The sequence below is a fragment of the Platalea leucorodia genome (assembly GCF_965183815.1).
Source record: "Platalea leucorodia genome assembly, chromosome: 3".
Taxonomy (NCBI): domain Eukaryota; kingdom Metazoa; phylum Chordata; class Aves; order Pelecaniformes; family Threskiornithidae; genus Platalea; species Platalea leucorodia.
Window position 1 is genome coordinate 63,057,544 of NC_138825.1, and position 253,618 is coordinate 63,311,161.

The 253,618-nt window shown below is 43.3% G+C and overlaps 2 protein-coding genes across 2 annotated transcripts; one reads left to right on the forward strand and one right to left on the reverse strand.

Moving 5' to 3' along the window:
- Positions 1-18,344: 18,344 nt before the first annotated feature.
- NHSL1 (NHS like 1) lies at positions 18,345-200,635 on the forward strand (the record flags this gene model as incomplete). The annotated part of the gene is made up of 9 exons (XM_082305815.1): positions 18,345-18,702; positions 149,396-149,548; positions 165,553-165,680; positions 169,882-169,953; positions 177,201-177,393; positions 182,308-182,439; positions 192,210-195,638; positions 196,185-196,314; positions 199,873-200,635. 9 exons carry the CDS (start codon positions 18,345-18,347, stop codon positions 200,594-200,596), a joined length of 5,319 nt encoding a protein of 1,772 aa, XP_082161941.1. The 3' UTR covers positions 200,597-200,635.
- Positions 200,636-224,677: 24,042 nt separating this feature from the next.
- SMIM28 (small integral membrane protein 28) lies at positions 224,678-231,849 on the reverse strand (the record flags this gene model as incomplete). The annotated part of the gene is made up of 2 exons (XM_082305262.1): positions 224,678-225,076; positions 231,739-231,849. The coding sequence occupies 2 exons, from the start codon at positions 231,847-231,849 to the stop codon at positions 224,678-224,680; spliced, it is 510 nt and encodes a 169-aa protein (XP_082161388.1).
- Positions 231,850-253,618: the final 21,769 nt, after the last annotated feature.

Consider the following 253,618-nt stretch of genomic DNA (forward strand, 5'->3'; position numbering starts at 1 on the left):
GAAAACTCTCAGACGTTGCTTACGCAGCAGCTGTGAAGGGTGCTAAAATCCACGTCACCCAGAGTGAAAATGTTGGCCAAAAGCTTTACTGGTGTTTGCAAGGGTATGTGTCAATACAAAGCTATCACATAACTTAATAGCTGTGCAGCTAGGGTGCCTCCCTACCTCTGTCTACACCTTTTACGATACCAAAAAACATTCTCCGGTTGTACCCCGATCCTGAACCTTCTTACGGACCTTGAATTAGACTCAAGGGGCTATTGGATATAACAGTGCCTCATCAGGACTTGCGTGGGACGCTGCAGTTGTGAGACTCGGTGGCCACTGTGAGTCCAAAAAGGGGTGCTGTCAAAGGGAGACTGCATTTGCGATGACTCTCAGGTGACAACAGGGACCAAGTGTCCACTGGGGGTCATTCTGCAGTGAAAGTAATTCCTTGCAGCAGGACACAGCTTGGGTCTGAGGAGCTGGATCAGTTCGGACACATTAAGAACAGTTTTGTTGCAAGAGACCGGAGGTCCAGAGACTATCGCTGATACGCTGGCAGTTCACTTATGGGAATACACAATCTAAGGGTGTTTACATGTAAGCTCTAAGTCTCATAGGAAAAAAGGCACAAGTGAGAAGAAAGAAAGAAAACTCTGTAACATTGGAGACACATTAAACAAAAAGGTGTTGGTGCAAGACTTAAGGGAAAGGTAGAGAAGCAGAAACAGTTGTTTACCATCTTTTTGATTCTTTAATACAAAAGGCTTCTGACATCTAGTTTGGCATGCATTACAGGGAAACAAGAGCTAGCAAAATTCACGCAGGCTGTAAGCCAGTCACAAATTCGCAGCCATAGGGCTGCCCAAGTGGAATCCTCGTTCACAGACATACATATATATGTGTGCGTATATATGGGGGGGGGCTACAAAAACTGGAAAAAGCAAGATGTACAGACAGATTTGTGTAGATATTTGGGAGATTTGTATGTGATAAATACTGTTTCTGCAGGGTAACTTTGGAAATGTTTGTGTTCATTCAGCTCATTTCTCACATGCTGTATAAGCAAGTAAATGTACCCACCTTGCAGTTTGCATATCGAGGCGTGGTTTGTTTTTTCCCCTGTGATTAATGGTGTTCTGTGCGCGCAGAATGAAGCAAAGAGGTTTGACAGTTAGGACGGAAGGTGACTAGGTATCCTTTGTTTCTACCACAGCAATTGAAATAGAATGTCTAGTGGGCTGTTTTTAAATAAAGGGAAAATCTTTCTGTCACTAATACAAGCATTTTTAAAATAAAATCAGTTATATTCAGAAAGCAGTTGGATTCCACAATCAACCCTGCTTCAGTTTAGTCTCTCAGTATGAGGGATCAAGTACAATAACTTAGTTACTCTTATAAAAACAGCATGCGGTTTCCCTGGGACACCCCAGAAAAGACCTGCGATCGGTTTTAGCACGCAGGCAATGTTTTGCTCCAAGTACATTTGTTATCACTGCACACTACATAACATTAGAATTATTATTAAAATGCCTCTTACTTCTGTATCTGATTTAGCAGAGCTTACAGGGCAGATAATTGGGGAAGCATCAGACTTTATTGTATGTTTTCATAGTGAAACTAATTTTATAGTGAATAATTAATTTCTTATAAAAGATAACAGTAACTTAAGAGCAAAGAATCAAAGGTAGTGTGGTCTTGATTTGACACGACAAATCTTATTGCAGATAATGCTGTTGCCTGGAATCAAATGAAGATATCATATGTTCACCAGGAAAAGAAAGCGTGTTTTGGATTACCTCCATTTAGCTGAGCTTTTGCATAATTTTGTATTGTGGTAATGATTCACCGTTGGGAAAATGCTTTTTTCTTCCTTTACAAGGCTTTTTTTCTGACAACACCAACAAGCGTTACAGTGGTAGCGTTTGTATATACTTGTTGACTGAAGTGCTCCGAGGGTAACAGAGTTTTAATAGGAACAATGTTATTGTTAAAGAAGCAAATTAAAAAGTTAATTGAATCCAATTTTATTTACATGTATATCTCCCTATAAACTAGAGGCCCACCTTTGAAGATGCTTTGAAGAAGAACTTCAAAGAAGTTAGTCTGTACTTGGTATTGAGATATGCATGCAAATGAAATCAGATTCTTCTTTTTGAAAACCCTATTCAGTTAACGTGAGATGGCAAGTGGGTTCTAAAGGCTTCCAAGACAGCGATGAAAGCATCTTGTTCTTTAGCTTCTATAATTAATCTCAGATGTATTTCACAGGGTGGCACCTTGCACTCCTGGAAGCGTGACATTGCTGTAGCATCACCTTCCGAAAAAGAGTAAAATATGGGAGATGCCTGTTGATAGGAAGTAAAGTACTTGTTTCTGTTTTACGACTAGCAGCATAACAAGGGGTGTGCGTATTTACCATCCAGCTGCATGTGCAGAACAATGCAGTGATGTTGAAATGATATATAAAGAAAATTAATTACCACTGGATTAATATGGATGTAGTAGAATCGTGTGGGTTAGGCACATGTGCGTTTTGCTTTACAGAATGATGACAGATACGCCCTCAGGAAATGTCACTGAAAACCTGTCAACGTGTATACTTACATTGTATCTCTCTCTCTATATATATACACACACACACTACCATTTGGCTATGGGAGTGAATGAATATAAGCATATATAAATATTTAGATTTCTGTATTATTACCGATCAGTTTCTGCATCTCTAACACGAACAGTCCATTGAAGTCAGCACTGTTACACATGACAGCAAGTAGTTTAAAACCTCCACCAGTATTATGTGTGTATCCAGTGTCAGCTTACTGCAAAAAATCAATTGTTGGCTAGCTACCAAAACATTAAATATGTTACCCACTTAAAAACTAAACAGATCTTTTGACAGAATGTGGATGTGGAATAAACCGCCTCCTCAGGCCAGCGGTGCGGTGATTTGGGCACCCACAGCGCGGTGGCGAGGGGAGGAAGGAGGGAGAGCAGGCGGGACTTGCTGAATCGCTCGGAAAGCAGAAGCTTTGTGGTTACACGTGAGCCTGCCTCTGCAGTAGGATGGCTGCTCAAAGTGTTTCCCTTCAGTTTGCCCCAGTCTCCTACCGTACGCCGACCTCTTTAGCTCCTTGCTAACGTCCTCCTGGGGCTTTCTTGGTCAGTCTTGTTCCAACCTTCCTCACTTCTGGAGGTGTCTCTCTAGTCGTGCCCCGGTTCCTTCTCTTTGCCTGAATATGTCTTCAGTTCTCCCCTCCAGCCCTGCTTTGGCCCTTTGCTCTTATAGTCCCTCAAAGACTGATACGATCTCCCCAGGACCTTGGAGCTCCCTAGGAATGAAAGCTGATTCTTCTTATCGTGGGAGCTTTGGTGAATTGCCGCCCCTACAAAGACAGCTCTGCTGGTCGGAGCAAAGGCCCATACAGCCGCGTCCCAACTCCAAAGCAGCCAGTTGCAGATGCCTGCAAAGAACTGTAAGAAGCTGGCAGGCGTGCGATGGCCTCGGAGCGCTTCCCAGTCTGCAACAGGTTTGTGGTTCAGGCGCAGCGTCTGTGCACGTAGCAACGTTGTGCGGCGGTAGCCCCAAGAACTAGGCCTCTCTGACCAGTCCCACCGGGGACACCCCCCCCCCCCCCCCCTGCCCGCAGGCCCCAGAGCCCCATCTCAGCTCAGCCTGGGGCCTTCAATCCCTGCCTGAGCTACGCTGAAAGGGTCTCTAGCTCTCTCTCCGGCTCCTGGATGGACCCCTGGGATGTACGCTGTGGTCTTGTCTCCAGAAAAAAAAACTGATTTCTTTATATGCCTGGAAAGTTCTGTTGAAAGAATATTATTAACATGACTACTACTTAGTCTGGGGTTCGTATTCACAGAATCATGGAAGTAACAGTGGTTTGAAAGCACCTCTTGAGGTCATAGCATCATAGGGTAGGCTTGGAAGGGACGTCATGAGGTCTCCAAGCCAAAGCAGGGGCAACTGTGTGCTCGGACCAGGTTGCCCAGGGCTTTATCCAGCCTATCTTGGAAGCCTTCAGGGATGAAGACTGCATAAACGTCCCGTAGCACAACCTCCCGCTCAGAGGAGGGCTACTGCCCCATCAGGGCAGCTGTGGCCTTGCTGGCCAGGCCTTGAAACCTTCAAGAGTGGAGATTCCACCACCCCTGCGTATCACTTGTTCCAGTACTGCATGACAGTCCTAGCGAAGAAGTTGTTCCTTACAAAATTTTTAGCTATATAAAACCATGCTAATATTCTATATGTGCTCAATAGATATAGAAGCTATTGTACAGTTACATTTGCCTTCCTTTAAATATTTGGTTTAAATATTTGTAACACGCATTAAGATCGTGCAAGGAAAAAGCACTTTGGAACTGTACGTGAGTTGTTTTGATAGCCCTGCTACTCCAGCTGGAAAAGGACAGAGTATCATTGGCTCTGCGAGCACACCCATTGCTTCAGGTATAGTCCCAAACCTAATATTTTATATAAATATTTTATAAAATTTTAGATAAATTTTTCAGACTCTGTCAGGGATGTAAAACTAAGATTAGCAAGAAATGCATTGGTGGTTCACTAGTGTATAATGCATTCTCCTTTAGAATTGTTTCAAAACATTTTCCACGTTTTTAGATGCTGGCATGTTGTAAAAAGAGTAGGATTTTCTGAAGGATAAGGCTGGGAGTCACCTAAAGGAAATGTTGTGGAGGGAAAGCAGGGAGGGAAAAGACTTTTTGCGCAGGACAATTGCTCATCTCCATCTCTCACCATTGTCTTGCTTGGACAGCGCTTGTTCACATGTTAAAATACATTAGAATCAAATGATTCCATCTACCAAACTGTTCTACTAATTTTATCATAAACAACCTTTCTCACAGGACTCAGATGACCCGTTGATAGACTTGAGAAAAAGCTTGGATAATATGGCACCACTCCTTCAAATGCTTGCATGCATGTTCAATATTAGACAACAATTAATTCCATATGTGCTTTTAAAATAAATCAAAATAAACCTTGGGCAAATCCTTCATCCTTGGGCAGCCTGCTGAATTATTTTTGCAAGTACTCATCCAGCTACTCATTGTAAACGTTAACGATGTTTACAGTCATTCTAAGATGATCTTTACAGAATCCCACCAAGGTCAGCAAAACTGAACCCTTGTGAACCAAAGACCAGATCAAGAAAACAGGTGACAAAAGACTTTTCTTCTGCACAGCTGGGGACGTATTACTGCAGAGTATGGTTTCTGATACATATTATGGAAATAATATGTGGAAAGGATCGGTGCATTTTATTTAACTTAAAATTCGTAACACCTGTTCTTGGCAGGCACCTGCTCTTTTCCCCTTTTAAATATTTAAATATTTGATAATGTTTATAATTAATTTAGTACAACAAGATAGAACATGCAGCTCATATCGCAAAGAACCGAGGTGCATCTTTTGTTTTCTGTGGCCTGCTTTTTAAACTGTTCAGTAATTCATCCCAAGAGGAACGTAATGGAGTAAGACCCTGCAGAAAAAACAGTCTTAAGGTAGCAACTGAAATAAAATACTTGCTCAGTTGTTTTAGTAGTTTGGCTAAGTGCCTACAAAAATGGTTTTATTTTCTTTGCCAGTGTTTACACTTAACGTCAGTAGGAGAAACTACTATTCACATTCCCTCGATTAAATGCCACTGAACAGTATTGCTAGTACAGAGTAACCCAGGGGTGCCAGGGAAGGCCCAGTAAATAAAGTTTCATTTTTCGAAGCAATTTCAGCCTCATCACTAGTGTGCACAACCATGGGCTTGTGGACATAATCCCCTGCACACACCTCTGAATCTTCAGTCGTGGCCAAGAATCCCAATAGTGCAAAACTCTGTCCAAAGTCAGGGACCAAATAAAGGCAATTCCTGCCACAAAGATCACACAATGGACGGATACAAGGCAAAAGAGGGAAAAGAAAAAGGGAAACTATTAGACAACCTGGATCTCCATGATCGACCAAGGTTTAAGCACAGCAGCAACCTAATTTTTGTCAAAGGTTCTGTTGGCATCATGGGCAAGGCTGAATTTATAGCTTACAGGAAAGAATTTGTAGGTGAATTTTGTTGATGGATCCTTTGGCTTAAAAGAAAACCAGGCAAAGTTATAATTTTCTTTTTGAGTCACAGAATATATAAAACTAACTTGAATATATATATATATATATATTTAATGGTAAACTCCAAATGCAAAGTTACAGGCCTCATTTGGAAACTTTGATTCAACTCAAGAAAATCCAGTAATTTTTCTAAGTGAGAAGATTTGTGAAGCTTATGCCTGAAAAGAACTGTGAAGGCAAGCAGGTAGACTTGAGCATGAAATATAGCTCTCATAGTTACAGAAACAGAGTTATATTATAGAAATATATTCTAGAAATCTGTAGTCATAGTCTAGAAATATAACTAACTCAGATATTGTTACCTTAATATCAAAGTAGGACAGTGAGTTATTTGCAGGCTGCAATTTTTCTTGGTCAGATTTGTAGTTGGCCTCCAGTCACTTCTTCGTGTTACTTGGGAAATTTAATTCCCTTCCCCCTCTCTAGCTTGGTGGCTCAGTATAAATACAATTGCTACGATGTTTTAAAAGCATCAAGCGACTATTTTTTCCCAGGCTCGAAGATACATTGCTAGAAGTTCCACTGGCTCCATGTCTGTTCTCCCAAACAAGCATCAGAAAGCAAGTTTGTAATTTCAGACTGTTTTGTTAGACATATACAAATGCAGAACTAAACCCAAACAAAAATCCATTCCCTAAAGAGAATAAATGTACACAGAAATATTTTTACAGAAAACTGTTTCTAAGCAATGCATAGGCTAAACGTTTTACTAGAGTTTTCTTTTTAATGTGACTTTGCTCCAGTAACTCTAATTAGCAAAGGAGAAGTTAAACATTCAAAACATTTTTCTTTGCATTGGAAATGCTAAAAAGAAATAGCAGCAAGAGGTGTCAGGTCCAAACAGGACACCTGTGACTGTGTGCACCGTATTCCTGCATAATAAAGATGGCCTCTCTAGAAAAATGTTTCAGGCTTAAATACATGATGGCATACAGTGGGCATGCGAGTAGCACTGTTTCACTGAAGGCAGCTGTGTATAGCCTAATAGTTAATTACAGTATGGTACCGTAGATATTAGTGAGAAGACTTCTATTTTAAGGTTTTCTTAAATCAGTCTTAACAGAATAACAGGCTTAAATGAGACCTCTTTGGCAAAGAATATTAAAAAAAAAACAACTATAGGGAAAGCATAGTAAAAAGTTATAGACTTCAATGGAAAATAACTGACTGTATGTATTTAGAAGTTTTGGTTGTGGATCACTAATTGGATTACTATTCAAAACTGCGGTTATAACTGTCATTAAATACAAAGCATAGAAAAATCAACACATGAAAGAACCAAAGTGGCATCATTGTGAAAGTGGTGGGTTTTTTTTCTGAGTGTATACAACCAGGGATTAAATTTGCAAACTTTTCTGAAAGAGACCATAAGGGAGGCTCCTAGAAGGAGGCTCACGTATAGTCAGCATTTTTTTTTTCTTCTAAAGAAGCTATTCCTCGGGCTGAAATTCTTTACACTTTCTTTTGCCCCATTTTTAAGAAAAACTAACCAGAACTTTTTTAGCTGTATTTCACTGTATTTAAAAGTTGATTCCTATGCTATTAAGTAAAGTGTTTATGTTTTTTTCTTGAACTAACTGAAAAATTATTTTGCTAGAAATGCTTAAAACTCGGCACGTTCATAGTCCTCCAAGGAGCGCGTACTCTGCCAAGTCTGAAAACACTTGGAACAGAAAGACGGTCTGAGTAAATCTTGCATACTGTGCCACATTTTTTTTTTACTGATTTATGAACAACACACTGATGCTTAGCTTGTACAGTTTGTCTGATCTATGCAATGAAATAAACACAGCTGCATTTATTACAGTGATTGCATAATCACATATTTGGTACCCACAAACTTTGGGGAATATTCAGAGAGCAGTATGTGCTAAAAATCCTAATTTACTTTCTCTAATACCACACTCAATTTATTTTAAATTTAATATAAGGTTTTGTTTGCACAAGTTAGAAATTTTAATAGTAATGTTTCTGCAACACCAGTAACTCAGATCATTTATACCAGTTGTAAAGCAGTGGTACTGCCACTGCACAGGTCGTAGAAAATACAAACGTGCCAGCCGTCACAGGTATCACTTTGAGTTTCCTCATTTGGAGGTGTATAGATCCTCAACTGTTACTCCATTTAGTGCTGAGTTTGTTACTCAGTGTAATTTCTAGATAGCCGTAAAATAGCTTTTCCCTTACTGTCAGTCTTCCAAATTATTATTTTGGAATTTGAAAATATTTTGTTAGACTTTATTTATCAGCAATATGCCGGTCTCTGAGAGTGACTGGGTATTTAAACAGAAACACTGAGCTTTGCAGCATGAACAGATTGAATCTCACCCCAGCCAACCATCAGGTAGATGAAATTATGCAGAGGAGCATAAACAAGGCAGCCAGAGACCTTTAATGATCTACCACAGTGGTAGATTCTTCCCCAATGAATATTTTCAAAAGTCAGCTTAAAGCCAAAAGAATTTTTTTTCTGGCACCCTGTAAATATCCAAAACATGGATAGTATAGTAAATATATTTAGGAAATATTTTGCCTTTTTTTTTTAATCTGAAAATTTCAAGAGGTATCCAAAACCTTTAAAAAAAGGGAGAGGTGAGCGTAGCCGGTGGTGGAGTCTGTTGCAGATCGCTGCACACAGCCCCACTGCAGTTTCCCCAGCGACTGGTTCATCCGTGGCGTAGGGCACAGTGACAAACCATGCTCGCTCGCAAGGAAGAGAATGCGGAAAGCTGTGTTGGTCGCTAGATGGTTTATCACATCCTGTGTTGTTCTCATTAACCAAAGCCCGTGTTTTATTTATGAGGCAGGAGTCACTGCGACGTATCAAAAACCATTTGTGACTGACTGGCGTGCCATCCATCTGTGTTCATCAACTGAAACAAAACAGGGTGGCCAATTTTCAGAAAGCGTTATATACATGGTTTAAACACGTACTTTGCTGTAGTTGTAGTGACTGATGGTGGGCAGCTAATACCTAAGGAGAAGCTGAGTTCTGCTTCCGTGACCAGCAGGGTCTGCATGTTTGGGGAGCAATTTAAGAGGCTCCCGTCTGTTGGATGTATTGTTTGCCCTGAGTCCTGAGGCATTAATTTGAGAACATAATCAGCCTTGTTAAAAGAACACAATTTCAAGTCTTGTTTGACTGAGTTGGTTTTGAAACTGGTTTAGGGTGTTTTTGTTACACTATTTAGTTAACGAATCCAAATGTAAACTGTGTAATTACTTCAAAGGAGACCACATATAACACAGTTAGAGAAGACATAAATGTGGTCAGTGTCTTAGATAAATAAAAATTTCATATGGAATTTACCAAAGCTTTCAACACAAACTGTTCTCATTAAAGCTAGGGACAGCAACAAAAGCCTCTGCTCAGCATTTATGAAATCTCCATATGTTGAGTCTGATTTTCAGCCGATAATTCCTCCAGCCTTTGTTTTTCCAGATGAAGGTTTTCGTTCACAAATGACACCCATCTTCCTGCCCTACAGTCACCTGCTGCATGCATACCTGTAGCTACGTAACTCAGTAATAATTAATAATTATACATGACTTTTAGATAAGATTTACATTAGATATAAGGAAGAAGTTCTTTACTATGAGGGTGGTGAGACACTGCAACATGTTGCCCAGGGAAGCCGTGGATGCCCCGTCCCTGGAAGTGTTCAAGGCCAGGTTGGACGGGGCTTTGGGTGACCTGGTCTAGTGAAAGATGTCCCTGCCCATGGTAGGGGGTTGGACTAGATGATCTTTAAAGGTCCTTTCTGACCTAAACCATTCTGTGAACACTTTATCAATTAGAAAAAGAATATATCAGACGTTTTTTCTGCCACGGAGGAAGTGGAAGTGAGGAATGCATTTGTTAAAAGACACAGAAACGCCTCAACCAAATGAAGAAAATTGGTATGGCAGCTCCAGAAGTAGTAGCATTGATCCATTGAGATAATTTCTCAGCAACTTGGTTTCTCTATGGGGAGATACAGCTTAGTTTTTTTTTTCCATTTTCCAAGAATTGGAGTCCTAAAGGCGGGTTGTCTCTCAGTCCCACAGTGCCATAGTGACTGGCAATCTTCTCTTTCCTCTGTAGTCCATTGAACACAAGGACCAAAAGCCTCTGATGACCACTATATGCTTTGAGCTCTGAGGGGGCTGTAATGCTATAGTCATGTTTTCATAGGCTCTATAATCTCTTGCATGTTTTTCTATTCACAGCCTAGATTTTCCCCTACTGTTCTGCTCCCCTGAGAATGGTACAACATACCGCTGTGTCTTGAAGTGCAGAGAGTACATTTTCCCGCAATTTCTCCACAGCATGTCAGCGACCTCATTTTATGCGGCAGAGCTGCAGTAGTTCTACACTGAGGACTTCAGATGCTTGCGGAGCAAGCTACAGACCATGCATCTGTGCGCAGGAATGGAAGGAAGGAAGCAGGGGTGGAAGAGCTCCTCTTTCAGTGGCAAAGAGCTGTTACGCCTGGTCGGTGTGTTGTTGAATCATATCCTAAGGCCATCACAACTATGGCTTCCTCCACAGTGTCATTCCTACTGCAGTTAGCTTGCTTTGGTCCATTGCGCCATTGCTAGCATGGCTTTTATCCAAAGACAACTGTGTAAAGATAGAAAAACGAGGAAGGGTTTGAGAGATTTTAAGCTGGCAGAACATATTGTGCTGACTCTTGCACTTCTGTAGATATGCAGAGCTCTGTAGCTCTGAAGAGCTCAGGGACCAGCTGGCAGAACAACTCAAGGTCTAAACCACAAGCTGGACAGACTTGAAGAATAAGTTTTAGCTTAATGTTAAGACTGAGAAAAGAAAGCAGGGACAGAAAAATCACTGGGACTGCTGCAACAAACCACTAACCTTTAAGATAGTGCCCAAGAAAATATTAAACTCATCTACTATGAAAGTGTGGATACATCTGCTACATACTTTGAATAACAAGGATGAAGGTGTTGGAGTTAAACTGCCGCCTTTGTTTAATGGTGAAAATAACACAGTGAAGAAAATCAGCAAAAATATTACAGAACTAAATAGAAAAGGGAGCTCAGCTCCACGCTTCAAACAGGTGCATGACCCAGGGTTAAGCCAGACAAGGAGAGCTTGGGGCTGACAGAAATCTGAAATGATGAATGTCCAGGGAAATAGGACTTGTAAGCAACCTGTGTCAGAGAAACACCTGTCATCATCAGAGAAGTTCTGCTATGAGTTTTAAAAGAATATCCACGGGATTCCATTTCTGGACAAGGAGGAAGTCTTTTGGTCCATGCTGGGTTAGAATTCCATTACACAAAAATACCAGTTCCTGGCATTGGTAAGCTGGAAGAAAAGTGATGACTGGAAGTTCTGCTGCATCATGAGGCAAAGGTGATCTTCAGTCTAACATAGTGGCAAGTAAATTTAAAGGAACCCAGCAAAACATCTATCATTTTCTCTGTGGTAATTAATCTGATAATTTGTTAATTTTTATATAAAGCACAAAAAGTACGCAGTCATGAGGGACAGACCAGAAAAGAAATGGGTGAAATTCTGGTACCATTTAGCTTTGTCAGGAGTCAGATCTACTCCCATTTTCTGCCTATCTTATGCAGGTTTATTTGAAAAAGGTTTTCTATCGAAGACAGAAACAAAATGTATAACGATTAAGAGAGCCCAGTGCCCCAACAAGACTAGGAGCGTCCACATACTTTTGGTTAACCAGGAAAGAATAAAATGTCAGAAAACATTCTTCTCTCACAGAATTGCCTCTATTTTAAGCCTACACCAATCTTCTACAGCTCAACAGCCAAAGTAACTCAAAAATACAGAAGCTGAGTATGTGCCCAGAACATTGAGCTTGCTTTCTAAATTACAAACCAGAGCTCATCAGCGCTGCCCTGGGAGCAACCAAGAAATGCCCTCCTCCATCCCCGCAAGCTGTGCTGTTGTTTATTCCTATGTATCAACTTGGTTGGGTTTTTCTAGCCTACACAGGCATATAGCTTGAATCTGTGGGCTAAGCTACAATGGATGAGCCTGGTGATCCCAGCTGACCACATCTAAACTACCCTCTTGGCACGGAACAATTTCAGGAATTTCTGATGTTTCATGGCTGGCCACGTGGCTCCTGTACCACTGCTTGCCGTTTGCTTCTGAGAGCCCAAACGGATTGCAGAAGCAAGCTGAGGGAAGAGCGGCATTCATTCCGTGATAGGTGATGAGTAACTCCCACAGGACTTGTCTTCTGTTTCTTGAAATAGAACACGAAAGTTATTAGGTCCTTAATTTGGTAATTTAACTTGAGGCTTAAAGAAGGAAGAAGGCTACAATTCAGACGTAATGAACTTTCCAGTGAACTTTGAACTTTCATTAAAAATGAAATCAATATTGACTTGAAATATGTAGTAAAGTCTCTACTGTCCTTTTGTCTGCCTTCCGCCTTTGCATCTCGGTGTTCTAGGCTCTGTTCCTCTTCTCAGAGGATCTCCCGCTCCCGACTGAGGGTATTTGCAGGTGTGAGACCCAGAACTCCAGGCACTGGTCCGCCAGGCACAAGTGAAAGCGACTGCTGCCCACAGAGCTCGTAGACCTCCTTCTCCAGCGGGCGCAGCTAAATGGAAAGCAGCCCCTTGCTCTCACCCCTTACACACCACGGTTGCCACAAACTGCGTTGACGCGAATGTGCGGGGCTGTGAGCCGCAGGGGTGGCTGACCCAAGGGCAGCGGCCTGACGGAGAGCAGGGAGAAACGCGGGGCAGCCACCGCCGCTGCCCTGCCAGGCATTGCTCCCCGGCCGGTGGTGCCCACTCGAGTATAAGAAAGGGGCAGGAGCATCCTCACGGTGCTGCCAGAAAAGGAAACATTTTCCAGCCATAACCGCTTGAAGTAGAAAATATGCATGGGTAGCTGGGGGGTGTGTGTCCCTAAGAAAGTCACTATTTCTGCTGAACTTAGAAATTTTAAATGCTTCCTTTCCAGCACGATGAATACCTTAAATCGCCAACTCTGTAAGTATTTAAGCTCTGTTTCCCTTCCTATGTTCCTTCCTTTTGCATGGGAAGAAATAAGCTCTGAGATCATCCTTTACTGGTTTCAGTTAACCAATGTTCACATTTGTCACTCGATAATTACATTTTTTTCATGCCTGTTTTTTTTCTGAGCATTCCATATAGTAACGGCCTATCTCAGAAAAATAGACCCAAGTAAATTAACGAGAAAAAAGTTTTGTTCTGGAATAAACATACAGACTTTGAATGTTTCAAGAATGTCAGTGCATTTAAAATTCAGATTTATTTCTTAACTTGGTTCAACAGTCAGTCCTAAAAATACCTTATTTTTTATGAGATATTATTCCCACCAGAAATATTCAGGCTGTCACAGTAGTTCATTTTACAGTCTGTAAACATAGGAACCAGTGAAATAGGTAAAGTAGGCTTCACTGGCAGTGAAATTCCACTCAATCACAGTAGCTGAGGCTCTTCACTGCATTTAGGAGTTGCCTAAAGTTCTGATTTTTTGTTATTATTCTCCCTGTGCTCAAATCTGTTTCAACTACTTTTTCCTGCTGAGCAATAAGAACGTGCAAAAATATTTGCAATATCAGGATTTGATCTGAATTTTCTCTTGCAAAAAAGGGTATTAGACTGGTACACGTATCATTTTTAAACTACCTATTACTTAAACTTCAACACAAAAATGAGTAATTCCAAATCAAAGCTTATGGTAAGCCCCGGCAGGTATGTGGCTGTGTGTTCTTTTCAGCTGACACCTGAACTGAGCTCTTTGCTTGTTTTGTTCCTACTGTGTTTTATATTTAAGTCCACCTCATGCTTGGTTTCCCCATGATACCCCTATAGTTTAAACAACACATACAAAGATACACTCCTCAATTCAAACATGCCAGTGAACAGACTATAGTTTTTATCAAACAACTATCCCAAACAAACATGCTGAAGAACTAATGAAGACATTATGTCCCAAACTAAAACCAGAAGAATTCAATATGAGAAAATGACTGCTTTCCATCCTCTGTTAATTAATCCTGACAGCTTCCCTGTTGCAAGACTATTGCTTAGGATTCCTTATGTGCTTAAAACCCTGATTAAACACCATTTAGCCTGTTTGCACCATGTTCTTCTCATCAGTTTCTACAAATATTGCATATATGCATGCAGTGGTACTGTCTGTAACAGAAAATCAGTGGAAGCATTCCAATTGCAAAGTTATCCATTGGTAACCTGTTTGGACTGAGGTCTGAAGAAAGGTGGACTTTATTTTTTTGACACTAGATTGCATTGCCTTTTTTTTTTTTTCCCCACAGAAAACTTGAAGATGAAAGCCTTTTTGAGAATCATAAAATCATAGAATCGTTTAGGTTGGAAAAAAGCTTTAAGATCATCAAGCCCAACCGTTAACCTAGCACTGCCAAGTCCACCACTAAACCATGTCCCTAAGCACCACATCTACATGTCTTTTCAATACCTCCAGGGATGGAGACTCAACCACTTCCCTGGGCAGCCTGTTCCAGTGTCTGACTACCCTTTCAGTGAAGAAGTTTTTCCTAATATCCAACCTAAACCTCCCCTGGCGCAGCTTGAGGCCGTTTCCTCTTGTCCTATCACTTGTTACTTGGCAGAAGAGACCGACCCCCACCTCACTACAACCTCCTTTCAGGCAGTTGTAGAGAGCAATAAGGTCACCCCTCAGCCTCCTCTTCTCCAGGCCAAACAACCCCAGCTTCCTCAGCCGCTCCTCATAAGACTTGTGCTCTAGACCCTTCACCAGCCTCATTGCCCTTCTTTGGACACGCTCCGGCACCTCGATGTCCTTCTTGTAGTGAGGGGCCCAAAACTGAACACAGTACTCGAGGTGCGGCCTCACCAGTGCCGAGTACAGGGGCACTATCACCTCCCTGGTCCTGCTGGCCACACTATTCCTGATACAAGCCAGGATGCCATTGGCCTTCTTGGCCACTTGGGCACACTGCCAGCTCATATTCAGCTGGCTGTCGACCAACACCCCCAGGTCCTTTCCTGCCAGGCCGCTCTCCAGCCACTCCTCCCCCAGCCTGTAGCGTTGCATGGGGTTGTTGTGACCCAAGTGCAGGACCTGGCACTTGGCCTTGTTGAACCTCATACAGTTGGCCCCAGCCCAAGGATCCAGCCTGTCCAGATCCCTCTGCAGGGCCTTCCTACCCTCCAGCAGATCGACACTTCCACCCAACTTGGCGTCATCAGCAAATTTACTGAGGATGCACTCGATCCCCTCATCCAGATCATCAATGAAGATATTGAACGGGACCGGCCCCAGTACTGAGCCCTGGGGAACACCACTGGCCGCCAACTGGATTTAACTCCATTCAGCACCTCTCTCTGGGCCTGGCCGTCCAGCCAGTTTTTACCCAGTGAAGAATACACTTGTCGAAGCCATGAGCAGCCAGTTTCTCCAGGAGAATCCTGTGGGAGACCGTGTCAAAGGCTTTACTAAAACCAAGGTAGACAACACCCACAGCCTTTCCCTCATCCACTAAGCGGGTCACCTTGTCATCTATGACAAGATCTCTTCTAAGGAGATCAGGTTGGTCAAGCAGGACCTGCCTTTCATAAACCCATGCTGACCGAGCCTGATCCCCCTGTTGTCCCATACGTGCCACGTGATGGCACTCAGGATGATCTGCTCCATGACATTCCCTGGCACCGAGGTCAGGCTGACAGGCCTGTAGTTCCCTGGATCCTCCTTCCAGCCCTTCCTGTAGATGGGTGTCACGTTTGCTAACCTCCAGTCAGCTGGGACCTCCCTGTTTAGCCAGGACTGCTGATAAATGATGGAGAGTGGCTTGGTGAGCACCTCTGCCAGCTCTCTCAGTACCCTTGGGTGGATCCCATCCAGGCCCATAGACTTGTGTGTGTCTGTGTGGTGTAGCAGGTTGCTAACCATTTCCCCTTGGATTATGGGGGCTTCATTCTGCTCCCTGTCCCTCTTTTTCAACTCAGGGGGCTGGGTACCCCGAAAACAACTGGTCTGACTATTAAAGACTGAGGCAAAGAAGGCATTAAGTACCTCAGCCTTTTCCTCGTCCTTTGTCACTATGTTTCCCCCCGCATCCAAAAAAGGATGGAGATTCTCCTTAGTCCTCATTTTGTTGCTAGTGTATTTGTAGCAACATTTTTTGTCATCTTTTACAGCAGTAGCCAGATTAAGTTCCAGCTGGGCTTTGGCCCTTATAATTTCCTCCCTGCATAACCCCACAACACCCTTGTAGTCCTCCTGAGTTGCCTGTGCCTTCTTCCAAAGTTCATAAACTCCCCTTTTATTCCTGAGTTCCAGCCAGTTTTAGCTTAATGTATGAGAAGAATTAGTAAATTGCAAATTTTGTACATGAGTATCATCCCTAAATGTGTTTCCTGTAGATCTTTCTTAACTCCTGTGTGTGCCACCGAGTCTTTGGTTTGTATTCCACTGTCTGTGGCCTTGCCCCCAAACTCCTCCATGTACCAAGGAGCTTCTGATACACTACTGGTGGAATTGTTTTCTTCAGATTTCCCTTAAGTAACCAAGGCTAAAACTACATGTGAGAATTACCACGATGCAGAATATTTTGTTATAAATTATGCGGCCTCAAGTTGCTAATGGAAGGGCACTGGGGGCCAGCTCCTGGATCCGTCCTTCTCCAGCTGGTTCCCTCTCTTTCATCACGTCGATTCACCAGCTGCAGCTGCAGGGGGAGCTGGAGCAGGCTACGGGGCAGGAAGGGACCATGCAACCACTTTTCCCCAGGGCCCTTTTCCACAAGAAGAGTGGGATTGAGTTCTTCTCTTTATCATACAGCAGGAGCCCAGAGCCAGTAGGCCGTTGTCCAATTAAAATTAAATAGCAGCTGTTGACAGTTGCTAGCAGACTAAATTGGTTCTGTGGGGAATAGCCCATTAGAGCAGTCGTCTCGATCAAGAGCTGAGGGTGTCTTACAGGGGCTTCGACGGCTGGAACCTGTCTGCAGCCCGTACCAGAATGACATGCTGGGGCGACGTTTGGCGCTGCGACGCTCGATGTCATGCTGCCTAGTTCAGACTTTGTTTTTCCTACCTCGCTGTCAACCTTACTAAAAATTAACCACGAACAACAAGTACAGCTCCGCTCGCTCCGTGCCTCGCCTTTCCCAGGCAGGCCGCCCTTCTTCCCCTGCCTCCGAGCAGCATCTCCGGCCTGACCTGCGGCAAGGCGGGGGAAGAGGCTGGGGCAAGGCGCCAGCGCCGACCTTCCCCATCTCTGCCTTGGCCCCTTTCGCCGGGCGGGCGGAGGCTGCCGCAGCGGGGCCGGTGCCCCGGGGGGGCCGCTGGCCCGGGCGCAGACCGCCGCGGGGCTGGGCCGGGCCGGCCGCGGCTACCTTGGCTGCTGGCTGGCCGGGAAGGGTGAGGCTCTGGCAGAGGCTCCAGTTCGGGGAGCCACAGGTAGGCGGCGGCCTCATTTTCTTTTCCCAGGTTCGTGGAAGCTTTTATTTTTTTTCCCCTTCCCTCTCTCCTCCTCTCTTTGCAGCTCTCGCTTTCCGGGTTAGGAGTTTGGTGCCTTCAGAAAAGTGCCTGCAACGGCGCGGGGTTCCCCAGGTGGGGCTGCTCCGGGATTTTCTCTCCCCTCCTCCTCCTCCTCCTCCTCCTCCTCTTCCCCCCCCCGCTGGTTTTCCTCCTTTGTGGCCGCATCCAGGGCGCTTCAGCCCCCCTCCCACGCTTCCTCCTCCTCCTCCCCCCCCCGCCCCATCGCCACCTCGGGCAGAGAAAGCCGCGCTCTTTCCTGTCTCCCGGCCGCCGGGCAGCGCCGCGCCGCCGCCGCCTCGCCCCGCTCCCGCCGTGCGGCGGCGGCCGGCCGCCCTCCCGCTCCGCTCCCTCCCGCCCCGCTCCCTCCCCTCCCCTCCCCTGCCCTCCCCTCCCCTCCCCTCCCCTCCCCTCCCTCCCGCCGGGGCCGCTCCCGCCTCCCGGGGCCGCTCCCGCACATGGGCGCCGCGCGGGGCTCCCCCTCCGCCGAGGCGGCGGCGGCAGCGGCGGCGTCTCCCCCCCGGCCCCGCAGCGCGTAGCCCGCCCGCCCCGATTCATTTGTTGTTGTTGTTCTCCCTCTCTCTCCTCTCGCTGAACTTTTGTCACCGCGGCCGCTGCGCGGATGAAGACTTTCCGCGCCGGGGACGCCTAACTTCTCCCCCCGCCCCGCCCCGCCACCGTGCCCGGCGCTGTCCTCCGTCCCCGGGCCGCGATGCCGTTCCCCCTGCGGACCCTGGAGCCGCTGAAGCTGTGCAGGTTGGAGGAGGCCGGCGGGGACGGCGCGGAGCGGGGCGGCCCTGCGGCGGGGGACCACGCCGGGGCGGCGGAGGGGGGCGGCGGGCGCCGCCGCGGCGCGGTGCCGCTCTTCGGGGCGCTGGAGCAGGTCAGCTCGTACGCGCTGGTGTCGCTGCTGATGCAGCTCTCCGACCTCTCCCGCTGCGCCGGCGACATCTTCGGCGGGATCCTCAGCGAGGCGGACTCCCTCTGCCACCGCAACGCCCGGCTCCAGCGCCGCCTCGGCGCCCTGGAGGCGCTCCTCGCCCGCCTCGACCACCGCAAAGTCAAGATCCGTGAGTGCCGCCCTTCCCCGCCGCTGCGGGGCCGGGACGCTGGCGGGCGGCGGGGCGGCTCGGGGGGGACCGGCTGCCGGGGCGGCGGCGCGGCGGGCTTGGCTTTGTTTATTTGTCTGTTGAACAAACGAAAAGACAGAGGGAAACTTTAGCATCCCCCCCCCGCGCTTCCCGCGTCCAGGTGGCGGCGGCGGCGGCGTCCCGCCGCGGCTCCTCCCGGGCCCCGCCGGTGCCCGCCGGCTGCGGCGCGGCGCTGCGCCTCCCCCCGCGGGTGACCCCCGCCCCGGGCCGGGGCCGCGTCCCCGGCGGCTCCGGCGCTGGCCGCCGCCCGGGCAGGGGGTGTCGGCCCGCCGGGCCGGTGGCTGCGGGTGCTTCCGCGGTGCCTGTGCTGGCGGGGAGGGGGCGGCGGCGGCGGGGAGCCGGCCGGCTGTCAGCACCTCCGGCGCCGGCGGGTTGTAGCGGGGATAGCGCGGTAACCCTGAGGGGGCGCCGGGGGGGCTTGTTCTTGCGTTTGCGCCGGGTTTGCGCTAGACTTGGGATCAGCCGGGCTTCTGACAGTTCAGCCCACATGCCTGATCAGTTCTTTTGTACGTGCGTGGGGAGACCGCAGTAAATAGAAACTTGGGTCTACTTTGCAGCTGGATTTGTATCTCTCTGTTCTCCCGAGCTGCTCTTCTGTGTGGAGAACTGATCCCGAGTTTGCATTTGCAACTTCATGCAGAGCACAGGCAGCAAGATTCAGATTTGGCCTCGGATTCTGAAGTGGTGGCAGCTTGGGGAGGTCTTGGTTAAGTTCCTCTCTGGGCCTGTAAAGTGGCCCTCAGAAGCGACTAGCTGCACAGCTACACAGAGCTACAGGAAAAGTTTTTTCCGAGCTTGGTCCAACTTTGGAGAAAGGATCACGTAAAAGTTGTATCTCCTGCACGGAGTTTCATTTGTGCGTTTCATTGTCCTAACTCCCCACAGACTAAGTGAAAGATGGCTTGCAACATCAGCTTAGCTTTCTCAATGAGTTGGAAACGTTCAGGAATCCTAAAAGAACTGTGTTGCAACTTCTGTGGCAGCTGTGTAAGGTATAAGCCTAGCTTAACTGGATTGCTGCTCAGAGACCACCGATTGTTTTCTTTTAAATGGAAGCAGAAAGCCTGCTTTGCATATGGCATACTTATGAACAAAATTGATAAGGAAGGCCTTTCACAGATGAGATTCAAAGAGTATGAACCCTGCATGGGTAATTGACCTATTTCATTGCAGAATTATTCCTTATGGTATACTTCAGTATATGGTCCTTCCAAAGGAGGAGACCGTCATCATCCTTACCAAAAGGCTATTTCGGTGGCTTGGAAGGGATAGGCGAAAGTTTTGTGATAACCAGTTTGACTTTTTTGGTGCTTTGTAACTGCTTGGCAAACTTAAGGAGCTTTTCTTCCTCACCAAGGCAGGTACATCCTTTTCTGCCAATATAGTTACATTAGTTTGGCATGGCATGGTGCAGTCAGACTTGAAATGGGAATGTTTTATTACTGAGGATACCTGCAGTATGGTGGCATATTACATTGATGCCCTGATAGGAAGCAGTGTTTATTTACCCCTGTCTTAAATAGGGAGCTAATTATTACTGTACACTGATGCAACACATCTAAAGGGAAGGGTGAAATGAGGCTAGCGCTGCACTGGGCAAACCCTGAAATTTTACATGGGTCAGACATTTAGTTATTGTATTCTCTCTTGGTCATCATTTTGCACAAGTTACAAATTTACTACTTATTTTTTTTTATTACAGCTCAGTTCTTTGAGCTAAGCCTGTTATTGCTTTTAACTTGATGATGTTGCTCTTGTCATTGCAATTCCCAAAACTGGACGCAGTGCTTACGTTTGGCTTTCTCCATTTGGTTTTGAGTTCTTTGTTAAGTGGCGTCGCTACTGTCAAATTTAATTTTGCTGCTTAACAGCTGCCTTGCTGCTGCTAATATTTACTTTTCAAAGATCTCATTTATTAAAGTCAACGGGAATTAATGATGATTTCTTTCTAATATATTTTTTTAATAGCATGAAATACAGCCTTCTTGTAAAGGAAGTTTAGTTTATTTGCCTACCGGTCACAAGGAATTGATGTGTAGGGTAAGCATATTGACATGAAGTTGTGTATAAAGACATGTCAATTCTCTTCTTATATGCTTTCTACATATTGTAATCTGGCCAAGGAGGCTGGGTGAGATGACCACTTGTAGTTAGCATCATGAACGTCTCTATAACGCAAGCCGTCAAGGCTTGTCTGCAAGTTTAACCCTGTTGCTGGCATTAGAGGGAAATATCTGCAAAACAAAGAGAATGGTTTAATAATGCTGGCTGTGTTTGGGAACAATGACAAGGGGGATTTTTCCTTCCCTTTTTTGAAGATACAGAAGCTTCAAGGAGAAAGCTGTTTGCTGCTGCATGACTGTAAGAACAACAAGGATTGTAAACGAATTTAATTGCTTTCCCGTTTACTAGGTTCTTACTGCTCATAAACCTGTTTTTGTGGGGAAAAATATTGTAAACCACTGTATCTCTTGTGGTGCGCAGGCAGATGCAGCGTGACGTTTTATCAGATGACTTAAGTATTTTGGTCTGGCTTTCAGGATGAGGGGATAGGCCATTGTACACCTGCTTTTCAAATCATGGGTAATTTCTACTTGAATAAATGGCTTTTGTTCTCTTTGTGGGGCCCAGACAATAATTTCCTCTTGGAACCGAAGGTCCCAGGGTGACTTTCCTGATCCCAGCATGATCTTATATGGGAAGGACCAGAAGAGGACTAGCGAACTTCGAATCTGGGTCACAACCACTTCTTGGGAAGTAGCTGCAGACTGGCAGCTGGTATAAGCTACGCTACTTATGTCCCTGGTGCTTGGGAAAGCACATGCTTTGAAAGTGTGAGGGGGTTTTCCTCTGTGTACTATCATAATTTTGTTTCAAAGTAAAGTTTCCGTGTCGTATCCTTCAGATAGCAGGGGCCCATTAGTGTTCGTTCCTCACTGAGCATGGGTGGGGGTGTGAGGGAGGGAAAGCAGGCAGAACAAAGCTCTTTGTCTTCAGTTAGTCATTCTTTACAGTCATGGACTGTGCTTGCTTGTCTGGCTGTGCGGTGCGTCCGTGTGTGTGCATGTAGGACCCATATGCTCCTAGATGTACATATTGGAGTAGCAGTAGGTAAATGTGTCTTGAATGATCTCTGCTGCTTCTCTTCTGTTATATGCTCTTTGGTATCCTGCATTAGTTCGAGTACATCCATTCATTGCACCACAAGCAAACAAACTTTCTGATGTGGCAAACTGGTCGACGATGTGCTGTACTGCAGTAGGTGCTATGTCTTTGCAGCCTTTACTGGGGGAAACTTCGTCATCTCTCAGGAGTGGCTGGATTTCTGCTATGCCCTTCAACTGGGAGGCCTGCTTTCCAAGGGTTTTGTACTGGTGTGCCATATGCACTCAGAGAGTGTGGTTTCATGTACTTCAGGATATTGCAGCTACCTTCAGTTGTAGGTCCTCTTAGTGATGCTTTTTCCAGGGTTCATGACTGATGATGGGGTTCACTGGAATGGTTCGGCCCTCTCTGGTTTGGTTTGGCTGTCTTAAATTTTCCATTTACAGTGGTAGAAAAGCCTCTGTTCTATGTCCCCCAACTGAGAAACTTGTGCCTGACTCTATTTCAACACACGGATATTTTTAAGGCCATTCAGTAAAATGCTTTCCTGACACGTATTTGAGCTTTGCATGATGAGCAGAGTATTGTGCCACAAGAAGGGACATCAAAATATGATGAGACGTGTCCCTGTGGGGCCGATGACTGGTTTATAACTTAGGGTGGCAGGAGGCACTAATGGCTCAAAGTGGTTGCAAGTGCAGCATGCAATACTCGTGACCTTAGTCTAACTGCACCAGCCATGTCCAGAGAATTAATTAGATTCAGTACTTTTTTAAACAGTCTTTCATCAGGTATTCATTAAGTTTATGCGTGTTGCTGTTTCGCGTGGTGTTTTGTTATATGTTTCCAGCATCCAGCTGCCGTAATACCATTTACACCATCGAACTCGCCTAACAGCTTTTCATCTTCTAGCTGTGTGCATCTGTAGCTGTGACCTGGCGTTAGGTGATGTAGTTTTCATCGCTTTCAGTTCTTAAATGTCAGGGTGGGTGAGGACAAGTGCCTCTTTGAAGTGATCAGAGCTCATCACGATGGCAGGAGAAAAATCTGGCGTGAATTACAAGGCCAGCTCTTGGGAAGTGCTGTGAGGCCTTAAACAGTCATTGTTTTTATAGGGCATGAAGAAGGACATTTTTTCCATTAATATTTGTCATCTTCCATCTGCAGATACTTATGCAAAAATTAATATTGCTGTTCTTTTCTGTGAATCCTAATGGTTTGACAGACTGGAAGGCTGTCCCTTCCATCCTCTATGCTATTTATTTTTAGTCTTTCTGAAGAGATGTTTTGAGAGAAATGCTGGGAGGTTAACCTAATGACAACTTCTGGTTCAGTTTCTTCAGTAGTAGGATGGGGTTTGGCCAGTTGTACCTCCTATTCTAACAAGAAGAAACTGATCCTGTGGGAGGGAGGAAATGCTACCTCCTAATTAGCGTTGTTGTTGTTGTTTAAAATTCTTCAGTGTTTGGTTTTCAAGGCACAGCATAATCATTTGATGTTCCTGCAGAACGTGTATACATATGTATGTATTTTTTTCAAGTTTAAGCACTTTAATGAAAGAGAACTGGGGGGATGGGGAGTATGGCTTGCTGTTTGTCTGCATGTTGTAAGGACAATCCAGTTTACACTTCATCTCCTGCTATTTTGTTTAGTAAGTATTTTCCACTCTTTGTGTGTAAGGCAGCACTGGAGCACGTTTCCTGCTTTAGCCGAACAGGAAGCTTTATTCAGCTTATTCCTAGGGAAACCCCTCCTCCATCCCCAGCCACCAAAAGTGAGCATTATTCGAGACAGTATCAGCAGCAGGCAGGAGATGAACAGGCTGGCTGACTTTCTGGGCTTTCTATAGCTTCTGGTGTAAGGAAAGAGTGTGCAAGATACCTGTCATCTTGTAGTAACAAGAACAAACCTTCGTTAGAAAAAGGTTTAGAAAAAAACCCAAACCAATGAAAAACAAAACAAAACAAAAAACCCCAAAACAAACCCCCAAACCAACCACCAAAACCATGGTGTGCTATTGAGGGAGCCTTGGTGAGAAAGGACTGACTTTCAGGGGAAAAATTCTGTTCTAACAGCGTTTGGGAGCTACGGTTTCGCTACGATACTCTACAGATGCTTCAGGTGACTGCGTGCAATGATACTTTTTCTTCTCTCTGTTGCTGTGTAATACAAAGATTCAGCAGCAAAGTGCAAACTATGTTAAACAGTTAATTGCTAAGTTCCCCTAGGAAAAAAAAAAAAGGTATTTTCTCTTTTACCCTGTTGTAATTATTCAGATTGCTGCTCAGAAGCAATATAACTCTTGTTTTATTTAGCTAGTGCAAGACTAATTATCTGTGGAAATTCAACCTGATCCAAAGGAGATTTCGTTTGAAATAAGCAGGAAGAAAGTCTGAGTTAGAAAAAGATTTCCCATGGGGACGGTGGGCCAAGTCGCTGTCCTGCTGAGTGGCAAAGCTCCAGCTGAATTCAGTTTGATGAGGGTTTGGCTTGCTGTTTTGAAAACAGTTGACACTCTTTGGCTGAAATTTAGAGCTGCTTTGTACATTGCTCAGAACCTATTATACGCCACCTATGAACATTTATTTCTGTAGATCTTATGACTGGCTGGATCATTCACGAAAATGGTGTTTAGGGGAGGTAGTTAATGAATTAAACATACTTGTATTTAGTTGTTTTCAGTTAGGATCTATTTTGAAGGTTCCTAGATATTTTAGGATACAATAAAATGTCCTCAGAAGTTTCTCTTCCTATTAGTATTGGCACAGTCTCAGCTTGGTTGAGTTGAAGCGAGTAATCTTGGTCTTGTGGGCTTCTCTCCTAAGCTGCTAATATGAAGTTCCTGCAGAAGAGGCATTTTTTGGGTGAACCTATTAACAAACATAAAACAACACAGTGGAAAGCCACTGAGATTCCTCAAAACCTCTGTCTGGGAATTTAAACCAGCCTCTAACGAGTGGAGAGTCAGATGAGGCTTTCAGGGGGGATGGGGAGCAGATTATCCCACACGTGCTTAGTGATTCCTGCACCTTCCTCTGCGCTTAATGTTGCCAAGGCCAGATTCACTATGGTAATTCCTGGCCTTTTCCCCTATTTCTGGGTGAAGGAGGGGCAATTTCCCTTTCCTCATCTTTCTTTTTTTTCCCCCTGCATGTTCAAATAAATGGTAGGATAAATGAGGGCATATGCCTTGGTTCCTGTTATCAGGAGCATTCGTGCAGCACAAACAGAAAGGGAGATTGAGAAATAGAAGGAATTAAAAAGTGCACATTGAAGGCTTGGCAATTATGCAAAGTCTCAGTTTCTTTTGTAGTCCTAAACTAGCTATCAGCAGGCGAGATCAAAGCTGTCCACCCTAACAGTTAACAAGATCAATTAAACATGGTAATTAAATGTTCTCGGCTGTAGGTTTGATAGGAAACCTGCTGGTTGGATGGCAGTCTCCAGAGAGCCTGGATGACACGCCACTTAAGAGACTAGAAAAAAAATCTTTCTACCTGTGGGTTAAGCACAGATTAATGTGGGTGGACTGGGCAAGTTGTTTGTATTTATATCGTACCGCGTTTTAGTTGGGCAGGGCTTCTTCTGGCTTCAGGCTGTCATGTTGTTTTTCTTTGTCATTTGTGAATTATGGTGTTTTCTGTTAGGTTTTATTTATTTATTTATTGGCCTCTTGTCCTTTAATCAGCACTGTACATATGAGATTTTGTTGCCCTTTGAGAATTATGAGTAGTTAGAATATGAATGTTTAAGGTCCTGCTGAATGTGGTTGAGCTTACGTCAGCGTGCAGTCTGGAGGCAGGGTAGTAACGCCTGCAGAGAGAGGCAGTGCCGAGTAATTGCTTTGCCATAACTCCTCTTGGTAATTTCCCCGTCAGAGCCACTGGTATACACATTATTTAGGTTAAGGCCTGATTAGTTTTTTCCCTTCCTCTTCTCTTCCTCCTTTTCTATAGCAGTTTAGGCTCTGAGCTGCCTCTCCATCTCCAGTCCTGCCTGCTCTGAGGTGTGACGGTTCCAATGTCGGCTCTGCACCTTGCCAACCCTGTCATGCCTGATAAAACTGGCCTCGGGCATCTCCCCTTCCTCAAACACAACACTCTCTGCATGCCCGATAGTTGGGAAGATTTGAGAGGAAGGAGGTGAGGGGATGGGAGGCAGAGACAGGAGAGGGTGACATTTGATGGAGCTTCTGGCTTTCTCGTGACAACCCCTTCTCACCCCTCCATACCCCTCGGTGTTAGCCCCAGCGTAAGGCCTTGCCAGCTGGGGTTGTGGCACAGTGGATAGCACCGTAGTAATAGTCTTAATCCTGTCTGAGTATTTCCCTTTGTTCATTTTTAATGCTTCCCTTCCAAACGCAGAGATGTCTCTTGCTCTGCTATAGGAATGTAAGTCAAGAGCAAAACCATTCACACCATTACAGTGGTGGAAGTGAGAGTATCCAGGTATTACCTGAAATAAAAAAACCCTCAAAGGAATTCACTTCAGTGTGTATCTGTGGCTGAGTTCTTCTAACTTTTGTACTTAATGGACATTTTAATGTGTCAGTAGGTTTAATTTCCCTAACCTACATGTGAGCAGCAGCTCTGTTTTAATCTGAAATCTAACATCTTGACAACCAGTAGATCTGTTAAGTTAGTTGATTGGATATTCCTTTTACTGTAATCAGGCTGTGGTCTAACTAAGCAAATTTTGATAAGTCTAAGATTGTAATTTTTTAATTAACTTAGCTCCTACTTTTCAGAGATTAGAAGTGTAACAGATGCCTCCTGAAGTAAATTGGAACTATGGATGCTATCTGAAGAATTGAGCCACTTAATTTTTCTACTAGCAATAAATACTAATGTAAATCGTAATGGAAAAATGATAGAGATTTCAAGCATATTGAGTAATAGTGACAGTGGTGGTTTTTTTATTTTGTGTTTTGTTTTTTTCTGGTTGAATGGCCAAATGGAAAATGAAAACAAGAGACTTCTTCAGAATATTCTAAATGGTAACGTATTGTACTTGAATGTTCTTCTTTCTACTTAGTTCTCCCAATTTTTTTCCTTTTTAGTATCAAAATGCTGGCTACAGAAGAGCTCTCATCAACTTTTAAGTGGGGGGATAAATACTGCCGCTCAGGGGCTTACCTATATTCTTCTGTGTCTGGTTGCTACATTGGTAAGCTTTCTCAACAGCTTGGGTTTGAGTAAGAAAGCAAGCTTAGTCTTTCTCCTGGCAAGCAGACATCTGCCTTCTGTTTTCTACTTTGGTGAGTTTTGGCTGTTGACAACAGATGGAGTTTGCTTACAGGAAGCTCGGCAGGACCTGAGAGGAGGCTTTGTGGGTTATCTCTGGTGGCACCTTTTGTTCCTGTTGTATGGGAGGAAAGAGCTCCCAAGTGAGTGGTGTTGGCTTTCCCTTCCTATTCAGTATCTAGTTGATGCGAAGTAACTGAATCTGCTTGAGTGGCTTGAAGAACCAAGGGATGTTTGGCTAATGCAATATCCTTAAATGTTAAAAAGACAACCTCAAGATGTGGTCAGCCACGTTGTCAGTAGAGGCGCTTAAAATATTTTGAATTAGAAAAAAGAAGCCAACTACCAGGAAATAGGAACAAGCTCTTACAAAACTTATCTAAAACATTCCCTTTATTGTTAGCTGTGGTACTTGATTTTCAATGTAGAAGAAAGATAGCACAAGCAAAGCTTGATTGATTACACAGAAAGATTTCCTACCCCCCACCCCCCATTGTGGACATCATACAAATGAAATCCTATTTTCTCAAATTTTAAATGATTTCCCCCCCCCCCCCCCCCCATGTACTAGACACTGAAAATGTTTCTTTGCAGAAGTCCAAGAATCCAAGAATTTCTGGAAATAACCACTCTGTAAGACTGAGATATATGTTAATGTGTATATGAACAATAATGCAATGAAGTATATGGTTATAGTCTTCTTTATACTATTTTTATTTGTAGTCTTGGAAAGATGGAGGCTATTTTGTGAACTTTAACATTTTAATATGAGGAAGAACTTAATGAGTTTGTTCTACATGTGTTATGAGGGAGAAATAGAATGAAAATACTGTAATGTTCATAATATGCCTTGGTGTGCTAGTTTAGATGCAGTTTTCTAAAACTTCTTCATGAAACTATTTTCTTGCTGTATTAAAATAAAGGTAGGTAGTTACTGCATGGTTCCTCCTGCTAGCTTGTTTTTTAGTAGCATGTGTATGTGATAGAAGATCAAGAGTATTACAAGGTATAAGGATATTTATCACAAAAAGTGAGTTTGCATGGCTGAACACATGCTGTAGGGAACAGGTAGGGTAGGAAATAGAGGGGCGATAATGGGGGAATAGCAGGGTTTTGCACCAGTTTTCTTCGGGAGCTGGACGGAAGCCAAGATACGGGAAACTGGTATAACAACTGATCTCCTCTGGGCCAACACCCTTCCCTGTATCTCTGGCTGCTACCCTTGCCGTGGGGAGCATGTGCAGTCCTGTTGGGCAGGCTGGGACAGCCCGAGCCCTGTGGGGAGCAGTCCCACAGAGGCTGGGGGGGGCCCTGACCCTGTCAGGCTGCAGCTGGGCTTGGCCTCGGTTGTGCAACGTGCGCCGAAGTGGCTCTGCCTCCGCACTTGCCAAAATCCCGAGTGCTATCGTGTAGGGTTTACCTCGGCCTGGGGAGGCAAGCAGTGATCCTAACAAGGGTGGTTTAAATGTACATGGGCTATTACGGTTGATTTTGAATTTATAGTTGTAGTAATAATTATATAATAACTACATTATAAAATATACAGACTTGTAATCTATAATCGTGATCTTTTACATTCAGGAAAGATAGGAAAGCTGGAGAAAATGAGGTGAGCGTGATCCAGTTCTCTTGCCCTGCCTTGTCTTGGTGGTCAATGGTAGGTCAAGGCTGCTCTTCAGCAAGAAGTCCCCTCCACGGAGAGGAGGGAGGCTGTGCTTGCTTATCCTGAAGGAAAGTGAAACTGCAGCGTTGGCCTACTTGCGATCACAAATTTCCTTAAAACATTATGCATTTATTTAGTACAGCCACAATACAGATTTAACTGTGAGCGTAACGCTCTTTGTCCCGAGAGAGTCTAGTCTTAACACATACAAGTCAAGCTAGAAGATGGCAATTTAGTTAAGTGTGGTTTAAAAAGGTCTGTATTGAAGAACCCAAAGTTTCACAATAGTTATGGGCCTTCTTGAGGTCTAGAGGAAGAGCAGGTAATTAGAAATCCACGGAGTGTTTGCCTGAGGCGAAGAATACCGCAAAAACATAGAGCTCTTGGTGTTTTTTAGTTTGTCGTGTTACAAAAGCCTCTGTTTGTTCCGTATCTGTTACAGAGACATTGTGTCTACTTGATGGTAATGAAGACCAAAACCATCTGCAGTACTTACTATCTTGCCTGCTCCCACTCGTTGCTGAGTTTGGCTTGAATTCTGTAATTTGTGATGTCCCCTCTGAAGAGCGTGGTATGTAACATGGGAGGGAGTGCTCTTCGAGGCTTGTTGTTTTGACCCTGTTGCTCTAACAGAGCATGTTTTCCTCTCCCACCCCTTTTCCCAACACATGAAATACAGTAGCTTTTTCCTTACAAACCATTCTGTTACTGTTGATAACCTTGCTGACAAATTGTGAAACTTGCTGCAGTCTGGAAATAGCTACAGCTTGTAAACAGTAGGATGAAGAGTAGGTAATTTAGCATTGTACATTGTACAACATGCTGCAGATTAACACATCAAATATTTAAATGATTTAAATGCATTGTGTAGTACAACTGGTAGAAAAATGAATTGTGTCACAATAGACAAAAGCTTGTCTTCATTTGAGCTCCTGTCAGCTTGGCGTGTTTGTGCTCTGCCGGTTCTGTCACTACTTATGTCTATACAAATACGGTATTTCTAATTTAGATTATTATTAGTGGCTTATAAAAATAAAATAGGAATAAACTTAATCCTGAAGACAAGTGAGAGCATGGGTATATTTCTGGTAAAAGTTTGAATTTACCAGAGAGAATCCCAGAATATCTGAGCATTTAACAGAAAGAGCAAGTTGGAAAAATGACTGATGGACAAAAAGCAGATCCCACCAAATAGGAGTCTTCAGGGTGAACTCTGTAGGTAAACATTGAAGGGACCAGATTATTTCTCATCACTCAGCCTGAAAGTCCTGCATGATCTCAGTTAACAGTAAAGCACAGTCTCCGCTTACAGGGTGTTATAAAAGATACTTGAACTGTATGCTGTTTACTGTAGTACCATTTTTTGTTTCTCCTCCTGCCTCAGTGACCCTTCTTGAAACTTTTAAAGGAAAAGTTTTTGAGGCTGCTTGATGATGTATTGAGAGCTTTGCAGCTGAAAGGGTAAGCGCTTTTTTTGTGGTCATAGAAAGCCCAGAATCGTGATGGCGCCTACTGAGATCATCTAAGCCAACTCTCTACTCGGAGTAGGCTCAGCTTGAGCAGGGTGCTGAGGGCTGTGTCCAGTTAGGTTTTGAGTATCTCCAAGGATGGAGTGTCCACAACCTGCTTGGGCAACCTGTGCCAGTGTTTGACCACCCTCACAGTAAAAAAGTTTTTCCTTACGTTTAAATGGTGTTTCTTGTATTTCAGTCTGTGCTCATTGCTTCTTGTCAAAGCATTATAAGTGGGAACACCAATACACTCTTTTTACTGGAAGGTTGTGCAAGAGGGGTGCTAATTTGGACAACCTGATCAAGAAAGCTGGGGTACTCTGTGGCCTTAGGTAAACGTCTTAGCACATTTATCGGAAAAAGGATGGGTAAGGGAAGGTGTTAGTTAATCAAGTAACAAAGCTGGGAGCCAAAAATCACATAATTACTCGAGGAATTCGGAGCTTGCACTGCTTCTTTGGAAGAACTTTAATACTCTCAACAAAAATACCTACTGCGTCTGTTGAATGACAAGGTAATAAACTTGATATCAGAAAGACAGAAACTATCTCCAGTGGAGATAGTGGAAACCTTGCAGATACTGTTGTCAATGTCCCTTACAGACTGAAAAGCATTCAGTGTTTGCAGGAGGAGTCCTGAACAACCCTTCTGCGTGCTTAAGAATTTCAGCCGCGGCTTCTTTTCAAAATTCTGACAAAGATTCTTGGCTAGTTTTTTGGAAACTGTCTAGGATCTAGGTTACGTTAATACAATACCCTTTTTCTGCTTGTAGACGGGAGCTTTATTAAGCAGGTTAGAAAAGGTACCTTATAGTTCTGTTCTTCGTCTTGCTTGGGGCAAGCAAGTGAACTCCAATGATAATTACAGGAAACACCTTTTTCATCATCCACACCAGCAGTTGATCAAATGAAGTAGTCCCTTGGTATCCTCAGTTGCTGCTAATTAACACATTTTCCTATCCTTCCCCTAAGTAAGTACCCTTTTAGGCTGAGTTAATTGGCAGGACTTTGTACATGTGATGGTGCTTTAAATGAAACTTGTGATTTAAGGGCTAAATAAAAGCTATTGGAGAAAAATCACTTATTTTAAAATGTTTTTGTTAGACTCTAGGATTATCTGGTATTTTACATAACCTATTACTTACACGCCCGGATGGCAAACTATTATTATACATTCATTTTTTTTCCAATGAAAGTTCATAAACTCTCGTTAAAGTGTCCAAACTCACATGGAGGAAGCCAAACTGGCATTTGATAAAGCTACATTTAAAGCCTTTGGCAGGACTTTTCCCATATGAAAGATGTTATATGTAAGCTCTTGGAATAAACTTTAAAAACTTTTGAGATGACAATTCTAAAGACTACCAGATCATCCTAAAATTAAGATATTTAAATATACTAGATCACAGTTTTGTGTCAGAGTTCTCTTGTCTTACACTGTCTTTGTATTGTACATGTAAATTGATTTTTTTGTTACAGCACCTCTGGGAAATATCCATTGGATAAGCTTGTAATCTCAGGTATTTGGCACCTCTGTTGCTTTCTGCTGTGGAACCTTGCAAAAATGGGGTTCACTGAAAAGTCTGGCCTTAAGTATTTGAGAATAATGAATGATTTATTTATTTTTTTTTTCTTCTTCCCCCTATTGCGTTTCTAAGGAGAATAGTTACGGCCTGTGGAATACATCCTGTGTTCTCTGCTGCAATGAAACCCTTGCTTTTTATTCGAAATACCTACTATTTTTCTTCTTTGTTAAGGCTGCCCACATCTGACCCAGGACTTCTTAAAGCCAAAGGCTAATAGAGATGTGTTCCTTTGTTTTTTTTACCAGGGAGGAAAAGGTTGTGTTTTTTTTGTGGTTTTTTTTTTTTTTTAAACCAGTTGGTTTTCCCTGTGGTGTTTTCAGTCAAACCTTGTGTGTGTATGTCTCCATTTCTCTCTCTCTCTCTCTCTCCCCCCCCCCCCCCCCAACAAAACCCCAACCCTCAACCAAAAAAAACTTCAAACAAAAAAGCCCCCACCAGATGAAAACAACCAATTGACTTTGTCCAACCTGTAAGAAAACCAAAGAAGTAAAGGCATTGTATCCTAAATGCCTATATTCTGATTTTGTTTTTCTAATCTGTATCAGTAGTAGTGTAGATTGAGAACCTAATCCACAGTCATTTCTAAGTTGATTATATTCCTTTATGTACATTTTTATATAAGTAGACTGTGTAGCTAAAATCTCTTTTTGCCTGTTTCTTATTTGCGTTTAAGGTCAAGAAGACACAGAGGGGTGAAAGTCTGGGTTGACTTACGATTTGCATTTTCCAACATCAGTTTTGACCTTGAGTTGCTAAGTGTGAACTTGGAACAAAAGAGCTCTATAGAAGTGGTTGATGGATGGGTTGTAATATTGAAGTCTCCCTCCCCCCATGCTCACATCCTCGGAGCTCAGTCCCTCTGACTGAAGCGCTGTCTTCGTCGGGAAGAGCCCGCTTGCTTCAGGAGTTAAAAATGCTGAGGCTGGCACTTTGGGAGTGTGTTTATAATAGTGAAGATGTAGGAGAGAGAGAAAATGTGAAAAGTGTGTAGGTAAGTTTTGAGTTTTTTCTTTTTTTGGGGGGGAGGGGTATCCCCCAATGTTTCCTAATTAGGTGGTAGTTTTAGATCAACATTTTGCCTATCTATTGCATAGGAAATGCTATTATATTCCTTTTACCTTCTCCTGTAAACAGCTTTCTTCGTGTGTGGATTGTGGTACATTTTTTAATTACTCTTTTATAAAAAAAATCTTTTTGAACCCTATCCCCCTCCAGCTTTTCCACATTTAGTTTGGTAGCTCTAGCTATTGCAGGTTTGTGTTTTGCCAAAATTGCTGATATTACCCCGCCGCCTTCTTCACTGATGCTATAAAAACAGAGAGGTGGTTGTTTTGGCAGGAGAGGGAATCAGCAGCAGTGGTAGAAGCAGCCTGATGAACGGTGGTATATCCAGGAATGCTCTGGAAGGCGGATTTTGCAATATTGAAATTTGAAAATGGAGTTCCTCCTAACTAAGGATTGCCCTTGAGCTTTTAATCAAGCTTTAGTAATATTCAGTAATGGTTATGGTGTAAGAGCAGGACTGCTGTAGAGTAGTGGGGCAAGCGGTGCCATGTCGGGCTGGCACTGTGGCTCCCAGCTGGGCTTCTGCCAGCCGTCTGGGATGTCCCGAGATCAGAAAGTGGGGGAACGTGGCTACCTGTGCTGTCATACCCAGTTGATGTCTCCTTTGCGTTTAATTAATTAACCTGTTTTGCTGTGGATGGAAAAGGTAAAGTGGTTACAAGAACAGATGGCACAAATGGAAAGGGGTGGATTGAAAAGATAATTAGCGTGAGACAGGTATCAGTCCCATTGCACTAACGAAGTTCTGTCCTCTGCAGCCGTCTTGCAGTCAAGTTAGATTCTCATGTATGTTGTCTTAGTGTTGCTGGTGGGGGTTTTGTTTGTATGTGAAACAAAAATAAACAGATGATGAGTGGGGGTAAAAGTGTTATTTGTTTTTTCTGGAGGGAATTTTAGGAAAAAAAAACAAATGTGAAAAATCAACAAAAGTTAAAATGCTGCAGATGAAATCCTGTGAGTACTACTGATGCTTAGAGTGCTCGTGCTTGCCAGCATCCCTATGAGACCTCTACTAATGACTACCACTCTTGTACTGTCAGCTTGCAAGATCTCCTCTAGTATAATGATTTAAGGTTTGCCTGAAGGTTAGAGATCTTCTTCCTCTGCAAGTCTTGAAGAGACAGATCTTGATTTTGGAAACTGGAAATACTCCTACTGAATTTGTGGCTGCAAAAGAATGGACTGATGCACAAAGAACTGGGAAACCTCTGTATGAAAATACCACCATGACAACAATAAAAAAAATTATAAAAAAAATCCTTAAATGGAAGAGCAACATCCCTTCTTTGAAGGCTGATGTTTCAAAGTGAGCCACAGTGGAGATGTGGCCATCCTGGTGTGGCCATAGCTATAGCTAAAAGACGTTCTCACTCATAGATGTCAAAAGGGCTTTGAGGATGACAGAATTCCCATTTTACAGTTAAGACAAATAAAGTTCAGAAAGGTCAAGTGGCACACCCAAGTAAGCTAGTATGAGAGCCTGCATCTCAACCCTGGTGAAATAGGATATCCCAGTGGATTAAGCTGCTCTCCAATTTGTAGCCTGCACAAGCTTGATCTGTCTGGAATTGGCTTGCCTTCTGTGGAGCTTCGCTTTGATCAGTTTGGCTTTGACGAACAGGACATCAGTGGCCAAACCTATCCACCAGATCTGACGAGGAAGGGAGTAGGAGTGCCTGGTATTTTGCAGACTGAGGCTGATTGTAACGATTAAGATGACTTTAATGATAAAGGAAAAAAATTATTCCCTGTAACATTCCATGACATTTAAATGCAGAGCATTGCTTTTCATCCCACCATTATATGAAATTAGTATTTTTATTATCACTATAGCATTTCATTTTGGTGCACTAGGAAATTCTCCACAAAAGTAGCTTCTCGAATGATCAATAGTGGAATGGTCCAAAGGTGTCTTGAATTACCTGTTCACCTGCTCAGCTATGTGCATGCCCAGAGGCACTCTCTGCAACACCGTGGTTCATGCTTGCTCCTTCAAATCCAGCTGGCGCTGGCAGCCTTCTCCCTGGTCGACTGGTTAGTGCTTGGGCTGAAATCTTTTCTTCTACTTCAACGATCCTCAAAAGCCTTCCTCAAAAATCCCCACTTTGATTCATTCTAACAACCCCTTGCAAACAAATGAAGGATGTTTTTACTACGTAAATTGGTAAAGAATTGTAAAGTACATGTCCATACCAAAATTACTTCGTGAGGCACGTCTGAGGATTTCTGTGGAAAGGGTGAAATGCTTTTTGACTTCGGTTAAGTATATTTCACATAAGATGTGTATGTGATATCCCCAGTGATAAATTGCTCTCAAATACTTATCCCAGCTGAGTTATGTAATATGAATCCCTGAAGGATTCCTAATAAAAAGTTTGTGAATGGTAGATGTAAATATCTGTAGTGGCTTAGAAATGTTAGACATGGAACGTGCTAATGGGAAAAATATTTTACATCGCTCTTAAGATAAAGATAGAGGTCTAAAATTTTTTAGGGCCTTGAGTTTAACTCCCACTGATTTAAAAAATGGAGGCTTTGCTATAAATTGTTCCTTCTGCTTCTGGCAGAACAAAAGTTGACTGTATTTAAAGAAATTAGATTAAGGCTGAGAAGTGAAAAATAGCAGACTGAAAGGTGTGTGCCTAATTCCAATGGCTGCATGTGAAAATCTGCTATAATACACTTCAGATGGTATGATAGGGTGCTATTTCTGAGTACCCCAATAAGGATATTTTTTTTTTGGCAGCAGGATGATTTAACACTTTTTCTTGGTTACATGGAGTCCTAAATTTTTCAGAGTGCTTTTGCTGGCAACCAAGAAATTGGAAATGGACAAGCACTTACTGAAAAAATCTTTAGAATAGTATATCTAAGCTGAACATGTAGAAGTTTTCAGTATGTATAGCAAATTCAAGTGAAATGTCAAGGTCCACGATACCTGTACTAACACTTGAAGATCACAGAAAAAGTTAGGAGTTTTCTTTGGGTTTGGTTGAAAATGGAGGTTGCAAGGGTGTAGCCTTTCTGAGGCGGCTGGAGGGGGTTAGCTCTTATGCTGGAGTGCCGAGATCCGTATTGACTTGGGAGCCCTGGGCCTGCTGCATGCAGGGGATGGGTAAAATGAACAGTTTCTCTACTTGGGTGTAAAGGAAATACAGTAAAACATTTGTTGTGGTAAAGGAAAACATACCTGAACACAGGCAAGTGTGAGATCTCCAATCCAGATAGGCAGACAACCTGTGCTTATCTTGCCTGAGTTGTTCACACTCGCTATCTCAAAAACAGCTTTTAATGATGAGGCTGCTGACATGCTCGCATTACTCCGTGTGACGCGCATCCGTGGCTGTGTTCTCTTGTGTTGGGCTCTGTTTGTCCTTCACATATTGGTTAACTTCTCGAGTGGTATCATGCCAACCATGTTTTCAGCCCCGTTTACGTGGCAGTGCTGGCTTTCAGGCCTTAATTGCCTGCGCCCAGCTGTGGCAGGAGAAGTTTGGCCCGTCCACGCTGTGTTGGTGGCAGCTCTACGCTAGCTTACAGCAGCCCGCCTTGCTCGCCTAAGTGGCAGTCCAGACAGACTTGTCCAGTAGGCTACTGGTGGGACTGCTCCTGCTTCAGTTACAGACTGGTTTCTCCTTGGATGCTGGGAAGATTTTGGTACTAGTGCAAATAAAAATAAAATCAGACCTAATCTGTTTGTGCTCAGCTGATTAACATGACCAGTGTTAAGTGCAGCTGATTGATTTGCTGGTATTTTGTTTCCTCTAGAGGGCCATAGCACAGACCTTGAGATACTGGGATGCTGTAGTAACGGGGCTTGAATAATTATTAAAAATAACAAGAAGAGAATTTTTGCTAATGTAAGAATGTAGTGCGGCATTTTTGTCTTGTTTTTTTAAGGATGCCCACATGTGCAGTCCATCATGCAAGGCAGTGCTGCCCTTTCTGTTGTAGGGGAAGATGGATCTTTTGAAATGCTTCAGCTGGTGACCAGTGGCTTTTTGCTGTAGTGTTTTACCTGGTCCACAGTTGGTCCATGTCAGAACCTGATGATTAGATATGCAGGAGAGTACTGAGAAGTGAGGAGGAAAATGCACCATCATTGAAGCCATGAAGTAGCAGTGGCTCCACCAGCCTTGAGCTCTAAGTCAGGATGTTAAAACCGGTTTGGATTTCAGGGAAGCAAATGTCATACAGGACTGGAGTTCATAAGCTCTGAAAAATCACTTTTTTTTTTTTTTATGCTGAGGAAAGAGACATTAATCCACACTTGCATTCATTTAAAAAGTCATTTACTTTTTGCTCTTCTGTCTTGGTATGCATATACACACAAAAAAGAAGCAACGACCCAAAGGAAGCACTCCCGTGACTCTGCAGAAGGAGAGGCAAAATCACTGGCTGGCACAGAGGCGGCACAGGACACATCTGGGGCACCTTGCAGCTCCTGATCAGCAAATGTGGGGAATGATTTGAGCAAGCGTGGCCAAATGCTGCCATTTGGGGCTGCTGCCAGTTAACAGGAGTTAGAGCAGTCCCTGGTTTTGGTGGCGTCAAGAGAAAAACATAAAATGGGAGCCAGTTCTGGTGCTTTCTTGGCCAGCCCTCCATTGCTTTATGGCCACTCCGTGTTGGCAGTACCTCTTTCCACCTCTTCAATGCCAGTGGCAACATTTTGAAAAAGTATCTGATTCCAAAATAAATGTGCACATGCAGATTTGCTGAGAATTAACACAAAGTGTGAAATGAAAACAGATTTAGTTATTTTGGTGGAAGTTGGTATGTAGTTCAACTCTCCGTAACCACTCCCAAAGGATATAATAAATACTGAAGTGTTTAAATATAAGGCTTCATATTTTCTTTAATAAATGGTTTTGAGTAAAGTGTCCTGAGCTATTGTTAACTCTGTAGAGCAGTTAATGGTATGAGTATGTTTTAAGGATTTTTGTTCAGCTTATGGGTTGATTGTCCACAGTTTGGAGGAAAAAAAAAAATCCTTGTCTGTTTATAAATGCATTAATCTAAAACAGATTTTTTTTATTAAATAAGGTTAGATAGTCATTTATTGTCTTAAGATCAGATTTATAGTAGTGATGTTCTTAGGGTTTCTTTTTTTAAAAGCTCTCCTCACAGTCCTTAAAATAAAGCATGTTGTACTCTCTCCTAACCCCTGCCTCCCCAAAAAGAAAATATTTCAAAACATTATTTTTAGCTCAAAAGTAATTCAGAAATTACAGGTTGGGTTTTATTAACCTCCTTCCCAGCCTGCTGCTACCTATAAGCATACGTGGCCTGATCTCCTATGTAGAGTCATTCATATTATTGCCAGCTGAGATCTGTTCTGGGTAATATAATTCCTCAAAGTAATGCCTTTTTACTTCTGAAACAGTGAATGTCTCAGCACCGTGTGTTTGTGACGACAGTGATATTTTCAACCATAACAGTGTTACTCTAATTTATACGCATGGAACGACACTCTTCATTTGTAGTCTTTTGAGGCACTTGGTCTTATTCTTGCAATAATTAAAGTTCAGCTGAGTAATTATGAAGACTAGCCAAGCTTGTCCTTGCTTTATGTATTGTTTGCTTGTTTTTATGGTTGCAACTTATGTTTTTGACAAGCAAACCCTGAAGCAGAAATGGCAAACAAGCCCCAGTTGGCATGTTTCTAAGGTTAGCTAAGCAGCAATGAAAACTGTGACAGCTATCGAGTAGTGGGAGCAGCAACTAAACTGGGTTAGAGTTATTTGAAGCCATACATTGTGTTCATTCATATGTGGCAGTTCCTCCATATCCTGCATGTAGTGCTGTTCATTTGTTTATACTGTAGGAAATAAATTACATTTTGAAGATCATCAGAGCTTCAGAAGTTTACTCACAAGCTTTATTTACAACAGAAAAGTTACACATTTTTACGAACAAACTGTAATGAATCTGTATAACGTATATATCTCACTGGTCAATATCAGATGTCCAGTACTCATGTTTTTAATCAGCTTTACTAATTGTAGTGAACATTCTTAAGTTTTTGGCAAAGTTAGTATTGTAAGGATTTGCAATTTTTAAATTCTGGAGACAACACCTAAAAAAACCTGAGCGGTTCTGATTTTTATCTCAGCACCTCCAAGTCCCACTCGATATGTACCACTGTGTACCATTTTACAGAGGGGAACGGGGGCGGAGGTTGGCTTGCTCATCCCCTTCCCTCACTTATGGGATGAGGAGTGTACAGCTCATCTGACTGTAACTGGAAACAACTGCTGAACTTTCATCTGTTAATTACCCATTCATTGAGGACTGCACTGCTGTAGCATCTGTTAGTCATTATATCTTGTTTAAAAAGAAGCCAGTAGGAAAAATATAGGAGGGAGACAAACAGTGAGGTATTGGTTTAGAGCACAGAACTGATAAAAAATGTTCTATTTCTGGTTTCTTTGCTGCCATGGAAGCCTTGCACCTTCCTACAAGTAATATAAATGTCTTTCATCACCTCTTAAATGAAGTCTGTGCCTGCTGCTTGCAGGTGCTTTGATTATATTTAGTTTATGCATGTATCAGTAGAAAGCTTTGAAAGTTCTTGGTTTTGCTTTTTCTTTCCTCTGCCTGTGATGTTGTATTTCTTTGTTGTTTGTTTGTTCGGTTTTTTTCCCCAGCCATGGTTGTTATCAAGTTTTTCTCTAGATGGCTTTTCACTTTACTTTGTAAAGCACAGCGGCACAGGGAGCAGAGAGAGGCTCCAGCGATGCACAAGCTGGAGCCTGCATCACAAGGCTGCGGGAGGTAGTACCAAGTGCTCTCAGACACAAGCTTGAGAGCTGTCACTATGCCGGTGTCAGCAGCTCCTCTTGAGCTGCCTGCAAGGATCTAACAAAATTATAAGATTGAGCTGGGATTTTTAGAACAGTAACAAAGAGAATTTGTGCAGTGACTGTGAGAGGAGTTTATATTTTAACACTTATTTTTTGGCCTAGAATATAAGAGGTATGGTTGCTGCTTGTTCCCAAACAGCATAATTATTTCACACCCTAATTTATGAACAAGTCTTCCTTGTCTGATACGATGCCATGTACAGTGTGTGCGCTTAGCTGTTGGAATGGTGCTCTGCATAAAACTACAGTGCACTTCAGTCTCTGCTGATCTTTTGCTTCAAACTGGCTTTTGTGTCTTTTCAGTAAGTTTTATCTGTTGGAGCATCTAAGCTGTGCCCTGGCATAACCTGTCCAGCCATACCTAATACATCAGAAGAGCTTGGTGTGGTGTGTGTGGGAGAAGTAGCAGGAATAAGGCGCCACTGAAATGTTTCAGGCCTCTTCCAGGTGTGGTTTGACCCCCCAAGAGAAGGTAGAAGAACGTGAATGTCCCCTTTGATGGTGGCAGCAAGCTGGTGGATGGGCTCAGGCCACCACACTGGGTGACACCTGCTCTGTGTAACTGCCGGTTGCTGCCACGCTTGTCCTCTCCTCCTGCTGTTGCTGCAGGCTCCCTGGGCCACATCTGGCAGAGGTGCAGTGCTAGTTCAGCCTACTGATCCAACAGGAAACTTTCTGGCAGAAGGGACGATGCACAGTTTTACTAGGTTAGGAGTAACGTCCATGCTGGAGGTATGATGGTGCGTTCACTTTGGCAGCACCCACCTTAACAGCTTCTGCCTTCTCTCCAGTGTGCTAGCTCAGCACCAAAGTGATCATAGCAATAAGCCAAGTTGAGATAACTGTGAAGAAGTAAAAGAACCTGGTAGGAGTTCTTTATCTGGCATTTGCTTACTATAAAACCATACATGTTTATATGGTTTATATAAAACCATACATGTGTAACCATGTCCTTGGGAGGTTGCTGGGCCCCAGCGTCTGGACTTGCTGTCCAGTAACTTACCTTGCAAGCTAACCCTGAATGCCTAAACTCAGTTGAAACCTCCCTCTTTGGTTGGTTTTTTTGGTTTGGTTTGGTTTTTTAATTCCTTAAGGACAAGGATAGGCACTTCTCATGAAGTGGTCTCTTCAGGCTGAAGGCAGTAGGAGTGCATGAGCTTCAGTCACTGGGCTGGCGTAAAGTAGGAGCACTTTCTGTCCCTCCTGCTGAAGTGAAGGTCATGGGACCAGAGAAGAAGAAATTGGGAAAGAAGCCTCCTAGGCTTTGTAGCCTGGGAGTTAGGGCATTTGGCTGGTTTAGATTCATGTGGATTTTGATCTGCACTCTGGGATTTTTTTTCTGCTTTAGTCTAGTGATTTTTTTCATGTCTTTTATTCTTAATAATACAACTATTATTAATAAAAAGTTCTGTATATCCAATTCTGGGTTCTTGATTCCACGTAATTTCTAAATCTAATTCCTTTACCTTGATCGCCAAATATTTTTGGCATGTCAAAATGGAAAACTTTGCTTCCTATATTTCTCCGGAGTGTACCTCGCCACTCTCTCGGCATCTCTTGTCTTTTTCTGTAGGGACTGGAATTTTCACTTAGCTGAAATTCCTGTTTCTCTCACACACCTTGAGTATTCATTAGTTTCACCTATTGAAACTGATGCCAGACCTGTGTGGCTTGATCTACTGCTGTAATTAAATGCAAATTAAACCAGTTTTGCTCAACGTTAGTCTGCATTACAGCTCACTAATTAAAAATGCCTAATGTCTTGAAAAACCTGAGTCACTGAACTTCTCAGCCCGGTACAACAGTCTGTGACTTACGTTGCAGTGGCAGAAAGCAGCTGGTTTGGAGTTCAGAGCACAGCAGATGTTTCTCAGATACTAAATAAGTAGAAGACAGGATATTACCCCTTCCTGTTTGCAGCTGCTTTAATAGGAATTGAAAAAGTTTTTTTAGACAGTTATTCACAAATGATGGGTTTAATTCAACCAGAAGCTAGTGCTAATGTCCAAACAGGCAGGTCTGTGCTTGTCATTTTTTTGATCTGTTCTGTTTTGCTGGAAACTCAGGGCTTTTAGGCTGCCCCGTAATCCTGCTTCCCCGGGAGCTGGGGTGGGAGGCCTGCTCCTCCTCCGTGTTCAGCCCTGCCTGGCTCTTCCTACGTTCATTGGTGTCTCATCTCCTTTTGCATGAAGATCCAGTTTCCTTTTCCTGCTTGATTTCTTCCCCATTTGTACATCTCTACCCTGTTTTCATTTGTTCTGTACAGTTGCCTTTAGTATTGATGCTTCCCAAAAAGCTCTCCTGTTCAGGACACATTAGGGTTATAAAAAGTATGGCCCTTAATATTAGCTCTCTTCTATGTAGGGTGCACATGGGGCCTGATTTTGAAATTCCCCTTGGGGTGGAGAGATTGCTATTGCTCAGCACACTTTCCCTTTACTGTGTTTGTAAGCATGGCTGTATACACAGTTTAGCTTGGAACACTGTATATGATAACTAGTAGACCTACTGGTAGGAGTAGGCATATTGGTGGGTAGCTATTTACTGCCCAGTGTACAATTATTGCTTAATTGCTTTTCATTAGAGTTGTTTTTTTAAACTGGTTCCACCTCTATGCATGTGTTCATTTCTCAGGCTAGTCTTAAACAGCTTGGGAAAACTGTCTTAAACTGGTGAAGCCAGTGGCGCTCCATGGGCTGTATATCTGGGTGTTTGGGGTCGTGATCGCTTTTTGGAACTTTGTCTCCCTGCAAGGAAAAGACTTTTCTCAAAATCAGCCCCAAACCACAATCTAAGCACTGTATGAAGTTTTTACTTTGTTTTCAGTGTAACTAATAGAAAACTATTTATTCAAAGGAAATGTTTAAAATTAATGGTGGTTCTTTTCCTTGTCTCTAACGCTTCATCATTCCTAACATTGATCTTGAGTGCTCAGATTGTAGTTTCTCAGTAATGTAGCCTGAGTCAGGATTTCTTGGATTTTAGCATGGCATGGACTTTTTTTTGGTACCAGCTTCATCAAAGGACAGTAAATCTTCTTGCATCTGTTGAGCAAGTGTGAATTTACTATGCCTATCCGGTCTGTAATTATAGTCACAATACCAGTGAGCGAACTGATCAAATATTGCCTCCGCAAAAGTTGAGGTGACTGGCTGGCTAGCATTATAGTGGGTTTGGCCATTAGTGATCAATATTGGATGTGAACCGGTGCTCTAATACTGGCATGTTGGTCAGATTGCTTGTGCCCCTTGGCTTTTGTGAAATGCATTTGTTGGTTGCCTGTGAGCACTACTACAGAAGGAAGGCTGTTGGAGGTTTCACAGTGATAGTAATATTTTTGTCTTTTAATGTGTAAGTAGAGTCTTATATATGCAAGCACAGAACCAAAAATGCAAAGAGCTCTGGTTTTGGGACTCAGGCTTTTCTTTTAACCTTGCCTTCTGTCATTGCACTTTTAACCCTCTCTGTAGCTTTTTCTGAATACAACAGAAGTAAAAATGATGGGCATTTTGTAAGCAGCAGAGAAGCATGCCATCAAAAGCCATTTTAAGCTTGCGTATACAGCATTGTTCAGTTGGCTGAGCACTGGAGTAGACTCACGAGGCTTTGACTCCTAATTCCAGTTCTACCATTAATCCCCTACAAAAGCAGGGATAAACTCTTCCCGTGTCCCTATATTTACTAGGAGGTCTAATTCAAGTGAGCTAATAGGAAGCACTGAACAATCCAGTGAAGAGCGCATTTCTTCAGTTCTTCCTGTTGAAATCAAGGCCTCTCTCCAGTTCCTGTTTTAGTCTTGTTACCATTAATAACCCCCCTAAGCCGGTGCTGTGACTCACGTTTCTCTGCTCCGGCTGAAGATGGTGCAAGGAGGAGGTTGGTGCATCCTCCGCTGGGGCGGTTTCCTGCCCTGCACTTCCCTTTGCCTGCCCAAGAGCAAGAGTTAAATCATGGCGAGCGAGGTGGTGGAGGAGGATGGGGGCCACCCTTTCAATCAGGAGTGCTGAATTCAGCTGAACTTGGGGCTTCAGCTGCTTCTCTTGCTGCTATGTACCTCATCATGCCCCAAATTGGAGTTTTAAGTATGGTATTGCAGAAGAAATAGTAAAGCAGAAGCCTGTGACTTACTTAAGCACACGCAGGCAGCACTCCCCTGTGAGCTTAAACCGTGCAGGCAGGGCGTCTTGGCAGGGGTGTGGGGAGAGGTATGGGCAGGGGGGGTCCGATGGAGTGGTGGGAAGTCTGAAGGGAAGGAGGCGTCGAGTGGCAAGGAGAGACAACGGTCAGCAAAGGAGAGGCCAGGCCGGCGCTGGGAGGCATGGGAGTGCTGGAAGGGTAGTAGAGGGGAAGGTAGGTAGTAGAGAGGGAAGGAAGAGCAGAGTATTCTTGTTTGTTTGTTTTTAAACAAACAAGTGGAAAAGCTGTCATGAGATGGCCTTTGCGGAGAGAAACAAACTAAAACTTGGAGCCTGGTTAAGACTGTGTGGGTGCCTCAGCTACTGTGCTTGTAAGCATGGGAATTGGTGCCTGTGTTCCTCTGTACAAAACCCGGTACTTACAGAGAATACTGCAGAGATTTCTGGTTTAGGAATGTGTTACTTCAAAAAAAGCAAATGTTCTGCCGTATGCGGGTATGTCTCTCCTGCTACCAGAAGGTTTCTCTGCTGCCCTCTCAGTTCCTTGTCATGCCTGAGGTTGGATAAGCTCTTGCAGAAGAAAGTAAAACCAAAGTATAATCCGTTCATGATGAAATGTTTCCTTCCTGACCCTTCTGAAGGACTGTTTAAGTTCCAAAGATTGAAATATAATTATGATTATTTTAGCCTGCCCGACCTTGCTTATTGCCCTTTCCCAGTAATGGTTGCTGTATGTTTTGAGAGGAATAGCCATGCATTTTTTTTTTCAAGGTTTACGTATTCATACCAAAATATAGGTTTGATCTCTTCCACAAAATAATGAATGTGATTAGGAAGAAAAAAAAGAAAAAAAAAAAAAAAAGGATAATCCCTGCCCTCTCCAGTACAGTGTCTGTGGAAATATCCAGCTTGTCTTTGCTCGAGGGTGTTTTCTCCACTTTCAGCTGCTATATGAAATGCACTAACTCCATAAAATCATAATAGGCGATCTCAGGGGAGGTCAAGTGTAGAAATTATACTTAACTGTATAACATGAGTCCGCTTAAAAGCTAACAGAAATAGAACTCGGCCACAAATAATATAATGCTGCAGGAGTAATAATACACTATATTCTGGGTTTTTTTCTTTTATGTTCTTCCCTCTGTACAGTCCCTGGTAGTTTGGTTTTGGGCATCAACCGTATAGCTCCAGATGAAGCATGTTTGGAGGGAGAACAGTGGTTTTTACCACGAGATTTTGACGGAGCATGCTTAAAAGAACACAAGGATTTCTCTTTTCTCAGGTCAAAAGCTCTGGTTGGGCAAAACTGATTTGAGATCAGTTCTCATAAAGGAAATCATAAAGAGTCAGTTTGAATTTCTAGAATTCAGTTTCATTAACTACAATCGGAAACTTTTCCAATAAAAAGGAAGCTAGTTACTGGATATTTTTGCAATCATTGGACTAATATCAGATGTATTAAAAAATAAAGCAAACTCAGGGATAAAGATCTAACAATTAAAATTAGGCAGTGTCATAATGTCTGCAAGTATCTCAAGTATGCAATCATGTGAACAGTGTTTGTATGGTATGGATGAGCATGTCTGACCGCAGTGTTATTAAGGGCAGGAGATTCAGGTTTGGATAACATAGAAAGTGAATGGCTGAGGAAAACACAAAATCCAGTGCCATGAGTCTTGTGTTTATATTTTATTCGAAGGTCTACTGACTTTCCACCATGGATCTGTAGTCTTGGTGCCTATTGTGAAAAGGAGCTTTGCATAATGTATGATTCCTTTTGAAACGGACTTGAAATACTTCTTAAGGGCGCTGTGCTCTGTCTTGGGGGATGGACTTGTAAAGAATTACAAGCACCAGTTGAAGGGCTGCAGAATATCTGGTTTCAGAGCCTTTTCTCCTATACTGAAAATAATGTTTCTGTATAGTAACTGTGTAAGCAGAGAGTGGTGGAGGGGATCTGTTGTGTCTGCAGCAGTGAGGCAGGTTGAAAGCTGAGAAGCTGCTGTGTGACAGCGAGGGCTTCCCTGGTTACTGTCAAATTGTCTGTATTTATTCACTTACCTTACTTCTTGCTTGCAGCCTGACAGTCATGGATTTTTGTAATTCACAGTGGGGAAATTTGACTGCCAAAGGAATCGGGTTTTGTGCATGATGGGATTTGAACCCTGTGCATGACATTGCATTTAACAAGAGTTTGCTCGTTGCAAATGTGCTTGTGTGTGTGTTCTGTTGGGAGCAGAAAGCGCACTTGCAGCTCTGCAGGGAGGGGAGAAGGAGGGAGAGGCAGAAGTCCAGAAAATGGTAAGTTCTTGCCTGAATGTAGACGCTGTTTTCTTCTGTGAACTTTTGTACCTTGCAGCACTCTTGGATTCAGCTTTACCAGTGGGAGCAATCAGCTGCTGGTCAAGAAGCACGGAGATTTCTGGGGGAAGAGCTACAAAAGCAAGGGGAATAAATGCACATTAGAAACAGATTAGATTCCTGAATCTTAGTAAATTGAAAAATCACAGGATAATTTTAGCTTCAAAAAGCCTTCTGGAGATGAGCTAGTATTTTTTTCAAACTGGAATGACCTTAGCCTTTCTTAAATTGCCGCTCAGTGTGAGAACAGAGTTAAAATGGGAGATAAAAAATGAGCACAGTTCATATTCCTACCTGCAAATCAGCTAACAACTGACGCTTTCCACGCTTGGTGGGTAAACAGTGCAAGAGTAGTGTTGAGAAGACCCTAGAACAAGTCAAACATGTATGAGACAAAGATTCAACAAAATAATCTTGAATTTGGAATTGTGGTGGTAAGCAGCATAGGCATGGCATTTGAAGTACTTGGGTTTTTTTTTCCAAGTTCAGTTAAAGCTTTAATTTGTGGTGAGATGGTTTTTGAAACGCCGACAGTATCAAGGATTGGCACTACAAGCCAGTCAGATGTATGATGTGGATTGGAAAATGTTGAACAAAGTGGACAATAACTGCATTTTTTAAAAAGTGTCTCTAAATTCATCCCCTTGGTGAAAATCTGTATCTCTTTCAATTGGCATTTCACGTTTACTGACTGAAAATCTCTGTGGCTTGACTGGTTACGAATGTTTTCATGCAAGCACATTAGCTTTTAAGTTGGTACATAAGCTGCTTTTTTTTTTAAGAAAGTGAATAAGCTTGTAAAATAGCGTGTTGGAAACAAAAAAAGTCTTTTTTTCATATAGACAGATCTGATTCATCAGAGAGCATCAAGATAATTGTCACGATTTTCATTTTAAAAGGAAACCAAGAAATCTTGGCACAAGTGTAAAACTTTCTGTTGCTATACTGGCCTGTTGCCTGGAGCTAAATATTTGCCTCATGAATTTTCCTTTCCCTATCAGGAACAGGAAGCAATGTTACAAATGAAATGCATTAAGGTTTGTAAGTGATGCCTGTTATTCAAAAAAGGAAAGATGCCATACATGTTAAGTGATTGTAAATGAGATAAAACGATTTTTATTCTGGCTGAAATTTGGATGGTTACTTATTTTTCGTGATGTGAGTACTTCCTAATGCGGACAATTGTACCTACTTGCTGCAAGGCTCCTTCATCTAGATAACTAAAAGACGTATCAGAGTCAGGTTTCTTATACAATTTCAAACACTGTTAAGACGACTAGATGCGTTTTTCCTTTTCTTCTGTTTTTCTCTTAATTTTTCTTTTCTTTGCATGAGCTCAGCCATCAGCGAGTTGGGCTCTTGCTGTTGCTTCTTGGCCTTTAGTGCTTCACGTGGTTCTTCTACCTCCGCGTCTTCCCTTTCATCCCTGTCCCTGGAGGGACGCAGCAGCGGCCGGCAGCGAGCAGCCGCATCTTCTCTCCTGCCTCGCTCCCGAGGGGCACCGTCTGTGACGGGCCGTTACCTGGAGTAAAAGGAAAGAGAAACCAACCCTGTCGAAAGACCAGAAAACCACAGAGGCTGCGGAAATACGGAAAAGGCGTTTTTAAGATTTTATTCCTTTCAGGGGCATCTGGAAATGCTCCTGCTTGTTGGGAAGACCTCGCTCTGCTGCGTCAGAGAGCAGGAAACCCCGCATCCCAGGCAGCGTACCTGCCTGCATCCCAGGCAGCGTACCACAGGCGCCGTCTTCGGGACATAGTGTATTTTGTCAAACACAACAGCCTGACAAGTAGCTCGCCTTTTCCTACTGCTTGGGATGAGGTAGAGGATGAGCAATTGATTCCTGTCCTTCTCTTAGTCATAAGGGAATTCAAAGCCACCACACTACGTGTATACAGTTAATTGATAATATGGTGAACGGTTCTCTAAGCCTTCAATATCATGTTTTTTCTCCAGCTTGGTGTTTTTTGAGGCAATAAAGGTGATAGTGCTAACTTTGATTGTCACTGAGACTGATGAAAGGCTTTTTGCTTTAACTCTGTATCCTACAAAATCTACTCCATGCATGGAAGATACTAGCGATATTTAACAACAATATGCCGTTCAGCTTGTATCTTTGTTGAATCTGCAAGGGCCTTGCTTTTTGTTGTATTTTTCTGCTTTGTAAGTAACAGTTGCCATCTTTATGGTATTAAAGGATAAAATTTAATGGTGCAATAAGTTAGCTAAATGCAGAGCTTTAATTCTTTTTGCTACTTTCTGATTCTGTGTTTCTGAAGTTAGGCAAGTTGGGTTTTCCCCAGTCTTTTCCCAGGGATATCATGTTGTCTGATGTTTACTCATTTCCCTTTCATTACATATTGTAAAGTAAGATTCCTGATCTCCAGTACAGACTTATATATTTTATTCTCTTTATACGTAATTCTCAAAAGTTTTCCTTTCATTTTGCCTATTTTATGCAGCTGTGAAGGGGCTTCCTTCTTAGCTAAGCATACCTGGCATTAACTATTCCCTGTGTATATCATTACTACATATTTATAGTTAAGCTAGTTTGAATGAGAGCTGGGCACACAATGGAGTTTTTCTATCTATTCTGGAAAAGCTTTGCATGGTAATAAGCACTGCAGTTAGCTGAAGTACTCTTATTTCTGAATGAAATCTGCTTTCTCTGGACTCCTGGGGAATTGCGGGAGGGCACTGTGGTAGCCGTGGTTTGTCTACCTGTGCATTATCATATACCCTTGTAGGAATCAGCCAGAAGAGTTTTAGAAAACCGCTGTACTGTCTTCTATTGTTACATTTTTAATCTGTATAGCCTTCCGAGAATCTTAGGCAGTAATAAAAACTGCAGTCCTACAAGGGGCCTATCCAGTTGCAATCTATTGACTTCACTGGGCAGGCATTTGTTTTTGTAGAATGTATTGAGATATACGCTTACAGTTCCTGATTCATATCAAAAACAATTTATTATGTTGAGGGTTTTCTATTTAACTTCTGAGTTTTGTATTGCATAAAAGCGTCAAAGTCAAAGTATAAAATAATTTTTTGTCACTCAACTGTAGTGTTTGTATGTTACAAATAATTTATGTGTATGGACTCATTGATCTGCTTAAATCTTCAGAGTGTAAGAGCTGCCCTTCCTTTAGATGACTTCTAAAAAAACAATACAGAGAGAGAAATTAGAATGAAACTGATATAGCTCAACCCCAAGAAATACTTGTGTTCATGCAAGAACTTGAATGACCCGAGTCAGAGGCTTTGAGTGGGGAGCTGGAGGAGAGGGGGAAGAGAGGCAGTGTGTTTAGGCAAGAGAAAGAAGAGAAATAAGTAAAACATGCAAGGAAATATCAGGAAGTTTGGGGCTCAGCCGGGACAAAGCCCAAGGTGTGTGGCATTGGGATTGTGCCCTGTGTGACAGTGGTTTTGGGCAGCGAGCAAAAGAAGCGTCTCCTTTTTAATCCCTCATGCACACAGGGACACTGTGGGTTGCTATGAAAACTTTCAAGCTCTCATTGCAAATTCTCTCTAGCTACAGCAAATTATCACACACAGAGATTTTGTCTGGCTGTTCTAATGCAAATGGACAACATTGATTCTTCTCTTGCAGAAAGAGTGATATTGAGCAAACCGTCTGCACGGGTTTTTTGCCTGGTACAAATGCTGGGAATATAGCTGTTCCATTCTACTAAGCTTTTCTTTATAGTTGATTTAAAACTTTTTTTTTACTTGTGCCTTTTAAACTGTGAAAACTTTGACTCCGGTTTTGTTTCTAAAGATATTTACTAATGAGGAGCTGATGAAACTTGTTTTGGAGGCCAGGCTCTTTTATACACCGAGTGTGCTGTCCTGTGAATTGAGATAAAATCTCTGATAAATGTGGACTAAGTTAATGATTCTTAATGAGTCGCCAGAATGATATTTATTGTTAGTAAGTTGTTTTGGCTTGTAACGATCCCTTGACAAACCAATGGAATAGCCTGTTGTGATTTGCAGCAGCGCGTGTCACAGAATGCGCTTACTAGTGCTTTCCACCCGCTATTCAGCTTGCTGTTGCCTGCTTGTTTTCTGTTTTAAAAAGTATTTTCTTTGTCAAACCGCATCCGAACTATTCAGTTGGAGCAGCCCATTTGCTGGTGCTCCGAGATGCTTCGTTTTGTCCCGGCTGGCACCTGATGATGGACGCAGAATATTCTGAACCGAATGGTAAATATGAGTCTTCTACTTATGTCGCTGTTGTTAGATATATTGATTTTATTTAGGTCCAGCACGTGTTTTATGACTGTGATTGAATGTGGATGAGGTCACAGTACTGTTCGGAGCTCTGAATACCAGCAGAAATCCCATGGATGTAAATATGTAGAAAACAAACAAACCATGTGGGGAAAAAAACCTGTTTGTAGAACATTGCTCTGATAACAAAGGAAGATTTTTGACTTCTGTTATTTCTGAAATCGTAAAAATCCTGGATAAATATGTAGGATCACAACAATATTTGGTACTGAATAAAGGCCTTTTATGAAACCTGACTTTACAGGCCCTTCAAAGCTAAATAGCAAGAACTGAGAAGGAACTAACCATAAAAAGGCGTTTGGAATGTCTACCTTGGTGAAATAGGAAAAAATGTAGAAAAGCCTGAAACTATGGGTGTACATCGAGTGCTAAGTTTTGGGAGAAGATTGCACAAAAATTTAGACGCAGATGAAATAGATATAGTCTGTGTACTGCATCTTGCATTCTTTGCACTTCTAATTTATTAAAGGTTTTTCTGCTCAGGTAGTGTCATATCAAATACTGAAAATTGGGATGGATAGAGTGCTCCAAAGAAACCTTTCTGATGTGTTTCTAGGATTCTTGTTTGTATTTTAGGAATTAATGCCATAATTAGGGCATGATTCTACAAATATGTACAATTTATCTTTTCTTGTACCACCTAAAAGAAACCGCTCATACAGTCAATCAAATGTGTAAGCCTTTGCAGGATTAAATCTTAAGTGGTCTACAAAAATAAGATCTCTAAACTATTTTTATGCTTTTAAATGTTTTTAAGGCATATATGTAGCTGGTATTTTACCCCAGGTATGTGTGTCTGCCTAGTTTCTACAGTGGAAAACCCTCACGTGTTTGTTTCTTTTTGTTTCTCTCTTGCATGCTCTCTGTCTCTTTTTATTTTTTTAACTGAACAAACCAAAAGATACTTTTAAAAGTTACTTGCTTCTAAAAATCTAGAGGAGCCTCAATGATGTCATACTAAAAAAAAAAAAAACAAAAGGTACTTTTTCGTTTTGATGTTGGAGAGCTTTTGTTCCTCTTCCTACTGTGCAAGTGTTTATATTTTACGTTTTTAAGGAAATTAATTTTGAATGGTTTCTGATTAGTGGCTTGGCCCTGCTTCATTGTCATGCTGATTTTCATATGGTTCTCTTAAAAATAAAATATCAGCAAGGCAGACATGGTAACAGGGGGAGAGCCAGCAGCCCTAGATGTTTCTGGCCACCTTAACGTGGGGGAAAGCCTTTGAGGGAAGAGCAGGAACTGGGGAGCCAGGTCCCGAGGTCGGTGTCCCAGGCAGGGAGCGAGGGACGACGAGGCGGAGGGGGAGGCAGGCAGCAGGCAGAGCAGCACGGGGAGGGATGGCTGGAGACAGTGCAAGAAGAATATGGTGTCTTTTTCTCCCCGATCAGGGAAATTAAACATCTGATTTATAGCACTGAATAGTGGACTGGAGCAAAGGGAACTTAACAGGGAGCAAAGGTGCAAAGTACCAGAAAAACAAGTGGCTGAGGGGAAAACGCTGCGTTACGGCTTCAGATGCAGCCCAGCAGTGCAGCTGCTGGCCGCAGGGTGCGGTTCGCTGACGACTGGGTCCGAAGGCAATGCCAGTCCTGTGCTGCTGATACACAGAGCATTGAAGTGGCGTGGTGGTGCCCAGGTGGGATGTTCTGCGCTGGCCGAGCCGCGCTGACCCAGGTGGGACACGTCAGCGCTGGGACCTGACCTCGTAGGTGAGGGGCACACGGTTTCTCCGCAGTGTCCCTCATCCAGGTTGTTCCCTGTCAATGCTGGCATCTCCCTGTTCGCGGGACTGAGATGTGTTATTGCTGCAGTTCCAGCATTCATTGCTTTCATCCATTCAACTTGAAATACGGGAGCACCAGGCACACAGAAGTGCTCTGTAATATGGCTGGAGATGTGTAAAGGGTTGGAGGGGAAAGCACAAATAAAACATCATTTCCCCAGCACGTTTAATTTTGTGTTTGCTTACATATAGAAGACGTAATCTAATTCAAAAACCTCCTTCATTTACTAAAGAGGGAGTTTCTTCATGGCTATACAGTCAGTAGCTCTAAATTTATTTTCCTACTGCTGTCAGGTGAAGGTAAAACTTGTTTAAGCAGGTGAAATCGGGCTGCCTCTTTGCCAGGACGAAACAAGCAAAACCTCACTGTGTTTCCTTAACCCTCCAAGAAAACTGCAAACCGAAGGGGTATCTGCAGGGGACAGTTTGCAGGTATTTCCCTCCATCTTTTGCTCCTTAGCCCTTGCCGCTGTTGGGTGGTCAGCAGCCCTGCACGCAGCTGCCACAGCAGCACGCTGCTTACCCTGGTCGCCCCGTGTCAGTTTATCTCCCCTTCCTCGGTTTTATATAAACTGGTATTTTTTTTATCACCTAGTAAAGAATTGTGTGCTCTCATACATTTGCAAAAATTGTTGTGTTTCACTGTTAATTTTTTAATCTTGTCGGAATAAATGGGGATTTGGAAAACCACAGTGAAGAATTTAGTCTAAGGGAGGGCTTAAATCTTAAGTTGCTTTCATTTATGTCCTGTGATATATTATGTAAAATCCACTCTGGTTTTCTTTGTCATATTATAAGCAATAGGCGCTGCTGTGGTTGCAGCGTAGTCTCTGATGTTAAGCTAATGATGTGAGGAGCAGGATTGTAGCTCTCCGTACTCTCAGCTGCTCTGGTAGCTGCCGTGGTCCTGCGTGGTGGGTTGCAACCCATGAGCCCGCCCTCAGCTCCAGGACAGCCCCTGCACACCTGGGGCTTGAGCTGGTCCCTTGAAGATGGGCTTGGGCATGTGTAGCAGTCACCGGGGTGGGGAGGTACCCACAGGCTTAGCACCTCGGTGACAGCCAGCGCAGAAATGAAATTTACTCTTATTTTTCATGTTAGCCCTCCACCTAATTATTTTTTTTTTCCTGACAAAGTGACTATACCTGCTTTTTAGCTGGCAGAAGTCTGTCAGCCTGGCACTTTGATCCTGAACTCAGAAATAAATTGTGATTAAATTGTGATGCTGGTCTTTCCATTTGCTGAAGCTTGCAGTAGCTGCTCAAGAGGAATACAATGCCCTGCTAACTCCGCTCTGTCAGTGTTGGCTTCATCACGACACCAGAAACGTCTTTTGTTCAATGCTAGTTTATAAAGCTTTTCCTGATTGTTTTTAAATTGGTGTTACCCGCTGGGAGAAGTTCTAGGTGGTTATTTTTTTTGGAAGAGCATGAATGTACAAATGTGCCTCTACTTACTGTGTGTAGGCTTAAGTGAAGTCTGAAAAATTTTGAGGGAGAGAACACCATTATTTGATGTTAATAGATTTGAGAGTAAGCTCTTTTTTTTTTTTTTTTTTTTTGACTGAAGACCAGGAATTTGTAGATTGCCCAGAGATGCTAAATTCCCAGGCAACAGATGACAGAAGAACTGAAGTCACTGAAAAATTGAATGTAGAGATGCCGCTCGTATGGTTGTAGAGCTCAAGTAAACTGCAGTCAAAATGTTTATGTATTTGTCTATAGACTTTTTAATGAAATATTTAGTAGTCTTATATTTGGGAATAAAATAATATAGCCTTTTATGTAGAATCTGAATTCTTTTCCCATGTTTTTGTCCCTTACCTCCAAAAAGTATAGGCAAAGGGAAAGCATCGTCAAGCTAAGATAGTACAAAGTTAAACTGAACTACAGAGCTGTAATGGCAGTTTTTATAAATTCTGTTCTTTCCATCTATTTGTGTTTGGGATAGGACAGGCCAGAGCTGAAATTTAAGACTTTTCTGACTATTCCAGGTCCTGCTATAATTTGTCTATGGGTAATTCAGAAGCAGTATCCCTTGAGAGCCTCGTGCCTTCTGTGTGCTGTGCAGAGATGTTCCTGACCCTTTCTGTGATTTATGTGGAACAGCCTTGCTTACCTGTTGACCAAAATGAATGAAGTTCTGTTTTCTGTTAACTGGCAAATTACTTCTGCTGCTTTATTTCTTCAAAATGATTTAAAAACTTTTGGGAGGCCCAAATGAAATAGCCTTTTTTTTTTTTTTTTTTTTTTTTTTTTTTTTTTTTAAGATCTGGTTCTCTTCAAGTGTAAATTGCTTGGAACTGAAGGTTATTGCAGTTTGATGTTTCTGGTAGCACATGAAATCTTTGATCTCGGTTGTATTCCGAGTGGCCACATCATTAATGTTTCCAGGGCATCACTGTGGTTAGTATAAATTTACAGGCTTCTGACAGTCTTACAGGAGAGACGAATGTCAAAACTTTTAAAAATAGGTGTAAAGCATGGGTTTTAAAGATGTTGAACTGTCGGCATAAGTAGCCTGATGGCTTTCCCTCCCTCCCCAGAAGTGAGGTAAGAAGCTCACATCATACCTGGTGCAACCACGCTAGGCTCTTTGCTATAGCATAGCGTTGCACCATATGGACAGTGGCATTGCCTATACCTAGTGCAGTGCTGTATAGATACAGCTGATGTGTCTGCCCTGTTAGCTGTGAAAGAATGATACTTTTAAATTTACTTACAACTTATTTTTTAATAATACTATGTTGTGGGATGAAAAAGTAGGGTTTGAAAGACTGTTGTTTTCCTTCTCCTACTCATCACCACTCAATACCAAAAATGTCAGTTCTGATCTTTTTCCTTTTTGTCAAGGCTGTGTGGTAAAACTTTAGGGTTCTAACGGTGAAAGAAGCACAGTGTTCCCTTACCCACTGTATTAGTTTAGTTTTTGTGAAACTCAGAGGTTTTTACAAGAACTTTCTGGCATCTGTTCTGTTGGTGTCTGCACTCCTGATTTTGTTACTCTTGCAGCATCACCATTTTGCAAACTCTTGATCTTCCAGGCTAGACGGGATCTGCATTTCTAATACAAAAATTCGGGTGTTTTTACAGATCAAAATGGAACAAAAGTAGACAAGTTTCTCCAGAGCTATTAACCTGGCGCCTTCTCATGAACGCTAATTAATTTACTCAAAACTACCAATGGCACTTCAATTGCAGCGATTTTCCTTGAAATGTGAAATACTGCAGTATCCACAAATTTTCAGGATTACTTAACACAAAAAATCCCCCTCCAATAATGCCTGAGGATTAAATTTTGTAGCTTTAATATAAAATTTGCCTTTTGTAGAGTAGATATTAGCCAAATAGAGATACACTTAAAAAATACAAAGGTTGTTCAGGAGCTTGCACAGGGTCATAAGGTTAGAGGGTGAAGCATGAAGAGTGATGAAATAGGATTTTATTAGAATAAGGTGCATTAAAAATATTTTAAGAGTTATATTTGCTGGAATGTTATTTCTGATACTTCACTATGAAAAAAATCCAAGCGTGCTAATGCATTGCCAGGATTTTCTTTTCCACAGTCTCCAACTAAATTGAAGCCCTGTTCCATCATGATTTTCTTTTCCCAACCTATCCTCTTTATTCCTAGTCTGTGAGAGTATAATTTGAAAAACACACCTATCCCCTGGGCAAGAACCAACAAAGTTTGACTTGTTTTACTAGATGAGCTCTTTGACCAAAATAAAATGCTCCCAAATTAGAGCTGGGGTTGGGTTCATGAAAACAATAAATTGAAGATTGAGAGCTTGCTGATACTCACATTTCCCATACCGAACTCAGTATTTGTCAGGTATGTCATCATCTGTCTTTCCATCATTCATTGAACCAAATGCCATTGAAATCAATGCAAGTTTGGCATAGATCTTGATAACAAATCTTGATTATAAGTCACAATGAACATAAGAAAATTGGGGTGATGTTTTTGGTAAATGCTACATTTTGGTGTGGCGTAGAAATTGTGGTAAAAGTTCTGCCAGACTGCAACAGAGATTGACATCCGTTTGTGCTCATAGTCTCTACAAACAGGCTGGCTTTGGAGGAACACTGCAAGTTGCTTTGGGGGTAACAAATATTTTGGAAGTTGGTTTTGGCTCTAGAGTTGTGATTATGACTGGCTGTTACTTTTAATTGTGGTGTTCATAGTTCTTGTCTCATTAGAGGTTTCCTTCTTGTTTCTTCTACTCTTGGGTAAATTTCACTTTATGTGGTTAAAGCTGAAATCAAACATTAATGTTAATGCATAACATGATTTGAATGTTACACAAACAGATATTGAATAGGTATTTGAGCAGATTCAAAGTGACTGTTACTGAAATAGAAGCAATTTTAGCAGGAGGCATTGTGTTGAAAGCAGCGCAACAGAAAGTTGATGCTATAATAGAATATCCTTTTGAATTTAAGGTTAAAATTTTAGTACGTTGCTCTTCAAGTCTAAAGATGTTCCTTTAGTTGGAGACTTCCTTATGCTGAGCTGTGGGATATAGCAACAAGAAACATTTGTCCTTAGCCTGTGCTGCCAGAACCTTGTTTGACGAGTACGTTCATACACGGTTCAATCTTGGGTCTGTTGGAGCAATTTCCTAGTGCTGTTGGCTGGCTCTTGTGATGGGAAATGATATGGAAGTTGAAAACAGTGTTTCAAGGAGAGGCTACAATTGGCAAGCTCTTCCACTTGCTCACATTCAGAAATCTACGGATTTTAACTGGGCATATACCAAGGTAAACAGACTCTGGTTTCAGGGAGGCAAACTGCATTTGCTCCCGTGCTGATTCATGTGCAAGTTAGGTACCTTTGCCTTGGGACAGGGTGGGTAGTTAGAGATAGGAGCAACTTCACTTGTCTGACTTTTACCAACTGCTACAAATCTGTCAGAAACCTGATGTGAGTTTTGGTGTCTGAGGAAGGACCCACCGCCGAGTTTAAGGAGCTCCTGCCTTGAGCCCTCTGCTGCTGGTTAGTGCTCCGACAGCAAGATTTTCTAAAACTTATCAAGTGCTTTATCATGAAGCTTCTTTAAAGCAATTTACCCTCAATCTACTTTGAGGTTTCAGTATAATGGAGATGTAAATAAGGCAGAATATTTTCATGCTCATTTTATAAATTGAGAAATAGTTCACGTTGGTAACCTGCTCCCATTTTTACACAGATTCTTCTTAACCACAATTTATTAAAATCAACTGCAAGACTGTAAAAATTCAAACCAGATATCATTGTGACTCTTGGAAATCTGCCCACTCCGGAAGGTATCTGACTTCCTTAAAAGCATTAAGTCTGTCCATATTTACTATTTTCCTATCTTGCAATTAGCACGTGCCTAAACTTCTACATCTTTGCCTGCTTTACTACATTGTGTGGGTACTTAATGTACTGCACACTTGGATTTATAGATGAAGGGCCAGGGAAGCTTTTGGGTAAAATTAGAGAGTCAAGTGTTTTAAAAAGAGTGAGCTTTGGCTGGATAACCATGTTTCTGGTTCTGTCTTCTATGCTTTTACCTTATATTCCCTTTTGTCTGGACCGTTGCCATGCAGCCCCTGCTCTTGAGCCTGCCGACCAGGGGAGAGGGTAGCAGCTAGCCGTGGCTCCTTGCAAAGCGGTGCTCTCAACACTGTTTGCTCTTCAACAGAAAGCAGTAAGCACGTCAGTCTTTCCAAATATTTGCTATTATTCTGTTCTTCCAAGTTTTGCTGCCTTCTGCTGATGTTCAAGTAGTTTGGCCCATGTCCTCAGTATTGTGTATTAACTTTACCTGTCAGTGAAGTGATTGCTTCATTGTTGTTGCCCTTGCCAATTCTAATGTTCAGTCATTGGAAGTCTTTCCCTGGCTTGCTGCTTGTTTTATTTTTCTTTCATGTCATACAGCATGCATGAGCTTTTACTGAGTGATATATGCAGAATTACTCATCATTTTAATATATAAAGGCTTAATACATACCTGAGTCTAATGAGTAAGGAAATAGTTGTTTAAGCTGCAGTATTTTATTTATGTCTTGTAACTCAAAATAAACAGTACAAACCCATAGGCTCTGTTCCAATTAACCATGCTTACAATAGTACTGTGAAGCTGCATGTGTTCTTTTCTCTATTCCATTCCTTCTGTCCATCAGCCCCACCATTTGTTTGTTATCCACATTAGTTTTGTTTTCTCTTAAGGCTGTAAATGACTTGGAGAAAATGTTTTATATTGTGTGTTTGTACAGCTCAGGTTGGAGCCTCTTACTGTAGGCAATGGGAGTTTTCCATGGGAGAGATGCAGGTGAAAGACGGCAGTTCTGGCACCAACATTAAAGTAAAGAGGTGGGGCCGGTTTTAGGATGAGCATAAACTCCAAATTATAATCTGGATGGAAAATTGGGGTAGCCTGTTTTTCTCTTCTGCTCGAGTCTGTAGTTTCATGTTGTAGCTTTTACAGAGCAAAGTCTCCGGGAATGCTTGGTCAGATCTCCTGCACAGCTCATGGAGTTCATCCAGGAATCTCTACACCAGGCTCAGTAACCTGCATCTGAGCTGATCATCTGTCTTAGAGATATGTTTGACAACTACAAGTTATAAAAGAGAAAAATATTTTTCATCCTAAAAGAAAAACATTCTGAAAGTATACTTCAAAGTCTGCTCCTCCTCCCTAAGAGTTTGTACTCTGCAACATACATGAGAAATACAAATTCTAATTATTTTCAGAAGAGAATAAATAACTACAAAAATATTTGAGCTTGAGTAATATTTTTTCTAGCAAGTGTGGGTTCCCCTGGCATTACTTGTGTAATCCCACGTCTATGAAAATGTCAAGTTTGCTGTTTATTTGCAGGATGTCAAGATAGGGCACCAAAAGGACTAACAGAGGCCACATACTCAGCAAAAACTGAGTGCAGAAAGAAGCCTGAACGCTAGCAGCTCTGAAGCTGGAAATAGTGGCTTTATCTGCATGTATCTGTCATAGAACTTTTGATCAAGCCTGTGAAATTTGCATCCTCACAATAGGGAATTTTCTAATGCAAACAGTTTTTACCAAATAGGCAGGGATTCCATTAAGCGTGGCACCGCAACAGTCCATGATGTCTTTCTAAGAAGCTGGCAAAAAAATCTCACTGTTATACTCCTTTTGTTTTCCAACCACTACAATCAGTTAGTTTTGTTAGATTTAGATAAAACTCATCCTTCTACAGAAGTACAGTAACTGTACTGAACATAGCCTCTGCTGGGCGCTCTGAGAAGGTTTCGCGAGCAGCCTAAGTTTCTTGCAGCACCTGTGGTGTGTTCGTGTGCTCGTGTAATGCCAGGGAGCCAGAGCTCCTCTCCCTGTTGTCAGAGCCCAAGGAAACACGGTATTGGAAACATAGAATATTCTTGTTTTGGGACGTTTTATGAAATACTGAAATGAGAACAAAATAGCTGTTAAATAGAAACAAATGTAAACCTGGGGAAGGTAGCTGGGAGAGTTGATAAAATACATTTTGTGCAAGTCTGACTACTCGCACCAGTTTTCACATAAATAAACATGATTAGGATGTGCTGCCAAATCTTGATGACTTTTTTGATCTGCGTACCATGGTGTAGTGCCAGGAGCTGGCTTTGAGAGACCCAAAGAGCTAAAGATCAAGCTTTGCAACTTAACTTTTAAGTGAGCTGAAAGCTTCTACGTGTTAGTACTAGGTTTGGTTAAGACGCTTCTTGGAGTTGCTGTTTGGTTATACTTTCAGGTGTGTAGATACTAATTTTCCAAATCACCGACTTATAAAAATAAGTGGAATATGGATTACAAACATGCATAGATGTGTCTGGGAATTATGCCTTTTGTTTCTCTGCTAATAAAAGCCAGAAATTACCTTTCCTTGTCTAAATAATTGTGAGGTTTGATGGGGTGGGGGGCACAGAACAAGCCCTGTTACCTATTTCAAATTATTTGTTCAGTGCACATGAGTTTTTTTATATATGGTTACTCTATTCTCCAAAATTCCTCTTTGCAAGAATTACTCAAACCAATGACTCTTGCTGCTTTTCTCCGCCGAGTTGTTGCACACGTGATATTTACTGCACGTGAGGCTTCTTTTACATTCCGCAGAAGCCTGCCAGCTTTTTTACTTCTGTTTCAAAGCAAGAGTTCACATCTGAATGTTTTCTCACTCCAGCGGGGAAAATGGTCTGTGCGAATGCGCAGTAATAACTCTGCAGAAGAGTTAAAACCCAGGGGAACAGAAATCAAGCATTTGAAAAGATGGAAAGGCATTTGTATTCTAATAAAAGTGATGTATTTTTTTTTTTTCTTCAGGCATGAACGTTGTTTGCCTTGCAAATGAGAATTCAATAAATAGTTTTCTCAAATCCATGCTCATTTAAACAGTTGTGAATGTATGAATGAAACAAAATGCGAAAATAATGCAAATAAATGAGATTTTATCTTTTTTTAAAGTTGAAGTAAATTGGGTTCAGGGTATTTGGAATGGATATGGAATAAAAGAAACAGGCATTTAGCTGCACTGAGGACCCTGTTTAAAACACAAATGTTTTAGCAACTACATTTTTTCCTTGAATTCAGAGCTTTGATTGAGTGCAGGTGTTACACGCACTGGAACACCAGAGCATGGGCTTTCGCAAGTGCAGTTTTCCTACGCGCGTTTTCTTGCACATGGCTGTTCGGGGAGCGCAGGTGACAGGTGTTGGCCCATTGCCTCTCTTGGGACGCAATGTCACCATTTGTCCTTTCGTGACCTAAAATCTGGATTGCAACCTGGGTGTGCCAGCCACAGGCAGTTCCTTCAGCAGGTAGCTTGTATCTTACGCTGCGGAGGGGACTCTCTTCTGCAGATGTTGTCAGTGACAGGGAGTCAGCCTCTTCGGAACACGGTGTTATTTATTCATCCCTCAAAAATGCCTGTTGGATACATGATATGGTACTGCATGAGATGTAGCTTTGTCTCCAAAACGGCTTATGTGGATAGATTTTACTTGCTCATTTATAAATTCCTCTAAGCCTAGATAAATCTGTCTCTGGCAGGGAGTAACTGGCTTAAACTGTGTTTTTACAAGATGAATTCATATCCCGTGTTTCCACCCTGCGCTCACATGCACACCCCTCTCAGTTGTTCCAGCGCAGACGCACACCTCTCCTGTGACCCGGAGCGGGGACTGGGTCTGCCTTAAAAATGCAAAAGGGCGGGGGGGAACCCAACGTGTTTCGCGGTTTTTGTTTTGCTCGGGGAAGCCAGATCTGATTCTCAGCGTGGCTGTGTAAAGAGGCGTGCTGGCATCGCTGCAGGGTGGGCAGCAGCGTTTCAAACAGGCGCTGCCATGGGAGGCTCCGGTGGATGAAATCATGCCGTGAGTTTACGGCGCATCTGTGCGGGGGTCAGCCTGTCCTCCTGTCACCGGCACAGTCATGCTGATTTTTTTTTTTTTTTTCCTGCTTCATTCAGACCTTTTCCCTTTCCTTGAGGTAATAAATAGCCTTTGATTCATTTGTAAGCTTTGGGAAAATTAACACATTCAAATATGGATGGATTTATGCAGGCAGTCTCTCCAGTTAATGGTGTCGGCACTGTCAGTTCCTTTTGAAGCTGTGTCTTTGCTTGTTTTCCTTTTTTCTGCTCAGAAGCTTAGCGACTCCTTTATATCTTGCTTTCCTCTTTACCAGGGAAGCAGAGGTACAAGTTGAAGAGAGCATCTGACAACATTGATCAAAAAAAGGCATTTTTCTACTTCTTTGCAGCCTCTACACTTTACTCTCCCCCAAGTTAGTCCTTAAAATTTCTGGTGCAGTAGCTGACCAAAATAGTTAAATTTAATTACTTTGGAAGAAGCCTCCATCCTCCTCCTCCTTGACTTCCATTTTTCTGTGGGCTGATTACACTGGTTTGTTCTTTATCTCGGTTTGCTGCTGGGGTAGGTTGCAGATACATCTCTAATGTGAGAAGGTGGCAGAAGCTGCCACTGTTATTACTGGGTTTTGAATATGCTGTAGTCTGGTATTTTCCTGCTTCTAGAGCTCTTTGAAGAGCCTGAGAACCAGTTGTGTGTGCTTTTTGAAGTCCTTCCTCTTGAGCGAGGCAGGAATCCCAACTGGCTGTCCCTGCTCATGCATGAACCCGAGAGCTTTTCCTTAGGACTGCATCCTAAAAAAATGGATGCAGTGACATAATGGCCACCCTTTTCCTTTATTCCTTCTGCTTCTTCCAACTCACTTTCAATCCGTGCTTGAAACCATGTAGAGATATCCACAGCATTGCTAGGATTAGCACATAGAAGAAATTGCAGGTGTCTGTGTGTGTTGCGGTGGCCGTAGCCGTAAGGATTGGTGGTGATCTGATTCTTACTACATTCAGGTTTCAGTGCTTGAAACAGCTAAATTGTATAGTCATACATAGTAATTTGAATGAAGCGAGATAAAACCAGGAGGAAAGCAAACAAGACCCAAGGGCCTTTAGCATGCCCTTATTAAGACTGTAACCAAAATACATGTAGAAAGTGTAATTAAAGATCAACCCGAGTCTGCGTTTACACCTCTAATCTGAATGTTACTGTTTCAAAGGGGAGGGATTAGTTTGACTTCTCAGTTAACACAGGAAAGAGGAGAGGTAGAAAAATGTCCGATTCACCAGTTAGTACATATCCAAAGTTGTCTTGTCATGTTAAGCTTCAGCTCATTTTGTGTATTCATGATTGCAATTTCCCCTTTGCTTAATGCACGGAACAAAACCGCATTTCAGGAGAACTGGCAAAAAGGATGGGATGCGCCCCTTGCATCGGCTCCTCCTCTGCCCCCGGGCCATGGCAGCTGGGCAAGCTGCAGCGCGGGAGGACCACGCGTGCGCATGGCCTGCTGGCTGTCCTGCTTTGATGAACGGCCTTTAAAGCCATTTCAAAAGCCGGTGTGGTTTTGTGATAGATCAAATGGGTATCGTTGATGTAGTTTGTTTGAATTTTTGACCAGAGAGACACAAGCTGTAATCTGTCAGTGGAGGTATGTGCTGTGCTCTACTCTCGCCTCCCCCTTGTCCCAATGGTTTTTTTGTTATTTTTCAGAAACACAGATATTCTTCAGAAACCCTGGATATTTTAAGACTCTGCTGGTGCTGCGATACAGGAACATAGCTTCTGTGGATATTGTCTTTATACAGGCCACTGTCCAACCGTTGCAACAAATTATACGTGGTTTGTTATGAACACGACACAGATTTTCCCCTGTAAATTGCCAGCCCTGAAGTGCAGTCGCGTTCAACTCCGCGGGTGAGCCTGTGCAGCTTAAGAAAGTCTGGCTTTGTCTGATGGGCAGCGGAGACGTTGCACGTAGACTAACCAGACGCTGAACCCTTATGCCTGTGTAACTGAGATTGTATTAATTGTGCTTACATTAGCTCTCTGCTGAATGGAGTCAGCCTGCCACAAAGCGGGGTGATGTTGGCAGCGGGGCTCTGGCCGGATCCCATCCCTTCCAGTTGGAAGGGAAAGCATTCCCAGCCAGGAGGAGCGCGGTTTGAAAGCGGAGGGAGAGAGGTCGTGTTTCAAAGCTGCGCGCAGAGCTGATGGGAGCTCGGGTGGCTGTAACTCGGGTGGAAGTGGGGGGAAACGAAAGAGGGAGGAATGTAAATGGTGTGTGAAATGTGAGTATGCCGGCTCAATCATAGTATTACAAATCCAAATATAAATATTTAAAATCTTTTATTTAATGTCATTGTGTAACCAAATCCATGTGCAGTCATAACATGAATGTAACTTCATATAACTGAAGAACACAAAAGTTATTTAGAAAACGATCCACACTTAGTCAGTCTGGCGCAGTTTCCCCATGCTGTGTCACTCTTCCAGTCCCTGCACTACCCGTAGCACCGCTTTTCGGTACGCTCTTCGTAGGACAGTTCTGTAATGTTCTGTGGTAACAGAGCACCTCACAGCCACTTAGCTGTCTGGCCTGATTGAATTAAGATGCTTTGAGCAGGGACTATGAGCAGGAGTACTCTACAGGCAATGTGGAGTCTAGTTTGAAGAGTGAAGCAGAGAGCCCTACTTAAAAACAGAGCTCGCTCTTGGGGTGATATTGCTGTCTAGCTTGCTATTGCTGGCACTGAATATTCAGTGTTTTGAAGGAGAGATATCAGTTGGATGAGTATGTGTTTTTGTGTGTGTTTGTGTTGTAGTATGCCAAGCAGATACACAGAACTGATTTACTTGATGTTTGGCTCATGATGGGAGGTGGAGCTTCAAAACAACAGCCATTTAGTCCTGAGTTTCTTCCCCAGTTACTTTTCCATTATTGCCTTTCTGCATTTTATTACAGCTGCAAATGTGTACGTTCCTCCAATAGAATACAGTGACCTATATATAACTCAAGTCCCTGCGCAATTGCCAGTATAATTAAAAACAAGTGACTCAGAAACTTTTTATCAAAGCTGTAAATAAACAACGAAATTAAAGATCTGCTGAAGGTGATCGTTTTCCATGCAGAGATCCGATGGTCTCGCGCACATACGCGGAAGCTGCGGGGTTCCCAAGTCCCGCTTCTGGCACGGATGGTGACTGCTGCGGTGGTGAGCAAGTTGCATCACTTCTCCCCTGGCCACCGTGTTGAATAGTTTCCTCTATTAACTGGCCGAGTAGTTTGTTTCCTCTGGAGTGCTCCGTCAGGAAGCTGCCAAACCTGACGTACGGTGGAGCCTGTCTTATTCTTTGACTGGTCTCATTGAAGTTAGTGGGTGTGCTTGTTAGGCTGTAATTAGACTTTGTTATGAGTAAGCAGCACCAGGCTATAAACATAATATCCTTCTGAGATGAGTGCTGCTTAAATAATAAGTAACCTTCTGTTTTGTCTATCCAGTCTAGTTTAAGTCTAGTAAGCTTTCAAAATGAAACACTATATTGGATGGCTCTAATAATTTCCTGTAAATAGCAGCTATTTCATACTGCATTTAGACCTGCCTTATACTTGATGAAAATACATGTGCATTTTGCGCTGACGTTTCCTTTACTTACTAATATGCACTTTTTAATTCACATTTTTTATTCAAGTATCTTTCTTTTGCAAATTAGCTCTTCCTGTTCGCTCCTGGCCTCCAGTACTTATTCTCATCTTGCATATTACTGTTCCTTCCAAAGCAATTATTGCTTACATTCTATGCTGTACTTGCTGTACAAACATTTTCATATGTGATATAAAAATCAAATAGAGCTAGATATTTCAAACTTTGCATCAGCTAGACCTGCTTAGGGAATCCTGTTTTGTTCCTTCCCCAGTTCCGTCTTCCTTTTGCTTCCCAAGTTTTATCTATAAAAGCTGCTGTGTCTGAATACCCTTTGCGAACCTTGTGCCTTTTCCTAGTGCTTGGGAGAATATGACAGGGTTAGGAGGTGGGTGATGGCTATCAGTAAGACTTGGGAGCGGATGAACTCCCAGAGAACATGACAGAGTTTGCAGACATGCAACCTGAATTATTTTAAATTAGAAAGTCAGCTACAGAAATTCCAGTCGTCAAAATACATCCCTCGAGCTCCCTGCACTGGGTAGAGCCGTGGTGGCGTGCTGGGAGAGCACATGTGAAGCTGCCCATATTGCCAAAAACTTGTATATTTACGGTGGTTTCGAATGCGTTGGCTGTCCTTCCCTTGCCACCTCCTGTCCCCTCACCTGCCGCGTCCCTTGCTCCCGCGGCCGTGTGGCCTTGCAGCATGGGCTGGTTGTGTGGGTGCCGTGAGCCGTGCAGCTCTGCTGTGAGCCGGCGCTGGGAACTGAGCCGGCATGGAAAAGTTAAAAAGGAAAGGGGGCAGGCTTTTTTCATCGGTGTCAGATCCTTGCTGGGCATGACTAGCGAGGGGAGGGATGAAGTGGTGGGGAATGGAAATTGTTCAAGCCAATGTACTGCTCTCGCTTTGAGCGGTAAGATGATGGTCTGAGAGCACATCAGCCAGTGATAAGTGGTTGACTTACGACTGGCTTAGATGTTTCTGTGCATAGCTTCAGACCCTCCCACTCTTATATATGCTTCTAACAAAGTGAATATGATTTATTTAATCTATTTTTATGATGTAGTTGGGACTGCTCAGGACAACGCGAGGTCAGTTACCAGCTCTCTGCTAATAGGTTGTAACTTTTGAAGAGGCACGTCATGGAAACTGCTTTTTGTTTCTGTGCACGCTCCCCGAGGAGCTGCTGTGCCATCTCCTCCCGGGATGAGCTCTTCCCAGCCCAGGTGGGTTCCTTTAGGGATGGAAATGGGAAGAAGTGTATGAGGGCAGGTCTCAGTGCAAAGGTTTCCAAGAAGGGGGAATAAGGTGTGTGGAGGGTAGTGGCTTCCCCTGCAGCGTTGGGGCTGCGCTTGTGGGTCGGATCCGTCACTCTTCTGCTGTGCACTGGGGGAGGCTTGTGGCACGCCCCGGGAGGCACCGGGAGAAGGGAAGGACAGGGCAGGTGGATTTTGGGTGGATTTCGACTTTCCCCTCAAGCCCTTTCTGAACAGAGCAAGAGGAACAAAACCTCCCCCCAAAATGTTTTTTCATAAAAGGTGTAAAAACAACCACAAAACCTTCAGTGTTACGCAGATAATTTAGAGGGCACCTTAAACACAAAATTCAGTGGTTTGAAGTTAGTTTTTGTTGAGGTTGTATGCGTGCCTCTCAGATTTCCAGGTCCTTAGATACTTGCTTAACAAAAAAGCTTGTTTTCTTTGAGCTAAACTCAATACCCAAGATTTGAAAAGAATTCTTAGGCGAAACAGCCACCTCCTCATCCCAAAGACTGCCTACTGAGGCTTTCTGTTTTGTCAGGAGTCTCATCCTCTTAGAATAAATATTGCATTTTCAGAGCACATTTCCTGGCTTAGAATTTTGCTCATTGGGATTAGCTATTGTAGTACTGTCACCTGCCCCGCGGGGTTGCTCCTGCTTGGCTGCACGTGGGAGAAAAGGGAGAAATTACTGCAGCTTGCAGAGATGCTTTGCCCTAATTATTATTCTTCATTGAGGAGCAATGGTCCACCTCGGTGCTGACCACTGGAGAGCATGCATTTGCAAAGTATCCGCTGCTGGAGATCCGGGACGAGAAATGGCTCGTGTTCAGGTATAAGCAAAATTTCTAATGCAGCTCCTCCAGGTGTAAGTTTTATCAATTTGTTTGTTTTTTGCTCTTGCAGGTCTTTTATGGTTTTTGAAGGGAGTGGGGAAAGGATTAATGTTTCTTTCAATGGTGAAGTAAATATAGGATGTCAGTGCATGTGCAGTCTGCTTTTGGGGCAATCAGTATGGCACCCGCTATGTGGCCTTGATTACGTAGTAAAGGGAACAGAAGCACCCTGCTTTTTATTTTCTGCAATTTAAGCACAGTAAAATGCTGTCAGATAAGGTCTAGCAGGATCCCGTAAGTTTGATGAGGCCCTTTTCTTGCGTTTCTCTTCCCTGCTAAGCTGCTTGGTATTCCGGCGTCCTCCAAACTTCTGCATGCTGTGAAGTAACGAAGCAGAACATTAAATCTTTTAAATCCTAAGAGTGCCGGCAATCTAGCGAGCATTTCACAGCGCTGTTGTCAGCGAAGAATGCATGTGTGTATTTTCTACATTGTAATCCTCTGAGTGTGACATTAGATCTGCTACCACTCTCTTTTTCTTTTTTTTTCTTCTTTAATTCTTTTTCATATCAAATGTAATATGTAGATTAATCACCCTGTCTGTTTCTGGGTATATAAAGCAAGGGATTACCCTTTTGGTAAGTAGATTTCCACTCTTTCTTTTTTAGTAGTACAGCTTAATAGTCCAATTAAAATAGAATGAATGGTAGTGTGAAGAATTATAGGCTTTTTTCCCCCCTTATTTCTACAGTGGTAAATATTCAAAAGGAGCCCCAATGTCAGTCCTATACATACCTGTTTATATTTTAAAATTCTACTTTAGTAGCATATGGCCTTTTTATGATGAAAGTTGGGCTTAATAGGTGCTTTCAAAACATTACTAAACATAATTTCATATCAACTTCAAGTGTCAGTAGCACAGTAATATCAGTGTCTTAAATAGTTCTTTTCCTTTACTCTGTTTTTGTTGATCACAAGTGTTAACTCACAAGTCTTTTTTTTTTTTTTTTCTCCACAGTTTAAACAAGTCAGTAAACTTCTTTTATATCTGTGTCTTCAGCTGTGAAACGAGACCGATGCTTACCTGGCACATCATGGAGTAATGTGAAACTGGTTAGTGCTTGAGATTTAGAAAGGGGCCAGAGGAGCCTGGAAGGTTAGTGAGTGGCTGACATTAGTAGCTGGCACAGATGTACAGTTATCTGCAAGGATAAAAATGTACAGATGACTGGAAAGACATGAATGACATTGAATTGGATTAGTTGGAATGAAGGGATCCAGTGGTGCAGATGGCTTAAACAGCTGAAATTGTCTGCTTTGTGCTCGCCAGCATGATGAAATCCTTATAGGGATATGGGAGGCCCCTGTGTTATGAAGGATGGAGAAAGTTCAGGTTCCTTTATGGAAAGTTGAGCTACTTGGAGATGTTCATCCGAGGAAGCAGCAGGTAGTGCTTGTTGTAAATGTGATTTGAGTTAGCAAATCTGTTGTGAGTTTATCTGGGCAGAGAGTTAGTGGATGGGCAGGGGGAGGCAAGTACATGTGGTGTGTAGTGCTGAGGGGGAAAGATCACTTACGGGCAGCTTTGGGATTCCCATTTGCTAGAGTTGAGATGGACACGGGGACAAGGTGCCAGTTTCTGTGTCTCTTAGCACAGGTGTGAGCAGGGCCATTTCTGGATGCAGTCATTCATTGGGGAAATAACTAATTTTCTTTCTGTGTAAATTAGATTTCATGTTTGGAAATAACATGGGTGTATTCTAGTCCCTGCTTACTGCAGGTAGATTTAAATAGGGGGTTATATTTTTGGCATTTAGCTGACTAAACAGAAGAAAGAGTGTGCTTTTATGCTTGTGAAAGAACAAGTTGTCCTTGCTGTTCAGAATAATCTAGCTTTTTCATCTGAACATGAAGTTCGTTAAAAAAATTGTCAAAGCATACACAATGCACAAGGTCTGCTGCTGTAGAGAAACATGAGTGTTCTTTGCTTTAAATGAATATATTTATTCACTCATTTATCTTCAGTAAAAATGTAGGGATTATAATACAATGAAGCTGTGAGGGACTTTGATGTAATGAATCCTGGAAGCTCAGGTCGGACTATGGAAAACTTAAACTTCCTTATACTGATAAGCTCACGGGGGCTACAGACTAAGACTGGTAAAGAACAATGATTGTTTTTCTCCTCAAAGCTGATTTGCAAAAATATTTTCATGTCTTTTAAAATAATGATTAAAAGCTTTGAGTGTTCACAGATATCCTTGTTTAAGAGCAATCTAAGCTTCTGTTATACTTGAAGTCTTCTGTGAGCCTGTAATACAAATTCTGTGATTATGGGTAGGGTAGAAGCAGCATTTGTGGAGGTTGTATACTTTGCCTTGCTGTGCCCTTGCATGTTTTTAGTGAAAAGTGCTAACACTTGAAATATTGGAATTTCTTTTAAGCAGCAGCACTCTGGGCTTTCGCTTCCATTCTCTTTAATCTGAGTGAATATGTCTAAACAACTACGCTGACATCGCAGTCATCATCCAAATGTTTACATTGTGCTGCAAAATAGAGGAAAGCTCATGAAAAAAATTCCATTATTTGAGATTTATTTGACACACAGGTGTGCGTGGTTTCAGGATGCTCCTGCATCCCTTGTTTCCTGGAGAGTCCTGTGTTGTCTGTGATAATGGTGGCATTTTTCTCCTGTGTGAACCTTGTTGCTGTTAGCTATGCTTTTTTGGCTTCCAGAGGCATTTAATGAAGCCTTCTCTTTAAAATCCCTTGAAAGACATAGCAAGATCAGAGTGGAGCGGAGCCGCCTGTTTATCACTTTCCTTGCAGGGAGAGTCGTAGATGCCACGCTGACTTCTTCCTCGCTGCCTGGTGTGGCTCACAGCCGTGATTTGCCTGTGACCTTTCCTGTGAAAGCTGCTGTACTCCTGTTCGTTAGTGTAGTCCTTGCTCACACTTAATAAAGGTGGGTCCTTTGATGCTGTTGGCACGATTCTGCACTTGAGGGCCCTCGGCTGCACTGATTTGGTCATAGTTTAGAGCATAATGAAGTTGTTTGCTCACTTGCTGCCCAAAAGGCTTGGTGAGAACTTGTGTATGCCTTTGTGCTAGGCGTATCTCATACTCAGGGTATAACTTTTCTTTTAAAATTGAGCAAGGAAATACGGTGGAACCCATAGTTCATGATCTTTAGGATCTTTGTTTCAGTGTGGGACACTATCTGTGTAGAGAAAAATTCATAATTCAAAAAATGAACAAGTCAGCCAGGTGCAAGAAACTCTGTATGTCTGCTGTGCTTTATAATCTAAACAATTTCTTGTTAAGAACTTGATTTAAAAGACTTTGAAAAGCTTTCCTCCCTCCATTTTGAGGTATTTCATGATTTTTTCCAGTGAATACAGCAATAAATTTGTTGACTGGATGAATCTTCCAAATCTCGTTGCATTACCATTTTAATTGGAAAATGAATGAAAAGCTGTTCTAACCAGGGGCAAAACCAGATCTGAAAGAAGTGAGAATCCTCAGAGGGACTCCGTCCCTTGCTGGAGTGGCCTTTGGTATGCGCTTTAGCAACACATTTAAATTATTCATATAAAAAATTTCAATATGAGTAGTAATCATTCAGTGGTCCTTCAATGATGTTCTTCTGAAAAACAAGAACATTTAAAAATGTGGTAGGTTTTGAGACCAGGTTTTGAATGCTTTGAAACAAAAGTTGCTCTTAGATAGATGTAGTCTCGTAGCTAATAATATTGAGAACTCCGGAGTGCCTTCCAGTGATCACAACTGCTTTATAAACACTTAGTCTACTCTTGCTTCTGTTAAAATTAATGAGAGTTTTGCCACCGGCTTTGGTGGAAGCAGGCTACATCTCTTGAATTATTTGAGCTTCGCTTCACTGAAGTTCGGTTGTAATTGTAAAGTTAAAGCACAGGCGCGGAGTCAGAAAAACAGACGTGAAATCCTGGCCCCATGGAAATTAGCTAACTTCTGTTGTGGGTTTCCTCACAGAGCTTTTTTAATAACCTACTCAACTGAGATAACTGCTGTTCTGTAGTTTTCTCTGTTTGTAAAGTGGAGGAAATGATACCATAAATCACAAGGTGGTCATGGGGCTTCGTGTATTAATAATCTCTAATGGAGTGTAAGATTGTTTTGGTTGAAGCATGATGTGGGTATGTAGATAGATTATTGAGTCTCGTAAATAATAAAGTTGTCTCTTCCCTACATACTAATTCACTAGTGGAATCACAGCAGAAAGAAATCTCCTTTATTAGGAGAATGCATATTTAAGCAGGTACCAATTAATTCTTTTAAGGTGTCTGTAGCTGGATGGCTGTTTCAGACAAGAGCGTCTCCTCCTTGATGATCCTCATGGTGGTTTTCTTTGTATTTTTTTCCACCAACTGCAGGAAATGAAAGAATCGTGGCCCTGCTGTCATAGCATGTGCACATAGTATATGCCGTGTTATTTTGTAGAAAATACCACGCTGTCACACGCTAATGATGACAGGTTGTGCTGGCTGTGTTGCATCGGATCTCTCCTGTCAGAGAAGACGAACAGAGATGTGGCAGGGGTGGAGGTGGTAATCCTACCAGCAGTGCACTGCTGAGAATTTGAGGCTTAGAGGCGGGTGTATAAACCCGCCCCTCGCTCAGCGCCTGGCCCAGGAGCTCTGCTGAGCTTAAAGATCATTCATGGGAGTTTGAGCGAGCCTTCAGAGGCTGGGCTTCCACCAGGGCTTCCCTCAGCCTGTGGTGAGACACCCCGCCGCGTCTCACCACAGCCTTTCTCTGTGGCTTTGAAGAGGGAAGGTTGAGGGAGGTCCTGACTGATTTTGCTGTACAGGTCTGGGAATTGGTGTGCGCGTTATGAGACCCATAGGAATCATCAGCCTACCCTTGCATCTCCTTGACTTGCTGTGGCAGCATTGTGGAGCAGCGCTGCGGTGAGGCCTGTGTATTCTGCAATCCTGAGAGACACAAGAAGTCTTTTCAACATCTGTTAACTTATCTGTAATGTACAGTCTATGCGCAAAGGCAAAACCAAATTAGAAATACGGGTGCTGCAAAGGTTTGTGGCAATGCTGAGTTGTATCTAAAAGAAGACAGTAGCAATTGCTGCAAAGTTATTATTTAACGTAGGCTGTAGGTCGGCAGCAGCCTAAGAAAGCCTATCTGTGAACTCGGTGGTGTCTCCTCCACTGCTGCAGTCCCACTCTCCCCTCTCTGCTGAGCCATTTCGGTGAGCTGACAGAAACAAAACCCATGGGATAACACAACAGAAAAAAAAAAAAGATGATGATTTTCTATTGGGTAAATGGCTCAGGAGTGGAGGGCAGACAGCAATTAGATCAGCTTAAGCTGCACGAAATTGGGTCCTCGGGGCTTCCCTCTGCGTCATGTCTCAGCCCTAACTAGCCCGTCTCTGCTGCGACTCGAGCGGGGCTTGCGGCAGGAGCTGCTGGCCGGCGGGGCTGGGTAGGGGGGCGACTGCCATCGCAGCGGCTGGGGCTACGCCTCAGCGGCGCCAGGTACCCCCCTGCAGCTGGTCGGTCTTCTGCTCTTGACCGGCCTAGTTGGCAAGCAAAGAAAACTTGGGGTGTGTTTTGAGCAAAACCTCGGCACCGCTGCCTGTTGCCCGGACACGTGCGTGTGTGTGATTGCACGAGGAACCAGACGGGGGTGGAGGGGGTGAAAAACGGCCCACGGAGGTTTGATTTGATTTACTTGATTTTGCAGGGTTATTTTTCAGCCGGATCAGTTCCTTGGGCCGGTTGGCCGCCGAGGCGGCACCGGTCCTTGTCCCGCGCAGCGCAGGCTGTGGGCCGGAGCAGCTGCGGGTGGCGGCGGCTGAAGCAGTGCTGCCGCCAGACATGGAATCGCGGCTGAAATACAGCTTGCGCTGCTCTAGTACTTATTTTAATTTGTTTTGGCTTCCCTAGAGAAAGTCATTTGTTATGAAAACTTAAATGTAATAACATTGCTTGACTAATTCCTCCCTCATTAACCGTATGATGTGCCATAGGGAACGGGGTGATTCCATTTCTCCTCAAGAAGGCTGGATTCCAGTAACCTGTGTGGCTGTGCTAGCGCTGCGTTGCTATTTCGGTAGCCTGCACTGAAGCGTTTATTAAAGTTGTAAAGAAATGTTTGTTTCCAGTTAAATTTTCACATTTGTATTTTAATAGGAATGCTTAAATATTTTAAAGTACTTTGAACAGATCTTTTTTGGAACACAGCTTTATTATTTTGTTAAAGCTCAGTGTCACCGTGTCTCACAAAATGTAAGTTGCTTTAGAAGAGTGAACATCTCCCTTTTTCTTTTTTTTAAAAAACCAAATGCCTTCATGTAGTTGTAGATCAATGGTAGATTTATTAAAAAAAAAAAATATATATATACGAAGCAGAAAAGAGGGAAGAGATACATAAATATGTAGAGTCAGATTAGAGTTCAGTGGTAACTATATTAATTGGAAAAATTGAACAATATCGGTCTTATTGTTTCCCCTTATGATTATGGGAAATCCATGACCTTATTTGTGGTAATGGTTGGCTACACATATATCTAGTAATTATAATTGTTAGAAAGAAGTAAAACAGAAACACATTTTTTCTGATGCTATGTGAATTTCATTGGGAATCAGCAATGACTGCAATGAACGTGCATTTTTGAAGAAGATTAAGTAAACAAACAAAAAGATAAAAAGGTTGGTTGGCAAGCTGACAACTTGCTAGTTTCTGCTGACTCCTCTGAGTTTCCACTGTGATCTCCTTCCTTTGAAAACAGGACGAACGGGTTCAAAATTATCTGGCTGTGCCGTCTAAATTGGCCGCTTTTCACTGTCACAGTAAACGAATTTTGATTAAAGAGATGCTTTGAGCAAAGGTGGTGACAGATTTATGCTCTGTAAAGCTTTACCTGGTGACCTGAGTCTCTAGGCCTGGAATTATTCTATATTTAGAAGGGAACAATTAAATATAGCAGGAGCGACGGAGTGTTTTTATTACAACTGTGTAGCATTTATGATTATGCAAATAAAGGCCATACTTTGGTTTATGGATGAAAGCTTTACAATTTTTTTTTGTGCATGTATAAAAGTCAGGTCAGAGTCCAAATGCACAGATTCTAACCTAAGTATGTGTCCTTTTGCTTTTATAATATGTTTTAAATCAAGCGTAAATAACAACAGAGAATGCTGCTGAGTACACTTAATTCACTGAATGGTTGGAGGAACCGCTTTAACAAAGTGAATAGTAAAACAAGTCAAAGACTCTCAACTCCTTGCTTTTTAAACAATACTAGTGAAGTGAACCTTTACATAGAAGTCTTCAAAATTCAGATTTACCCCACAATCAAATTAGTGTTAGTGTTCTCACAGTTGCTCACTCCAGATGGAAGAGATTTATCAATTAAGTATATGTAAGAATATTTTTAAAAATGGGATTGAATATTTTATGCGTTCAGGGACAGCATGTCATTTTGTTAGCTGCTTTATATATAAGACTTTACCTACTGGGTAGATTTAAGTAGTGTGCAATATATAAAAGCAATGGGAAGTGTATCTATCCGTGTATATGTATGAATAGATATAAGCAGATATCTGATGGGAGTAATTTCCTGCAGAGAGAAGATGCTGACCAAACATGCTCCGATCTTGCACATGGATTTTTTTTTTTCCGTGCGTGTATGCGTGTTTTATAGACTAGCAAAAGCCTTTAATGAAGTCCACTGATTGCTTTCCTATCAATTTAAAGCATATTAGAGAACTTACTATCAATGATAAGAATAGCGAGCTGCCAATAGTATTTTGTTTCTTAGGGGCAGTTAAAACAATTTCATTAATATTAGTAAAAATCTGCAATTGTAAGTTCCTTATGTGTTGCAAGTAACTCTTCCACTTGATGTTTTGGTTTGGAGTAAACACAAATTTTGGACTTTAATTTAGGGTCTCCTTCTCCTCCTCCCCTCAATCCTTCAGCAACGAGATTTTCAGGTATATGATTGTGGATTTTAGCTGGCTTAGATCACCTTATATGCAAAGGCTGTTTTAAAGCAAGAAATTACTACATTTGGGAATTTTAAAAATCTGTATTCATTTCAAAACTAGTACAATACTAGTGAAAGTTTTGATGAATGGGTGGGTTGACGTGCTGCGTGCGTGGATAAGGAGGATGCTGTACTGCTCTGCAATTTGACCAGTTACTGTATGCATTCACTACCTTGGTAGTGCCCATATCAGACCAGATAGAGGCGAGAAGAGATGTTAGAGCTGGAAAGAAAGCAGCGTGGCTGCAAAGACTCTGGCAGGGAATGTGACTTCCCCTGTGCTGTTCAGAGCTCTGCTCTGGCTGGAGGGGTGGCCAAGGTGGCCATGACGTGGGGAGGTTGACCTCTGTGGTGCTAGGAGAGGTACTTGCTTCCCACTCAGAGTCTGTCAGCAGGTCCCGTGTTTCTACTACAGTCTGTCCAAATTTTAAAACCCTGGAGTTCCTTGAGCCCATCGTTTGGTAAGAGGACAGACTATTTTTACATACAGTGTGTAAAGCCAATGTTACACAGTCCAAGAGCATTACAAGAAAGTGTTGGTATGCATAAAAAAATATACGTATGACCAAGTTTATATTAATGCCGTTATGTGAAAAGTTGTTTTTCAAAAAGAGTTCATATTGCATCAAGTCCAGGTTTAAATAATGAAGTCCAAGATTCTCCAGTTACTGATGAGTTTCGTACATGGTGCTGTTGTAATTTTTGGAAGAGAAGCAGGAGTGACTTCATTCGAATCAAGGGGTATGGCTTTTTTCCACCGTCTCCTGGAACTGGTCTGAGAGAGAGAAACACATGTACTCCGTATCCCTCCACAAAACTACCCAGGGTCCACATTTACAAAGCCCTCATTGAAATGTGCCAGTCCTTCTCAAATAATTAAAAATGAGGAATGAATTGCCAAGTTTATAAAACTGTATGCTCTGCTTGACAACACTTCTCTTTAGCATGGCAAATTTAAAAAAAAAAATAAAAAATTTAGAAGCCAGTCTGGTTAACAGTTTCTAGGAACATTCTAGGCCCTAATACCAGAAATCTGTTCATTTTATTTGCATTAATTTCCCCTAAAAGGGAAGAAATAAGCAGCACAGTGCTATGTTAGCACAGCCACGGTTTCTAGCGCTTCTGCAGGTTGCAGCAATAATTCTCCTGCTTACTCTCCCTGTAGAAAATGAGCTGATAACATGAGTGATCATCTCCGAGAGGAGTAACGGGTGAGGGGGAACAGTGACGGGAGGATGGAGGAAGCGGTAAGGGGGATGCTAGTTTGAAGAAACCACCAGCAGGTGACAGGGAGCATTCGCACCACGGGGCACCGCAAGTGGCTTCCCCTCTAAATTTTCCCCAGATGATGGCAAAGCAATGTTGGGCTGTTTCTTAGAGGCAGAGGTAGGGCTGTACTGCTGAGAATTTAGAAAACGGAATATAATAAAAACCAGGCTGAAATGACATCATTCTTTTCTGTTCCATAAGCATGCGCTGCATGTGTGGACAGTGCGCAGATGTTTTGCTTTGATAACTTGCTGTGTAGGTTTATGGCCTCAGAACGTCGATAATTAAAGAGGTTGGTTTTATTTTGAACGGCATGGAATTCTGTGGAAGCATGTATCGAACTTTTACATCTCCGCAATGTTTAGGATGTTCTAGTCATAAAAATTCACTACTTTAGTACTTAGTATTTTAAGTATTTTTTTTACTACTCTTCCTTCTCCTTTTTTTTAGTTGCTAATTGTTTCCAGACTATTTTTTTCACTATGATGAAGACCTCTGTTGACGTTTTCCTTTTCTTTCGTTATTTTTTTCTTTTTCTTTTTTTTCTAAGTGCAATGTGTAGGGGGGTGTTTTGATTTCATCCTCTTGCTGGAAAGTCAGAGCAATAAACTTTGAACACATGATGTTTCTTGCCATCAGGATTTCCTGCCAATGCTGTCTGATACCGCAAAAAAAGAAAAAAAAGATGAAATCTCCAGAGAGATTTCTAATGGTTTGTCTTAATTTACTCTTGTATTCCAGACTAGACTCTATTGTGTCTAAGAGCAGGATTGATATATGCTGCCCGAATCTGCTGATTGCTAGAGAACAGCTTTGCTAGATGAACATAACGCATTCCATAGGTTTCTCCCTTTTATGGTCTCAGTTACAAAGTTTTTTAGCTCCAGTATGGTTTAGTGAATGTATTCTGCTTTTAAATAGACATTCAACATATGTGTGTCTGCTTTAACAAAGGCCAACAAGCCATAGATCAGATCAAAAAAATCATTTTTCAGTTTGACTACATAATCTTACTAAATGGAGTTTTATTTTTCCTTGTATATCTTTTCTCTTGTTTGCCAAAGTTCCTGTTCTTTAATATTATCCCCAAGTTTCCTGAGCACCTCCCAATCACATGACCAGGACCCTATTTTGGTCTTTTGTGTTGATGATTCAGAAATGCCATAAATCAAGAAGAAGAGGGAATTAAGCAGTAACATAAATATAAATATAACAGCAGTAACATAAATATAGTGGAGATGAACCAATGGTGATTTACAGTAGTGCATAGCTTGTGTTTCTTTACAGAAGATTTGTGTTTCAGAGCAGTGAAAGGGATCAATAAAATGGAAGATTTTTTTCATTTTATATCATATGAAGAAGGTTGTGCTGAGTTCTCAGAAAAACCAAACAACCAAAACAACAACAAAACCAAAACAAACCCATGTCCAAATCTCCTATGCTTGTTGTAAAATCTTGTCCCTTCAAAGAAGCTTTAGATCAGAGGCCTTATGTGGGCGAGGGAAATATTCCCCTCTTCCATCCCCAGATTCTTTATTGATTCTGGCATGCGACCTGTGGGCAGAGGGTCATCTTCATCCTTGTGATGGGAACGTAAGCTCTCATTCTGCTGATTATCTTTTTTTTTTTTTCTTCTTTCAAATGCCCGTTAGTAAGCTCTTGTGTTGTCCAGCCCTCTCATCGTTGTCTTCCTTTGCATGGCAGAAGCATGTGACGTTTGTTGTAAATGCTCTAGACTATTATTTTTTTCCAGTTCTAAAACATTACTTAGTTCCAAGCTATTATGATTCATTTTGAGTAACTGACTCTTCTGCATTACATATCTCTTGCCAGCTGTCTGTTCATTTAATCATAAAAACACAAAAAGCAATCTGGATTGACCACTCTTGTTTTCAAGGCAAATCTATCGATGGCTTAGTTTATTCAATTTCAATAAAAATATTTTCAGTATACTCTGATTTATCTAGTCAGTCATTAATGCTTCTTCTTTCTCACCCTTCTTAATATATTGGCTTAGTTTTCCCTAAGAAAGGACAAAAGAAGAAAATGTCAGTCTATAGCAGGTATAGGTCACTTGGCTAAATGGGTAGGCATGTTTCATCTTTAGATACAAAGTGTTAAATGTTGATTAGTCCCTTCATGCTTTTTCTTGAGGATAAAAGCAGCTTTTTTTGGAAGCTGATCTGTAAACTCAGTAGTAAGCGGCCTCTTAAAGGAAAATAAGGAAACATAAACAAAACATTTTTCAATAGGAACTTGTGGTTTAATCTTTCACACCATGCAGTATAAAAATTGGTAAGCTCATTTATTGATGAACTGGCTTCAGTAGTGAACTGGCATTCAGTGACTGAATTTTTAGTCTTGTGTTTTTTTCCTGAATTTATTACTGATGCAGGAGAAACGAAACAGGAGCGGCGGAAAATAGATGAAGTATAAATCTTGTGACAGTAATTGATAGCTAGGTGGAGGCATCCATCGGGAGCTGCCTGCTCGCCTTCGTACACACCCAGCTTCGGGTGATTCAGAAAGAGACTTTTTACACAGAGCTAGAGAAGAAAGGGAGGGAGGTGGACATGCTAGTGGTGATCCTATTCTGGTCATCTCAGGTGTTGCTTACTTTCTGCTTAAAAAAACCTATGAAGTTACTCTTTTCAGAATGAGAGCTTTTAAAACTAATGTTTTTTTAAAGTTTGATTAAAATCTGAGTGTAATCGATGAGAGTTTTTAAGAATCAAGATCAGATTTTCAGTAAACTCTGAATAAAGTAAATATTGCAGGACAAGAATTTTAAGTTCCATTAATGAGCTTTTGAGCGGAATAAGTTTAGTCATTTGTGCTTATGTTTGGCTGTGTGTTTTCTGGGAGGAGAGTGTGTGTTATTGGTTCGTGCTGGCTGAAGTCTTTGCCATATAGAAAGCTTTCTTCTTTTCATACAGTTGCTGCTTCAGTTCTTGCTTCTCCTCTAACACTTGGGACCTTGCAGTATTTTTGTTAGTATTCTTGTTCTAGCTACTTGGCGGTGAGCAATTACTTAGTAAACTGCTTTCACTACTAAGGGTGTGCACCCAATTATCCAGTAATGAAAAGCCTGTATTTTTCTTGCTTCCACCCTGATGGGGCATCAGCTTGACAGGAGTGACATTAAAATTACTGTATGCAAGCATTCAGCTCCCTCCCCAGGAAAGCATCCCTTATCTTGCTTTAACGGCATTCCTGCAGTGTAACTGCTTCCATTACAGAGAATTTGGCTAAGACCTCCCCACCTGTAGAACTGTGTTTAACCAAAGCATTCAGGATCTTGAGCTTACTTGAAAAAATAATGAAATATGAAAATAAAAAGGATTTTTTAATAGCTTTTGAGGTTTGAACTTTTATGATGTTTGGGTTGTGTGCATTTCCTCCATCCCTCAAATTAAGTTTAGAAATTTTCTCTTTTCTTTGAAGATAAAAGATGAGACTCTTACCCAGATGTGTGACTCCCAAGAACCAGGATGTGGGAAGCAGCAGCACAAATATGATGCACCCTGAATTTTGCAGAAATTGGCAGTGCTGTGAAAGGCGGGGGGGACGGGGTGCACATGCACGGTGTTCCCCCACCCCCGACCCCTGTGCAGAGCGGCAGTGTGGTTGCTCTGTGTACCTTGCTTTCCTCGGCTCAGTTTCCCACTTGCACTATCCTGGCAAGCCACGTATGGAGATGGAATGATACTGGAGAAAATGTTTGATGAGCTTAAAGATATTTTCTCATGTGTCAGTGTGTGGCTCTGACTAACAGTGTCCATCACTGGAGAAGAAATCAGTCATTATAGAGAGGCTGTGGGATGAGGAGAGAAGGTAGGAAGGAGGCCAGCCTGCCGGCAAGGAGACAGCAGACCCAGTTTTACAGGCAGAACCTGTAGGACAACTGCAGATGAACCTCTGCTGAAGACATGCAAAGGCAACAGCCCTCTCTAAGCTTAAAAGGAGCTGGTAGTGCCTAAAGGATGAGTGTCTGCCCAGTGGACCTGCTGCTGAAGGCAAGGAAGGTACTTCAGGCTGCATCTTGAGCTGTTTTTTCGAGAAGGGGTGTGTGCATGTATGTGTTTTGGTCTAGGAGTGAGCTTGTGTCCTCACCTCAGCTGCAAGGCAGTGACGTCTGCTTTCCATCAGGGCTGGAGGGCCAGGGATGCCTGACCTACCCTCCACTCACATGAATGACTTGTCCTTTCTTGTCCTTTTTTTTTTTTTTTTTTCCTCTCCATACTTGCCGCTCGAGCACAGAAATGTATTTTCTGCCCTGTCTTGTAGTGGCTTTCTGCAGTAAGGTCTGAAGGTGAAGGTTTCCATTAAGGGGGGGGGGGGGGGGGGGGGAAGTGTTGAAAGCCAAGCAGCAGGCAACAGCTTTGCCAAGGGGGCCTAGAGTTAAAAATTTGTAAAGGAAATAAAGTTCCCTGGAATTAAGGTGGAAATACATTTCCACTTAATTTCAACAGGCTGCCCTAACAAATTGTAATGTCTATAGTTGGCTGACAATGTAGAAATAACCCATGAACTAAAAGAAAAGTTTACTTCAGAAGGCAGCTCTCCTAAATTATTTACCTTGGCTTCATCCTCTCCTGAATTGGGGAAAACATAACAGCGTTTCCCTCTCTTGATCCCTGTCTTGGCTGCTTGCTGAGATGCTTTTGGATATAATGAAACCTTCTTAGCACAGTAGAGAACTTCCAGCATAGCAAAACTGATTGCCAAACCTAAAAAAAAAAAAAAAAAAAAAAAAAGTCTGCATCCAGTAATGAACTTCCTGTGATCTTGGATGCCATACCCCTTTTGTGCTGTGGCAATGACTTTTCCACACGTTTTTATAAAGTGTTTTGAATTTTTTTTTGGTGACATAATTCACATAAATGTTCTGAGTGCTCTCTTTGCCCAACTCTGACCTCACCCCACTACGGAGCTTCTTTAGTATTTTTTCCTGTGTTGAAAACTACCAAGGACTTCAGACATCGTTCTCCCACATGCAGTGAAAATAAAGCACTATTTAAAAAAAAACAACAAAACACACACAACCAAAAAAAGCCCCCCCAAAACCACCCCACCCCTGCAAACAGATTTTTCCCACGAAGTTGTTCTGTCTGAAAATCAAAGGGGTTTTTTTGGAAGTACAAGTTTAATAGAGGTCCAGGAAAACACTCTCCTCTAACCTTCTTCTCCTTATCAATACCCTGAATTGTCCAGAAGAGAATTGGAGCATTTGTAGAAACCCCTGGACAGATGTAGTCTTGGGGGTACGGCTGGTTAACTTGATGCGCTCTGCTTCTGAAGAAGTTCCTGTGTTTTCAGTGCTGATGTCCACCCTTCTCCTTCAGTTTGCCGCCCCTTCGGTTGTGCCGACGCAGCTGTTTTGGGGCCCTCAGTTGGCTCGCTGCAGCGATTCAGATGAACTCCCAGCATTTCTGGAAGGCCGCGGCTGCAGTGGTGCAGTGGCCCGGGCGGTCCCCAAGGCGGCTGTGCTTGCACAGGAGGAGCCCTGCCATGCTGCAGCGCAGGAGCAAGCACGCAGAGGGCAGGGAAAGACGGGAACTTTATTTTCTGGCTTTACTTGAGAGCAAAAGAAAAGGTACTTTGTAGTGACCCCACCTGAGGATAGATTGCATTGACCACCCAGGAGGGTGGGCTGCAGGCACTCTCCTGGGGGCTGTCGTAAGTTTTTTTCCCGAGGTACTTGCAGTGACCCCTAGAGCAGCCCAGAATTTGGGAGCCATAAAGGAGTTGCTTTGTCTGTTTGCTTAGTTATTTTATAGGTGTCTATAAAGTGGCACTTTTCTCTCTCTCTCTCTCTCTCTTTTTTTTTTTTATGAGAAATCATGCAGGATACTAAATTGACAACTAAATTGTTTCTTTTAAGATAGCCCATTCATTGCTGAAGGATGCTGGCAGGTACCATATATTTTAGCCAAGATGTGATTGATTGATTGATTTTTTTTTTTTTTTTTTTTTTTGGGGGTGTTCAGGTGATCTTTGGACCTGTCAGTCTGTTGCCTTTTGCCGGCCCTAAGCTAGACAGAATAACTCAGGATCCTGTAACCAGAGCAGCCCTTCATAAATGAAGGTCAGTTGGGTGAAGTGCTGTAGCAACAGCCTGTAGAAACAGCCTTAGACCAAGGCATCTTTTGTTAATCAAGGGAATATTAACTGCACTGAGAGTTCCTGAAAGTGGGTGGTTTCTACTGCCAAGCTTTGTCGTAATGAAAAAACAATACTGTCTGCAAGTAAAGATTGAAAGCGTCTCCTCACATCTGTTTGTCTAAGCTTGGGAAAAGGTGCCATTGGATGAGAGGAGCAAATCCTGCTGTGGCTGTGCTCGTACTTGAAGGAAAAGCTTTAAATGCCAGCAAATGCCAAGGCGTCTTTCATGAAGTTAGTTTTAATTTATTTTTAGACTTGATTAATAGTTACTGCAATATTTGCCTTGCACATTTTTTAATGGAATGCTTTAAAAAAAACTTGTTTAATATGTGATCCCTTCTGTGTAATTGTGCTCTCATACAATGTCTTTGGTGAGAATGAACTAGCAGAGTTTTACCCAGAATTGTTTGGAAGACACCAGTGTGGAAAGCAGAGATGACTCACAGTGCCTTGGAGGAAGAAGAGCTAGCAATTAACCACGGAGCATGGTATTATCTCTATGCCAAAGCTGGCTGAGAAAGCCAGCGTGTTTTCCACTTTGCTATTTCAGGAAAAAAAGTACTGCGGAGAAATATTGGCTCTTTAAGCAATCTTGATAGTCTTGTCAACTTGATGAGTTTAGAACCAGGGAGTATGGGAGGCATGTGAATCAAAAGAAGGTGGTAGTTCCCATCTAGAAACCATTGTTATTTTTATTTGATGAATAAATACATATGAAACATTCTCCTTATTTGTCAGCGGGCTCCTCCGGGTGAATAAACTTGGTTGCATAACAAGAATGTGGTGTGTGATAGAGCACATGGTTAGATAATAAGTATTTCTGCATAAATTTATTTTCTATGTGATCCCATGTGTCTGTACTTGTATTTCTTTAGGAATATCTATATGGCATCTGTTTCTACTGCTGGTAGTTTGCCAGATGCCTGTAAATAAGGTATGTTTATTGCGAGTGAAATAGTAAGTATCTCTTACTTCTCAACGTTACTTGTTTTCCATTTGCGTTTAGTGCAGTAGGGTTCATGTTGATGAATGTGGCTTGACTTTATAGGCAGAAGTAGGTGAAAAACACAGCAATTAAATCTTCATTTTGATTTCTTTACCAAAAAAAATCTATCTTTTAAAGCATATGTTGAATATTTTCTTTTGGGATGTGTTTTATTTACATTAGTTTGACGTTTCCTTTTCTGTCTAAGGGCCTTTACTTTTGCTTACACAGAGAATACAGTAAGAAAGGGGTTAGCTTCCATTTTGGGTCCTACTTCTTTTCCTCACCCCTTGCCTCCTGAAAGATGTAAAGACATACTGCTGTTGTGGTGTGCTGCCCTGGGACCTGGGCCTGTTCTTGTGGAGATCTCTTGCTGCTCTACTTCTTCCCACGTAGGTGCGCAAGCTCAGTTACCAGGCTCGAGCCACGTTCCTTGTTTCTGCCAAGGAGAAGGTGAAAGACCTCATGAAATACTGGATTTGGCATATGGGCTGCCAGTTGTGCCAATTGCTTTACTTCGTTTAGTAAAACAGAAAAACGGTGTAGATAGGAGCAGTATTTTGGCATTGGCCATAGGAGAAGTCATCCCGAAGGAGGCGTTTTGGGGTTAATGATGCATCAGGATTGATACTCAGTTTCCAAGCACCTGAAGAGGAAGGCTTTGAAGAACCTGTGTGATGAAGAGCTTAGAATTGCTTTCAGGCTAGCAGGGCATTGCAAGCAGATTGCCTTGTGGGCAGGAAAAAGCCCTAGGTGAAGACTAAGCCTGTAATTTAGTCCACTGGTTAATAGTGAAATGCCAGGGCGACTTCATTTAAAAATGACTAACAAGCTGTGAATCTTCTTTGCCTTGATGAAACCGCCTGCAATAGTGATTGGTGGTTGGCATTGGCTGTGAGAAGTCAGTAAGTCTGCTTTCTAAACTCTTTCGTCTTTGGGACAAGTTGATTTGGGGTGTTAGTATTGTGGGAGATATCCACTGGGCTCTCGACAGATTAGTATCTCATGAACGAACAATTTTTACACCTGTAATTTCAAGAATACGTGATTTCTCTTTCACTTTCTATGCCTCCCATTTCACTAAGTAAGTGGTATGCCAGAAGATGAGCTTTCTTTAGATATGTAAACAAGAAGCTGTGGTGCAAATTAAAGAAGATTGCGAAGCCTTGATTTGGTTTTCTCTGTGCTGTGAGCAAAGAGCAATGATTTAGGAATTGATGCTCTCATTTTTTTAACTGTGACTAAACAGCTGTTCTGTTGAGGCTGATTACTTCACATACCAGCGGTTGAGAGGCAGTGTCAGATTATTCCTGCTGCTAGCGTGAATGTCCTTATTTATCCCGTCTTCTCTTCTACTGAGGATAATTTGGGCTTTCATTTTCCCTCCTCTCCTCACCTTGTTTTGGCAGCTGATGAATAGGAACCATGCCTGTGTGTCACATGTTTTATATAGGGTCTGGTGGGGGGATCACAGGGTCTACGAGAATGACCCTGCGTATTATTCTTTTGTATTCTCAGGTCTTTTTCCACCTAGAAAATGCTGTTGGTAGGGGAAAATGTTAAGATGTTTCAGGGTTGTAAAAAAAGAATCAAGGTTGATTTCAGGCCTGTATATGGCAGAAGGGGAAATTGCAGGGGGGGTGGGGGGAGAAACATTTTTGTTGTTGGTCACAGTTGGTGCTCCCGCTGAATATGTGGATGTGTACATATGGAGTGAGCACATGCGCAGGCACTCCCTATAGAGAGACCATATACACATACTTGGGCCATATGTTCATTATTTTGAAAGTTTACTTTTCTCTTGCATTTTTATCAAGCTATTAACAGGGCTATATTAATTGGGATTAAACATAACTATGTAGGACAGTAACTCAGATGCAAACTCTGTGTTTTCCTCCTCGCTCTCTATGTGTCAGCAACATTCCTTGTGCTCATCCTCCGCCTAGAAATGAGTTTCTTTTAACCTAGAGCCTGTTGTGAGGAAGAGAGGAGATGGCAGCATTCCTCCAGGCGTGGCAGGGCTGGGTTTCATTTACAAATTTTATCCAGAATTGCAACACACTCCTCTGTACTTAACCATGTATCAGGCTAAGCAGGCATGCAAACTTACAAATGGACTGAAAAAGCACGACAGCAATCCTATACTTGTGCACACACATGCAAAAGTGAGCCTTCTGTCTGTCTTCTGAAGTCCAATATTTATGCATGGTTTACAGAAACAGTACATTCTTAGCTTGGTTCCTAGAAGAGACACACGTACAATGTCAGTAAGGTCAAATGATTTTGCTGTTTTGGCTGTGAAGTAACTTTGAAATATGTTTTAAAGATACAGGACTCAAGACAAAAAGATGTGTACAAATAGCACTCATATCTATAGAAAGAAATAGTTTCCTGTGTTTTGCGCGTCACACAACGAGACCTGGTTTTAACACACACGAACTACGTTTTCAGTGTTGCAGTGGTCAGGTCTGCCCAAGTGTCTCACTGGGTTCTAAAGTTCCTTTTTAGCATTGGATTATTGCAAATACCTAGTAAAACGGAGTAAATTGCCTGTTTTGTAAGTCAAAGAGTGTGTAAATACAAACGGGGAAAAAAGAAAGCCAAACAAACACCTTTTGCATTCATGGGCCTAGTAAATAAGATGAAGAATGAGGATTTCTGAGATAACTGACGATTCTTCTCTGCTTTTTCTTTAGCCACTCTCTCCTTTCTTGTTCTTTGTGGTTCTGTTATCTACAAAAACATTCAGATTAGTGCGTTAATTAGTTTATGTTAACCAGCAGAGGGCTTCCACCTCAAAGCAAACAGCCATATTCCCTCTGCAGTTCCCCTGGTATCCTCTTAATCAGAGAGGTGGGAAATAGGCGTGTATTTAGTTGCCTAGGGTACTTTCCTGCTGGCAGAATGGTCCTCAATCACATGTTAATAAATGCTTTCTATACGGTTTGTTTTTAACTGGCTTCCAGTTGTTTTCAGTACAGCTGTCGGCATTTCCACAGGAAACTTGGATGACCCAGTAGAAGTTCCTTGTGCGTCACCAAAATCTAGTATTTCTAACTTTCTAATGTAACTGGCGTGTTGCAAAGTTTCATGTGCATATTTAGGTATTAAAAGTGATTTGAGCCCCTTCTTAGTATGAACGTAGCATACGCTGAGTAAAGTAGTAGGAGAGAGTAAACAGCTCTTACAATTGAGATTAAAGCAATGGAAGTTGCATTTATAAAGTCAGGATTTGTTTAAACCCACGTGTTCGTTGCAGAGTGTTGAAGAGCAGAGAGGGGAATGTATGTGGAGTAGAGACAGGGCATTAGAAAAGCACAGAGCTTTCCTGGGAGGTGGGAGACTCCCGGCGAGAGGCAGGGGTGGTCTGAGTCAGAGCATCCTCCGCGTCGGCTGGGGCAGCGGCGTGGAGCGGGTGGGTGCCTGGTGGGGCAAGGCTGGGCCTAGCGCAGGAGGAACGAGGCGCTGGCTTCGGTAGCCCCTCTCGAGTTCCTCTCCCAGACCCCATAGGTGACTTCTCGGGTTGATCAGAGCTGTTTTTGATGATAACTTTTGGTGATTCAGTGAACAGATGAGTGGCTGTGTGTGTGTGTGTGGGAAGATCTCTTCTACAGACAGAAAACTTACTCCCTCCTTAAAAATTCAGTACTTAGTTAATCTTCACAGACCACCAACACCTGGGATAGGTTGGCTAAGAGTTGTGAGTGGAGTGCTTCCCTAGCCAAGCCTCAGCTTTGGAGAGGAGGTGACCCTATGGCTAAGAGATTTTTAAAAAAAAGATTTTGTGTGGTGAAAGCAGAGCCCCACAACTCAGGAGGAGATGTGCAGGCACCGAGGCAGCGGGCACCGTCAGTGGGAGCAGAGCTGTCTTAATTAGTCAGCTGTCATGCCCGAGTCAAAACCCACTAATATTGTTAATTACATTTTAAGCAGAGATGATAACAGCTTTCTGAAAGCGAAATCGCCGGTGTGTCACCCTAACCCTGTCGCTGCTAACATCGCTCCCTCGCCCCGGCGCCCCGCGGCTGGAGGGAGCCGGCTCCCTGCCCAGGCGCCTGGAGACCTGCTGCCACCTGCCGGCCCTGCCCGCCCTGCCCGCACTCCCTGCCTGCCCTGCCCGCCCTCCCTGCCCGCCCTCCCTGCCTGCCCTGCCTGCACTCCCTGCCCGCACTCCTCCCTGCCCTGCCCGCCGCCTGCCCGGGGCAGCGATTCCCCCTGGTCCCGACCAGGCACCTTGGCAGCTCCTGTGTGCTGGGAGAACAGGAGTTATTTTACCAATAAATATAACCTGCTTTATTTGGAAAATAGTTACTGGCTGCTGTCAGGTGGAACCCATCTGTGGATGGGCAAGGCTGAAACCTTAATGCGGTTTGAGCCCTTTCCTCCTGTATCCCTCAGAATATCCATCATACTCTTACCCAGTAAAGCTCAGTACTTGCAACTGCTCCGGCAGTCAGTGATGGCCAAACTCCTTGCATACTTGGAAGCAGATTTTCTCTGAAATTTTGGTTTTCCATCAGTTCTGGAATTGTGCTGATTAGCAAAACCAAAAGCTTGCAAATGTATTGTACCCAGTTGAAGCAGGTAGGTGTCTTATGCACAGTTAACTTGCCAGCTTTTTTAGCATCAAACTGTTCTAGAGAAACATTTGTTTATGGGTAATTCTGGTGTTCGCGCTGCCTCCCTTACAAATATCTTTCTTTTTTTGCTAATAACCGCGTTGTGCGAGCACCTTGTTCATGTTCCTTAGTCGGTTCCTCTCTCGCAGTGAGCACGGTTTGGTTGCATGGGCAGGAGTTACCCCCACGTGCGGCTGGTGTTGAGGGGAGAGCCAGGCCCAGGTTAGCCTACCGCTTTCTAGAAACTGTCCCCCTGGTTTTAGGAAATTTCCTTACCGAGGTAAGTACAGCTATTAAATCAGAGGAAATACTGCCTGCCCTGATGCAGTGAATCCTTCTGAGGTACAGAAGTTGAAGGCAGAGGGGCTGGTGGCAGATGCATCATACAGACCTGTCCAAAATGTGTTTTATTTTCTATGGTTGTCTGCAGTCTGATTTTCTTTTTTTTCCTTTTTTTTTTTTTTTTTAAACACACCACCACCCCATCCCAACGGACCTCAGAAAGTTGGAAATGTGGATGGGATGCTTGAAGCAGTCCTACAGTGCAGAACTCCCTTCTCTTTCAGGTGCTCGCTTATGGTATGGTCTATTTTTAAGTTGAAAAAAACCCCAAAAGGATAAAATGGGTAACAAAACAGAAAGGAAATTTTCATTTGTAATTAGGGCATTCAAAGGCTCTGTAATGGTTGTGATAGAAGCAATTAATAGGCATTGCTTTTTGTGTGAGACAGGGCCTACTTAAGTAGGTCGCGAGGCTGGTAGCCAGGAGACCTACTTTCTTTTCTTAGCTTTGCTGCTTATCCTTTCTGTGATCTTGGGCAAGTAACTTCACTTTTGATCCTTTTCCTTCTTCACTATGTTTTTTTTTGCCTCTCAGGTCCATTCAGATTGGAAAGGAAAGAGTTTCTCGCTATGTGCTTTGCACAAAAAGGTCCACAATCTTAACTGGAAGTTTCAGGCTCTGTTGTAATAACAAAATGCTCTCTGTGGCTGCTTTGCTGTAAATAATCATTCAGGAATATGGATTACTTTGTGGGTTTGCTATGTGAGCATTTTATAGGGTACCTGTATAAGAACAGGCATGCTGTAGATAAAGACCTCTGATGGAGGCCAGGTTCACGAGCTTTCGATAGCTGCTGAAATTCCCACGCGTCGCTGCCCGGAGATGATGAGGGGCGCTGGGGAGGTGACCATACGTAGAGGATCCAGCGGTGTTGGGGCAGTGTCTGGGATGGAGGGTCCCTTGGGGCTGCCGTGCAGCGAGAGCTCTGCAGCGAAGGGCTGAGCCTGCAGGCAAGGTGTTTTCAATGGGCTTTTGACTGTGCTTAATCCAAATGGGTTTATGAGCGGCTGCTGATGAGTTGTTACCACCTGAAGGAAAACACCCAGGAAGCCTGAGAGAGAGGTGTCCTCCCTGCTGTCGGAGCAGTGGCTCCCCAAGGAAGTTGTACTTGTGAATCACCCGTGTTACCGTCTGGTTGAGTCATCAGAAATGATAGACTAGGAAATGTCGGAATTAAATTATCATGTGAATTGTGCCAAAAACCACAGCCCAACCAAAACTAGAGCACATCTGCGGGGATTGGGGGTTGTTCTTTTTCTTTCTGTTTTGTTGTTTTTTTACACTGAACCGAAACCTTTTCCTTGCAACAATTTTTTTGTTTGCTGGCCTTAGGGGAACGCAGTGGCTGTGAGCCATATATGTGTGTTTGCTCAACAACTTCTGGAGAATTCTTTGAAGATCAAGTTGTGATAGATGGTAAAAATCCTGAAGGCATGTAAGGCTACGCATATTTGCTCTTGTGCACCTCTAAAAATAAAAAAAAGGGCAGGGAAGGAGGAACCAACTTAGCTTTCTACTTCAAACCCTGGTTTCTTCTTCTGTGATTCCTTCATGGTTTTTTACTGAGATGGGCTTGTATTAAGTGAACCAAAAATCTTCACACGCGTAACCTGGCAAATATGAAGCCTATTTACTTGCATGATGACTTCATAAGGGAGAAAATAGTCAGGTTGGAAAATGGTCTAAGCTTATTAGAAGCGTACCTTGTTTCTATTAAATGGCTTTGTAGAATGTTTTACAAAATTAAATTTAATCCTCTAAAGTGTGTCAGGTGCTAAAACTTCCAACTCCTTGGCCTTGCATTTGGCTACTGATTAAAGAGTGGATTAACCTGCAATTCCATTGGTGTTAATGCCTCTATATGTATTCTTTTTCAAACGGTAATTGCTAGTTTCTCTTGATCTTGGGAAATTTGCTTTTGATCCACATGTGCAACAAGGTGTGCTGATATTAAGCTTCCCGTCACCTACAAATAAAAATCATTCCATGGTGATGATAGTATTGCGATGGACCTTTTTCTGCAATGAAATATAATAATACCAAACTCTGAACAAAGCATTGCACCACTTTGTATTTACAGTAACAGTGGAAATGTTATGGTCAATCACCCACGGCAATGTTTTTGCCCTTGCATCATCAAATTGTGACTCAGCACCATGATACAAAGGCAGAGATCCAGACAGGTCAGGAAAATTCCTAAAGTCAAATTGCTGCCAAGACCCTGGGCAGGTCTGTGGGATTTACCCTGGCATTTTGGGTTAACCTGAAAGGGTTTCCTTGCTGTTGCTTTCTCTAATCTTGTGTTTCTAAGAAGTACGGTGTAGAGGAGATGACACTGATTCTGCAGTTCCTACCAGGGTTTTATACATCTGGCTCTGTATAATTTAGCCGGTAATAGCTGTGGTAGTTTACAGTTCTCTGTAGTTTGCAGTACTGGCAATTCCAAATGTTTGCTCTGTCGCAAAAGAAACAATGAGTTGACTTAAAGCATGGTCTTCGATTTTTACATTAAATCCTGCCTATTTGAACATGCACTGCCCCAAAGCGGATATTCCAGTGGTTGGATCTCTAGGGGTATGTCACTCCACATTCTCAAAATCTTTTAAGTAAAAGGTCTAAAGAATAAAAACAAAACCACCCCCCCAAACCCTACCCAAGTCTCTTGTCTCACTGGGGGCGTGTGTCTTTTTAAGATGAAAAACTGCAGAACAGAAGGACTTGATGAGATCGCAAGAGGAGCGAATGTTAGCAGTGTGTGCTCCCATTCGCGCACCCCCCAGCCGCCCTCCGCAAGCCCGCTGCACCACCACTGACTTTGGGAAGTGGTGGAAGCCCCGTGTATGTACATATGCATTACCTCCCCGGGCCAGCTCAATTTAAATGTAGCCTATTAAATTATTTACCAAAGACAGTTGGCCAACCCATTGTGCTGTGTTAGTAGGAGCCAAAGGTCACTTTGGTGTGCCCGGTTGATTCATAGGGTAATCTGATACAGTACTTAGCTTTTTGCCTCCCAGTCAGTGGGTTAAACCTTATCCTCTTATTATGAGTCAGAGAACCATAAGTTTCAGAAGAAGCCGGAGCCTTTGTTTTTAATGGTTTTGAAGAGGCTGTGCAGCAGAATCCAGAGGGCTGCGAGAGCATCTGCCAGGGGCCAGGGTGTGTTCTGCAGTAGTGTAAATCTGACTGACAGCTTGAGAGCCCAAACGCCGTACCCTTGTTTTCTTAAGCTGCTTGTCCTTTTGCTAACATCATCTGCAGCTATTAGGATGTTAAGGCATTAACGCTCATTCTTCAGATAGGTGGCACGTTTTTGGTTTTGTGTTTTGTTTGGTTTTGTTTTTTGTTTTTTGTTTTTGTTTTTTTTTCCCCTGGGTTCCTTGCTACCAGCATCTCCTTATGGATTCACTGAGCTGATTTTATTGGGTATCTCATACATTCAAGTCTATTTTCCTGCAAGATACAAACTTTTTTGTCAATGTGCATCTTGGTGACAAATCCTGTCAAAAAACACGGGTATTGGGATGCCTTGGTATTGCGAACTTTTGCCTGCTTTAAAATTCTGCCTTTGCCTCTTCGCCTTCTAGGCTTACTGCGTCCTGGAAGCAGCACTGGTGTTGGCATGCAGGGCAAGCGATTGGCATTGCAGCAGCTTTCAGTAGCGCCTGACTGTTTAAAAACTTCACACCATGGAGTGCTTTTTCCAGCTGCTAGTTTAAAGAGGAGGTGGCAGAACACAGCACGGCTGGGAGTGAAACCTGTTTTGTGAGCTGCAGGCACACCAGTGGGAGTCTGGTCACTGAAAATGTCTGCTTGTGTACAGATTTTGTTTGTGTGTCTATACATTTGGGTTTTTTGTTGTTTTTGGTTTGGTTGGTTGTTTTTTTTTTTAAATGTACCACCGGGTACAGGGGCGCTCATGTTTACAGCATGCTCTGTTCAGGATGCTTGTAGTGTTCGCAAGCTCCAGAATTTTATTTTTCCTCTCTCCGAGTCCACAGAGGCGCACAAGTGCTTTTCTATTTCTGCACGCAGGGTTCAGAAGTTTGCGCTGCCACCGAGCTGTCTGAGGAAAGGAGGAGTTTTGCTTCTGCGGTCGTGCTTTTAGGAGAGCGAGCCTATCGTATTTCACTCTAATCCTAAGCGATAGCCACGCAGTCTGTTTTATTGTTACGAGAGTCTTCCTGGAGCTCCTTCACCAGGCTTTTTGCTAAGGGAGAGGAGGGCAGCCAGAATGAGGAGGCAGAAGTGTGATTGGTCCGTCGTCCCTCCTGAGCTGTGCCACGCTGGGGCATGATCTCTGCCTGCCCTTCCCTCCTCGTGGGGTGTTTTCCATGAGCCAGAAGAGAGGACTGAATCGCATGCATCCTCCTGGGGAGCGATGCCAGCGAGAAGAGTGGAGCTACGGTTTTTGCTGTTGAGTGGAGAATGGGGAAAACACGTGCCTTAGTACTATATTCTGCTCAGCCGTTACATGCGTGTCTGAGCTGCTGCAAGGTGCCACTTTCTGCTGCTTTTCTCCCCTTTGTTTTCTTTGGCAGCTCCCTAAGCGCTGTATCAAAACAGCTTCAGGGGAGCAGCGCTGGCACGGTGACCTGCCTCCATACTGGTGCTGGCTTCAATGCAGCGAGAAGAAACCTGGACGGAACTCGTACTGAAATTGTTTAGCCTCCCACGGAAGCCACTGAGAAAGGGGACAGGAACAATTTCGGAAAGGTCTGTCTGGAACCGAGGCCAGTAGCTGGCTTAAAAGAAAATGAAAAAGGAGTGTGTTTCGAGACCTTTCAAACTCAAACAAAACCCAGGCTCCCTCTCGCGTGCTGTAAGCTGGATAAATTTCTCCTCCTTGTCAAGGCAGACAAAGAGATTGTTTCGCAGCGATGGTGAACTCTCCTCCATGTGTGTGCAGCAGGTAGACGAGGATGATGAGAACTGGACCTACAGGAGCCAGCAGAGAAAAGGTGACTCGCTTTGTCTTTAACCCTTGTGATTGCTGCTGCCGTGTCAGCCCCTGCTCCGTGCTGTTGTCCAGCTGCTCGGGTCCCGTCGGAGCCCGGAGCCGTGCAGGAGCCGCAGGTGGGGTTAGGAGGAGGAGGGCAGCACAAAAGCCTAGGCGCAGCACTACCTTGCCAAGTTTTTCTCGGGTTAAAAACTGCGTGAAAGCTTATAGTAATCAACGGGGGAAACCTTTAATTTCCCGTCTGGGCAGCGTAAAGGTGCTGATTGTGTGGTGCGTAGGTAAGTTTTGTGTATGCTTCTTGTAGCCAGTAGTCACTCCTGGCAGATCCTTTGGGCAGGTGCTGCAGGAATCTCTCCTCTCTATGTGGTACCAAAAGCCATTTAAGACTCCACTTCTAACAGACTGGGTGGCTTTTTGGATGACTGCCTCATGGTCCTGCTGCAAAATTTTAAGTGTGTTTTGTTTTATGAGAGCAGATTGAGAAGAGCTCCCAGATGCAAAATAAAAGAGATGATGGGACAGTGACGGGAATTGCTCCACAGAGAGGAGGAGGGAGACCTAGGATGCGAGACAGGCAGCTCCGAGTGAACCCTTGAAATACTCAGACCTGGAGTATATTTTACATGAGACTCTTGAAAAGTACTTTTTACTTTTTCTGTTCATTTTTTTTGAGTGGAGTTTGTCAGGTACTTATTCAAGCATACGTCGTATTTACTGTAAATCAAAATAAATTTCAGAACTTCGCTCCTCTGAGATGGTGAGCTACTGTTACCAGTGCATTTACTGGCTGGTAGGCAGCGGTATGTGTGTGGTGTGGTTAAAAATACTTGATAAAGTGATTAGGCTGTAATTGCTCTAGTGCTGCCAGAGCACTGGTTTGTTAATGGAAAGTGTAAGGTTGACTCCATTCTGCTGTAAGGTCACTTTTGTAAGAGCAGCCAGGCTCTCCAAGGGCATTTGACCTTTAAAGGGATTTTTATTTCTTTTTATTTCTGGGAGCAGTTAATAACTGTTTGACCAGAATTTCAGTTCCGAGTCAGAATAAATTGTGGCTTCAGTAAATGGTTTGGATGCAGGAACACTAACACAGGATGTATATGCTTGTGCTTTTCTCCCAGCACGCTAGGAGACGATTTTAATCTGTGCTTTGAAGATTGTTTTTTAACCCCCTTCGCTGCTGAAAGACTTCTACAAAGGGAGCTTGCATTTGCAACCAGTGGCTAATTTTTACTTGTGGCATGTTGATATTGCACAGCAATGTCAGATACGCTTGTAATGCCTGTGGGATCTTACATGCTGTGGATCAGAAGAACCACACAGTCCTGCTGCTGGTCGCTACGTAACTTCCATAAAGTTTCTCATCCTGCCTTCCTTAGCCTGTGCTCCCGCCACAAGGCAGAGATGGGAAAGGAAGCTTTACTGACGGATTAATGGTGTATTAATTTTTCTGAGTGATTTACATAAAGAGCCCATTGTACAGGCTGGAGGGGGAGGGCAGAATTCCTCCCATAATTGGGCAGCAAGCTATGAAAGCCGCCCTGCCTGCCTATAGCGGAGATGACAATACGTCATTTTTGAAAGGAAGGTGGAGGGAGGTATAGACTATGCAGGGCTTATTTGCCTTTGCAGGGTACAATTTGACTCGACCTGTAAAATCTGTCTGGAGCATAAATCTAACTGTGCACTTCTGTCTGACCGGGATCCTCTGCTTGGAGGGAGCTGACAAACTGGCAGGGGATGCCAGGGCTGAAGGGAGTTTGGGTAATATACTCGGGCAGGAGAAAATTGCCATGGCTGCAAACGTTTCACTCAGGGCGGCAAGTCAGGCTTGCACGGCGTTGGAGCAGTTTGAGTATTGATACCTGACTGAGTTGTCATCTTGGGTTTGTGTTCAAAGGCGCAACGTGTGATAAATGAATACTTGTGTTCTCGAATTAGCTTGCTCCATTGGACTGCTGCGTTACTGCTTGCCAGCCTTTGTAAAACTGAGGGCTCAAAACAGTATTCTTTGGTGCTCGAGTTAACCACATCACTTAAAATTAACGCAGACTAGAAAGAAATGGGATGCACAGCAGGCTGGGAGGGTGGCTAGTTTTATATAGAAAACCAGACTGTTTATTTTAAATTAGCTGAAAAACTATTAACATTTCATCTATCAAAATAATTTTGCCTCCAGGTCTTCCTCAGGTAAACTGGTAAAAAGGTAAGCCTGAGAAATTACAGGCTCTCCTCCTACCTGTTTCTTTGCCTAACTGTGCATGTAAAGGCGGGAGTGTTAACAGAAACGGGAAGTGAAGGAATTGTTGTTTTTCTTTCTGAGCTGTTTCTCTTCCTCTCTTTTTAAACCTCTTATTCTTTTGCCGCTTCATTGCTCTTCCCGTCTCATATTGCATTCCCACGGGGCTGCTAGGTGACAGGCGCGAGGCAGCATGTGTTGCGGGGTATTTCACCAGCAAAGTGGCTAATCTGCATTGGCTGCAAACGGGAACTTGCAAACAGTAGCGAGCAGCGAGATTGGTTGGATTTGTCCATTTAAAATGAGCAAGAAAAACAAAAAGTAAACGCTAACTGCGAACCTGGGGCACACCCTGATGTTCTGCGCAGCTCAGCTCTGCTTATGTGGAAGTCAAGCTGGGGGCTGCCGCTTCGCTCTTGGTTTTCGAAAGGTAGACAGGAGTGCAGAGCCTTTGGTAGCACCAAGTAGACGTCACATCTGATAAAGCCCTCGCTAAAAGAGACGGTGAAAATCCGTAGTAGAATAAAGGTCTGTTGTTTGAAACAGTTATTGCGCAGCCCTCTTCCTCCCCACTCAGCTGAAGGACCTTTGAAATGAGAGTGTGCTGTAATGCCTGTGTTGCTCTTCTTTAATCTGAATTTTTAGTTCAGATTTCTTACTTTTGGGATAGCAGAAGCTTCCTTTATTCTGGAGCATGTTTGTGGGTGAAATGATTTTTTTTTTTTTTTTTTATTCCCTACATGTGCTACAAGTGTCCTTTTTCTCTTGCGTAGGCACTCCTTATCCCTTTCTGTTCCTGGTGTTCCCGGAGGTTGCTCCAAGGGGAGAGGGCAGGCCAGCGTGGCCGGAGCCGACCTGAATTCATCCAGCCCGTTACGGACTGAGCCCGCGGAGCTGACCGTGCTTCACGCGGCTGCGCGCGGGGCGTCGGGGCAGCGGTACCGAGGCACCTTTGCCGAGGGGTGCTGCTGACTGGCGTTGTCCGTCTCATGAAAGCCGCCGGAGTGGCAGACGCCAGCCGCCTGGGTCGTGTAGCTGCTCTGCCACTGCCTTGGTCAGCAGAGCGGGCTTGTTCTGCTGAGCAGGGTCCTGTGGGCTCATGAGGCGGCTTTGTGAGCACCCCGTAACTTCTCTGCATGAGGGACATCAGCCTGGTTTCCCTCACAGAAGACACCTGAGCAACAACACCCGCTGCTAGTACAGTTGCTTTGAAGAGGCAGGTGTAGGACCAGTCAGACTTCGATTTTTGTCCAAGCTTTTTGTTGGTAGACACTCTAGTTTTCGTCTCCTTGGCTCTTCTAATGGCATGGCTTGCTTCTGGTGTGCTCAGTGGGAACCCAGGGAACAGCTTGATTTTTTGTAGCGGCTGAGCCTAAAATTCCCACCAGAAGCAGGGCTGGTTTGCTCGCTCATGGTTCCTGGAAAACCGAGCAGGTCCTGGTTTGGGGGCTGTTCCCCGTGTCTTGGTGCGTGTCTGTGTGTGCTGGAGGTGCAGCGGTAGGCCTGTAAAACAGGCAGCGTGCTGCTCCTGCCCCCAGGTGTTTTCAGACTGAAGCTCAGAGCGTTTTTTCCTTTAAAAAAAACACGTTATTGAAAAAACACCAACAGAGTTAATTCTTTGAAACTGAAGCTATGGTGCTTGTGTGCGTTGGAAAGGGTTTCTGACATGTAGAAGTACATAACAGTCATACATGTGGGCCTCATACTCATGTTTACCATGAGTATGACATAGCAAGTTAACTTTGAGTAGAGATAACACGAGTCGGTTTATGGCACAGATCTCACCATATTTACTTTGACTTTGCAGAAAAGCAGATGACTCACATTTCAGCATCAGAACATCTTACCGAGTTTTGCTGGCCTTTTTTTTTTTCTTGTTTTTCTTTTTTTTCTTTCTTTCTTCCTTGCCATTGGTTTTGGGGATTGAAAAGGGAGAGCTTGTGACAGCAGCTCTGAGCGGCGCTGCCTTCGCGGCTGGTCTTGCTGATCTCCCCGCTGTGCTGGCAGGGATGCAGAGAAAGGGAAGATGTTTCTCCAGAGTGGTTAAATATGCCTGAGCTTGTGACCTTATTTCTCCTGTTACTTCCTTTCATCAGTGATGATCTGGCCAGGTGTTGGAGGAGCACAGTTAGCAGTCAGGTCTGGCCATAGGTGGCAATGCATCAAAAGAAGCTGTGACCCAGCGGGGAGGTTTTCCCCCTCTCCCCCCAGCTCCTGTCCCTGCTTATTGCTCTGATTTTTTACCCACTGCCTCCATTTCATTTGGTTGCTTTCCAACCTGTCTGCATCATGAGAAAGTCAAAAGCCTTGGCTGCGTTTTACTGCAGGCTGTACTACCTGGAAAACTTATTTGGAGTCATTAGTCAGAGAAACCTCATTTCTCAGATAACTGCGGTCTTTTAAAGACTGATCAAACCCAGTTCAAAAGGTGGCAACCACTGGCTTTCTGCCGTCTGCTGGCCAAGTCTCAGTCCTTAATATAAAAGCGTGTGGAACGCTCATTTTTTTCCTTGTAAAAACAGTCTAAATGTGAAACTTTCTTTTAATGCTAAAAGTCCTTTAAAGTCATAAGTAACTACTTGTGGGCTCAGCCTTTCGTGTCCTTGTGGCAGGTCCGATGGAGATAATCCTGACGTCCCAATGACAATTTTTACCAAAGCTGTCAGTTAACTTCCTCACCACCCACTGCATATCACGGTCTGAGAATGTCACACTTACCAAGGGGTTACATTTCCACAAACTTAACAATTAATTTCTTCTGTCACAGTAGCAATTTTGGCGCTGCCTTATTATGTCAGTAAAAATGATGTTCCTTAGCTATGCCTATACTACCCGTGGTTGGTTTAAACATATATCGCCTAAGTTTGATGTTATCAGATAAGTTTTTCTTCACCTTCCAGAGGCAGAGTCAGGATTCAAGACCTTTGTTTTTTGTAATACCGAGGAGTTTGTATTTTCAGTGCTTCCTATAGAAACTCAGTGTAGGGATTTGCAACTCTGACGTTGTCTAACTGCAGCATCAGAGCATCAGCTCGGTCTTTTTTCTAAAGTCCAAATGAATTTTTAAACTTTTAAGTCATCAACACAGTTCAAGAGGGGATTTCAGGGACAGAGCAATAGTCACATTTTTTTTTTTAGTAATGAGATGTAAAGAGTACCAAGAACTAGTTAAGTCTCCATAAGCAGAGTTGCTGCTGCTATTCTAATGTAAAATCATTTAGCGGGGCTTTTTTTCTGTATGTTTTTGCACAAGATCTTGTGTTCAAAGGGGAAAAAGTCATGTCAGTTACTACATAGATAAGGGCCCATAAACCCAAAGGGAGCTGTTAGCATTTGTAGAAGCAGTAATATGTGATGGATTGTAGTGTTGGGGCATGTGTGTCCATGAAAAGCATTCTTGAAGCTTTGGGCAAGTCCATAAATAATCATTTATGGAAACCTCAAAAAGCATTTGCCTAAGAGACTGGAATAACTCCAGAACAAATATTATGTATTTTATATACCTTTTTGTGGAAGACTTCTTTGTTTTTTTAAAAGAAATGAATGTTTTATAGACATGCAATTTTGTATATATGAGCACACATACACAAATCTAAATATTTAAGTGGAAAAAATAATGAGAGATTTGATACAAAGGCCAATTTTCTGTCTTGTCATACCTTTTCATTTTACATGTTGTAGGTTCTGTATGCACAGATAAAATTGGATATAGTTATACACATTTGTAACAATTTGCCTGTATGGTCAAGTTTGCGTCTTAATATTTATGGCTGAAGCTGTTGGCTGTTGTGCTTTTATGGAAGCAGTCCTCAGCTGGGAGCAGAGGTACTGCTTGACTTACTGAGGCACGTACTGTTTGTCTTAGCATGCTTGTATTGTGGCACAGCAGAGGGTTCTGTCAAACTTTCATAATACACGGTGGCAATCAAAACTTTTCATGCTGGTAAAACAGGTGGAGACAGTCAAAAGTCCTGTATTTAATGACAACTTCTGAAGTAGCAACTTTTGTATGCTTGTACATAAATGCAAATTTAATCAAAACTTTGCCTTCTTTCCCACCTCTTCTGGTAAATACTGCCATAGGTGGGAATCTGAAAGTGGGTTTGCTAAGTGAAAATTTGTAAGCTACAAAAACAAATGAAGTTTAAGTAAGAAATGTTGACATGTGTCATAGAGTCATTCATTCAAACCCTACATCTCTACTTTTGCTTTATCAAAAAAACATGGATCCAGCCATCATTGCTATTTGTTCTGTAAAATCCTTGCCAAATTTTGATCCTTTGCTATTTTTATAGTACAAATAACTTTTATTTAAAAAAAAAAAAAGAAAATTGGTCTTTGTCATCTGATCAAAACTTTCCAGCTGAAAACAGAAAGAAGAAAGAATAACCTTAAACGTTTGCTGCGGTCCTTCCCTCTTGCCCAGCTGGTACCCAGCGTGTCTGTTCCTCTCCAGGAGGCAGCAGCTGAAGAGCTGCAGTCTGTGCTAAAGGACGCTTCCAAATACATTTTTTTACAAGCAGTTGTGGCTGGTTTCACTGTCTATATGCTGTCTCCTTCAAGACCCATAACCTCTTACTAATGTAAGTTTGCTGTGTTGAAGGGTATTAATCTCTCAGGGACTGCAGAATTTTTTTGATACGATGAAGGAGTTGAAGGGAGGAACGAGCTTGTATGGTGTTACTGCGGGGAGTCAACGCGTCCGAGCTCCTGTCTCAGGCGTGTGCTGTTGTTAGATGAAGGGGAAGTTAACCGCTGGTATTTGAGAGCCGAGTTGCTGCTCCCGGGGCAGATGCCGGTTCCTTCTGGGCACCTCTGTGCCCCTGCGAAGTGAGACCCTGACTGTTTTTACCTTCTGTAACGCACCTGGAATTTCACTTGTGGAGTCGCTCCAGTAAGAGTTTTCTTGGCTGGTTGCTGTAGAAGACCACAGTCTTGGGAAATGCAAACAAATTGAGTAGCACCTGACTTAACCGTGTGTTTCCAAAGTGACAAGGCCGTCACAACCCAATCTGTCCAGCAATTTAGCTTTACTTGTGTTGGGATTAGCACTGTAGTTAGAGCAGCGCTCTTCACAGAATAGCGTGTCCTTTGCTTGCTTCTTTGCAGCGATGAAGAAACACACAGGGTGCTGTAATATTTCCTTCTGAGAGTGTATTGTTTTGACCTTTATGAATGGTTTCAAGTTATATTTCATGATGTATGCATTTCTATGTACTTTTATACACTTGTTCCCAGGATACTTCTCATTCCCTCTGAAGTCCAGCTAATCCTTAGGCTGAAAACCTGGGGGAAATGTTTCCCCCTCAGTAGAGGCTCAAAACTGAAGGTCAGGAGACATCACATTTTACTCTTAACTAGCTGTAGTTTATAAAACAGACTGGATGTTTTCCAATGAGACATTATATGCACTGTTTGAGCTGAAACAACGCACTGTATGTGCTTTCCTATGCACTGCTCATCAAGTAAGAGAATACATGAAAATTTCTGTTTCCATGCAGTTGTTAGCCAATGCTTTTGTGAGTTGTCCCCTAACACTGAGGGGACCTTTGTCTCCAGCATGGTCATAGCTCGCCATTCTGGCAGGACATCGCAAATATTACAGCTACTTGTTTTTCTGCAATCTCCATTACAAATGAAAAGAAAGTGAAGTTAAAGGTTAAGAATGTGGTTTAAAGACTAAAGTTAATGAATTTTGCAAGAGTGTATTTAGCTTCTCTTACAATATTTGGAACAATTAAAAAGGGTGGATTTGACAGTTTGTAATTTAAACTGTGAAATACATTTTCTTCTTGTCTATTAGCTGCAGTATCTCAATAAAAATAAAGAAATGAAACTCCAGGTTTTCCATCCACCTGTTCTTTTGCTGACATTTACCTATTCATTTATCTACTAGCCTCTCTTTCCCACTTGTAGGTAGAAAACCCCTTTGTTGTCTTTTTCTTTTTTTTCTGGGAATTGAAATGGAAACTCTGCTTGTCCTGGTTTCAGCTGGGATAGAGCTGATTTTTTTCTGCCTAGTAGCTGGTGTAGTGCTGTGTTTTGGATTTAGTATGAGAATAACGTTGATAACACACTGATGTTTTAGTTGTTGCTAAGTAGTCCTTACACCAATCAAGGACTTTTTAGCTTCCCATGCTCTGCCCGGTGCATAAGAAGCTGGGAGGGGACACAGCCAGGACAGCTGGCCCAGACTGGCCAAAGGGCTATGCCATACCCTATGGCGTCATGCTCAGTATATAAGCTGGGGGAGTTGACTGGGGGGCAGCGATCGCTGCTTGGGAATGGGCTGGGCATCAGTCGGTGGGTGGTGAGCAATTGTATCGTGTATCACTTGCTTTGTATATTACTATTGTATTTTTATTATTATTATTATTATTACTACTACTCCTCTATTTCATTTTCAATTATTAAACTGTTCTTATCTCAACGCACAAGTTTTCTGACTTTCACGCTTCCAATTCTCTCCCCCATCCCACTGGGGTGGGGGGAGTGAGCGAGCAGCTGCGTGGTGCTTAGTTGCCAGCTGGGGTTAAGCCACGACACCGCTATAACCTTATGTATAGCTTGTTCCAAAGCCTGAGCTGAAGTGGTCTGTTAAAATATAAGGCTTAGGTGCTTATGATATCTACGCAAGGTGTATTTTCAGCATGTGAACAGGTATGTTGGACACATAAGAGTATGGCATATTTTCCATCCCAAGGAAAGGTAATTAATATGTACACCCTCTGCTCCTTCTAGAACTTCCCTTACATATGGCATGGCAGCCTCTGCTTGGCAGTTTATCTCCCTGAAGCAGATGGATTCCCTGGACATTGAGTCTCGATGAACTTGCAGTGTACCAAAGGCAGTTATGAGCTGTGAATTAAATGCATTGCAACTGATGTTACCACTTGCCCATTCATTCAAAACGAAAATATGTGAGAAGTGTGTAGAAGGCTTTCAGTAATGTTGCTCAGAAGTTGTCAAATCAAACACTGAAGCAGGGGGATTGTGAGGGCTGCATATTGTTTGACAGTAGCTCACAGAGATGCTAAATAGGAGTTATCCCCAGTCGTAGTTTCTCCAAGGTAACACAAGGTCCATAATAAAAGTGCACGTGCATTTGTGTACATGTATACTGGAAGGGAGCCAGGTGGCAGAGACATGACCCCTCTTCCTGCTTCTCACATGAACTGTGGACCATGTCCATTAACCGTGGTACAAGAAGCCGTGCTTGCCGGCTGGCAGGTCAGGTTTGATAGGGACGGCTGCTGGAGGGAGGCACAGCTTGGCCTCCTCACTGCTTTGCCCGGGACTGGCACCACGCGCCTGGGTGCCGGCAGCACGTCCCCGTCAGTCGGGTCCCATCAGACCCGCTCCTGTCGCCTGCTGCCTCTCTTTCCTTTCGCTTGCTTGCATGTGTGAATTTTCTTACTTCCCTGTGGCTTTGTTTTATTTTGCACATGCAGGTGCTTGCTCCCTAATGCAGTGGGGATGCTTATGGTTTATATATTTGGCTTAATACTCCGAATGACACTCTTGTAGGCACCTCGCTAGCAACTATATGGCTCTTAATTTTGATTCTGGCATTCGTGACTAATTTCAATGCCTGAAATAGGTATAGAAACTAATGAATAGTGGAGGCCGTTGCCTTTTAGAAACTGAAACTTGTTTGTACTTGCTTGTAATTTCCATGGAGTCTTTTGTATCTGTTTTTCTCCCTTGTAGTCAAGACGGCTGAAGAGCTGATGAGTAAGGGTGACTGATTACAGCACACTGTACACTTACATGGAAACTTTCATCCAGGAGTTATTAACTCAATTTTCTTAACCTTGAGTAATGCATGTAATGCCATATACGATAAATACGGCATTTTCATTTCAGAATGAAAATGAGGTCATTGTGACATGCAGTGGCAGAATCGGGTATGAAATTATACGTTTGACTTGTAGCCAGCTCGACCTGCTTCTGCAAAGGGAGAAGACCCCTGTGCTCAGCAGCACGTCTCCTCCCACCGAGGTGCCGTCTGGCCAAGACAGTGGAGCTGGACCAACGCTTAGGGGGCTGCAGCTCCTTCACAATCTCCGGCAGATTGTGATTCAGCTGGGACTGTGGGGAAGGCAGCAAATCTATTAAATTAATCAGGTCAAATGAGAAATAACTCATTTTGTTCTCCCTGCTCTGCGCTGACACTTCACACACACGTGCCGGAGCCCCAGTGAAGAAGCAGTCACGTTTCTACCCCAGGGATGATGGCAGAAAACGCCTTGGGGCTGGCTTGGGTTTGTAGCGAGGAAGGAGCCAGAACAGGTGGAGGTTCAGGAGTATTTCCCATTGCAACACACAGGTGAAGCTGTAATAACCTACAAACCGCTCTGTCACCCTGCTCTGCACATGGGTGCTGATGAGAGTGCTGGTTCAGTTTGCTACCCAAGGACAGCGAATGCCCAAGAGCCAGTTCTTGTCATTCATTTTCAGGGAGTGGAGTTTATTTTGGCCCATAGCTTTACATCAAGAGAGAACTGCTTAAAGTACTGCTGGTTTTAGCTCAGTATTTCCATGAACTATTTCTGGTCCATTAGGTAGGCATTTTGATGATGTGAATGAAGACGGCTCCCCGGCTAGTACTGATGGCGTGCCTGCGTGGTTGCACCCCTTAGCTCAGAAGAGAAACTGATTTTTCTGTTTGCTTCTTTGTGTTTGCCTGGTGTTTGTTTCAGCCTTGGGGATTTTTTCGATAAAAGACCATTGCTCTGTATTTGGTGACAACGTGCCGTAATTGTGCGTATTTTGGGAAACAACCCGTTCTTTTCTCCTCCTTCTTGTCGGATGGTGCATAACGGTACAGTTGTCGTTCAGTGCCAGGATGATAACAGGGTAATTCACGTGTCCTTCCTGCCGCCTGTGATTTTGATATTCCTGGTTACCCAAAGGCGGCCTCAGAGCATTCCTCAGTGGCTTCTTGTTACCAGGGCTAGTAAAACACTGACGGTGTCAGTCTGAAGGAGCAAGCCCATGTCAACCTTTGGTGCAGCCGCGGCGATTTTCTGGAGCGGTGCACAGGTGACTGGACAAATGAAAGTGCCTGCCAGGGGCTTTTTTGTTTTGTTTTAATAGTAAACATTATCAATAAAGCCCCGTTGTATCATTAATCAAAGATAATTTGGCACACAACCCTTGCAAAACAATGATTTTTTTTTTTTTTTATTTTTTTTTTTTATTTAGGAGCAGGTCTTTTGGTGGCAGATTGACATTACTGAATTGCCTGTTGTTTTTCCAGGCTTTTTCTTCAGAATTTCTACTCTAGCCTCTCTTTAAATTTAGAACCGTCAGTCACTGTTTTGGTATAATTAGTTTTCTCCTTGTCATGTGGTAAGCCTCTATACACTTTGGTCCTCCCTGCACAACCAGGAATGCCCTCTTTGTTGGACTTCTGCAGCAAAGAAATTCCTGAATGAATTTGGAGAAGCTGGTTACAGATTCCTTTCTTGACCTACAGCAGCTCTTAAAAAGATTTTGCCCTTTCTGTACCCTTTGCCTGAAGAGTAAGGCAAACAAAAGATAAGGTGAACTAAATCATGACTTCATTGCATTTGTTTTCTTCCTCGCTTAAGGCAGAAGACAGCCCATTCCTAAAACAATTTATTTTATTAATTTTAATGCCAAGCACTTTGCACCTGCAGGCATTGCTGCGTTTCTTAGAGAAGAACTTTTTGTTTGTAATAATCAGAAACCATAATACAATTTCACAACTGCTGTGTGTAGTATCTAATTGGAAACTCCACCAGTATAGCTATAGCTAGGGTAGGAATAGAAATAAAGTTGTTTCATTGAAAATCATCTATGAAAAAAAACAGACACATAGATAAAGGATTTTACTTTGGATCCTGAATTTATATATGACTAAAGTAGAACTATGTCCCTCCTTCAAGTAAGAGGTCAGTGCTTTAGGTTTAATTCCCTAGGAAAACAATTTCAAATGGTTTCAGAGGTTTTATTGGAAGAAGGTTGTTTTAGAAATCAGTTTTAGTTACCGGCAAATGTTTTTTTTTCAAATGTTTATATTGGTTCTGTTCATCCCTGTTGCTTAAAAGTGCTTAAAATTCATTTTTCTTCTACATCTGAGTACTTCAAAAATTCTGTCTCTCATGCCAGTCTTGAAAGGTACAACAGGGCCCTGTAGCTGCGAATCTGGGAGTGCACGAGTAGCTCTCTACTAGTTGTTTCACCGATAATTTGAGAAGGTCATTTCACCACAAGTCACCTGCCTGCATTGCTTTTTGCAGGACAGGACACATCCTTTTACCTCCTGCTATGGTGAACATTTATCAGTTTGAGTTATTTGAATTAATCGCAGGGTTATTCCAGTTATTCACAGTGGATTCTGCTTTAAAGGACGTACTTCCAGCCTGATCATTTCAGTCAGTTACTTGTTGCATTATGTTTGCTCTGACTTTCCCCAAACGAATTTCATCTTCTATAACAATTTTTAAAATATTTCTTTCCTTCCTCACTATATGAGGAAACTCCACCCTAAGCAGTCCTCAAGTGGAACGGGTAATATAATAAATGCTATCAACTGCAAGAGATAATAGCAAAATATTTTCTTTTGCTTTGGAGTTACAAGAATATTTGGGTTTACTTATCAAAATAATGGTTAATATCTTTTCAGCCGGTGCTCGGTTTCCGAGTCGATGCTGCCCCTTTAAAGATACACTGGGGCTGACCTGACCTCCCTTTATCTCCCCCCCTCTTATCACCAGTGGGAGCCTCGTAGGCTCTGGGTCTGGCTTTCCTTAGTGCTTGAGCTGGCTGCAGACTAAATGGTGTTGGGCTGTGACAATCTTCAAGTTGAAAATTTTATTTTTACTCCAGCTGTTTTCTTTGGATAGTTTTTCAGGGTGGGGTTTTTTTTTTGTTTGTTTGTTTGTGTGTTTTATGCACAGTTTGAAAGGGAAACATGTCAGAATGATTCAAGATTTAGAAAAAAAAAAAAAATCTCTTTCAATAGTTGGCACCCATCCAGGGTATCAGAAGCGTACGTCTCCCCAAATCACTTTGGTTCTAAAAGGAAGAAGGATTTGATCAGGCGTCCCAACAGCCCTGCTAGCTGGCAGTCGAATCGGGATGCGCTTTGCTGCACAGCAACACATGAAGCAAGACAGAAACAGCCTAAATCCTCATCTTTTTTCCGTGAGTTGGGCAGGTCTGAGCTGCATTTTCTTCCATGCTCATTTTAATGGTACAATCTTTAGTATCCAAAAATGGTGCAAGTATATACAGATTTTTCCTAAATTTATTTCCCTTCATCCTGTTGCATTTTCAGGTAGGCGCAGCTAAGACAAATGGCGCTAGTGATATGTTTTCAGCAAGGGAAAAATGACAGTGGCGTATTTCTTCCAGTTGTTCTCCGAGAGCTGATAGAGATTTCAGTGACTTGAGAGTAAGGGAGAGAATGAACAACACAGTTTGGAGCGTCAAAATTCCTGACTTCATGTGGTTAAAGCATTTCCATTTAGAAGACCGTGACCAGTCCGTATTAAACATGGATGTACATGCACAATTCTCCGTGTCTGTCGTGGTCTCCTCTATGGAGCCAGTCTATGTAGCATCCAGTCCGTAGGAGCAGTGCCTCCGTGAGAGGTGGCGATGGCAGCTGGCATTATCTCCTCTGCTTCTCCCTTCCGGGGGCAGATGTGGTGGGATATGTTCCTGGCGGCAGCGCTTCACGCTTGTAGCCGTCCCTTCGTATGCAGCTTGACGTGTAATGCTTTATACAATCAGTATACTTTGTAATTTGAGTGTTGGAAGATATTTCCATGTTATTTCCATAGAGTTCACCCTGGTACAATGGGGAAGCCTGGTTCCCTGCTGTCACAGGGAGCAAAATGAGATGTAGGGAGTCGGAGAACTGATTCCCTGATGGAACTCGGAGTCAGGACCAGGTGTGACGTCCTGCAAGTGTCACAGCTGCCAGAGAGGGTCCAGGCACCTGTCCAGTTGCTGCAAACGCCCAGGCCAGAGAAGGACATCATTTGGACCCCCTGCCTTCCTAGCCAGCACGTCCGCCACCTTTGAGGCACTCAGTGGGATGCCAGGCCTCCTTAGTTTTGCCGCTTGTAAAGCGGCTCATGCGTCTTTGGGGCATTCATAGAGTCCTGACACACTACAAAAGGGGTGGAGATAGATGCTGGACTGCTTTATGTCTGTCCGGGGCTTGGTAATTCTGCTCCCTTCCCGAATATGTGGATTTTAATTTCATTTATTTTTTTTTTTTTTTTTTTGGAAGCGTTCCCTCTTTCCCAGTGGGCATCAGGAAGGTGGGGATCCCATTCAGGCTCCTCTGCTCTCCCCCGGCGAGGGTGGGAGAGGGAGCTGGTGAGTGGGACGGAGGGCATCCCCCGAGGAAGGGACGTTGGCCCAAACCCTCCCAGGGCGCCACGTGCCGCCGGTGTTACGGCCCAGAGCAACTTCTGACTTTCCAGCACTTCAATACCACGTTGCCTCTAAGCTGTGTCCAATTTCCCAGACAATATTATTGTTCCGTAGTTGGCTTCCTCTTCCTTGTTTTACTGACAGTTTTTCCCACTGCCTGTGTGCAGAATCGACTGTTGGTTTTGTCTCTTTTTCGCATTTTTCTACTTGTGTTTGTGATTCCCCTAGAATCAGTCGTCCTGTTTCTCAGTCCCCAGTGGCGCATCCGCAGCTGCTCTCGGTCCCCGGTGACTGTCACTGACGCGCTGCTTACTTCCCCTTCCAGGTAATTAATGAGTAGATTTAACAAGATTGAACCTTAAAATCCCTCTGGCATCCAAGTAATCTTCCTCTAGCTACAATATATTTTTGTTTATTTTGCCTCCATGAAGTGTTTATTCCTGGAGCCCTCTGAAGAGTTATGGTAGGAAATAGCACGTGTGTGCCTGGAGCACCAGAAAATGGAATTAAGGGGAACGGGCCCTTTGTTTCCCAGAGCATAAGGAAATCTTGACATTAGTCTGTACCCGTTCTAGCAGGATTTAAAAGAGAAAAGGCAGGCTAAGCTATATAAATGCTGTTGCTGGATTTTGAGTTACTCCACTCTAATGTCTCCACTTTGCTGCTGCAGCAGCCTGCTCTTAGTCCACTCTAAAATGACGTAACTTTTCTTACATGACGACAGATACCTGAAATGTGATACTTTAAGATCTAAGTACGGTTAATGGTACTCAGCATCTCATTAGTGCTGCTTCATCTGGGGTCTAAACTACCGTTTTCAAGGTGTCTGGACCAGGGTTTTTTCTGGAGCTCTGCCCGAAGATAACATGCGTTTGCATGCGTTCTTTATTTTAATTTGGCTTTGCAGGGAGGATTTTAGGACTGATGCGTTTGCAGACAGTTGCAATTCTTGGTTGTCACCCTGACCCCTACCTTGCTCCGAGGTTCCTGTATTTCTTTGCTGTACAAGGGCAGGCCCTATAAAAGTCAATGCAACAGAGCTGCCTTTAGACCCAGATATCACCAATAAGCACAGTGCCAGTGGCAGCTCTTTGTGACCCGTATAAAATAAAATGCTTACAAGGTTGTGTGCTTCTCTTCCTGAAGGTCTCCTCTGCAGAAATAGAGTGTATGTAAGAAATCTTTTTAGCCTCAACATTTCTGGTGTTGAGCTGGGGAAGCAGTCTTAAGGTGCACGGAAAGGAATATATGGTATTAAAAAAAATAAGCATTTTCTCTAGCTTGAGTGTTGAGACACACTTGTAAGATTTTTTGTTTATTAATTAAGCTTATATGTATAGATGAAATAGAAAACTGCACAAACAAAGCACTTTCTGAAAAGATGCCAGACATATATTCCAGAACCACAAAAAGAAAAAAAAAAAAAAATCGCAAAGAGCAGAGTTAGTAATTCATAACGAACAGTTGATTGGGGTTAAAGCAATGTCTTTCTCTAACGCTGACCCGTTGATGCCCATAAGCTGAATCCACGGCGGTGAAAATTGCTGCTAGATGAGCCAAAACCATTGCCCTGGGGCCGGGGGCTGCTGGGGCCGCCCCGCAGAGGCCCGGCGGTCGCCTTTGTAAGAGGCGTTGTACTTCGGGGGGGCGAGGGGAGGCGTGGGCGCTGCGGCGGGAGCCCGGCGGGTGGGAGAGCGGGCCCGGGCCCCGCTCCGCCGTGGGATGGGCCGGCCCCGGGGGCGGCTGGGCTGGCCCGGGGAGCAGCTGGGCTGGCCCGGGGAGCAGCTGGGCTGGCCCGGGGAGCAGGCGGGCTGGCCCCGGGGGCGGCTGGGCTGGCCCGGGGAGCGGCTGCGCCGGGGCGGGCAGCGCGGGGTGCGGCGGCCGGAGGCCGGGGCGGCCGCGGGATGTTCTGCCTGAAAGGTGAGGGTGCCGCGCCGGCGGGGCGCCGGTGGCGTCGTGTCCTCTTCGTCTGCTGGAGGAGGGATCTTAGAATTGAAACGTAATGCCTAAAAAAGAAAAAGCGCCTATTCCGCCTGTGGATGAGCGCGCGTTGTGCGTTTGTTCCTTTTGTTCCGGCGGGCGGGGCGCGGGAGGCGGCCGCCCGGCGCGGCTCCGCGGGGCGGCGCGGGACCCCTGCCCGGACAGACAAAAGGCCGGGCGGGGCCGTGCCTGCGGGGCCCGGCGTGGCGGGAGCGTGGGTGGAGGTGGCGTACGGCCTGGGGCATCCTCGCTGCTGGTGCTGCACCGGGAGTCTGTCTGTCCGTGCTGGGTTTTGCCCCCCTTTGGGTGAAGCGCGGCGGGAGCGGGGCGGAGGACGGGTCCTGCTGCCGCGCTGCGGGCGCAAGCGTGGAAACGCCCGCTGCTCCGCCGGGGGAGGCTCGCTCTCGTTTGGAGGTGGTGCAGAGCTGTCAGGGCAGTAGGAGTTTTTACGTCCAAAGGGATTTTTATTTCCTCTTATTAATTGGACTTCCTAAGGAAGTGGTTCTGAAAACCACGGTTAGCAAAACCTTATTATTTTTGCTTAACGTCCATATTTCTATTTTATTAAAAATCGATATTACTGCTGCTCTTCTTACTAAAGTACAGTCATCGAAAGCTGACACCAGAGAGCTGTTGTAAGGAAAGATTTAGGAGTTGTAAGAAAGATACTTTGCCTGGGAAAGAACAGAAATTAAGTTAAATACTTGAGTGCCTATCAATGCTTGCTCAGAATATTTTGCTCTTCTCTCTACATTGCTTCAAAACGTTGACTGCTTTTACTCTGCTAATGAATTTATTTGTGCAAAGTCCCCACTGAGGGTCTTGGTACAGTTGCCAACCATAAATTAAAAAAGGCAGGAAAAAAGTTTCTTTCCTGCAAATTTCGGAGTAGTGAATCAGTGTTTCTAGAGGCAACCTTAAAGAACTGTACAACAGAATTTGCTATGTAGCGATTTAAGTGAAATTGTTGTAGTGTACAAAGTAAAAAACCTGCCCTATTTACATTTTTTAACTGCACAAGAGGTTTTCAATTCACGACAGGTGAACAAATCACTGGAATTTAGAAACAATGAAAGATTAAACTTTTTGTTAAAGCATTAACTTAGACATACAGGATAGAAGTTGCTGTTTAAGCAAAGAGTATAACAGGTTAAAGGTTTTCAAGTGAGGTGGGTAACCAGGCAGCTAAGAAGACTGAGGCTTCTGTAGTCTAGAGCACCTGATTGAAAATGAAGCAAGGAGTAAAGTTTTCAGAGGTGTCACATGTGCAGCAAATGTACAGAAGCAGTTTTTTGTCTTGCATAATAAAATTAAATCACCCGGGGCGTTATCATTGATCTATTTTTTTTGACCTTAACATGCAAAGGAGTGAAACTGTTACACGCCCGTCCTTCTACTGACTTGGTGGTAGCCTGCATAGGGAGGAGGATTCGTTTGCCCTTGAAACCACACAGCACATTTGCCTTTCAGGTGCTGGCTTGTGCGGGCTCAGGAAGAAGCGGTGTAGTTGTTCAGGTGCTGCCCTGGCCACCAGCTCCCGCGGTGTTTTCTCGATCTGATCCAGCGAGCAGTCTTCATCAGGTGAATCAGTCCCGGGTTTGCGTAGGGACTGAGTCGGTGTGCTCGGTGGGTGTGGATGCGCTGGGTGTGCGTCGGATCGGCGATGAAATCCCTGCTCTCAAACTTGGGCTCCATGAGCTCTAGGGGCCTGCTGCCTCTAATTTTTTTCTTTTTTGAGGTTGCTGTTTCTGTTTGCTGTACGATAGTCCGTACCATCAGCACGGAGCCTCTTGTCGCCGTGCCCTTCCCAGCTGCCCCTTAAGACGCTTGGGGAAAAGAGGTGGTCGGAGCTGGGCGCCTCTGCCCGTGCACGGTGGGCGACCCAGCGTCTCCTGCTCGCAGGCTGGCCCGAGCTCTCCAGCGCCGGGTGGCCCTCACACCGCTCAGTTCTTCAGCACGGCCCTTGAGGTGACCCCCGTCGTGTGAAACACGAGTTGTGTCGGTGATTGATCGAAATCGGGCATCTGCAGCAGAGGCAATGCTGCGTGCTTGATGCTACATGCTTGTTACTGATCTTCTGGACTGAAGAGGGTACCAATGGAAGATTTAAGTAAATTTTCTTGTACAAGCATTAATTCCTAGAAGGGTCATGAGCCAGTTCATTGGCATGTGCTGAAAAATGAGCTCATGTTTCTGTAATATTTGCCTAGAATTTCTCTTCATAGCTTTTGTAGAAAGAGAATAGTGGCAAGAAACGCTGTAAAGCAAGCGTGTGTGCTTACTGCTTGCCTGCACTTGGGAACTATTTTCCATCCTTGCTTGTCTTACAGCTGTGGATTTGAGAGGGAAGTCTTTTATACTAATAATAGTAAGAAGTTATGATAGAAGCTATCCATGAAAAATCCCAGGCATGTGCTGCTTGCTCCCTGGAGAAGGGTTCCATGCTAGAAATGCAGATTTTTTTAATTTATTTTTTGTAAAAGATCACAGGGCTGCTCACCAGTTGTCTCGTGTGTTCTGTGCGTGTAAGGACATTCCTTGGATTCCTTTCTTGGCAATGTTCTCATAAAATATCCAATGTTTGAAATCAGAAACAGATTTTCTCTGATGTCTTTAAACAAATGCATTTTCCAAGTTGAACTAGGCAAGCAAAAATTTGTACAAGTTGCTTTTTCTTTTTTTTCCTTTCTGTTTAAAGCTTTACTTTTTTGTGTCTAACAGCAGGCCAAAATGAGGGAGGGGACATGCAGTAACCTAAATGAAGGAATTTGTCAAAGTGAAGATTCCCGGCAGAATTTAGTGAGTTTAGTTTAAGCCTAAGATTAATTGTGTGGCATTTGTTCCTCTGACTTCATTTCAGTTTTTTTTATTTCTGTCTCAGTTGTGTGTAATCACAATGGGACTCGTGAGTCAGACCCATTCTTCTTGTAGTTGTTTTTTATATGATATGCATTATTTTAATAGGGTAAGTAACTTTGAGGACATTTCTTATCTGCAAGTCTTCAAAAGGTAAAAGCAGTTTGAACAAACGCAGAATTAGTACAAACAAATGAGAATTAAGTATCAAGCATATGACTTTGAGTGAAAAAAATCTACTTCTGAAAAAAGAGCTCAGCTATTTTTCTTCATTTCTCCTGTATCTTACAGGGTTAATCTTTCTGCTGTGCTTTTTCCAGTCTCTTCTTTTTGCCGCTGATTTTCCTATCCCCACTCAAGTGACTGGCTGCCTGGTTCATCTCGGGCGCAGCTGGGGCCTGCGGCTTGCTTGCTCCGTCGGCCGAATGGGCATGTTTGCAGCTACACCTGTCTGAATCCCTGACATGCCAGGAGGGCCACGGGGAGCTCTGTCAAACACGGTGTATTCACGTGCTCTGGAAAAAAATCCGTTTTTACTTAATTACTAAAGAGATTTTAGTGTTTAAGACTGCTTAAAGTTTGAAGGCTTTGTTGGTTAAATGACAACTTCATTATCTCACGCTGAAGGAAGGAGGGGTACAGAGGTGGGGAAAGAGATGCTGGCGGCTGACAGCATCTGGCACAGGACCGGCCTCTCTGTCAGGCGGCAGTGAATGGGAATTGCTTCGAACCGTGCCTGGAAGTACGGAATGAAACTGAACATAACGAAAGGAAGATTATAGGTCTGGATAATAACATTCTCACTGAAGTCAGCCAGGTGCTCAGAAATACTGAAGATCCCCATGTATTTCTACACGTGTCATTCAGCTGTTCCACCTACGGCTACGGTCCTGTTGTGTATGTTGTACTTGAGCACCAAGTAAAACACTGTTTCTGCTTGGATGAATTTACAATCGAAATACATTGGAAGGGGGGGCAGCATACGTAAAAGCAAAGTGAATTTCTGAAGGCAGCAGGGTGCCTGGGTGGCTGAGCTGTGGCCGTGCCCGCACTGCCTATCCCACTTGTTTCTTGGCTCTGTTTGCAGCAGAGGGGGCAAGTGGAAACCTCAGAGAGTATTTCTGCCATGCCGACCCGTCGGGGGAGAGTGGTGTACCCCAGCTCTTGTTTCTGCAATTCAGAGATTGCTGGTAAATACATTTGTCCACCACATTGTGTGAGCATGTTGTTCCCCTCTTTTGACCGTCTCTGAGGAGACCACCGAATGGCACGGGCACAGAACCTGCAGAATGAATGCCTATTGTTCGCTGTGGTTTTGCTTTGCTTTTTTTGGTCATAGAACAGGGTGTGGGCACCTATTTTTTCCGTTAAATTTTTACGAAGGCCGATTGGCAGTGGGTGAAGCAGGGTGAACGTAATCAGGCATTAGATAAAAATCTCTTCCGGCAGGTACACCAGCCTTTCCCAGGGCACGCGGGGCTTTCGCCCTAACGTGGTGTGGTGGCAAGGCAAGTCGTATACATTCGGCTGTGAAATCAGTTAGTATTGAACCTTTCCTTCAGTAAATCTTTAGCTGATGATTGGAAATGTGGAGGTCAGGATAGACTGCTGTATGTGCCTAGCTTTCGGTACTTGAATTCAGCTTGTGCTTTTCAAACACAGTGCAGTGTAAATACACGCAGACAAAAATACTTGATGGTTGTAGTCCATTAGTTTACTCAGGTGGCGTTCAGTCTTTAAGACTATGCAAATTGACTTGTCTACTGTCACAATTGTATAATTAACACACAGCTTTTCCTTAGACACTATTTTTACTGTCATGTGAGCATTTAATGCACTCTCTGCCTTTCTGCTCCACATCTAGTTCTTTACTGCAGGCTGCAACAGGAGCCGTTTGCACAATTCGCACAGCACTGCAATCCTGAAGAGGGCCTGTTGGTAAATGAATCATAGGTAGAAAGATCATCTGCTGGTTTCCTTGACCTGCTAATGTTTGCTTTTAAACAATATCTGTTAACCCCCTACATCATCTGGAGGGCTGCGAGTACAATGCAGATGGCGATCGCTGTGCAAAGCAGTAGCAGAGGGCAGTGAATTTCTGTCAAATTGCAGCAAGAAGCCAACGCTTAATTTTAAACAGTAAAAACATGCAGGCTAGGGAATATTAAAACAGATGTAAAAAGTAGCATGCACAGCTGATTGGCTTCATAAGCATTGAAAGAATTTCACGTTGAAGTGGTCTTTGAAACAGCATGCTCACACTTGGAACCTATAAATATCTTCATACATTTTTCAGTGGTTTAAGCGGAGTAATGATTTCACATTGTTTAAGTATTGCATTACCAGATTTGTACTGTCTATGTTTGTCGCTCTTCTACATTGGCTGCCCCCCCAGCATTTGTGCAGAAGGCTGCTGTTAGGTCTGGGGAAATGCCATAAACCTTTGTCAAATGGGGTACCCATTCCCGATGAAAGCACATTGCCTGGTATTAAGAGATGGAAATTTTATTAATTCTTTATTCAGAGTCCTGTCACAGCTGTGATCTTGCCTGTGGTTAATGGCTGGTTAAACAGTCTATAATTACCCCAGGCATCTTTTTCTAATACTATCCCAGCGTTGTCTGACTTCCAGTCCTCTAGAGCATCCCACTTTTTTCTAGCTCTATTTAAAAACATTCAGAAAATGTTTTTGGCATTTGAAGCTCTTCTGTAACTTATCTGGACCTTCAGACCTTAAAATATTTTAAACTTAATTGCTGGTGGTATGAGAGGGATTACAAAAGCATGGCTTATTTAGTCTAGCTGGTGGCTTGGGAGGCAAATACCACAAGGAGGGAGGAAACCTGTTGAAGTCCAAGGAGAGTATTGGCAGAAGATGAATGGTTATGAGTGCGTTCTGAATTAATTGAAGTCAGACATTAAAAGGCCCAAAACCATCCGAGGAGGGAAGTTGTGGAACAGACTTCCAAACAGGATAATGTGGACAAAGAAGTGTTTTTAAGATGGTTCTTGATAAGTTTTGGGAGAGTTTAAGTTGGAATTTCTGGAGCTGGTAAGGGAAGTTTGTGACAGAGGGCCGCCGGGCTACGTGGAGGCTTGGGGACAGGATTGCATTTGTACTGTGTGTATGTTGTAGTCGTCCCATGTTTAAGTGCATCTGTTGGTCCTCCTGTGAAGGCCAGGAAGAATTATCCCTTTAAATACGTAATTGCAGCTTCTGAAGTTTCTCTTTATTCTGTTGCGCTTCACTGGAGGCTGGCTGCAGGGAAAGGCAGGCCGAGGAGCAGGGTGTGCTGCAGGTCCTCCGGCATCAGGCTGGCTCGCAGGTGTGCCCGGCGCGCCCCATCCTTCCCTTGAGGCTGAGCAACAGGGACTGCTCAGGCAGAAATCCCCCCGCGAGCCCGGCCTGCTCGGGACCGCTGGGCTTTGCCTGTCCTCTTCTGGCGCAGGGGGTGCCGCACTCGCCTTAGAAGTTTTCTCTTACAGATCAGCTCTCACACGGGCTTTGGACCTCGCTGGTGCCCTTCAGCTTTCTCTTGCTCTTTTCCTGGGGCACACCGTAGTTACATACGTAGTGAGATAGTGCCGTGTCTCACGGTAGGCTGCTTGTTATAAAGTCTTTCTTGGCCCGTGAATCCTCCTCATCCAGAGACCCGTTGGAAAGCTGCTCTTTGCAGCGCAGCATCCTGGCCCCTTTCCGTTTCTGATTTTTTGATCCACCCCCATTTTAATTTAAACCCATCAATAGCTGCTGAAGCAAAGATAAAACGGGAATTTTAGCCACATCCCATAGTGAAGACAAGGACTAATACTTGTGGTGCTGAAGCAAAGGTATCTTCAGCAACGGTGGATCCTGCCTTTTGGAGGGGGATGTGCTTTCTGTCTGCACCTCCCTCACAAAGTCTTGGATTATTTTGTGCGTCTTTTAGCTTTAAGAGAATCACTGCATCTTTAACATGCTTACGTGAGATAAAGAAGCGTGACACTTAAGTAATGAGGAAAACCCAGGTTTTTTCTCCCTTGATTATTAAGGTCAACCAGTTGGATGCTTTTGCCTGAAGGCTTAATTTGCAGGGAGGTTTGTGTTAAATAAATAGGAGAAAAGCTTTCCACCGTCTGAATGCACAAATGCACCCTTCTTTAGTCGGTCAGGTTTGCTTTTTGTTGTCCCAGTTTCATACCTCAGATGAATTCAAGATCACAATGAGGTTTTTGTAGTTACTGGCAACCAGGAACCATCATTTGTGCAGCACCCTGTGGATAGGTGCCCTTCCCCATGCAAACCATGCTGGAAAACAGCAGATAGTGGGAACACTGAGTCCATCTTGAGGAAGAAGGATGCAAGGTTTGGTGTTAAACTTCTCTCCTTACAGGCAGAGTGCTGGAGTAAAGGTGGCTGTCAAATTAGGAGAAGGAATATGTGCTTAGTACCTTAATTAGAATTTAAAAAATGAAATACGTTCTTTCTCCTGCCTGTTATACGGCTATGCCTTGAGGAGCAAGGTCGCTTTTGTTCACCTTTCCTTTTTGGAAAAGCGAGTTAAAAAAGGTGTCAGTTTGTTTCTTGGAAGAACGCTTGCCGTGACGCGGCGGTACGCCTTACTCAGCTCTCTTCCCCTCTGCAGCTGTGGCGAGACTTGAGAAGGCAACAGCACTCCTTGGCAGGATTGAGGCCAAGAATATATTTAGGAATAGAAAAAATGAAACGCTGTTTTTCCTGCCTAAGGGATATTTGGAAGACAGTTTTTGATTCTTTTCCAAGCCTTATTTTTCTGGATCTTCAGCGCGTCCGTGTGTATCGTTACGAGTCAGTGCATGCTCTGGAGCAGCGTGGCTGGCGAGGGCAGTGCCCCTGCCTCGTGGGGTCCAGCGGATTGCTGTGGTGAGAGGTGTCCCACCTTGTGGGGCCAAACAGCTGGTAGCTGCACCCTGAAGGTCTTTAAGGGTTTCTTGTGGTGTTCTCCCATGCAGAGGTTGCTCTGATTACTTATTGCTTCTCTTTTTAAAGGATTTGTTTTCAAATCAGTTAAAAATAATTTTACTTTTCTGCTAAAATTTTGAAACCAGTTCTTGAATTATCATCCTGATTTGTGTGGCTTTACTGTTGTTTTTCTTAAAAAAAAAAAAAAAAAGGTGTAGTGCAAAATACATGTAAAGGCTGAGTGACTCTTTTCAAGAAGAAAAAAGTTTATAATGATCTGTTCAGCTTCAAATTTATCTTGATCCAGTAGCCTGAGGACAATGTATTCTGTCAAAATATGGAATTCTGAAATTAACAGAAGCATAGATTTGAAGAATTATATAAATTTTCCATGTGCTAGTTGATACGACAAGGCTTTGAAATGAGCCTTGCCATAACTAAGGCATTTTGCATTGCTCAGTCAGGGTTGTTGCAGAGGAGATCCTTCTCTGACACAATGTTGGTATGTAGGGAGGGTAATCAGAAGGGAGACCTATTTTCAAGAATATTGCTTGGAAATTCGGGATTCATTTCATTTCTTTTTTTGATCTATTAATTTGTGTGCTTACTGTGGCATGTATACAGATGGCTGCTCTTTCCAGTTGATTTTGTGAAGCTCGCCCATTTGACTTGTATTTTTTACAGAGCAGTAACTCCAGATACCAAGAAAGAAGGGCACTGGTAGGCTGCGGAGCAGCTGTAGCACCTGCATTTAATCATTTTGTTGGAAAATCAGATATTGTAAGAACAGTTGACTTCAGTAACTTTGTATTCTGCATCAAAAAGCAGTCCAGAACGTTTGTTGTTAAGAGATACAAAAGTGACAAGTCAATATGAATTTTCTGTAAAAATGGAGGCTATATAATGGATATTAAAAAGTTTACACATCATATGGATATATTATTGATTCGGGACTCAAGAATAAAATTCTTCGTAGGGTGTGACTTTGTTTTGGATTGAAATACTGCTACTTTGTACAGCTCCTCATTAGCTTAATCTTTTCCATGGCAATGGGTGCATATTTTTGTCATTACTCTTTCTAATGGAATTTGATGCATTCCTCTGCCGTGATCTGTAAATCCAAGAGTTTACTTACTCTTTTTAAAAAGCCTTTATGTGACCTGTTGGAAAGTAGGTGGGCTGTATTTAGCCATAATTCCTAAGAAGCTAGTGCTAACTGCGTTATCTTGCATAAATATGATTTTGAAGTAAATGTGACACTTCAGATTAACAACTTAGTACTGAACCGTTCCAGGTTAATCTGATGATATTTGAGATAAAGTATTGTTTTAGTTCTTTTAATGTACTTCTCTTTGCTGAGATATAACCTTTCCTTAGGCCGCTGACAGAAGTGTGTGACAAGGTTACTTTTTTCATTGGTTGTGCATTTAGAAATAATAAAACTCCCTTATCTTAAGCACACAGCAATGATTAGGAGAAGCTATGTCTACACTGGCACGTAGCCTGACAGAAGAGAGAGAAATCTGTAGCGTGAAGTAGTTGTGAGGTCCCTGCGCCTGCGATGGAAACCAGCGGCATGGGATGCGGAGGTGGCCAGGGTCGTGCCAAAAGCAGCATCCCCGAGTTGAGCTGACGTGCGGCTGAAATGTGTGCTGATAGGCAGGTAGACCCTTTCAGGCTGCAAACTGAAAAACACAACCATTGAATTTCTTATTTTTATGACAATTAGGTTTGCCATTCTTGCTCCTTCATTGACGTTTTGTTATTGTTGCATTATATTGTAATTTATTTGTATCTTATGTATTAGCTGCTGCTCTGTGGTCTGAAAAAGAATGAAAAAACGCCTCTGCCTGGCAGCAGCTGACTGATGCTCTTCGATGTTGAGTGTTGTGCCCTGCAGAGTGGAAAGTCGTGACCTTGCCGGGGTGGGTATTACCTCCTGGTTTCTGTCTAAAATGGGTGAGCAACAGATCAGCTCATCTTTTGACATCTCAAGACTTCTATACCCTGAAGCAGCACTCTGTTAGTAAAACTGAGTTTCACTTTTTTTCTTTCCTACATGGAGCTTAAAAGCAGTTCTTTATAGGGCACTCATCGAAGCACTCTGGCCCTGTAAAAACAAACCGTTTTTAGAAGTACCCACTAAAAATAATGAAATCTCTCGATACGGATTTGAATTCTTTTAATCATTTTTGTCGTTTTACTCTTGAAAACCCTCCTGGCTCTCCGTTTCGCACCTGGCCGAAGCAGGCCTTCCCGGGAATATGCGTGTCCAGGAGGTGGCACTGCGTTTTTGACAGCGGTGGTGGTGTACATGAAGAGAAGGCAGCCTCAGCAGAGCATCCCCTCCAGAAGGAGGAGGGCTAGGATGCTGTAGCCTTCTGACTGAAGGCTGGTTTTTGACGGTGGCTTTTGTCAAGTAGTGTGAGTTGCTTTGGGTTTTGTATTGAAAATCCCACTGCGTGTGGACTCTTTCCAGTGAGCCGTTTGGGTGGCAGGGAGGTCACTGCTGCTCTGTATCAGAAAGGTGCTTTCCTCTTCAGGCTTTTAAATCCATTAAAGGAATTGTGAGAGAAAATAGGAGTGGGGAGACGACTTCTTTCCTCTCCCTGTTACCATGGTAATGAGTTTAATGAGCAGGCCTGAAACGGGTAATCCTACCCAACTCTGTCTGAATTGCCATTTAATATTAGTTGTAAAATAAGCTGGTAGAGATGTGACTCCTTTGCTCGCGGGGTGCGTGGGTGTACCAGCGTTACCGGCGCTGCCATCCATTGTGGCTCCAGACTGGAAGCTGCCTTCTCCCCCGGCTTTTGGCAGCACCATCTTTTGCTCCGTGTTCTCGGAAGGATCAGCAGATGCGTGGGACCCAACCCCTGGAGTAAGGCAGCAAGAATAGCTTCTCTTTCAACTACCAGCAGTAATAGCAAATTGCTTCTGTCTCGCTAACGGCTCTGTCTTCTGTCTCAAATGTCCGTCACCCCCTTCCTGAAGGTGGTCTCGTTCACAGAATGCACCAACCAAAATACTTTATCTTTCTTTTTTTATGGTAACAGAGCTAAACCGGAAAGGCACAGAAAGGCTTTTCTGAGTTACCTGCTGCTTATACAGCTGGCTTTATTTGCTTTCTTGTTTAAATATTGGAAAGCAGTGATCAGGAGTTAATATCAAACATATGACATTGCTTGTTGCTCTTAAGAAGGCTTCCTAATTGAAAGTAAAGATGAATAATTAGAACACAGAAGTGTATTTTTAAGTGCCCAGGGACTGCCAATAATGTAATGCAAAGTGTGTTTTTCTCCTCTGGTGTCTTACATATGTGCTGTGTATCAAAATACTTACTGGATTAAAAATAATTACAGAGGGCTATTACATAATAGCAAAGGAAAAATCAAATTAAGATATAAAAGAGAGGGTAATGGGTAGGTTCAGAGTTGATGCGGCGGGTAGATACAGGGAGGCTGTTCCAGATAGTAAGAAAAGACTCTCCCCACTGTCAGCACAAGAGATTTGTATATGAAGAGACAGAAAAAGGCCGTTGATGGAAACAAAGATACCAAAAGTATGTGCAGCAATCTCTGCGTGGTTTTGATGGGAAGGGTGTTAATTCTGAGCTTACAGTGAACACGAAACCAGAGGAGCTGTTTTGCTAGTAGGGCTGTAGGTGCTGGAGCATGGCAGAAAGCAAGAAACTTACATCAGGAGGGTTTGTAAAGATTTTTTTGCTTTCCACTAAGGCATCGATTCCTCACAATCCTTTTAGTTTGTTTATAATTTTATTTTTGGTGTTGGTGTTTTCTGTTGTGTTTTATGGATGCCTGCTGTATCAAATGGTTTGCAGATTTAGTGTCCCTGCAGAGGGCTGAGGTTTGCCTAAGGATGGCGCTTTGAATCTAGGCCTGGCTATTCGGGAACCAGGAATTAAATTAGCCAAATGCCCCAGCATTCAGGGGTTTGCATCCAGTTTGTTAGGCACACAATTGCCAGCAACACTTGCTGTAGCTTTTTTCCAAAGCATATTTGATTGCGAGGACTGCTTTTAGATGTCATGCCAGTTGAGCTCTTTAAGCTGCACATGTCTTATTACTTAGGTCCTTTAAAAAAAAAGTTAAAAGCTTGATAGATGCTATGTGATCGCAAGCATATGATAAAAATACATCCATGAAAATAGTCGGGGATAGAGCTAACGCTGGAGAATGTGAAGATGGCCACATGGCGAGAGCTTTTTGGAGCATCGTGAAGCTTTGTGCGCATCCTGGCAGCGGTGCCCGCCTCCCCACCCGGGTCCCTTTCATCTCCCCTGTGCCCCGATGTCTGTCGGAACTGTACGAGCTCGTCAAATGTTGGGCTTGCTTTAAGCACTGTAAAGCTGATATCTCCTGCTCGCTTCCTCTTTGAGAGATTCATATTCAGTTTAAAAGCAAATTACAATACCTCAAGGTTGGTTGTTTTCTTTTTTTTCCCCTCCTTCATTTTGAAATTCTTTAGCTTTTGTCTGCTGTATGTGTGTTTAAGGAACATGAGTTAAGACTTCAGAGACATTAAATTAACGCACAGGAAAGAGGGAAGGTACACGCACGGGCCAGGAGAGCAGGGCATTCCATGTCGGATTTGGCTGCTGCCAGCTCCCGAGGATGCTGGAGTGCTCCGCCGCATCCTCGTTCTTGCTGTGTCGCAAGCTGTCCATCTGTGAAGGGAGGTTACTTTCTCTCTGAGAGTACTATTTTAAGGCTTAGTTAATGCTATATGGCTCCGATGAAATGCATTTTACGTATAAGTATTTTTTTCTTGCTTGTTTTAAAAATAACTGTTTAGGTACAATTTAAAACCTCCAGCTGATCAGCCAAAAGCCCAGAATACATCAACCCATCGCTGCTAAAAATAGAATCGCTGTCTAATTAGGGCAAAGTTTATCCCTGTGGATTTCTACAAGCTCTCTTTAATTTCCAGTGTGGCTGTTGGGCTTGCATCAGAAATGACTTCAGTTGATGGTTTTGTTGTGCATGGTGTTCATAAAAGTGCCGTTATTTCACTACATTGTGCATACTGCCGTTTTCCTTCTATCCAGAGGATCTACAAATTGTACATAAAGACTGATGATACCATTTCTTATGTAGCATATTTATAAAGATTATCTTAGTACCAGAGTAGGACTGATGTGACCATACTTTGTGATTGCAAACCCCCTGAGCAAACCCCCATTAGGCATATCCTATATGCTTTTTAAACTCCTGCGTGTAGTAAGTCATCAGTATCATTGCTGTTCTCAGAGCTCAGGAGCATATATGCTTGTTAATAAAAGGGCTAATGCTTGCTTTTTTTTTTTTTTTAATTTTATTTCTTGTAATCCCCAAGTTAGTCACAGTTTCGGGAATCTGTCAAACTCTTAACGATCTTTTTTCTTTAGACCAAATGTTGTTTCCAGTATAATGTAAGCAATTTTCTCCCTAATTATTCAAGCTCTCCTTAATAGAACCTGACTGTAAAGAGGTGGTTTAGCAAAAATGAAATATGCTGATAAAGATGAATACGCATGTTTAACAGTCTGCTTAGAACATTCATACTTGCATTACTAATAGTTCAATTTTTAAAAGGTGTGGAAAAAAAATAATAAAATAATTAAAATGTTACTTTGGAGAAATCTTTATATAAATGATAGCCCAAGGCTGAGAAAAATGAACAGCCTCACTATTGTGTATTTGAAAAAATAAAACAGCGCTATAGCTGCAGTAGAATGAGTGAAGTTTAATCAGAAGTTTTGTGGTAAAATTTTGGGTGAAATTTTGACTTTATCAAACTTAGTATAGACACAGTATAAAATAACAGTTTCTTTTTATTGGATTTCTGGGAAGAGGCTAGAAGAGGAAGAAGCAATGTACACAATGTCTTTCTCACATGAGATGGTACATCCTCTTTGTCTTCATGGTTTTGCGTTTGCTAATAGCTGTGACCATAACCATCACCAAATCATTTGTCAGACCAAGGTCTTCCAGGCTTCAGGGAAGAACAGATTTATTCTTCGAGTAAAAAATTTGTGGGGACATTAATGCCTACCATATGGTAAATATACTTGTTAAACTGGATTTCAGGCTTGATCCCATTATTGTGCATCAGCCTTACTTCGTGAGCACGCATTGGAAACATGGCTAATTAAGTATGTCTGTAGTCTAGAGGAGTGCATGGTAAATGTCATGGGGACTCCAGGCCAACATGTTATCCTGTGTCATCTTGTTAAGTGTTTGGGAACATCTGAGTCTGCTGAAGACTGAATTTTGTCTGTGTACCCTGTCTTCTTGCTCCTGTGTTTGCACTGAGTGTTACCTAGTAATACTGGTTTGATGTGTAGACCTACATTTAACTTTTACATCAAGTGACATGATTGCATAGAGATACAAAGACAGCATGCAAACATCAGCCGATATCCTTTTGAAATATAATTTTGGTCACATGATTTTGAGTCATTAAAATAAAAAGCATAACAGAAATCCAACTGTATTCTTGTCTCATAAAAGATACCATTCCTGTCCACAGGAGAAATAAATACAAGCCCCAGTGCACTCTCTTTTCAGTAGCCTGTTGATGCTCAGAAGTTTTGTGCATTATGTCTATGAGAGTGACTCTTCCTGAGACCCTGATAATCGCAGGGAATTGAACAGGTGAGAGAGCCGGCACAGCGGCTAGACAAGTGGGTTACAGAGATACTGTCCCATTAGGGAAGCGTTCACGGGGCCTCCTTATGAACTGGTTCGCCAGCAGCACTCTTGGAGCTTCATCCCACCCAGGAGGACTGTCTAGACATTCATTTATTCTGGCAGATGCAAGAGTATCAGCATGGTTGATGAGTGAGTTGCATTCGGCTAGTGTTAATCACAGTTTGTCTTTCTCATAGTCTGATGAGTAAACGTACTTAGCTTTGTAAATCTGTATTGGCCTCAGACGCCCAGTTGCCAGCGTGCAGTTTCTGCTGGTGAACCTCTGCTGTACGTACAGACGAACCAGCGGTGCCGACAGCTATCGCCCGTGCTGTTGGCACATTTTCCCCATTCCATCCGTATATTTGCAGATACTTGAAACTGTTGTCAAAAAATGTAAAATTGCGGGCAGGGCTTGTTTCATCCCTATTTATTAAAGTTACCTGGCATGTTTCATTATAAGACCTGTTTTCATCTATTTGCAAGTTTGCTGAGATGTGACCATGTGAGGTGTGCATAAAACACTATATAGTCAAAATTATTTCCTCATATTGCTGTGCAAAGTAACAGCATGTTAAACAATTCTATTTTCTGATTTTTTTTTTTTTTTTGGTTAAACAGTCATTTTTTTTTCTGTCCAAAAGTTTATAGTAGATATGAACCGAACAGCAGATAAAGCCTTTTCTAAAATGCATAAATACTTACCTGACGCTGTTGTGCTCCTTTATATAGAGCAGCCACTTTCATGAATGGTATGGGCTGCAACCAAAGCATTTATAAAGAAGAATTAAGGAAGCAGACTAAGAATTGGTCTTTGTTGTACTTTACTTAGTGTTTCAATGTCTTCCTATTTTTAATAACAAATATCATCCCATGCAATCTTTCAAACAGTATAAAATAAAAAGCAAACTTCAAAAAGTTGCTGAAGAAAGCAGTTTATGCAGGGTGCATGTCTCTTCATGTGCTGTTTTTCTTGCTGTCCCAATCTGACTGTGCTGTTGCAGCCGATTCAAAAGCCCAGGAAGGTCACGCTTCCTGGATCCCAGTGAAAAACCAGATAGGGAATGTGAGATTAGGATTGACACGGTTACCAGCATGGAAACTTGCTAAGTAGTGCAGTATTTGGGAGAGGTGCCATGGACTAATGGCTTGTGGATGAGGCTAAAGAACTGGGAATACCTCAACTCTAATCCTGGCTTTTCCACTCTGTGGGCAGGTTACTAAATCCCTTCCAGACTATGTCTTCATCTTTAAATAGGAATAATACCTACCCTCTAGAGGCATTGTGAGGATTTATGTATTTATACAGTACTGACTGAGTGCAAAGTGATAACTGCTTGTGCTTTGTATTCAGCATCAATCCACTTGTCGTCTAACCTGGAAGATACCTTGGTGACAATCATTATAATTCTGACTTTGAAAGGGAGTTTCCTTACTAAAATCCAAGTACTGAAATCGCGAGACTTTGCTCTTTTTGCATTAGTCTGTATATTTTTCCTGCTTTTGCATTCTCGAAGAAGGTAAATGTTCTTTCTTGGCAGATTCCTGCCAAGTTACAGTTCTCTAGCCATCAGTCTCAGAGCGATTACAGTAAGTTAGCTTTAAATAAGCTTCTCGGATATGGCCATCTGCATATGGCCATAGTACCTGTTGTTCAGAGGGCGGTGAATAATCGGGGATAAGGCTTAAGAGAAGCGGCAGGCTGGAGCGGAAGCAGGGAGGGAGAAGTCTGAAATCTGTGGCAGGTGACGGGGTTTCCCGGCTCGCTGCAGCCCGTATTTTCCTGCTCGTGGTGGCTGTGAGCCGGGGGCTGGCGGTAGGGCAGGGGCAGGGCATCCAGCAGCTGGAGTGAGCTGCTTAACCAGGTGGTTGATTTGTTTGTTTGTTTGTTTTCCTTCTTTTTTAAGGGCTGGTAGAATCCTATTCAAAACAGTTCCCAGCGTAACTGAATAGCTTAGCTTGCCTAAGCGCAGAGGAGGAGAAAAATCTTTTCCTTCGCAGCCTTTTGAATGCGTCCCTTCAAGGGTTATGAGCAGGCCACTCCCTTCTGCTCCAAACTAACCATTGGGGACAGCAGGGACATCCTTGAGAGCAGCATCTCACAATGATCGCCTATGTGCGCTGCCTGCCCGCCGACCCGATGGTCGGGTGCCTCGGCGGGAGCAAGTGGCAGCCCAGCTGCGACGATGAGGAGGAGGAACTTATCCCGCTGTATTCCAACAAAATGGGAAACACTCATGCCAAGCTGCCCGGGCGCCTCAAGAAAAAGTTACTGAGCAAAGATGACAACTCCTTCTGGCCAAGTAAGAAAGATCGGTTCCTTTTCCTTAGTTGTTTTGGTCATTTAGCGTTGTGTTGTCATTGCTGAGGAAATAAATAAGTAAAACAGATTTATAAGAGAGGAAAATATTCTTATTTCTCTTACTCTTTTGGAGGATGAAGGCATTGGGAACAATTTTCTTATGAAAAGAATGTATTTCCACTTCAGGAGAGCGTACATAAATACTGTACCCGGTGGGACAGCGAAGTTGATACGGGATGACACTGTCTTTGTGCGTGTGATATGTCTGTGTTTGAGAAGTCTTGAGCACTCGCTTTCCGTTCGATAATGCTCCTTTTCAGCAAAATGATTGTTTTAGCTGAGTGGAGCTGTTGACGTGGCACTCTAATTGAAAGCCATAGAAACAATCAGTGGATGGAAAGGCCAGAAAAAATAAGAAAAAGATCTAACAGACTCAAAGATGCTTAATACAGTTGATGAGTACTTATTTTAAAAAAACCCTGCTTTTGAAGAACCTTAGGTGTAAGGTTATTTTTCCTCTGAACGTGAGAAGAAAGAATTCCTTAATTGTGATGAGTCTCCTTTTTTTAACCTGTATAGTTTCAAGTTTCACTGGCAAATAAGGAGAGAATAGGACAGACAACGGTAATGTTCAGCTGTTTTCTTTTTAGCCTTATTGCTTGCCTTCCCTTTTTTTCCTGACCACCTAAGCAAAGGCACCCAGCTGTTTGTGGAATGGTTGCTCAGAAAAGTGTATTTAAGGCTGATGGGGGAGAAATTTCACAAGACAAAGAAAGCTTTTCCTGCAAAAGCCAGCTGGCTGGCTATCTTGCACCAGGCCTTAAAAAAAAAAAAGAAAAAGTACACGAATATATTTGCTTTTTTGTATTGATTTTTCTTTTTCCTCATTAGTCTCATGCTGATCATCTGACAATGGCTGGTTATTACCAGCAATTGAAAAAATCACCGGCTAGCCACACGATGGTAACACTGATCAGTGAAACTAGGCATGTGCCTGTTTTCTCTATTACAGCATTCTCCATCTAGTGCTAAGCAAACTTTGTTTGATGTCCTCTCCTGTAGGAGGAGTGTGATTTAGCACAGGGGTGTTTCAGGCTTTTTTCGAAAGGAAGCCATTTCTTAAAATGCAGGGAAAGAAAAACCCAGCTTGTCTGTTGAATTTTTGTATTTTAGAGCACGGGGTCGATTCTGGTTCATTTAGCGTGGAAAGTGAAAATGCTTCCTTTACGTAAAAGTACCCAGCCTCTGTACTGTAGGGCCTGGGGGAAACTGAAGGGGCTGAGGCTGCCCAGAGGTGCCAGGGAGCAGCTCCAGGGATGCTCTCAGGGAGGAGGCCATGGCCCCTCTGCGCCCCAGCCAGCCGGGGGGGCAGCGGTTTTGTTGCTCTTGCTGGGTGACGGGTTAGTTCCTTCCTGCAAAGTCGCGATGTTGGCTTTTCAGAGCTTTTGGTTCTTGTAGTGGCCTGGGAGGTGTCGCTCTGGCAACTGAGCTCAGGGCATCGGGAGCAGCCGCTGTGTTTGAACCTGCTTCTCCGGAGTGTGGAAATGGGATTGAGGAGCATAGGTAGGGCACTCGGGAATCCCTGCTCCCTCCCTCCAGCCTGCCTCCCTTTTCTCTTTGTGCTCTCTGCAGGGAAAGGTGTCCAGCCTCCCCTTTCTCAAATGCACTTGACTTGGAATTAAAAAACTTCTCAGAACATGAGTAGAGACAGAGGAATGGGGAACACAGCAGCACTTTAAAGAATATTTACGTTACTACAGTATTAGAAAGAAACAGTAAATATGTGCTGATTATCTTAAATCTTCTTTGCATTTAAAAAGTTTGTAAACTGAAACCCAGGGATTTTTTTGTTGGTTATTTTTATGTTTAAATAGCTGAGTCACTTCAAGGCACTGTCCAGTTTCTTCTTGGATGAGAACTTAATGACCTCTGAATTGAAATTATATAAATAGGTGTGCAAAGAAGAACCTGGGAAACTTTCACATACCTGAACGGTGTGATGTGGTTCCTATGTATGCAGTGGGAGCATCTGCCCTCCCTGTCCAGGTGCATTCATTTTTTATTGTTGCTTCAACGTATTCCTAATGAAGAGAGAAGAATTCTATTTAATTCTATTGAATATTTTAAAAATTGTGTGCATGTGTGTAATTTGTTGATTTGTAATATAGCACATATATAAGCAATGGAATTGTTTGACTTGTGACCTACTAAAGCTTTTAAATGCAATTTCTGATCCCTTGCTATACACTTTCACATGTTTCAGACTGAGTTTATTGTTGGTTCCTTTAAGCCGAGTTTCACTGATGTCTGGTATGACCCTGTGCATTTCATTTGTTCTTTTCGAATTACAGACCATTGAAGTTTCAATATTTAATGTTGAATCCTTGAAACGGTGAATGGAAAAATAAGTTAACCTGCTTTCTGCCCCGAGTTTTCCCAGGAAGACCGCTTGTGCTTCTGCGGTGGTGTCCCACTGCAGTACACACGTGTACACGTGGGACACCAGCAGCTCGGCCCCGCTGGCTCCCTTTCCTTCTTACTCATTCCCAGTCCACAGAAACAAAAGAATGGTAACATAATTAAGCCATCAGTTAAAAGTGTTATTTGCGGGACTATTTCTCTTTGAGACAGGGAGGCTGCGTTGCTTTTAAACTCTGTTAATGTTTATTTTAAGGAACAAAAGTGTTTAAGAGTGGAAGTGCTTTCTGGGACCAGGTCAAGTGATAACTGCAGAGCACAGCAGGGGATTATTGGCTGAGCTTTATCTCTGTTGATAAAGGCCTCCCTTTGGGGTCCTTATCGAGCGTCATGAGAACTGCGCTTCCAGAGGTTTCACAGTGCTGATGTACTCCGTAAGAGATGCCCCCGGTAGCGTTAGCGTTGTTTGGAAACATAATACAGTCAAATTATTGAACTTTCTCGCAGGCTGGGGGAGCATCCTCGCGGAGGGGATCTCGATGGTCTGCAGCAGTAGTCCCCGGCGCTTCTGCTCACCTGACAGCATCTCTGCTGCAAAATACTTAATATTCAAAGTATCTGTGGTGTGATGTAGCAGCTGTGACAATTGTTCTGATAAAACAGTTAAATTAGTGATATCGTGAAGTGGAGGCTCTGCATTACCAGCTCAGCCTCATTTCAGCATCTGTGATGCCGTTCCTCTGCCGTTCTTCACTGCCAGATTGGTTGTAAATAGACAACGTGGGACTGAAATCATCCAGAGTGCAGCAATACATCCTTTATCAGCCTGCCTGCCTGCAAGAAAAACAGTATTACAGTAGTGGAGGGACTATCACCATCATGTGTTCATTCACGATTACAGACAAACTCCAGTGGTGCTGAGTGTTTGGTTGTTGGTTTTCCTGCAGCAAAGTTAAGGTCCTCCACTGACCAGGTTTGGCAGAAGGGCGAAGGGCTTGGTTTGGTTCAAACGCCTGCAGAATTGGAGCCTGTTGGCAGTGACTGCTGCCTTGGGAGGCCGTCACCTCCTCCGGGTTAGAGCATCGCCTGCCTCTTGTGGTTCTCGTTGTCGCTTCATATTTTATCAAATTCGCAAAGTTTAGAGATGTGGTGTTCTATTGCTAACCTAGCTAAACTGTGGCATCTGTCGGCTTTTTGTGACGATAAAGTTTTGGTAAGGATTTTGGAGGGTTTTTGTTTCTTTTACAGATGTGGGCAGGAGCCAATGGCAGTATCAGATTACTTTTAGTGTTTGTTAAACAGTAGCTTCAGTTATTCGGATTTTTTCTCAGTGTTTTGTTGCCTGCTAGCTCATGAAAGAATGCTTTCTTCTTTTTCATTCATTACTCTTTCTAAGGACAACAGCTCTGTCTTATCTGTAAAGCCAAGACCATTCTGTGAGATGCATGTTTTGTGAAAAACATAAAATTTGAAAGAATAATAACTAAATCTATTTATAAATCAATAGGATGTTCTGAACCAAGTTGGGTATTTTATTATTCACTGTTTACCATGGCTTTTTTTTCCAGGTTTCTCTTCCAATAGCGATGAGATTTAAATTTCCCAATTGAAGGATGTTATATATATATAAAAAAAAAAGAATCCTTGCAACTTGGGAGGATTCATCCTTTGCCTTCTGTTTAGCAGTGTGAAACAAAGACTGAATCGCTTTCCATCTTTGCAAATCCCGGGCCGTGCGGAGCACTGAGCAAGCCTTTGTGGCCTTTCGTGCCCTAAGTGACAGAAGGGCTCAGTCTGTGGCGGTGAATGGCTGGGACGGCTACTTACAGAGCCTCATGCAAGTGACTGGCCATTCTCGTTCCCAGCTTTATCTGCTGCATCCAGCTCGTACCATAACAGCTGACATATCAGATTGCATCAGATAAAACTGGGAACTGGTTTGTTTTGAAAAGAAAAAGTAACTTGAATGCAATTTTTATTGAGTGCCTAAAAAGGGGGGATTTTTAGCCCCTTTTCTCTTGGTGTTCTTAATGAAGGCTTGTCTTATGGCTGAATTTTCTTGGAAGTTTTGTTCGTTTGGCCAAAACAAGCCACTTGAAATCTTGCAAAGCAAAGGAACTTGTCCATTTGTGCAAAATTACTTCAGGTCTTGGGTAAATAACAACTCTTCTGGTGTGCATTTCTGTATGCATCTTGCATTTTTGGCTCATTTTGCTGCCTGTTCCCTGCGTATGCCATAGAGAACAAGCCTCCCCGCCTGTCCTTTTCTGGCCAGGCCATGGAGGTCCAGCTCTTTGTCTCCTGTGCTGTTGCCACGCGGCTCATAAGCTCTTCTGAGAGTCAGATGCGAGAGCATTGCGGACGAAGGGAGGGATAAAGAAGAACTTGGAATATGCTGGGTAAAAAGAGATTAAGGTTGGGATGTTGTAAAACACTTAAGTGAATGAGTAACATGAGTATGAAGGCCTTGGTGTGTTGCCAAACGCTTTGCTCGCCTGGCTGCTCACTGCTCGGTGTGAACCTGCGCCCGCCTTTGCACGGAGGTGCTGGTGGTGGATGTGTCGTGCGTTCCCCTCTGCGTGCGAGCAGGCGAGAAGCTGTGCGTGGCACTGAGGAGCACAAGGAGGAGGTGGGAGGTTTCGGTACGGAGCTCATTAACGTCGCTCAAGTGCGTCTGGAGGAGTCTGAAAAAATAGAGAGTTCAGAGACATCTTTTGCGTAGTGTTTTCGGCAATTGGAGCAGGGAGCGTCTGCTGTAAGTAAGGAGGCGGAGCAATGTAAGTGCAAATCCACACGTGAGACAGGTGAGACTGCAAAGCCTGTGGTTGAGGTTGGTGGTTAATGGTAGACTGAGTAGGCTCTTCAGTGCTTAATCTGATTAGGACTCCTGGGGTTTATGGATAGTGGGTTCAGGATGTTTGCAGATCTTACTGGGAGTTGCTTTGTCTAGTGCAGTGAAGTCAAGAGATGGTTTTGAGTGCTACAAGAAAATTAGACTGAGATCTGATTAAAGCTGAAACATGGTGAGGAGAATGTGAAACTCCACAGAAAAGGCACAAGCGTTTTAAAGGATACCGTTATCAGCCTGGCTAATGGAGTCACGCTAGCAATCAGAAACAGATTATGGCAGCATTATCAAAATCCATTTTACTGTGCTATGTTTCTTACTGCGTCCCACACTCCCCCAGGCCAGCACTTTGAGATGAAGTGATAAAAGGTAACCAGGTTTTATAGCTGCAGCGCGTTGTCTTGTGCTGGAGGAGTAGAGAAGCAAATTGTCCGATTAACAAGGCAGATATTCATATCGTTCCTTCTGGAGCCCATTTTTCAGGACTCTGCAGATCAGTGGCTTCCACCCATCTCCTGAGTCAGGCTGTGTGCCTGTGCGTGCAGGGTTGTGGTGGTAGAGGGCTTCTGCAGCATTTGGCACGTTCGCAGTGTTCCTGCAGCAGAAATCCTCCTGGTGACTTGTCTTTTCTTGTTAACTGTTACTACATGTGAAAATCTTCAAAGTCTTCCTTGCCACTCCCTTATTTTTCCTGTGCTGCCAACTCCTCATACAGTGTCCTTTCCCTTGTTTTTTCTCATAGTATTGGGAAGCCAGAAGTTTCAATAATGACCACCTGGAAAGGTGCGATGGTGTGTTGCCTTACAAATACTTTGATTTGTCAAGTATTATGTTCAGTGCTTTGTGTATGGGGTGTGCTGCCCCAGGTTGAATATGGGTAACCTGCCATGCTGCTTTTGCAGAGCCCGTGGTAGGTAGTAATGCGATGATTAAAACAGTATATTACCATTTAGGTCGTGGGTATGATGACCTCTATGTTGCGCTCAGAAGGAGCACTATGGACTGTGCAGCATACCACCAGTGAGGGACAACTGGAAAAGGACGTACAGCCTCCACAGGGGACACGGGCTCCCGCTGGCAGACCCTGCGGGAGCAAAGGGGTCTGGCTCCTGGGTGGCAGCTCCTGTGGTGACGCCTGGGGGGACCAGGCTGGCAGAGCGTCGCTGCCACCCGCCCCAGCACCTCTGCCCGTGTCAGGATCTGCGTTGTGTAGGTTTGCTGGTGCTTGGAGCTGGTGCTGTGGTCCCTGGCCCCCTGCCCTGCTGGGGCACGGGGGTTTTGCTCCTGCTCTCAGCTCCCAAAGAGCTCAGGACTGTCCCTGAAACCACGTTTTCCTCCGTATGGCTCCTGCATAGGCCAAACTAACGCCTCCTAAAGGAAATGCTTATTAAAAGTCTGATAGATTACAACAGATTTTTAGCCCTCTATTGTTTCCCTGCCCTAATCCGATGATAAATCATTGAAAAATGTGCACACTGTGTGATCCTCAAGATTTTCAAATCTCTGCACGGACACAGGTACAGATCAACTCTGCTTTTGTTCCCTATCCAGAGCCACTCGCTCTGTATCATGGGCTGTGATACTTCAAGTAAAAGCGTGCTCATTCTCTGAAATACATCACTTCTCTCCTTAACTCTCGGTTGCCTTGCGCAAACGTCTTGGAGGTAAAGCAGACTTGCGCTTTGCTGGCATTGCAGCTGGCAGCATATAAATCTGGCTTATTGATACCTTGTAGTGTTAATAAAAAAAAGACATGTTTAAAATACTCCCAAATGCCAATAGGCTTAGTGACATTTAAGCATGAGCGATGCTGTCAGTTCATCCACAAACAAAAGCGGTACATCTTAATTTGTCTAATTACGCTCTAACATGCAGACCAGCTGCTGCTGTGAACAAAAGCAGTTGATCACACCATTTTATTAATTGCATATTAATTGCTGCATTCATGTTAACCATATGGGAGACAGTGGAGTGGAGTGAAGGCTACTTAGTGGTGGAAAAGAGAAAATGAACTGGCAGAGTGGTATCTTCAGAGGACAAATCTCAGAATGATAGGGTGCCTGGAGCTTGCTGATGCGATCAGATTTTTAGAAGGAATTTGTATTTTTTTTTCCCCATGCTAAATTATTGTATTTAAAAGCGAGAGGGATTTGAGTAGAAAGGACTGTGCCTTGCGTGATGAGTGTGTATTTGTGAAAGTACTACTGTTACCAGCAAGTTGGTACTGAATTTGTTTGGTAATTTGCTGAAGGCAGCCTTGCTGGCACGTGGCCGTCTGCCTTTGTCTGCCTGCTGTGCCGATGGATGCACCCGCGCTGCCAGGAATCACTTGCCACGGGAGCAAGGCTGGAAGCGCCAAAAGGAGTACAAAACTTGCTGATTTTTATACTTCATGCAATTTTGCTGCAAGTTTGTAGTCTTTTTAGACAACAGTGGCAAGTCTTGAGTAGAACTGGGCGGGTTAGAATGAAAGCTAAAAAACTTGACACAGGTGGGTTAGCTGGTGTAAAATACCTACAGCAAAAAGCAAACGGTAGTGGACTGGCTGCTGCATGTATCTAGCATTGGATTACCTTGTAGATGTTGAATGATGCTCTGCCTGAAAGTGAGACTTCAGAAAGCTGGCCTCAACTTCTTTTTTTTCTTTTCTATTTTCATGCTGTGTGGAGGCAGCAGCCCCCTCAGCAGATGCACGGCGGTTCTGTCGGGTAGCAGGGGTAGGTTGGGAGTACACAGGCGGTGACTTCCCTCCTGTCACCCCCGGCTGATGTTACCGCGGTCCGTAGGGCAGCTCCCTTGGCAGGGCCGCGGGGTGGCCGCCTCCTGCCTCCGGGCAGCCGCTGGCCCGCAGGCGGGCACCCGCGGCAGGGACAAATGATATGTGCAAAGGCAGCTTACTAAAACGAGACAAAAAAACCACCCAGGGTCTACCTTGAGTATGTTTCCTCTCTCCTCCCCTTCACACCTCTTTAAGAAGGTGAGCAAAGCCCAGTGCTGTAATTTTTAAGCCGGCAAAGGGGCAGCAGGTTTGGTAGGAGGACGACCCAGGGGCAGCTCATGGCTTTCTTAGAAAGGAAGCGATGAGTTAACGGCAGGTCAAATAGAAATAGGTCTAATTACGTGAAAGGACGCGCAGGACTGGACCTGGAATATGGAATGATTTAGAGAACTCAGTCTTGTCAGTCAATTAAATCTGCCTGCTTGGGTTTTCTAAAGCGAGTATTTCAACATTAAAGGCTTAGTCCCACCTTATTGCCAACAGATGGCATTTCGCTTGCATTTCCTAAATGTCTCGGCAGAGCTGGGATTGGGAGAGATTGGTTATTTAAAAAAAAAAAAAAGAAGGCAGGGGCATGGACTTTGTTTTAATTAACGTATTTTGGGGAAAAAAAAATCAAACAAAAATACATGTTTCAGACTGTATTGGAAAGCACAAAAGGAGGTACAAGGATTGCACAACTAAGAAATTACTAATAAGCAGTTGAAAAGTAGATTAGATCTGATCTGTTCTAAGAATACGTGGTGCAAAACAAACAGTAATGGTGATGTTCTTATGCCAAAGCAGAAGCTGGGGCAGAAGGGTTGTTTTCTTGGGGATTTTTCATCAGAAAAATGCGTTAAGTGGCTCATCACAATTGCATCTCAACTGGTGCTGTAATACACTGCAGTGGGATCCGGATTATGGGGATGATGCATGATTGGAAAGATACAGCTTGAATTTTGGATTGCAAACGGTGCCTGCCGTTACAGCAGTTACAGAAACAGCGCCTGGCTTGTGAATTGACCAGCTTTGACCTGGAGTCACTGGAAGAGAATAAATACGAAACCCCACGATGCCACTACTCCAGTCATAGCAGAAGGGTACTTAATCGGCCTCCCCGTGCCTTCTGTGCGCAGGCAGGCAGGCTGTGGCCTGACTATTACTAATTTAAAGGCCGAATTCCCCAAAGCACTGCTCGAGGATGTGAGGCTGCAGCCCCTGGCTTTTGTCTGGAAACTGTTTTTCAATGTGCTGGCAACCATCAAGGTTACTAGCGAGGGCTTGTCCCCATCAGCTGAGCATGAACTGGTGTCGCTGGAGGCAAGGCTTCTGGAGAAGGGAGAAAAGCTTTCAAATATTGTGGTTGAAAGGCAAGTTATCCAAGAGTGATGCCTTTTCCATGGGAGTGCTCGGCTACCAGCTCTGCGAGGAGTCAGCGGCTGCATGCTGCTCGTCCCAAAGGTCTCGTCCTGAAGGTCTCGTCCCCCGTCCGTCTGATTTCTGATCTGAGCCACGATGACTGTGGGACAGCTTTTCCTCCTCGGATTCAGTGCTGTCGTTTGTTTGTCTGCTATCCTTTGGGTGCTTTGACGAGGAGTTTAAGAACGGTGAAGTTTTACACACAAGGGATGCGGAGCACATTTAGCATTGCCCAAAAGCATTGACAGAGGTTTATAAACCCATTTCTCTGCAGTTTCATGATCTGTTCTAGGGAGGGCTAATTAAACGTGTAGCTGCGTAGCATCTCCAAAGCAGATCTGGCACCTCTGCTAACTGAATGATCCCTCATGGTTGTTTGCGGCATCAGCTTTTAATCGGCCTGGCCCTCCTTGTGGTTGTCAGATGTTTGCCACGAACACGATGGCGTGGCTAGACCAGGGAAAGTGGGCTGCTGTTTGGCAGGCGCGAGCAGGTCCCCAAGCAGATGGTGGTAGCAATGTTAGGTTAAATAATTAATAGCACCAGAGAAAAAGACGCTCTTTTTACATCCAGTAGCTGAAGGTGAGCGCGAGTTTTTTCCTGTGTGTGATGCTAACCTTGTCTTGTTAGGTTTAATTAATCTGAAGAGGAGCAGGATGGGAATTGCCCTGACATAAAAAGAAATATTTTCAAAGCCTATATCAATGCAGTGTTTTAATTTCTTCATTCCTGGAGCAGGGTATATGCTCTGTACAGAATATTAGACATTGTGGGATGTGTCAGATACTTTTAATGGCTGTAGTTTCAACTATGTTCTTCAAACCAGCCATGGTTTAAAAACAAAAATGTAAATTGAGTTTTGGTGTGCATCAGCTTAGATGGTTCCTGGCATGGTGGCAAAGCAGGGATCCTGTTAGGTGACGCTTCTGTCTAACTCAAGTGGACTGGGATTGAAGTTTGTTTAGTGCTGCATTGCAGTGTCCTTAAAGGGTGCCAAAGTGTAGAACTGCTTGTATCATTATACATAAAGACGGGAAAAAGGAAGAGGCTTTTCATGCATACTACATACTGCAGAATAATTTGGGGAAAATATAGCTGTGGTTTTATTGATTGCTTTTCCTGAGGGTGTAAATGTTATTCACATTGACCGTGTTATTGATCTCCCACCTCCTTCTTCACGTTCGAATCAGATCTTCTGCTCCAGGGGTCAGCCCTGCCCTGGAGCTGGCAGCAGGTTTCCCACCTGACTCTTGCAGACTATTTTTAAATTGGGTTCCTCCTCTCTTCTCAATAACTTGCGATGTGAAATGCCATCCCATTCCATTTCTGTAAAAGCACAAGCTGTCAGTAATTAACAGTCCTCTGGACAAATCTGTAACCCAAAGCTGAATTTGGATCATTGTGTATAGTTTAAAAATGCAGCGGCTGGGATACACGGTAGTTTCATCAACTGTCTTGAGATGGCAGGGTCATTTGCTTAGTAGTAGTTAACTGCTGATATTTCTTTGCCTTGTTCTTACTGTCATCTTAATAACAGGTACTGGGATGTTTCAGGAATGACCGAGCTGGGCAGGACCATTGATTGTTGCAAGCTTATTGTCTGAGCTGGAAAACCCATGGTGTTTCTGCACAGAAATTTATTTTTAGGCTCTGTATAGTTGTCTCTGTATTTGTTTGAGTGGTGTCTCCACTCTCTGATCAAGTGTTGGAAATCTCCAAGTCGCAGTGTATCTCCTGGATACATTTAGAAGCTCGTTCAAAAATATATTGGTAGCTTTCGTGTAAGTGGTGTTGATCTGGATTGGTGATGCATGCTTGCGTTTCAGTTGACTTGAAGTGAGAGTTCACCACTGGAAGAAGGTTACTCCGAAGACGTAATGTCAGGTTATAGAGCGTGTGATCTGTTCAGAGCTGCAGTGGGGGTGATGGCGCCATAGCTGCACCCTTTCGAAGGCTGGCACGTACAAATAGTGAAAGTACTGGAAGAAATATTTTTAGAACTAGCGTCAGCCGTCTCAAGTTTTAAACTTATACTCCTCCTCCAACTTCTCCAATTTTTACTCCAGCTCCTCTAACAAAATACTAACTTTTCTGCAGCTTATATTTTGTGCTAAGTGGGGAAACCAAGGGTACCAAAAGAGACATTTTTGCTATTAAAAATGGTATCTTTCACTTTAAATCCCGTATATTAAACCCCTTGTTGTGTTACAACTTTACTGTTTGTTCACTTTTCTGAAGTTCTCCAGCTACAGTAGGAAATAACTACTTTTTCTACAGCAAGAAAAACTGTAGGTATCTGCAGTAGGGATCCTGTAGAAAAAAGTAGGGATCTTCTCCTTTCCCTTTCTGGTAAGAAATGGAGGCAGAAACAGCAGACCGAATGTGGGGGAGGAGAGGGAAAAAAATCTCCATTTTTTTATCTTTTTGTGGATTAACTTTTGATGAAGTTGATGGTCATGCCTATTGTTTGCTTAATGCCCCCACATACTTATTTATTGAAACCATTGCCACGATGTTAAAAATCATGATAGTTGGCGTGCTCACTAGTGCTTTCTGATGATGTTTGGTGGCAAGGCACCTTTTTCACAGTAGCATCGTTTAAACTGTTAGGTGCATTTTGCTAGCGATCCAAAGAAATGCAAGTACTGAGCTGTTAATGTTGACTGACCGCGGCATGTTGTGGGGTTTGGGCTGCCTGTTTGCGTGTGATTAATAACAAGGATGTTTGCATCTCTGACACTTTTAATAAACAGGTAGTAATAAAATTTTAAGCTGGCATCCACATTATAAATTTTGAAAGTTGAACCAATTAGCAGTATGAATTTAGGAGGTTATCCTTTCATTTCGAAGACTTTGTTGAGAGCATTTATAAGAAGATGCTGATCACATGAAGGTCATCGTAAAATTTGTTTTCAAAATCTATTGGTGTTTGATCATGTCTGAGATCCACATGCCTGTGGCCAGCCAAAGACGTTCTCTGGAGATGCTGTGGTACAGATGTTGGTTCAATTGTTTCATTAGGAGCTTAAACCAGGTTGCTGAATCCTTCAGCAATGTAATTATTAGGTGACTGTTACATGGACTGGATGGCTTACTTTAGTTGGAAAATATTGTTTTTCAGGGCAGTTTGTGCCATTATTTAATTGGACCATACCCAGGTTTTCAGATTTTGTCAAAAATCTTAGGGCTTTAGGGACAATACCAAATGTCACAACTGAGGAAATCCATTTCTTATTTGTGAACCTTAGCTTTTACTTATCGTTTTACTGTTGTGTTGTGCAGATAATCTTTTCAGGGCAAGTTCTTGGAAGTTTCTAACTAAGAAACAAAGTTTTTTTTCAAGTTGCTGTGTGAGACAGTGAGCGAGCACTTGGTGTTTGATTTTGGCGTGAGCAGTTACATGATCATATGAAGGTTGGTATTTTCCGAGCAGCTTAATTTTTTTCATTTATAGATTGCGAAGTTCTTAGGAAACTAGAGGACGTACTGGCCTAATTTTAATAGAGGATGTCTCCGAGCTTAAATGTGACTCACCTTGAGTTTATTAAGACAGTCAGCAGAAAGAAGAAAAAAAGAACTGCCAACTCCTTATACCAGGATAATGCATATATAAATAACAGTATCCTGAAGAGCAATGTTGGGCAGGGAGATGGAGATACGCTACAAGAATTCTTTCTGTGACCTTTAAATAAGTGAAATGAGTGGGGAGGGTGTCCCCTTCAGGATACCCATACGGAGAATGCAGACTGAGATTAGCTGAAGATGTCTCTTGGATATTAGCGTGGATCGACAAGTGCGCAGCTGCCGAAGATGGAATTACAGGCTGAACGGGGAGACGGTTCGGGAGAGAAGTTCAGAAGCGGCATTTTTGCGGTCTAGTTTTGTTGGTTTCGCTCCGAGTCCTACGGGATGAATCAATGAGAAGACTTACACAAACTTGTCTGCCTGGTATTTTTTCCATCACAAATTGAGAAGAGAGGCGCCTTCTCCATGGTGCATTATTAGGGCCAGTAAGAGTCAAGACTTTGCAAAGACTAACTTATTTGCTGCAGCCGTTTTTGACTGGCTCTTCAGGATAAGTGGAAGCACAGGAGCATTGTGGATTTGGAATTTAAATTGAGAATATTTCCTGGTGGAATTTTAAAAGGATCTTCCTAGGGAGAGAGAAAACTATTCTTCTGGGAGCTGACGTTGCCTTAGCTGGGGTTCAGGAATGGCCAGAGGAGAAAGGATTGTGCCCTGCAATTTAAAACAAAACCATGAAGCAAAATTGCACATTCACTAAACGTTTTCTGTTCTCCTGCCTGCGGTTACAGTGGGGGAGATGCTCTAACCAAAAGAAACCGCTGCTTTGTCTGCAGGCAGCCCTGCCCAAATGCTCCCTTTTCTCTCTGGTGGTGTGTTTGCATGACAGAGGATCCTGTGGAAAGCTGTTTTGAATTGTCAAAGGAATGAATTAGCTTTATTGTGCTGTGACCTAAATAGGATCATCAGATCAATCAGTCTGCTGCTTTTCTGTCCTCTCCGGCTTAGGTTGTGCTGCTTCTCCTTCCCATCTTCCTCCCCTCTCCCCCCTGCCCCGCCGGGCAGCCCCTTTCCCAGAGCCTGCAGCCCCAGTCCCCGGGGCGGCCCATCTCCTCGGGGCGTACATGGCCTCTACTGGAAATTAAAATCAGTTTAACCCGGGGTGGCCCGGTCGCGGCCCTCCCTGCGCGGTGGCTGCCGCGCCCGGCTCCCCCGGCGGCGCGCTGGGCGCCGGGCAGCCTCGGCCTCTTCTTGCGGCGCCCCTGGGATAAAATAATGCTTTTTCTCCTTTGTTCCCGCTCCCCCCGCGCGTCCTCCTCCTCCTCATCCCAGGTTTAATGAACTGCCCTGTCGCAGTAGCCGGGGCGGTGCCGCGCTTCCCCGCGGCGGCAGCGGCCCTGGAAGCGGCCCCTGCGAGCGGGCCGGGCCGCGGGGGCCGGGCCGGGGGCGGGCGGGCAGCTGGAGGCGCTGCCGCCTGGGGCGGCCTTTGTGCAGGGAGCGCCTTTGTTCTCCGGGAAGATGCCGGGAGAAGGGCCGGGACTGGCGCTGAGGGAGGGAGAAACCCCTTCTGACCGTGAAGTATTGACTCCCGTGGTCTGCGGGGCGGCTTCCGCGCCATTTTAACACCGGCGAGCGCTCGATGGCATGGGTGCAGGTGGCCAGAACAGGCATGAAGCTTGGGCACGAGTTCTGAAAGCACCGGAGACATCGTGCTTGATGTTTCCTGATGACGGAAGTCTCACCTATAAGCCAGGGTGCAGCTTTCAAGGCCGGGCGGTGTTGGCCTGAGCCGGGCAGGAGCCCTGTGACCTGCAGAAGGGGTTTATAGCCCTCCTCGGGTTGAGGCTCGCCCCGCAGATGCCTGGGGAGGGGGTGCTGGGGGGTCAGTCCCATAGCCGCTCCCCTCCGGACACCCTGGGGGGGTCAGTCCCATAGCCGCTCCTCTCCGGACACCCTGGGTGCTGGGGGGTCAGTCCCATAGCCGCTCCCCTCCGGACACGCTGGGGGGTCAGTCCCATAGCCGCTCCCCTCTGGACACGCTGGGGGGTCAGTCCCATAGCCGCTCCCCTCCAGACACCCTGGGTGCTGGGGCGTCAGTCCCATAGCTGCTCCCCTCTGGACACCCTGGGTGCTGGGGGGGTCAGTCCCATAGCCACTCCCCTCCAGACACCCTGGGTGCCTGGGGAGGTGGTGCTGGGGAGTCAGTCCCATAGCTGCTCCCCTCCGGACACCCTGGGTGCTGGGGGGGTCAGTCCCATAGCCACTCCCCTCCAGACACCCTGGGTGCCTGGGGAGGTGGTGCTGGGGAGTCAGTCCCATAGCTGCTCCCCTCCGGACACCGCAGCCGCTCGGAGGGGGCAGACAGGGGTGGCAGGGAGCAATCCCGAGCACGTCCTACACAGACCCAGTCCTGCAGACACGCTGCAAACAGCTGCCCTCCAACAGCTTCTTCCCCACGCATCCCCATCTGAGCTGCTGGAGCGGGGCACAGTGGAAACTTATTTCGAACGAGTGACTGACGTGTCCGTAAAAAGCAAAGGCATCGATTTAATTGTTTTGAGTACATCTGCTTGCCCATGTTTCTCCGTTCCCTTTTGCTTATTGAACAGAGACTCACTGAAAGAGCTCTCGCGGTGCAGTTCCCAGCTCAGTTGTATGGTTTTACTTTTCCTTTCCTCTTAAAATGTCATCAGTGCTATACGGTTGTTTAATGGAGGATTTTTCCATTGTCTGAATAAAGTCGCTAAGGCTTACAAGTTAAAGTTTAGGTTTTGAGATGATGATACATGTTAGTTTGATGCATCATTCCTTTCATGAACTTGATACCTGTGTTGGGTTGACCTCTCCTTCATGAAAATAAGTGCTAAAATTTGTCTTGATTTGTGGGAGGGAGCAAGAATGGGTTGCTTTAACTATATTCTTGTGGTTTATTTGGGTTTTTTTTAGCTTAGTACTTCCTAAATTTTGTACTGCACACGTGCATAGGCTGATGAGCGGCAGTAGGAAGGAGAACAGTTGATTCTCACCAATTTGTTAGCGTCCCTGATGGACAGCTGCCGCTGGGGATGCTGCTGGGCAGCTGCTCCAGCTGTGGTTACGAACAACCCAAGTACATCCCTTTTCAACATTTGCCTTTTTATAAAGCCTCAACTTCTTCAGTGGATCTTGTGCACTGGTACAAGGTTCGGGGCATTGGGTTGTGAATGGGGGTTGGACTGGAGAGTCCCCCTCCCCCAGGGGCTGGCTTGAAATATTTCCGTGGAAGTGGAATATTTCCAGATTGTTTCACAGGCGCCGATGTGTTATGTTACCGTGAATGTCGAGGGGCGGCTACCCCAGATGGCTGTCGCAGAGCAGGTCAGCTGGAAAGCCCCTCTAAAGAGGGGAGAGAGCAGGGAGGGGAGCGAAGGAATGGCTGCAGCATTTCAGGCACGCCATGCACAAGCAGCCGCTCCTGTTCCCTTCTCCTCTGGATGTACATGGCCTCTACTGGAAATTAAAATCAGTTTAACCACTCAGGGATTAAAAACTATTCCAACGTGAACTACAAAAAGACCCAGTTTTGCTAATGAGTTTGTTACACATGCATGATTTTGAGCATGCTGTTTGGCACTGCATGTTATGCCTCTCACTTTCTTTGCTTCAATCTCTGACTTGTTTGTTAGGAAGGAGTTTCTTCTGGGCCAAACTTTGTAACTTCAGTTAACAATCCCATCCGGTATGAAGTGGGAATTAGCATTTGCTGAAAATCTTCTCTCTATTTTCAGTATTCCTTGTGACAGTATCCTTGTGCGGTGGCAAGTGAGTGCGATTCCTGCTTGTAAGGCTCTGTGAGCTGGGGCGGGGGGGTTAATATTAACTTGTCCAAGGTGCAGTAGGAAGCATGCCACAGAGCAAGGTCCCCCCAGCCTGCTACCTGCCTCTGAGTCACCTCCCTTTAAAGAGCTGATATCGCAGGGCGTGCACACCTCCTGTTCATGCTGGGTTTATCCAGCTTTAACAAACTTTCGAATTTTTTCTATCAAGGTAAATTTAGGTGGGTTTTTTATTGTTGTTTGGTGGGGGTGTTCTGTGGTTTTGTCTGCTGGATTGGCAACGTCGGAGGCTAAAGTCTGTTTGCATAGTGACAACAATATAAATTTTCTCAAACTGCCCCATCTTTTCCTTCTCTACTCAATGTAGAGAGACGGGCTGCGGAGAAGCACACTTATTTCATGCTTTCAGCTCTAAGAGAACTGCTACTAGAAGCCAATTGCCGTGACAGTTTCTTATGACAGGAAAGGCATTTAAAAAAAAAAAGCTGGATTGAGACAACAGGCTGAATTTCACGCAAGCCAATGGGTTTGTCTCAAACGGGGAAGAGTTTTCTGGTTGTTGTTGACCTAGTGCAGACGCTGAGAGATGCAGGTGCAAGTAGCCAACTGTATCCCCCCATGATAGCCATTTTTGATGTTTGACCTCTTTATCAGCATGACCTGGGGGAAGGTGGAAGCAAAGGGGGGTGAGGATGAAAGGCAGACATCACCTTACACATTGTTTGTTACTGGGTTTGAATGGCTGCCTCCATACTGGAGATCAGGGCTGAAGGACAGTGATCAAGTGCTTGTTCTCAGGCAGGAGAAATGCTTCAGGGTGGGTTGAGGATCCCAGAACAAATTGCAGCACTGGACTTGGCACACATTGCAGCCCAGGGTGAAATGGGGAAGGGTTCCCTGAGCCGTCCAAAGTACCCAGGATCGTGTTGATACACAGGGTCCTGACCATGAAAAAGGAACAAAGTCTCCCTTGCCAGGGCTTGCAAGCGTCTCTGAGGTGCCATAAAGACCTCGGGGAGAATCTGTCTGACTTCCAGGAGCCCAGTCTCCCTCACATGCCACCTTGAAACCATCACCTTTCCCTGTGCAGATGCACCGTAGCTCCCCTTCCCACTCACAGAGGCACTTCCTACGTCCTAAAAAAGATCACTGCCACACCGAAAAAGGAGTTCCCACCTTCTGGGTTTGCTGTCGGATGGCAACGCTGCTGGAGTTAGAAATGGAGTCATTCTGCACTCGCCTCCAGAGTGTGTCCAGCAAGTGTGGTTTTAATGATGTATGGGTGATGGCAAATTCCTAACAGAGGTATTACTGTGTATGTGATTAAAAAAAAAATAACACTAAATAGTTATCTTACTATCAGAGTTTGATGCCAGGGTCATTTTTTGTGTAAGGTGATGGAAATCAATGCAAAAGCAGAGGTGCCTTCCCCACCATTGCTGCCATGGTACCGTGGTCTTCTGTCCCTTCGGCAGAGGTGAGCCAGTCAAAATGTCCCTTGGACCAGCAGCTGCTGGAGAGACCTGCTGCCAGTGGCAGGTTTGGAAAATCCTGATAAAATGCTGATAATAGCGTGTTCAGACAACGATGGAGGCACTTTGTTTACGCTCTGTTCTGCGCGGTGCTGAGTCTCAGCCGTTTGGTGAAACTCGAGCGAAGTTCCTGCGGAGCATCTGCTTTTTACGTGCTGCGCTGCGCTGCAGAGGCCGGATCCCGCTGCAGCTTCGGGGTCAGTCTGAGCCCCCTGCTGCTGGCATTTTTTCTTTTTCCCGAGGAAAAAATCCTTTTCATTGTTAACCCGAGGGGGTTTCCTAAGCTTGCTTTGTGAGGGAGGGCTTGCTTCTTGAGCCTGAACATTGTGCGAAGGGCATGCCCTGCTGAGCACATTGATTTGGCGCTTAGCATTTTCTCTTTAACTTCTGCAAAATTGCAGTTCATGCCGAGGAAGGATGGCTGTGGACCTCTGTACAGATGTATTTTTTCAAGGCACGAGGATATAATGCGCGTCTCAAAAAGCTGGGCTGTTTCATCTCTGTGCCCAAGTTTCATTTGACGAATAACAGGTTCTCGATCAGCCAGCAATAACTCGATTTTGTTTTCCATGTATCTGGTCTGAGATGACGCTAATAAGAATAAATTAGGAGTGTTACTGAATGAAATGCAATATGGAAAATCAGCGGGCCGATGTCCCAGGCGGCGGCGGCGGCGGCGGGGGAGCCGCGGACCAGGGCGGGTGGGCAGTGCCGAGCGGGGGCTGCCTGGGGCGGCCGACCGGAGCGCCGCGCTTGGCTCCTTCAGAAAGCGGGGGCGAGGGGGTAAAGAAAAAAGGGGGGGAGGAGGCGGGGAAGCGGGGCACCCTGATTTGCACGAAAATGCAGCTCTTACTTGCGACTGGCAGGCGGCGGCGGGGGGGCGGCGGCGGGGGGGGGAAGGTGCCGGCGGCGGCGGCTCGGCCGGCAGAGCCGGGTGCGGCGACCGGCGGGGGAGGGAGAAGCCGCCTGCCCGCTCCGCCCGTCCGGAGCGGCCAAACTTGGGAGAGCCTCCGGAGGGAAGGATGAGAAGGAGAACTTGGCGTAGGAAATGCGCGGGCAGCAAGAAAGCCTGATTTTTGGTCCTGTGCAAGCGAGAATAACAATTAACTTCTTTCTTCTTCCTCCTCCTCCTCCTCCTCCTGTTTTGCATGTTGAAACGGGCTGTTTTCAGCCCGCAAGGTGACATGCGAGGAGGAGAAATTCAGGCTAAAGAATTGTAAATGGTTTCGTGCATCAGGAAGATCTAGGCAGATGTAAAGTTGTGATTTGAGGAAAGAAAGGCGGAGGGGAGAATCCTGGAGAAGAGAAATTTGGTGTGCAGAGTTTGAACAGGCTCACTCTGGGAAACAGCCACCTTTCTGCAGCTCCTCCTTTTTACGGGATTTAAACTCCGGGATCGCAATTCAACACCTTGAAAATGGTGGTTTTCATCAACACAAAGCTTAAATCTCTCATGAAACTTTTCAAGAGAAAGAGTAAGTAGTTGTGGGTGCTTGCTGTCCTTTCGGGAGGCAGCCGAGTCCTGCAGGAAAGTGCAATTCCCTTCGGCTTTGCTCCTGCGTTCCTGACGCCTCTTTTTAAGTTTATCTCTCTTCTTCCTTGAATATTTTGTAACGTGCAGAGGCAGCCTTATGAAGGGTTTTAGGACCTCAGCTTTGGGATGCTGTGTTGCTTTTGAAGTCCTGTGTCGCGGTGGTTTTGGAGGAGCCAAACTTCTCCATGTGAAGCAACTCGGGTGACAAGGCTGAGCGTGCCGGTGTCACCTGCGGTTGGGCACAGGTGTCCTGCTGCCTGTTGGGGCATCCTCCCCACATCTGTCAGACATCTGTCTCCGCTCGTGCAGCTGCTGAGCGCACGTCTAGCTATGGGCTTGTACCTACAAGGCTTGTTCTGAGCCAAGTTGTGTTTTTTAAAGATGCTCTAGTTCCAGCACGGCCTTTAAAATCACCATTTTCCATTTAATTCCTGAAGACAGACAAATTGCGTTAGAGTAGTTTGCAGATAAGTGCAGCACTTCTGTCGACTTGTTTTGATGACCATTGCTCTGATGAGTAGTAAACTTAAATTTTGGTATGGTGGCACTGCAGCCAGGCAGTGGGCTGGAGGCTGGTGTTTCCCTCCTCCTCTTCCTCCCCAGCCTGTGCTCCCCTCCCCAACCGCCTGCTCACCCAGGGGATGGCGAGGGGCGCTTTTTGGGCAGGTCACTGAATATGCCTGTTACTTTTTCTGTAATAGCAGGATGATCGATGCTGTAACCAGGTAGGTGGTGATTTGTCAGTTTGTCATGATTTAGGTTTGACCTCTGGTTAGCAAGGACGGGAGGAGCAGGTGCAGACTGAATGTGTGTCTGCCCTGTTGCAGCCAAGATGTCTGCGAGAGGGGAGGGGGTGCAGGACCAAGCCGCCTCAGAGATGAAGAGACCGATTGAAAGTCTTCAAAAACCTTTTTCGAGGTCTGATGCTAATCTGAGAAGAGTAAGGAAAGGCAGTTAAGAACCTCCTCCCACCAAGTCCTTTTAGGACAATACAGGCATTGAGCGTTAGGCTGTAGATAGGTTTTGAAGTGAAAGGCAGAGCTATTTTCTTCAGTGAGTATTGCCATCCGAAATGATCCCGGCAGATGCACAGCTGTGCTAGGGAAAGCGTCATTTTTCAGACGACAGGAGGCTGTTGCCTTCGTTTTGCCTCTCAGTTCGCACACCTCCTCTGCTACCACGGAGGCGTCGGACAAACTTTGCAGAGCGGTGCTGCAGGCAGCGCAGGGCGGGCAGTGCCCAGGCAGCGAGGGGAGCAAGGGGAGATGCGGCGCTGGTGGCGAGGCCGGAGCGGCGGCGGGAGAGGTGCTTGGGAGGCAGCGTGGCTGCAGTGGCTTTTTCTGCTTTGGAGAGCTAAAAGCAAGGATGTGCAGCACTCTGGCTGAAGGCCAAAGGGTGCCTGGGGGATCATAAAATATGACCCCCGACTGCCCTTTCCCTGTTATTATAGGGTGGAGGGATAAGGCCATTCAACTGTAGAAGTTTTTATTGATGATGAACTTTAAACAAAAGGTAATGGCTGTCTCTCGGGAAGCATAAATGATAAACAAATCTTAGCAATATGTGCTTTGGCTGATTCATTACTAGACTGTTGGGAACTTTGAACTTGAGCAATGTCAGTATTTTATTTTCTGTGTGTATTGGCTGAGAAAAGGTGGCCAGAGCAATCCCTCGTCAGTGCTGTTGTGCTCTGCGCAGTATTTGCCTAGGGAGTTGCTGTTGTCCAGATCTGCTTTCTACTCAATGCGGTGGCAAGTAGCTAATTTGTTGGCTTCACTGGAATTTTTGTTCCTGGTTCGAGTGAGCATGAGGTCAGAGAAGGTTATTTCCCAATACAAATGAACCTGTCCTAATCTCTCATGGCGACTGTTGTATTCCCAGGGTCACCCTTGAGCAGGAGGAAGCTATCCTGCAACGCGCAGCGCCTGCTGGGATCAGGGGATGGGGAAACTGATCTCGTTTGTGAAGACTGGGAGCTAGAGGGGGGAAAACAGAGGTGCAAGTTCACAGTACATACAACAGCAAGTATAAACACGGGAAGAGGGAAAGGTGTTTCCTACGTAACACAGGAGAATAAATTTAGACTAAAAATGAGAGGAGGGTTTTTAACTGTCATGGAAGTGAGGTTCTAGAGAGCATTTTGTTGGGACTACTGTGGCAAACAATCTTTTTTGTTTTAAGATGATGATACACAAGAAACTTAGGTGTGGGGTTTCATGATACAGCTATCTACAATAGCATTTAATTTTCCTGTCTCTCTCTGCAGCTGTTTCCAATCTAGATGAAGAGAGTAGATGGACTGTGCACTACACCGCTCCGTGGCACCAGCAGGAAAATGTGTTCCTGCCCTCCTCAAGACCACCCTGTGTGGAGGACCTGCACCGACAAGCCAAGCTGAACCTCAAGTCAGTACTGAGAGGTAAGATGCTGCTGCTGACACTGACATGTCCTAAAGGGTCAGTAGTTTTTGCAAACGTATCCACGTTGCAGGCTTTGGAAGAAATTTATTTGTTCTTCTGCCTGCAGCACGTCGGGAACTTTGAGTGGGGTTTACCCACTCAAATGTAGAGATAGGGGAAAAATGCTTTTGCTATCAAGAGAAAAGGAAATGAGTTACCTGGCAGAGCACTCTAGAATGGGAAAGGGGAAAGCCTGGTGTCTTTTGGCCATTTCCATTTAGTCTTTGTAGTGTTTCCAAAATGGTACCTTCCATTTCAGTAAGTCCTGAGTTACTCCATTTATACTTCAGTGTAAGAACCACGTCAGGCGTGTTTCATTTGGTGATTTCTTTTGTTGTTGTACAGTGTCATTTCCAGGGATGTGGGTGTTTGGGAGAAGTAGGAAAAGGCATTGAGGGCAAAGAAGGGAAATGTGGAACAGGGCACTCACAAGGACTCTTTCAGTAGTGAAGGTGCTTTCTTGCAGAAGGATGCAGCATTGTTGGTTTTTTTTGTTTGTTTTTTTGGGGGTTTTTTTGGTGTTTTGTTTTTTTTTTTTTTTCTTAAGGACCAATTTTTACCCTTAGTACCTTCATTGGAGGTGTACCCATGCAGTCTGGCGTGGGAGGTGTTGTGCTGTGTTAGTGTAGCCATGAGGACAGAGGCAGGCAGCCAACGGAGAGGGCTGCAGTGGCTGCAGACCATCTGTCCTGGGGCCAGAATTAAAGTTTAAAATTACAGCTTAATGTCCATGTTCTGGAAATGGTTAACCTAGATTTTTCTTTACATTGGCTATTTAACAAAGGGGGTTACCTTGCAAAGAGCCAACTCATTTCAAGTCCCTTTTTGTTTCAGCAGGAACTGCAGGTACTTGATACCTTGCAGAGCTAATCTGATTTAAAAGAACACTGTAATTTTTGTTTGTTTAACATGACATTTCTGCTTTTTAAACATGCAGAAAACTTCATTTTGTATGTCTGAATAGAGAAGTGTTTGGCTGCTGTATTTTATTTCTCTTGCCGTTTCTCCAGTTAATTGATTTTCACCATCCCTTACTAGGTGCCTTTTGTTATCATTTAATAGAGGAGTCTTGACAGCCAGTGCTATTAGCTCATGCCTGGCTCAGCAGATAGCCTGTGTGTCCTCTATACTTATTATTGGATTAATGCATTTGTGTGGCCCTTTAGCCTTGAAATGTTTACTGTTCCTTTGCAGGTACACTTACCAGTTCTTTACAAAAGAAAAATATTTGCCTGCTTTAGATTAAAAAGGACACTGCTTGTGGTTAGCTTTTTGTAAACTTTAACTACTCATTCTTATATTTTTCTGTTCTGTGTTTGGGACTATTATCAAAGAAAACTGCACAGGCTAAAATGCTGCTCTGATTTTCTTGCGTTTTGTCAGAAATGTATCTACTGCAGTTTCATCTTCTATTTCAATAAATTTATATCTAATATATTTGTGTGAAACTAAGTAATATATGCTGCTTCCCCCAGCTTACACATCCGAAGTTATTTCGGTCTGCTGTTTTTTTTCTCTAGAGCTGCTGCTCTTTAAAAAACAAAAGCTATTCAGTACTACTACAACTTACCAGTTAGCCGTTTGAGTTAAATAAACTGGATTGTGCACATGATGTAGGACTCCTTGGTAATGAAGTGAATTTCAGTTTCATGCTTTTGGGGTAGTAACTGAGAGGGAGAAGAAACTGTGATGCCTTCACCAGACCTCAAGCTGCTGACATAGTCAACAAAACTCTGTCTATCTGTCTGTCTGTCTATCTATCTATTTCTTTTACCTTAAGCTCTTTCCCTAGGCGGTGTTTATTCCCTAAGAGGAGTTTTAAAATAACTGCTTGCTGTGGCCTGTAGCTGTCCTGAATAGCTACAGCATGAACTTAACACCATTTTCAGTAATTTCATTCTTGCCTGTAGGGGCTCTAAGTAGTAAGAGAGGCACTGACTAAAGTTTTATCACTTCTACTCTGCTGCTGCTTCAGCCAGCGCTGTGAAATCAGGAAGATGCCAGTGCTTCTGATCACATTTGGAGGACTGGGTTAAAAGTTGTGTAGCCAGAGCTGAGTTTCATTCAGTGTAAAAGTGCTGTAGAAATCGTGATGTGATTGTGATGACTGCTGAACTGCTTTTCCACCTGCTCCTTTCAAAAAGGCAGATTTTTCCAAAACGTCTTAACAAGTAGGAAGTAAATTGCCTAGCGCCATGTGATTATAGCATGGAAGACCTTGAGCAGAAGTAGCCTCATGAGAAGCACCAATGGGCTGTTATGGAGACTTTAATTCTGCATTTCTTGGCCTCCTGATGAAGCTTGCATTTTGACATCTTTTTGCTGTTTCAAATGCATTGGTTGAGGTGAAGCATGGGACAGTAGAACAGGTGTCTGTGACCTGTTGTGCTGCCTGGGTGGTGGGGAATGAGCAGTGTTGGATGACAAGGTGCACCATGCTCCATGGTGATGAATCCCCATGTTCTCCAGAAAGCATTTGCAGAAACTGGAAAGGAGTAGAACAAAAGCAAAATTAATTTTTTGTGTAAGTCGGAGATGCAGTAGTGGATGTGCACAACAGGGGAGAAATACTTAGGTTTGATAATAGGGGAAACCTCCTCGCAGTAAGGATACTGAAACGCTGAAATAAATTTTTGGGGCTATGAAATCATTAGAGGATTTTAAGAATAGATGAGAGAAACACCACTCAGAAATCATTTGTGTGTATTTGATCCTACCTTTAGAGGAGGTAGTGAAGGAAGAGAGAACCTCTGGTGGTCCCATCTAACTTGATAATGTGGTCCTGAGGGCTAAACTAGTAGCTATAGTTCAGACCATTAAAACACACCTGTTTGAAAGTTTTCCAGTCCTGTTCTTGTTTGGATTATGAGATTTGACGCTGCTGGTACCTAGCAAATTGATTGCAGACTATTAAATTGTTAATCCATTCCTTGTTGCCCCAGTGAATGCGAAAAGTAAGTATAAAACTTAGGTAACAAATAGCAATTCACACGTAGAGCACAACAGGCATTTAAACTACCTGTGAAGTATATAAAATCTTGAAAAATAATTCAAGCAAGGTATTCCTTTCTATCAAGGTGTTTTCGTCTATCTAATACTAACTAGGTAAAGTCCTGACTAGCTTTTAAGGTAATGAAAGGTCAAACCTATTTATTCTGGTACAATTTTAACAGCTCAGCAAATTTTTGACAGCATGGGTCTAGCTAAAAAACCTAGTGGAATAGATAGGAAGCTGTCTGTTGTCTAGAATAAACTTTTAAGCACCACTTAAGGAGCAGAAAAGCTATTATCGCTGCTTATTCTTAAACTGGTTTAAGAATAAAAAGTTAGGGATAAAGATACAAAATGTATGATATCTAACCTGTCTTAAGATAAACTAAGTACTCTGCCTGGTGATCTCTGCATGCTCTGCATGCCTTTACAGGAAGCCACATTGTGTTTGGAGGGGATTTTTCCTTGTTTTTTTGTGCAGTTGATTATTTTACTTTGTATATTATATATTGAAATGTCCACTGCTTATTGCACTGTTGAAGTGGATGCAGCATGTAATAGTAGGTGTTGCATAGGGAGGTTTTTTTAGATTTTTGTACCTATAAGCTAGACTTTTATCCTTTTGAAATCGGGAAAATACTGTGCTTTTGCTTTACGAAGCTACTTTCAAGTATAAATGGTAAGATCTTGCATCCAAGTTTGTTCATAACTGAGGTAAAGCTATTTATTCTTCTTTAGGTATGCAGGTGCTCAGGTACCACCTGAAGTTTTCAAAAACAGTATTTTCCAGTAATCTGAATTAGGAAATGAAGCACTTAGAAGCTGGAAAGTTTGTGATGCACAGTATATCTGTTCTCGAGAACCGAAGTGGTTTTACAAAACTTATATTAAAATCTAAAGTTGTCGTTGACTAAAATCAGTGGCTTGAACTTGTTTAACCCAGGCTGTGTTACTACATTTTAAATGAAAGCTCTCGGTTGGCTTAATCTGGTGGCTAGAGTAGAAGAGCAAATTCAGCAGCACTTCATAATCATGGTACCATTGCAATATGACTTAAACATTTACAAAATGATGCGCTTCTTTGGTTGGGGTTCTAGATCCTGTTATTGTAAATGTTTTGTTTACGCTGGATAAAACACGTTCTCCCTTTCTCTGGGGAAGCAGCCAGGACCTTCCTGGTGGAGCAGGTGGGGTGACATGTTGGATGTCAAACATGTGCCATCCAAGGCACGTGTTTCCCTGCCCTTGGGGCCAAGCTGCTCTAACTGGCCTTTCCTGAGAGCTGGTCTTAAGTGGCCCCTTCCTCATGTGTTCGTGGTCACCTTATGTTTTCCGGCATTCAAATGTTCAGATGGAAACAAAACAGTATTGACCCTTGAGGAGTCTTGTGTGACTCTCTGGTCCATGGCACTGGTTCTTCCTAGGGAGTCGTGGAAATGGAAGATGGAGAAGACAGGTGGGGAGGAAGAGCTGAGCCTCTACACAGGGTCAGGATCCCCAAATCAATCCTGCCTCCTTGCGCCGTGTGCTCTGCTCCAAGGCTGAAGGACTGGCAACATGAGACTAAACAAGTCAAGCAGTGTTTCCTGAGTGGCTGGACCAGCTCTGAGAGTCTGCTGGGGACAGTAGCAGAGCTATGAGTTTAATGTTGTTCAGAGTGGCATTAATTAGTTTTTTTAAGGCAGACCATTATCTGTGCTGAAGGGGCAAGTGCCACATACCGACAGTGTTTCCTACAGCTTTTTTGGTCCACGAGGCCAAGATGTTGAGCGGGTGTTCAACCAGAGTCCGGAGAGTAGCACCATGAGACAGCCCCCGTCCCTGACACAGTGCACTGACAGATCTGGCTTGTTGCTCTGCAGCATGGTTGTGTTTAAAGAACCATTGTCTGAAGAAGTCCCTGAAGTATAGTGGTCTTCATCTGTGAGGACAGGTACAACAGCAGTAGTATATAGCAATGATGCAAATATTTGGGTAAGAAAAGTAAATTGAGACTAATCCTTATTTTTGCTAACTGTACTATAATCTAAAAGTGCCAAGCAATAAGGCATGAAGCGTGAAGATGGGGAGGAGACACAGTACTGCTGTAGTGTTGCTTTGCTTAACCACTTGGAGCATGCCATAAGCATGCCTGTCTGCGGTCTGGACAGGTTTGCAGCGTTAGCAGTGTGTTCACAGGTGCAGGTCCGGTGTCCTAAGAGGAAAGCCTAAAGTGATCTGGAATGCACTGGCCTCGGATAATCTTGCAAACTATGATGAAGTGAAGGAACAGGAAAAATTTTCCTATCACACCTGAACTCTCCTTTGCTTTTGCATTTTTCGAACTGTCCTGTGTTCTCCCTCAAATGTGGATGTAAGTCAGTTGGAGTGATGGGAGGCAGAGAAGGGCACATATAGCCTGATTTCCAAGGGGCAGTTATCTTCCAGTTCCAGCAGTTAGCATTGTAGAGCACTTCTGCTTTGAAAATGAAAAATGGGGGAGAAGGATGAGCCCCACTGTTGTGTGTTGTCATTTCTCCATGAGTTGGGAGACTACAGGCGTGAAGGGAAGGAACAAAATGACTGTGTTAATGTTAAAGGGCAAACACAGCCCGACTGGAATGATACCAGGCTGTTGGGAGATAGCCAGCTTCTGAAGGGTCTTGTGGGTGCTCTCTCTGCACAGTTCAGGCTGCAGATGAGGGGCAATGTCTTGTTGCATGCTGCTGGTTACTGCCTGGGCTGACTGTCCTTTCCAGCAGACAACAAGGTGTCAGGTACGTACTGAGGAAGGTGTACCTGTAAATGTATGCTGACTTCCATACTCCTTTCCAGACTATAGCTGCAGAGGCTTCCTGCACAACTGCCTGTACTTTGTGCCTCTTTACCCTCAGGGTAGTTGTGTTGATTCAAGCTATGTGCATAATATAGGGCTCGTTGTTCCAATGTCTGCGATGATTCATTTATTATCTCATCTTTAGAAGAGCTGGATTTGGCTGACTGTAGCTTCTGTTTAGCTTTGTTGGCCAAATTCAAGGAATGTATTTAAGCAGCAGTGATTGAAACACTTGATTTGTTTTCCAGAAGACATCTGGTTAGCATTGTCAAATAAAACCGGATTTAAGTAGTTACTCATAAAGCCTCTATTATGTCTTGCTGCAAGACCCTCCAGACAGGTATGTGTTTAGCCTTTGTTTTCTCAGTGCCTCTGCCAGATCACTGTTCAGATGAGCAATATTAGGGTCAGCCCTACTGGTCGATAATCCTGCTGAGAAGATTATGGACTTAAAATAATCTTATGTTTCATTAAAGAGCTGCAAAATAGGGAGGAACCACTTCATATTAACAATAGGTCCGGTTCAGGTTCAGAGAGATGTCAAGATGTGAGCTCCCTACCAACTGGAAACCTTAATGAAGTAAAAGACCATTAACGGCTAGGGGTAGACCATATGTTCCGGAAAGGCCTTGGAGCTGTAAAATAGAAAAATAGAAATCAACTTATTTCTCGTTATTTTAGTTTCAATAGTCGAGTTAGTACCAGAGGTTCTACCCATGTATCCTGCCCTTTTTACTCTTCCTGAATTAATTCACAGTACATATGTTGATGGTTTTGGCCAAGTTCCATACTCCAACTGCCCTTTCTAATAAGGAATTTAAAAAAAATTTAAAAAATGAGTATTCAAATGAAACTAAGTAGAATTTGACCCGGAGTCTACACTGCATGTGTTTGAAAGATGCTCACAAGGAATATCAGACTTCGATTGTTTCCTTTTTTGCTTTTCTTCTTCTTTCCTCTCTTGGATTGGGGTGTTATACATGCCTGTTTGCAGCTCTTTAGATAGCTTTAACATTAAGTGTCCTAGGAGACAAAAAACAATAAAAACTCCCTTCGTATTTTTGTATTAGCTGTGTTCAGTTGTCTAAGAAACAACAAATACCCACAAAAATGCTAGAGAAAAAGCAGGGAGAATGATTTTAATGCCAACATCAAACATGCAAAAGGAAGCAAATAAACTGTTAAACTTAAGACATCTTGTCACCACTAAATGTAGTTGTATAACACACTTGCAGAAATTTAAATTAACTCAAGCCAAACGGTGATAATTATTTTGAGCACTCCCCAGTGACAGCTGGTTAACAAATACAATTTGTAATGGCTGTTGCATTTTGGTGCCATTAGAAAGGTTTTCTGTATGGCTAAATCATGCAGATTACCTGGGGAATGAAGGGTGAGATTAAATGTATTTGTTTTTTTTTTAAAACTTCCAGAAAAGAAAGAAAGGAATGATCAACATGTTTGCATTGACTTAACCCTGTTCAAGGTATTTTCACATTGCAGAGTTCCTTTTAGTTTGGATCCTTCTTAAAGACTTGATTTGGACCCTTGAAAATAAGTCTGAACTGCATACTTGCTTTACTTTAATGTTACACTTTCATGCCCCATCCTTGCGCTATTGCAAGCATCTGTGTGGCTGAGCCCTGAAGCAGCTTGGGAGAAGCCAGTCCGGAAGGGTGGGCTTCCCAGCCTGGCTGGGCGTCCAGTTACCGTGTCAGGACGCCCTTCCCAACAAGACAGTGAGCACTTGTGCACTGGAGGGAATAAACCTAACATAAATACATTTGGTTGCTTTCAGTAAGATTTCTCTGAAGTACCCATCCAACAGATTTCTCCATCGTGGAGTCCAGCAGCCCTCTGTTAGGGTTACCTTCACCCCGTGGAGCCCAAGGCATCTTTGTTTCTGGGCAACTCCGCACAGCATCTGTCATTAAAAGCTACCTTGTTGCAGGGCTTGGCTGCTTATTCAAGAGAGGGAACACAGATAACAGTGTTAAAAAAGTCTGTTAGACCTTTCTTGTTACTCATCAGATGAGAAGGCCTTGCAGTAAACGATTAAGTTTTGCCGATGGGTTAAAAACTTGCCACTTCATATGGCACTTGGTTGTGCAAGAAGTGTGTTGGGTACCAGTGTTCATTGTCTCTACGCTTGTCTTAGGCTTTTCTATATGTACTGATAAAAATAAAGATCTAGAAATAGCGATATACAATTGCATTTTGGGGGAAGAGAGGGGAATAAGAGGGAAGGTGGCTGGGTTGGCAAAGGCTGGTGTTAGCCAAAGCATCTAGATCAAGCTGTTGAGCAGAAGTTTTTTCAGCTGGGCTGCCACGGTACTACATCTGTTGAAATTCCTGACTCATTAAAATGGGAGTCTGAACAAAACAGCGCACTGGATATATCACAGCTGAAGTTCATGAACTTGCTTTGCAGTCAGCATTGGTTACAGTTCAGTTGTTACACAAGTGCATCATTGCTGTGGCTTTACAACATATTTTAAAGCTTTGATATAGAAGCACTCCCTGTGATAGTCAAGTTCTGCAGATGATACGGGGATTTATACATTTAAGGGAAATGGGATTTGATCCAAGCTGAATGAATTTTTGGGAGGAATATAAAGTGGTAGAGGCAAGCTGTCTGCCTCATATTTAGATCCAGGGACAAAAATAGATGCTGTATTGGAATTAAATTGAGTGCTTTTTTTAAAGTCATGTTTAGCATGAGATGCTTGTCAAAAACAAGATTGCCTTTGTACAGCTCTGCTTTTATGCAGCCTGTTTCATCCACACAGAGCGAGCTGTGCATTCTTAGCCCCAGTTTACAAATGAGGGACTCATGAAGAGGCACAGAGAGAAAGGCAGTAATTTTAGGTAGCTTTACTAACCAAAGAGACGTTTGAACTAGGGCGTCTGTTTTAATTACCGTCCCAGGCATAATCATTCTCAACAAGCTCTTTATCTTGAAAAGTTACCTCCCTGAAATTCCCCGGTTAACTGCATAGTGCTGGTTTTATCCACGTCTTACTACAGCGCTGCGAGCAGGCAGAGAGGCAGCTGCGCCCTTTGAAGAGGTCCCAGTTTGGTAGGCGTGCTCAGAGCGTGTCTCAGTACGCACCAGTGCGGCTGGTCCCGGACAAAGCATAGCTCTGGCTGTTACTTTTCAGGTGGCAAGCTTTTTGCCTAGTGTTCAGAGCACACTGTTAGGAAGGTGAAGATTTAGCCTGTGCTCACCTCATCCATAAATAATTTAAATTTGTATCTACATGAAAAGTACTTTAATTTGCAGCACTCCATTTTAAGCAACTGTTGGATGAAAAGCACATCATCGTCAGAAGTAAAGCCGCTGAAATCCCTGTTACATTCTCCTGCCCCTCACGAGAGGGATGCCTGCAGCATTGGACCCAGCGTTGGTGATTACTGGTGTGGCGTGGATGATAATTAAGGCACCTCAGGTTCTTCCTTAGTGGGCTTTATCTTGAGGTGCCTCGCTATATACTCACATGCTGCAGGCAGAGTGTAGATACCCGCTTGGACTCTGAATTTTGGAGGCACGTACATGAAATTTAGATTGTGTCGTGTCTGTCTGTAGATCGAAGTTCTTGACTGGATCTAACCCAAAGTGGTTTGCTCAGATGCAGCAATGCCGGGTGGGAAGCCAGGTCTTCTGACACCCACGCCTGTCTGTCACCAGCCCACCAGGTCTCAGTTGTCTCAGCTCAACTGGAAAAACAAATTCAAAATATGCATGAAGTAAATTAAAATGATATGCAGTTATTTTTCAGCTTTGAAACAGAAGGTTCTTCTAAAACAAAAAGCAGTGATACAGTACATATTGTGGTTGTTAAAGTGCAGTGTGACCTATAAAGTAATGGGTCATTTTAAACAGTTTGCTTTTGTAAGGTGAATGTATATTGTACTACAGTCTGTCTGGTTTTAGGTGAAACTTTGAAAAGCTACTTGTAAGACAGTGTTTATAGTTGTGACTTAGGGAGGAACATGGTTTGTGGGTATTTACAGAAAAAGGGGTTGGATACAATGTTTAAAAATTAAAAAAAAAAAAAAATTCTAACCTCAGGGAGCAGAGCAGTTTTCCAGTGATATGTGCAGTGAATGGATAAATGTGTTTTAATATACTAGTCAGCAGATTTATTTCTGTAGTTGACAGTTCAGCTGACTCTTGCAGTTAATAGCCTCTCTCTAGTACCAAAAAAAAGAAAGAAGAAAATCCCAGTCTACAAGTTACAACATGAAAGGTTCTGCCAAGAAGTCACCCTGACTTCAGCTGAGATAGTTTTTCAAGCATGCAGATGCAGCTGTCAGCTCATTGCTTGTCCCTTCTTGCTGACAAGGAGACATCAGGGGGTGGTGCAAAGGCAAGCAAAGCATGTGCTGGTCTTTCCCCTTTCTCCCTCTGCACTGGGGAGTTTCTGTTTCGATGGATTTGGGCAGCTCTGCCAGGCGGGCAGTGCCTCTGCTCCTCTGGGAAGCTGCCCCTGGTCTGGCTGGCATTTTCTCTTTGGGTTTTAACGATTGGTCTCAAGTTCTAGATGCTATCCTTGGTTATGAGGCAAATTCAGACGTTTCTGGGACATTATCTTTCTGTCTTTTGTTGCTCGACCCATCCCGTGGGATGGCTAGTTATTCTAAGCAAGTCAGAGTTATTTAGATATCTGAATAACCTTGATGCCAAGTTCCTAAGTTTATACTTGGGAATATTGCATTAGTTTAATTTGCAGCACAAGTGTCTTTACTGGTTACTAATAAATACTTAGAAACACAGACTAGTGGATTTTTTATGTTAAACTCTTTATTAGATGCTTGTGAGAGTGTGTCTGAGTGTGTACGTGTGGATGTAGACAGCTACAGAGCTTAAGGCCTGATCCTGTGACGGTCATGTGAGCAGTGTTTACTTACACAAGTAATCTCATTAAGGCTAATTTAGTGAGTGATGGCCCCATGTTCAGACCTGAGGTGTGGAGGACTGGTCCAGGCTGGTGGCAGAAAGCTGTGGCTCTGCGCTGCCGCTGGAGCCGCACCCTGGGGACACATCCCAGGCTCAGATGGGGACCAGCCCTGAAAATCAGCACCCGGAGCCTTTCTCTCTGCAGCCAGGTCAATACGGGGTGCCCTGACCCTGGCAGGGAAAATAAGTTTTGTGAAGAAGCCCATGAAAAATGACACCTAGTCTTGCACAATTCCTTTATGATTTAAAAAAAAAAAAAAAAAAAAAAAAAAGATGGCAAACTTCTGAAAACGACAGTGAATCCATCTCCCTCTGACCAGTGCTGCTGCTGGCAGGGCAATGCATTTTCCTTCATGTAAACTTTGAAGATGCTGCGACTGGTTTTAGTGGTAGGAAGCTTGGTAGGCACAAAATGTCGGTTGAAGTAGAGGGAAGGAGCCCGTGCATGCAGTCCCCTCCCAGCAAACCCAGCCTTGCTGTCATCACGGAGCAGTGCCGTGTGTAGGTCTGACTAAGCAGACAAGGTAAACGTTAATCCTGGTTTTCCACGGTAATACCATGTCAGACGAATTACTGAGGTATCAGTGTTGTGCCTTCTGTTCACTCTGGTGATTTGTGGCTCAAATTATCACGTAAGAGTATGGTTTCAAGTTGTTGGAAAAGCAGTAAATCGTCTCGGCGTGCAAGACTTGCTCCTGTGTGTCACCAGCTCAGGGTCAAATGCAATTACGTGTGAGTTCCTCCTATAAAATGAAGAGGAGATCTGGGCTGAGAGGCCTTGGAGGTATTTGCATACATTTGGCCTGACTGCCTGTTGCAGGGGCCATAAGGTTTTACATGGAGAGGTCGAGTTATTCACAGCAGCACTGAATTCGGTCCTTGTGACTCAAAGCTCTGGTGCAGAATCGCGCTCGGCTCGATTGAGCCCTCGCTCTCAGCGTGGTGCTGCTGGTACCCGCACAGTCCCCCGCTTATTTACTGTGAGGGAAGAGAGCAGAGAAGGGTGATGCGCTCACCTGCTGTCGGTGAGAAGCACATCCCCAGCACACTTCTGCCTGATGCCAGGATTTAGCAAACCCTGCAGTAATGAAAGGCCGAGCAGGCACACAAGTGATTGGGTATACGGCAGGGACTCAGACATAATGGTACTGGGCACTGACAGCTTTAATGCATTTTCTTCCATCGTGCATCTCCTGAACATCGTATCCACCCTGTTCTAATAACTGTGAAAATGATGGGGAGGGGGCCTTTAAAAGGGTTGTCGGCCATGTTTCCCACACACTTTCTTCATGCTTAACTAAAACCACCCTGTGAACAGCAAAACTCAACCTCAGGCAAAATTTCCTTCTCTAGGAAGGGTTTAACTTGTACCACATAAGTGGGGATAAATTTTATTATAATATAATCTGACTACAGTAATTTTTAAGCAACATTTATAATACAAAGGAGGTTTTGAAATTTAACGTATCGCTAGTATAGAAGGAGAATGACAAGAGCTAGCCTATGGTTGTACCTAGCCAGAAAAGCACTTGCAGGGCAGCAGCAGATGACGGGCAGCACCCCTGCACACTCAGCCGCAGAAGTAGTTGGGGGATGAAGGGGAGGTGGTTCCAGCCTTCGTGCCCTGGCATCGCCCGGTGCAGCCACCGATCGCAATTGCCAAGGCAGTAGCTCTTGCCGGGTCCTCCTGGGCAAATGGTCACTGTTTGCGTAAACAAAAACGGTTCATCTTGGGCGCAATAATATTATTGCAGAGTCCAGATCAGATACATGCAAGATTATGACTTTGAGCTTGCTCTGCGCAGCTCAGATTTGAACTGGCAGGTGCATCCTCAGGATGGGGTGTTTGTGTCCTGCCTGATGCAGTCTCCTGGGGTTTGCCCTGGCAGTTCTTAGGCAGAAATATGGAAAGGCTGTGCACGTTTTTGTGTATTGAATAACGTGGGTAATGGCAGCCGTGCTGCTGGGTCCAACCCAGAGTGTGTATGTCCCTGGCTCAGCTAGGACTAATGTATTGTCACATTCTTAAAACTGAAGATTATTAATAACTGGAACTGGCTGTATCCTTCTGTTACCTAGTAAGCTTTCAGTTACTGAAATAACTTGCACAACTGTAAGAACGTGTTCACTAACTCAGCGTATAGTGCTCCTCTCTGTTTAGGATTGTGGGAATAGGACAAGGTATTGCTCCTCGGGGAAAAAGGAAACATGTCTGGAGTCTTTCCTAGAGTAAGTATTTCTAGCTTCTTCCTGGGTATGTTTTACATAAATAGAAAAACCATGTATCTGAAAAATACAAACTTGATTGCTTACAGAAGACCCATGTGCACCTTTAATAATAGTGATGAAATGGCGGGGCGCCCCCAGCTTAGAACAGTTTTTAAACAGCAGTTGCTACCCTTGATCTGGCAGCAACAGTAGCTTCAGTTAGATCCAGTGATTGAGCTTGTGTTGCACTTGCGGGCTGTTGCAATGTGAAGTAAAAGATAACCTGCCTAAAACCTTGGCTGAGGTTTGTTGGCCTCAGGTGCCCTCCATGGTGTGTGTTTCTTGCTGTGCTGAGAAATGTGCTGTGGCAGTAAATAAATAGAATAGCTGTTCTTGGGGACAAATCGCCTTTTTGTTGGTGTGGTTCACCTGGCGGTTTGTAGAATTCTCTTGGCTTCTTCAGCAACGTTGCTGCAGTAGCTTCTGATGTTACATGGATCTTGTGTTGTGGACAAATGGAGGTTGTGAGCTTGGGGAGGAGTGGCTGGAGAGCTGCATGGAGGAAAAGGACCTGGGGATGTTGATCGACAGCCGGCTGAATATGAGCCAGCAGTGTGCCCAGGTGGCCAAGAAGGCCAATAGCATCCTGGCTTGCATCAGAAATAGTGTGGCCAGCAGGACCAGGGAAGTGATCGTCCCCTTGTACCCGGCACTGGTGAGGCCACACCTCAAATACTGTGTTCAGTTTTGGGCCCCTCACTACAAGAAGGACATCGAGGTGCTGGAGCGTGTCCAAAGAAGGGCAGTGAAGCTGGTGAAGGGTCTAGAGCACCAGTCTTATGAGTGTTGACTCCAGCGTTGACTTCCTTAAATTTTTGGAGCTCTTCTGGGCTTCATGAAATGCATCATCTTCATCTCCTTGGTTAGGAGAATAAATAAGGACAAGCAGTTAATATCGGAGGGTGCATCTGTCACCGTCCATAAGAGCCCGTTGTCCTTGGAGCATGCCATGATGCCTGATGTCAGAGAGTTGTAGAAGTGGCTAGCCAAGACCCTGGGCCTTATACCAAGAACAGGAGAAAAAGGAACTGCATTCTTATGTACCCCTTAGGGTACATAATTTCATGTTTGTTTGTGGTGATTGGTGGCTGATCTGAAAGTAAAACTTGCAGTGTCTAAGTTGACAACTTAGCCTGTTAACCCACGCTACAAGTTGATGCAAGTCTGTGGGCTGTCTCGTTCTGCCGCAGTGTGCTCATCCCTGTTGATTTGTGGCTCAAACTGACAAACAACCCATCAGGGTGCTCGCGTTTGTGACTGTTATGTGCTGGATCTGGCTGGATCCAGTGCAAGTTTTGGAAGGGTGGTGGAGAAATTTGTTTTACTGCAGTTGCTGGCAGTCATTTTTCACCCCCCTCCTGAAGTACAGCAGCTGTTTGCCAGATGCGTGCAGTGTTGGTATGCTCACATTTGCGAAACAGGTAAACAGGGTTACCAGTGCTCTGTTCCTGAGCTGTAGCATTGATCTGGATCTCAAAACCCACCAACACTGCCCTTGGTCCTTGAATTGAGACAGAAGTGACAGGTTCATGCCATACTGCCCTTTCTGACCCCATCCGGAAACATGTGGTAGGCCAGGACGTACATCTGGCTCTGATGGAGATGGCTAGTTGTCAAACTGTAAGCTTGCCTTCTCGATGTGCATGTGCAGATACAGGGGCGTCTACACTGATTGAATCCTCATAGAGCTGTGGTTGCTCTAGGTCAGTTAACCTATCAGCACGGAGTCCTCCAGACCTCAGTCTCAGAAGCATCTGAGTATAACAGAGGAAATGCTGGAGCTGCAAATCGTAACTCCACTTAATCATTTGCCAGGCAAAAGCCTCTCTAAAACCTTGCCCTCAATATATTGCATGTTTTCCATTTTAACGGGTATTAAAAAGGTCAATATAGGGAGATGGATGAGAGAATCACAGAAAGTCTTTCTCCAGCAAGTGATGCTAAAAAAAGCACTTTGTGTCATGATAATACGTGTATATTGTGCAGAAATTTCAGTTCCTGAGACAGAAATGTACCAAATACTTAATTTTCTTTTTGCTTTTCTCATCTTTCAACAGATTCAGATATCTGTCTCTGGAAATGTAAAGCTAACAATTTGACTGGGCTGATGAGTTTGGTTACCGCATCTTGAACGTTTAATTTTTCCTTATGCTCTGGCGTCTGTTATTCTCTAGCACAATCACACTGAATATCAATTAGGAGGCAGGAAGATGATTGTGGAAAACTTGGGTGAGAGGGATGAGATGCTGACTGCAGTTTTGGCCGTTTTGAGTGAGGATGCATGTTTGCTCTGAATTCTTTCTGAACTTTGAAAACTCTTCAGTAGTAAACTGTACATGCTCTGCAGCGACGTGAGATTTTGAGATCCCGGTGATTTGCATTCCTCTCTCCAAAATCACAATAAATGGTCTCTTCCATGGGCAGGAAGACAAGACAAGTGGTCAGTGCCAAAGTTATTTAGCAGATGGTGCTTGAGTAGTGAGCAACATCATCATTTCAAGTGTAAGGCACATAATGGATGTCTACCGGCCTGGCAAATTAGACCCCCGGTGTTACTCACATGCTTCCATCTCCCATCCTGCAAGATGCTGCCATCTGTCAAGACACCGAGCCAGGCCTCACCTAAATAAATAAATAAATAAATTTCCCCCTTCTTTCCAAAGCTCTTGCCATCTCTGGGTTAAATAAAAGCCATGTGTATGTACGCTATGTGTGGGCATATATATATATGTACTACATGTGAGGGAGGGGAAAATATAGATATAAATATAAGAAATGCACCTTTGGGTTCTGTTACTTGGCACAGACAATGCTAACGCATGGTAAACAGTTTCAGGAAAATAGTGTGTAGTTTTGTGAGTGCACTGTACACCAAGCATAAACAGTAATGGCTCTTGTCATGAATTAATCTCCTCTTTCTCTTTCGGCAGAGTGTGACAAGCTGCGGCGGGATGGCTACCGGAGCTCTCAGTATTACTCTCAGGGCCCCACCTTCTCCTCATCCTCCAGTGCAATCTGTGGAAGTTACCAGGATGATTATGAAGAAATTGAACAAAAGGTAATGGTGGGGGGGCAAAGTGCTTGAAAAAATACGTACCTAGTGCAGTTTAATTGCCTGCCATAATATTGTTCAAATAAGGTGGGATTTTTAGAAGATCATAAAGATGCTTATTCCTTTGAATTACAGTGATATTAGCTCATCTGACTTCCACAGTCTCTTAAAAATCCCAGTTCTACCCTTGCATGTATATAAAGTTCCCACTGGCAAAATAAAGGTGTGAAACCCAGGAGGAGTTTGGTAATGTTGTGGAGGGAAGACCCCAGCAAGGGTAGCTGTTTTGAATCTGTTAAATGTTTACATTCAGGTAGCAGGAAGAGCTGTTAACCAGCCGTCACTGTACTGGCATTGTAACAGCAACATGTGCACACTTTGAATTGCTAATACAGGTAGTTACGAAGTTTCATTAGGCAGAGGCTTTGTCCTAATGCATCGGCAACTGTTTGCATAAAGGCATCCAGAAGAATGAAAGATTGCCCACTAAGGTGGGTTTATCAGCTTTCTTTCAGTTTGCTTCATGGTTTTCTTGTTTGTATGCCCACATCTCAACTCCATGTATGCTTAGCTTAGAATCTAGAAATAAATTAAACAAACAAAGAGAGAAAGAGAAGGGACAGTTGAGCAAAAATCCTAAGAACGTTGTCATAGCATCATAAAATAGTTTGGGTTGGAAGGGACCTTTAAAGGTCATCTAGTCCAACCCTGCTGCAATGAGCAGGGACACCTACAACTAGATCAGGTTGCCCAGAGCCCCGTCCAACCTGACCTTGAATGTTTCCAGGGATGGGGCGTCTACCACCTCTCTGGGCAGCCTGTTCCAGTGTTTCACCACCCTACAGTGGGTGGCACTGTGGGAGGCACTTTGTTCCCCTAGTCCCCGTCTTGCAGTTCATCCACTCAAGAGGTGTGGGAGGAGAGGCTGCCAGCGAAGACTGAGGCAAAGAAGTTGTTGAGTACCTCAGCCTTCTCCTCCTCTGTTGTTATGAGTTTGCCAGTCTTGCTCATCGGGGGGGTACGCTTTCTTTGACCTTCCTTTTCTGGCTGACATACCTGTAGAAGCCCTTCTTATTATTCTTTGCATGCCTTGGCAAGTTAAGCTCCAGCTGTGCCTTGGCCTTCCTGACCCCATCCCTACACATCTGGGCAGTGTCCCTATGCTCTTCCCAGGATACCTGTCCCTGCTTGCACTGCCTGTGCATTGCCTTCTTGCCCTTTAGTTTGACCAGCAGGTCTTGGCTCATCCATGCTGGTCTCTTGCCTTCCTTTCCTGATTTCTTACACCTGGGTATCGAGAGCTCTTGCGCTCTATGGAAAGCCAGCTCTGTTCTGCTCCCTTGTCCCTGAGGGCAGTTTCCCAGGGGATCCTGTTGAATAATTCCCTGAAGTGCTGGAATTTTGCTTTCCTAAAGTTCAGGGTCCTGACTTTACTCTTTGCCTGACCCATATCCCTCAGGATTGTGAACTCCACCAGTGCATGATCACTGCAGCCCAGGCTGCCTCCAATCTTGACGTCACCAATTAGCTCACTTGCGTTGGTGACCAACAGGTCCAGTATCGCATCCCCTCTGGTAGGGCTGTCTATTACCTGGCTTAAGAAGTTATCCTCAGTGCATTCCAGGAGTCTCCTGGATTGCCTACAGCTCACTGTGCTACTTCTCCAGCAGATGTCAGGGTGGTTGAAGTCTCCCAGCAGGATGAGGGCCTATGTATATATCTATATAGACATATATAACAGTATGTCAAGGCATATTGTTATATATACATCAATTTATATATGCTTCAATTACAGAACTAGTAAGTTGCATTAGTGTTCAAAAGAAGAAAAGAAATTTTGCTCCCCTGTCATTACCTTACCCTGTTGTGCCTGTGGGCTCTGAAAGAGAAGCTAACTTTGGTGCTGGGGAAAAGGACGTTAATGCTGGAGTGGACAGCAAGATGGACTGAAGCCTGGCTGTCCAAACCTGAAATGCTGGAGCTCCTGGGATTTTCGGGATAGATAATTCTAGAATACTCTGCCACAAATTGTTGCTCAGAGCGTGGGAGGATGTCCTTGATGGTAACACAGTTTAATTTCTTTGAATCGTTAGTAAACCGTATATGCCTCTGTAGCATGGACCAAATAACTCTGTCTCTATACAAAGTGTGCAAATCCTGAGAACTCACTTTAAAGGGTAGAGTGTTTTCAGTTCTGTCCTCCATGGTTTTTAATCACATAATGAAAGGTGTCGTGGAATACGTACAGTCTCTCATCCAGGTGGTGATTGCATTATATCTGTGTATTGGCAGGGAATGTTAGAGCATCTTGTTTAGCTGTGTGTGGTATGTACTGGCAGTGAGCAGAGAGTGTAAAGCACATTCATACTGTGGAATGCGTTATAATGATAATTTGCAAAACCTTACTGAAATCAGTAGAATTACGATTTCCACTGGGGAAAGTAACACATTGTTTGTTGCTATTAAGGTACTTCATATATATGCATACATACATGTTACCAACTTGTCTTAGCCAATGCTGTGCAGTATATGACCATCTGCACATGTAAAACTAATGTAACGTTTAAAAAATACAAATACTCTTTTTTTTAACAATTCGAATGAGAGCGTTTAAGCATGGGTGAGGCCTCTTGGAGACTAAGAGCTGTCATCGTTATCTTGGTTAAGGTTTTTCTGGAGTGTTAACATAATGTGTTACTAACAATTTCTGTGTATTCTGAAAAAAAAGTTAATGCAACTAATTATGCTTCAAGGATAGGATAGCACTTCCATTTCAAATTGGAATAGTTTCCTTTAAATATTCTTAGCTGAAAGGATGATTCAGAGTTGTGGAGAAAGTTGCCAAATTGACAGTCTTGGATGTTACTGATTATCTCAGTACCTTAACCTTAACTCTGCCGCTCTTATTTGCAGCTCAGAAAGATGTTAATCCCTTGTAAAAGCTAGCATGATCCTCCCTTCATGTTGTAGAGTTGAGTGTTTAGTGGTGTCCTTTGACCAGTATCTTTTTTTAATTGACTTTTTTTTTTTGTAAAGGACTAAAATTTTAATCTTTTTTAAATGAACGCTTACCACAACAGATCTCTGAATTATAATCCAACTGGTAAAATGCCAAGTAATTCTAATACGTGTTATGCCTTGAGCAAGTCATATTTCAGCTGTCAGAAGAGTTCTTCAGTAACAGCGTGGAACTGGGGTCACCAAAATCCCGTTCCCGAAATGTGAACTCCTCACCACCAGATGAAAGCTTTGTAGCTTTGTTGTCTATTCAAAGCAAAAAAGCCAATGTTTAAATTCTGTACATGCAGTACTTCATAGTTGAAATTCGAGAACAGTAGAATAATGATGGATGGATGAATAGGTATTTACTGTTTGGAAATTTGCTTCTACGTTGACATAATTGCCAACTTGCAGAAAAACTATGTTTTGCTGCATGCTCATTTCACAAAGGAATCCATCTTTCCCTACTCTTTTTCATCTGCTTTTTTAAAAAATGTAGCTTGTCTGTATGCTGGAGACAATATGAAACCATGGGTAGGTGATGCGAGAGGAGACTTCGATCCACATTCTCAGGTTTTGTGGAGGTGAGTGTCTGTCACCAGCGGGTAATATTCATGCCACAAAGCACATGGTTCAGTGTAAGTCTCAGAAAATGTCTAAGATAAGCAGAACATTTGCTGTTCTGAAGGAAAACCACTAGGGAGAAGCAGGCAAGTTAGCCCAACTCAAAGGCAAGCAAACAAAATTAGAAAACACAGAAAGCTGAAGTTTCTGAGTGGTAGTTGGTATAAAATGAAGTTCTTGGAACTACCCTTTTACTCTTAACGTTGATTCTTGCAAGTTAAACTAATGGAGCACAGGCCAAGCTCCACTGCAGTACTCATCCTAATTGAGTTTGTTGGAGATTAAATTGGTTTATCTGGATTTTACATCTCAGTACTGTGACCAGTGTCTGTCTTTCTCATCTCTTACATACCACTGTTGGTGATGCAACTTGGGAGCTATTCCTGTCCTTCAGTATTGCTCTGTTTTCCCAGTGTCAAAGATATATTGAGATGTCGCTTTCAAACTCTGGTTCCCCTTATGTTCTGAAACGTATACATTGTGTATATTAAATGTATTTGTCTTTTGTGTGTTTTTTTCTCGTTCTTTTTTCTTTCCCTTTTTATCACTCATTCTCTTTGTTTCTTTTTGTCTTGCTCAACAGTCTAGTCTGTTAGACTGCATCTCTCGGTCTTGCATTAGCGCCTGCTGTAACTTGGTTCCCTGGAACAACAAGGTACCTTGCCCACGAGTGGCACCATCCAGCTGCCATATCTGCAGCTTGATGTTACGTGTAGCATTTAGCATATATGCAGTCTTATTCTGCTCTTAGCCTTCAGTCGTTACCTGCTTCTGGTTTCCGTTTAAAAAATAGTAACTGCTCAACAGAAGAATGCTATGCCAGGTTTGTTTCCTTTATTTTTCCTCATTACTCCTTTTTGTCTGCAGTCCAATATCCTCTATTTACTTGGTTCACTGAAATTTTTTAATTCCTTTTTGTCTATTAACATTTGCGTCCTTTGAAACCCCTCCTCCAATGAACACTGTATTTTATTTAATTGGCTGCTTCATTGGCTTTTAATTAGTCAAGGAAAAACTTTACTGATTTAATGTTTGGGTTTTTGTTGTTTTTTTTCTTTTTTTAAATGATGAATGTGAGCTAGTACTTGCTCCCAGGCATGCACTATATCATGTTTTTATTCCATCTATGAAAATGTTTGTGTGCCAAAAACTCATGGTATTTTTCCCCAGGTCCTGTCATTTAGTTTATGAACTTTGCCTTGATATAGTCTGTTAAGCTTCGGGTGCAAAAACATTTATTTTGCTTATTCATGAGGAAAAAAAGTAAGTTTTTCATAGAATCGTGGAATTGTTAAGGTTGGAAAAGACCCTTAAGATCATTGAGTCCAACCGTTAACCTGTCACTGCCAAGTCCACCACTAAACCGTGTCCTCGGCCAAACTGTCAGTTGTCCATTTAAGATTTGCAAGAGTCTGTTTAGTATCTTACGTGAAAGCAAACGCATTAGCTGTATTGGCTTGAAGGACCTGAGGCCTAATTCAAAACGTTGCTTGGTGTTAAGAGGGGCTAAAGCAGTTGGGCACTCCAGTTTGGAGGTGGGAATGCCTGAGAGCCCTGAGGCATGGGCTCTGGCACAACTGGAAGATACTTCTAGGTGGTGGTGCCCTCAGCTGGCCTCCCTGCCCCTCTGCTGCAATTGCATGGGGGTACTCTTGTAATCAGCACATGTGTTTTATACTGCTTCACATATTTTTGAAAGTACTGCTCGATTTACTGCGTTGAAACAGCAGTTCAAAGCATAAAATGCCAAAGCATAAGGAAGTGAGTATAGAAACTCTTGGAACAAACAAAGAGGGTAATTCTTCACTTACCACATACACTGTGCAATTGCTGCAAGACTTGTGGATGCTGAAAGTTTACATGGGTTCAGAAAGCAACTGGGTAAATTCTTGGGAGGGGAGGACTCCATCCAATTCTGAGAGAATATTCAGGGGAAGGTATCACTGTATGCATCCTCTGATTTAATTTCACCTGTATATCACTGATTGGCTGTTATCATAAGGCAGATAGTAGGTAGACTTTTAGAGCTCGGAACTGATGCAGTACAGCTCTTATGTTTTTAATCCCATGGCAACAGAGTAGAGGAAGAAGAAAGGAACGTTTCTGCAGTGCTGGTTAAGGTGATAACTTGCTTGATGGTCAGTAATTTCTGCCAACAAAAGAAAAAATTGCTTCCTTACTGAGACAGTGAAGGCTATGAAGTGAAGGATTTAGTACAATAGCAAAGTAGGCTAGTGCAACTGAAGATCTGTGTGTAGAAGTAATAAAGGGGAATTTTCTATGAAAATCTAGGGGACTAGACTGGGGACCTTGGTCTGGAGGACACCAAATAGAGCAAGACATGACTAATTCAACCTGAGTGTAATTTCACGTGGATTTATAATGTGGCAGTGTTCCATAACACAGTATGAAACCCCACGGGTTGAAGCAGGCACATAAAGTGACATTCTTGATTGACCAAGAAAGAGGAGTTTAAAGGATTGGGGGTTGTTGGTTTTTTTTTTTTCCCCCCTGTTAGTGTCTGTCTTGATCCCTTTGCATTGGGTAAAAGGGCATGTGAAGCCATCAAACCTAGTAAAGGCTGGAGAAGAAATTGGATGTTGGCAGATAGTAACAGCTGAATTGGTATGGCTCCTGTCCGCAGTGCTGATATTTCCACCCCCACCCCCAATTCTGTTTTTCTGAGAAATTAGAATTTAGAAATTATTGCAGTAGGCAGTGAGGTAAAAGACATGACAAGAAGTTTGAAGTTCCTTTGCTGAAAGGTAAAATTTGTATGGATTGAATTTCCCTCCTGGAGGTCCCATATTGTTTCAAACAGTGTAGTATGAACTCCCGGAATATAAAAAAATTAAGAATAAACAGCGTATTTAGGCAGAGCGTGCTGCAAGATAGACAGCATATACTCACTTGTCATCTGAGACCTCTCAAATAGCGTGAATGTGCTGAGATAGTGAAACCCTTTTGTTGTATCTCAGCGACTAAGATAGGCTGGGGGACAATATGTCAACAAGGCAACGGCAAGTCTCTGGCTTACTGAGTCATATAGCTTGTCTATAGTGTATTTATAGGCCATTTCTTTCCTGGATTCTCATTTCAACTCTCATTTGAAAGTTCATGCTTTTCCCCCTCTAGTGCATGTTCATGGAAACACTGCAAGATCCAAGGCTGTTATTTTCACATCCCACCTTTCCCTCTTCCCTGGTCCATTAAAAAGGACAAATTCCAACAAATTTTCCTGAGGAGAAGAGTCTAATATCCTGTTGCACAGAAATTTGGCCATTTAAGTCTAGCAATAAAGTTATTATGAATCAGAGGTGCTGTAAAAATGGGACGGGTGCTTTCTGTTCTATTATGAACATAGTGTTTATGGTCAGCTTTGCTAAGCAGATACATAATCTCAAAGTAATGCCTAGTCCAGTTCTGTTTCTGATGTAACAGACCTTATTTGAGAGGACATTCCTGTTATACAGCAGCAATTCACTGTATCTTCCAGCAAGCTTCTGCATTGTAGATCTGGGAATGTGTGCTAAAAATATGTAAATCCCTATTTTCATCCCAATTAGAGGTAAATAATTTCTGTGTGAAGAAAGCTGAAAGATGAGCTGCTGTCTTCCTCTGTGTGCAATAAAGCGGTGGACAGCTTTGTCATGCCCGTTAAAAGTATCTTCACGTCACAAAACCAAGTAAATGTGCCACGATCATTGTGAGCACTTTGGAAGAAAGAATATAAGTAGAGACAGTCATGCTCATCCAGGAACCGTGGAAAGTGTACCTGCAGATGAAGCGTGAACATTTCTTCCTACACTCAAATCTGCCCACAACTCTTACTGAATTATTTTGTAGAGGTACACACCACTGTCCTTTGGCAGAAAGTCATTCTCACTGACACAGTGCTTTGACCTCAACTGCACAATTGGGTTTTCAATTGCTTTTCATTTGTTATATGCTCACTGGGCTGATTCATTTCTGTTCATCTTCCTCTACTTGTCCCCAATTTTCTCAACTTCTAATTTTGCAAAATTTGTGATTGTTACTCCACATTTTTTTTGATAATTAGAATTCCCTTGTAGTAGATGCTTCAGTTTTTCTATCTATTTATATACTGTAACAGCAAAAGAGTTCTGCTTGGTTTGGGTAATTTCTGTGAAAAGGAAGGGTAGCTTTGTAACCAGTGTCTCTGCCACTTGACGTATTGGAGTAGCCCCTGGTGACTGCTATATATATGACAGCTGAGACCTGGCACTGCAGTGCAGTCTGAACGTGACAGATATTGATGGTGACAGTAGCAACCAAGCAGAGTATCCGAAGGTCGCTGGAGCTCATCCTCACCCCATGCAAACTGCAAAACCAGGCTTGAAGCATCATCCTTGGTGCCCTGATTCAGGTGGAGAAAATCTCTTTGTAGAAGGGGAAAGCGATATTTCTCTGCCTCAACCCCTGAATACTCCTTTAAGTGCATGCCCGCGTGCCCGTGGTGACGCTGGGCTAGCACCCCTGTGCCATGTTCCTTACAAACCCTTTCTCTCTCTCAGCTGTTTGTAAACCTAATTGGGGGGAAGCATGGCCTGGAGGCAGCTTTCCCTTCTACAATGGCATTTCACTCCCAAATTGCTTAAGTTAATGAAGGTTTTTATAAATTTCAGTGATTTGAGGTGCTTGTGTTTGTGTGTAGGTGTACATACATATGTGTGCCTGCACTGTGCATGTGTATAAACAGTGTATGTACATGCACCCATAAAAAGATAAGCATTCACATTAGGTTTTGGTGGTGGGTTGACCCTGGCTGGATGCCAGGTGCCCACCAAAGGTGCTCTATCACTCCCCCCATCAACTGGACAGGGAGAGAAAATGTAATGAAAAATATAACGAAAGGCTTGTGGGTTGAGATAAGGACAGGGAGAAGATCACTCACCAATTACTGTCACGGGCAAGACAGACTCAACTTGGGGAAGAATTAATTTAATTTATTACCAATCAAATCAGAGTAGGATAATCAGAAATAAAAAATAAATCTTAAAACACCTTCCCCCCACCCCTCCCTCCTTCCCAGGCTCAACTTCACCCCCTATTTCTCTGCCTCCTCCCCGCAGCGGCGCAGGGGGACGGGGAATGGGGGCTGCGGTCAGTTCATCACACGCTGTCTCTGCTGCTCCTTCCTCCTCAGGGCGGGACTCCTCACACTCTTCCCCTGCTCCAGCGTGGGGTCCCTCCTACAGCAGACAGTCCTCCATGAGCTCTCCAATGTGAGTCCTTCCCACGGGCTGCAGTTCTTCACGATCTGCTCCAGCGTGGGTCCCCTGCGGGGTCCCAAGTCCTGCCAGCAAACCTGCTCCAGCGTGGGCTCCTGTCTCCATGGGGCCACAGGTCCTGCCAGGACCCTGCTCCAGCGTGGGCTTCCCACGGGATCACAGCCTTCTTCAGGCATCCACCGGCTCCGGTGTGGGGTCCTCCACGGGCTGCAGGTGGATATCTGCTCCAGCGTGAACCTCCATGGGCTGCAGGGGGACAGCCTGCCTCACCATGGCCTTCACCAGGGGCTGCAGGGGAATCTCTGCTCTGGCGCCTGGAGCAACTCCTCCCCCTCCTTCTTCGCTGACCTGGGTGTCTGCAGGGTTGGTCCTCTCACATATTCTCCTATCTCCAGCTGCAGTTGCACAGGGTTTTTTTTTCCTCATTAAATATGTTATCCCAGAGGCACTACCACCGTCGCTGATGGGCTGGGCCTTGGCCAGCAGCAGGTCCATCTTGGGGCCGGCTGGCATTGGCTGTGTCGGACACAGGGGAAGCTTCTAGCAGCTTCTCACAGAAGCCACCCCTGTAGACCTCCCTGCTACCAAAACCTTGCCACGCAAACCCAGTACAATTTTTGTAAAAATGGTTTTAGAGCCTTTTAGAAACAACACGGGCCTGAAAAAATATTGGTGTCCTCCAAGAAGCTTGCATTGAAGGAATTGCTGGGGCTTTCACAGGGCTGAGCCCTTTCCCACAGAGCAGAATCTGTCCCATCCACAGCTTGCCAGGTAAAGAAATATAAGACTGACAGAAATGGATTATTTCCTCGAAGAAAAGCTCCCATGATTCAAAGTGTGGTTCCAAACCGCAGGATGATACTAGTAATAATTTTGTTGCCTGAAATTTTTTTTATTATTGCCTGAAGAGGTTTTACTTTTCTATTGTTTTACTTTTTGCCTGGAAATTGCTTTTATTTTTATTTTTTATTAAAGAAAATGTTGGGCTCTGTCCTAAAGGATGTAGAGTCGAAGCTTAATAGAATAAATAAATGGTTATTTATTTATAAACAGTGGGAACTCCTCATGGTAACAGGAAGAAAATTAAAATCAGAAATGATAAACAGTGGTTGTGGCACAGTGTCTGGGCATGTCTTTTGTATAGCACTCAGCTTCAAGAGAAAACAGATCGCTTAGGCTGAAAACCCATAATAATAATAAAAAAAAAACCAACCATCTGTTATAAATAGCTGTGATGTTTCTTTCCGTGCCTGTGTACACCAGTGAGGGAGTAACTACCAGGAGAGGCAGTGATCCAGTACTGACAGCCCTATTTTGGGTAGTAGTCTGCTCTTCAAAGGGAGAGAGGAATAAGGCAAAGGGGGGGAGGACTGTAACTCTGGTCTGGTGGTGGAGAGGGAGGTCCACTGTGCCAAGCAGCCCAAGCAAACGCCCCTGAAGCAGAGGAGTCGGGAGGCCGCAGAGAGATCTCTGCCAGTGCTGCAGCCTCTATGCAACGCCTCTCCCATGCTTTTCTTCTCTTTTTTGTTTGGCCTGGGGCAAGAGGAGTCAGAGGTTGGTTTTCCTCCACATCGTCTTTCCTCTCCTGCTTCTGGGATTCCCTCGGGAGCCTTGCTGGCAGGAATGGGGAGGAGAGAAGGCTGCTTCTCCCGGGTTTGCCTGGAGCTTATGACCACCTGCTAGAAGCCCCAGTGTTGTCTTCTGTGTGCCCCAAACCTGCCTGTCCTTGGGGTTTGCCGTGGCCTAGTAGTGTCCTATCGGTAAAAAGCTACACTGGGGCTTTCTCTGCCATTACTGGCATGCAAGTGAAGACCTTGTAATGAAAACAGATTTGCTCCCTGAAAGTAAATGGCTTTTTTGGCTTATAAATTTGTCTGGTGGAAGGATTTGCATAAGCTGTTGCAACCTCTTTTTCTGGTGCAGGTTTTTTGCTTCATTGGTTGTTTTTGTTTTGTTTTGTTTTTAAGGGAAACACCCATGATGGAGGTGAAATATGCCACTTTTGATAAGGAATGACTTTTAAAATGACCATTCTATGGCTACTGATATTAACAACTGCTTCATCCTTGAAAAATGGGCAAAACAAACTCCTTGACTGTGTCATGAGTTTCTCTAAGGCCAAAGCAAAGTTATTCTTGCTACCTCACTGGTCCATGGCTTGTGGTTTTGTAGAGTGCATTGGCTGGTTCTTTTCCTGAGCTCTCCCAAAATCTGTCTCTTCATAACAGGCTTCTTGCTGAGACCTTATACATCCTTACAACCTTGTACAGCTAGAGCATAGCAGGGCTCAAATCTCATCTTCCTAATAGGGCACTGGGAGGGGTTAACGAATCCAGGGACAAGATCAATGTGTAAGATAATTAGTTACTGTGCTTTGCTCTGCTTAAGACCACTCTTTTCTCATTGGTATGTATTCCTTAGACTGATCAGATGTCTTGGATAAACACAACCCAGGTGTTTTGTTGTGGGTTGGTTGTTCGAGTTTTTTTTAAATCAGTCTCTATGTAGGTCAAAGTGTGATATTGGTGAGGGTGTATTTTGCTCCAGAAGCAACTGTGCTGACTGCAGTGGCAATACCTTAGTAATACCATAGTCCTACCTTTTTGGTTTTTGAGTAAACTTACATTGTTGCATGTATTTCTGTTTGCAGTGTCCCGTCTCTTCCCCAGAAGAAGAAAAGCTTATTACCATCAAAAGGCCTAAAACTCCAGTTCCAAATGAGTTATCAGATATCAACACCCAAACCAACTGGACTAAGTCACTCCCACTGCCAACACCAGAAGAGAAAATGCGACAACAAGCACAGGCAGTCCAAACAGATGTGGTTCCCATTAATGTGACTGGTAGGCTTTTCATTTCAGTCATTAGGTTACACTGATGAGGGAGGGAAGGGATAAAAGGGGATCCATACAGTTGGATAGTATTTCGACACTTGTATATTTGATGCATGAATTTTAAATTACTTCTTCCACCTTTCTGTGAAAACAGTTTTGTGTTTAATAGTCCATCTCCAAACTTAATGAGAAAACCTCAAAATCCCTTAAAATGATCGTTAATGAAGATAGTCTACACAATGTTGGCTTGAAACAGCATTAGATATGCATGAAATACAAGAAGTGGGTTGATAAATAGCAGTGTTTTGCTGTGGACTGCACTGAAGATATGTAATGGAAAAATCATATTTTATGCAATGCTAATGATATTTCAGGATTTTCTTCTAGGAATTTTACATAAGGAAGGTTATCAGGGACTTCTGTATTTCAAAGACTAAATGTTACAAAATTCAAGGACAAGAACTGTAGGGTCTTATTTTTATCAGCAACCAGAGGTTTAGATCTCAAGGAGAGTAGGGTAAGAACAGCAAAAGTTAATGGGGCTACATTTTCGAGCAAGACCTTTGGTAAGACACTCCACTTATGTGACAATAGTCCACATTTTCTTATTATGAACTCAGTGTTAACTCTTTATTTTGAACATACTCTTTGGCTTTACAGTTGCAGAACTCCCACTCTGTGGAAGTTAAATTATGTTGAAGCCTAATACTGAATAGATACTTTGTTGTTTGTAAATAGGATTTCTGTAAAAGATCAAATTATCACTTCAATTTAATAATCCCTCTTTTTCTGCACAATATCAAGATTGTCTATTATTAGTTAATTCAAATAACTGACCGTTTGCCTGCCAAAACCAGGATGATATTCAATATCCAATTTATTTCAAATGCCATATGGTGCGCTCTGGCTCCATGCTCCCTCTTACAATCAATAGCTTGCAATGTTTGGTTTTGTTTTGAAAGTAAATTAAGTGTTGCCTTTTCCAATGTGGCTACAAATAATTTTTTCACATATATTTTTATAAGTTAGTATTTTAAACAATACTGTTTAGTAGTATTTAAATATTTAAATAGTATAGGAGCAGTACTTCTGTGACAAACATCAGAGAACTCTGAGAAATCAACAAGAAACATTTCCTTAAATAAACAGCAGAAAATATTTGAAATAAATAGCATGAAGACAACAGGAAATTACAAACACTTCAGGTCTGGAAAATTAATAGAAGGAAAACAAATGCAATGCTGAAATGTTACTAGGCCAGTTGGCATTATCTAGGGAACGTAGGATACAGGTGCAGAAGGCCAAGTTACAGGAACACCAGATAATCTGACATAATCGATAAGCTTGAGCAGGGCTTAGATATTGCAACAGCAGGAACAGGGTATACTTACAGAAAGAGTAATCTGCTGTTCGATTTAATGACCCTGCGTACTGAAAATATATGGGGGAAGTAAACAGATGGAAAGAAAAATGAGGTAAAAGAGATCAAATAACCCTCGTAGATTTAGTTCAGCGTCACTGAGAATGTTACCGTGTTTGGATAAATTACACTTGTGACTTCAACCAGCTTAATTCGACTGGTGTAGCAAACCTTGTGTCCCCTGAATTGTTTGGTTTGCACTCAGCAAACTCAGTGGTTCTCAGCTTTTCTGATAAAAATAGTGCACGTGCCTATTACACCTCATCTTTCTGGAGTATGCTGTTGAGCGTTTATTCCCTTATAAACATGGTAACTGGAAGGGATAGAAAGGGAGGGCAATAAAGGAAGACTGTTGTTGCAGTATGTGGACTGGTCTCTGGGATCCACCGTTTCCTTTTCCTTGGAGTAATTACATTGCCACTGTGAAACAAGGCAAGCGACAGTAACAGACTGAGCGCCACGCACAACACACAAAAAAAAGCTGGGTCCTTGTTCCTCTTTAAAAAGTCACAATCTGCTCCCTTCCTCTGCCCTCCCACACGCCGAGTAATTTTATTTTGTGAAGTTCCTTATGTTGCTGCACGAGGCAGGAAAAAAACGACCAAAAATTCTGTGCTGTTTGTTCAACGTGCTGTGGAATAAACCATCGCTGGTTTTTGTTTTGATTTGGCTTTCCTTCGCTTGCTCTTTTTCTCACTCTCCCAGAAGAGAGGTCAAAAACTTCCATTTTATTCTTCCTGGCATGAAATAAGAGGTTAACCTCTGAAGAGGCTGCTGGTAATTGACAGTGTTTTCAGCAGTGCATTAGTAATGATTCTGCTACAATGGCCTCTCACGTGGCTGTGCAATAAACGCTCCGCGAGTTCAGCTTTCAGGGCTCTTCGGTGAACAGATTGCAACTAATACAGTAGTAGTAAAAATCTGTTGGATAGCCTGAAGGTGCAGGGGCATTGCATTAGGCTGACAAGCTGCTGACTAGACATCCAGATTTGGAAGCAGTTTCAGTCTTTGGGAGTGCCTGGGCTGAGCTTATTCTGGCCTGGAAGGGATTGGGCTGAATTTTCAGTGGTGGCCAGTCTTTGCTTTTACATATTCTGGGGGTTAAAAGATGTATGATGGTGTCTGCTCTCGTGGGTTTTCCAGAACTAACTTTCTTTCCAGATGGAGGAGTCTGGTGGTGGTGGAGGTAACCCGGGCCAGGCTGGATCCTGCAAAACATTTAAGCATTTGCTTGAGTCCGGCTTGACTGACTTCAGTGAGATTTAAGCATATACTTAAATATTTTCGGTGAATCCAAGGAAACTGAGGAAACTGCATGAGGGAAAACTGAGTAAACTGTATAAGGAACGCCTAGGTGATTTGTTATAAACCTGTAACAGAAGGAGAAAAGTATCCTTAAATCTGCAAAATATATTTAATATTAACATTAATATTTTCTAAAAAAAAAGGTAACAAAGAAGGGAAAAGAATTGAGACATTTTGATTTTGCTTGTTGGAATTTATTGAAGCTGCTACTTTGAAATTCTACAAATTTGCACAGTGGCTTTAAAAAAGCCTTTCTATATCAAAAGCCATTGAAGATGGATTGGTTGAGTTAGCTCTTGGGTAGCTCAGGGAAAGAAGTTACTGTGAATCAGCTGACACAGTAATATTTCCCCGTGGTCATCCTGTTTGTGCTGTCTGAGGCTTCATGTAAAAGACTCTCTCCTTGTTTGCACCCTCTACTTACCATTTACATTTTATTCCAGGGCATTCGAAGCTGTATTTTAATTTCCTTGCAACTCACCATCTCAGGCATAATTGTTGGCCTTTGAATGGATAAGGATATATTCAGAGATGCAAGACTTTCTCCTTCAAATTCTTCAGATTCGTTATAATGTGGCTAGAATTATTATCCTGCACGGCAGGATTACCTAATGGTCCTGACCCTGACCCCATAAGGGTCCTAATGTGCTAATAGTGGTAATGCCCCAGACAGTGAGTAGTCTGTCTCAATATTTCAGGGCTTCTACTAAGCCAGTGGGATCCATAGCTCTAAATTCTATAGATCCCATGGGCTTCCTCCTCCCTTAATCTGCCCTGACTTCAATCAATCCGAAACTTGGATGAAACTGGCACTTTTTTGTAGCTGCAAGGATTCCGCTTAGCTCAAGCGCGGCTCATGGGAGCACCAGGCTCCGGTCAAACAGAGTCAGAGTCTTTATATTTACAATATGGTGAAAGAAACTGCTATGTTTTTTTCTTGCATTTTCACAAATCTACATGCTATACTTTAATATACGACAGTATCTTTAACTGTTATAGATGCAATGAGGTTTTCTATGCTATTTGCACGACACACATCATACTGATGTGCAGTCAGCCAGGGATAATATTTATGACATATTAGTTACTGTGCATTAATCACTTTTTAGAGGTAAATAATTTGGTCATCCATTTTCAAAAACAGCATACAAAGCAAAAAACATATACATGTATATCAAGTTTTTTCTGCATTTAAGTTTTAAATGGGTCATCTAAAGGACACGTAGCAGTGCTTTAAAATGCTTTAACTTCTAAAAAGGGAACTTATGTATGAGGTATGGGGGGTAGTCGTTAGATTTTTAGCAGTGACAGAGAATTGACTCAGCTCAGGAGCTATAAGGCAAGTTTTATCTTGCCACTAGTAAAATGGCCAAATTATAAACCTCTAAACAAAAGTGAATTCCTAAAGAAAAGCTGCTTAATGATAGTGGTGCTTCTGGGTCCCATTGTGATACGGCACACGGTCATCATAAGGCTTTGTCTGGCAACGTGCACTTACACACACATTTTTTCAGCTCTTGCCGTTGTATATTTTTATAATCATTTATAAAGTTTCAATTTTAAGCAGCTTCCACTCTGACTGAGATATTTATGAGACCACAAGATCAGTTTGATCTCTGCATGCTCCATAGTACTTATTGGTATTCATGTTAAAAGATCACCACCAGAAATGTGGTACACTTGACAGGTTCAGAGCAACTTGGAATGAAAAAAAGGCGTCTCGTGTGATTTAGTGGTGGAGCTGCGCAAAGATGTTGTAATAGCTGTTGCCAATAGCAATGTCAGTTCCTGCATAAACCATTGTGATCTTTCATTTTCGTGAGCAGATTTGCTTTTTCTGCAGCTCGTTACTTTAAAATAAAGCAACAAAACCGCAGAAAAAATCACAAAGGGCCAAGTTAAAGCAAGGATTCTGTTCACTTGTGGAATTAGAGCTGCTCTCACCAGATCTGAACTGGGCTCAGGAAGTCAAAATTCTTTTTAAAACCTGCAGTACTGTGTAATGGATATGTGTGTCTAAAGCCTTACTGTGACAATATGCTGTATCTTCCTTCAGTGTAAACCTTCATTGTAGGACCAAGCTAACATCATTTATTAATGCCTTTTTTTCCATTTCTACAACAAAACTAGTGGAAGAAAGTGCATGACGTCAGCGTGCTTGGAAGTAATGTTGCTTTGCTTGTTCTACCATGTATTAGGGGAGAATTTCGACCGCCAAGCCAGCATTCGGCGGTCTCTAATTTACACAGACACGGTGGTAAGACGGCCGAAGAAAGTCAAAAGGAGAAAGACTATTACAGGAATCCCTGACAACATACAAAAGGAGCTAGGTATGGCTCATCAGAACTGTATTCCATCCACTGTTCATTGTCACTGCTTATCATTACTCAACTAATAACATTACCAGTGCTCATGAAATCAATACAGTCTGATAGCCTATTACAGTTCCAAATACATGTGTGCCTCCTTGCCACCTTGTGCATCGGGAAATGAGGACCTTTTATCTGTTGACTCCCATCCGTTGAAGGGAACAGGGTGTTTGCAAAATGGTGTACTGGTGCAATGGAAATCTGCAGGAATGTAAGGTTTCTGGTCTTTAATTCTTTCCTGGAGATTTGGTCTACTCCCCCAGGATGTTCACTGAAGCAAAACTGAAGTGGGCAGGCATTTTGGCTTGCAAGTAATTACTCAGTGGAGTAAAACGATTCATGGATGCCTTTCCGAATCTGCCGAGAGTTGTATCAACAGTGAAAAACCTGTATATTTTCCAGTTCAGTTTAGATCTAATTGGCGACCCCTTAAGTATCAGTCTTATTTGATTGGAAGTAATTTCCATGGGCTCATTAGCTATTGTATATAGGCCAAAGGAAAAATGCCTACTTGGTCACATTTACACTACCTCAGGCTGTCCTCTTTCACAGTTAGCAGCATACGTGATATTCAAAGCCGATGAAGCAATCTGAATTTTGGCAGACCTTTGAGATGCTTTTTGCAGAACTCTTTGATTTAAATCTGGTCATTCTTATTTATTTTTAAAAAAGATATTTCAGTTTTTCCCAAATGATAACTTCACAGATAAAATTATGCTCCCCCTCCCTTTTTTTCGCAGTAGAGGGAGAATGTCTTTTAAAATAGTCTGGCAGAACATAATTTTAGGTGCTTTACACGCGGAATTGTCTCATATATTGACGATTTCAGTAAGTTTTACTACCTTGCGTTTTCCATCTCTTTTAATTATGTTTTCAATTCTTGGTTCTTTGTCTAGATTTTTCAGAAACAGAAGCAAAAATATGTAGCTTGTCTGGATGGGTTTGAAATGAACTAGAGGGCCAGGCGTAGAGAAAGCCAAGAAACGAGCAAGTACACGAGGAAAAGTTTGTGAGTGGAACTGTGCTCCTTCAGCATCTGTAATGAAATGGTGCCCTGCCATGGGAATCCTCTGCCTCAAGAAAGAAAATTCAATTGACCTAACCCTGTCAGGACAGCTAAAGTTAGGCAGCTTTAAATGTCGTTACCTTTGGATCTCACATAATGATTTTATTTCTAACTGCTGCTCTGAGATTTGTCCAAAGCTGTCAGGTGTCTTTGTCCATCTCTTCTTGTGGGATGGACGCTAGTTTGTGCCTGCCATAGGGAACTCCTCCTCATAGTGTGGATTCCCTTCTTCCCTCTTCACTGTCCACAGTGGGCTTTGCCACCTGCCAGGAGACACTTGCCAGACCCGGAGTCCTCCTGGAGGTCAGAATTTGAATTTATTGTTTCCTGGGAGAGAACGACACATTTATCAGCCTTGCAATCAACTATAAGCAAGCTTGAGAGTTAAATAAAATAAAGTAGGTTTGTTCTAACCAAACAAAGATCACAGCTGGAAACAAAGCTACATAAAACTTAATATTGAACTGTTCTTAACAAAAGATTCCCTTCTCCTGTTTAAGGTCTCTCTGAGGCTAATCCCTCAGATGCCATGACTACAGCTGGTTTGACGAATAGCAGAGACAACCCTCATCCTCTCTCATCTGTTCAGGATGGATACTTTTTACATTCCCTTCTTCCATTTTAAATCACTTTGCTCTTCGTCTAGAGCTGAGATGAAATGACTTGCGCTCCTTAAAAACGCTTGTGCCACTTAAATGCAAAACTGGTACAGGACATCACTTAAACTGTTCATTTTCATGGTCGTTACATTGGTCTTGAGTCTAGTGTGGCATTCTGAAAATGACATACATACCAAGGTCATAGTTTTCGACAGAGATTATCTTTGACACATGTAGGACCTACCTCGAGGGCAGATAGCGGAGAAAAGCAGAGCGAAGCAGAACGCTTTGTTCCACACTACTGTTGGTCACTTGTTGGGGTTCCCAATGCTCTTTCAGGCACGTGGACTTTGAAATGGGTGACAACTGTACTTGGGTGGATGTGTGGAGAATGCTTCCCGCTGGCAGCGTTTCCAAAACTTCGAGGTTACGTTTGTGACCACTTCAGAGAGATGTTTAACGCTTGAAAACATCAACTGCAGTTTACCTGGTGGAATAAACTGAGAATGCAATTGGCATCTATCTTAAAAAAGAAATCTTCAGTTAGTATCTTAAAAGAAGTTTGTGATATTGCCAATCCATTTCCTAAGGGTGACAGGTTTTATGGTCTTGATTTCAGTCTTTCATCTCTGTGCTGAGCACATTTCATGTTGCACTGCTTGAAGGTTTTCCTTGGCTCCTATTTTAAGTTGCGGAAATTTCAGGGCTGGCAGTATATCACTGTATGAGCTCTCTCTGGACGGTTCCGTGGCCCACAGCCGGCAGGCACGTAGGGCTTCAGCCATCTGCCTTACGGTGGAAGTTGTCTGAGGAGCTTCACGTTGCCTCCATGGTGGTTGTATGTCGTCCAGACAGCAAAACGTATGCCAGGAAAACTCTCTGATCGCAGTATCCATCCTGTTAGCGTATTGCTTTCCATCACTAGAAACAAAGTGCGCTTGAAAAGAGAACAGTTATCAGTGTCTTTATCTTATAGATGGGGAAACCAGGCATGCTGCAGTGAAGTGACTTAGCCGGAGTCACCCACCAGGCTGCTGGCAAGGCTGGGAATAAATTAAGTCTCCCCCATCCTTGTTCAGTGCTCTTTCTGCCTTTTCTCCCCTGTCACTCCCCAAATATTGCTGTAGCCTATTTCTCTTACGCTGTCCCAAAACAAACAACGAGTTGTTTTAAAACATTCCACAGTTCATTTGATCAGAACAAGGATCCGGACTAAACTCCAAATCAAGCAATTGCATTGTGCCTATTGACATTCTCCCTGTGGTTTCAGCTGAATAAATCTCTTTGTTTCTCCCCTAAAGCATTGCTGTGAATGGCTATAATATTTACACAAAGATTAAAATCCCTTGGTACACCAAAGTTGCTGTGCGCAGGCTAAATAACCAACACATACAGCAGGTTCTTGTTACCTCTTGTTTATCCTTCAGGAGGAAGCAGAAACTTGAGAGAACCTCAAAGCTTCAACCAAGCTTGAACTATTTTCATTTCTTGTGAGAGAGTGTGGAAGAGCTTCTGCTGGGCCAAGCTGCTGGGGTTCTCCCCTGGCTGCTTTGGCTCCTTTGGAACAAAAAAGACCAAACAGAAGAGAAAGCCTGCGCTGATTACTGGCCTGAGCTCAGCGGCCGTGGTACCCGTGTAGAATTTAGCCAAACGTACTGAAAGGAATATTAACTGCACCCATGAGGCATGTGCTGAAAGTATCTTTAAACATTCCTACTTTGGAGTGTTGTAATACTGCCGTGTTTTCACAGGTGTCTTCCAGCGATGAACCAGTCTCTCTGCGTAGCCTAGAAACTTCTGCATAAAAAATGCTGCGTGAATAAAATGCAAGGTGATAGATGGGATTCTGAGACAGAATAAGAACGAGAGATGCCTACCAGTATAGAGATGCCAGTTATTTTCTGAACAGTTATTTTTTAACAGCAGGACCCTCTCAGTACTATTTAGCAGAGCGACACCAAAGTAGGAGGAGAAGGCAAAGCATTCCTCTCTCTGCCAAACACAACAGTGAAAAATTAGCTTTGCATACCTCTGAATTACCTTCATTGTCTTACAGAACATTAATATTATGTATTTATTTAATGGAGTCAATGTTGGATCAAGACTGCAGAAAAGGCAAGAAACTTTGAGATGATGTTTTACTTCAATTTTTTGTGCTCTCAGTTTCTCTGCTTTGTGTTGCCATTATCCATCGCCTCTATTGTATTCTTCAGATGGTACCTTACATGCAAACCGGTATTCTCCCCTCAGGCAAGAAGATGATTCCCAAACAGAAGTTTGGTAGAGATGAGCAGCTCTCTGGGAGAACCTGTCGCAGGCCTTGCTCATTTCTTGGCTCTTGGTTATCTTCTGCTTCCTTCACACGTTCCAGCTCTCCAGATGAAATAAAGGCAGCAAAATGCCTTCATGTTTTCATGGTCCCTTCTCTGTGTCAGTGCTCTAGGGCCTGGCTCACACTAACATTCTTTTTCTGAAGGTACCATGTATCCAGTTGTGAGTGTTTCTCCAGAGCTCTGCACCGGTGCAGTCCCAGGCACCGATGGACAGCTTCTGGTGTCCCGGACCCCTTCCCTGTCTTGCAGGAGGAGCAAGTCCCAGACCTGGGTATCAGTTCCACCACAGTTCATCTTCCAAGTAAACATACCTCACCAAAGCAGGGAAGAGGAAACCATCTTCAAGTTTTCCACCTTTTGATTTCTTCTTCTTCTGCCAGGCATTTTTCTTTTCTTTAATCAAACAGAAAGTTTCTGTCCTCTTTTTGTTTTCAAAAAATGTCTTCTAAATTATCCTCTGTGTGTACTTTCCTTGAATTATTTCAATACTTTTTTTTCCACCTTAAGTTGCAATTCAGGGTCTTTACGGCTCTGTGATTATTTCCCTGCCTCCCATTTTCAGTAGCTCACAATGAGTTGTCACCTATAGGACCTCCTGTCGGTCATCAGGATGGATATGACTGACACCTGAACAGTCAGTCCCTCATTTGCTTTCTTGTGGCACAGCTCAGTCCCTGTGTTGGTACCAGCTGATGTCCGAGGTATCATTTGGGACTATTGAAGCTTCTCCTTTGACATGCCTTAGAGGAAACAATTTCATCTCAGCAACATGGGGGCACATAAGTCCTTCTGATCTTTGGAAACTCAGCTGTTCTACTGAAGACTCCTCTTAATTGATATTGTTTTCCAATTAGTCCCTTCAGCACTAGCAGTCCTTCAAGTTACAGGTCCCACAGGTAAGAAGAGTCCCAGATATCCAATGGTCCTACAGAAATACCACGCAAATACCCAGCTGTTCAAGCCAAGTAATTCTACATCCTGCTTCAAGTTGCAACTTTAACAGTCTTGGGAGAGAATCTCCCTCTTTCAGAGTTATTGTGCCTTTTAACTAACGCTGGGTTTATAGCTGTAGTTTCTCAACATTGTACGTTTCTAGCACTATTCAGAGATCAGAGTGTTACAAAGTATGTATCATCTGCTTTTTGATAACAGGGGATGAAAGACAGAGATGCCGGGAATATAATCTTTACCAGAGCCTGTTCAGTTAGTGAAATGAAGAGAATCAAGAAAACTTAAATTCCCAATATTTTCATCAAAATTCTCCCTTTCAGGGTGGCAGTGATACATGCAAGGATTCAGGATATTTTTTAGCTGGCAGTACTGAAAAGTATCAGAGGATTCTCTGCAATAATTTTCTCCCCTCTGAGAGACTACAGATGCTTTGTGGAGCACAGTGAAAATTCCTTAAAATTACCATAAGCCTGATGTACTTGTCTGTTTCTTGTTGAGTGTGTATTAAAAATGATTTGGTATGTAAGTACTAGGGTGAAATCGATGAAGAATCTCTCAGCGGGTTTTGTAATACTGGAAGTTGTGGTGCCTGCGCAGCAACTTGGCCAGGTCACCAGGTTTGGAGGAGGATTGCGAGGTGGGGCATGAGGAGAAGATGAAAGCAACAAATCTTAGGAATGTGCCTGTGGCACAAGAGGCAAGTGCTTATAGTAGAAGGGATTAGTCAGAAGTTTGGGAAGAGAGATTACTTCTATATACTAGTTGAAACAAGCACGTTCTTTGTGATATCAACAGACATACTTTTTATCCTCTCAAATCCTCAGTTTTCTACCCTCATTTCAATGGAGAGGACCTTTCTGCTGATTCTCTGCAGCAAGGTGCTGGTGCTACCAGATCAGCCAGAGTCACAGGGAGACAGGGAGTCTTCTAGTACCTGGCCCTAGGGATTACATGCAGACACTTCCTTTTTTCCATCAAATTTGCAGTCAATCTCAGTCCCTGTCGTCTCTAATGAGCAACACCACTAACTACCAGAGTCAGGGAAAACTGCTGTAACCTGTATATGCCTATCTTGGATCAAGCGCTTGCAGCTAAGGTATGCATTTGAACCCCTTCTCTGTGCTTCCATGCAAGAGATGTTAAATGTGTTGCATGTTTCGCTTGTTCCAGATAGTGGGTGTTTTTTACTTGCTGCTGGAGTCTACACTGAATATGTGCATTAGGGAAGAGCATTTGCCCTAAGAGATATTTTCAGCATTTTCAGCATAACAAGAAGTAGGGTAATGAAGAAGATAGGAATGTAGATACAGGTCTCCTGTGGTGGACATAGCAGTGGCTGCAGGGCTACTGGACACAGGATAATATAAAATGTAGATAAGATGATTATTAATTACATTCAACCACATTTATCCTACCACCAAATTGCAGCCACTTCCGACTTCGTAACATTCAGCATCTGTAACCTGATGTCCAGTTCTGCAGTATTTTTTGCTGCTGTCTGCTCAGACGTCACCCCTGCAACTAGATGGACTTGTGGATGGTATTCTTTAAAAGCTCTGATTCAGTTCCAGAATTTTAGTGTTGCAGAAATCTCGTAACTTCTGACTGCTATTTATTTAAGCAAAGGTTTTCTGAGAGCCATAGCGTTTTCAGTGTAATAGTCAATTAAAGGTTTGAGCTGTCCCTTAGAATTGGATTGTTCATCTTCATCTTTGCTACCCTCCTCTGAATTCCACCAAAATGTTAAAACCCTCAACATTTTAAGAGAATACCTGAATCTCAAATGTTTCTTTGGTGGTTTTTTTGAACCATTTTCCCTGCAGATTTCTGTTGTCCCTCTTCAGGAAACGGAACAGTAAAAAGAGCAATAGCTGTATGATAAAGGGCAAGTAAATCCTCACAGCTTTGCAGGAGATTGTGCATACATGTAAAGTCAAAACCAAAGCTGAAGTAATTTCAGAATATGCTGCATTTCTACAAAAAATATTTAAAACCTCAAAGTTGTGCTCTTGTAATAGCAACAGTTGTGAAAAGACCCTTCCCTGGTCATATCCCATGTAATGATTTAAGGGTGTAGCCCTGTAGTTTATACTTCTGAGACGGGGCTGTCTTGTCCCCTTTGAACCCGGTATTTATTTGGGCTCTGAACCATTCTAACTACAAGAGGCCTTGCACTGGTGCACAGACCTGCCCTGACAGGCTTCCCTGCAGTATCGAGGTTGTAAAGGTGTAAAGGTTTCCTCCTGTTGAGTCAATTTATGCAGTTTCCATGAGCACATTAGACTGGACCCTGAGTTACATCTCTTCTAGTAACAAACACAGGGTTAGCAGTGATGCTCAACAGCATCCTACAGTTGTTCATGCTGCCCTCTGGTTAGCTGCTCCTCCGGCACTGCTCTGGCCTGGGCCAGCCTGCGATCTCCCAGGCTCTGCCTGGGCACGAGTGCCAGGGATGGGGCAGGAGCTGCCCCCCCCAGGCATTTCAGTACAGCCATCCTTGCTGCAAAAGAGCTTAGCTTGGATTGGCATAAGAAGGGTCCTCGGCCTCTTTCATTTAGTAGCTTAGATATAGTGCCAAGGTTTAGTTTTATATTTCAGAGATTTTAAAGCGTCGCTGTGCATTTGCAATAAACAGTATGTCCCAATAATGCATTCTGACACTTCTGGTTTTGGAAGGAGGAAAGGGGAGGTGAGTAAGTCTGGCGTTCTCCTGCTTTGCCATCTACCTTCCCTAGCAGTAATGTTTTAAACAAGCATAAACCGTCCGTGTGCGTTATGCTGCTTGTGAAGTGGAGAGCGTTTAGCTTCCTTTGTGAATACAAATGTACTGCATACTGAAATGAGGCTCTCTCAGCCACAGGTCAGTATGTGTGACGGTATTAGATACTTGCTGTAGTGCTGACAGCTTCATTCTCCACAAGCCCCATCCTCTGTCTCGTGTGTGCTTGTGTACATTTCATAGTGGTAAAAAGAAGAAAAATACCTCATCTCTGTGGTTGTTTATATAACTTAGTATGCAGATTTTTATTATCGGCTATTTTTAATTGGCTAACAGTTACTATCAGTGATGTCACGGTTCCAGAACCGTTCGTAATGTCTGCTTTGGTGGTTTTCTCCCTCTCAACCTGATTTTATAGAAAAAACTACTCAATGAAAGCAAAACTAAATTTTTTTTCTCACTGTACAGTTCTTAATAACTGCATACAGAATATGCAAATACCTCTCTTGGTTGGCTGCAGTAGTCCATCTGTTCTGACAGTATCTCATATTAGATTATCCAAGATGTTTGCCAGCATCCAAGTATCTAGCTTTGCTGCAGACCTCTACCAGAAGCAGAGAGAGGCTACGTTTTCGTGAGAGCAAGAGAATCTACACAAAGCAAACTAAATAGGCTTCAAGCTGCTGAAAGACTACTTATGTGCCTGGAGAAAAGAAGTAAACAATCTTTTTGTGTGTGCTGCTTTCACTGTAGCCTTTTCAGAGCCCTCTTTTCCTTACCCTAAATGCCCCTTTTGCCTGCCAAGAATAAGGATAATTAAATGTCCTTTAAGTGGTGTTTAAAGCTGCATGATAAGAATGCCTATCCTCCTGATCCAGTTCCATATAGTAAATACGAAAAGAGAACAGTCATATCAGGCGTGCTACTTCATCGCTCCTGAGACTAGCTTTAAGGCGGAGACTTGAAATAACCAATTTTCCCCTGCAGTGACATATGCAGCATCCTTACAAGCATCTCCAGCAGCATGCCCGCCTCTCGTGTCTGCTATTTATACAGTAATGTAACTGAATTGAAAAGCAACAGCCTTACACAGGCTAATTTTAAAGCAGGGCTCTGATTTGTGATTTTAGAAGGCAGCTACCAATAAAAATGTAAATTTAAAAGAACCCTAGAGTCCTTTCTACTGAGCCAGTGATAACTATATTTTGAACTAAAACTGTTTTTCCATTGTCCTCAAAGTCTTTTTTTTTTAATGCCAATACATGATTATTACTTCATTAAAGAAAGTACAGTTATTTTTTATTTCCTGACGGTGCTGAGGATGAGACGCCCATCAGTACTAGCTGTTTGTTTTTCCCCACTCCTTGGAGTTTTTTCTTTATGACAAATAGGAAGTAGTTGTATGGAGAAATGTTATTTAATGGTTTTCTTTGCAGTGGTGGATAATGTCTTTGTATAAATGCTGTTATAGCATATGTATTATTTGTGGTAAAACAGTGTGTGTTTCAATGTGTTAGCCTCCTTTCAGATGAACTGGAAGACTTGGAGAGCTATCCATGTCTCCTGAAAATTTTTTTCTGAAGTGTAAGGCTTTTAAAAAGCAGAGCTGATTATTCACATTAGTCTCCACATTTCCTTCCCCTTTTCTTTATTGCATGAGGCATTAGCATGGAAACACACTTCACGTTTCTCAGGCTTTTGTCTGTTCCTGCTGCTTTGCCTACTGGAAGTCAAACAGTGCTAGTTGGTTTCTGAAATAACTGATTACTATGGAAATTATTACCATGTCATAAACAGAGGATTTCATGTGTCGAATGTGCGGCAGGAACGCAGACGATTCTGTAGGCAGAAGGTTCCTGGTAATAAGGAAAAAGGGAAAAGAAATGCAGAAAACACATGATGCCTGTGCAGAATCCATTGTTGCAGATTCTTTTTTCAGAAGGCATAACCTTCAAGAGCATGGGGATCAGGCAGCTTGCTGGGTTTTTTTTTTGTTTTTAAATGAGTAAGAAGATAAATGTGCATTTGTGCTTCAAGGAATAATTCTTTTATTTTGACTCCAGCAGTTGGCACTGGCCAAAGTGATTTCCGAGGGCATTCGATGTATGTCCCAGATCACTGTTCCACGCTAGGGAGACTAGACAGCTATCGCTCCGCTATGCAGCGCTCTGAAACCAAGGACACCAGCTGCCAGACAGAGGAAGTTAAAGTTGTGCCCCCTTCGATGCGAAGAATACGAGCGCAGAAGGGACAAGGCATCGCAGCCCAGATGTCTCAGTTCTCCAGCTCATCTGGAAACATGTCAGTGATGAGTGATTCTGCTGCAGTTATATTTGCGTCTCGCCAAAATAGCGACATAGGTTTTCACAGCTTGCCTCGGGCTGGTGCGAGAGTGTCTCTGCAGTCCCTAGAGCAGACACAGAGCATCTCTAGGCAGACAGAAGACATCGCTGGCACTTTACCCCACCAGATAAGTAAATTGCAAGTAGATGATAGTGTTGTGCATCTGAGGAATAATCCCACCACAGGGACCCTGTCGAGGCCAAAGTCTCAAGAGGTGAGAAGCTATGATAGCGAAAAGTCCGCAAGCCCAGCGTGTGTGGTCTCTCCTCATGCCACCTACTCAACAAGCATCATACCCAACGCAACACTGTCATCCTCCTCAGAAGTTATTGTCATTCACACTGCCCAGAGTGTTGGATCGTTGGATAGTAAAATTACCAGCTCCGCTGCCTACTCAAAGCCAAGAGACAATCCTGTTGCCAGCGGTGCAGTAAGTGGGAAAGAAGATCACCATTCTTCAAGCGGTAACTGGAGCGAGAGCAGCTCCACACGTCACTCACAGACTTCAGATACCATCCCATCTAATACTGTCACGATGCTTTCTCTTGGTGACTCTGCTGTCTGTCTTAGCAGTCCTGGAAACGCAGAGGCTGGGTCTCAGGGCGTGAGCTACAGCTGTGGGGACAATCTTGCTTTACCAAACCCTTCCCAGGACAGCGATGGCAGGAGTGAATCTAGCTATTCAGGGGAGCGAGCACAAGCAGCAGGGAACAGCACAGAGCACTGGCTGTACAAGTCTGCAGAAAACAGTGAGACTCCTTCACGCAAGGTGGTTTGTACCACACCAGGCTGTGCTACTCCTGGTAGCAACCTGAGCAGCAGCAGCCTGGAGAGGACTTCGGTCAGGGACGACTCTACTTCTCTGTATTCTGTGGACCACGATGGTTATTACAGTTCCATGCATATGGACTCCGGACTGAAGTCTGACATGCCATGTGATAGTACTAATGGTTTTGGGAACCCCAGAGACAGCGTGATAAATGTCTTTGAAGGAAAGGAGAAGAAACATCAGGATACCCAGACAGGCCAAGGTGACAAATCCCTTGCAAGAAATATCTCTCTGAAAAAGGCAAAGAAGCCGCCTTTGCCACCATCCAGAACAGACTCACTCAGAAGGATGCCCAAGAAAAAAGCTCAGTCCAATGGACAGGTACTTGATGAAACCCTCATTGCCACCCTCCAGCATTCTCTGCAGTTGAATCTTAAGTGCAAAAATGGCAGCTCCCCTTCCCAGAGCCCCTGCAGTGATTATGAGGATCCCTGGGTGTTGCGCTCCCGCAGCCAGAGCTCGGTCAGTGCAAGCAGCAGCATGATGTCTACCACTGCTCCAAACCTGTACTCCATCTGCACAGTCACTCCCTCGCAGAGCGAAACAAGTAGCATCAAATCGGAGTACGCTGACCAGTGGGGTTACTACAGCGACTATGCCACGGTGGCAGACGACCAGGTAAAATCCCCAGTGACCCATTCTGCCAGCACATCATCTGCTCTCAGCGATTACAGCATCAGCCACTTCAGTGATGGCTCAAGGGCTTCTGTGCCACAAGTGCCCAGTGGACTGGCCAAACCAAAGAGCACTTCTCCAGAGAAGTCCCACCGAGTCACATCGCCATCGAGCGGGTACTCCAGCCAGTCCAATACACCCACTGCGCTTACTCCAGTGCCTGTATTTTTAAAATCTGCATCATCAGGAAATGGGAAATCCAAGCTGAAGCCTAAAGTGCCTGAAAGGAAATCCTCTCTTCTGTCTTCAGTCTCCATGTCTTCATCCTCCACTTCTCTTTCTTCAAATACATCTACTGAAGGGAGTGTGAGTGTGAAGAAATTGGACCCCACCCCGAGCTCTCCTCCGGATTCTGGTGCACATCCTCCACCACCTCCTCTTCCAGCGCCTCCTCCACAATGTCCCGAACTTTCTCCTCCCCCTCCCCCTCCTCCTCCTCCATCAGAAGTCATGGATCTGTCACCATTGCCAGCCTCTCCCACATTCCCCCCTCCTCCGCCAGAAGCTGATGTAAATTCTTCCTTTGCCCAGACTGTCCCATGGTTTCCACAACAAGCCTCCATCAGTTCGTTCTCCTCCCCTGTTCCTTCTCCTTCTACTTTCCCCTTAGCTGTCCCGCCACCAGCACCACCTCTTGATCCCAAACTAACAAAAGGTGCAACAATATACCCGCAGTATTCTTTTAAGAAACGTACCCAGGAAGATTCTTGCTACAGTCCAGTAAAACAGCCACTCAACAAGCAAGATGTGTCGAGACCTGTGATGCCCTTAGTAACTACCAAAGCGTTGCAAATGGTGCAGCTGAGGTCTGTGAAAAAAGCGACAGAAGGTGAACCAGCACCTGAATCTGCTTCTGAAACCACCTCTCAGGAAAAGGGTACTGTAAATTCATCATTGCAGTCTTCCCTAAAGCCATCTCTCTCACTAAGACTCAGTAACAGCTTAGACGAAGAGGAAATGAAAACTCAAGGCACTTCATTTAAAAACTCAGTTCAGACACTGGCTCGGGGTTCTCCTCTCATTCTCTCTGATAACATACCTGCGCTTGACAGCGATCAAAAGCCCGCGAGTGCAGTAGGTCTAAACAAGTCTTTTGAAGCTGATGCACTGGGGACAGCTACTGAAGACACACCTGAGCCTTCAGTGCAGAGTGAAGACCTCCATTCTGGCGTGTCACTTCAGGGGTCACCAGCATCTCCTGATAAGACTCAGGTCGTATTGCCAAGCAAGAAACCGCCTCCTATTTCAAAGAAACCCAAACTGTTCCTCATTGTACCACCTCCACAGTTAGATCTTACAGTGGAGAAAATAGCTGAAGTGAGTGATACTGTCAGAAGCACATCAAGCCCAGCTAAGAGAGACACTGTGCTTGCACACTGCGAGGAGGCGAGAAACTGTCTTACAGATGGACTCAGTTCTAGCGAGATGGACTCTGGCAGCTTGGTTCCTGAGGGAGGAGCTGCCGGATTCACCTTCTCTGAGACAGTGGGAGCTAATGCTTTTGCGGTACAGCCTGCTGCATCACCAGTTCAAGAAGAACCCAGGCAGGAGGAGCAGTCCGCTTTTGATGAAGGAAGCAGTTCAGGGAGCAGCCAAGACAGTGGCAGTAACGCTGACGGGCACCTGTCTCAAGAGAACGAAAGTGGTGAGTCTCTTCTCTGACTCTTCTTCAGATGCAGCAGTAGCTATTTTAAAGAAGCTGGGGAGTGATAATAGCAGTCCTAGCATTCAGGTGGGCTTCTGTAGAGAAAAGAGCCTCTTCCAACAGTTAAAACTAAAAGCCTGAAGAAAGTTGCAGAGATCAGATTAATACTTTATGAGATTTCTTGTCATTCCTTTCTGACTTAGTGTTATTGCAGACATGGAAAGAAAATGATGCTCTATTTAACTGTGCTAGGATTGAAGCATGCTATGAAAACATGGTTAGCTTTGTTAATTTTGATCTTGCATTTTAGTGGAAACCATACACATTTTCTTTCGGTATTGTTCTCCGCCTGTGTATGTGAGCAAGCATAGGCATTTTGTGCACTGCAGTTTCCTAAGCAAGCGTTCTTCTGAAATCTCAATAACGCCGGCGGTGCGCTCACTCAGTCTCTGCTTTGCCTTAGAGGCAGTGAGGGCTGGTGTCAGGATTATACGCCTGTTGGGTTCCCACGACGGACTGACAGTATTGTTCATTCTCTCTGCGTAGTGGAGGTGTTTGAATCGGATACAGCAAATAGTTCGTTCCTGCCGAGCAATAGTTATGGGGAAGAGACGGACGGAGTGGCAACACCAGCGAGACCAAGGACTACTGAGGATCTTTTTGCAGCCATTCACAGGTACTGCAGAAATTGCCCTTCCCATACTGTCAGGTCCGGTAGTTCTTTCAAAAATTGATTGTTTTACGAAAACACCCAATTACAACAATCATTGTTTTAACAGAAAGCACACATTTATCAACTTTCTACTAAGGCTATGTATGAAAAAGATAAGGAAAAGAACTTGTGTTTTTTATTGTTTTGCAAATATATTTAACCCATTCTGAACTAAAAGCTACCAGATTAAATCGATGTATATTATATTATAAATATCCTGCCCCTTAAAATATTAAGTTACGTCTAGTATTTATTGTACTGTTCTCAATCTGCCATATTAACTCTACTGTTGCTTTTTCTGTGTATCTTTTTGGTTTCATTCTCGTTCTTCTCCATCTCTTTTTACTCTCTTCGCTGCTTATATGGTGCAGTTTGGGACAGAGGCTCAACGCTAATGCTTCATGGCAAGCGTGGCTGAAACTGGCAAGTAACACAACATGTCAGTCATATGGCAAAACATATGGCAAACGCTGGATTATAGCTTGCCATAATCCAGCCTGAGGTCGGGTGTTTTGTGTCAAACCGGTTCATGAATGAAATGTGCAATACTGGCTCTATTATTAATGACATTATTCATTTCCCTTAAAAACAAAACCATCCTGAATAGGCAACTATATTTTTGTGCTGCTCACGTTAGGTTATCAAAAAAAAAAAAAAGAAAAGAAAAGCTAAAAAGCTGAAAACCACAAAATGAAACGTGTGCACCATTTAAACAGTACACACAGAAGACAATTGCCACTCTCTGAACTACTGAGCTTCCTTTTAGACTAGACTCGATGTAGTGGTAGTGCCATCTTGTGGCTGTGTCTTTTACTTCAAAATTTAGAGGGGCTCTCTCTTTTAACTGCTCGCAGAAAGTGCTTGGCAGCATCCGTATAGGTTTATCTAGGTGTTTAGTTTGCGCATCTGTGCGTGAGTTCTGCGTCAGGAGTACTGAGGGATGGGAAAAACCTGTTGTGAGAAGGGAGCTGGGAGACTGCAGCGCTTGGGATGCAAATGCTTGTTTCTCATTTTTGAAACGATTCTGTTTCAGATGTTACAAAAATTACATATATATGATACTGACTTTTTATCACTTATGGTTTCCCCTTAGGACTTGGCCTGTAGGAGCTGTTCTAAAAATGGTCTGTTGCATTCACGTTGCATGGCGCTCACTAGGACTGCGACAAATCTGTTTTTAGAATGAAATATTCTGGCCAGTAGCCTTTCGCCATTATGTATGCAGATAGAGAGTGGATCTCTGTGTGTATGCACATACACGTAATTCACGAGTTTATGGGGAAATGGACAATGGAACTGGATGTGACATAGTTAAAACTGCTTGACACATTTGTTATTAAGACCTTGCTTTTGCTGGCTTTAGACTTGAACCACCATCTTCCTTAGCTGTTAATTAATAAAAACCGTTTTATTTTTCCCCCCACTATTTCTAAAAGGTATTATTTCAGTGATTGGCACTCTGCAGTACATGCTTTGGAGTAAGACAAGAAATTTAGTGGTATGTGCATTAAGGGAAGGAAGAACAATCTTAAGTTTAAGTCACAGTTTTGTTTGAATATATACCCTATCTCTGTCTGAAAAGCCACCAAAACCAAATTTGGTTCTTAATTTTAAGTTTCTGCCATAATTCATACATGCTGAGAAAAGCTGGTTAGATGCTGACAGCAAACTGACCGCTCTGCACTGCATTCACAGTCTTACTGAATTACTTCAAACCAGGATAACTAAGTCTTTCCCTGCAGATCTTTGCAATTGAATTTTGCTTTCTATTTATTTGGAATTTCATTTGGTTTTTGGCAGCAGTACACTCCCAGCATCGCAGTGTTTAAAGATACCCATAGGCAGCCAAAACCCTAATGAAGGGAAGTCTTTTCCCTGTAACTGTGCACACACATGTTCGCATACAGACTCGCAGAGCATCCGAGCACCAAATTCACTTGCTGCCTACGGTACTGACACACAGTTAAATCTACACAAGGTTCTTATGTTTGCCACTACTGAAGTTGTCATTTTATCCTTATGCTATCTGCTGGTGTCCATTCATCCTCAGGCTGAGTGGATGTTGGTATTACAGTTGTCTTCCAGAAAGGCAGGTGGGGGCCGCAGCAGCAGCTGAGAACGACAGCTGTTACAGCTGCCTCTGGGGGGTATCGTAAGTCATCTGTGCACAAACTTCACCGCTTAAGAGAGACAGGATCGCTCCGAAGTCTTGGCAGAGTTTATGGCAATGTCTGCTGCTGCCGCCTACTCAGCTGATGGATCCTGCTACTTTGTTTTCTCTTTTTTTATCATCAGTAGGCTGCAATGCATAAAGACGTTTGAGCTTGCCTTGGCAAAATCTCAAGGCCTTTAAGAAAGTACAGCTAAAGATCACATTAAATAGAAACCTGTTTTACACAGGGAACGGTCTGTATTGAACACATGCTTGATAAAAATTAATATGGAATTACGGCATGATAATCTTGTATTTGTAACAAGTCTCCTGACTCATTTTAAACTTTTGCCAAAATAGCATATGTAAAGTTAGCCTTTATACAATCTTTTTGAATTAATTCTTGCTTAGCCTGCAAAGAAGCAAAGCGGCTTTGCTACAGATACCAGGCATATAATACATTTCTTTCTTTAAGATTTCTAATAATGTGAAAATGGTGCAATAGAAGTCCAGTTTCCACTTATTCCCAGTTCCATGATTGTTTCTTAATTTGTTTTTGTTATCTCTGCACTTTACATTTAAATTAAAAAACACTCCGCCTTTTCATTTGGAAAGAGAACTTCCCTGCCAGGAAGTTGGTCTCTCCCTCATTTAGTTCAAGAGTTGCAATGACAGAGCACCAACAGAACTGAATTTTGTCTGTGCATCTTAATAGAAGCTGGAACACTCAGTTTTCACCATTCATTTAATGTTTGGGTTGGGGAGGGGATTTTTTTTTTTTTAAATCATTTAATCCAGAATGGTTACATGTGGCTCACTTTACTCCATCTTAACTTCAGCAGCAGTGCATTGCAATATCCTTTTCTAAAGGCAACTGCACTAAACTACACTTCTAATTCTTCAGAGAGCATCAAATAAAATAGTAAAACAACACAAAACAAAACAAAATAACCCACCATACTCTAGATGACATATATTTAACCAAATCCCCAAACTAGCAGACAAATAGAATTGAGTATAATCTTTACAATGCATTAGTCTTAGCAGTTGAATACTGACTCCAGAAAAACTGATTCACTAAATTCTCTGAAGTGTTTTGGACATCAGTATTGCTGGTTTTAGTAGTTTCATTGTTCCAGATTTGCAGAAAAAGAACAATAAACTTAGCTTATGCCTCCAATACCTGCATTAATGCCTATACAGTTTTGGTGGTGTTCTTACTTATGCTTTAGATTTAGATTACTTCTCCCTTGTCCCTCTCTCTGCTTTAGCTTAATTCGTTGTCATCCCTCTAAGCTGAATTTCATAAGGGGAGGTAAAAAATTTAATGTTTTGTTTGGTCCTCTTTTGTTGTTGTTTTTCAAACTCAGATCCAAAAGGAAAGTCCTTGGCCGTAAAGACTCTGAAGACGACCGTACCCGCAACCATTCTCCATCGCCCCCCGTAACTCCCACTGGTGCTTCCCCAACCTTAACTACCCTCAAGCAAGCCGGATCTATTCAGAGAAGCGTTCGCAAGAGCAGCACCAGCAACGACAACTTCAAAGCTCTGCTGCTGAAGAAAGGGAGCCGCTGTGACACCAGTTCCCGCATGTCCGCGGCAGAGATGTTGAAGAACACGGACCCGCGGTTCCACCGGTCAAAGACGGATGCCTCCCCTGACCTTTCCGACAGCCCTGCCAGCTGCTCGCCCAGCAAGAGCAAGCGGGCCCAGGAAGAGTGGGCCAAGAGCGAGGGCCTGATGCCAAGGAGCATGTCCTTCTCTGGCACTAGGTATGGCCGGTCACGAACACCCCCCTCTGCTGCCAGCAGCAAGTACAATGTCCGCAACCGCATCCAGAGCAGCCCCATGACCGTCATTAGTGAAGGAGATGGGGAAGTGGTGGAACAGTCAGAGGGCAGGGCCCGAAGGACTTTGGAAGAGCAGCAAGAGAGGCAGCTTGATACTTTTAACAGCGATGAAATGGACATGAATGACTTTCCATATGCTGAGGAGGCAGGCTGCAAGGAGACGTTGGATCCAGCCGATCTAGACTTAATGACTCAACCAGGTACTTCAAGGAAGTATCTAAGCCCTTCAGCTGAAGAAAGTTAAAAGGCAGTGACAAAAGGCATTGGATATTAGTCTAGAAAATGACAGAGGACTAGATTCCAGAAGAAAGCCCAGACCAGGACAAGTTTACTTTGCTGAGCATTTATTCCATGAACTGCATGTGTGTGTTTAAATGCGAAAGCAATGATAGTTCTGCATGGTTGGGTTGGGGTGGGGAGGAATTGCTTTGAATGAATGGTCTGCGGCTCACAGAAAGTTAACAGTTGAATTTTTTTGTGTAAAGCCTTAGAAGTCCTCTTGGGGGGGGGGGAGTTTTCTCAGAGCCTGTAGGGGTGTGAAGTTTTTCTTTTTCTTGAGACTGCAATTGTGCAAGCAAAATTTAGGAATAAGCCTAAAAAAGAGGAAGGGGAAGGCTTCTGTGGTACAAGCTGGACATTTGCTTCAAAAGCATTGTATTGGTGCAGCGTAGTGCATTCGTTAAGCAGAGAGAGGCACGATGAGGCACGTTCACCTATGAGAAGGTAGTAGGGTTGGTGCTGGGGTTGCATGGCTTATTATTGGGGTATGCCCCAGTCTAAGCTGAAGCGTGTCCTGCTAAAGCAACTAGGTCACCAGGTTATTAATTGGTCCAGGGTACTTTTTTTTTTTTTTTTCCTAAGGGAAAAGGAAATACGTAGTTAACGTGGAAAAGGGAGCCGAGTTTTATAACACACTACTAGCTGCTATGCAGCCACACACGTACGCTTGGTGAAACACTCATTTCCAAGTGAATTGCTTCCTTGACTAGAGTATTCCCTTAGAGAACTGGGACAACTGGATGTGTGCAGAGGATGCGAGCAGACAACAGAAAAGTGGGAGAGGAATTCAGCAGTGTACTGCCAGAGTTTGGGAGGGTTATGTTTCTGAATTAGAAAGCAAAATTTGACTTTGGGAACTTGCACTACAGAGCTGTAGGTGGAGCCTGTCTTTCAAAATCGAAAACTTGGGAGTTGTGTTTTGCCGGAAGTCTTTCTTCCATTTGTCAAAACGGGAAGATTATTACTTTTCATCACTTGAAATACAGATACTTGCTAACTTTTGGTTACCAAAGAATAAGTTACAGTTACTTTCCTTTTTGATTTGCCTGCAGTATTTCTCTTCTTTTTTAACCTTAATAATTTAGTGAGGTTCGTTTTTATTGTATATTTTACAGATAATAAAAACATTTAACGGTTTTCCAATTGTAAAGAAGACCATTAATTAAAACTGAAATATTGGCTGGAGTTTTTGGTTCTTAGTAGGAACGAAACTTTTAATTTTTAAGAAGAATTTTGCATCATTTGATGGCGTGCGCAGTTTTTGTATTGTTTGTAAATACTGAAAGTTGTTAAAATATCTTTTGATCTCCCTACCGTAGAATTTATACATTTTTAGATTGCTTTTAAGAAGAAAAAGCACTCTTTGTAGATTATTTATTTTAGAGAAATATGCTTGTAATCTCTTTCTTCAATCCTTTACTTGTTAGTAATGTAAATTTCAGGGGCCTTCGTTTAACTCTTCCCTTTGCAAGAGGGGAATAGTGATGAAAATGCTGTGACTTTGCTTCAATAAAGAAAAAGGCTGCCAGTTGCCATATTGTCTTTTGAGTTGATTAAAATCTCCTTCAAAAGATGTGTCCCGCAGCGTATGGCAACCCACTGAATGCCATAAACCATGCATCCAGCTACTAATCTCCAGTTTTCATTGCAAGATTTACTAATTCACTTTAGAGACAACTAAAGCGTACTTACATATCCATCCCATTTTGGCATCTCAGTGCTGAGACTAAAAAATAGAAATAATCCTAAGCTTTTCCCAGTACCATTTGTGAGTGTTTCTACTACTTCTCTCTTAGTTGCAACCTGTCCCAGAAAACCAAAATTCTTGGAGAACCAGATTATAAGCAGAGTGAGTGAGAAGTGAAATGGAGAAGGTGAATCCAGCTGCGCTCACTGGAACAAGGAGGGGATTAACTGGTGCACAGCAAACTTCCTACTGTCTTTGTCTGCTAAATATATTTAAAGAACCATTGGATTTTTTTAATTAAATGAAAACCTAATTGGATAGATTGTTTCAGATACTATTCATATTGATCTGAATTACATACTGATGCAAAGAGATAGTGCAAAACATTCTGCAGCTGCTAAATGTCTCATGAGTGTTGCCTTGGTGTTTCTCCCAGAGCTGATCACATGAAACGTAGAGCGCGGTGTCCTTTTCACAGCAGGTGCTGTCCCTTTCAAAGCTACGTGTAAAAGCTAACTAGTCCTCATGCCACCATCCTGACAGGAAAATGCTCAGGTTTTGTTTTATTGTTTACAAATGGGGAAATCATCTAAGTGAAAAACTGCAGCATTGGGGAAAATTATAGTTCTGGTGTCGGCAACTTCTGCAGTACTTTGCAGCATTTTGCACAAAGTGCCTGTAGGAGGGAGCTTGTTTCCCTGGTGCTGGCCAGCCGATGCTGCCAGTCATTTTTACAAGCTATATGGGGAACTCTTTGGAAAGTCCCGGCTTATCTTATCAATGCAGGTAGGTGAGATTCAACTTCAGGGTAGCATGGGCTGAATTTCTTCTCTGGCCACAGGTAGCCTTGATGCTCATCTAAAACCCACGTCTGGTGTAACGTGAGTTTGGGTTGAGGCTCAGGTTTTGGCTAGTGTGCAGAAGGCAGTGTTTATGTAGCCCTGCTGATGTTGCTACATGACTACATTTTACACAGTATAAGATGTAGTGAAATACATTAACTGTGCTGAAATATGTTTTAAAGTGCTTACAATGATATTTATTTAGGCAACTGATGTAACTTTCTTCTGGAGAGATCACCATGTCACCTCCCCGCTGCCGTCGTCCTCTGTAGCAGCACGCAGAACTGGTTGGTAGCTCACTTTTCTCAGCAGCGCAGTCCTTGGCCCAAGTTGCTGCTACAAAACCTTAAGAGCACAACAGCTTTAGGCTGTGTTTTTTTCTGTGCTGGCAGCAACTTTGGTGTGTATGTAATTATGCTAAGCAAAACATGCTTGTCTGTCACACATCTGACTTCAAAGTTACGTTTTTCCATTATAAGCTTCCTCCATAGGGAGCTTTTGCAATTGTGGCTTTATTGGTCAGCAAGCGTAGATTAAGTTTAGCAAACCTCTGCTAAAGACATCCAGAGCAGTACGCGAGGAGGAAAAATACACAAACTTTGGCCATGCTGAAGAGAAAAAGGAGACTTGTCATCCTGATGCTTAATGAATCACACTGTTACAGGGCTTGTTCAGAGTTCACAGTTGGCTTACAATTTGTCTCTAAAACAAGAATCGTGATTGAAGCTAGATGTGAGATTAATTTCTGGTTTTCCTTTTATTGGGAATGGTTTTCAGCTTCAATCTTTTCCTAAATTTTGCTGTGTGTTAACTCATTCTGTGCTTCCTTCGTTTATGTTCAAAGTTCCTTCTTACTGCTGTCAGATGTAGGCAGCCCCTTAGAATTAGAGTCCTTCAGTTATTACGTTAATGCATTCATAAGGCTCTGTGGCATTTACAAGCCTTCACTGTTTATATGCTGGAGAGAGAAGAATTTATTATCTTAATTTAAACGAAGGATGGTTATGCAAGGAGCAGTAGCTTGGTGAGAGGAGGTTTGCAAGGTTACTGGAAATCAGTTAAAAGAATTGGGAAAGAAGTGGATTTGATGGAGACGGGGGTTTTGAGGAACCAGGACTGGATGCCAGTTCATGCGTAAGGCTCGGCCTGAAAAAAGGCACAGAATAATGGCAGAAAAGGTGAAGCAGGGAGATTACTGAGAAGAAGAGAAGTACAGTGAATGCACAGGACGACAGTAAGGTATGAGGCGGGCAGGCTAATGCAGATTCTTGAAGGTAAAGAAGCTTCAGCAAATACGGAAGAGAGAAAAAGGCAAAGGAATGATGGGATAGTCACGGCAGGGGCAAAGAGAAATTTTAGCCTATGTGCTTCTTCACAGTTCAAACGGTACAGAAGGCCAAAGTCAGTCAAACATGAAAAAAAAAGTTTTAGAAGAGGAAAAGGAGCAAAATTCTGTGAGCTTAGGGAAGCAGTAATAGGCTGAAGTGAGGAATGCTCTAGACCTCAGGCAACGCTGGGCAGGCGGCTACAGGCTCGAGCACAACTCTTGGAAGGGCTCTGTGCAGAAAAGCCATGCCTGAAATCTGGAAAGAATATGGGATCAGGAAGATTAAAGCCCATATTGATCCTGCCTAATTTCTACCTACGACCATGTGTCCAGTGATTCCTACGGACTGGCTACAGTTCTCCAGACACCTGTGTTCGGGTAACTTGCTAAACCTTCAGGCCACTTGTGCATGCAGCCCAGGGATAAATGTCTTCATAATATTGCCAGCAAATATATCTTGTCAGGTATTATTCGGATCCCACAACGTTCTGGAAAAGCCATTTGTAGCAGCAGTCACTGCTCCAACGAAGCTGTTGCTATTGTACATTTAAGTGGTTCAAAATGATGCATTGTTTGTTTCTATAAGAGAAGATTAAAAGGATTGACTTCAAAAGTAAAACAAAGTGTTAAAAAAATGTACAGTGGCAATGAGGAATCATTTTATCTGTTTTATTTAAAATAACGTCAGTACTCACAAAAGAGAACACAAAGCTGCAAACTACATTAGCTATATAATGTACAAAGTAAGTACATCATACTAGCTTTCTGAGTTGCCCCCTTATACTTTATTTTCTGAATAACTGTCGGAAGTTAAGACTAGAAAAGTCTTCTGACATAAAATTGATGATTTTCTTGGTTCTAAAGAGGTGTTACCAACTTCAAATCAGAGTGCAGCATTAAAATCTTGCACGTATTCAGTACTGGATCATGACTGTGGCCATACTGGTGCGAATTAATAAACACTCAACAGACTAAAATATCGAGAAGTTTGATAAAGAAGTGCTATGTCATATATTGTTCTGAAAGACTGGGTAAAAGGCTTGAAAGTGCTTCCCCAGCAGAATGAATACGTTTTATGTTCCAAATTTCGCTCTTTGCAGTTAGGTTCTTTCACATAATGCACAACCAACCTTTTAAGGGCCAATCAGTTCTTCTCCCAACAATGCTAATGCAAAATGTCATTGATTTTTAGTAGGAAATTGTCTGTTAATAGTGAATCCAGATGTGTGTGTGTATGCGTGGGGGGTATATACAGAAGAAAGGCCAATCCCAATGTACATGGCTTGCCTCTGTCTGCAGTATACTGCTCTATTTGTGCACCAGCCTTCAGTATAAAAACAGAAATTCTAGCTGCTGAAGGAACAAAAAAAAAAAAAGTTTCTGCATATTCACTACCTCTTGAAAAAAATAGTAAAAACATAAGTTCTGTGTTTAGGTGGTAAAAACTAATTTGTGGGAAAAAAATATATATAAATTACAAAACCAAAACCAGTTAAATAAAATATGGTAACAAAGAAGAAGTACAGGAAACAAAATGCCTATCTGTCATTTGAAGAAGAATGCTTCCACAGTGGCAGTATTTAAGAAGTGCTTGACTCCCATGTTCTTCTTGTACGTCTCGGTAGTAAGCTAATGTCTTCTTTAAAAGTCTGACAAATATACATTGTTAGTTCCTGAAGGCAGGAATTTCTGTGTCCATTTTTCTGCAACCCACTGTGAAAAGAGTGTTAGAAACATAGCTAATGATTTCATTTGGAAAAAGTAAACTGATTTCTAGGCCGGTTTAAAAGCAGTGAAAGAGCATTGCAGTGCCCAGAGCATTCGGTGCTCAGTGCAGCACGGCCAGCTGAGAAGCTGCCCTAGTGGAGTCTGAAAGCCGGTCCCATCCTTCTCTCCTTAATCGGGCTGTTGGACTGCGCTGCCTGAAAAAGGGCGATTGTCATAAAGTACTGTGCCAAGTAGAAGCTGCAGTGTAGTCAAAGGGATGAAAAAGAAGCAAGGCCTAGATTTATATAGTCAGTACAGCAGTCGCAAACTAGGGAGTGATAATGATTTTGTCATATTTACCTTTTTATAGAGTCCTAATACAAAGCAAAAGTACATTTCAGAAAGGAGATCCTAAGACAACGAACACGTGCGCGCCAGGGAGCGTGCGGCTGGGGGCGGAGGCCGTGCAGTTGCACCGAAGTCAAAGTGTGGCTCTGGGGTAGCTTCCATCCACTTGCAAGCCACGGACACGCCGTGCGGTACCAAGCCACTGGCGATCCCGCAGGAGAGGGGCATGTTGCATACACAGCACACTGGATCTTTTAGGGCAAAAGTCTGTAATCCAGGATGAACCAAACTGAAACTGTACAGAAAGGTCTCTGTGATGTGATATACAGGGAAAAAAGCGTACCTCAATGTAACACTCAAGAGGGTAGCCCTTTATTTATTCCAACAGGGAACATTCATAAGACCATTTTTCTCCATTTACCGATGCAGTTTTTTCCAAAACTTGTCAGAAGTGAATACTGGGGACGTGAAAAGCAGTTGATTGATAGGTTATTTCTCTGAGATTAAACAATCACCAGCACTACTTTGTTTCTAGACAGGTAAGCACAACCCTAGGCAAGCGAGCTTGTGTAAAATAAAAGCTGTTTCTGAAGTGCAGCTCTGAAGCCCAGGACTGACTATGCAACAAATCAGCCATCTCATTCGTGGGATAAGTTTCTTCTGTGAGATGACAACCTCTGTAGAGCCAGTCTGGATTTTGGGAACAAAGAAACTGAAAAATTACTTTCTGTGCCACAAACATGGTCTGTCTCAAAGGATCACCAGTGTCTGGGAAATTGCAGCGTCATCCTAGAAGAGAAACTGTTAGTCCATGTTAGAAGTTGTCTAAAATGCTTGCTGAGAAAAGAGGGAAAAAAGTACCTTGACAATAAACTGAAATTGTCTTTCTCAAAAGTCATTCTGGTTGTTACTCTTGTTTGTCAGACTTTTCCTTCTTTGGATGAGCCACATGTCATGTCATCTATTAATTTATGTAGACTGCCTTAGTCAGCAGTATTCTTTCAACAGGTATTTCTTCATCCTGCTTCAAACATCTTGCTAGCATCAGGACTTCTTTGTGATACTGGTATGCCTTCTGAAGGCGTGCCAGGAATATTAAATACGAAGGGAGTCTAAGCTTGATTGTCCTTTATGCCCTGGTCTGTAGACCGTAGGCTCCCAAAGTTCATCTGTCTGGGAAAATGCCATCAGTGGCAGCAACTCCTGCTTCTGTGCCAGTCCACACGCGTGCATGACAGCATGGGGGCCTCCAGCCTTGTTGGCTCTTCAGTTATTACCAACAGCTGGAACCTTTTCATTTCCTAGGCTGTGGATTCAGAGGGGTTTCCTGCAGTTACATTTCTCTCACCTCTTCTAACAGGCTTTGCCAACCCTTTGACTCCACTAACTTCCCCCTCTCTTTAGTCACGATCCTACATGCCTTCTTGTCATACTCCTCCACCAGAACTCTAGAGACAGACCCTGACCACCATCCCATTTCATGCCCAGCTCTCTCAAACTAGAAGCTCAGCTCTGTCTCCTTAGCCACCCCACCTTGTCCTCGCACCCATGGAAGGACTGCAAACAGGCAGCAGTGACACCACTTCAGCAATAGCAGTATGGACAGGTACTTCCAAGCATGGTGGGAGGGGTCTCCGCCGTCAGTGCCCATCAACAAGTTGTGGTTTGTGCCCAGGCTGGGGCCTCTCCTGTAGCCTGTTAGCCTACACCTTGCAAGACTCTTGCTTGCAGTCTATTCTACTGTGCTCTCTTCGCCTGCAAATATTTGGGTTTCCTAAATATCTGTGAAGGGAGGTGGCCCTGGAACAAAAGACAGCCTGTATTAAACACCTTTTTAATGAACAAACTGGTAAGATAAATGGCTGCATATCTTGATTTGCATTTCTCAAGAACTTGGTGTCCTGAGAGATGCTACCTGGAAAAGCAGAATTCCATCAAATAGGGCCTAATTGGGAACACTGAAAACAACAGAAAATATCTATGTTTTTCCTGGTAGTCTTCAATTGCACTTTTCAGCAGCCTATAACTCTCAGAAGATACTGGAATCTGGAATTCAGTTTGTTTCCTTCATGTTTGCAAAGCACTCAAGTTTATTTCCACTCCTCCCTACCTCCTGTTGGCAAACTGTTTTTATTGTGATATATGAACAACCAATGTGGGATAATAAGGGAAGTTTGGCAAGGAGGATTATAAACACGCTCAAGTGACCTGCAGCTGGGGTGTAGAAAAACACATGTATCATACTAATTGTTTAGTCTTCTGTGCTTGACAAGTAGAACATCTGTGTTTAGGTAACATAGGCCTGTGATAGACGTAGAGGCACCCTATTGAACATGCTTGAGATTCCTGCCCCTCTTTGGGAAAGATCAAAGCACAGTGGTAAACTACGCCTGCGCGAATCCCTGACAAATGGGCGCAAACAGCAGGTTTGGCGATCCTCTAGTGTGCACCGAGTTCTGCGGTCCTGGCGTCCCCGCTTATGTGCCTCTGCCCAGGTGCCGCTTTGGGGATCCCCTGGTTGGTGAGGTAACAAAAATAAATTTAGTCTTTGCATTTCTTCCGTGATTTTGTGGTTGTTCCTGCATACTGCCTGTGCTGGCTCACACTTTTTGGCATAGTCTGCAGGATCCAGGAACAGCCATGCCCTGGCCGGCAAAAAGGTCGGGGACTGGGGAGGCCACGACGGTGACTCTCCATATTCCAGGATGGCCCAGTACTGAGGGCTGGACCCCCATGGCCGCTTTCCTGGCTACGTGGGCTCCGCCAGAAGCATGGCCTGAAATAGATGACGAGATGGTTGTTACCCCCCAGACAACTGGAACAGCTATGCGTGGGTTACCATGGAAAGTGGCGTCGGAGTCTTCTCACCAGTTACGAGGGAGATCGGGATGGTTATTAGTTACTGGTCTTAGAGCTCTTGATCGTGAAGTTGTAGCATTACGGAGTAAAATGAGAGAGCTGGAAAGGGAAGTCGGGACTTTACAAGATGCAAAGGTGATTGCACAAGAAGCAATTAGTACTCAAGCAGAGCGGTGCCATTAGCTGCAAGGTACTGTAGAGCAGGTGGTAGCGCATATTGCTAATAAATGAAGGGACAGATATGGAAAAAGTAAGGTTTTGATTTCCCAAGTTCGTGCTGTCACCACAAAACCTTCATGGGATCCCGAGGAATGGGATGGAAATACTTGGAGTGAATCCTCGGACTCCAAGGTTGAGTTTGAGTTGGTCTTAGAAGGCAAGGAGATGGTAGAAGCACGACCCCCCATAAAAATGAAGGGGCAACAGAAACAAGCGGATGGGGGGGAGCAGGTCATACGTACTTACACCCCAAAAGAGTTAAGGGAATTTTTAGAGATCTATCAGCAAAAGAGTGGGGAAGGCATACTAGCATGGATTTTATAAGCTTGGGATAGTGGAGCTGCATCTATCCGTTTATTAATGGGTGAAAAAGATTTATTAAGCCCTATAGCCAGTGACGATCAGATACAACGAGGATACGCTCAGTTGCCAAATAGCAGAGATCCTGATGGGCAAGATAGTATTGCACCTACGCCACCTCGGTGCTTGTGTGCAGCAGTTTTAACAGCATAGGCTGAACCTGTTGAATTAGTGTTGTGCCTCGGAAACTGGCATACAATGGAGGAGGGTATTCGTTTAGTGCGGCAGATGGGGATGGTTCATGCGTTGATTATGGGATCCAATGCGGACAGGGTAGCAGTAACAAAAACTATCAAAATGCAGCTTTTGAGAGGAGCGCCTGCCTCACTAAAACCCTTGATTATACCAGCAGACACAAATGCTACTGGTAACGTAGGCACCCTAGCAAATACCTTGAGGGAAATTGGGGCTGTAACTTTGGGACTGTCTGTGCAGGTGGTGGATAAAGGAAAGCCGGCAAAATCGAAAGAGTTACATCACAGGTGACAAGGAAACAAATGTGGAATGATCTTTTACAAGCCAGTGTCCCACAATCAGAAATAAATGGGATCACAACATCAGAAATGTTTCACCGACGGCAAAAGATAGAGCCTACACAAAAAAGCTGACTGCCCCCGGCCCCGCCACAAGCTCTGCACCCACCCTCCACTCCGCCTGCCACTTCAAGGCAAGGCGCTCCCTGGCAAACGCCAAAACAGCAGAAATGAAGGTTCGGCAGGTCCCCCAAAATTGCCGCCACTGTAGCCTCTGCCTGTGAGGGGGATCGATGCCCCTATGTTCCTTTCACTATAAAGTGGCGGTCTGGGGGGATTGTACATGTGTTAGCTCTGGTGGATACTGGAGCTGAAGTTACTGTGTTATATAGTAATATTAATAATAAAGAAGCCACATCACAGATCTGTGGGTTAGGGGGAAATCCAACCCCTGCCCTCCAACCTAAGGTTACCTTAATAATAGGAAATGCCACTCCATTTACCACGATGGTGTCAATCGCCACAATTAAAAAATATATTTTGGGCATTGATGTGTTGACAGGATGAACAGTTCAAACTTTAAATGGTCACTTCTGCTTCGGGACTTGGCAAGCAGGATTCACTATTTGATCTCTAACTGTCTTGCATGGATTCCCGAAGTGGGATCCTGGTGTGCTGCCCATGCCTGCCAAGGTGGTAACTGTAAAACAATATTGTATTCCAGGGGGGAGGAGGAAATTACTCAAACCATCCAGGCACTTCAACAAGTGGGAATCGTTAAGGAAACCATGACTGCTTTTAATAATCCTATTTGGCCTGCTTGAAAACCAGATGGCACTTGGAGAATGACTGTAGATTACAGAATTGAATAAAGTCACACACACCTTCCACTTGCAGTTACAGTACCAGACATGGTTACTCTTATAGAAAAAATCAGGAAAAATTTACAACCCTGGAAGGTGGTCATAGACATTGCTAATGCTTTCTTTTTGATAGCCATTGCTTCAGAAAGCCAAAACCAGTTTGCTTTTACCTGGCAAGAAAAGCACTATACTTTCCCAGTATCGCCTCAGGGATACAAACACAGTCCCTCCATTTGCCACCAGATGATAACAGCTGATGTAGCACTATGGCCAGGTACCCATACTGTTTGCCATTATGTTGATGATCTATTGATTATGGCAGAGTCACAACAAGAAACCGTAGTAGCTGCCGAATCATTGAAAGCGCATTTACAGGACAGAGGCTGGGCAATTAATCCAAAGAAAATACAGGAGCCTAGTACAACTGTACAATTTGGGGGACTAGTTTGGCATGGACAGATTAGAGAAATACTAAATAAGGTACAGCAACCAGTCCGGCCATTTCCTGTACCAACCACAGTAAAACAGCTACAGGCCTTCTTGGGGCTTTCAGGGTATCGGAGAACTTTTATCCCACATCAGGCGGCATTAATGCGCCCTCTGCAGACGTTGGCTAGGAAGAAGGTTGTTTGGCAATGGACTAGGCAACAAGAAGAAGCCTTTGATGCCTGCAAAAATGCTTTGATTGAGCATGCTCAATTATACACTCCTAGGTGAGGATATCCTTTTGAATTCGAACAGTTCTAGATGATATAGTCTCGTGGGGATTGTGGCAGATGACTGGGATGAAAAATCAGAAAGAACCTGTAGGATTTTGGTCCAAGGCATTACAAGGCTCCGCTGTACATTATACCCTGATGGAAAAACAAATTTTAGCTGTAGTTTGGGCACTACAAGAAACTGAAAGAATGACAGGCCAAGATAGGGTGACTGTACACACCCCTGTACCTATTCATGGGTGGGTTACTGATGATAGCATTAGGGCCCATGCAGCGTTAGCTGAGGCAGCCACACACTGGAAATGGGAACATTATTTACAGCAATGATTTCTACTGGGAAAACCACCTGTAACCACTCCACACACCACATGTAACCACTCCACACACCACTCTTCTAGGAACTGTATCATTTAATCATATGCCCACACTAGGGAAAACTCATCCCTTGGAGATATCCTTACATCTCCTGGGGAGGAAGCTCCCTCTTACGATGAGTTAATAGAAGAGCACAAAAAAAAAGATGCCTGGTTTACTGACGGAAATGCAACACACAGCAACTGCGCAAAGGTAATGGAGAGCAGTTGCATATGCTCCGGTTCCAGGAATTATATTATGGCAAACAAACAGGCGTACAGGCATCTAGTCACTGGGCTGAATCGATTGCAGCATCTCTTGCCATCCTGGAAGGGAAGGCACATTACTTACTTACTTACACACTGACAGTTGGGTTGTATACAAAAGCCTCACAATGTGGTTACCGCCCCCCCCCCCCCCCCCCCGGGCCCAAGAGGATTGGCATGTACAAAAATATCCTATATGGGGGGCAGATATATGGCAACAAATTTGGCAATATGTACGAAGGCATCCTTTAAAAGTAAGGTATGTCTCAGCTCATTGAAAAGATTATTTGCTTGCGTCACAAAATAATGGGGAAGTAGATGATACAACCTCTGCCAAAGTACATGCTCAAGCTGTAAGTGCGCATACAGCTTGTGGACACCAATCAGCTCATACTATGTGTGCATGGGACATTGCTCACAATCAAACCCCTCTGCCATTGCGTATTTATAAAGCAAGTGCACGTAATTGTACTATTTGTACGCAGCTACATTTAAGGGCATTATATAGGCCATAGGAAAAGATGAAATGGGGTCAGTGGGCCTTGAATACTTGGCAGGTCGATTACATGGGCCCCCTGCCCCTGTTGAGGGGGTGGCAATATGTATTCACTGCTGTGGATACGGTGTCAGGACTGTTTTTTGCTAAACCTACTGAATATGCTAATCAACATAGCATCATTGAAGCATTAGAACAACTCATTCATCAGTATGGACCTCCTCACCAAATACAAAGTGACCAAGGAACACACTTTAGTGGACATAATGTCCAAGACTGAGCTCAAGGGCTAGAGATAGATTAGATATTTCATATTGCCTACCATCCTCAAGCTAATGGCTTGATTGAAAGAATGAATGAATGGGATGTTGAAGGAGCAATTAAAGAAGCTAACCAGTACTAAAACTTTACAACATTGGAGTTCACCTCTTACTAAAGCAGTTTTTTTGTTAAACAGCTGGAATATTCATAATCAAACACCCTATCATTGTATTACAACACCTCCAGTACAAAACATTGTGAGGACTGAAATTCTTCCAGATGGTATCTCTCCCAAAATATTAACTACAGGGGAAATGGAATTGTTTACACTAATGGATTGTGTGGTGGGACCGCGACCTATTACTCGAGACATGAAGATTCATATAATAACCCTGAGAATGCCATATGGTACTGTACCCCATCTTCCCCTCTTATTTTACATCCTCTGTTGATATTAGATTCTCAAGTTCTTTTATTCCAGGTATCTTCAACGAATACCTGTGCCTTCTCTAGAGGAGACGATAGCATTGGAACGGTGTTATTGGTGTCACGAACGCAACATCGAATTGAAGTTCAATCTGAAAAAGCGCAAGCCGTAGCTCTTCAATCTGTGTGGGCAATTACCCTACATCAGGTTATCAAACGTGGAGTAATATTAGCTGAAGGAGCTGGAGTAACGGCGTATATATTACTAGAAGGAGATGACACTCCTGTTTTCCTCCCTTACCACAGGTTGGCTTGTCGTGCTTTGTAGTCTTGTCCTACAAGCACACACCCTGGATACATTTCCACGAGATCTACATGTAAATACTTGGATTTGGTTGGCCTCTGCTGTAACTACCTCATCTGCCTTTTGTATCGAGGGAGGATTAACAGCTGCAGATCTTTTGACAATGGTGTGCTTCACTGGTGCTCCAACCCCAGTAGCTGTATTACAGGCTTATACTATGCTAAGTGCTTTTGATATTAATATTCCTTATTATTATTTCTTCCAAGTAGGTAATGGCTGTACGCCAAGGAACATTACAAAATCAGTTGGCGGTGGACAATCTCCTTCTTCGACACCATAAACACCGCTCCGATTTTCAAGGCATGTGTTGCTTCAGCATAACTGATGAACCAGCCAGCGTAGAGGACGACATTCAACATCCCCAGGACTTAATGCCTCACACGAAACAATCTACTGGTGGTGCCTGGCTGGCTGAGTGGTTTCATTCCCTGACAGGCTGGGTGGGACACCTGATTCAAAGCATTATTGTAGGGATACGTTTATTCCTTTTTCTATGTGTGTTTATTACATGCCTCTGTACATTACCCTGCCCTACACCCCGCAAGCCCAAATGGGCACCTCCAGCCTTGCCAGCCCCAGTGGAAGTGGTCCCTTGAGCGAGGGGGTGGAATGTGGGATAATAACGGAAGACTGGTGAGGAGGATTACAAACACGCTCAAGTGACCTGCCGCTGGGGTGTGGAAAAACACATGTATCGTACTAATTGCATGGCAAAAACAGTTGGTTCAACAATCCTCTAGCATGGACCGAGCTCTGCCTGCTTCCCCACTTGCATGCCTCTGAGCTGGTGCTGCTTCAGGGATCCCTCAGTTGGCGAGGTAACAAAAATAAATTTACTCTTTGCATTTCATCCGTGGTTTTGTGGTTGTTCCTGCATACCGCCTGTGCTGACTCACACAACCAAGTAGGGAAAATGTGTGATTATAGAAAGTAATATGTAGTCTGATGGGATATAATCTACAAAAATTGTGGCCTTTGTAAGAGAAAAAAAAAAGAAAAATGTGGGGGTTTTGCATAAGAATTACCCCAGTGAATGCCTATGGTAAGAGGGCAATGACTTTTGCTGTATTACAGGCTAATTCAGACCAGGTTTTGGCTCTGGGCAGTGCATGGTTTAGTTGGTGAAAATGAAAACTCAGTTCCCTAATGCAGGAAAGTTGGTACTAGTTTACTAACTTTATTATTCTGAAGATTCCCTTTGGATTATAGGGACACAAACCATTTGGCAGCACCGCGCAAACTAATCCACACCTGGCAGACACACTCAATTCTGCTCGTTCTTCAGCCGAGATATCCAATTCCAACAGATGAATTCCACCACTCTGGTGTTTGAGTGGCCTTAGCGGGGGACTGCAAAGGTGGATGCAGAGCTGATGTGCACCAGGCTCACTGTCTATATTTTCATCCCTTCAGAAGACCAGGTAAGTAAAAACAGCTCAATGGCACATAGAAACTCCAGCAGATCAGCTAAAGAGCACAGAGTTCAAGAAAGCATCTATCTTGGTGTCTTGTTCAAAGGCTGCATTTGCTCCTTTAATTCTGTACAGAGGGCAGTAATACCGCAAATAAATCTAATATAACTTCATTGTTCTGCCATAGTTCTGTGGGCAACAAAATAGGAACAGCTGTTTTTCTGTACCTTCACGTCTTGTTAGATTCTCTGCTACATCGGACAGTGCATGCTGCAATAACATGCTTGCTGTATTTATGGAGCCTTTCTTCTACATGGATTTTCTTAGTGTCTTAGAAGAGATGACCTAATACGACAGTGTTTCCCTTAGCAAGGTCACTATTATGGTCACTTTCCTTGAAACTTGAATTTCCATGGAACTGAAAGAAACTTTATATTTTTGAAATGATCTAATTTCATACAGCTTTCACAGAGAGGCCATAACAGGGTGGAAAAGCCAGGAGGAGGAGAAGAAAAGACTCTGAGATCCCATGCAACATAATAATATTACATTAGACTAGTTTCCTGAGTAAACCTTGCTACCCAGCACACCCTTTCTCCTCGGCTACGTCGTAGGCTCCCAGCACTGTGACCAAAGGGAGCGTGTCTGGAGGATCACTACTGGTCCTGAACGTTGTTTGGTTTGTAGCAAGCCTGTTAGGAAAGGGAGCAGCTCTCTGTGGGCCAAGCACTTTGCAGACCTGACAAAAAGATTGTTCCTGTCCCTCGAAGGTGTTTTCTCATCCCTGAAGACTGGAATGAGTTAAATTTACTCACAGGTGGGCATGAGAAAAGACCACAGCTGCCTGTGGGATTGGCAAGGCTAGGCCAGGTGGTAGCAGCTGAGTAATTCCCAAGGAAGTCAAGAGCAGCAATAGCATCTAATTGAAACTAGCCAGACTACCTAAGAAAAATACATTTTGACTGCAAAATGATTGCTTAAGGGTTCCTTTAAATCCTGGGAACTCCTTGATTGCTCTGCAAAAACCAGGCCACAGGTGAAATCCTATTACAAATTAAAGTTAGTTTCGGAGTGAGCTTTGAAAAGCTCCATGAAGGTAGCAGTTGCAGCTGAAGACGTCTGTAATGCTGAATCTTGCTTTCCCATGGGTTATCAGCACTGTTTGTTACAGGTATTTTTAAGTGCAGTGTTGAGAGTTACATTACAATATTTGTTGCTGTTTTATTGATTGTGACCCAGAACAGAAGTCATTCCTTCTATTGGAAGGATCCTTGCCTTCATAATATTGTGTCAGGGAAAATTTCTTGTTCAGGGAGCTACATCAAAGCTGAAGAAAGACCTTGTACAGCATGGAAAACAGCCACAGAAATCGTCTCAAAATGGTTGTAATCAAGTTGTTTCAATGTAGGTCAAATGTTCAAGTTGCTTTAAATAGTATAGGAATTGTCCTATTGATATTTGTTTTTCAGTACAAATTGCATTTAATCTGAAGTTATAACTTTCTGAGTCATGTGAGCAGTGGAACCAGAGGATGCAATACTTAAAGGCCTTCAAAAAGAAGAAATTGGAAAGTAGATTTAGAAGGAGCTGTGTTAAACACTTCTTCTGGTGAACAGGGTGTGGCTTTAAAGCCTTCTCTTTTTGTTCTTGTCCTTAAGCTGACTGCTGAAAGGACTACGCTACCCATTAGCTTCTGTGCCCTTGATTCAACCAACAGCTAGATTAAGGGTGCCCTGACTGTCAGATGTATGGAGGCTGTGGGTTAAAATTGGACAGCAGTAGGTGTTATCTTTGCTAATCACCAGGCTCTGCAAGACAGATGCCCTGCCCTCCCTAAAGCCAGACCTGTGAATCTGCTTCTGGATGGCTGCAGTTTTGTGTTTAGTGAATGAAGGTAAAGAAAATCAGTGCTGATCGATCCCTGTGGCTGTGCAGCAAACTTCATGTATCAGCAGGTACCTGGTGACCCTTTCTAGGAAATTGTTGGGGTGTCCAAGCTCTCCCCTCGGTGTGGGGGAAAGCACTCCCAGTCCTCCTACATATACATTACTCGCCTTTTGCTGCCTGTAACGCCTTGTACCTCCTCACGCTGTTACCTCGTTAGGGTACCTGCTGGTCACGGACACCCCCAAGGAAGGCATGAGCGCAGAGGACACGGGAGCAACCACTGATGGGGCTTGGAGGCCATCTGTCCCCTCTGCGCAGAGCGGCTAGTGAGGGAAACGGAGACAAAAATTAGTAAGTGCTAGTCTACTCAGAGCAAAATATCTGGTATTAAATATTTACAACTGCGCTGATTTACCAGACACTTAATGGTTCAATACAGCGCTATTGAACTGTCACTTGGGTTTTTGGACGAAGCTGCTGCTTGGTCCAGCACTCCTGCACGGTGAGACGGGGCAGAGCCGTGCCTCTTCTGCCAGGCAGGGTGGGGTGGCCGTTCCCCTCTGCGCCCTCCGCGCCGGGCTGGCCCGAACGGCATCGTCCGGCGCGTTTCCTCTCGCTCTCCCTCAGTCTACGGCTGCTCTCAAATAAAACTTGTGCTCGTTGACTAACACGTATTTAAACCTTGGGTGTAGGCAGTGCTTTTTTGGTACAGGGTCTGCCCTCGAGCAGGTTCAGTGGCTTGTCAGGGGTGCTGTAACGATACAGACAACATATATATTTTGTCAAAATTTACGGTTCAAACCCATGTTAACTGGAAAAATACCAGTTGGAGTAGTTTATGTTGTTGGGTTCTGTTACAGTAAATTATGAAAATTACTAAACGAAGGCATAAAACTTTAAAGGACTGATATAGCGTTGCCGGCACAAGCGGGCGAATGGGAGTCGCTGCGAATTCCCTAAGGCTGATCAGCAATGAAACCCAGCCTCTCCTTCAGAGTAGCTGTTAGGTGTGGGGATGTCCGATTTCCCCAAACAAGCTGAGTCTTCAAGAAAGTGGAAATTTAATCTCAGTGTCTGCACTGTTATACATGATGGCAAGCTACCTAATGGAGAGAAGGCCTTTCTGTGCTCTCCTCTTCTGGGAACCAGGAGATGTACACAGCACAACTTGTGCCAGGGAAGCCGATTGTCATTATAATGAAAAAGTGTTTTCAGCTTTTCAAAAATGGGTATAATCACTCTAAATACAACCCATTTTGGAAATAGTCTTTATCTTCTAACAAAGCTAGAAAATTGTATTTATTGGAAATCAATACACCTGGTGTAAATACTTTGTAACAGCCCCAGGTAAAACTGAAAATCCAATGATAAATAAAACTGGTTAAACCAAAATCATAAATGTCTCTGACAGCTGTGTAGTCAGCTGGCTGCAGCAGGGGGGGCTTGGAAGGGGTCCAGATACCTGCTAAAATATTTGTATTACTTCATAAGTCTAAAAGGAGATGGTAAGTTTTTGAGGTGATGTTAGCTAAAGAGAGCAAGCTGTTCATGTGGAGCTCTTGGATACACTATCTAGGCATACTTCATGCTTATAGTATAGCTTGCTTGTTATCTCTAAAATCTCTATTATATATTTAAAATAAGGTATGCATAAGCTAGATAAAGAATAATAAATTAGATAATAAGCCTTCTGACTTACAGGCTGACTTGCAAAGCATAAAATGCAATATCAAACAGCAATTCTTTCCTTGTGCTCTAGTTTATATCAGGTCATGTTTTTAGGAAAAGAAAGTTTAATTTACTCAGTGCCTGGTTTCTAGAGAGTCTACCATAACCACTGGCACACAGTTCTAGATGTTACCAGTGTGTTAACTTGCTACTTTTGTAATAAAAATATGCTCTGAGGGTCTAAAACTTTATTATTTTATTTTGTTTCCAATGGAGGTCTTATGATATGACAGGCTGAGACTGCTTGGTCTGTCCTTCTTGTGGGTGGGAGTGGCAGGACCGGGGCTGCTGAAGGGGAGCACAGAAGGACAGGAGATGTGCAGGACCTCTCAGGCCTATTGGTGTCAACGCCTAAGGACCGTCTCGCCAGTCTTGGGTCAGGGACGCCACAGTAGTCGCTTGTGTAGCGCTATGTTCTCTTCTCTGGTTGATGATTTCTGGTGATGCTTTGGGAAAGAGATGCTACGAAGGTCTCAGAAGTGTGCTTTGCTTTATCTGTCTCTATACTGATGTCCTCTGTTTGCTTTGATCTTCCTGCTGGAGCCAAACACTGTAAGGGTTGTGGTAATGGATCTGCTTTTTTTTTTTTTTTTTCCTTCCATTGCATACAACAGCAGCATTTTCTTGTTTCTGATGACCACAATGTTTTGTTGATATGTGGATTACACTAGAAACCAGCCAGTTATAGAAATGTTCAGGTTCTGCATCATTCAGAGAGGAAAACTGTGCTTGCCAGTAAAGGGGGTGAGTATTAATTCAAGGTAGAGTTTATAAGCAAGCTGATTCCCTTCAGGCTGATATTTGTGTCTAAAACATAGATGTACAGTCTTTCTGAAGAAACTTGAAGCCATACTAACATCTGAGAGTGGGGTCAACTGCATTTTTTCCAAACTGGAAGAAAAAGAGAAAGGACAAGTGCCACAGAAGTGAAACACGTACTGGGTTTTTAATGGCTCTGCTGCAATAATTTGGCATGTTATTGGCTACACAGGCAGTGAAATGGGTTTGTAGAAATATGCTTAAATTTGTCTGTTTAACCTGTAGTGGAAACTGGTTTCACGCAAAGCACTTTATAATGAAAAACTTTATGGGTATTTTATGATATATTATATCATATATATGAATATGATATATTCTGATTACGGGTAGAACATAACACATGATACTTAGTTTTGATCTTGATGCTGTGGGTCAGTCTATAGAGCTAGTTACCCTTTCTGTGTTGCTTTTTATATGGCTGGCATAAAAGTGAATTAAACTAAAGGAGAGCGAAGTGAAGAACGGGAAGTAAGGGAGGGGAATGCAAGTTTGTAAGAAAGAGGCTTATTTCTAAATCATTACTACAAAATGGTTCTTCTAAATATCCACTGAAAGTATGCAGCATGTATCTCCAATAATAATACAGTGGTTTAATATAAATAGAATAACCTGTCTCTCTTACTTTACCCAAAGGAAGAAAAGATGACACAGCTCTTTGCAACCACAGTAGGAACTCAGAAACGAAGATCTTGGATAAAATTGATTCATGCTTGTACATAGATTGAGCATCTGGCACCTAATCTTTGCTGAGCTGAAAACTAACTCGTGACTTGCTGGTTCGTACTTGCCAATGATAAAATGTGTTTTCAAAACAGGACAGTGTCTGCTTGGTCTGACGAAGTAAGCTTGTTCTTCCTTTCCTAGACCAAGGGTGGAACCATTTTGCATAAACTACCTGTGTTGTTTTCCTTTAAATGTCTTTTGAGCAAGAAACTTGCATGTGCGCGAGATGTATATGCATCTTAGTCTACAGAGTAATGGACCAGTGTCAGCAAGGGACTCTGGCAGCTCTTACAGAGAGGACAAGCACAGAGATTGCCCTCTAAGCTTCTGAAAGCCTCCTTAATAAGAGGGGGCCTGTACTATTCCATAGTTTCTTACTAAGTATAAACAAGGGGTTGTATATACATAATAAATCTCATCATGGTTGTTAGTATTTTCTTAACGGAAAACTAAAATGCAATTACCCTTCACATCATGATAAGTTCACAACTTGTAAGACTATATGTCTATTAGCAGACATTAATATTTAGTAAGTCCTAATCTTAATCAGATTTAAACAAAAAAAAAGTATATAAGGACCTTGTGGTTATAAAGTACAATGCCAGGGTTACAGTGATCTCTGGATGCACATGAAATTTCATAGTATCAGATCTTCAAAGAAACAGACATCTGATTTCATACAAAACTTGGAAATGATGAACAAAATTTACTTTGATACAGCTTTAGGGCATAGGAACAGGAAGGGACCCAGAGAAGACATCTGATCCATTCCTTGCTGCAACTAGGATCCTTCATCACTCCTGACAGCTGTTTGTCTAACTTCTTAATGTGTCTAGAGATGGTGCTGCCAGTGCTTCGCTGTACTTTCAGACTGCACTTCACTTTTAGAAATTTCTTTTCTGATTTAATCTTGCTGCACTTTAAGCTCACTAGTACCAGTTCAGATTGCTGCAGGCATGAAGGATGTTTATTTTACTTTGTTTGCCGTTACCTTCTACGTATTTCAAAACTTAATGTCTCTCCTCACTATTCTCGTCTACAGCCTCAACTCCAACATCTTTCTTTTACATGGTGTGCTCTAAACCTTCATCTTTCAGATTAGTGGAGCCGAGAAAATTAAAGATTTTCCCCCTACGCTTATAGTTGCTGTATTGCCAGACACAAGTTCCTTTCAGTTTGTGAGCTCTCCACTTGGATGCAGAAAGTGCTTGCCCCAAGGACGTGATAGCTGGCCCACAACCAGTAGCACTAATACCAGTAACACTGTGCTTACTGACATGTGTGTCACCACAGGCTGATATGATCAGAGGTAGCTTCTAGGCAACAGAGATTAATTTCAGTATGTTTGCATGAGAAGCATTCTCTTTTCTGTTTTACTGGACCTTCTCTTTGGGGTGGAGATTTAAGAGTGAGATGCTGGTTATATTACAACCTACTGGGGACAACTAACAGGCAAGACTAGCCAAATCTGTGTTGGAATGAGGTAAGGGATACCAACTCCTGATGAAACAAAAAGTTGTCAGTCTATTGGAAAGAATAATTTAAGTCATGGAGATGTTCCTGTTCATTTGGATTTGAGCAAGTATCTGGTTTTAATTGTCTATAGTAACGCAAATGAACAGAAACTATTTGTCTAAGGCAGGATTTGAGAGTTATCTGATAAATATTATGCCAGAGACAACCACTCTATTCTTGGAGAGAATAGCAATTCTTGTCCAGGTCTAGAACTATATCAGTCTTGGTCACAAGAAATATCACTCAACAAGTTATCTTAATTGTAACTAAGGTAACTGGAGAGCAATTTAGAATGATGAGCCCAAGGGCTGGGTTTCAGGCACTACCCTCGTAAGGATAAACAAGAAATTGTGCTGAAGAACAGCGTAACTCATTTCAGAACACAGCAGATCTTTTAAAGCAAAATATACTAAATTTGATACGACAGCGGCTGAATTTTCAAGAACACCTGTACAATTCTGCTGAAGTTAGTGGAATATACAGACACCAGAGGCAGAATTGATTTATCTTTGAACCTCAGACCTTTGTACCTTGCTGATTAGGTAGCATATGTTGTTTGGTGTTCTTGTATTTTTCCAGCTTTCCTTGTAGCTGGCAACAACTGCATGTACCAAATACTAAGGAGATAAACAAAATGCAAGGAGACAGTAAAATATAGTACTTTCAAATGCATCAGCAAATACCAGGAACTCATCCCAGACGTTGTCTGAAAAGAAAAATGGTTGGTTGAATTTAGATTTGTCCAAAACATCTGCTGCTGCTGCTCTTACAGTTTGGTGACCAAAAGGGAACGTTAGAAAAGGTAATGATCTCAAAAGTGTAGTTCAAGAAAATAATCCCATTTCTGTATTACAAAAGGCAGACTTTTTTTCTCTTGTTTTAAGGGAACTGTATGAGTGGGATCATCAGTTTTGACCTGGACTACTTAGTTACTGTGGTGATGTGATTTGTGCCACTGTTGACATAACAACATGAAATTTAACTACCTGCAGCTCAAAAGTGACCTGTCTTGCTTCTGCTGTACAGTGATGATTTCTTCTTCCATTATTGTTTGGTTTTGTTTTTCCCCCCAAAGAATGTGGTATGTTCACAAAGCAGGACTGGCTGATATTGATACCTCATGACAGTTGCTGGAATCACAATGTGCAAGTCAGGACAGCCTCTGGGTTTTGGAGTTACACCAAGACTGCACACAATATTATGTAGTAGTTATTGTTTTGGCAAGCCACAGACAAATGTAATGGCATGGAATAACTGACACCTGCAAGGAAGAAGCTGTCATAACTTTTGAGGCTGTCAGGATCAGCAGTAGCCACCTTCCATAACCAGAGCATCTGTCAACATAGTGAAAATGCTATCCTGTAAGGAAGGATTAAAGATAACATACACCATTATCTAAAAGTCTGCACATGCAAGCTCTCCTGAAACTGAACCACTGGCACCAATGCACTCGAATGAGATTCCCTTTGCCCTAGTGATGAAGGGGAAGGGAGTATAATGTCATTTTGAAATACAGAACAGATTTTTTCTTTGTGCATTTGATTTTATTAATTTTTTCCCCAACTCTTTCACACGCTGCACTAAATAGGTCACAGGGTTTATTGCTGTAGACTTGTAAATTGGAAAACAAGTCAAGCCAGTAGTCTGGAACGTCGGGACCTTGCAGACCTTGGCAAGCAGCTTGCAGCAACGGTGTGAGCGTGCTCTTGTGCGGTGCTGCTGGAGTCTTCCTCACGCAGAACAATGAGGTCTTCTCTGGTTGTCCCCATTGTTCAACTGCGATAAAAGGCAGCCTTTCTCCACAGTGCACATTTGAACCTTTGGGGACAGTCGCTGGAAATTTTGTAGAGGTTATACATTTATTTGCTTTCCTGAGAGCTGTTGCAATCATTCCAGAGCACTGCAGAACAATGTGCTGTTAACACACATAGGTTGAGTAAATCAGCTTGTCAAGAAACTCAATTAAAAATAAAGACATAAAAAAGAAAAAGCCAAACTGGAATAGGTATGTGCTAAAAGCCCTTTTTGTGACTGGTGAATCTATAGCGTAATTCCTATTTCCTTGTAGCTGAGGGATTGCAGAGGGACAGATTCCTACCTGTCCTTAAGTGTAACCCTTGCATGACACGCTCTGTTAACTGGAATACCTGTAGTCTGGTTCCGATTTGGTGCTACGCTGTGTGTGTATACTTGCCACAAATGGAAGGTGGAGAATCCTAGGATGAGACAAAAAGAGACTCATTCCCTGTTACTCCAAGTTTATTCCTTCATTAGTTCATTGGTTTTGTGCCTCATTTGAAATCTTTTTGCTAATTTTAAAGGCCATAGCAGTTCCACGTTTGTGCCTTGAGAGGGGCTGCATGCTTCAGCTAAGGTGCTTCCGTAGGAAGTTTATTTGGTGCTGCTGGACTGCAGCGTGCTCTCTTCATAAGGAGGCACCGGATCTGGAGAGAGCTCAATGTGAGCCTCGTCCATGGAAGTCTTCATGGTGGCCTCCTCGTAGGACGGAGGCAAACACACACTGAGGAACGAGGCATCAGGGAGCAGCGTGGAGTAGTGGAAACTCTGTTCGCTGTTCCAGGGCAGCACGGAAAGGAAATTGGACACATCGTGCTCAGGCAGGGCCTCGGGGAGGTCGATGCTGAAGATCTGCCCCTGCGGAGTGGGGCGCTGGCAACGGCGGTACAGGAAGAGCAGCAGGAATGCCAGGAAGAGCATCATGGTGGCAGGCAGTATGATGCACAGAAATGGTTCTATGTCGTCTTTGGTTGAACTTGTCTGTTGTCTGCTCTGTAATTAAAGCAAGCAGGTAGTGTGTTGAATTCCTGGAGACCTCTTAATTGGAGAGAAAATACGCACTCTCCACCTCCCCCTGCTATCACCTACCCATTGCTTTTCCAAGTTACTTTCCATCTGCATTAGTGGCACTTGAACAATATGTTTTGCAGGCTCATGAATTGTCAAATTCTATTTCCTGGTCCATTAAAACAAAATACTTTGACAACTAGAGACAAAAGAAATGGAGAAGTTGCAAAGAGCGGTGGGTTTCTAGGAAACCCTGTCTCTGTAGGCGGAGAAAAACAACAACTGGGAACTGTATTTTGGTATGAGATTTTATTACTCTTGGGTTATGCTGGGACCAGTCCTCTTTGCGAGAGATTGGTTAAGCTTTTAAAACCTGGGAGAACACTGAATTGCAGAGGAGTAGGGCTGGTGATCCACCATATAGTGTTGTTTCTTTCTATTTGGAAAACTCTACTGTTTACTTCAAAGAACAAATATTACAACAACTGTACCTTTCATCAGGACCCACTGCCTACAATACCTGTTCTTGGGGCTGTTCTAACCTTACAGGCCAGCCCCAAATGAAACGTGGTGTGTCGGGACAGCCTGGACTGGGGCTCTTTCTTGAGCTTGTTCTGTCAGCTATCCAAGAATCATTTTCCCTGTTTAAAATTGTGGAAAAAGAACTTCTGGTGTAAGAGTAATAGCAGCTGTGACTATTCAGTCAACTTAATCTCCTGCAAAATATTGCACAAAAAGCCTCTGTCCCACAGCTTTTGAATTGTGCTGTGGTGTTAACAGGAGTAACAAGCTTTTTTTTTTTTTTTTTCTTTTTTAAATAATATTTGTGCTCTTCTGTTGTATTAGCTTCACTTTTAAAATTTAATATAGCTTATTTCCAGTCTGACCCTCTCTAGCTCTAGCTTCTAATAACTGGATCTCATTCAGAGTCTAGAGAGGGGGAAAACCCCAAACCCTAAAATGCCACGTATTATCAACTCATTCCCTTTCTAAGTACTCAAAGACTGTAATCAGATGGCTTTTTCACATTTTTATGGTGAGACTAAACAGATCAATGGATCAGATTTATTTTGAACAAAGGGAGCTTCTCAAGCTAGGAGAAATCGAGTGGTTCTTTCCTCAAGGCATTTGGAAGCAGGGATGCAAATGGGCTGTTTGCAGTAATGGCTTTGTGAAAGGGGCCAGTAACTCCAGTGCCCCCTTCTTAGTCTACGAAAACTTTCTCTGCTTATTCTTCCAAAAATCACAGTCATCCTTTTAGCTACAAAATCACACTGTAAACTACGGTCAACTGATTATCTACCTGGCATTTGTTACCTCTCCAATTCTTTGTTATATTACGAAATTCTTAGTATGTGGTCATGCCCAAGAAAAAGAAAGTAAATAATGGGTTTTGACTTCTAACAAATAGCATAGGGGAGACTTCTGCTTTTTTCCTGAGGTAATGTGGGTCTGAGGCCAAAGCCATTAAAGTAAAGTAATTTCAAAATACATTGAAACTATTGAGGATTAGCTATTAAGCTTTTTTCCCCCCAGCTGTCTTTTACCACAAAAATGCATACCAAAGAACTATCTCATATTTACTGATCATTTCTTATTAAAGAGTTTCTGGCAGTACAAGCTGTTGTCTTACCTGACCATTAAATGAGCTACAGAAAACAGCAGAGTTGGAAGAAACTGTTCAGCTGTTATTCTAGTGCAGGTGTTAAATCATCTTTAAAAAATGAGGGGATTTTCTTAAAAATGCTTGTATTATTGCACCTTAAGATGTGCATAAAACTTCACAGGAAAATGAGAAAAAGCATTCAGTATTGTTTGTGCACTACGTATATTGAGACTCTCTGATAATGTTATGTTACCGATACTTTTATAATTAATATTTAGAAGAGCTGAGCTTATACTGGACAGCATTATTCATGACCAGTGAAGAGCACATTTTTGAGATCCAAGTGTAAGTTCTGCGTTTAATTTGTAGGGAGCAGGCTTTCAGTCGGGTGGCAGCGGTGCTCTTCGGATCTGTGAGTTGTGCACTACTGTGGTTGTCTGTGAGGACAGAAGGTGAGATTGTCAGTGTTTCCTACGTGGGACTAGTAAAAGGTATATAAAGCCCTGATTCTCTTACCTTTAAGCTCAGTGCAACTTCCCTATGAATTTCACTGAAAGGAGGTTCATGTTTTAAATAGTGGCCAAGGACACCGTATCCTTTGTGTGCTGGTGGAAGCATGGACTAGTGTTATGGTTGCCTGACACGTCCTGTTGTAAGGCATGGCCTCATACAAGGACTGAATTTCTGAGAATCCACAGGGCGGTGAGGAGACAGAGGAGGGGCTGGTGCGTTGGATGTGGATTTGAAGTGAAGAGTTGTGGGCTCATCAGGGGAGGGCAGAATGGAGAAAGGTGTGCATCAGAATTGTGCACCAGCGTGGATGAAGAGCCTCGGCTTGTGAGGAGGATGCATGAGATGCAAAGCTGTGGGGAGGAAAGCCAAAAGGGAACCGAGAATGAGGGTGGTAGGATTGGATAGGACTGAGAAGAGAAGTCTGAGGAGCAAATGGTGGGGCTCCTCTCTCACTGCACCAGTCCCATTCTCTTTGCAGAAGAAGAAAAAGGAAAGGGCTAGTGACAAACCGGGAGGCAGGGGAAGGAAAGGTTAAGCTTGATGGAAGGAATTAACAAACAGTCTTGGGTCTCGGGGGAATACTTTACTCCAAAGCCTCAACTGGAACCCAGCAGTCTTGGGTCTTGCAAAGAAATATCTGTCAACAGAAATACGTAACATGTATTATTGTTGGAGGGTCCAATTTTCATGTAGTGGTATGAAAATGGAAGAAGAGAAACTATTTGTAGTATAAGCTAGCTCGGATGGCCACAGTCTGTGAAACAGGTATAAAAGGACAACCTAGATTCATTTGGGTGTCAGCGTGGTTATTGGGCTGAAAACTTTTTTTTTTTTTTTAAAAAAAAAAAAGCCCTCCAAGAGTAACCTATAGCATTGCTTCTAAAGTTGCAAATTCAAGCCCTCAAGACTGAATAAATGCCAGTGTTTTGGAAATCTGTGAATCCTTAGTCTGATCCACAACACACATCATTTTTAATTATGGTGTTGTGTACAAAGTGTCTGCTCTAGGGTTGTGAGAGATTGCTTAGGGAAGAAAACTGCAGTACCTCAGGGTAATCTGTTGCAGAATTTGTAGAGTATTTAGTGACTGAGTTGGGAGACTGGGGGAAGAGAGAGGACTGTCTGCTAGTTAGGGATCGGGAATGTTCTTCTGGGGAGCTGTATTCCTCTCTCTGTTACTGAATGCTCTGGGGGAGCAAGACAGTTCAGCTGAGGTGTTTGTTGTGGGCTATTCATTAGTTATACCTCACTTGGAGTGCCTGGGTTGAGATCCCTGGGTCTGGTCTGCAGAAATTCTGCATCTGCATTGCTGTCTCTGAAGGTGAAAGAGCTGTGCCCTGAGCCTGCGAGTACTTTATTACACTAAGGGATCTGGGCAAAAATGACATAGGTAATAATGAAATGGTTCATATCCTCTTGTACTCCCTGAAGTCGTCAGGCAGTTGGACTAGATGATTGTTGTAGGTCCCTTCCAACTGAACTATTCCTATTCCTATTCCTATTCTATTCTATTCTTCTACTCAAGATAACTACACAAGTGCCTGGTGAATGACTATTCAATAATGTGTATAAAACAAGACATAAGAAATTTGTTGTTTGAAGAAGATGCAGTAAATAAGACCCTGGGCTGTATGCTGAGAAAGGTGGGGAGAGTAGCACGTTGAATGGCTAGTAATGAAGTGAATACCATGTCCCCTGCAGTTGTGAAAGAACAGTAAGTGTGTCTTACTACGATCTGCAAAATAGTAGCATGTGAAGCACGTAGGATTAAGGATTGGGTAATATGTTTTTCTGTATGCTAACAGGTGACATTAAGGACCAGTTTTCCTCAGTCTGTGTTTCAAAGTGTCCATAGCTTTTTAAACACAGGTAACGTTAAGCCTTAGCTTTCCTATTTGGGTGAAATAATCTGTAGGCTACTTAGTGTATTATTTGAGTTGAAATTGTTTGTAACAAGTTAATATTGCCTCACAGTCACCCAGAACCTGAAGCATAAATCACAGGGAGTTGTTACATGTCCATTTTGATACTGCCTCCTGCCAAACATTTTACATGGACTGATTTTACATTGAGACATAGTTAAAAAACCTGATTAACTTCTTGTAGGTATATCCAGATATCTATCAAATGTATTGGGAAACAACTGAGCAGTGTGGTTTTGTGCCCATTTCTGGGACAAGTGGCTAAGGGGCTACTGAGGGATGTTGCAAAGATCTTGACATAAAGACTTGGAAAAGCTTATAGTCATTAAAAAACCGATTATATTAAAAATAGAAATAATTTTAATAAAATGAAACAAAGGTCACAGAAAAAAAATAGTATTTGCTCTGAAGTTCTGAACTAAAACTAAAGTTCTAAACTGAACTATAACTTCTAAAACTGATGCTCTAAAACTAGAAAAGGAACCAGTGTGTATAGGTATCAGAAATAGCTGCCAGAACTGGAAAATAAAATTATTTAGAAACGAAACTGAATCTTCAGTAATTGAAAACCAACTGCAGAACATATATGAAGTAAAATCCTCTACTGCTTAACACCTGGAAGTTTCCAAACCAAGCATATGAAATGACTGAGGGCATTATTTGGTAGTGTTTTCTTGACTGGTTTGGTTTTGATGCTGCTGCTTCACTGGAGGTCAGCGTGCTCTGCCTGTGCCGTCACAAGCAGCTATTGTTGGGTTTGTGATTGACAAAAACAAGGCTCCAGCTTCCAGCATGAAATAAGCCCCAGGCACAGAAATACAAGAAAAATATCCTTTATAAAGAGAGAGACAGAAAAGGGCATGGGGGTAAAAGGGATTATGTTTCTAGCAAGTCCTCTGTTTTCCCCGAGCTGATTTTTAGTAGGATGCTTTGGCCATTGTAGGCTCATGTTTATCCTCTTCCTTCCATGTATATCTTTGCCGGGACTGAAGCAGAGGGTCAGTTTTCCAAAACACTGAGCACAGACTTGAAGTAGTAAAACCTTTCAGTGGTTATCTGTCTGTCTACATTTTTTTTAACGTGCTGAGCATGTACAGTTGCCAGCTTATATATAACGTGACCCATATCAGTTTAGATGAGCTTTTACTCGTGCCTGTTGGTTAAGGAATGAAATGCCGGGTGCAGCCCAGTTGTATGGCATTTCCATCATGAGTAATGGAATGGGTGCAGTAGAATTGAACAGAATTGAATTGAATTGAACTCTGTATAGACAAAAGAAGCCTAGAACCTGGCTTTGAAGGGAATGACCTAATAAGGCCAAACATGAGTTTAAAGAAAGCTTTTGTGTAAGGATAGAAAAGTGAAAGTTTATTTCGTTTACTGAAATTCCCATTGAAGTGAATGTTTGATAGGTGCTAGGATTTATTATGATATTGTTAATGATTTGCTAGAGTACTTACAACTTTATTAAAATATTTTTTATTAATACAGCCCATATTTATACTAATATCTTTGAAGCTGAATCAGGAAACCAGTACTTCTGAAATGTTTTAAGTGGATTTGGAACAAAGTCTGCTTTGAAGTCATTAGGCTGTGGTCCATGCATAGGTGTTTTTCCAAGCTCCAGCCTGCTTTTTAATGCTGATTCATTATTGCTTGTAAAAAGCAAAACCATATAATTCTGGCAAATAGAAAAACATTTTGACGTGTTTTTGTATACATTAATAATGACACATAATTTTAAAGTAAGCCTAGATTTACACTGATTTTTCAAATACTTGTTAGAATGTGACTCTGGTGATGCTGTTTGTTTGTTTCTCACTGTCAGGCAAAATCAGTCTCAAGGTGTGAAGACATTGCCATTGCCATTCTAACTCTGGCAATGTTACTGATGAGTTAGACTGTGTTAAAATTGTAGAGGCATTTAAAAACTACTTTTTCTCCTGTTTTGACCCCCCCCTGCCCCTACCCCCCGTTACTTTACAACAGTACACCTGATAGCTAAGTAGCGTGGCCAGTTAATTTGCTAATGTGACTTGACTCGAACATTTACTGGGGATATATATGCACCTTAAATTATTATTTACGATCGGAGAAAAACCCTTTTGCTATCTCCCAGACAAAGCCAGAAAGGCAGGCTGTGTTCTGATCTCCGAGGGCTGCTTCCCTTCCCCCACTGGCCTGCATGTGATCCTCTCTCGCACAAGTAATCAGCGCGCAGCTTAGGGAACAAGAGTTCATTGCTGACTGCTACTGACTCTTAACATCTGCAGAAAGGCTTCATGGGACCAGATCCAAAGCGTAAACATGTATTTAAAAGAAAGGAAATCAAAGAATACCAGAATGCATTTTGCTTAAAAGAAATAAACGTCTTTACCTGCCACTCTAGCAAGATTTTTCCATGTTTTTCTTTCCCCACAGATGTGTTTAAAACAACTTAGCAGCAGTAAATAAATGCTCTGACTCTATGTAATTGAGCATTACTGCTTTGATATGTCTCAATACCCAGGTATTTACTCTGTGCTATACACCGAGGCATTACACAGATGTACACACACATACAAAGTCAAAGGACATGCCACAGAGACGAGCAGGGGGGTACAGACCTGAAGCTCGGTTTCCAGAAGCGGCCCACCTGGTTCACTGTTTAGCCAGTCGTAGTTTCCCCTGTCAGCGTGTCCAAATTTTCTCCAGCTGCTGCCTAAGAGCCACCTCATGCTTTCATGAACCTGGTCTTCTGTCTTCGTGCCTCCACCTTGCTTCACTGCTTGCAACCGCGTCCCCGCCTCCCAGCCTTGACCCAGCTGGGCTGCTCTGGGCTAATGATCCCTCTTAAATGATATCCTGTTCGCAGTGGAAAAGAAAAAAAGAAGTTAGACACCCCCCCCCTCGTCAGGAAGCCAAGCGAATAGATCTCAGAGCCTCTCTCCACTTCCAACTCAATCTCTCTGGATTTGCTTCGGTGGCCTACATTACCAGCAAAGCTGGCATCAGGTATCAGGGAGCCGGGGCTGATGATAGCGCTCTGATTGGAGCACTCCCTGCATTAGGATTATTAAAAAGGGAATTTGCATGTGAATCTGAGCCCACATGGTCATGACTCCATGTGGATAAATAACGCTCTATATTTAGGTATCTAATAAACACTTTTTCCAACAAAATAAAATAAATAAACCCCCCGCCTCTACGTCGGGAGTGAAGGTTCCCCCTCAGTAATGCAGCGTGAGGAGGAACCATGACCCAGGCAGGTTTTTCCTCCCTGTTGCTGGAACGTACTGTAAATAGTGAGGGCGGTTTCTGGGTAGAGAGGCAAGGACGCAACGCTAAATGCTGTGCTGAATTATTTAGCAGTGTTAGGATGTAGATGCTAATGATAAATCCAGAGAGAGAGCTCTGCCAGGAAAGCTTTGGTCACTGAGAGTATACGGTTGCTTTCAGTAATAACGAGTCGTCAGTTCAGTTAAATCAGGACTCATTTACAGCTTTCTAGGATACGCCTTGTTAAATGGCAATTGTTTTGAATGAGAAGCCTTTGTGCTGTTTATCGAGCAACAAATGTCAGTGATGTATGTTAACCTCTGAAGGGAGGAGTATTTAAGTTAAAAGTTGAATGAAGGTTTAACTCTTACTGAAAAGTTGGAGGTGTCTTTTTCTGCTTTGCTGTGAGCAGAGGGAGAGGCTGGTGGTAATACCTCATTCAACTCTGGTGTATTTTGCGTGGTTTCCCAAGTCTAACCTGTTCAAGCAAGAGTTGTGTTCGGGACTGATGGTACAAAATTGGGGTTAGAATTGTGACCTTTCTTGCTTGGACTTTCTTTCGTCTACTGTTCTTTTGAGCTCCCAGCTCCCAGAAAACTGTAGACCTAATTCACAGCAGACTGAACTCTTGCAGCACCAACAACGGCGGTCAGAAGTGCCAGCACTTGATGTTTCTAACGAAAGGACTCTGGAATAGCCTGTTCCAAGGCTGGCTGTGATTCCCCGCAACTGCGGCGCGCACGAGGGGTTTACCCTGCAGGTGCACCTGGGCTGTGGGGAAAAGAGGAGATTGATTGATAAATCCATCCCATTTTGTTACTGAAGTTGCCAGCTGAGCAGTGGATGAGGAGCAGTAATATCAAATGAAGGGTTGGTCTTGGTGGTGAAGCAGCCGCATCAGTCATCAGAAACCGGCCACCGCTCTTGCTTCCGCTGAGGAGATCCTGCGTGAAGTCAGAAAGGTCACCTCACCTTTGCAGGCTTATGAGAAGACTCTTCCTTTCCTGGGCTTGTCATCTTGGAAAGCACTTTCAGAGGTGCTGCAACCAGAGTCTGGGGGAGTTATGCTATGAATTACAACATCTCCTGAGAAGCCAGGTCCTAAAAGTGGCTTAACAGGTCACACCAAGACCCCTGACTTGATGTGTTGACACTTTGTGTGGAAGCAGAAATGACAACCATCTTTCCTGAACTGGTGTTAAGAAAATAAATTCCTTAAGGAGTCTTGTGACTGTGTAGCTTAAATCTGTCATCTCACGTGCAAGCAGGAAACATTCATATATTATCTTAATTAGGGTCTTAATACAGCCCCTAAGAGTATTAATGCTATTTTTAAAAGCTTGCTGTAAATTTGCTTTGGGACTCTGTCATGAATAATGAGGAGAAGTAAAAAATTATGTCTACTTACAGTACAAACACCCTTTTCGGCATCCTTGGGTTATAGTTAGATGAATTTTAGCCAAAATAAGGTGTGTACTTTTAAGACTCACTGACCTGATTTATCAAGTGCTGCTTTGAATTCTTGACCTCTGGCAAATGTTTAAGAATGATTTAATTTTGTAGAGCTGAGGCCAAATGGGAATTTAGGGAAATGTGGTGGCTTTTGTCACGTAGGTAATTAGAATATAAAATAACAATTGTTGCTCTGGCTTTATAATTAGGAGACCCAGCAGGAAGATTACTGAGAGCGGTGGGGATACAATCTTTCTGCTGCCAGTGGTCAGATGCTCGTTTGACATGCTGCCTTTGCAGGGAAGATCTGCTCTCATGCAGAACAGAAAGTACCATTCAAGAGTGCATTTGTGATGACAAATCTGTCACAGATTTCTAGCAGCTGTGGAGCACACATAACACTTATTTCTCCTTCTCACAAAGAGTTCATAAATACCACCAGAGCTTGGGCATACGGTAGTGTGGAAGCTGGGAGAAGGAACATCCTCGAATCCAAGCCCTGTGGCCAGATGTCAGGCGTGCTGCTTTGAAGTGTGGGGGAGGTAGACCTTCGGAGGTCTTCAGACCTTGACATGGACAAAACTCCCTCCCTCTCCCCCTGCTGGCTTTGTTCTTTGAAATAGTTTAACAAACAGTTGCCCCCTCAAATAATCTGGAGAAAATAGCTGGCATGGAATCTACCACCAAATTGATTGAAGTTTGGTAAAGGTTTGTAAAACGACGACAGCATGATGTTTTAAATTATGCGACAGCATTGCTAACACCGCTTCCAATGTTCTAGCAGGGAAGCAGGGAGAGGCTTTCTGAGGAAGGCACTGCAGAAAATAGGCACCTCCACTGTCCTCACTACGAAGCTCAAACTGTCTGTCATAAATAATTCATCTTTCTGATTTGCTGAGATGTTTGAGGCTAGCGGTGTAATTCTAGGCTGTATTGCCACTGATATTGGTGGGGAACAGAATATCCACACTGCCCTAGATGCCTTTTAAATTTCTTGCTACTTTTTCCCCTCAGTTTCTTTTGCTGCTTTCCACAGGCGGCAGTGACCCCTCCCTGCTGGAATGACTGCGCTCTTGTGTGTGAACAGCGCCGCACTATGAATTGTAGCGGGTGAGGTGTTACCACTTGTAAATGGTACTGTGTTAGCAGGTGTAGATTTATCGGATCAAGTGGAGGGAGATCCTGTCTCTTGCCTATAACCAGCTGATAGGTGCTTCTGTGTCCTTCAGGCAGGAGTAGTGTTGGCTCCTGTCCATTCCTTTTCACTTGGATAATTAAGCAATTCATAGTGATGTGCTCTTTTTTGGTAAATTTTTCATGATATTGAGATTTTAGCTTTGCTTTTTTGTTAAATGTCAATACATTTGTTTTTCAAAAAGAAAGAACCTTCTGAGAGCAATCTTTTTCCCCCATAAAACTAAAACCACTGTCACTTCAAAGGGTAGATGCAAGTTGGCACAGCCCCACTAAAAAACAGTATTCTGGAGAGCAGCATTTGTGAACAAGCTGTGCATACTCATGGCCTGTAGAAATGGAGACAGGGAGACCCAGTTACAAAATATGTGTGCTGATGCTACGAACCTTGGTGTAGGAACAGCACCAGCCATGGGAGCCAGAGGGGGTACTGCTGAGCTATGGATCCGATGCTGCAGGCGAGCAGCTGAAAGCAAAAGCTTTAGCCAGAGTGCCAGGGACAGACCTCGGGTCGCTGCCAGAGCAGGATCGCCTCCTGCAGAATATCCCTTAAACTTTTGTGAGTACAACACCGCTTGAAGAACTCAGGGGGCCATGGCGGAGTGCTGGTGACTGACCAGCATCCATCTGACAATCCTGTCTAGAGCTTTGGGGTTTTTATCATTTATTTTTTTGTAATTTCTGTCAAGCTGGGTTTAATCGCCTTCACTTGCAGTTGGTCATCCTTACCCTGAATTCTTGTTTTCTCTTATTTAAAGTCTGCCGGTATGCACGGTATGGTATGGTTCCTATTTAGCCAAACTACAGAAATTCTTTCTTGGTTGGTTGCGGGGGGGGCGTTAGGTTGGGTTTCTTGGTGGTTTTTTTTGTCTTCAGCCCAGGTTGCTTTGTGTTACCACTCAGCCATCTTGTCAATACTGTGTCAACCTTTCAGGGCACTGGGACACCAAACAACCTGCTGTACAAGAGTGAGCTCTGACCTTTTGACTTGGACAGCAGCCGGTGCCTGGTAGAGAGGGTTCGGTGCTCAGGGGGACCGGCAGCTTTCCCCGAGCCGCGCTGCAGGGGCTGAGGCGCCCGATGCCGTGTTGTGCGGTCCCCTTGCGCAGCCGGGTGCCCGTGGTGTCGGGGAGCCCGGTCTGTCCTGCAGCCGCTGCCCGGCTGGCAGAGCCCGTCCCCGCAGCGCTGGCCAGCAAAATCCTCAACGTCCCTTTGGGCCTGGGTGTGCGGTGACCTCTGTCAGCGTGCCTCTGGAGAACATTTCTCTCTCCAGAGAGAAACTTTTTTCGGGGAAGCTAACCTTGAAAGGCATGACACGTTTTTCCTCGCTGTCCTAAACTCTGTGTGTGTGTGATTGAAGTATTTGGTAATGGATTTCAGTGCTAGTTCATGTTTTGGGAAAGGGACGTTGGGTTGTGAGGGTTTTTTTTGAGGGAAGTGGGAGTTAAATGTTCGGGCGTGTTTTCAATTTTCAGGCTGAGATATGCCTGTTTTATTTATTCCTCCCTCCTGACGTTGTGAGACACCTCTCCGCTTGGTGCTCATGTTGGTGGAAGTTGTGCTGCCAGCCTGGGCTCTGACTCTCTGCTATCACAGTGCAAATTTTGCTGTTGACTCTGCACAAAGTGGCAGATGTTAAGCTCTATGTATCATCTTGCCTGTCACAGATAAGTGGACTGTGGGCCAGTTTCTCGCTATTCCTCCTATTCAATGCAATAGAAATCAAATGAGGGGATTTTTTTGTTTTGTTTCTTTTAGTAAAGCCTAACTCAGAAAGCATTTACCTGGCATAAGGAATACACTGTACAGACAGCCACAGCAGTTCAGTTATCCCAGTATCTGAACTCCAGCTGCTTGAACATTTACGCAGGCTAATTCATCCCAGGGCTGTAGCCTCCTGGTGGCTGCGTGGCTTCCTGCCCTGGAGCCCGTGGTGTGGCTCATTGGGTGCTTTGCCTTCAGTCTTGAAGGAAAAAAAATTCTTGACTGACTCTGCTTCTCTGTGAGGGATTCTTCCTTTCAGGCTGTCACCTGCAAAAAAGCACCCTCTGCTTTTCCAACATACATAAAAGATTGTCTTTGCAACTTATGCTGACTCAAGGCTGTTACTTTCATCAAAAATTAAAACTGAACTTGGTAGCGCATCACCTAGCCACAAAAAAAAATAATCTGAATTTGAAAAAATAATTATATATGCACAGAGTGTAGGAATAGAAAAGAGCCGTTCAATTTATGTAATACTACTTCCACCATTTTGCTGTAACTGAGTTGCTGAGTTCAATTTACTTTTGAGTGATCAGGATTACCACTGTTCTGCCTGGGAATCCTGAACTTGAACTGAAAACTGGGCATGACCTATAGGTTGTCCTGTGCCAGTAATAAGCAAGAGGAAGCAAAGGTTAGGTAGACATTGGGAAGAAAGGTGGACGGCCTCTTTTGATCTTTCTCAGAGTTGCAATCTCTTGGCTTCTGCATCTGTTTAATTTAATCTGAGTTTCATAGGAGTGTAAGTGGCCCTCTTTCCCAAAATGTGATTATGAGCAGCTGGCAGGCATCTTTTCTGAGATAATGTTACTAAAGGCTGGAATTGCACATGCATTTAAGCACCTCCGGGTGAAGTAAAGCATTTCTGAAGAGCCCAGCTGACCACGTATGCTTTTGGCTGCATATGCTTATAAAAGCGTTGCCATAAGCTTAGCAAGAGATTAGGCGGTTTGCTACTTTATAAGGAGGACGTTCCATAAAGACAAAAATGGATTAGAAATGCCTCAGGCAAAGGGAGCGAGGAAATGGAAAGGTGCTAACCAGGGATAAATATCCGATCCTGCTGGCATATCCAAGAAGGGGGCAAAAGCTCCATGGCGGGAGGTAGCCTGAAGATGGGGAGAGAGGGAGGAGGGCAGCTGTGAGGGGGTGTCTGTGCCTGTATGACTGTGAACAAGAAGAGGCAGGTGTTGCTAGAAGGAGGAGAGCTCATTCCATATTGTGGTAAAGCTTACTTCTCGCGGTATATCAAAATAAATGAAGTCCCCTTAAGTGAAAAATAGTAATTCCTTAAATATACCTGAAAAATTTGCTCATTGAGATTTCCTATAGAAAATACTAATTTGGTAGCAATATCAAATGTCTCTTCTTTTCCCTTTTTTTAATAAAGCTTTATACCATTCTAATACCAGCAAAACAACCTAATTTAAGTTAAACCATTAAAAATAAGGCTGAACTATTGCTTTCTTGCCTTAAATAATAATAATAATTATAATAAACAATCTTCTATGTCTGGGAGATCTCTACTCAATAGATTGTCTAACACAGCTGTAAAGTTTGCTTGTGTTTAACCACCAACTATGGGCACCATTATAAATTGTCATATTTGCAGCATCTGCAGCGATGGCTGTATCTCTCCTTTTACAAGGCTTCAGCAAGTAGAGCAGATGTGTGTTACCACTGACAGTAAAGAATGGCACACAGGCTTTTTGCATCCTTTATCCACACTTTATTTCTTTTGCCAGTTTCTTCCAGTAATGTGTGCCAATATACGGAAATAAACTTTTAAGGAGAAATACGAATGTCTGGTTAACCTTCAGCTGAGCTTTGAAAAGTAAACGGTTAAGATTTATCTGCATCTGACCAAACACTGTTTATTTTTATATTGTTCATTGTATTCTATGTTACTTACTTACCCTGATTGTTGACCTTGTGTAATGCTGGGCAGGCCTTACATATGGACCTCACAAGCAATCTGCAGAGTCTTGTGCTGTGTTTATTCAGTAAGTTGGGAACTGGTGAAATAATAATGTATAATAGTGCAAGAACCTACAAAAACTTAGCTTGCCCAAATTTCAACCTCTCTTGCAACATGTTTGAAAGGTTAAAAAATCCCCAAACAAACAACAAAAAAAAGAACAAAAAAAACCCTCCCCCCAGCAATGCATAATCTCTATTAGTATCATCATTGCAGAAAAAAGATTAGAAAAGGGAGACTTCGCTGATGGATTTCATTCTCTCCCAAACATTCTTGTTTGGGGTGTGGATTAAAAGTTAATCGTCCTGTTTTGCATTGGGTTTTTTATTATTATTTTTTTGTTTTTCCACAGTCCAGGAGCTCCAAATGTCTTTCATGAATACTAAGTTCTTGGTTTTTTGCTCAGCAGCTGCCCTTTGTGCTTTTTTGTTGAGGTTTTCTGTTTTTTTGGGTTTTGTTTTTTGTTTTTTTCTATGTATAATTCACACAGGTTGAATCTCACTTTTTAAAAAAATCACTGCTGTTACAATAATCTTTTAGTGCATTTGGAATTTTTTTTCCCGTGTGTTGCATCTTCAGGTGGTTGCATCTTCCTTCAGTATTGTGCGGGGATTTAGTTAGTGCTTTATACTTCTTCGGCAAGGTTGCTAATGACAGTGTTTAACAAAACAGTATCTAATTCTGGCCATTGTGTGATCCTACTAAAACAACTCAGCCCAACTAAGTGCAGTCGATGATCATGCGATTTTTTTGCTTTGCCTATAACGACTGAGTTTCAATCTGTTTAGCAATTCTTTGTTCAAAATGATACAATTTTCTGATGGAATATTGTGAATCCTTGTATCAGATCCCTTGAGGCGGTATCTAAATACAGCAGTCTTGGTGTCAGTACTTGTTGCTAACATATAGCAAATTCTATACAAAAGCATGATCGTATCTTCATAGCCTGATTGGGTTAATGATGTCATTTGCTGCCAAAAATCTATGAACTCTAGATGCCGAAGGAATTGGTCTCTCTGGCACTGTTGCTTAGAACCAGCGTGGCCAAGAGGGCACTGCTGGAGAAGGAATAGCTCTTCTAGCTGCTGGCTCCGTTCTTCACCAGATTGGAAAAAATAAATGCAAATTACTTATTATGCCTTTGTCATTGCTTTAAGGCCAGGTGCAGCTCTGTAGCTATAATAGCAGAACTGTAGCTATTACCATGATCTCTTACAGGTTAATGTCTCTCATTACAGATTTAGAGAAGCCCTGATATCTTTCCTGTCATTAACAATGAATCTGTAAATCTTTGTCACTGTTAAAATGCTTGAAACATTTGAAAGCCTGAGGAAATATAGCTTTTGAAATCCATTCCTGCCCTGAAACTTATTTAGCGATGACAGAAAGAGTGAGCGAGTTGAAAATTCCCTGTATAAACTAAACCAACTGATGCAGTGTGTAAGCTTGTAGTGGGTTGCAGTTGCCTGCGTATGCGTGAGGACAAGCGCTATGACAAACCAGACCAAAGGCACGGTAGCGGGCGGCCCTTCAGGCTCCGTAAAAGGAGGGTTAAAGGTTAGGCACTGCTGGCTCCTCAAGTGGCCTCTCGGAGAGCCATGGGGGAAACTGTAAGGAGAAAGCTGCAGTACGCTGAGGATAAGCTCAAGTAGGGGAGATTACGCAGCTCCCACTGCCTGGCCTCTGGCACTGACCAGGCAGGTTACCGGCTTCTCCTTAACCCCCGCTCATCGCTGGCTGGGTGGCTTCCCTGGAGCTGCAGACTGCATCCGTATGAGACCGGGGGCTGTAAATTGGGAGACGCTTGTTCAGTGTTGTGCTCCGTTGCCCCTTCAGGACACGGGAGAAAATTATTCCTGTCCATGGACTTCTGAATCCATATGAAACTCCCTGAATTGAAATGTGCATTATTTAACAGAGCATCAGCTGAGAGGCTTTGGGCAATTTTGTGCTGTTTTAATTTAGGTGAACTGGAATATCCCTTTGCTTGAAATAACACACATTTTGTGTACTGTTGCAATTCAGAGTCCACATCCTGAAGCTGAATCTCCTGTTGTGAATCTAAAGATTTCTACTTCCAGCTTATGGGGAAGGTGCACAGCCTCCTGCAACATGTAAAATAAAGTTCGCTGTAGAAATGAAATACATGAAGAAAATCGTGTGTATAAAAAAGGCCCCAAATCTGCAGATATGGCAAGAGCTTTATTTTCCTCAAGTGAATTTTTTAATTGTTCAACTTGTCAGCAAAATTGCAGTCAAGCCTAGATTCGAGGATATGACCCTTGTTGCACAAAGACAGGTCAGCTAGCCTTAAATGCATGAAGCTTTATTAGCGGAGCTGACGGCAACATTGACCACAACGTTACCTGAAAGGGCAGATAGAAAGGAAAGCTTCCCCCCCCCAGCCAGGTGGGAAGAGAAGCGAGGGAGTCCCAGGCAGGTGTCCTCCTCCCTGGGGTGTCCTCTCGGTGCAGCAGGTGCCCCGTAACACTTTGCTGAGCATGATGGCATTGTTTTCATTGGGAGCTGCTCAAACTCCCCATTGGTTGCTTTTGCTTACGATGCTGTTAGCGTCAATCACATCACACGTGATGCGGTGCATGTGCTGCGTGCTGATTGGTTGCTAGGCTTTGTGCATATGTGTTGTTGGGTAATGTCTACTGGATAAATAAAGAGCCATTACCCCAGTAGGTACTGAAGTAACCAACTAAAAACTCGAGGGGAAGGCTGAAGAGCTCTTACTATGGAGCTATAGACTGGAAACTAAAATGTCAGGAGGCAGAGGGGAGAAAAGGCGTGAGTTAGACACAAAAGGCAGACATTTTCCGACGTAAGGAATATAAAAATGTTTCAGAATCAACCAGTGCAAGGCCATAAGGATAAGAGCGCTTGGGACAGCGCAATAAACGCACTGCCACAGTGTCCTCGGGCTGGGGAGGTGAGAGCTTACAGAGGCGTGAGAGGAAAGTGTGCTATGGGATTGGAAATGAAAGGCCCTTGGTATTAAAAAAAGGTAAGGCACCATGCAATACCTTCAAGGGGAAACCACAGATACAAAGGCAAAGGCTTTAAGTGTGACTTCTTAAAATGAAAGCCTTATCCAGGCAGCTGGCTGTGGCACTGAAAACAGGAGATCATGAAAGAAATGTATTGTCTGGGGGATGTGTGAATGATGGGGGGGAATAATTACATCTAGAAATACCTAGATAGTGCCGTTGGGGAGAGCCATCATTCAGTGTGGACAGCTTTATAACCAAGAGGCCAGGTTTTCAGCTAGCAAATTTAAGCTGCAGCCCAAGAATGATGCTCTGATATTGAGGTGTACAGAGTTACACAATAGCGCGGGAAGCTGACATCGAGGTGGAGGCTTGTACAAGTAGAAGGGCCAGACAGTAGCAAAACGTAAAGAAAATTCTGCTCTGGGGCTGGGGGAGGTTGAATGGGTGATCTGAACAGTTCTTTCATGCGCGCCGTCTGTCATGTCCTAAATCCAGGAGACTTTATTGTCATTTGAGAGAGTATTGAGAAAATACCCACTGCAGCGACTCTCTCCTGGCTAATGAGTGGGAAGAGGGTGCCCCGTGGTGCGTTCGGGTTCGGCCTGCATCAATGCCGCTGGGCAAAACGTCGTTCCTGTGTGAAGCTCCAGCACTGCTCTATGGGAACAGAGTTGTACAGTGGGAAAGGCTTGGGTCCAGGCTGATTATACATGGTTTTTCTTTTTAATACCAATTAGATTTTGCTTGGGGCAGTGACGTACAAACACAATCAGCTGTGAACAGAACAACTGAGGCAGTTATTCGATTTGATTTCTGCTGCAAGGTGGGGATCCTCTCATCCCATTTCCAGGTGTATCCTCAGACTCTCCATGTCAAGTGACTTGCTGTGTTATGGCAGGAGGAACCAGGTGGCTGCTGTGGGGCAATGGGGCCTGCAGGGGTGAGCAGTTATACTGGGCCCAGGTTGTAAGGGCAGCACTAGACCTGACTGGTTAGAGGCATTTTTGTTTTGAGGTTGCTCTTCAGTTGTTTTTTTTTTTTTTCTAACTTTACTTGGCTCCAAACATTGCTTTTTGCCATGTGCAGGATGATGTCTGCTTGAAAGGGATGCTTGTCGAGGCGGCCTGGCTTGCTTTGATGGCTCAGGCTCTAAAAGAGACACTAAAAGTGATGTAGTTTGGCAGTTGTGCCCTGCCCCAGGCTCTTTTTTCAAATCTTGTTTTAATTCAGCAATCACCGCAGATCTGTGCTGTTGTCTAGGATGGCACAGTTTACCCTTACCCCCCACTGCCCCTGAGGGACACTTAATGGCGGCCATCCTTCTTGTCCTACTCAGTACAGCTCTGCCTAAAAAATTCCGTAGCAGGCTGTTACGCTGCGTCTCCATTCCATCCCTCTTACTGCTCTTGTTCTCCTGAAATGCTAAAGGAGATTTGATTGAAAACTTGTAAGAAAAAATTATTAACAAACTAGATTTAAACCTTCCTTTTTTTTTTTTTTCCATGGTTGGCTTTGAAAACTAATAATCTTTATTCTCTTGGGCTTGGGGCTGGTCACAAGAGCCTGCACTGAGATATTCAATTATTTAGCGTCCTTTTAAAAGAAAAAGTAATGTATGCAAGAGAGATGTAAGATCTGCTCTGATGACCATCCCTGCAGCTGGGACTTCAAAAGAACGTTTTTATCAGGGTGCTTGCTCTTGCGGTGCAACCAGTGCAATTCTACCCAGGAGACAATTCCCATGTTTTCTCAAGGGAAGATGAATTGCTTTTGCAGGTAAGCATTTCGAACCAACCAAGAGCCTTGCCACCTTCCTCTCTTTACATGAGTTACAACAAAACCATTTTTCACTTTCTCATTATGTTTGACATTCTTGTTTCCCAAGCTTGAAGATTTGTTTGTTTCTGACCTCCTGGGCATACTTACTATAGATAGATAGATAGATTTCAATATAGCATCTTATCCAGTTTTGTTTTGATCTGTTCCTCTCCCCATAATCTCTGGCAGAAAGGAGAGTTTCATTTGAAGTACAAAGCAGTCTGTCAGGAATGTAATGTATCATTCAAAACTGGAGTAAATAATTGAGAAATGCCATGCAGGGGAAGTATTTTAAATTATTTTAATCTTAAGTAATTTTGTTTGACTGTGGTGGGGAATGAGGATGGTGAGAGAAACCTCCTTAGAAGTGGTCATGCTAACCACAGCAAACAAAAATTATTGAGCCTGGGCGTACTTCCTCAGAGCTGGCAAGTATTTTCTCTACTTTATAGACACAGATCTCCCCATAAATACAGTGTAGATAAAGGTGCAATTCTCTTGTAAAAACAAAACAGGAAAAAACAAACCAGATTTACTACCATGGATTTCTGTCAGGAGTCAGAAAACTGCACCTGCAGCCTGAATAATGTGTTGGGGGTTGGGTTTTTTTCTTTTTTTTTCTTCAGTATAAGACTAGGACCTAATTGACCCATGCTTACATCTAACTTGTTTTGATTTATTTGGGATTCTTTTGGGTTTTGAAACCTGGATGCTGAGTGCACTGTTCTAGGACATTGTGTCAGGCATTTCGATAAAGAATTCAACTTGTGTTTGTTTACGGTGCTATTAGATGTTAAGAGGTTTATCCTGATGCTAGCTTCTTTGCCAAAAGCTCAGAAACTGGAGATAACCCTGTGTTTCAGGTGGCTCAGCAGACAGAACCCAAGCCTGGTTCTATCTGTTATTTCTACTTCTGTCACAGCCTCGCTCAGTGGATACAAAAAAGGTTTCTCTGTCTGTAAAATGTGGATCGAGAAACATCTCTCTTGGAGAGAGCATGCTTCCAGCAGGATTACTGAAAATGTTGTCCCATTATTACCACGCTGGTACTTTCTGAGTGGGTGTATGGATGTGCCTGTGGGCTCCTACGCAACCCTATCGTGCATTGGCTGTTGCAGTTAAAGTGAGCTTCCCTTCTCTTTAGTCTTGTACCTGAAGTATCTGCTAGTTCCTCTAATTTACATTTCTATTATCCCTCTCATAAAATGTCTTTTCTGATGCTTTTCTCTCTCCCTCTTGCCAGATCTGCATGTATCCCACAGGTCTACAGCCCTGGGATAAATAAGAAGCCCAGGCATGTGCTGTAGATACTTTGGGCCCTTTTGAGGTCAAGGACAAATTTTTGACTTGCTCAGTTTGTTTTCATCCCATCTGCAAAATGGTGTTGGTGACACTGGGCACTGTCTTGGCACCCTGTCAAAAAACAACACTTAGGGAAGATGGCCGGCTTGGTACGAGGGGAGCTTTTTAATTTTTAGTTGACCACAGATGAATACAGTGCAGCCACTTTGTGAAAAATCATCAGTTTTGCAATCCTCTTTGTTATAAATAAATATATACCATGGAGGGAGATTAGGGTAACTTGATGCCCACGCATCAGTCTTTGGCACTTCTTCTAATGGCAGAGGAATGAAGAGCTTTCCCAAAGGTGTTGAGCGAGTGTGAGGCTTCACATGGTTTGGTGGGTGTTGTTCCTCCTCTGAGCCTCCTAGGAGGGGGAATGTCTTTTGGTAGGCTCTAGAGGGACTTGAGAGAGCTGACCTGCCTGGATCTGAAAGTCAGGCTGTCAAAATTGAACCATAATCACTTTCTTCGGATAAATGTGTTTGGTAACAACTTCTGTGGGAAGTTTTCATCACTGGTCAATTAACAAAACCAAAAGCCATCTGTTAGATTCTGTCTACAAAGCAATGTATTCAATGGCCGCTGCCTTTCCTGCACCCTGTCCTGGAATCTGGCGTATGAATTCAGTGACTCCCCTAAAGGGGAGACAACGCTTGAGATTTAATGGTGTGGCTGTTTCTTCCTTTTTTTCTCTTTTTTAATATTTGTTGACAGTTGTTTTCTTTGGCAAGTGTTCTCAACACTTTGTTCTTCAACAAAGGAAGAAGGCCAAGTGTCTTCTATATAACTACAAAGAAAGTTCACCACTTCCACCGTCTGTGGACCCCTTCCTCCTGCACCGGTGGTGGCAGAAGCCGTGCTAGTCTAACCCTAACCCCACCGTTAAGTGAGAAGGCAGCTGGGGATTTGTACATGTGAAGAGTTAGTGAAGCAGTGGAATAGTACTCTCCCTACTTGCCCAGTTGCTGTTTTACATTAATAAATGCTGTTTAGGAGGAAATTAAAATCTTTCTAATGGGATCTAAATGAGACGAGCAGCAGCAGGTAGTTTCCTGGAATGGAATTAGATCCGACTGTTGGGATTAACACACTCCATTTTGCCAGAAGGGCTGTAAGATTATTAAAGCATCACAACCTCATTTAGTTGCTTTGTAATCTGCTCTGATATGTATGTCTGAACCTTCATGCTGATGAGGCGGTTTTGTAACAGACCTTGAAGGCCAGGCCTTGTGTTGCTGCAGCGCGTGGGAGCCCACACCCGGAGATCCCAGTGAGCCCAGGGGGGAATGCTGGCTGCAGCATTTTCACTCTTGAGATTATGTGGAAAGCTGGCCTTTGGGCTGTGGATAGCATCCCCGAGCGCAGAGATGTACCCTAAAGGTTACTGTATGCTGCTACCTCCTGTCGCTGAAACACTCCTGCTTTCGGGGAGCCCCAGGACAAGTCTCTTGACAGGGCTGCTGGTCAACCCTTTCTTCTTCTGTACCTAAATCTTGGGTTGCATATGAAAGTGTGCGTGGCTGCCGTGAAGGTGTTTACTGTTTTCATTAAATATTTCCATTAAGTTAAAGGGTTTTTTTTCCCTCTGACAGGAGCAATCATTCATCCAACTTTAATCAAAAGAGGCATTTGGGCGACAGGGGAGAGCCCTTGCCTAGCTTTTTAGGGGGATGAAACATTGCATCGTCCATGCTGCTTGCACTCACCTGTAGATTGGGAACACTTTCTGGGTGCTAGCTAAACTGAGCCTGGCGGAGAAATATGGCTAGGGAATGCCTAGCTTAAAAACCCAACAGGAGTCTGGCTGTGACTCGGCGCTCCAAGGAACCCTGTGATGGCTGCCCGGCTACTTGTCCCCGGTGGTGCGTGCAAGCAGCGGCTGTCGTGCCGAGGGGCTGGGGGGAGAGGCTCTGGCTGGGTTTCAGCGGCAGGAAAGTGGTGTACTTCGGTGTGCGGCTGGAATTTGCAGAGTTCAATCCCTCAGGTTACCTTTTAGGACAGGTTTCAAAGTTATCTATGTGATGGAAAGTAGGTGCCTTTTCTGCCATGTTCATGTGGTGGTTTTTTTTTTGTTTTGTTTTGGGTTGTGTTGTTTTTTTGTGGTTTTTTGTTTTTAAATTCCATCTCTAATGAAATCAAAGCCAAAAGTATTTTCCTCATTTTAATGTTTTAATGGGGGGAGAAATGCTTCACCTGTCTACTTGCACTTTTAGTTGTCTCAGTAGCTTCACCCTGTAGCTTCGCTTAGGCATGGGGTACGGCTCATTTGTTGAAGTGTTTAGATCTCAGCTCCCACCGAAAAAACCCCAGCAGTTCAAAGTGGCGAAATTCCCCAGGTCACATGTGAAAACTGCAGTGCTTGCTGGTACGTACCAAGTATTTCAGGCCCCTTCTCAGTTCTGCTCCTTTGCTTCATCAGTAAGTGTAAAATAACTATCTTTAGACAAAACCAAAGCATGATTTCTTTTGCATTTGCGTCTTTATTCTACAACACAAGCAACATAAATAGTTTATAATTATTTTTGTTTTAAAATATTTCCATTTCAGAATTCAGTCAGAATAAAATATACACAAAATACAATTTGCAAGCCAGCTTACAGTGACTGCCTGACCACTGGACACCCAAGGACCAAACAAGCTAGCAGCACAACGGGACGCGGCAGACACGGGGAGGTGTGTTTCTAAAGAAAAGCAGAAGGGTAGAGGGAGGAGAGATGGATGAGACCGGGGAATTGCAGCTAGGTATGAACTCAGTGGAAGGTAAACCCAATGTAAGCACTCGCTTGACAAGGCGATTTACAGTCTCTCTTAAAAAGTATTAGTGGCTCCTCCTGAATATACAGCTAAAGAGATGAAGTCCTGGGAATCATGTTTTTGTGGTAAAACACTTCCTACGGCAGCCATCATCACGGAAATAAAATTTGATTTTTTTTTTTTTTTTTTTTTTTTTCATTTTTGAACAGGAAAGGATTAGGTCTTTGGCAAAACGGAGTGTCCACTCCCTTTGGCTTGCTTTCAGTTTTCAGTTCTGGTTGAAGGGCCCATGGAAGTACATTTGCAGTCTCACAAATAGTGACAAAAAAAGGAGTGGGGGAGAGAAAGGGGAGGAACTGAAAGAAGGTGCTCGCTGCTGTCATCGCATACTTTTCAATCTCTTGCTCCCATCTGCTCCAGCAAACAGTGTGCAGTGCAGGGCTCTGCCCTTCCTGGCTGTTCTCCCTTTGGTATCAAATCCTGCTTTCCTCTGCAGAGCAGGGGGCTCAGGAGCCACAGCCTTCTTGTGGAGGTGACATTTGTCCCTTGCTTAAACCTATGGACCTGTGCCTCTCCGCGAGCTCAGCGCTCTCGTTTCGGCTTGCTTCTCGTGGAAGCCTGGCACTTCACTGCAGCCCAGGTGAACCAAACGCATGGATAGGAAACAGGGCCCTGGTGCTCCATGGTATTTAGATGAAATGTATGGAAGTACACAACTACCTTTTGAGAAGTGGGATGTTGGGGTAAAAGGATTGAAATAGATCCTGTTGCCATGTTTCTTAACAAAAAATGCCCTCCATAAACTCAGTTCCCTGATTCAATGTGGCAGTGGAGACTATGTAAAGCTCAACTTGCAAATTTGCCAAAAATAAAGAGGATTTGAGGGATCTGGTCCCACAGGCGAGCTCGTTATTGCATTAATCCAGGGTCACACAGTGTAGGTCCACCAATATCCATGCAATTAGGGCATTCTGCTTCCCTCTGCTTTTAGTTCTTAGCTTAGAGACCTCTGACCACTAAGTGAAAAGACTGATGCATACCTATGCCATACGCTTTTATATTTTTTTTCTTTTGAAATAGCCAGCCCCCCATGTTTGGCCAAACCTGTTTTCGTATGATACGAGACAGTTAGTGTCACATATAAAGGGTATGTTCTGAGGGGGATTAGTGGAAACAACAGAAAGAGGAGCTACGACTTCTTCCTTGCAGCGGTACAACTTCCTGGAGCCCCTGATGCGTTGCTGGTGAGGGCTGCTAAGAGACCCTTACGCTGTGTCCCTATAGAAGCCCTACTCAGAAAGGGAGGCTCAGTGAAGAGGGATCTCTAGCTGCTGGATGCTGTTATCTACATTGCATAAAATCCAACATTTGTGCTTCTGTGCTATGGTAACTTGGTCCTTTTATAATAAAAAAGAGGAGAAACTTTTTTTAATTGATGGTATTGCATCATTTCTTCAGACAATTGTGGAATGATTAGAAATGGAAAAAAAACTAGCTGTATTTTGTGTCATATGCCATGATTAGCACTATACATAGATCTTCGCAGAAATGAGTATAACCAGAGTAATGAGTAAATAGCTTGCTTAAACATAAACTTTAATCACACCCCCACAAAAGCAAGGACAAGGGAAGAAAGGACTTTTTTTTTTGTGAATTAAAAACTATTTATCACTGAGTAATCGCATTTCTAGAATGGATTGCTAAAGGTGAAAATAGCCAAACCACATGCTCAATTTCTGAATAAGCTTTTACACAGAAGTGCTAGGTAGAAATAAATTACTTTGGCTTGCTATGGTCAGCCTCCTACATGTTAAAAACTGGATCTGTGCAGAAGTGAAGGTTCTAGTTTTGGGGCACTGGGATGTGTGGGAATGTGTGCTGGTTCTTATAGATTTTTCAAGCGGGAGGTGTATAGAGGACGCAGCAGAGAGGGTTACATCAGGAACTGTACAGGACTTTCCCTTTCCTGAGAACTTGTGAGCCTGTATGTAGGGACTGAAGGATTCAAGGACTGAGTCCTGAGTATTAAAGATCTCCAGGTACCTAACTCACATTGATGTCAACAGCTTAGGAACTCTGAGTGCGGGCCTAAGCTGTGGAGAGAGGTACAAAGTGCAGGCAGCACGCGGAGCTGGACCTCTAACTCATTTGCCACTCGGTTTCATACTGGTGCTGCACCAAGCTCTGCAGTGGAGATACCAACGCTGAGGCGCTACTATATCAAGTGCAGAGGGAGATTACACATGGTAACACAAGGTATTTAGAGGTGGGGGTTATGTCTTTGGCAGGTGAGGATTTGTCAGTGAATTTTACAGTAACATTTAGGTTTTAAACAAAACTTGAAGCTCAAATTGAAAGGCAAAGTACCTTACAAGTCACGGGTGTAAACTGTGCTTGGCCTTGACGTGAGCCAGCTGCAGTCCAGAGGACATAAATTTTTTTATCTGTGATGAGGCAAAAGCTGTGTTGCCTGTGTTTGGAGTTTTACAAGGAAAGGTTTGCCCAGGTCTATGTAAATCTTTCCCTAATAATTCTTTCTAGATGCTAAATTAAATCAGTTATTCTCAAGTGAGTGTTTATCCCTAGGAGACTATTAAATCTGTATCTTAACATCTGAAAGACATGAAAGCATGTTAACCAAGAGATAGTGGTGGTAATTCTACGGCTGCTGAATGCTCAGAAAAGACTGCTCTGGGGAAGTTACCAGAACAACCGCGTTAACCATTCCTAATGTGACACAAATATTCACAGAGCATGATAAACATACTACTACTGTGAATATCACTCTGTAAATATGCAGAATGCTCAGCGTATGACAGTGACTGGAGCTACAGGATTCTATACATAAACACACCAATTGTCTCATATATCTGCATATATTCACCCCACAGAATAAAGTGCAAACATATGCAATGGCCTGAAGCCATATCAATTGGGGTCAGCCCCTGCTCCTGCTATACAAGAAAAGTAGCACTTCCCTGATTAGTATGCTGCTTTTTTTCAGCTTTAAGTATTTGCACGGTGATGAGCTATTCCATGTGAGTAAAGGTAGTGGATGCTGGCCAACAGCAACTTTCTCTGTTAGTGGCTGCCTGCAAGATTTTACAATGAGATGTCGTTGCCTCTGATTGCTGTGGTGGCCCTGAGGAGGGCAGTGGGAACTAGGCAAAGGCAGCAGAGGTGCAGCCCTGGTACCTGAGAAAGATGCCAAACTGCCACACTTTTTTTTTTTTTTTTTTTTTTTTAAAGCGGTTCAGTTAAATAGAAATTACTGGCCAATCATTTTTAAAAACAACTGGCCAGTTCAATAAAAGTCAAACCCAACTCCTATAGAAATTTATGAGACAAAAAAAGTAAGTGCAAGAAAAGAGAAGAAGAATGTGGTCATTAACCAGAGCAAAGAGAAGCTCAGGCTATAATACACAGACTGTTTTTTCAAAGCTCAAATGTTCTGATTCAACAGTAAAGCTGGCAATATGCTGCTGTTAACTCATGCACTCTGTTACGGGGCTATAAGTAAGGATTTGAATGGGTTACGTGAGAAAGACTTACTCCTGTGGATACACGGGCTACTCTGTGCAGCTGACTGAGGTGCTTCCCCACTCACAAGTGGAAAGCAGAAAAGCTGCTGTAGCATGGTACAGCTGGACATGATTGGGGTGTTCAGCGCTGGGGAGTCCCCTTCTGAAGCTTAGGACAGGCTGGTGCCAGTACCCTTCTCCTGGGACTGTTCTGGCAGACCCCTCCTTTGGGCTAAAGGCTTGCTTTGTGAGGCCTGAAGGTAGCACGCTGGCAGCCTTAAGCCCGAAGTATGCATGAAACAGACTGCACCGGTCTATGAAATGGTGACTTCACGTGTTTAGTATCGTACTTCTTTGGGGCTTGCTGATGTCTATGGCTAAACTAGCAAAAAAAATAGCTGAGAATCTGATGAACCAACTCAATTTTTTATTTATTTATATTTTGGAGGTGCATCAGAAAACTTCTGCATCTCAGACTAACGGTTCCTGAAGTGGCCATGGCCCGCTCTCCTCACCTGCTTACCGTTTTACATATAAGGAAAAGGAAGAGCAGCACATGCTAAACTTCGCTTATGTAAAGACTGCGGCTTCAAAGATTCCTTCACCCCCATCCTTTTGAATTACATTTCTGGAATTACTCACAGTTACTCACGACCTCTCATGGAGGGGTGCTAATGTGCAGAGGCACTGAGGGTGACAATGGGCACTTAGTGCATCATTTGGAGGGCAAAGTTTAAAATAGGGCAACAGCAATACAGAAAATTTACTCCTACTCATTTCCAGTATGGTATTCGTAGTGTAAGAAATTGAAATGCAATGATATTTTGGGTCAAGATGGTGGCTAATCAAATAACACTAGGCTATGCCGTGTTCATGGGCTTGGGGGGGGGGCAGTAGGGGTGGTGGCATTGTCACTCCTAGAGCTTTCCTTTCTGTTTTACAGAAGGATTTTCGTATTGCAACCACAACACATAACCTCAGTGTTTCTGAGATACTAGGCCCTCTTCTGGAATCCCAAATGACTCCGTTGGTACTGCTATCAATTTTACCTCTCCAACATAATTTAGGGATTTGCTTTAGTTTTAGATTAGTATAGCAAGGATCTGCATCCATTCATCATATGCATAATGAAAAACAGCAGAGTTGGGTGTTTTGTGTACAGTTTATTATTCTGATTTCTGTTGTTGCCTAATTAATGTACTGCTTTAAAAGCAGTTCTGTATAGATGCCCAACAAAAACTTTAATGAAATATATAATCACCCTTTTACTCTACCTAAAGATGTGTAAGAAAGACATGGCAACAGAAATCAAACCATGCCACTACTCTCCCATATACCAAGGGCTAATCTCACCTGTCCCCAACAAAGTATTAAAACTGTTGGGGGAAAATTGACAATTGATAAAATTGTTAAATTACTCATTTATAAAGTCAATGTAGGTGGTAAGAAAGAGCTGTTTTTAAGGAATATTTGTGTCCTTGAAACAATTTAAGCAAAGGAAAGTTTTGAAAGAAAGGGAAATAGTGTGACTGACACTACAGAAAGTTACGGGACCAATATTCCCTGCACAAGTCTAGTAGGTGACAAATGGGAGGTGGGCAATGGAGGGAAAAGGCAGGAGGATAGTGGCAGACTCTTCATAAACACATCAGCTTGGGTGATGGCTGGTCAGTGGAGCCTCCTGGCTCCCTCTCTTTTCCTAGGTTTAAGATGCTAAAAGTTGTGCAAAATCCAGGCCTGATACAAAGAGATGCCATTTTGAGGATGCTTTGGAGCAGGGACTGAAGCTGTATATTTAGTTGGTGTGCACATTTTAAAAGCTTTAGGAGAACATCATTAAGGGGTCACCCAAGATTAAAATCAATGTATTTTCAACAAATTATTTCAACTTCTAATCAACAAATTCTGTAGTATGAGAGTACGAGGTGGAATGTCCCAGGGGCTATGACATAACTTGTGCAGCAAGTCTAGTGTGAACAGCTTCATGTATGTATTTGACAATACAATAGTCAATCCTTCCCCTTCTCCCACCCCTTAATAATATCAGCAAATTGTAGTAGTCACTATAGGAGTGCTGCACGGAGGGCGATGTACCTCCATGAGGATCTGTCCCCTTCTATTTACAGCAGCAGACAAGAAATGGGAGAAAAACAGGAAAGATACCTTCCTTTCAGACTATATTTTCCATCTTGATTCAGCTCAATGTGGAGTGATAGGCTAAGTTTAACATAGGTGATAAGGGTGTTCCTGGCTACAGCAGCTCTATGTAGTGAACATATAAGTTTCCAGTAGAAGCATAAGCAAACTTAGCTGCAGTGTTGCTTAAACTGGAACACTTTATCTCTACTCTGTTTAGGTGAATGCTGGATATTGGCACATGCTGGTATTTGCTCTGTGGTGTGTC